The sequence below is a fragment of the Panthera pardus genome, unplaced genomic scaffold (genome assembly GCF_024362965.1).
Source record: "Panthera pardus isolate Hobbes unplaced genomic scaffold, ASM2436296v1 HiC_scaffold_20, whole genome shotgun sequence".
In the NCBI taxonomy this organism is placed as follows: Eukaryota; Metazoa; Chordata; class Mammalia; order Carnivora; family Felidae; genus Panthera; species Panthera pardus.
The window spans coordinates 1,339,039-1,627,396 of record NW_026526766.1 but is presented as its reverse complement, the minus strand read 5'-3'; the positions used below and the strand labels follow the sequence as shown (position 1 = coordinate 1,627,396).

General features: G+C 51.4%; 2 protein-coding genes and 1 long non-coding RNA gene across 5 annotated transcripts; 1 reads left to right on the top strand and 2 right to left on the bottom strand.

Moving 5' to 3' along the window:
* Window positions 1–61,942: 61,942 nt before the first annotated feature.
* On the bottom strand, window positions 61,943–135,781 carry PHF2 (PHD finger protein 2). 2 transcript variants are annotated; one of them, XM_053907701.1, is made up of 22 exons: window positions 135,378–135,781; window positions 99,405–99,490; window positions 93,838–93,952; window positions 85,421–85,581; window positions 83,324–83,465; window positions 80,552–80,738; window positions 79,550–79,712; window positions 78,838–78,925; window positions 78,388–78,494; window positions 77,133–77,224; window positions 76,238–76,327; window positions 75,047–75,415; window positions 74,003–74,122; window positions 73,716–73,831; window positions 72,131–72,309; window positions 71,983–72,053; window positions 71,106–71,266; window positions 66,698–66,972; window positions 65,416–65,511; window positions 65,040–65,149; window positions 63,638–63,989; window positions 61,943–63,087 (listed from the first exon to the last, which is right to left on the bottom strand). In XM_053907701.1, exons 1-22 carry the CDS (start codon window positions 135,473–135,475, stop codon window positions 62,999–63,001), a joined length of 3,267 nt encoding a protein of 1,088 aa, XP_053763676.1. In that variant the 5' UTR covers window positions 135,476–135,781; the 3' UTR covers window positions 61,943–62,998. The 2 variants fall into 2 exon arrangements, with proteins under 2 accessions (XP_053763676.1, XP_053763675.1); XM_053907700.1 differs by lacking the exon at window positions 135,378–135,781 and adding an exon at window positions 100,633–100,712.
* An 8,799-nt stretch (window positions 135,782–144,580) lies between these two features.
* FAM120A (family with sequence similarity 120A) lies at window positions 144,581–239,855 on the bottom strand. 2 transcript variants are annotated; one of them, XM_019434296.2, is made up of 18 exons: window positions 239,113–239,854; window positions 222,155–222,401; window positions 218,533–218,615; window positions 203,743–203,871; window positions 203,115–203,211; window positions 191,696–191,793; window positions 191,190–191,470; window positions 182,448–182,535; window positions 180,324–180,551; window positions 177,887–178,061; window positions 168,571–168,820; window positions 162,022–162,136; window positions 156,798–157,007; window positions 155,192–155,375; window positions 154,611–154,748; window positions 152,506–152,647; window positions 151,971–152,067; window positions 144,581–146,489 (listed from the first exon to the last, which is right to left on the bottom strand). In XM_019434296.2, the coding sequence occupies exons 1-18, from the start codon at window positions 239,584–239,586 to the stop codon at window positions 146,178–146,180; spliced, it is 3,348 nt and encodes a 1,115-aa protein (XP_019289841.1). In that variant the 5' UTR covers window positions 239,587–239,854; the 3' UTR covers window positions 144,581–146,177. The 2 variants fall into 2 exon arrangements, with proteins under 2 accessions (XP_019289841.1, XP_019289842.1); XM_019434297.2 differs by lacking the exon at window positions 154,611–154,748 and having other exon boundaries at window positions 239,113–239,855.
* Window positions 239,856–259,224: 19,369 nt separating this feature from the next.
* On the top strand, window positions 259,225–264,031 carry LOC109257915 (uncharacterized). The gene is made up of 2 exons (XR_002076139.2): window positions 259,225–261,158; window positions 262,219–264,031. It is a non-coding gene; the product is annotated as an uncharacterized LOC109257915 (long non-coding RNA).
* Window positions 264,032–288,358: the final 24,327 nt, after the last annotated feature.

Sequence of the window (288,358 nt, the reverse complement as noted above, 5' to 3'; positions counted from 1 at the left end):
AATCTGGAAACTTTTTGTGCCTCCGACATTTCCTCTAGCCTGAGAGCTAATCAGCCCCGTGGCCCTCCCCCCTCGGGGCCGGGGCGTGGGGGCACCAGGGGGCAGTTGTGCCCCAGAAAATTATTTCTCATCGCCAATTATTGCCCATTAGAGCTAATGGTCGCGCTTAATCACCACACACTTATCTGGGGTTTTCAAGCCACTGGAACGGGTCCCCTTCCCCCCACCCCGCTCTCTCTTGAGTAGAGCTCAAGCCATTGCCAGAAATATTTTTTTTAACCAAATCACACATCTGATACCGTTTTGTTTGAAAAATGAGCTGCCCTCCCCTTTCTTGTGAATGCTGGTTACACAGCCAGTGAAGTTTGGGGGACAGAGACGGGACCTCCATGGGGCTCATTTCCAGGCCTCTGAGGGAGTGGGACCCTCACAAGGGGAAGGGCACTGAGCCCCAGTTACGGATGAGGAAACTGAGGCGAGGGTGTATGCTGAAGCTCACCCAGTGTGTGCAGGCTGCAGGGGCCCAGGCAGAGGGTCAGACCTGATGGGAGTGGGGACATGCCGCAGGGCAGACCCAGGGGACTTTTAACCCTTGGGATTGGGACCAGGCAACTCAGGAGGCTCTCCCACAGCAGCCTGCCAGGCCAGGATGTCAGCCAAGCCCTGAAATGTTGTTCAGGAGCCCCTGTGAGGAGTAAAAAGGCTCAGACGGGGCCAAGGCCGCAGCTGTCCCCTGCAGATGGGAGACCTGGCCCACGGGGGACGTTCACAGCAGGGCTGAAGCCCATGGGCAGAATCTGCTGCTGAGCTCTTTCCACGAAAGTGCCAAAGCCTCCCTGAGTTTGGGCTTCCTAATCTGAAAAGTGGAGCCCTGGTTCCCCCAAGGGCAGGGCTGCTGTGAGAGAGCTGGGAAGCAGGGACCAGGAATGTTGCCACAAGCTTGTCTGCCATGACCAGGGACTGAGCCGCCCGGCCCCTCCAGCCAGCTTGGTGCATGGACCCCGCTTCAGACAAACCTCGGGGTCCACGCAGGCACAGCCACTGGTCAGAGAGTTCTTAAAGACCGCCTGTGTGCCGGGCACGCTGTGAAGGGTGGGCGGCCAAGCCCACTCCAGGGGGACCACATAAGCACACCAGGTCATTCTAGAGCATTCTGTGAACCCCAGGATGGGGGATACAAGGAGCCCAACGTGCTGCACACACACACACACACACACACACACACACACACACACACCAGGTCTTGGCCACACTGCCCGTCGTGTGTGCCTGGCTCTGCTCCACGAGGGTCTCGGGAAGCAAAGGCCCTGCCCCCCGAACCCCTCAGAGCTGTGAGAGCGTCTGCACCCAGGGAAAGGATCTGGATTCTCAGAATACAGCCAATTCCAAAGCTGGGGCAGGGTCAGCACAATACAGGCCTGGACCGTGAGTTACATGCGTTACACGCAGGTCCCCAGAAAAAGAATACCTTGTGCTGGCATGTCAAAGGCCGCAGGAGCCAGCCTCAGGCTCCCATGGGCCGAATCAGACAGTCGTGATCGTGAACCAGTCAACACTGGGACTCCCGAGCCGTCCTCGTAACCCCGGGTAAGGAGGGAGGCATCTTTCTTACGAGACAACGCGCGGGTTCTGTTGCCGGCTGGCGAATGTGTGGGGGGGCCTGTGTTGAAAATCAGCGTTTTGTAGCCACCGTGACACAGGCTGGCTCAGGCAGGAGACCCCCACGGATGCTGAATCCGGCCCGAGGCCTTTCGGGGAGCAGGGCGTCTGCTCTGGCGGGATCTGCCCACAGACCACGGATTAGATGCAAAAGGAGAGCGTCGCAGAGGAGAAATCAGGCAGCACCTTAGTGGGTGATAAAATTTAGCATCATCACGAAGGCCGGCAGGCAGGGGGGCCTCTTCACGTCCTTCCTGAGGAGGACACGTCCCTCACGGCGCTCACACCCATGGGACGAGCATTCCGCTAAAGAGACTGCACTCTTCACAAATGCCGCTGGAAAAAAGAAATGGAAGAGGACCTGCTTCAGACTGAAGGGGACCAAGGACACAAGAGGGCCCCGGACCAGGGGGAAAGCCACCCTGGGAGGGACGTCGCAGGGTCAGCTGACAAAAGCAGCAAGCAGATGGCGGTGGGAGGGCGGTGTGGCACGGCTGCCAGCTGTCCCGCGGTGAGCCGGCTCTGCTCACGTGGAGGACCGCCCTGTGCTGAAGCAGTGACCGCCCGGCCGCTGTGTGTGCACCGGACAGAGAAGGGAGCTGGCACGAGTTAACAGTCGGCGAGGACAGGCGCACCCTTGTCCCTGCAGCTTCTGTAAATGTTAACTGGGTTCCAAACGAAACATGAAAAAGGAACGATGTGGGTAAGGGGCAGCTTGAAGCAGGATCTGGTGGACACTCTCAGAGGGGACACTTGGGTGGACGCCTGAACGTGAGAAGAAACCACTGAGAGGGTGTTCCCTCTGGAGGGGCCGTGTGTGCAAGGGCCCTGGGGCACCGGGTGCTGGGTTGAGGATGTGGGCGGGCGGCAGGTGGGGAGCTGGGAGCTCTGGTCTCAGCGCCACAGGAGCAGTGCGGCTGACCATAGCCCCGGGGGTGACGCCAGGTAAAGATGGATTTGCTCCTTTGTTCATTCAACAATTTTTTTTCACCATCTCCTGTCCCAGGCAGTTTGGGGAAAGTGACAGGATCCAGGAAGGGTGTCCCTGTGCTTCAGTCATAGCCCCAGGGCAGGGGGAGAAGGTTCTACCATGAAGAAGGGCACAGGTCTGCCTGAAAAGGAGTTTGGGGTCCATGAGTCAGGAGGGCTGGGCTCCATGCAGTGACAGCCCGTCCCGCCTGTCCCGGCCAAGCTCAACAGTGGTGCCATGTGCTGACGGCCAGCCTGGTGGGTCCAGCGGCTGGGATGGGGTGGGGACACTGAGCACGGCAGTCCCTGAGAAGGGGTGGTGGATGCCAGGAAGGACAGGGAGAGCCAGCCCCGGGAGGTCCCTGAGGACAGCCACGGGGAGAAGGGGCACCCACTCTGCTGTCCACTGATATTGGCTGAGGACACACAGTACCCTCCGGAAGAGGCCCCTCGGCTGACACCTAATGGTCCCGAGAACCAGCAACTTCCTGCCCCCACGTGGCCAAAGTGAGCAGTCAGAGGGGCCAGATGAGTGTGTGGGAGGAGAGCTGCCGGGGTGGACCCCGGAGGGACAGGAGCTTGCCGCAAGAGGGGGGAAGAGGCTGGAGACCCCACCCCGGGGGGACTGGGGATGCCGGGCCCACGGAAGAGCTGGAAGTCTCCGCAGGGCAGTTTCTGGGGCAGGGGGAGCCGAAGGAGGGCCAGGCCTGGAGAGCAGAGCCGGGACCCCAGGGGGATGGGGCAGGGGCAAGCGGGGAGGGAGGGGCAGTGATGAGAGGTAAGGAAACAAGGATGGGAGGCAGCTGAACAGGGGATGAGCTCTCTGTCACTCAAGACATGTAAGGAGGGGCAGATGGCCAAACTCTAGCAATCTGTAGAAGGGATTCCTAGCCCCAAGGGCTTTTGTGCTCCCCAAAGTCTGCATCTGTAGCTGGGCATGGTGGAGGGCAGGATGCGGGGAGGGCAGAAAGGGGTGAGACCTCAGCTGTCCTCATAGCCCCTGACCCACCAGCTGGGTCCCAGGTGCCTGCGGTGTGTGGACCCCATGCCGCCTGCGGCCAGGCTGGGCCCTCGGGGTTCCCGTCAGGAGCTGTGCCCCTCCCTGGTTCCAGCGGGTGACCCAAGGTGTTCGAGCCCCTCTGAGTGACCTCATGAGGTCAGGCCCCAGCACTGCCAACGAGGCTTTGCTCTTGCTCTCTCTCCAGCCCTCGACACCGATCGCAGGGGCAGGAAATGCAGGGAGGAACTAGCTGGTTGTCTGTGGTCAGGGCAGGGGCTGCAGGGGTTGGCCATGTAGGGATCACTCAGGGGTCCCTGGATCATCAGCTGTCCTAGACTGACCCCCGAACGGCTTGACCAGCCTGTGTGCTGGTTGCCATGCCCCCCCCCCCCTTCTACCGCTGTCTCCTGCCAGCTGGGATGGTGGCCAGGAGAGAACCCTGGAGGGCTGCCTGGTGGAGGCATCAGCGGGATGTGAGCACGCTGTTGGTGGCTCCCTCCACCCAGATTCTTCTTGCTAAAGCCCCCCACTGTCCCTCGGGCCTGTTGGACTTGGCACCTCTTCAGGGAGGGACCCATCCGTCAAGGAGCCGTCAAAGGTCAGGCACAAGCCACACACCACCCGGAAGGGGCCAAAGCAGCATTAATTCAGGAGCCGCCAGGTCGTGCAGGAGTGATGGATGGGCGCCACCCAGCCACTTTAGGGCCGTGTTTACGGGACGCCCAAACAGCGGTCAATCCCCCAGGACCATCACTCACGCTGGCTACCAGGCCACCCTCCCCAGGCCTCGGTGGGCTTGCTGTCCCTCTGGCCGCACTTAGTCTGTCAGCCCGCGGGTCCCATCCAGCCGCGGGGCGTGACAGATGAGCACAGAGCCCCCAGGGACACGTGGGGCCAGGACAGGCCTGCAGCCCAGCCAGGCCCCCTGGGCTCAGCCGCCCCCCACAGCCCTGCTGTCCCCTTGTCCCTGTGGACCTGGAATCCAGGCCCCTCGTGGGGGTCCAGGAGCCTCTCCAGGGACAGTGCTGTTGTGTGTTCAACCCAAGTTCTCTGGTGTCAGGGTCTACGCAGGGCCTGGGGTCAGGTCCCGCTCTGAGGAAGTGCCTCCCTCCTTTCCTGCCTCCTTCTTCCTTCCTTCCCTCCCTCCTTCCCTCCCCCCTTCCCTCCCTCCTTCCTTCCTCTCTCTCTTCCTTCCCTTCATCTTCCCACCTTCTTTCGTCCTTTCTTCCCTCCTTCCCTCTGTCCTTCCTTCCTTCCTGGAGCCCACGTGCCTCAGTTTCCCCCATAAAGTGGCTCGCTGACCGCTCACACAGGACTGTGTTGGGGAAGGGACAGCAGGGTGTGACATCTCCCTCCCCGTGGTGGGGCATCTTCTGAGACCGTGAATGATGGAGAAGCGTAAACCAGGCTTCACCAAAGTTCCTAATGAAGGACAGCCTCCAGGAGTCAACATGAAGAAAGCAACTGTTGCAAGGACAGACCCACGTCTTCCAAGATTAGCTGGAAGTAGATAGAAGGCTGGAGTGTAAGAGACAAACCATGGAGCCCTTAGAAGAAAACACAGGAGTAAATCTCTGTGACCTTGGTTTGACGGTGTCCCTTAGATGTGACAGAAGCACATGCAACAAAAGAAAAACTAGCTGCAGTAGAAATCAACAAGATTAGAAACTTTTGTGCTTCAAAGGACCCTGTTGTGAAGGTAAAAAGCCCACAGCAGCACGGAGAGATTCTGCAGTCGTATGCGTCAGGGTCTCACCGCAGGACACACAGACCCCACCTCGAAAGGGGGGGGGGGCAGAGCATCACTCGTCGGGGGGACATTGCTCAGCCCGCAGCTCTGAAGCCCAGGGAACAGCCAGCACCCGCGAGGATGCACAGAGATGCAGACCCTTGTGTCCCCCTGGCGGTTCCTGCATGAGTGGAACGCAGAGCCAAGAGGCGACCAGGAATTCACCTGCACGTACAACCAGCTTGTGCCCCAGCACTCACAGCGGCTGTTTCATAGCGGCCACACGGTGACACGTGGGCAGACAGACCGATGTGGCGCCAGTGGACAAGGAAGCGGACTGAACCCCTGCGTGCGCAGAGCCCCTCGGAGACGTGGTGCCAGGTGGGGGAGCCGTCACGAAGGCCACATTCAATGAGCCCTGCTCCACAGACTGCCCAGGACCGGACGCCCAGGGCAAACACAGGGCGGTGGCTTCTGGGCTGGGATTGGTGGGAGGTGCCCGCCCAGGGCGCAGGGCCTCCTCTGGAATCATCGCTGGCTGCACGTGTCTACACGCTAGAAGCCACTGAACTGCGCCCTGAAGAGGGGTGAATTTTATGACCTGTGAATCGGATCTCGACATAGCTGTCTTATTTTAAAAAGTCATTATCTGAGCTGGTACGTTTCAAAGTGGTTCCTGTGTTCCTCATTCTGGCCCCAGGTCTCCACCAGGCAGGTGAGGGGCCAGCGGGTTTCATCCATCAGAGCCCAGGATGGTGAGTGTGTGGGTTTAGCACGTCGACCTATTTGCAGTGGAGACGTTACAAGCCCCGGGACCCGGAACCAGCCCCCCCAAATGTTCGTGTCCTCTGGCAAAGTGACCCCTTCTTCGGCATGTTTTCTCACATAAATTGTTTACAAACCAATGATGGGGCACCTGGGTGGCTCAGTCGGTTAAGGATCTGACTTCGGCTCAGGTCAGGATCTCCTAGTTTGCGGATTCGAGCCCCGCGTCAGGCTCTGTGCTGATGCCTCAGAGCCTGGAGCCTGCTTCGGATTCTGTGTCTCCCTCTCTCTCTGCCCCTCCCCTGCTCGTGTTCTCTCTCTCTCTCAAAAAGAAATAAATAGACATTTAAAAAACTTTTAAAACAACGAGCTGTGTGCACATGCACGTCATCGGACGACCTGTCCTGGGCTGGAGGGAGAGCAGGGCCCTCCCCACGCTGCAGATGGTGGCGAGGCACCAGCTGGCGGGGGGCTGTCGGTGGGGTGTCGGTGGCCGAGCGGCCTCAGCGGGGCAGATCTGTCCCGTGAAATGTCTGTGCTGTGTCCCTGTGTTTCTGTCAAAGAGACGCCCAGGGGAGAGCAAATCCCACCAGTCAGGTGCTCAGTCCAAAGACTGAGCAGACAGACAGGACAGCCTGCGAGTGGCCCCTGCTGTGTGGGCCTGCGGGTGGGGGTGGCTGGAGCTGGGGGCTTGCCCGTGGGGCCAGCCAGGGCCCTGGAGGGCTGGGGACGGGGTGCAGCCCCACCCCGGGCAGGGCACCCAGACTGGGCCCCAGAGCCCACCGGCCACGACTGCCCAGGGCCACGGGGCCAAGCGCTGCCCCAGCCTGGCCGGACCCTCCTGGGCTGCGGAGGCTGTGGCCAGAGCACTCTGTGTGGTGGGGCTGCGGACCCTCCCGCTCCCCTCCCTGGGGTGCAAACTCCCGCTGGGGCCTCCCGCCAAGCATCCTTTGTGTGGGGCCGCTGGGCTGGGAGTGGGGGCTTGGGGCGGGAGGTCGCACCCTGATGTCAAAAGCGTTTCCCCGGGCATCTCATCTCGCAGCTGTCAGGGGCCCCCTGGGCGGGAGGAGGGCCGTGCATTAGCGGAGGCAGGTGCTCTGTAAACACAGGGCTCAGGGAGGGGCTCCGGAGGGGGCGGGGACTGCACCTGGGCACCTGAGCAGGGGCGGGGCCAGTTGCCACCTGGGGGGGGGGCCTGCACCCAGGGAGCCACGCAGGTGAACAAGTGCCCACCACGCCCCCTGCCGAAGCCCCGCCCCTGCAGGGCCCCAGGCCGCGCCCCCTCCCGCGCAGGCACCTGGGCGCCCCGTCACCGTGTCCAGATGGTGTCAAGTCCTTTTCACTCATGGGGTTCACGTGGCAGCTCTCTGCCCCCCAGCACTTACCACACGGCCTGACGGTCTGTTTACAAGGCTGTCTTCCGCACCAGACGGAGGGGCTCTGCAGGGATTTTAATGACCTCCGCCTCCCCTGTCAACGCTAATCAGTGTTTCCTGAATGAATGGGTAAAGGAATGAATGAATTCTTGAGCACACCCCCCACCCCGCCAGGCCCTGTGTGGAGGCGGGGGCACGGCAGGACAGTGTGTCAGGGGGCAGGTGGCGGTCCTGCTGTGGAGACCCTCGGGGAGAGCTGGGGGCAGGTGGGGAGGCTGCTTGCTGAGGAACAAAGCCATGAGGAGGTGAGGGCAGACAGCTGGGGGAGTGGGCTCCAGGGAATGGCCTGTGCAAAGGCCCTGGGGCAAGCCCCAGGGGTTCTAGGAGCAGTGACAGGGCTGGAGCCCAGGGAGTGGGGGAGGGAGGTAGGGGAGGAGGCAGGGAGGGAGGCAGGGTGAGGTAGGAAGGGAGGCAGGGGGAGGCAGGGAGGGAGGCAAGGGGGAGGTAGGAAGGGAGGGGAGAGGCAGGGGGAAGACAGGGAGAGAGGCGGGGGGAGGTAGGAAGGGAGGCGGTGGGGAGGAGGCAGGGAAGGAGGTTGGGGAGAGGCAGGAGGGAGGTAGGAAGGGAGGTGGGGGGAGGCAGAGATGAAGGCAGGGGGCCAGCAGGTTCTGAGGAGCAGGTTCTGCTATGGGACCCTCACTTCACCTTCAAGCAAAGCCAGGAGGGAGGGTGGCAGACGGTTCCAGCCAACCAGATGAAGGGAGAATTGACCGAGGGAGGGGTGTCTGGGCGACATTGATCTTTCCCCTGAAGCTGAGACAGACCCCACCCGGGTGGCCACCTCTGCCTCCCCCATGGCTGTGGTCCTATGTGCACGTGCTGTCTGGAGTGCTGGCAGCCACTTCGTGCCCATGAGGCAATTCAGAGCCTCCCCAGGCGCCCAGATGGGGAGCATGGCAGCACCCCGGTCACCTCACCACAACTGTGACCCGTGTGACTTCTCAGAGCCCCTGTCTCTCTCCAAAATGTCTGTTTTCTGTTTAGAAGTCCTCTTGGCCTTCCTTGTCAGACCATCAGCTCAGGGCGCCAGGCTCACGTGTGTGTCTGCTACCAGGAGCTGGGATGGCACAGAATGGGTCAGTGCTCAGTATGTGCACGCAGCCCAAGGCCACCACTCCACCTGATCTGCCCCTGATGGAGCACCTGGGGGCCTCCTGCCACAGGAACGGAACCTGGCACAGTGACCTGCCCGATGCTGCAAACCCAGCAGCCGGAGCCCCTTCATGGTAGAAACTGGTGACACACAGGCGGGGTATGTGGGCAGCACCACAGCCATCCTCTGAGGTTCCACAGCCATGGGGGGAGGGGCACCACCGTCCTGCCGCGGCCAGCACCCAGCTTTGTGGCACAACCCACCCAGCACGATAGGTCCAAACCTCCCTACGAGCCTCGCTGCCATGGAAGGAGACTAAAGGAGATACGTGTTTCGGTGAGCAAACGTGTAGGAGGCCCGGCCACACTGCACGACGCGGAGGCGCCCAGATGCCTGCGTGATGCGGTGAATACAGCCCGAGCCAGGACGGCGCGCAGTTCCGGTCTGGCCACCGCGTTGTTGCCCACGTGACATCCGGGGACCGCTGCTCCGTTAGGACGCGTCTGCGGGTGCGCCCACCCCCCCACACCAGGCACGAGGGTCACTGTCTCCAGCAAAGCTGAGCAGCGCCTTGGAAGGCTTACATAATGCCACACACAGGCACTGTGCTCCTGGAAAGTTCCGAGTGTTTCTGAGCCGCGGAGAAGGTGGTTTTCACCTGGCACAGAGCTGGGGGCCAGGCTGGGACTCTGAAGGGACCCTCACCTGCACGGTTGCTGCCACACCCCAAACGTCCCCTGCTGGTCTCCAGCCTGACCCTAATCTGCATCCCGTTTTCCCTGCCCCTGCCCGCTCCAGACCGAGTGGACAAAGCCCCGGGCCCCGCTCACTTTGAATGGCCCTGCTCTCGGGAGGCAGGCCCGGCCCCCTACAGCAGGCCCAGCTGGGCGGGAGTCCCCGGTGTCAGGCTGTGGCCGGCCGGGCAGGCCCCTGCACCCCCGGTGCCCCACCGCCCGGCACAGCCAGGGGCAGAAGGTGATGGATGGGCGCGGGAGGCTCCATTCGGCACAGACATTCCTCCTGCAGATAAACGGCCTCGAGTGGCCGCCCCCGCAGCGGCCAGCGGAGAGGCCCTCTTGAAAGGCAGGAGATGAGGGGCCTCTGTATATAATAAAGGTGAAAGAGTGTCATCCAGACATTTTTATGCTCTTCTCGAGGCCCCAGCTGCCGAGAGGCCGGAAGGACCTGGGGCTTTTAACTGCGGCCTGAGGAAGCGGCTGCTTTTAGCAGGTTCCAGGCCTGAGAGGGAGCTCAGGTCAGGACCTGTGCATGGCTGGGGGCTCCTCTCCAGGCACGCCCTCCTTACAAGGAATCCTAAAGGACTTGCCGCCTGCTCGGACCCGAACACTGGGGGCACTTGGCGACTGGTGGGGTCTGCAGCACGTGGGTCTCAAGTGCCCCGGACGGGGCTGTGGGCTGTCTGTCTGAGCTGGGATGTTAGGACAGCTCAGACTGTCAGAGCCTGGATGTCCCTGGGGCACCTGGCCAAACAGCATCACCATCACTGGGACAGAGGCTCAGAGGCCCCGGGGGGACCCTGCCTGTGACTGGAGCCTCTCACTGTAGTTTGTGGTTTGGAGGCCGGCGGGAGTGGGGTGGCGGGGCCCCTTCAACAGGGTCAGCACCTCATAGGTGCTCACTGACGATTCCCTCCGTGCCCTCCCCAAGTCTGAGTGTGCCGGGAAAGGATCGTCCACCTCACCCGTGAGAACACCAGGCCCGGGGCGGCCACACCACCTCCAAGCTCACCACGGGGAGGGGAGAGCTGAGCAGAGCGTGAGACGCCCCCACAGAGGCCCCGGGTGCCTGGGTGTCCAGGGCAGGGACATGCCCACAGAGGCCCAGGCCGTGTGACGTCTGGGAACTCAGTGATTACCCTCAAAGACAGGGTGTGCTCTCGTCACTGACACCCAGGGCCACTCAGACTCCCTGTCTGGATGTCTTGGGATCCCTGGGTCCACGAGCTGTGACTCTGCCAGTGCAGGCATCCCCCAGCCCTCTTTCCAGCCCCCGAACACAAGGGGCGGGTGACATGTAGCAGGCTGCAGGGGCGGGGTGAGCGGACCCACAGAGGGGAGGCCCCAGGCCTGGTGCCACTGGCAGCCCCTGTCCACGGGGAGAACCCGAGGCCCCCACGAGGCCAGTGGCTCATCACGCCTTGCATCTGGCTCTAGGCACAGACTTCTTTGCACCCCCACACCTGCCCCTTTAGTAGGTGGATGAATAAAGAAGTCCTCTGCAAAGGAAATCAGAAGTGATGTGGTATTTGATCGACAGCACGGGTCTGCCTCTCCCGGCAAGGTCCCACATGGAGCTCAGAGTTTTCTGCAGAAGCAGAAGGAGAGGGACTGGTTTTGAGCCACTCAGGAGAGGAAGAAACAGTGTGTTCTTAGATTTTTCAGATCAGCCAGAGCCTGACCCTGGGTCCCACTTCCTGGGTCACCAGGACATCTCTGACCTGCACGCCAGGTCACGGGAGTCTCTGCCTGCACACCAGGTTACCGGGTGTCTCTGACCTTGGGGAGAGGTCAAACCAAGAAGTGAAGAGGGCTGTCTTGTTTATTTAAAACTTTTGATAGACAACGCAAACCCAGTGACAGACCCCGCCGGCCCCTCACGCGGTCCTCCCCTGGGGGGGACACGGTGACTGTGGTGTCCAAGGCCCCACGGACCAGGGTGCAGCTGCCCACCGTGGTTATGACGCTACACCCTTAGTCATCAGGTCCTCCCGGCTACCCCTCTCTGCCCCACCCCTGCTTCCGGGAATCGAATCCCAGACAGAGGCCTCACCTATCAGAGAACCACAAGGGTGTCTCTCCTCCCCTTCCCAGCGGAGGCTGCTCACCCTGGGTCAGTCTGTGCCCGGGAGGCCGGCAGAGCCCCCCCCCCCCCCCCCCCCCCCCCCCCCCCGCCCGCCATGGGTCGTCCAGTGCCCTCCACCCGGCCCACCTCGCTGCCCTCCACCCGGGCTCGCGCCAGAAACGCCAGGGCCCGCCCTCCCGCCCACGCACGCAGCAGGCATTGGCTGACCACAGCCGTGGGGTGAGGGGCGTCCCCTGTCCGCAGATCAGGGGGCCAGGCCAGGCGCCCCTGTCACCCGCCTGCTCCAGCACCAGGACGCTCGGCTCCCGGGGCAGCACCGGCTGCCCAGGTCAGGTTTCTATCCGCCACCATCAGGCAGATGTCAAGCTGGAAGGGGCAGCAGTAATTTGGACAATTACAGCCGCTATTATTGCTTCCTCTCCTTAAACAGGGGCCCAAATTACTCAGACACAACCGTCAGCCACTCCCCAAGGCTGAGGGGACCCACGAGGGTGGGGGGGGTGGACGTGGAGGAGGGGACTCGTGGGGCAGTGGACGTGAGGAGAGAGGGGGGAAGGGGGATCCACGAAGGTTGGGGGAGCAGACACGGGGGAGGGGGAGGGGTGGGAGCAGATACACGGCAGGGGGGTGGACGGGGGAGGGGACTTGTGGGGGAGTGGACATGAGGGAGTGGGGGAGGGGGATCCACGAAGGTTGGGGGAGCAGTCACGGGGGGGAAGGGGAGGGGTCTGGGTGGGAGCAGATACACCGTGGGGGAAGCGGTGGACGGGGGACAGGGGAGGGGACTCATGGGGGAGTGGACATGGGGGGAGGGGAGGAAAGGTGTACACATGGGGGGGAGGACGTGAGGGGTGGACATAGACGGAGGACACTTGTGGGGGGAGGGGGACCCATGAGGGTGGGGGCAGCAGACACGTGGGGAGGGGGAGACTGGGAGGGGAGCAGACATGAGGGAGGGGGAGGGGACCCATGGGGGGGCAGTGGATGGGGGAGGGTGGGAACAACCCATCTGGGGCAGTTGTCCAGGCAGGGCGTCCACCCACTGTGTGAGCCAGCAGGTCACTCCCCCCCTCCCCCGCCCCCCTGGGACTGGCTGTGCCATTGGCAGGGGCGACTGGGGGTTACTGCAGGATGAGGTGGGAGCGGGTCTGTCTGAGCCCAAGTGCCAAGTGGGGTGTCCGTCCCCGAATCCAGGGGCAGGTGTGGCCCTGAGCTGGGTGGAGGGCCCATGAGGGGCAGGGGAGGGGCAGGAAGCCTGGCCCAGCACACTCACTGCCCAGGAGGCGACAGCCCAAGGGCCAGACTCCCTCGCTAGGGCTGGGCACGCCCAGGAGGCACTTCTGCCGGTGGGCGGAGCTTGGCTGCCCGCTCCCTGGGGGTGAGGGACAAGCGGGCTCCCTGAGGAGTATGGCACAGGTGACTCCAGACCATCCCCCTTCCCAGAGCTAATCAGCCACAGCCGGCCGTGACCACCAGATCAACAGGAGCACTTATGTAGCCCCTGCTGTGTGCCGGCTGGAGCTGGTTTACGTGTGGTTGTTTATTAATCCAAGGAACAGCCCCCCTGAGCTAGGCATTTCCATTGCCCTGGCTTTACAGAGGACTGAGGCACAGAGAGGCTCACCAGCTGGCTGGGCCACGCAGCAAGGAGCTCACCTAGCTCTCTCAGGCCCCAGCCAGGCTGCTGAGAGAGAAGCAGCACAGCAAGGTGTTTTCACTATGTCCAGTGTGCAGGTGGGACTCAGGGAGGGCAGGGCTGCGGGGGGCTGTGAGGGCCCAGGTGTGCCCCAAGCAGCAGGCGTGAACCAGGTGGGCTGGCGGGGGGTGCAGGGGGACCGGACAGAGGACGGTCAAATTGCAGTAAGGGAAGGGGGGGGGGGGAGCAGGTGGGCGGGTCCTGGATGGCACAGGGGCTCCCTGGGACTCCCTGGGGTAGGTAGGAGCCACAGCTGCAGGAAGCCGGCCGGGCTGATTGGGCTGGTCCGGAGGTGCCCTGGTAGGAGGGAAGAGGGACAGGCCTCCCCACACTCAACATCCAGGCCCGCAGGCCTTGCAGGGGGACCTGAGCACTCAGATGTCTGGGTCTGCGGTCAGGAGGACGTGCCCCAAGGAGCCGTGGGGCCAGGATGGCAATGCCAGCCACGACTTTCGGGGCACCGTGACCTGGCACCACAGCACCTCCCTTCTGTGAGGCAGAGTCACATGCTTATCCCACAGGTGAGCCGATCAAGGCTCACCCAGAGCGCAGACTGGAGCCTGTCACCCCAAAACGTTTTCCATTCCTGACGTCAACTCCGGTGATAAACGTGTGTGACTGACACTATTGCCTTTTTATTTTAACGTTCATTTATTTATTTTGAGAGAGAGAAAGAAAGCGTGAGTAGGGGAGGGACAGAGAGAGAGGGAGACAGCCAGAATCCCAAGCAGGCTCTGTAGCACGGAGCCTGACGTGGGGGCTTGAACCCGTAACTGTGACATCGTGACCTGAGCTGAAGCTGAACGCTTAACCCACTGAGTCCTCCAGGCCCCACGACACTATTACCTTTCTAATGTTTAATAGCAATTCATTTGACATTAGTGCCTCTTTCTGACTCACTTGCCAAGCGTGCATTAAATAGCATCATTAAGTCCCGCTGGCAGTGTAGGTCAGCGACTGTGTTCTCTGCACTACACGGACCCCAGGGCCAGGGGGACAGCCCCCGTGTCACGTCCCCAGCTCCACCCTTACAAGCTGTGCACTCAGGGCCAATGGCTGAGTCTCCTGGGACCCAGACTCTTCATTTATAAAATGGCACGATGCCTTCCTCGGAGTCATTAACAAGGATTGTCTTAGCTCGAGTGTAGTGACAAATTACCATAGATGGGGGACTTGAACCATAGACGTTTCCATTCATCTCTCACGACTGTGGAGGCCAGCGTGGGGAGGGCAGGCTCTGGTGCCCCTTCTCCCGAGGCCACTGATCCCACGTGGGCCCCAGACTCGTGACCTCATCTTACCCTGATTGCCCCCAAAGATCCCTCCAGACACCATACCGCTGAGGGGTGGTTTGGGGGGACACAGCATTCAGTCCATTGCAAGGATTGAATAATATGATCTATATAAAGTACTCTGAACACAGTGAGCCCCTCCTGGGTCAGAGGGAGCCCTGGCATCATCAAGCCAGATAAACCTGGGCTCGATTCCCGGTCCACCACCTGCCTGCGGTGTGACAGTGGGCCCGTCACAGCCCTCTCTGAAATCCGCTCCACGACAGCTAACAGGTGCTCCTGTAGCCCCCCTCCTGGTGCGGCACAGCAAGCTTACACAAGAACACCGAGGCGTAGACATGTGAGCGGGTCCTACCTCAGAGTCCGGAGCTCACTGTCCCTGGGTGAGAGCCCAGGGGTGGCACAGAGGGGCAGCCCAGGTTGGCGGCACCAACCCCAAATGCGGGTCCTCCTTGGGACGTGTGCCTCTGGGGCTGGGGGAGCCAGGGGCGCCGCTACTGATGGCCCGGGATCACAGACTTCCCCAGCAAGCACACTCACCCCGTGGACCCCGAGTGGACCCGTCACAGGGCAAGAGGAGGCTGGGCCTGAGGATGTCTTCCCTGAAGGTCACGTGGGCTTTGAGAGAGGCTTCAGGAAGGTGCCAGGGCAGCACATGCTGGACGTGGGACCTACCTGCTGTTACCATTACAGCCACTGCTGCTGCCACGGGCTTGACTGCACGTGACCTCTCTTCCCTCAGCAGCCAGAGCACAGAGACCGCCCTTCCCTGCAGTCTGCAGAGTGGGAGGCCCGCTGGCCTTCTCAGCCCTGCTTTCTTTGTCTGAACCTTCACACCTGTCCCCAACCCGGTGATCGGGTGAACCGAGTGACCGAGGTGAGGACAGTGCTTTTGCCACCCCCAGTGGGGTGGCTCACAAGGGGTGGTTGGGGGGACCCTCAGGCGAGGTCCCCCCACACCTGTGTCCTCATCTGAAAATGCAGACCTATCTGCTTCTGCTTCCCAGGGCTTGTGACATGACGTTAACGGTGCTCCCGAACGGGGCCTGGAACCTGGGTAGCGCTGTGTGAGGCTGGCTGGCGGCCACCACGGCTCTCATGATTACTACCGTGTGCAAAATGGAGGGAAGCGGGCTCCCTCCAGGCCTGCTGCCCAGTGTAGGCCCACGTGAGGTCTGTGGGGCGGACACAGAGCATCCAGGACCACCAAGGCACAGAGTGGCCTCATAGCCGAGGTAGAGCCCATGGTGAGCCGGGGTCTGCTCCGCTCCGCGGCCCCACCTGCCCCCCCCCCCCACCAACACAGCCCCACACCTGCGAGACCTGGCCCCAGGGGAGAGTGGGGCCATCCCTGGGCCTCTCTCCCCGCAGGCTGCCCCAGGGCACCCTTACGGGAAGAAGGCTGCGGGGCACTTCTCTGGGCATGAACACATGCCGCCTGCCAGGGGCAGTGAGAGAGGGGGAGCCAGCCTCGCGCTGCCAGCTGCTGGCTCCTAAGTAGCTGCAGGGAGAGGCCCCAGCAAAGCCCCCAGCACAGGCCGGGCGCCCCCTGCACCTGCAGGTGCCAGGACTCCTGTCCACCTCGATCCCTGTGGGCAACGAGGACGTGCAGTGAGGACTGATGTGTGCTGCATGCTCGATGCATTATCTCGGATCATTATGACCCCATTTTGCAGGTGGGGCACTGAGGTCAGAGAGGAGGTGGGGGCGTTGCTACTGCAGCTCACGCACCAGGAGGGGCAGATTGGGATGGCCGGTGAGCCTCCCTGGCTCGGAAGAGGTGTCAACCGGACAAGGCAGCGGCTCGGCATCCGCTCCCCTCGCGGCCCCCGTTGAGGCCTGGCTGGCCGGGCTCCCTGGGGCGTGGCTGCCGCTCCCAGTGAGCTCAGTGTCTTACACAGAGGAGGAAATGAGCCCCAGTGGCCCCTGGCCAGGCTCTGGCCTTCGTGGAGCCCCCAGCTCCCCGTCCAGAGAGGCCCACATTGTGGGGTGTGTAAGGGGCTGTGGGACCAGAGGAGCACCAGGCCCTGCCAGGGAGGGTTCCCTGGCATATGACCTCGAAGGCTGGGGTGGGGTGGGGGTCTTCAGATGTGCCCATCCAGGGTAAAATCGCATGTCTTCTCTGGACATGCTGACCGGAGTTAGGGAGCTGGGCCTGGGACAGGTCACGGGTCTGCGCACACCCGCCCTAGCGGAAAGCACAGGGCCGGGCCAGGGAGACAGGGTGCAGCCCTGTCCGGCAGCGTTAGGGTGCGGTGTGGACGCACAGTTGAGGTCCCAAGGCCTGCTGAGACCGAGGCCGACCCAGAGGAGGAGGTGCCCACTGAGGGGTCTCAGCCCCTCACCCCTCACCAGAACACTGGAGAAACGCCAAGCAGCGACTGCCGGTGAGTGGGACACGCGCCCTCAAGGCAGGCCAGATACTTTCAAGTCTCCCGGATGTGGAGTTAAAACTTAGCGTCACCCGGCAAAAGCACTTGCAGGTCTGTTGTCCTGTTTCTGGTCGCACCGGGGAGACATGCTCAGCTCGGCGACGGCGTCCTCCTGAGCACCCCTCTGGTCGTCTGGAGCAGAAGGAGCACCCCTCGCTCACTCAGCCCTCCGACACATGCAGCTCCACACCAGCACAGACTCTCGGCTGGCTCTCGTGACAGGTGACTGCAGGTCCTGGAAAGTGCTGCTGCTTGCTTATGAGCATGACCTGGCTTCCTTCAGATAGGTAGACTGATGGGCAGATGGACAGACACACAGGTAAACAGCTACCAAGATAGGGAGATAGACGATAGAAGTAGGTAGGTAGAGATACAGATGTCCATTCATGCACATCACACATGGACACAGATGTTGGAGACACTCCATTTATCCAATCTGAAGAACAGGCAACACTAAATGGTAAGAAGGCAGAGCGCTGGTCCCTGCTGTAGGGCAGGGTGCTGGCTGGGAAGAGGCAGGGGGAGCTTTCCAGGGTGCTGGGAGCAGTCTCTGTCTGGGTTCCATGAGTGCGCACACCAGGAAAAGGCACCGAGCTGGGCACTTTTGTATATGTGTACGCTCTTTCCCAACTTCTTTTTTTTTTTTTTTAATTTTTTTTTTTTCAACGTTTTTTATTTATTTTTGGGACAGAGAGAGACAGAGCTTGAACGGGGGAGGGGCAGAGAGAGAGGGAGACACAGAATCGGAAACAGGCTCCAGGCTCCGAGCCATCAGCCCAGAGCCTGACGCGGGGCTCGAACTCACGGACCGCGAGATCGTGACCTGGCTGAAGTCGGACGCTTAACCGACTGCGCCACCCAGGCGCCCTTTTTTTTTTTTTTTTTTTTTTTTTTTGTCTTTCCCAACTTCTTAACACACGCAACTGTTGTCACACCGACGAAGCAACGTACGAGACTTTGCTTTTTTACAGCTAAGTTTTCGACTCGGTCTCAACCCAAGCTGCCAGTGTTTCCAACCATCAGAAGAGCCTGCGAATCTGATTCTGTCATCGCTGGTGTTGCTTATACAGGTTTTACAGGGAACAGGAGCTGAACCAGGAACGTGACCTGAGAGTCTCGGTCCCGAGGCGCCCCCAGCCGTACACCCACCCTACTCCTGCACACTCTCTTGTCTGGCGCTTCCCAGGGAAAACACGGTGGAACGCTTCACCCGATAAGGATGAACTACGTCTCGTTGTCCTTGCAAGCAACACTACGGTGCTCGTGCTGTTGTAGTCTCTCCCACACGTCCAGACGTGCTTGCGCTCCGTCAGTCACTGGGACAGATGCCTGAAAACCTCCCACTACCGTTGCGGGCTCGTCTCGTCTTTCTGTTTTGTTACTCTTGAGCATTCGATATTTGGAGGCTCTATTAATAAGGTGCATGTAAATGTAAAACAGTACAGTTGAATTCTGTGATATCGCCCTTCGTGTTTTATCTTGTTACTTAATGCGTGTCTTGTCTGGCGTTGGCTCATTTTTGAATAGCTTGAAAGATACACTTTTTACATCCTTTTACTGTTTAACCTTACAACCAACACATATTTGTTGTAAGCAACACGTTGTTGACTTTTTAAAAATCCAGTCTGACGCTTTTACCTTTTACTTAGGATACTCAGCCCACTTATATTTGGTATAATTTAATGTATTTACTGATATATTCGGGTCTACCTCTAGCATTTACTCTTATTTTTCTCACCTGTTCTGTGTTATTTCTCTGCTTTCTTCTGGATTTTATCTCCCCATTTTCCCCCTCTATGAGCTTCTTCTACATTTGTTATTGCTCTTTTCATAGTAACCATAGAGATGACAACGTGTAACACTATTTTATGAAAATCTCATTTAAATTTGTATTTTTACCAGTTGCTAGGCAGCACCAGGATCTTACAACACATGAACTCCACTGACCCCCCCCTCCGTCTCCTGTATCAGTGTTGCCGCACACATTCATGCTACGCGTCTTCATGTAAACTTTTCACTTCGAGATGATGGTAGTCTCTTGCAGGTGTGTGAAGTAGACATCTGGGGTACACGTCTCCCAGGTTCTCCGGCTGATAACAACCCGGATGCTGTCACCGGTCACCGGCCGCAGAGCATTTCCACCACAGGGACCCCTCACGTGGCCCTTTCCGAGCCACGTCCGGTTTCCTCCTCCCCCCACACACTAGTTTCCTCTTTGAAGTACACTTGTTTCAATAAACATGGAATAGGTTTAAGTAAAATATTACAAAATGACAGTATAGACGTTAAGATAGCAAAAATCAGGAGGAGATTTCACAAATGGGTCACGTGTGGGAAACGCCAACTGAAAGGTTTTGGAAGTGGCATCAGCTGGCCTGAGTCATGAGGGGAGGGGCCGAGGCCAGGGCCAAAATGGCAGCAGGAAGATGGCATGTCACAATGCCCTGAAGTCACCTGCAGCTAGTGTGGGTGGTGGGCAGTGAACAGGTGGGAGAGGAGAGGGAGGGGAGGCCACAGACCAGTGTGGGTTTTCTCCGAAGTTAATAAGAAGCTGCTATGGGGATTTAAATGAAGAGATTATGAAATTTTGAGGTCTGTTTATAGAGACCCATTTCACCGTCCTGCAGTGTTGAAGGGCCCTCTGGTGTGTGCAGAGAACAGACCTGCACTGTGGGGGCAAATTCAGTTGTTCTGAGAGAGCCCAGGCGGCAGCAGTAACTTGGCAGTAAGGGGGTGGATTTTGGGTAGGGTTTTTAAAATCAGCTTTATTGAGATCCTAGAGCAATACTGAATCATGAAGAGATAGAAAATTTGAACAGACCAACAAGGAATAAAGAGATTGAAACAGTGATCAAAAACCTCCCATCATAGAACAATCCTGGACTAGATAATTTCACTGGTGAATTCCACCAAACATTTGAAGAAGAATGAATACTTCTCAATCCTTCTCAAACTCTTCCAAAAAAACTGAAAAAGAAAGAACACTCCCAAGCTCATTTTAGGAGGCCAAAATTACTCTGATGCCAAAGCCAGATAAGGATGTTACAAGAAGACTACAGGCTAATATCCCTGATGATAATAGATGCAAAAACATACTCAGTAAAATACTAGCAAACCAAATCCAACAGTACAATAAATGGGTCATACAGCTTGATCAAATGGGGTTTGTCCTCAGGAGCAACGATATTTCAGCAGATGCAAGTCAAGAAACGGATATACCACAATAATACAATGGAAGATAAAAATCATATTATTATCTCAATACATGCAGAAAATGCATTTGACAAAATTGGACATGATTTTTTAAAAAACCTTTAACAAATTGGGTATATAAGGAATGTCCCTAACATAATAAAGGTCATATATGACAAACCCACAGAACACATTATACTCAAAGGTGAGAGATTAAAAGTTTTCCTGGGAAGATAAGGAATAAGACAAAAATTCCCTCTCATCACTCCTGTTTAAAAGCCCTAGCCAATTAGGTAAGAAAAAGAAATAAAAGACATCCAAATTGGAAAGGAAAAAGTAAAACTGTCTCTGTCTGAAGATATTATGATTTTTTAGATGGAAAACTCTAAAGACTCCACAAAAACCAATTGCAACTAATCAACAAATTCAGTAAAGTTGCAAGATACAAAAACAACACACAAAAGTCAATTGCATTTCTATACACTAACAACAAACTCTCTGAAAAAGAAATAAAGGAAACAATCTCATTTATAATAATATCCAAAAAATACTTAGAAATCAATTTAACCAAGGAGGTGAAATATCTTTACACTAAAAACTACAAGATATTGATGAAAGAAATGTTAAGAGACACAAATAAATACAAGCTATGTTTGTGGATCAGAAAAATTAATATTGTTAAAATTTCCATACTTCCTAAAGCTATCTATAGATTCAATGTAATCCCTATCAAAGTTCCAATATTTTCCACAGAAATAGAAAAAACATCCTAAAATTTATATAAAACAACCAAAGACTACAGAGTAGCCAAAGCAATCCAGAGAAGGAACAAAGTTCAAGGTATCACAATTCCTGATTTTAAACTTTATTATGAAGCTATATGCTAATCAAAACAGTATAGTACCGGCATAAACATAAAAACAGACCAATATAAAATAATTGAGGGACGCACAAAACCCATGCATATAGTCAACAAATATTTGACAAGAGAGGCAAGAAGACTCAATGGGGGGAATAATAGTCTTTCCAAAAAATGACGATGGGAGAAACAGATAACCACGCAGGAGAATGCAGTTGGAACACTGTCTTACACAACTCACAAAAATTAACTTAAAATGGACTAAAAACTTAAATGTAAGACCCAGGACTGTAAAACAACTAGAAGAAAATATAGGCGAAAGCCTCACTGACACTAATCTTTGCAAAGATTTTTTTTGAATAGGACACCAAATCAGAAGCAGTGAGAGCAAAAATAAACACGTGGAACCACATCAAACCACAAAACTTCTGCAGTCCAAAAGAGACGACCAGCAGAACGAACACACAACTTACAGAATGGGAGAAAATGTTTGCAAACCATCTGTCTGATAAGGGATTAATATCTAGAGTACATTAGGAACTCCTCAACTCAATAACAACAACAAAATCAGATTAAAAAATGGGCAAAGGGCTTGAAGAGACATTTTCCAAAGAAGACGCCCAGATGGCCAACAGACACCGAAAAGATGCTCAACATCACTCCTCATCAGGGAAATACAAATCAAAACCACAACGAGATACCATCTCACAGCTTTCAGCAGGGCTAAAATCAACAACCCAAGAAACAGCAGGTGAGGACATGGAGAAAGGGGAACCTTGTTGCACTGTTGGTGGGGATGAAAACGGGTGCAGCCACTCTGGAAAACAGTATGGAGGTTCTTCAAAAAAAATGGAAATAGAACTACCATGTGATCCAGCAACCCTGCTTCTGGATATATATCTTGAGGAAATAAAGTCTCTACCTTGGAGACATATCTGTACCCCCATGTTTATCGCAGCATTACTCACAATAGCCACGATATGGAAACACCTGTGTCCACTGATGGATGAACGGATAAAGAAGCTGAGTGCATATGTATACAATGGAATATTATCTAGCCATAAAAATGAAGCAGATCTTGCCATTTGAAACAACGTGGATGGAGTGTGAGGGAGTTACACCAAGTGAAATAAGTCAGACAGAATGGCGGTTGCCAGAGGCTGAGAGTGAGGGAGATGTTGCTCAAAGGGTACAAACTTTCAGTTATAAGATGCTAAGTTTTTGGGATCTAATGTACAGCACGATGACTGCAGTCGACAACACTGCACTATATACTTCAAAGGTGTTAAAAGAGTAGATCTTAAATGTTATCACCACCAAAAGATAAATGGCATTTATGTGAGGGGCTGGAGGTCTTACCTAACCTTATTGTAAGAATCATTTTGCAATGCATACATGTAATAAAACATCACCTTGTATGTTTTAAACTTACACATGTTATATGTCAGTAATATGTCCATAAAGCTGGGGGAAAGTATCGAGGAGCACAATGGCTGGGTTGTAGGAAAAGGAAATGTTTGGGCTTCTAAGAAAGCACCAAACTGTCCTCCGAAGCAGCTGCTCGGGTCTGCATCCCCACCAGCCGTGACCGGGCACTCTCGCCGCTCCGTGGTGCTGGCGGAGCTCTGGAGTTTGGCCGTTCTGGCGGGTGAGCAGTGGAGTCTCCTTCTTTGAAGGTGCAGCTCTGAATCACGTGTGATTCTAACCATGTTCTCACGCCTCTTCACCGTCTGTCGTCTTCTCTGGTGAGTCGTGCGTTGATATTCTGCTCCTTTCTCTTAGCTGGGGTGTGTGTTTTCTCACTGTTGACTTGTAAGAGCTCCTTGTGTATTTCAGACGCAAGTCCTTTATAAAACAGTTTGCTGGGTTTCTTTAAGTAGGCTTTATGCCCAGCACAGAGCCCAGCGCAGGGCCTGAACCCAGGACCCTGAGATCAAGACCCGAGCTGAGGTCAAGTGTTCCGATGCTCACCCGACCGAGGAACCCAGGCGCCCTGTGGGTTTTTTTTTTTTTTTTTCCAAATGTCTTCTCTGAGTGTGTGCTTCTCTTTCCTCTGAACAGTGTCTTCCACTGATCAGAAGTTCTTAACATCAATGAAATCCAACTTACTATGCTTTTCTTTCATGGACCATGCCTGCGGTACTGTATCTAAAGACTCTTCACCAAACTCAAAGTCATCGAGGTTTTTCTCCTATGTCATCTTCTGGAAGTTTAATAATTTTTTCACTGTCAGGGGAAACAGAGAGCTCTGGGTTGTCCTTCCCCTTCCCTCCTCTGCTCTTCATCCTGAGGGCCTGGGAGAAGGAACTCCTAAAAGCGAACGTTGCATCTCTCCGCGAGCCCATGCTCGGGCCCTGGCAGCTGGTCCCTTGCCCCCAGTGCTCCCCCAGGTGCGGGCTCTAGTGTGGCTTCAGCTCATGGCAAGCTGTGATTCCGTGTATCTGCCCAATACTCCAGTCTTCAGGAGAGCTGTTTGCCCCGTGACCTCTGATTACTGCCTCCATAGCTCTGCCTTTCCACGATGTCACATAGTTGGAATCATACAGCACGTTATCTTTTCAGATTGGCTTTTATCACCTTGCACTATGCATTCAAGGCTCCTCCATATCTTTGCATGGCTTGACGGCCCATTCCTTGTCAGTGCTGGACGATATTCCCCGTGTGGATGGGCCGCTGCTGATCCATCCGCCTACTGAAGGGCGTCTTGGTTGTTTCCAGTTTTTGGCAGTTAGAAATAAGGCTGGTACAAACATTGATGTGCAGGGTTTGGTGTGAAAATAAGTTCTCAGGTCGTTAAGTGCCTAGGGGAGTGATTGCTGGATAGTATGTGAGAACGCGCTCAATTTGTGAGAAACCGCCAAACTGGCTTCCAGAGCGGCTGCACCATTTTGCATTCCCACCAGCAGCGAATGAGAATTTGGTGTCGTCTTTGCCTTCACTTTCAAATATATTTCTGCTGGGTGTAGGACTCTAGATTGACAATTTTTTTTTCTTTCAGTACCTTAAAGATGTGTCTCCATTACTCTCTGGCTTGCACAGGTTCTGACAAGAAGTCCACTGTTTTCTTATACAATGTTTCTTTTCTCTTATGGTCTTTCCTTTATAATAATTTTAAAGAAATACAATTATGGAACATGAAGCCACTGGACATGTTTTGAAGTTAGAGCCAGCAGGTCGTTGGGGATGCTGATCCATCACCAATGTGGGGGGCCAGAAAGGAAGGGATCAAAGATGTTGCCAGGAGTCTGAGCTTGAACAGCTGGAAAGACGGGGTGCAGGTTGCGGAGAAGGCAGCTGGTACAGGCTGTGAGGAATCGCGGTCTGGTCAGTTCAGTGAAGGAGCTGTGTCCCTCAGGCTGCCTCAGCAGAGTCATGGACAGAAATTACAGGGCGAGCAGCTTGAGAGATGATCCAGGCAGCACAGAACGGGAAAGGGACGGAAGGCAGGGGAGGAAGGCAGGCAGACGCAGGCGTGATGTAAGGGTTAGCGCCACGGCAGTGGGCGTCTCCCCTGCCCAAGAATCCCGGAAGCCCTGGGGGAACATGCGAGGCAGCCAACCTCAGGGCACGGGACAGAGGAAAGGGAGCCAGCCAGGGGCTGAGGGCTGGTCCCGGGCATTCACCCGCAGGCTCTGCTGGCCGGCCTCCCCCAGGCAGGGCAGGGCCCTGGGGGCAGGTGGCCCCAGGTGGAGACGCAGGTGCTGGCAGCTGGCGGTAGGCTGTTGAGGTCCAAATGGATGGGGACAGGTGCCAGGCGGTGGACCAGACAACAGTCACTCATCAGCCCTCCACGAGCCAGGGGCTTCCAAATTTGGGAGGGAGAGAGGGCACCTCTGATACCTCCTGTTGGCTTGGCTGTTTGCCTGGAAGCTCCCACTGCCTCATTTCACCCTGGTCAGGGCGCGGTGACTCTTTGCCAAGACCTCAACGGTGGACACAGGCCCCCGGCCCTACTGCCGCTGAGAGATCTGCAGGCAGAGGGGTCCACACGCATTCCTGACTATACTCCACGGCGGGGCTGAGTGCTGCTGTGGCCTACGTCAGGCCACTCGGGCCTCGGAGGTGGCTGCAGTCAGTGCCGACGTCCATCCACCTGCACCAGGCCCTCCTCCTGGCCAGAGCCCCTGCCTCCGGGAGCCCGGGCCCCCACTTCCACTGCCCAGCAGTGCATGTCAGACACAGCCATCGTCCCGTTTATCACCGCGTCATATGAGGTCAGGTCCACGGGCGTTGGGGTTGGCTGTGTAAATATTTGGCCTTCGGGACTCTCCTCGGCCAAGCTCCTCAGGGTGCTGACGTTAAACACACTCCTTCAGGACAAATGCACTTGGTCTCAGGAAGGCCTTGGGGTCCAGCTCTCAGAGAGTGTCTGCTCAGGCTAATGTTTGACAACACAAAGCCCATTTTTCCTATGACTTTTTCTCATTTAAGACAAGAAAGATTGCCCTCTGCTCGCCAATACACATACTCACCAGTCATTACTACGCAGGCATTTTAAAACATTTGTGATCAGAAAGGTCTGTGTTTTCTCATTTCTTTACAGTGTCAGGAGATTTGAGTGAGGGAGTGAGGAGAGTGGGAGGGAGGAGGGAGGGGGAAGGGAAAGGGGAGGAGGGGGGCAGGAGGAAGGCAAGAGGGAGGAAGAGGAGGCAGGAGGGAAAGAAGAGGCAGGGAGGGAGGAGGAAGGGGGAGGGAGGAGGAAGGGGGAGGGAGGAGGGAGGGAGGAAGAAAGGGGAGGGAAGAGGGAGGGGGAGGGAGGAAGGAGGAAGGAGGGAGGAGGGAGAGGAGGAGGGAGGGAGGAAGAAAGGGGAGGGAAGAGGAGGGGGGAGGAGGGAGAGGAGGAGGGAGGAGGGAGAGGAAGGAGGAGGGAGAGGAGGAAGGAGAGGAGGAGGGAGGAGGGAAGAGGAAGGAGGAGGGAGAGGAGGAAGGAGAGGAGGAGGGAGGAGGGAGAAGAGGAGGGAGGAGGGAGAAGAGGAGGGAGAAGAGGAGGGAGGAGGGAGAAGAGGAGGGAGGAGGGAGAGGAGGAGGGAGAGGAGGAGGGAGAGGAGGAGGGAGGAGGGAGAGGAGGAGGGAGAGGAGGAGGGAGAGGAGGAGGGAGAGGAGGAGGGAGAGGAGGAGGGAGAGGAGGAGGGAGAGGGAGAGGAGGAGGGAGAGGGAGAGGAGGAGGGAGAGGGAGAGGAGGAGGGAGAGGGAGAGGAGGAGGGAGAGGAGGAGGGAGAGGAGGAGGGAGAGGAGGAGGGAGAGGAGGAGGGAGAGGAGGAGGGAGAGGAGGGAGGAGGGAGGGGAAGAGGAGGAGGGAAGAGGAGGAGGGAAGAGGGGGGAGGGAAGAGGGGGGAGGGGAGAGGAGGGAGGGAAGAGGAGGGAGGGAAGAGGAGGGAGGGAAGAGGGGGAGGGGAGAGGGGGGAGAGGAGGAGGGAGAGGAGGAGGGAGAGGAGGAGGGAAGAGGAAGGAGGAGGGAGAGGAGGGAGAGGAGGGAGGAGGGAGAGGAGGGAGGAGGGAGAGGAGGGAAGAGGAGGGAAGAGGAGGGAAGAGGAGGGAGGGAAGAGGAGGGAGGGAAGAGGAGGGAGGAGGAGGGAAGAGGAGGGAAGAGGAGGGAAGAGGAGGAGGGAAGAGGAGGAGGGAAGAGGAGGAGGGAAGAGGAGGAGGGAAGAGGAGGAGGGAAGAGGAGGAGGGAAGAGGGGGGAGGGGAGAGGGGGGAGAGGAGGGAGAGGAGGGAGGAGGGAGAGGAGGGAGAGGAGGGAGGAGGGAGAGGAGGGAGGAGGGAGAGGAAGGAGAGGAGGGAAGAGGAGGGAAGAGGAGGGAAGAGGAGGGAAGAGGAGGAGGGAAGAGGAGGAGGGAAGAGGAGGAGGGAAGAGGAGGAGGGAAGAGGAGGGAGGGAAGAGGAGGGAGGGAAGAGGAGGGAGGGAAGAGGAGGGAGGGAAGAGGAGGGAGGGAAGAGGAGGGAGGGAAGAGGAGGAGGGAAGAGGAGGAGGGGAGAGGGGGGAGGGGAGAGGGGGGAGAGGCAGGAGGAAGGGGGACAAGGGAATGACCCGAGTACCCTGCTAAAGGGCTTTGTGGAAGTCTGTTCCACGTAAAAGGTCCTGCAGACCCGCACGTGCAGGTCCGCGTCAGAGCAGGTGTCAGAGCGCCGTCCGTCAGCGCCGCCTCTGTGCACAGAAACTGCTCGAGGGGTGGCCGTCAGAAGCATAGCTGCATCTCCTCTGGGTGATGGTTTTGCAGGTGTTTTGTCTTCACTCTGGGACGATACCCCGTGTGTGCGGCCCCCACGGCTGCCGCAAGCAGACAGGCGGCTCCAAGGACAGGTGTCCACTCTCTCTGCTCTCTCCAGGGAGGCTCCTTCCTGCCCCTCCCACTCCGGTGGCCCCAGGCGTGGCCGGCGGCCTCACTCTGATCTCCTCAGTCATCACTTGGCGCCTGTCCTCTGCGTCAGTGGCCACGTCTCCTTCTCAGAGGGACACCAGTCATGTGGGATGAGGCCCCTCCTGCTCCGGTGTGACCTCGTCTTAACTGACATCCTGAGGTTCCAGGGGTCAGGACTGTCCGCGCCTTGGAGACTGACCCTCCTGTGTCCCTAGAGTCACAGCCACCCCGTGCTGGGGGAGCCCCCAGGCGGTGCCCCAACTGCAGAGCCCTCCACAGAGAAGGGGGACCGGCTCCACAGAGGAGAAGCTGGCCAGGTCAGGTGGAGGCTGCATCCAGGGCAAGAGGGCAGAGGGCGCCAGGCAGGGATCTGACCGCCAATGCCTCTGTCCACACTGGTAACCGCAAGCCACCAGGACACCTGTGGCGGGGTGACTGGGGAGGGCAGGAGCTGGGCAGGGAGGAGCACGTGCCTGGGATGAGCTGAGGACGACCTGGAGTACAGACACCAGCATCCGGGGCCAGCACAACTGGGCAGTGGGGGGCGTGGAACCCCGCCTGGGGCGCAGACAGACAGCCACAGGTGGGCAGGAGCAGGGGGCTGTCTCCAGACAGCTTCAGAGACTACTTGTGACAACACCGTTGGCAGAAGTGATTACTTGTGAAGTGTGTGAGGCGTAGAGAAAATGAGTGCTGCCAGTCCCTCAGGGCCTCCAGGTACCGCCCCGCCCCCCATGACCCGCCCGGAGCACTGTGTCAGCCTCCTCCTTTCCTGCACCCGCATCTCGGCACCCAGCGTGCGCCCCTGACCGCCGTCCACCATCCCACCCGCAGGCAGACTTCTTGCTCCTAGACTCACTGAACGCATCCTTCTGTGACTCGCCCCCTCGGATGGCCAAGCACAGAGCTGTGATGAACTCGTGCTCGAGGCCCTACTGTTTTCATTGTGTGAATACAAGCAGTGAGTCCATTCTCTGGTCACGGGACACGTGGCTGCCCCACAGCGTCGCTGCCACGAGAAAGGTCTTGGGGACGCTCCTTTGCCAGGGTCGCGGTGCTGGTGCGCAGACACTCGCCCAGGAGCAGGACGGGCCTCGCTCAGTCTTGCCCACTGATGCTGAACCGGCGATCCAGGTGCCTTGGGCAGGTCCACCCGCCTGGTGAGAGGTGGGGGTCTGTGCTGCTCCACGCCCTCGGCTCCCCGCCCCTCAGACTCTGGGGTCCGTGTCCCATGCTTTTCATAACTGCCAGAATACTGCTCACCAACATCACAGAATAACCCCATTGGCGGATCTGACCAACGGCTCCACGGTGAGGAAACGAGACCGTGTTTTTCACGCTCGTTCTTGCCGTAACACCCACAGCCGCCGCCTTCCTCTGGAACCACCACTGTGTTCTCTGTGATGCCCTCGGGGTCCCGGCCTGGGCTCCTGTTGTCTTCCTGCTCTGGGGATGTGTGGGGCAGGCCCCGAAAGGCCATCCCGCAAGGACACTGAGGTCTCGGGGGCTCCAGGCTGTAGCATGAGGGGCTGGGCGATGAGGGCAGGTTTTGGGGTCAGGCCGGCAGGCTGGAGCCAGGGTTCAGTCCTTGTCCCCCGGAAGAGGCGGTGACCATGTTGCTCCAAGACCTTGAGAGCACCTGAGACGGTGGCCATCACAGAACAGGGGCTCAGTCGGGACTCTCCATGCTCCTTGGCACTGAGGAGCAGCAGCTGCCACTGTCTGGGGGTGTCCGTGGGGAGCCCCCAGTGCCCTCGGAGGCCCACCTATGCAGTGGGCAGTGGAGCCTCATGGAGGAAGAAGAGAGGAATCCCTGGGACCAGGAGAGGGGGTAGGAGCGGCCCTCCTGTGGAGGTGTCCAGGGTGTGCCTGCTCACCCCTCCAAGGCAGGGTCACCATGATTCCAGGATGGGACGCTGGCTCTCCTGAGACGCACCCGGCCTCACAGCGCCCCAAGAGTCCAGCTGCTGCCGAAGTGACCCTGCGTGTGCCCTGGGGTGATGGGGTGGCCGAGAGGCCCCCAGCCAGAGGGGCAAGAAGGAGGCGAGAGGCTGAGGCGTTCTAGAGGGCAGGCGGAGGGCCCGCCCACACTGGGAGGTGGCCAAGCAGGTGGTACTGACTGGCGTGCCCGTGGGCTCCCCACGAGGGAGATTTCACGCACCTGTTCGGCCCCTGGCCCGGGGAGGGGGCCAGGGGGCAGTGCAGGCAGGCTCTGGGCAGGAGGGAGCCGAGCCAGGGCTGACTGTGGGCCCCTTCCTCCTGCCCACCGCCCCGCTCCACACGGCCCCTGCTCATGCCTGCCTCTGACCTTGGTTTCCTCACAGGGATGGGATGACAGGACTCCTGAGCCCAGAGCCTGTGGGGACGCGACTCCCTGCTGGGCCCACAGGGGCTTGGGGCTCTCGGTGACTTCTGTAGGCTGGCTGGGCCTCCTGTCCCTGACACGCCTCTAACCCCAGCCTCTAGCTGTTTATCCTCAACCGCGTGAAGAAGGCATAAACCATGGAGCTTGCCCAGGTATTTATTTTAGTTAGTGAAAATGCCTTGGACTTTGCCAAGAGCCATTTGACTTTAATTGGAAACTTTTGAGGCATTAAGACTGCGCTGAGCTTTAAGACGTGTCCGAGGCTCTGAAACCATCCATCACGTGAAGACTGCTTAGGACCAGGTGGAACGGAGACAACCTTTTAGCAAATCCACCTCCCTTAATGGACTCATTTATAACTCTCTGCATCACTGGGCAGCGTCTCTCTGCAGAACCCCAGGAGCGCCAGCCAGCGCGTCTGAAAGCAGCCAACATCTGGTGGCTGTAAATGAGGAACCCAGAAAAAACAAAACACAACATAAACAAGAGGCAGCTTGGGGAGGGCCAACCGGACGCCCCCGTTCTGCACGCAGGGTAGACGCTTCCCTGACACATGTGAAAGCCAGGGGAGAGGCACCATCAGAGCTTCCTCTGAGAAATGTCACCCCAACCGCTCTGTGTAGGGAGGGTTTCTGGGGGCCGGGCTGGTCAGGAAGGCGCACCAGCTGCTCTGGCCTCATCCCATGACATGTTCGCAAGGGTGTCCCAGACCTGGCCCCGTCACCAGGTCTTTGCTAAGACTCTTCCCCATGCCCAGAGCACTCCTCCCTCCCCTCATCTGTGGCAGTCAGCTGTGGCTGTGAAACAAATTACCCCAACTTAGCAGCTGAGAACAACAAAAGTTCGTAATGTCGAAAAGGAAAGAACAACATTGAAATGGCTAAAAATAGAAGCAAATGTAATAAACTACCTTCTCATTAGTTTTTAAGTCATATTTGATGAGTGAAGCAAAAATTGTAATCCGGTGTGGTGCTCAACGTACGAAGAAGAAATACTTAACATCTGTTTTTCTAAATGGGACAGGTAATGAACCTAAAAGGAATTAAGTTTTCTACACTTCACAATATATTCAAAATATATTGAACATACATAAATTGGCTGCACCAGTTTGCCAACAGTTCAAGAGGGTTCCCCTTTCTCCGCATCCTTGCAACACCTGTTGTTTCTTGTGTTGTTGATTGTAGCCATTCTGACAGGTGTGAGGTAGTATCTCACTGTGGTTTTGATTTGTATTTCCCCGATGATGAGTGATGCTGAGCTTCTTTTCATGTGTCTGTTAGCCATCTGGATGTCTTCTTTGGAGAAACGTCTGTTCATGTCTTCTGCCCATTTTTAATAGGATTATCTGGTTTGGTTTTGTTTTGTTTTTGGTGTTGAGTTGTATGAATTCTTTATATATTTTGGATATTAACCCCTTATCAGATATAATCTTGTCATTTGTGACAATATGGACCTAGAAGGTATTGTGCTGATTGAAATAAGCAAGACAGAGAAAGACAAATACCATATAATTTCATTTATATGTGGAATCTAAAAACAAAACAAAACAAAACAAAACAAAACAAACAAATAAGTAACAACTAAAAAGAGAGAAAGAAATAGACTCATAGAGAACAAACTGGCAGTTGCCAAAGAAAGGTGGGTGAGCTAGGTGAAGGGGATTAAGATGTACAGACTTCCAGGGGTGCCTGGGTGGCTCAGTCGGTTAAGTATCCAACTTGAGCTCAGGTCAGGATCTCGCAATTCATGAGTTTGAGCCCCACATTGGCATCTCCGCTGTCAATACAGAGCTGCTTCAGATCCTCTGTCCCATGCCCTTTCTGCCCCTTTGAGAGAGCTCATTCTCTCTCTCTCTCAAAATAAAGAAATAAATTTATAAAAAAGATGTACAGACTTCCAGTTATAAAATAAATAAGTCATGAGGTGAAAAGTACAGCATAGAGAATACAGCCAATAATATTGTAATGCACTTACATGGTGAGCATTTCATAACATGGATAATTGTTGAATCATTGTTGTACTATATTATACACCTGACACTAATTTAATATCACACATAAGCTACACTTCAATTAAAAATTTTTTAACTTAAAAACAAAGCTTAGAGATTGATAAAAAATTAAACAGGAAAACAATATAAAAATTTAATGGAAAAAAAGCTGATTCTTTGAGTAAACCAATAAAACAGATAATCCTTGGGACACCTGGGTGACTCAGTCAGTTAACCATCTGATCTTGATTTCGGTTCAGGTTGTGATCTCAAAATCTTGAGATTGAGCCCCATGTTGGACTCCACACTAGGTGTGGAGCCTGGTTGGGATTCTCTCTGTCTTCCTTTGCCCCTCCCCATATCTTCTCTTCTCTCAAAAAAAAAAATAAATAAATAAATAAAATAAAAATAAAATTTTAAAGGTACAAATCAGGGGTGCCTGGGTGGCTCAGTTGGTTAAGCGTCTGACTTCGGCTCAGGTCATGATCTCAGAGCTCGTGAGTATGAGCCCCGCGTTTGGGCTTGGTGCTGACAGCTCAGAGCCCGAAGCTTGCTTCGGATTCTGTGTCTCCCTGTCTCTCTGCCCCTCTCCCACTCGCACTCGGTTGTTCTCTCAAAAAAAAAAAAAAAAAAAGATTGATACCACTTTAAAAAAAAGATAATCCTCTATCTAGCAAGACTAAAGGTGCCAAGAGAGCAAGAGAACAGATACCAGTAACCAACACCAGGAACGAAAAGGGCACTACCACTATAAAAGTCCTGAAACCACTCACATGATGATGGGGAGTTTTACAAACAGCTTGAGCCTCCTAAATTCAACAACTGAGAAGAAATGGAGAGAAAAAACAAGAGAGTATTTTCTCAAATACCACAAACAATGAAAACTCAACCAGATAAATGAGACCAACTATATAATCCTATAATCTTTAACAAATTGACTTGGTAATTTGTAAGCTCCTGAGAAAAATGTCTCCAGACCCAGATGTTTTGCTAGAGAATTCTAACAAACATTTAAAGAAGAATGGAAAGCATGTCTACTCAATGTGGCTCAGAAAATAGAGAAGGGAGTACTTCCCAACTTCTGTTAGAAGACCCATCACTTTCCTGACATCAGAATCAGACAAGGACTGCTTCAAAAAAAGGAAGAAAGGAAAACAATAGACCAAGATCTCTCACAAACTCAGATGCAAAGATTCTCAACAAAATATGAGCCAACTGAATCTAGCATTATGACACAAAACATTACACACCATAACCAAGTGAGATTTATTCTGGGAATACAAAGCTGGTTCAGTATTCTAAAATCAATATAATACACTGCATCCAAAGATTAAGGGAGAAAAGTCAAATGATCACATCAATTGAAACAGAAAAAACATTTGATACAATCCAAAACCCACTCATGATAAAAACTTAAGGAACTAGGAATAGAGGGAGAACCCCCTCAGCTTGCCCAAGAATGCCTACAAAAACTCTACAGCTGACATCATACTTCATGGTGAAGGGCTGGGTTCTCTGCCCCTAAATTTGGGGACAACCACCACGATCACTTCACATAGTCCTGGAGGTTCTAGCCGCTGCCTTAAGGCAAGGGGGAAAAGGCACACAGATTGGAAAGGAAGAATTTAAAACTTCCCTATTTGCAGATGACATGACTGTCTATGTGGAAAACTCAAAGGAATATACAAAAAAATTTCTTAGCACTAAGTGAGCTCAGTGGGGCCAGAGGACACAAGACCAACACATAAAAAAATCAACCACACTGCTATATACTACCAATAAATATGTGAACATAGAGATTAAAGATATATCATTTACATGCCCCCCCAAAAGTTATAAAGTGTAACAAAAATGTACAGGATCTGACAATTACAATATGTTGATTTTAAAACCCCCAAAAGACCTAACTAAACAGAGAGCCATACCATGCTCATGAATTTAAAGACTCAGCATGGTAAAGAAGTCAGTCTCAACTGACATATAGTATTGATGCAATTCTTATAAAAACTCCAAGTAGATTTTTGGTCCATGTAAATAAGCTCATTCCAGAATGTACATGGAGGGCATGAGCCCCCAGGCAGCTAGTGGCTGTGAGCAGGCAGGATGACACCGGAGGAGCCCCTGGTCCCACAGTAAGGTCTCTCTGTAGCCACAGCAAAAAGGACTGGATGATGATGGGGGTGGGGTACAGACACAGACTTCAACAGGGCACAGCAGGGAGCCCAGAAGGAGCCCCACCACGAGGCGGGGTGGTGGGGGGAAGGGCTGCCAACTATGCAAAAGGAGGAAAAAGAGCCTTTCCACAAATGGCCTCTGAGGATGGGACCTACACAGGCAAACAAGAAACCCGACCTAAACTGCGTGCCTGATACAAACACCAGCTCAAAAAGGGATCATAGATTTAAATGTAAAATGTAAACTGTAAAGCTTCCAGAAACTAACTTGGGGAAAGTCTTAGAATCTGAGTCCGAGTCACAGGATGCCATGTGACTTCCACCTTGCTCGCTGGAACACCCACCTTGGATCCCTGGTCTGCCACGAAAAAAGTCTCATCCCTTGAGGCCACCATGCTAAGAGGAAGCTTCAGCCACACAGAAAGCCACAGCAGTTGACAGTCCCCACAGGGCCTGTACCCCAGCCATCCCAGCACTGTTGACAGCAGCATGCCATCTTCACCCCTCTCGTCCAGCCTGTAGCTGTTTCAGTCGCATAAAACTCTTTGAATCCTCCCAGCTGAAGCACTAGACACTGTGGAACAGAGACAAGCTGTCCCCACTGTGCCATTTGAATTTCTGATCCACAGAATCTGTGGGAATAATAAAATTCTTCTTGTATTAAACCACAAAATTTGGGGTGGTTTTCTATGCAAAAGGTCATTCGAATACAAGATCATTGAACACTGGGAAAATTAACAGAATGAATAGAAAAGTGATCTAACTATATACTGTCACAAGAGACTCACTCTAGATCTAAAGATACAAATAGATCAAAAGTCAGAATGAAGAGATATTTCATGCAAATAGTAGACAAAGTAGAACTGGGGTAGCTATACTGATATCACAAATGGACTTTAGGTCAAAAACTATTATAAGAGGCAAGGACATTACATTATATATTGATGAAAGAGTCAATTCACAAAGAATATAAAATAATTGTAAACATATATGCACCAAACTACAGAGCCTCCAAATATATGAAGCAGTGACAGAATCAAAGGGAAACAGACAACTCAACAATAATAGTTGGAGATGTCATACCCAACTTTCAATAGTGGACGGAACAACCAGGCAGAACATAAATAGGAAATAGAGGACTTGAACAACACTATAAGCCAATTAGCCCTATAAGACATGTACAGAACCCTCCACCCAACAACAGCAGAATGCATGTCCTTCTCAAGTAGACATGGAACATTCTCCATGATAGAACATGCTAAGAGGAAGGTTAAGCCACACAGAGAGAGAGCCACAAAATAAGTTGGGCCACAAAACAAGTCCCAACACATTTAAAAAAAATAAAATGATACAAATATCTTTACTGATCACAATGAATGAAACTAGAAGTCAATAACAGAAGGAAAACTGGAATATCCACAAATATGTTAAAATTAAACAACTTACTCCTAAACAACCAATGATCAAAAAAAAAAAAAAAAAAGGAAAATAGGAAAATACCTTGAGATGAATAAAATAAAAAAATACAACATACCAAAATTTATGGGTCATGGAGAAAGCAGGACTGACAGGAAAATTTATAGCAGTGAATACGTACATTGAAAAAAGATCTCAAATCAATAACCTAACCCCAGACCTTAAAAAACTAGAAAAAGAAACACAAATTAAACCCAATGTGAGAAGAAGGAATGAAATAATAAACATTAAGGCAGAGATAAATACACTACAGAATAGAAACACAATAGAGAAAAATCAATGAAACTAAAAGTTGTTCTTTGAAAAGATCAACCAAATTGACAGACCTTTAGCTAAACTGACAGAGAAGAGTGAAGGTATGGCTTTCAAATTCAGAAATGAAAGTGAGGATATCACTGAATTTACAGAAATGAATAGAATTATAAGAATTAGAATTTAAAAGAATGCTGTGAACAATTACATACCAACACATTGGCTGAAACCTAGAAGAATGGACTAATTCCTAGAAACACACAATGTACCAAAACTGACTTGTGAAGAAATAGAAAATCTGAATAGGACTATAGCTAGTAAGGAAATCGAATCAGTGGTTTAAAATCTCCCAATAAAGAAATATCCAGGGCCAGATGGCTTCCTTGTGAATTCTAACAAACATTTAAAGAGGAATTATGCCAATCTTCCCCAACCTCTTTCAGAAATTTAAGAGAAGAAATACTTCCTAACTCATTTGATGAAGCCAGCATTACCCTGATACCAAAGCCAAACAAATACACTACAAAAGAGGAAAACTACAGACCAATATCCCTTATGAATATAAGCGCAAAAATCTTCATCAAAATACTAGCATACCAAATCCAGCAGCATATCAAAATAATTATTACTATGACAAAATGAGATTTATCCCAGGAAGGCAAGGGAAGTTCAACATATGAAAATCAATCAATGCAATACCCTACATTAATAGAATGACAGGAAAAACTACATGATCATCTCAATCAATGTAGAAAAATCCAATACTCCTTGATGATTAAAAATACTCAATAAATGAAGAATGGAATGGAATTTCCTCAACATGAAAGATTGTGTATGAAAAACCCACAACTTATCTAATACTCAATTGTAAAAGAGTATAAGGGTTTCCTCTAAGATCAGGAATAGGACAAAATTACCCACTCTCACCACCCTGTTCAACATAAAAAAGGCAAGAAAAAGAAATAAAAGAATAAAAAAGAAAAACAGTCAAAATTGGAAAGGAAGAAGTCAAATTATTTATGTCCAAATATGACACATTTATGTACATGTTATATGTACAAACACTAAAGAATCTATACACAAACAAAGCTGTCAGAGCTAATCAATGAATCCAGAAAAGTTGCAGGATACAAAATCAACAGGCCAAAATTAGTTGCATTTCTGTACACTAATGATAAAAAGGGAATTACAAAAATAATTCTATCTACAACAGCATCAAAAAGAATAAAATGCTTAGGAATAAATTTAACAAAGTATACAAACAATTTGTACACAGAAAACTATAAAACATGGCTGAAAGAAATTAAAGCAAACATCAATGTTACGATATCCCATGTTCATGGATCAGGAAACTTAAATTGTCAAGGTGACAATACTACCAAAAGGATCTACAGATTCGATGCAATCTCTATCAATATCTCTACAGCACTTGTTTTTCAGAAATTAAAAAAAAAAACCTATCCTAAAATTCATATGGAGTCTCAAGTAAGCCTAAATAGCCAAAGAATCTTAAAAAAGGAGAGTAAAGTTGGAGGACTCACACTTCCTTATTTCAAATCTTACTAAAAAAACCACAGTGATAAAAACAGTATGATCTGGCATAAAGATAGACATATCGAGTGATGGAATAGAATGGAGATCCAGAAATAGACCCTCACATATATGGCCAAATGATTTCCAAAAAGGGAGTCATGACCATTCAATGGGGAAAAGACAGTTTTTTTCAACCAATGGTGGTAGGAAAACTGCTTATACACATACAAAAGACTCTTCCTTTACCCTATATACAAAAATTAACTCAAAGCAGATCAAGACCTAAACATAAGAGCTGAAAGTATAAGGCTCTTAGTAAGAAACATAGGGAATAATCTTCATGATATCAGATACAGCAATGATACCTTGGATATGTCTCCCAAAGCACAGGCAACAAAAGAAAAACTAAGTAGGACTCTTTGTGTGTGTGCATCAAAAGGCAAAATTAGGAAAGTGAAAAGACAACCCACAGAATGGAAGAAAATATTTCCAAATCATCTATCTGATTAGGAATTAATATCAAAAAAACCCACAAAGAACTCCTAGTACTCAACAACAAAAAACAAACAACTGAATTCAAAAATGGGCAATGAGTAGATCTATTTTTCAAAGACATACACATGGCCAAACAACACATGCAAAACGTTCAACATCAATTAGTCATCAGATAAATGCAAGTCAAAACCACAATTAGATATCACCTTCGATCTACTGGGACGGCTATAGTAAAACACGCACACACAGAAAATAACAGGTGTGGTTGGTGGTGGTGTGGAGAAGCTAGAACCCTCACACATTACTGATTGGAAGTCAAATGAAAACAGGATGGTGGTCCCTCAAAAAGTTAAGCATTAGAATTACTATATGATCCCGCCATCCCACTTCTCAGTACATACTCAAACTGAAAGACTCACGCACATGCTTGGATAGCCATGTTCATTGAAGCTTTATTCACAAGCCAAAAGGTAGAAGCAAGCCAGGTGTCCACCACCAGGTGATTGGATAGCAAAACACGATACATGCGTACAAAGGGATATCACTAAAAGGAAGGAAATTCTGATACCTGCTACCACGTGGATGAACCTCAAGGTGTCACCGCTAAGTGAAGTAAGCCAGTCGCAAAAGGGCACGTGTTCTGATTCTACATAGACGAAGCCCCTAGAATAGGGAAATTCAGGCAGAGAGTAGAATGGTGGTCACCAAGGGCTGGCAGACAGGGATGGCAAGTTTCTCTTAGGGACGATGAAGTCGTTCCGTGGGTGCGTCACAGCGATGGTCATATAACCCTGCAAATGTACTTAACGCCATCACTGAATTGTCTCTTAAAATAGTTAAAATGGTAAATTTTATATGTATTTGTCTACAATAAAAAATAATCAGAAAAGAAAGGAAAGAAGGGAGGGAGGGAGGAGGCTCAGCATCCCGGCCATCCTGGCTGCTCCCCAGCCTGATGGCCCCAGACAACTGGGCTTCCCCTTCCCAGTGCCGATCAGCCTGCATTTGAACCGGGCTCTCCTGTGGGCATGCTCGTTTCCAGAGTAAGCAGAAGGATGCTTGAATCCCAGAGAAGGAAGCTGAGGGAGGGGCAGGTTTCTCCTCTGGCTCCTCACCAGGAAGAGCCTACTTCTCACGTGAAGTAGCTCTAGGAGGAAGCCAGGGTTGTGAGCGAGCAGTTATGACTATCCACGCATGAGCCTCCCCTGGTCGTCACTGCTCTCCCCCATCAGGAGCGGGTGCTTACCCCAACCACGGACACAGAATCCATGAATTGGCCCTAGGTCTCATAGTTATGATACATAGGAGATTCGAGAATGGACCCTGAATCTTTTCTCCTGATTCCTAGGAATGGAAGGGAGGCTTCATCAGGCCAGAGGCAGAGAAACGTTGGATTCGGAAGCGGAAGGTTCACCTCCCAGGCTTTGGCCCCGACACACTGTATGTGTTTGGTCCAGTCTTTCCAGCTCCTTGTGCTTTATTTTCTTGGTCAGCAAAAGGAGGATCTGAACGTCTGCCTTTCAGGGGCGTGGGCTTGAGTCACTGTGTTGATAGCCTATAGGACCCATTCAGGGGAGATTTATGGTGCCTGGTCTGATTCCTTCCCTCTGCTTGAGGTGGCCACCCTGGGAGAGGCACATTCTCTTGGTCTGATATATTTTCCTTCCTAACATGTTAAGGTGGAAGGGTAATGAAATAGGCTTTCCAAAGGGAGTGAATATCCACTCGTCGCTGGACAAACAGCCAGTTGGTGGAAGCATACGGGGTGATTTCTCTTCTGGAAAGGTGTAAGACCAAGTATTCTTTGAAAATCTTGTCTCGCATTTAGGTCTTTCATCCAAGGGGTACATGCACCCCAATGTTTATAGCAGCATTATCAACAATAGCCAAACTGTGGAGAGAATACAGTCTGCTGACTGATGAATGGATAAAGAAGGTATGGTATATGTCTATATATAATGGAATATTACTCAGCCATGAAAAAGAATGAAAGGTTGCCATTTACAATGATGTGGATAGAGCTACAATGTATTAGGCAAAGTGAAATAAGCCAATCAGAGAAAGACAAATACCATATGATTTCACTCATATATGGAGTTTAATAAACAAAACAGATGACTATATGGGAGGGGGGGAAATAGAGAAGAGAGGGAAACAAACCATGAGAGAGTCTTAACAATAGAGAACACGCTGAGGGTTGTTCTCAATAGAGAACAAGCTGAGAACATGATGGGGGATGGGTGCGAAGGAGGGCACTTGTTGGGATGAGCACTGGGTGTTGTATGTAAGTGATGAATCATGGAGTTCTACTCCTGAAACCACTATTGCACTACATGTTAACTAACTAAAATTTAAATTAAAAAACAAAAACAAAAAGCCCCAAACATATGTTAAACCCTGAAAAAAAATAAAGAAAACCGTAGGAAGCCTGATGACCCTTGAGGAAAGCAGGTGGAGAAGCCAGGAGAGCTTGGAGTTCCCCTGGGGAGCCGCACAAGGAAACCCTGTGAGTAAAGGTGAGCGCTGGCTTGGGCTTCGCTAGCCGTGTACCTTTGATCCGTTCACCCCATCCCCGAGCCTCTTACTCCAGGTGCCTAGGAGCCATTAGAACAAAATCTTCCCACTGTGGCCAACAGAGTGTGTGGTCAGGCTTCCATGCTGGGGGGCTCCAACCCCCTGATGTCATTCCTTGAGAATAGGGCTTCTTAGTCAGCAGATGCATCATGAACACCAGTCCCCGCCAGGCTGCCAAGCATTGAATGCAAGCGTCCATAGAAGGTAACAGCCTCCCATACACCAGGGGGGCTGGGTCTAAGGCCCTCCATGGAGAAGGAGCTCACAGTCACGGGGAGACTCAGAGACAGAGGCCCTTTGGGGAAACGAATGCTAATGCAGAGTGGTAGCATGAGAGAATGCACCAAGGGGAAACTGAGGCAAAGCAGAGTGACCCTGCCCCCAAATGAAGCCGCCACTCAGTCCAGCCAGTGGTTGCCATGCAGGAGCTTGGGCCCACGTGGCCAGAGCTCCTATTTTTTTCTAGAAAACCCAAATATGCCCATACTTGAGTGAAATGTGTGAGCAGTCAGGACCATCTGGGTTCTGCTGCAGTAACAAGCAAACCCGGACCTCAGCAGATGAAAGGAAAAGATTTTTTTTGTTGCTCAGCTACACTCTGTCCCACATAGTCTTCAAGGGCCCCTGGTCACCATCATCATGTCCTATGTGACTTACCAGGGGATTTGTGGGGGCTGGACTCATGGACGCCAGCTGGAGGAGATTCCCCGTCTCAGGTGTCCCCATGGCAAGCACAGAGCTCTGGAGGCCACTCCCCACCCCACCCCAACTCCGCTGCCAAATGCCCAGTCCCAGTCCTCTGCTCACCCGACTCGGCTGACTTTGGAGACAACCATGGCACTTGGACAAACATGGCAGGAAGTCCCTGCCAAGCACACAACACGGTCGGCCGCCTGCCTCCTGATGTGTAACGCTGGCAGCTGACGCTAAACCATTTTGCTCCGTGCGTGGGCCGCACAGAACCCGCCTGCAGGTAGGCAGTGCACCGGGACCGCGAGCCAGTGGTGACAGGCACTGGAGGCCAGGTGCTGATAGCCAGCTGGAAGCAGAGCGGAGCCCACGAGGCCATCTCCGCCCGAGCCCGCCTGCACTGCTCCTCTGCCCTCCCTCAGGTGCCGCCTCTCCCAAAGCCGCTGGCCTCGCGGGCTCTGCCCCTGCTCTCAGACGCCTCACTTCACCTCCTGCCCTATCCTTTCTGTCCAGGGGCATCAGGTCCACAGGGCAGGTGCTCGGAATATTTTGGAAGAAACAACACGTGAATGCATGGGGTCTCCATTTTTCAGATAAAAACGACTTCAGACAACATTGCTTCCCACGCGCACATGCCAGGTTCTGTGACAAGGTGCTGGCTAATCCCCCTGTGCCAGGCACAGTGCCATGTGACGGGAATCACCCTCACTCGTCCCTGTGGCAGCCCCAAGGTCAGCACTTGGGCATCATCATCGCCGTCTATGGATGGGGAAACTGAGTCACAGAAGAGTTAGGAGCTTGCCCTCAGCCACCACGGGCCCTGGAACAAGGTGGGGCTTGGCTGCACCTGCCAGCGGCTGGCTGTGCCCGCCACAGTGGGGGGCGGGGGGGCGTGCTCCTCTCACCTCCAGGCTCAGAATGCTGCCTGGTTCCATCTCCCAGTGCCCTGGGCGTCTGCAGGGGAACTCGGCTCCTGGAAGCCAGATCAGCCCCTGGACACCTGCTGGGGGACACCTCTACCCTCCTCGGAGCCTCGTGCTGAGGAGAGGCAGGGACCCACTTCACAGGTGAGCAGTCCAGGGCCATGGGGCCAGCAAGCAAGGGAGCCGCCCTCCAGCCAGACCACTGTCCCTAGTGGACGGCTCTGGGCAGGGTCACTGCACCACGGGGACAACTGATCTGGGGAGATGGGACCCCTATCCACTGGATCGTGTGTGTGGTAAAATACACACAAAATGTACCGTTTTAACCATTTTTAAGTGTACAGGTGAGTGGCATTAAATGCATTCTCAGAGTCGTGTAGCGCCCCACACCCCCACCCTGTCTCCACAGCTTTCTCATCCTGCAGAACGAGATCTGTCCCTACTAAGCACTCGCGCCCCAGCCCTGGCACCTGCCCTGCTCTCTGCATGATTAGATTACCGCTCACCGTTGTACAAGTGGATTCCTGCGGCATTTGTCCTTCTGTGACTGGCTACTTCGCCCGCCAGTGTCCACGAGTCCATCCATGCTGGAGCCGGGGACAGGGTGTCCCCCTCGTGTCAGGCCGAGTAACCGTCCATCATCCGCACACACCACAGCTGGCTTGCCCGTTTGGCCACGGAGGGACACTGGGCTGCGTCCACATTTCAGCTCTTGTGAGCAGCGGTGCCACGAACGGGGGTGTGCAAACATCTGCCCTCGGTTCTTGGGGGGTACGCCCAGAGGTATGGCTATTGTCTCATACAACAATCCCATGTTCAAGTTTTTGAGGAAGAGAGACACGTGTTACTAAGTGGCATTTTTGGTAATTCACATCGATTATAGAAAAGTAGGAGAAATATAGTCAAGAAAAAGAGAAACCCCAAAATGACTGTTTTTTCAGCTTTGCGGAAGGAAACAGCTATTCGCATGTGTGTGGTTCCCTCTGGAGGTGTGAACACGCCTCCACTCCCTCTGTCCGTCCAGTTCCGCTCCTGTCTGCCTTCCTTGTGGGCAGCTGTCTGTCCTGGCTCAGCCGGGCTCTCACGTGGACCTGCCCGGAGGGCGGCGTCAGGAGAGTGCCCCCTGCCTCGGGGGCCACACCAGGCCCTGCCTAGACAGAGACTGGATGAAGAGCTCGTGTGTCCCAGCTCAGCCCCTCCGCCCGCCCCGCGTGCCTCGCAGGTGCTGGGGTCCAGCGGCTCCAGGGTCATCTAGAGAATATATTCGAGCTGTCGTGTGGAGTTGAGTTTCTTTTGGCAAACGCTGGAGACTGACAAAAATATTCATGTCAAAACATTTCTGGCGCAAAATTTATGAAAGCATTTGAATTTGGCCTGGGCATTTTTTTTTTTTTTTCCCTTTTTCCCTCTCCCCTCCTCCCCCGCCTTGTCCTGAGTTTGGGGCGGGGAGAAGAGATAGAGTCCAGATGTTGGTGGGAATCGCTCTCTTCTCTCCCTCCCCCAGCCCCTCCGGCCAGAGGGACGTTGGAATCAATGGCCACTGTGTGTCCTGGGGAGCACAAAAGGCCGGTATGGCCAGGCCCCGGGTCCTCCGGGCCGTGTGCACGCTGAGGAAGTGCCCGGCCTGGAGTCTGCCCCTAACCCCTGGGTCGGGGTAATTGTCTGCAGAGGCGGCCCTGGGGCGGGGGCAGTAATGATTTAGGCAGGATCTATTTCACCTCAAGCCTTGTCTACGCCGAAGAGACCTAATCGAAAGTAATCTGAAAATTAGGGAAAATAAAAACCATGCCCACCGTTACATAAATACCCATTTCCTCACGTTGGCTGCTCGAAACCACCTCATTCCAGAGCAGACTGATGTTTCCCCAATGGGCGAGGCCGGGCGGGGGGCCTTTGATCGGCTCCTCACTGCGCCTGCCTGCCCTCGCTCCCACGGGGATCCAGGAGCAGAGGCTGGGAGTGGCCATGGCTTTGCCTCCCAGGTCCCCCTGGGGACGGCAGGGCCTGGCCCTGCAGACCTCCCGTGTGGCCTGGGGTGGGGAGGGAGGGGTCTGTGGGACTCGAGCTTACATTCCCTGCGACTGTCAGGTCCCCAAGACCTACCGTCCAGGTGACCTCTCCCGGGTCACTCCTCGAGCCCCAGACACTCCCAGTCCAGAACTGCTCTGCAGGCCTGGACGGTCCCGGCCCAGGTGTGGGCCTCAGGCCTTCTGTCCGTGGCTGACCATACGCAAGGCCACTCTGTGGGACTGGCCTCCCTGTACTCCCCCTGCCATGGGACCCTGTCCTGACTGGGTTCTTGCCTCTTGAGAACCATCCGTAAGCCCCACGTGACAGGTGACAGGGCCTCTGTCAGCCATGTGCCCTGCAGGGGCCGAAGGCCAGCCACTCTCCCTCGATGCAGTCTGGCTGGCCTGCGTTCGGCTCCTGGCAGCACATGTAAGAACGGGTGACTGGGGTTCACGGTGATGGGGTCAAGGCTGCCCTCCGAGGCTGGTTGGTCCACCTGGACCCCAGTGACCCCGGAACCCTGGGCCCGGGGCCTCTCCCAGGGCCACCACAGAGTTCAGGTCTGCTCGGGCACAGCGCCGCCCGGAAGAGGGCTCGTGGTCAGCCGTGCCCGCGGCCTTTCGGGCGGTGGGGCAGAAGGCCTGCATTCCTCAGGCTGACCCAAGAGGCAGGACCGTGGCTGGAGAGTGTGGAGGGCATTTCTGGAACCAAGCACCATGGCAGTAACCACAACCATCCTGTACCCAGAATTGCCAGGAGGTCCCCACACGTTATTCTTCCTAACACCCACCACGGTCCTGCCAGTTCAGGTGGAACAGCCCGCATCTTTATACAAACAAGGAAACTGAGGCACAAACAGCACGAGGACAGTTCTGGCCAGCACCTGGCTGAGTCCACAGCCCCAGTGCCGGGAGATCCTTTCCTGCCCAGCTCAGGCCCTGGTGGCTCTTGTGAGCGGGGTCCTCCCGGGACAGCTCAGCGAAATGGAGGGAGATGCCCGGGGTACAGAGGGGCATCACTGGCATTCAAGCAGGGGAGCCAGTGCCTACACAGGACGAAAGCTTCTGGTATTCGGTAGAGGCTGGACGCTGGCCTGTCCACATTTCCCCAGGTCCCCAAGGGGACAAAGCCATCCCGCAGTCCCTCCGGTTTCTACTTGGGAGCCTGACACTGTGTCCAGAGCAGGGTGGGGGCGCTGGGAAGCCAAGTGGGATCCCCATGCCGGTCGCCACACTTGGCCTGGCCAGGAGGTTCCGTCCAGTGGCCCCGGTGACCCCCTCTGTTCCTTTAGGCTAGGGGCCTCCCAGGGGCAGAGATGAGCCCCTCAAGCCCCACGGGAGCCCTGACTCCTTTTGCTTGACTGCACAGGGCCGAGTTGTGCGAATTCCGGACCTGCCTCTGGAACTGGAATGGCCGGTCTGGGGCTTTGGTGAAAACATCCATTAGAATGCCCTGCACACAGGCCCGGGTTCTCCAGACGGCACGGGCTCCATCCTAGTCCGGGCGCGGGCAAAGCCACATATATCAGCACCAGCCTTGGAAGATTCCAGAAAGTTGTGGAGAAAGAAGTCGTCCCCCTGGAGCTCTGGAAAGGCTGCTTTGAGGTGTGGCGGGAATGCAGACAGCAGCGAGTCCCAGGCTGGGCGTCACAGAGCACAGGCCCAGCAGTGTGTGCCCCAGCGGGCCGTGGGGCCAGGGCAGTGGCTCACAGGCTGCACAGAAGCTGCTGAGGCGGAGCCCAGTCGGGAACGACCCCGGCGGACGCAGGACAAGGGACGAGTAAGAGCTAAGTGGGAGGGACGTCATGTCTGAAGGCCAGGGGCCCACGGAAGCTCCCTTTCCCCACAGAGAAAAGCCTTCCAGAAGCCTTGTCCCTCCGTCTGGGGTGGGGGCCTGGCTGGCACGTTGACCCTGTGAGCTGTGGGGCGGGGGTTGGGGCAGGAGACGGAGGAAAGGCCGCAGGAAGGCCCCCAGAGCCGGCTGTGTGTTGCAATTACCCGTAAGCCTGGTGTTTACACGGGGGCCTCACAGAGAACTCAAAGCATATCTGGCAGCGAAGGCATATCAAGTGAGTGTTCAAAAGGGCCGAACCGCGTTTGCAAAAATAAAAACCAAATGGCTGAGTAATCTCCACCAGAGAAGGACCCACTCTTGCAATTGCACGGTCTATTTAGCATGCTTTCATAAAACCTTTTAACGAATCAGCCCTGAACCCGCACGCCAGGCCCACCCCACCTGTCAGACTTGCGTTTCCAAACATAGGTACGGCTGCTCAGGAGATTGGATGCAGGTTTCTGCCCTCTGGGGAGCGGAAGTCCCCAGCGCCCTTCGGGACAGGCCTGTGCCAGCTGGGGTGGAGGATCCCCAGGAGGAAATCTGGCGGGGGGCAGTGAGGTGGGGGACAGCAAGGGACCCGCAGGAGGCCCACGCAGCCTGAGGAATCAGGGAAGGAAGTGCCTGAGCCAGAGACTGGAAGGAAAAGTAGGAGTGGACAGAGCGGCAGTGAGGGCAGCCCTGAGAGAGGACTGGACACGGGCCTGCGGAGGGTCTGTGGGTCATGCACAGCAGCCCCAGGCAGACAGGAGGGAAAGTGCCTCGCGCGGAAGATTCCATTCTGGAGCGCCAGGCAGGGCTGCTGGTGTTCACGGGGCAGGGTGTCAGTCTCCGATGAGGGGTACACGGCAGGTGTTTTTCAGTCACCCCCTTTCCCCCCAGTGCTTGGAGCTCCCCCACTTGACGTACATGGCTGGGCACACGTGGCCCCCCGGGGCAGCAAGGATCTGACGTTTCCGCCTTCCTGACACGTGTCCTCGTCCCGGCCCAGTGGCCTGCCGCATTGGAGGCGGGCACACCCCGTGTCCCCCGCGTCTGCGTGTGCCTGGACTTCACTCCCCGTGCTGCCGAGCGGGGCCCCGGGGTCTGGGAGCCCATTGCTGACATTCGGGCTGCTTCCTGTTCAAGCAAGTCCTCACCGAGGCGGCCGCCCTGGCCGCTGGCTTCTCGGAAGACAAGGAAGCTTGGCCAGTCTTACGGTAACTGAGTGCTCAACGTCACGAGAAACTACCAAAGTGTTGTCACCCCGTGAGGCCCACCTTACACCGCCCGCGGGGGGTGGAGTCCCAGCCGCTCCACATTCCCATCAACTCTGGTATGACCCGGCTTCGTAACTGCACCCTCGGGCATCTTGTCGCAGGTGTGGTCTGTGCTTCTCCACGAGCACTATTCCAGGCGCTTAGCGGCCACTTGAATACCCTCTCTTTAGATTTTTCGAATCCTTTACCCCTTTTTCTGTGTTTGTCTTATTGAATTTAAGACTTCTATGTTTCAAGGGGCACCCGGGTGGCTCAGTCGGTTAAGCGTCTGACTTCAGCTCAGGTCATGACCTCACGGTTCATGGGCTCGAGACCCACGTCGGGCTCCGTGCTGGCGGCTCAGAGCCTGGAGCCTGCTTCGGATTCTGTGTCTCCCTCTCTCTCTGCCCCTCCCCTGTGCGGGCTCTGTCTCTCTCAAAAAAATAAATAAACTTTACAAAATAGTAATAAAAATTTTAAAAATTAAAAAAATACTTAAGATGTCTATGTTTTGGGTATATAAGTCCTATTTAGATTTTTTTCCCTCTGAACTTCAACTTGGCTTTTAACTTTTTTTTAAATGTTTATTTATTTATTTTGAGAGGGAAAGAGAGAACGGACACAAGTGAGGGAGGGGCAGGGAGAGAGAGGGAGAGGGAGAGAATCCCAAGCAGGCTCTGTGCTGTCAGCGCAGAGCCCGACATGGGGCTCCATCCCATGAACCGTGAGATCATGACCTGAGCTGAAATCAAGAGTTGGACGCTCAACCGATTGAGCCACCCAGACGCCCCCTCCTTTTTAACTATTTACTTTGCAATAATCGTAGATTCAAAGCAAGGTGCAAAAACAAATGTAAGAGGAGGTGCAACACGCCCCTCTCCCAGACCCTTCAATGCTAGCACACAGCCCTATGGTAGAGCCACACTGGAACAGGGAGGCGCCCGTGCCCCGAGCCACTCACCTCTGCGGCTGCACTCGAATCACTCTGTGCCTAATGCAGCCAGCACGGAGTGGAGACGCTCTGTGCCAGCCCCAGAAGACTCCCTCATGCCACCCTTTACAGCCACTGCACCCCTAACCCCCGCAACCACTCATCTCTGCTCCAACTCCATAATTACATTGTTCAATAGGAACGCCTGGGTGGCTCAGTCGGTTGAGCGTCTGACTTCCGCTCAGGTCATGATCTCGTGATTCGTGGGTTCAAGCCCTGCGTCGGGCTCTGTGCTGACAGCTCGGAGCCTGGAGCCTGCTTCGGATTCTGTGTCTCCCTCTCTGTCTGCCCCACCCCTGCTCACACTCTGTCTGTCTCTCTCTCAAAAATAAATAAACATTAAACAATTTTTTAAAAATTACACTGTTCAATACATGCGACATGAAAGGACCCGTGCCACGTGTGCCCTTTTGACACAGGCTCTTTCCCTCAGCGTAGTCCCCGAGAAACTGGCCCACATTTCTGTGTGCATCAGTATTTATCCCCTTTTCTCCAAGAGCAGCATTCCAAAGTCTGGATGCACCAGCATTCCCACTCCACGTGGTGAAGGTCACTGGGCTGTTTCCAGACGTTAGCTATTACGAATAAAGTTGATAGGAACATTCCTGTCCAAACTTCTGTGTGAAAATAAATGTCCATTTTCTGGGATAAATGCCCAAAAGGGTAATTGCCGGGTCTTCTAGTAATTCCGTTAATAGGTTTAACAGGAACCGCCCGAGCAGTTTGCAGGCAGCCGCACACTGCCCGGTGCTCCCGCCAGGAGCGTGGGAGGGGCCCGGGGTCCCTGCGCCCTCACCGTGCTTGGTGTCCTCACCAGATTTTGTCTCAGCTGTCCTGACAGGCGTGGAGTCACAGCGTGTCCCCGGACGGCCCCTGGGGTCAAGGGTCTTTTCACAAAGTGTGTTTGCCTTCTGCGTATCATCTCTTTTCAACTTCTGCCCAAGCGTTGGGCCCACATCCTGACGGGACGGTTTGTTCTCGCTCTGGGATACTGAGGCGTCTGTACATATTGCATTGGGCTTTAGCCACCTGTGTGGCCTGCAAGCTCGTTCTCTCCGTCTCTGGATACCTGGTCACCCTGCTGATGGAGTATCTTTCACAGAGGAGCACAAGCTTCTATTTTTGATCAATTTTCCTTTTAGGGATCATTCTTTTGATAGGAAGCCCAAGAACGCTGTGACTAGCCTACGTGCCAAAGATTTTCCCCTATTTTTTTTTTTTTTTTGACGTTTGACAGTTTACATTTTACGTTTACATCTATGACCCACTTTGTGCTGGTGTGTGTATCAGGCGTGCGGTTTAGGTCGGGTTTCTTGTTTGCCTGTGGAGGTCCCGTCCTCCGAGGCCATTTGTGGACAGGCTCTTTTTCCTCCCTTCGCACGGTTGGCAGCCCCCTCCCCCCCGCCCCCGCGGTGGGGCTCCCGCCGTGCCCCGTTGATGCCTGTGTGTGTCCCCCCAGCGCCACCCTGTCCCCGTTGCTGTGGCTACAGAGGGACCTTACTGTGGGGCCAGGGGCCCCTCCAGCGTCGTCCGCCTGTTCACGGCCGCCTGCTGCTCATATTTGTTCCCGGGGGCAGGGCGGCCGTAACAAAATGCCATGAGAGAGAGGCTTAAAGGAGAATTTGTTCTCTGGAGTTCTGGAGGCTGGGAACCCAAGGTCAGAATTGGTTCCTTCTGCGGCCGAGAGGGAGGCCTGTGCTCCCCTTGGCTTGTCGATGGTGTCCTTGTCCCACGTCTGTCTCCAACTTTCCCCTTTTTATAAGGACACCAGTTGTACCGGGTTCCGGCCACCCTAATCACCTCTATGTAATTCGGTCACCTCTTATCTCTGAATAAGTCCACATTCTGAGGTACAAGGGGTAAGGATGTCAACACATGACTCTGAGGGGGCACAATTCAACCCCCGACGCTACTTTAAGGTCGGTGCTTTTCCGTGTGAATTTTAGAACAGCTTGTCTGCGTCTACCGAAAACTTTCTTGAGGCTTTGCCAGGGGCTGCAAGAAGTCTGCAGATCGATTTGGGAGGACTGACTTCTGCACCAGGCTGAGCCTTCTGGTCCACAAACCTGGCGTGGCTCTCTCCAGTCATGTAGGTCTTGGTTTCTTCCACCCACATTTTATACTTGTCCGCATTTTGATCCGATACACGTTCATCACACTCACACCTGAGTATGTTATTCTCTTCAGAGTGAGTGTAAATGTTGTTTTTAATTTCAATTTTCAAACGTTCATCGTTACTATACAGATACGCAATTGACTTTTGTATTTTGATCTTTTTATCCTCCGACCTTGCTGAACCCACTTATTACTTCTAAAGGTTTGTTTGCTTTCTGTAGACTCCTCTCGATTGTCTACATAGACCATCGTGTCATCTGCAAATAGAGTCAGTTGAATGTCTTCCACCCTCCTATCTGTGTGCCTGTCTCCCCCTTGCCTTATCACAGTGGCTGGGTGAGATGACGGGGGACAGCAGGGACGGCAGGCGTCTTTTCCTTGTTCCCACACTCAGAAGGAGAGCATCCAGTCGTTCACCATCAAGTATGATGTTAGCTGTAGGGGTTTTGTAGGTGTTCTTTAGAGAGTTGAGGAAGGTCCCCCCTCTCTTTCTAGTTTGCTGAAGCTTTTTAAATCATGAATGTGTGTTAAATTTTGTCAAATGATTTTTCTGCCTCAATTGATATCATCATATGATTTTTCGTCTTTAACCAGTTGATGTGGACTGTGTTGACTGATTTTACAATACAGAACCAGCCTTGCGTTTCTGGAATAATCCCACTGCGGGTGCGTGATTTTTGTTTTGCACCACCAAATTTGATTTGGTCATGTTTTGTTGAGGGTTTTTGCTTCTAAAATCATAAGCAATACTAGTTTTTAGTTGTGTTCTATCACACTATCTCTTTTGGTACCAGGGTGCTCCCAGCCTCATAAAATGAACTGGGAAGTGTTCTCTCCTCTTGTCTTTTCTAAAAGAGGTTGTGCAGAAATGGTGCTAATTCTTTTTCAAATGTTTGCTAGAATTTTCCAGTGAAATCATTTTGGCCTGAAGATTTCTTTTTCAGGAGCTTTTAAATCACCCATTCAATTTATTCAATGGTTAGAGGACTAGTCAGCTGTCTCACTCATGTTGGTTGAACTTTGGTCATTTGTGAAGTTGGAGGAATGGGTCCATTTCTTCTAAATGGTCAGATTCATGATCATAAGTTTTGTACAGTATTTCCGATTGTGTTTTAAATAATAGAACCTCTGGTGACGTTTCATTCTTTGGTCAGTGATTTGGGTCTTCTCTCTGTTCCACATAGTCAATCTCGCTAGAAGGCCCCATCAGCTTTAATGATCCTTTTCGTTGATTTTCTGCATTGCTTTCCTCTTTTCAAGCTCATAGATTTCTGCTCTTATCCTCATCCTATTATTTCCTTTCTTCAGATTGCCTTGGATATATTTTGCTCTTCTTTTCTTCATTTCTGGAGGCACAAACATAGATTATCTCCCTGAGAACTTCTCTCATTTCTACCGTAAGCATTCTGTGTTACAAATTTCCCTGTCAGCATGGCCGTTGCTGGATCCTGCAAATTTTGACATGTCATATTTGTGTCTTTTACCGAGTTCAACCTACTTGTGTATTTTCCTTAGCACTTCCTGTGTGTCACATGGATTACTTAGAAAAGCATTGATCACTTCTCAAGTGTTTCTTTTGTCTTCACCGCATTGATTTCTAAGGTAAATCAATTATGGTCAGAGAACACGCCCTACACCATTTCCATTCTTTCGAACGTGTTGAGGTCTGTGTTATGGTCTGTCTTGGGAAATGCCCTCGGCTATGTGAAAAGGATGTGTGCCCCGCTGTGGTTTGGTAGACAGCTCTATGTCCTCTCAGCTGCTGCGAGGGACATGGTGGCGTCCTGGCCATGACTGTGGCTCTGTCTGTTTCTCCTTCAGCCCCTCCAGGCTTCGCTCCGTGTACTTGGGAGACATGTGGCTTAGTGCATCAACCTTTGGGATTGCCTTGTCTTTCTAGTGCATTGGTGCTTCTGTCGTTAGGTAAAGTCTCTCTTTGCCGCTGGTGATTTTTGTTGCTCTGCCTTCTACTTTATGTGACATTAATGTAACCGGTTATCTTTTGATAAATGAATGCTGGGGATACACATCTTTTTCCATCCTTTCACTTTCAACCTATCTGTGTCATTATGTTTGAAGTGAGTTTCTGGATGACAGCCTATAACTGGAATCGTTTTTATCCATTCTGTCAATCTGTGTTTTGTAACTGATGTATTGCATTAAGATCACTTTCATGTAAAGCAATCATTGACAAGCTAGGGCTTACATTTGCCATTGTATTATTATTTTCTGTTTGTTCCTTTCGTGTCTGTTCCCATTTCTCCTTTTTCCTTGCCTTTCTGTGGGTTACTTGGACATTTTTGTGGGCTCCGTTTTATGTCTTATGACAACTGTGAGTCTACGTAGCTTTGTTAATGGCTGCTTGTGGTACGAGCACACACTGACATTGCCTTCACTACCTAGCGGTGGAGAGATTTTACCAGTTTGAGGGACGTGCACAAACCTTATTGCCATTCAGATTTCCTCTCCTCTCCCAAATTTTAGAATGCAGTTTTCCTACTTATTACCTCTACAGGCTTGGGGCACGGCATTCAGGGGTGTGTGATGAATGAAACTCTTGAGGTGACATGATTGCTTCTTGCCTTGTATTTTCACCTGCTCTGTCCTTCCTCCTTCCTTGGAGCGCTTCCTGTAGGGGCGCCAACATGAGGTGGACGGCCCTTTCCTCCGGCTCTTGAAAATCAGGCTGCCCCCTCCTGAGCCTGTTTCAGCCAGGACTCCAGGGACTCCACTGTCACCCGAGGTGGCGGCGCTCCTCTGCGGGCAACACGCCATTTCTCTCTGGCTCCTGAAAAAGGCCTTTTCTCTGTCTTTACTTGCCCCAAGTTTAGCTGCTGTGTGTTCTGGTTGGCGTGGATTTCTTTGGGTTTATCTTGCCTGGCATTTGCTCGGCCTCCTGAAGCTTCAGGTTTATGTCTTTCACGTAGCCAGTGTTTGCCTTTTCTTATCAAAACTTACAAAAAGCAAAATATTTTTATTTTGACGATTTTTTTCAGTTTTTTAATGTTATGTTTTATTCCTTTTGTGTCCAGTCTAAGAAATCTTTGCCTACACAAGTATGTGATGAACTTCTCCTATGTTTTCTTCCATAAAATGTATACTTTTAGCTTTTAAGTTAAGTTTCTGATCCCTTTGGCCTTAACTTTTGTGTATGAATGAGATAAGACCCAAGGCTCAGACATCTAGTTTTTCCAATAACATCTCTTGGAAAGACTTTCCTTTCCATGTTGAATTGCCACGGTACCTCTATGGAAAAGCACTTGACATGTGGATTCATTTCTAGACCTTTCACCAAGTTCCATTTTTCTGTATCTGCTACATTGTTTTGTGTACTTAGCTTGAAAATAAGGCTTTATAACTTTATGCCAAGTTTTAAAATCATCCAGTGTAAGTCTAATTTTGCTCATTCATTCAAATCTTTGATTTCTCTCAGCAGTTTTTGAAGTTCTCCATACATAGGTCTTGCAAATATTTTTGTGAAATTTATTCCCAAGTATTTCATGTTTTTACACCACTGTGGAAAGTATTGCTTTATAATTTCACTTTCCAGTAGTTAATTGCTAGCACATAGAAATATGATTGATGTCTAAATACTGATCTTGTATCTTGTGACCCTGACAAACTGGCCTTTGCCAACCTGTCCACTCGCCACTTTTTCCTCTTTCTCTCCTTCATTGGTCATTACACAGAAAACTGATTTATGCACCGGTCTTTGCTCAGATCAGTTCCAGTACCTCTTTTTTTAGATTCCTTAGGGATCATTATGTACATGGTAATGCCATCTATGAATGTTCTCTCATCCATAGGCCTTTTATTTTTCTCTCTTGCCTTATCACACTGGCTGAGTACACTAATGAACAGAAGTGGTGAGAGTGTGCCATTCTGTTTTGGGAGAAAATATCCAGTCTTCTCACTGTAAATAATAATGTCCTTAATCAAGACATCTGTTGAAGACATTACCTTCTATTTCCAGTTTCCTGAAAATTTTTTGTTCTCGACGGGTACTCCATTTTATCAAAGGGTTTGTTTGTTTCTCTTTTTTCTTTTAGTCTGTTGAAATGATCATATAGTTGTCTTTATTCTTTTAATATGATGAATCACATTGATTGATTTGAAAATGTTAAACCAACTTCATCTTTCTGAGATAAACCCCACCTAAACATGATGATTTTTAAATATATATTGCTGGATTTGATTTCTGATACTTTATGGAGAATCTCATGCTTTTATTCAGAAAAGACATAGTGTTTATAGTTTTCTTTGTAATATCTCTAGTTTTGATACCAGGGTAATGCTGACCCCATAAAATGAGATAAGAAGGAGCATTGCCTTATCCTATATTTTTTGAAAGAGTTTATAAGTCTTTTTAAAATGTCTCTAGGTTCCACCATTAAAGCCACCAGGGCCTGGGATTTTTTTTGGTGGGGAAAGGTTTTTTTAATTGTGAATTCAGATTTTCTTTTTAATTCAGATTAAAAAAATTTTTTTTAATTAATGTTTATTTTTGAGAGAGAGACAGAGTGTGAGCGGGGAGGGGCAGAGAGAGAGGGAGACACGGAATCCGAAGCAGGCTCCAGGCTCCGAACTGTCAGCACAGAGCCCAATGCGGAGCTCAAGCTCACAAACTGCAAGATTATGACCTGAGCTGAAGTCTGACGCTTAACCAACTGAGCCACCCAGGTGCCCCAATTCAGATTTTTTACACACAGAGGGCTAATCAGATTTCCTATCTCTTCTTGTAGCTGTGGCTACTTAGGTCCCTTGTCCATGTTATCTGTAGAACTTACTTCATAAAGTTGATCATAATATTCTTTTATTCTTTCAATGTCTGCAGGGTCTGTAGTAATGACCACTTTTCCATCTGTGATTTTAGGAATTGGTATCTTCCCCATTTTTTTCTGAGTCTGTCTAGCTAGATGTGTATCAATGTTACTGATCTTTTCAAAGAACCAATTTTTGGTTTCATTAATTTTCTCTATTGCTTATCTATTTCATTGCTTTTTTATGTGACTATTTAAACTTAAGCTTAAAGCAGTTAAACTTGAGTAAAGTTAAGAATTCAGAACTCAGTCACACTAGCTGCATTTCAAGTGCTCAATTGCATTATATGAACATTCATATCTTTGGAAATAACTCCACCGGATGGCCCTGTTCTGGGGGTGGGAGGTCTAGTCCTCAGTTGGCTCCATCTCTCTTAGCAAGGCATTTCTCAAAGCTTCATGGGCAGGTCAAGTGGTCTTCTGATCCATCCCGTTCTCTTGATGAACGTGGCCTTGGCCCCAGCTCAGGTCTTCATCCTGGTTCCTCTGCCTCCTTCCAGCCCTGACTGTCTTCCCCATCTCTGCTTCCAGAAGGAGCTTCCGACTGAGACATCTGCCCCTGCACCAGCCTGCTCAAACTCCCCAACACAGCCTCCTGCCCCTGTACCAGCCTGCTAAAATGGCAATGGCCCCGTTGCCTGCGGTCCCACAGGATTCCCCAGTGGGGTGTGACCTGTGTCCCCCACAAGCCTGCACCCTGGTGTGGATGGGCTGCTGAGCCATTAGTGTCACTTCTTAGTCACCCCCTGGTCTGCAGGGGGACACAGAGGAGGGACAGTGCTACTACCCACGGGGTGGCATGCTCATTTCTCTTGGGCTGGTCCATGTTCTAAGCCTCAGGGCCACCTAGGAAAACAGGTTCCTGCTTTCTGAGACCAGCCGCATTTGGGATGTGAGACCAAGATCTGGGCATGAGCTCCCCGTCACGGGGGGAGAGATGGAGGACACTTGTCTGGAACGGGCTCGGGGACTACGTAGCAGAACCTGGGCTCTTACGCTTGTCCATCTGTGCTTCCAGGGGCCCCGGGCCTACCTGGACACGTCAGCCCGGCCAGTTACAGAAGGACCGGCTGCCACCTCTCCCTGCCGACCTAGCCGTGCCCCTGACAGCCTGCCCTTCACCCGTCAAGACATGAATCACAGTGGCCTCACAGGAGGAAGCAGTGATAACCCCAGGCTCCAGAAGGGCCACCCCCTGATGCTCTGTTCTAATCCACCCTGCAGGGCAGGGCTCAACCCAGCCCCCTCCACTCCTGCCCCTAACTTGTCTGTGCAGCCCTCCCCACCCCCCACACCACACATCCCTCCACCTGGAGCCCCCCTTCCGCACAACCCACCCCCCGACCTTTCTGCCCCTCCCTCCTCCCTGGCCTTGGGTCTTTCAGTCCACCTGTCTGTCCCACTGCCCTGTGGCCACTGGCGCCCTTGCTGCCCTGGACCCCAGCACTGAGCAGAGGGTGGGGCTGGAGACTGTCCTCAGGAGGCACAAGGGCTGCTCTGACCACCCATCAGATGCCCTGAGAGGATGGAGGGATGTGGGGAACCCCGCAGGCAGTTAGTAGGGAGCCACAGAAAGTGACTGAGCTGGACAGCAAACACAGGAGAGTGTCTGGGCTGAATGTGGAGATCAGGAAGAAGGAAATCAGAGGGACAAAGACAGGGAGAGCCAGTGTTGGGGTGCTAGGGGGTGTTGAGGGGGCTCATGTGGCGGGTCCTGGGGAGGGCTACGAGGGGCCACTGTGGGGGCTCCTGGGGGCAGCTGAGGGATCCAGCTGGTGCTGTGATCTGATAGAGCCAGAACCAACCCAGGCCCGGGGTCCGGGGAGAAGTCAGGCGAGAAGGACCCACAGGATCCAAAGGACAAAAGAGTGAGGGGCCAGGGGCAGCTGAGCGGCCGTGGCCGTGGGGCACCCTGGAGGAGCGTCCACGTGACAGGGAGGAAGTCGAGGCTCGCGGAACCAGGACCCTCCCTCTCCTCCTTCCTAAAAGCAAGCACATCCGCTGTTTGGGAAATGCAGTTTGCGGGGGTGGGGGGGTGGGGGGGGGGCCAGGAGGGAATGCAATCTTGAAATCACACTGGCTGGAGCTGGGGGGAGGCCGGCGGGCCAGCAGGCGAGCAGGCGGACAATTAATTACGAGGATCCCGCTCTGAGCCGGGCGAGGGCCCAGCCAGGCCGGGTGTTTACATGCTCGCTCGTCTGTTTGGGGCCTGCAAATCCGTGTCAGATGTTAATGGAACAGCATCATTTTTCTGCCGAGGTGGCATCCCCAGGGATGTTTGGATGAGGCGGCCGGCGGGACTCGGTCTGGGAAAGGCAGGCCAGCGGCTGAGGAGGGAGATCATTTGTCAGGCTGCCCGACAGCCCGGCCGCCCCACCCAGGTCCCTCTGTCCACCAAGCTCTGGGGATGTGAAAAGTAGCGACCCACTCCAAAATAGGAGACTGCAAACTGAAAGTGAGTCTAACTGAGCATCCACACCAGTGGACACAGGCCAAGTGGGCGCGCCCAGCAGCAGGCCTCTCGGCCGCCTGAGGCCGTCTGTGTCCTGCTGTGGCCGGACCCCCACGTGGGCACTCTTCCGCAGAGAGGGTGCAGGGAAGAGCAGGGGGACACACTCCCACTCAGCAACAGCTGCTTGCTGTCGGCGGCGGAAGAAGAGGGCCAGAGAGAGGACATGACTGCCCAAGATCACGCAGCCAACAGGCCCTGGGACAGGCAGGCCGGTGGCCGCTCTGTGCAAGGATGGAGCCGAGGCCCTCCCTGAGGTCCCACAGCCAGGCAGGCAGGCAAGGGGAGCCTGCCAAGGGCCGCTCAGGCCTGTGCTGTAGCCCCTCACCAGGGCAGGCGTCCCAGGCCAAGGCCCGGAGGACACGAGACCTTGCTGGAACCCTGGCCCCGGTGAGCTCCCCACCCCTTGTTCCCCACCCACACTACGCCCCGCTGTTCCTCAGGAAGCCACCCCTACCCCAGGGCCTTTGCACAGGCTGTACCCTCAACCCCAACACTTCCTTCAGGCCATCTCCTCAAAGAGGCCTCTCGGCCCCAGGGTCCAAGCCTCCTCTCCTCCACAGGCTGAGGCCAAGGCGCAGTGGTAGGCAACTAGCTGTGGGAAAGCTCGAAGCACCCTGCCTGGCACACAGTAGGAGCTCAGGAAATGCAGCCACGCTGGCAGCATAGTCTTTGATACAAATCTTACGCCACGGTTATCACTGGGAGTTATTGTTAAGGAGCCTTGCTTCCACGGGGCTGGGAACCAGCCTGGATTCTTATGCCGGTAACATCCTTTTTCAAACCCTGAATGGAGAGGCCTCTTGACTCTCCTTCCTACACCCCATCCGGAGACTCAGTACTGTGAACAAGGGGGGGCAGAGACCTCCTGCAGCCATGTTTCCTGCAAAAGACCTGCCTCAGTGTCCCTATCTGCAAAGAGGGCTCTTTGCTTGGGGCTGTGCAGAGAGAGGCAGGGTAGGCAGGGCTCAGAGGGGGACGCAGTGTCGAAGGTCTCATGCAGCCTGCGGAACTGAAGAGACCCTCGTGGTGAAGGGGAGAGCCAGGCCCTTCACACAGCTCCAGGTGCCACAGCACGACTCCCTGCTGCCTCCCCTGCATTCGAGCCCCTGCTCCTAGCTGCCCTCAGATGCACCTCACCCTGACCCCACATCAGGGCCTTTGCACAACAGCCCCTGCTCTCTGCTCTGGCACAGTTCCTCCCTTTGGGACCCAGGAATTGTTCTGCCAGGACTTGAACCCCAGCTCCACAAGCTGTGAGACTGCGTGCCTCAGTTTCCCCATTGATAAGATAAAGACAGTCCCCAGACCTTCTACAGAGGACGGTGGTGAGTGTGAACCTACCCATAGGTGGCTGGTGCTGACGACGCTGATGGGATTATTGTTCTCTCCTTCCTGGCACTTCAGGCGCTGGTCACTCACCTCTCCGGCGGCGGTTGCGTGCCCTAGGCCTTGCGTCCCCTAGGCCGCCATCCCAGGCCTGGGAAGGAGCTCCCGCCTCCATTGCCCGCGGCCGCCGGCCGGTTCTCGGCCCTCCCCTGCCCCCTGGTGGTCACTCTTGGTATTTCCCCAAGGTATTTCCTGACCATTTTGGGACTGGCTTGGTCCCCAGGTTCCAGGCACCCGGAGAGGCGGCCACGCAAAACAGACCACCTGCCCGAGGCACTGGGTTCCCGCCCGCGTGGAGACGACAGAAACATGTGCCTGCTGGGCACAGGGCCAGGGCGCAGGGGGACCCTCAGGGGAGGGGAGCCTTGAGGGGCAGGAGGACAATATTCCAGAGGGATGCCTCCTGCCCCGGGGCCTTTGCTCATGTTGCTAAAGACGTTTTCATCTCCTGCAGGTGCTCCAGGGAACCTCTCAGACACCCCTTCTGCCTGCGGTGTGCACGGACACTGGGGTTTGTCTCTGCATGGCCAACCCGTGCGAGGGAGCTGGTCACGCTGTGATCCCGGAGCTGGCAAGGCTGGGGCTCTCCCCGAGGCAGGAGAGCGGGTCCCTCCTCCAAACGCGGTGACCTCCTCAGTAAAATGGGCTTCTGGTCGGCCTTCATGACGGCTCCGGAAGGTTCTCAGCACAGCAACCGGCACACAGCAGGTGTTCAGTTTGTGACCATGGGATCCAGCTGAACTTTGGGAAAACTAGTTAAGGAGCAGCGTGTGTACTTAGTGTTCGGTGTGCCGCCTGTGCCTGTCAGACAGCAGTAACAAACTGCTCAGCGTCGCAGAGGCCTGACGTGCAGCTCGCGTGTTGCTCTAGCAAAGTGTTCTGCAGTCAAGCAGCTATCTCCAGGGAGGCCCTCCTGGGGTGGGGGGAACCCAGGAGCCCAGCCACTGGCCCCCAAGGGGCCCGCGGGCTATCTGCAGGCTGTACTGGGGGCTCACTGGGCCCCCACCCTCCCGGCTTACCAGCGTGGGGCTGTTTGCCTCCCACAGAGAGGGGGAGATGACCTGGGGAGGCCCTGGCACGGGCCCGCCTGGCCTACCCAGAGACGCACGTCCCGAGCCCGCGCACAGACATGGCCGGGCAGGGACCTCGTGGGGATGCCTCACACAGGCTGTCAGGGCCACAGTGAGGGCACAGGGCACGCCCGGGCCCCAGCCCCCAGACGACCTCTGAAGGCCCAGTCCCGAGAGCCCCACAAAGGTGGGGGGACCTGAGGAGCGCCCAGACGGCCCAGCCTCCAGGATGTGGGCTCAGGACCCACCAATCTGGGTTCGGTGGGGCTCCAGAGTGAGGCCTGAAGGACAGGGTTGGGCACAGGTACCTGGTGGCTGCGGGTACCCCCAGGGGAGCCACAGGGAAGAATTGGGCTGGATCTGGGCAGGGATGGGACAGCGCAAGCAGGGGGAGGGCCTGGCCGGGGGGTGTGCCAAGGCCACTTTCTCTCGTGGGATCTGATGGAGGGGACTGGGCTTTGGGCAGCTCTGGGAGAACGTCACATGCACGGGCCCGGCGGAGGGGCAGCCCTGGCCTGACCCGGGGCATCATTTGGTGGCAGTACCTTCCAGGCAGGATGGGGGCCCAGAGCCCCCACCCCCAGCCTCCCTTAGCTCAGCCGAGGCCCCAGAGGCATTCAGCCGCTGAGCGGGACAGAGGATGTGCACGCTGGGCACCCAACAGGGGGGAGGAAACCAAAGCTCAGAGAGGGGGACGAGGATGCTGTGCATTGCATTTCTATGCCCCGTGGCAAATGGCACTGACACGTCACCTGAACACACTGCCGCCCACCGATGCGTGTTCAGCTGGGTGGTCACAGTGGCCTGGTGGGCACATCCACAGGCAGCTGCTCAGCTACCTGGGAAGCCGATGCCCTGGGCCATGGCCATCTGGGAAGTGGGTGCACAAGGACCACCCACCGTCCCCTCCACCATGCCCCATGACGGGCCCAGGGATACTCAGCAGGTGCGGGGGTGGGGGTGGGCGCAGGCACCTCTCCCAGAGTAGCGGCTGGTTTTTCTGCAGCTGCCCATGCCCTCCCTCCTCAGCTGCCCTGCGCTGTGCATGTGGAGGGGGTCCAGGCAGGACCTGTTGTGAATAACTCTCAGATCCCACATGCTGACACCGCAGGGTGCGGGCCCTGGGCTCACTGACTCAGCTAAACCGTTCACCTGTGAACCGTACGTGGTTCTAGAGGCTCCGGGGGGGTGCTCGGGGCCGTGGCGGCCGCTCCTGCAGGCTGGCTTGGGGCACTCTGGCTTTCCGCGGGCAATCCAAAGGCTTTCCGAGGAGAAGGCTGGCCGCCCCGCCTGGCCTGCCTGCCCACCCTCGCCCCAGCCCCGCGCTCCCCTGCGCTCCCCTCCCGCCACCCCTCCCGCGGATGAGCAGGAATGACACAGACATGGTTCTGTACAAAACCTGAAATATTTTTACTCTTTTAAAACTTTGATCTAAGCTGCCTTAGACCTCATGGACTCGATACAAGAGTAATATGAATCGGGAAATAAAACACTTTAATAGCCACGGTAAACTTTGTTAGAAATGTACATGTTGCCAAATAATAATAATAAACTTTAAAAAATAAAAGAGAGAGAAAGAGAACAGCTTGATGGCCGGGTTAGATTATATAAATGTTCAACAAGGACGGGAAAGGAAACCTCGCAGACGCCAGGGCGGCTCCGTCGGGGCCCGGCGACCTTGCCCGCCAGCCTCGGGGCGGGGCCGCACCCCCACCCCCGCCCCTCCCCCCCCCGCAGCGCGGGCCACTTCTGCGCATGGACACAGCGCCCTGGGACGGGCGTATAAACAAAGCTCATAAGAAATGTACAAATATAAAAAGCTACAAACATTAATAAATTACAGCATCACAAAACACAGAAACACTTCACAAGGTGCTAGTAAAATAGCGGCGTCCCCACCCCCTTCGCCAACAAGAAGGAAAGAAAGAGCTGGTATTCGAGTTGAAGACCCCTCTCTGATCGCGTCTGGAACAGGTCTCGTGCGTACGGTTTGCTTCTGTAAAGACAGATATAAGGCTGCACAGACATCACTTGTTTTTCAGGCAATACCTTAGTTCCTAAGAGAAAGAAATAATACCGACGATAACAGTAGAAAGAAAGAAGGAAAGGAGAAGCATTGGAAACCCAACTGCTCATCAGACTCGGCAAAAAACTCGTATAAATGTTAATGAAGGACTCTATAGAAAGAAATTCCTAAAGATACTTTTACTCTTATAAAAAAGAAGTTATTTAAAAAGCTATTTACACGCTACATTCTATGAAAAATATGCTTCAGGAGATACATCTAAAATTAAAATACAGGATTGCCTGAGAAACAAATCCAGCCCCTCCGTGTCACTGGGCAGAGGACGTGCGGTCTGGGGTCCGCCCGTGGCCTCGACACCAAACACCGACAGGTGACAAGACAGAAGTGCGGGCCCTGCGTCCCTGGGCCGCCCAGCTGCCGTCAGCCCCGCCAGGCAGGTGCCTCGGCTGACAAGTGCTTCTCCGAGTGTAGCCGGTGGGGCTGGACGGGGCCCGCCCACATGGCTTAGCCTGGGCTCCCAGGCCCTAGGTCGTGGCTGGGCCCGACCCTTCCAGGGGGACCCCCACGATAGCGCCCCCACCCCCTAACACAGACCCTGCCGCCGGCCCCAGCATCCCAACAAACGCCCCGGCAGGTCAGGGCACGACATCCACCATCCGGCCCGCCACCTGCCGGCCACGGAGCATAGAGGCCCCTCTCCTGGCCGGGCCGAACGCTCTCTGGACTGAGAATCACTCAGGAAGAGTAGGGGGGCACACAAGATCCCATTTTCTCCTCCTCTTCCTCTCTAGTGTTCTTTGCCTTTTTTAAGCCTCTGGAGGCTACCAGCCTGCGGCCAGCTCAGACTCTGGGCCTGGTGAGCGTTGGCTCACTCCTCCTTCCTCGAAGGACTCATGCTCCCAGCAGAGCTGCGGAGGCCCTGCAATCACACCCACACTCAGGGGTGCCTGGAGGCTGTCCTGAAACTGGAATGGTCCTCACGTGGGCAGGGCCAAGTTTCGGGAACTGGTCACTCTAAGCAACTTGAGAAAGGACATCTGTCCACGTTGGTGAGCTCCGCCTGCTGAAGCAACAGATGCTCGTGTGGGGGGGGAGTGGTGGCCGGGAGGGAGCCAGGCCCTCCCCGGGGTGAGGCAGCGCGGCCACCCTCCTGGGGGCGGATGTTCTAGCGGGGCTCCGGGGGTCCTGAGCGGAGCGGAAGGATCCTGGCTTTCCAAACTTTAAAGGAGTAGTTTTCCATTCCGATGAATTTTCAAAATTTTCCCAAGCCTCTGCTTGGCGGTGGCCATGCCCTTTTTTGTACGTTTTCCTGCACCAAGAGACACAAAAGTGGCGGGTGTGAGAGCTCGAGAGGAACCTACCCTCCTGGAGCCCCCATCTTCTCTGTAAGACAGGCCTGCGGGCCTGAGCCCTGGGGCTCCAGACCCCGCGGACCCACCAGTGGTCACCAAAGTGCCCTGCTGCGAGGCTGTGGGATGAGGGTGGGGGGACAGCACCACGAGGGAGTGAGGCCTAGCCCTCCTCCTGGCGGCGGGAGCCACACTCCCGTGTCCACAGCCAGCTGGGCCTGGGGGCCAGGGTGCAGGCAGATCGGGGGTCTGGGGGTGAGAGTGGGGACCTGGGGACCCAGCCGGCCGTCCTGCCCCCGAACCACCCAGGGAGCCTGGATCACCCTGGGCCCCTCGGCACACTGCCGACCACACCCAGCTCCAAGCTGGGCCCCAAAGCCAAGGCGAGCAGGAGCAGCTTTCGCACTGTGAGGGGCCCTGGCCGAGCACGTGGCTGTAGACGTGGCCACCGGGGACAGAGGGGACCCGTGGTCCTCTAGCGTGCAGTCTGAGGGCACGCGGGCGCGGTACCTTTGGCGGCAGTATTGTTGGGGGATGACGCGGAGGGCCGCCTCTGCGCGAGGAAGACCCCGGGGGCCATGGGCTGGGAGGCGCGGCTGGCCTGGGCCCCTGCAAAGGCTCCGGCCGCAGTGTACTCGTGGTCCGCCAGGCTGCTGCTGTGGGATTCAGGCGGGGGCTCGGGCGAGCTGCCCTCCTGCGAGGCCTGGCTGCTGGCCGTGCTGGCGGAGGCCGGGGTGGCGGAGGCCGGGGTGGCGGAGGCCGGGGTGGTGCTGGCAGAGGCGGAGGCCGAGGCGGAGGGCGAGGGGGTGTTGGGGGCCAGCTTCCTTTTGGTGCTCTTCTTCTTCCTGCTCTTTTGCTCCTCCTTTGGACAAAGCATGCGGCCGGGCCTCAGACGCAGGGGCTGGTCCCTCGTGCGTGAGGCCACTCCCCTGGCGTTGGGCCAGCTGGCCCCCAGGAGACCTGGCTGGGTCCACACCTAGCCCCACGCTCCCCCACCGTGAACCCGAGCAGCACCGGGACCCGTGCAGGGACCACCATTGCCCCCCTGCAGGTGAGCTGCCCTGGACATGGGGACACATGGACGGTGACAGCACCATTCAGCTGCAGTGGACGTGCCCCCTGCCCCATTCCTCCACCCACAGCCTGACTCCCGGCCGATGGGGGGGGATGTGCCACCAGCACCCCACTCCCCAACCCCCTTCACTCCCAGAAACTTGTGAACAGGGATCAGCAAGACTCAAATGTCCCCAAGCCTGAGACAGCTCCCAGACTGGGCAGTTTGGGCAGGGGGCTGGGGGGAGGAGCAGAGGCCCAGGCAGGGGGCTGGGGGTGGACAGAGGCCTGGGCAGGGGGCAGGGGTGGGGGAGCAGAGGCCTGGGCAGGGGGCTGGGGGAGCAGAGGTCTGGGCAGGGGGCTGGGGGGGGGTGCGGAGCAGAGGCCTGGACAGGGGGCTGGGGAGAGCAGAGGCCTGGGCAGGGGACTGGGGTGGGGGCAGAGGTCTGGGCACAGGGCTGGGAGGGGGAGAGCAGAGGCCTGGGCAAGGGGCTGGGGGCGGGCAGAGGCCTGGGCACAGGGCTGGGGGGTAGCAGAGGCCTGGGCAGGGGGCTGGGGGGGGGAGCAGAGGCCTGGACAGGGGGCTGGGGGTGGACAGAGGTCTGGGCAGGGGGCAGCGGCGGGGGAGAGCAGAGGCCTGGGCACAGGGCTGGGGTTGGAGCAGAGGCCTGGGCAGGGGGCTTGGGGGGAGCAGAGGCCTGGGCAGGGGGCTGGGGCGGGGGAGCAGAGGCCTGGGTAAGGGGCTGGGGGGGAGCAGAGGTCTGGGCACAGGGCTAGGGGGGAGCAGAGACCTGGGCAGGGGGCTGGGGTGAGGAGCAGAGGCATCTGGGGAGCTGAGCCCAGGCAGGGCCCGTCTCACCTGCTGGGACAGCTTGGCTGCGGCAGCTGCCAGCCCAGTCTCGATGGAGGCCACTCTGGTGCCCTCACGCACAGGCCTGTCCTGCCTTGGCACCGATGGGCCGACCCTCGCTGCAGGAGAGAACGTCAGCCTGCCTCGAGTGGCCACCTATGCCTGTGCACCCCTGCGTCAATCTGTGTCCAACACCTTACAACTCAGGGAGGGGCCCCACACCAGCAAGACAGGGGACAGCAGGCTGGGGTCACACGGAAGGTGGACTCAGACCCCCACCCCAGGCCAGGTGCAGAGACACCCCCCCTAGGGCTGCTCATCCAGACCATGTAGGTGAGGGGCCGGCCCCCCGCAGGCAGTCCCCCAACCCCGGCCCCTGCACTACCTGTGGGGCTGTAGGGGGCGTCGTCCGAGCCCTTCCTCTTCTTGGACCGGGACTTGAAGACCGGACTGTCCTCATCAGACTCCAGGGAGGGGTAAACTAGGAGGTGGGGGGGGGGGGGGGAGGCTGAGCCCCTGCTGAGACCGGGGGACTTCAAGCTGCAGAGCACTGTCCCTCCTGTCATGGCTGCCACACACACACACACACACACACACACACACACACACACACGCAGGCACAAGTCCCCTGGGAGCCATCCAGCCCAGGCCCCCTGAGGCACAGCAAGGGCAGGGACTGGCCAGAGAAGAGCTCCCAGGCCTGCCCCAGCGAGTCTTTGATGAGGAAGCCCCGCACAGCAGCTCTGGGGGGATTCCCGGGTGCCCCCGCCACAGCGCTCACTGCTGTCAGTCTGTCAGAATAGGGCAGGCCCCACATCCAGGCCCACAGGTGTCCACCCCGACAGGGCAGGGCCAACCTCCCCTCGGGAGGGCTCTCCAGGGGCAGGAGGGGGGAGTTGAGGCCCTTGGGCCATGGGGACCGTGCCGAAGGCAGACCCCGCATCACGGGGGTAGTACACCCCTGGGCCCCAGACATCCCCAGGGGGGCAGGCCAAGGTGTGGAGGCAGGTCCTCACTCCTGAGCCCTCCCCTGCGGCCAACAGCAGCTCCCCAGAGCTGCCCGGAGCCCCGAGAGCAGGGCCTGGAGGGCTGGGGGGGAGGGTCATGCCCTAAGCCCCCCTGCTCACCGCCCACCTTGGATGTGGGCCACTCTGGGTCTCAGTGTTGTAACCCACACAGAGACAGACGGGACGGCCGTGGTCTCAACATGTCTGTGAGCGTGCCACAGTGTGGCCGCAGAGGGGGGTAGCGGGGTCGGTCCTCAGAGGGCAGAACAGCCGTGGACCTCCAACCCAGCAACGCCCCGTCCCAGGTCCACGCCAGGCGCACTGCAAACGTGGCCACACGGCACCCCTGCACTAACGTTCCCAGCAGCAGCGTCCACGGTGGCTGAGAGGCAGAAGCCAGCAGGCGGCCGAGAGTGGCTGGAAGGGGCCAACACGTGAGGCAGCCACGGCAGAGCACGCGAGAAGGAAGGTCTGTGCTCAGGACGTGACGCACACAGACGGAGAGACTGTGTGAGCTACGGGCCAGGGAGGGGCTCTTTCTGGGTGGCGACCATATGCTTCTGAGGCCGACTTTCCTGTCTCCTGAAGACGGCTCAGCTCCCGGCACGAGCAGAAGCCCGGGGGCACTGCTGGCACCCGCCCGCACCCCCGGGGCCTCACCATAGTCTGAGTCCTTGAAGCAGGCATCCAGATGGTCCTGGTCCTCCTCGTAATCATCCAGGTCCACGCTGTTCTTAGCTGCCCTCTTCAGCAGCCGCTTGCCGGCGCCCTTGCCACCACCCCCGTTCTTCCTGGCACCGTGAGCCACCAGCGAGCTGCCCTTGGCCTGGCCGGCGCCCCACGTGGTCTGCAGGCAGGAGTCGGAGGCCTGCAGGTTGGCCATGGACAGCATTCCCTGAATTGCTTCCTGCGTGCTGGGGGAGGCCGGGGGCTGGCTGGAGACACAGAGAGAAAGGCGGCGCTCAGCCCACAGGCCACGGCCCACAGCACCGAGCCCACGGCTTATGACCCGTGGCCCACGTCCCACAGCACTCAGCCCACAGCAAGCAGTCCATAGGCCATGGTCCACAGCCCATGTAGCCCCCACCCCCCAGTGGCACAGGGCACAGGGTGGAGCACAGCAGTAGCTGATGACTCCCTCTCTGAAAGAGCCAACCACCCCCTTCTCCAGCCCTTTGCCCCCACACCCTGCAGGGTCAGACAGGGCATGGTGAGGGGACACAGGAGAAGAGAGGGAGCAGAAGGGGGCAGAGAGAGAAGGGTGGCAGAAGGACGGGCCTGTACCAGCCTCTGATCGCGCCTGCTCTCTCCCACCTGCTCTTTACCTGCTGGCCACACCTCAGCCCGGCCTGAGCTCGGCTCCGCTCAGCCGCCCCCTCAGGCAGCTTTCCCAACACCACCTTCTGCTGACCTGATCCGGGCACCTGTCACCCTCTGGCTCTGGGCAGTGCCGGGCCCCCTTGCCACATTCTCTTCGCCTGCCCCACCCCCTCCGCCATCACCTCCTCCCAGCTGAACTGACTCCCCTCCCTCCAGATACCCAGTGAGGCTGTGCTGCTGACTGACGCTGCGTCCTCCGCTGGCCTGGGCTCTGGGAGGGGTGGGTGGCAGCCCCCCTCCCCCCCAACAGAACAGAGGCCTGGACGAGGCTGGATGGGGACAGCTCTCACCGCCAAGGCCTGGGCTCCTCCAGGTGCTGTGCTCTCCTCCCCGTCCCCGCAGACCCCCGCATGGGGTCTGTCTGGGCCTTCTCAGGGACCTCAGCTCCATGTCCCCCCCCCCCCCCCCGCCAGGTCTGCTTTCCTGCCCCTGCCCCAGCCCATGCCTCCTTGCAGCCAGCCACCCACCGCCCCCCGCTCCTCCCCTAGCCTATCTGCACCAGGACAGACAGCTCACCCTGGTCAGCCTCCACATCTCCCTGCAAGGCACCCAACACCCAGCCCAGGAAACTCCCAGTGGGCCTGGCCCAGCAGGCATCTCTCTTCAGGGGCCGTTTCTGACCCTTGGCCTCACCCCCGTGGGACAGGACAGCCCACCCTGACCTGTGGGCCCCCAGCCAAACCATCGTGTCAGGCACTCCTGAGCTGACCCTCCCTGGGAGACAGGACCAGGAGTCCCGAATGGGGTGGGGAAGCCACAGGCGCTTAGCCCTCCTCCCCATCACAGACCCAGAAGGCCTAGGCAGCGGCTGCAGGGTCCAGCCCTGGTGTCCGACATCCATGCTTCTCCTGCCTGCCCCATGTGTCCTGGGGGATGGACCCACTCGAGGCTACTGTGACCCCAAAGCAGCACCCAGGGTGTCAGTCCACACAGGCCCTGCTGGGGGCTCTGCCTCGTCCTCTCTCATGCTGCCCCCCACCCCCACCCCACCTTCCAGAAGTGTTGGAAACACATTTAGTAGTAAAACCATTATAACGAGAAGGAGCCACAAGTCCCGGCTCAGAAGTGAGAACTTCTCAAACAGAGGGCCGGCAGGCTGGGGGAGATACAGCCGACCCCCAGGGAGAACAGACACAGAGCGTCCCTGCAGGTCCCAGGGGCCCAGTGAGACAAGCTTGGACACACGTAGTCCTGCTGGGTCACTGCTGGGCTCTAGGCCAGGGACTCTGTCCGGAGCAGGGAGGAGGGGGCTGGGGAGGGCTCTCCAAGCAGCATCCCCACAAATATCGCCTCTCGGGCTCTGCCCCAGATACCCTGGACCACAATGTCCTGGCTTCTGCTGCAACCAAACAGGACTGCAGTTCCAAAGCCAAAACGATAGGAAAATCAAGTCGGATGGTCAGAATCGGGAGCTCCTGGCCCCTCTGCCCCGTCCACACTGCACAGGCAAAGGCTTGTCCAGACCTAGCCAGGAGCACACAGTATACCACGGCTGTGCCACTGTCACCGGTGGTCTCTGAGCAGCACAGACCCCCGACCTGCAGGGGAGACAGCAGGAGCCAATGGCTGGCCCGTCACCCTCTGCACCAGGCTCTCTGGGGCACGGATGTGGCCCTGTCCGGCCCTGTCCCGAAGCTCTGGGCCCCCTCACGCAGCCTCAAGGCTGGGCAGACACCAGGCTTCCCACAGGGACAGGAGGGCAGGGGGCCGGGACACCCACCGGGAGCTTCCCCTGGGGAACTGGCGTGGTCCCAGCCCAGCTCTGCTGCACCCAGGAGGGAGGCCTGTGGAGCCCAGGGCTGCATGCTGCCCGGGCCAGCGGTCAGTCCACGCAGGGCAGGCGCACCAAGGAGCAAAGTCTAGCCGGTGCACATGGAAACTCATCTCTTAATCCTCCAATTATCATACCAGAATCCTCCCCGCAATCCCCAGCGGTGAACGCTAAGCAAACCATCCACAAGAAATTAACATATTTCCCTCCATTTTTTTTCAGCTGTTTTTTCCCAGCAGCAAATACTTAAAACAGAGCAAACGGACCATCAAAAACTGACCCGCTCTCCAAATGGGAGACTGGGGAGAGGGACTGCCTGCAGCAGGCGGTCCGGGTGGGCCTGGCAGGCACGTGTGCGTGTGCGGGTGGGTGTGAGGGCACACGTGTGTGGGGGCACACGTGTGTGTGTGCAGGGCAGTTAGCGGTGCACCTCGGACAGGCAGCCCTCCCTCCAGAGTCCGAGCATCAGCCAGCCAGGGTTCTTTCCGGAAGAAGGGCACCCCAAGGCCACGTGGGGCCAGTGCCCTCCTGGAAAGGGGGTCACAGCCAGACTTCTCCTGGCAAAGCCTCAGGCCAGGGTCCCGCCATAGCAAAGGCCACAGGGCATTTCTGTCGTGAGGGACTCATATCTGTGCGTGTACAGAAACCACTTAATGCCAAGCAGGAAACGCATACCCCAAAGGGCAGCAGACACTGCCGAGAGAAAGCACCTACAGCTGTCTGTGAACACAGTACTGCACAAAACACCGTGATTTGTGAAAGAAAACACAGCCAAGTGACTTAGCCAGAATCCTCTCCGATCACAGCCTAATGCGCTTCCTGGGGGCCCTGCGGCCTCCCCACAGCTCATGCAGCGTTGGGACTGCGATTTTGGGAACACGGTCTCGGGGGCAGAGCTAGGGGACCGACTTCTGGGCAGGCCACGTGCGCCCTGCCTTCCTCAGGCCCAGCCCTTCCTGCCTGGATGTCACCGCCCAGCACAGCCCACCGTCCCGGGCCCCCACCGAGCTCTGTCATCGGGCAGGACAGGGATTCTGCTCTGGCCTCCGCCACTTGTGCTGCCTCAGTGTCTCCTGGGCCGCCGGGATGTGCTGCTGTCGTGGGGATGGGCAGGGGACAAACTCCCAGGTGGGAGGCCCTGACCCCTCGGTTATCTGTCTGTGGTACCTGTGGCAATTCCACGTGAGCAAAAAATGACCACAATGCCTAAAAACAAAATTAGTTGGATGGGCAGAGAATTCAGCTGGGACCATCACCAGAGAAACGAGCCCAGAGGGGTTACTCCGTGTCTCTCGGATCGCAGGTCTGGGGCCTAGCAGGCCTGGGCAGGAGGAATCCCGGCATCCAGGGGCCCCCACAGCCGCAGGAAGTGGGCTCCCAGCCCTGCCAGGCAAGTGCACGTCTGTTTGCACACAGGGGTCAACTGCACGTTGGCAGTTGGGTGGGTCTGCACGTGCCCCCGGACAGGTGCGGTCATCTGGGGACCTGGCAGGTGTGGCCCCTCCCAGGGCACGTCTCTCCTGTCCCCAGGCTCTGAAACGACCTTCTCTCTCCCTGCAGGGTGAGGTCTCTGAAGCCCTGGGTCCCAGAGACACCAGGTGCCCTTGACCCGGAGGCTGGGCACAGGCCATGGAAAATTTCCTACATTACCTTCACAGCATTTGGGAAGCGTCTAGATAGAGACTGCTAGACGTCCCAGCCAGGAGCCCAGCCCAGCCCTGGTTCTCCGCATTCCCCCAAGGAGGGCAGCCGCTCAGCCTCCTCTGAGTGCAGGTGTCCAGGACTGTGGCGGGGTCGGGGGGAGCTCCGTGCCCTTACTCAGGGGCTCCACAGACCTTCGAGAACAGCAGGCCAGCGCCCACTCACCTACCTCTGGGACGTAGGCCCAGAGAGCCCATGTGTGCCCTGCAGGCCTACCTGTTGGGGTTGTACTCGAGCGCTCCAACCTCCTCACTGGCCTGCAACAGGTCCAGGATGCCCGCGGCTGAGCCCCCGCTGTCTTTCTTCACTTTGGCGTTGCGGGCAGGCTTGGTGTCCGTGTCGATGTGCAGCGAGCCCTCATCAGAGGACTCGTCACTCTGCCACGGGGATAGAGCCACAGATCAGACAGGGCTTGAGGGACAGCCATTGTCTCCCTCTGGCCATAACAGGTTTCTCACAGTCTTTCAAGAGCCGGCCCTTAGAACAAGCACTGCGGGGCCTGCTGGCGAGACACACACAAAACGGCTAGACCCCAGAGCTTTCTGTCGGGCCCCAGGGGCCTGTCCCGGAAGGCTGCCCTATTTCCCCAGGAAACCCTGGTTCACCCAGCCTTCCACAGGAGCGCCGGTACTGACAACAGATGGGAGGAGAGCCCGTGTGGGTGGGCAGGGAGCCGGTGGGAGCACGGGCCCACACGCAGAGCCCCAGTTAACAGCCACTGGCAGGTAGCTCTGGGGACCCCTGGCCTCCTTGCGAACAGCCACCGTGTCCTGGGCTGGACGCAGCCTAACTTAACCACCCCCCAACCATGGTGCAGGACCCCCGGCAGGCCTGGCCCCGCTCCCCCCACCATTCATCATCTTCAAGGTGGCACAGCCACCCACAGAGACCCGAAGACCCTCCTGGAGTCCCACCCCTGCGTTCATCCCTCCCTGTGGGTCCTATGGCACGTGGCCCCACTCCAGAACCCAGGCCAACCCCCATGGAAACGCCCGGGGAGCATGAAGATGAGCCACGTCCCCTGCGAAGCAGGACGGCCAGAGACAGGGATGGGCGTGTGGCCTGGCCTCCCAGGGACCCGGGGCAGACACACCTTGTAGAGTGCCGAGTCCAGCTTTGGCTTCGTAACGGGCGTGGGCAGCGGCTCCTTCCCGTCCAGTAAGACTGAAAGCACAGCAGAGATGCGTCTGGCAGAGGCCACGGGAGCACGGCCGCCCCCCACCCCCTGAGCCCTCACTCACAGGACAAGTCTCTCTTGGGGGCGCTCCGCTTCCTCCTGATGGGGAACTCGTCAATCTTGAGCTCCCCATCATCGGACACATACTCGTACTCGTCCCGCACGGGCTGGGGCTTGTCCTCCTTGAAGCTCTGCACGGCCCCAAACACGCCGGGGCCAGGCTGCGGCTTCAGGGCCTTGGAGCTGCGGCGCACACGCGGGCCGGTCAGTACCATGGGACAGTGGCCGGCCCGTCCTCCAGCTGTTGGAGGGTGTGCTCCCCCCGCCCCCCCGAGGCTCTGGTCCCAGCTCAATTTCAGAGGCAGCCAGCATCCACGGCCTGGGGTCCCCGTGGAGCTGTGTTGGAAAAATTAATTCCGACTGCGGTGCAGACACAATGTTCTAAAAGCTATCATTCAACTCGGGTGAGGCGGGGCTCCGACGCGTCCAGCAATGGGGACAGCAAGCCAGGGCTGGGCCTTCCGCTGCTCCCCACAGGGCAGCTCCAACTGCCAGCATCTGAAGCATACACACCAGGCGGCAGGGAGCCCTGCTGGATGTGCACACCGGCATGCACACAGAGCTGTGATACGGTGTCCACGCACACGTGTGCACGCACAGAGTCCCATCCACCACTGCCTTCTCCATTTCCAAAGCTTCAGCGCCCAGCAACCGAGCTTCAGACAATCAAGCATGTGCTCAGGGCCATGAGGTCCAGGCGACGGGCCCTTCCCCACGGGCCTCTGGGCCCCAAGACCACCCAGACCAGACCCAGGCCCCTGCTCACTGAGCAGTCTCGGCACACTGTCTAGAGGTCTTGGGACTAACGGGATGTCGGGCCAGGCTCTGCACGGCGCTGGACGTTCCCCTGCCCTGCTTCCCCACCACCTGCAACAAGGAAACTGAAGCCCATGGCAGAAAACTGGCCCCATTCCCACTGGGATGTACTGCTTCCCAGCCGGGGGGCACCCACCCCAACCTGAGACTCAGCGAGCAACTGCACGTGGGACCCTGGCTGCCAAGGGGCTTCTCGGCTGCCAAGCTGCTCAGCAGACACAGACCCCTTCTGCCGTCTGGAACACCGACATGCCCACTCCCACACACACCCTTCCTGCCTCTCAGCTCAGTGCCACCTCCGCCAGGAAGCCCTCCCGATTTCTCAGGCCCCACAAGCCCTGCACTTCTATCCTCCACAGCCTCCATCACAGCCATAATTTGGGGCACATTTGAGAACGATGGGTTCACACAGGCCTCTGAGCCCCGAGGCCAGGACCCTGACCCACCCTACATGTTGTGTGCCAGCCCAGGGCAGCAACCGGCCTGGAGGCCACCCAGTCACGCTCTCCCCTCTGCAAGCACACACCAACTGGCCCCTCTCCACCCACCAGAGCTATCAGGTTGGGAGGTGGGGAAAGGTTCTGCCTGGTGAGGTCAGCCAGCTCTGGAAGGGGTGGGGGGGCTCACCTGGGGACCCCTCCAGGAGGTCATGTGTGTGCATGTGGGGTGTGTGTGTAGCGCGTACGAGCCTGTGTGACGTGGGGTGCGTTTCTGTGCGTGTGTGCTGTGTGCAAGCGTGTGCCCCTGCCCCTGCAGGCTGAGTGTGCACGTACCCCAGCAGTCTCTTGTTGAAAGAAAATGAGAACTTGGTGTCCTTGTTTCCTGAGAGAGGAGACTTCTCCAGCTTCTGCTCCTCCTCCATCTTCAGCAGGGAGTCGGGTTTGCTGTTCTGAAAAGCAAACCCAGGGCTGTCACTCGGCTGCATGCAGGCAGCCAGTGGGCGGAGGTGTTGGGACCGGCCGGCCTCCTCCCTCGGACCACATCATCCAGGAACCCCATTCTCTGTAGCGCCTAGGCTCACGTGTGTGCAAACGTGCGCACACACGCACACACTCCTCACCTTGTACTTCCACTTGGCTTCTGACTTGCTCTTAGTTTGTTCTCGGATTTCCAGCCTCTCCACATCATTCTGTGAACTGATCACCTCCTTGTTGGGCACACTCAGGACACTCTTTGTGGCCTAGAAAATAGCAGTCATGACCCAGCAGTGGACACAGGAGAGGGTCAAGGATCTCTGAGGCTACAGGGCAAAGTGAGAGCCGCACGGCACAGAGCCCCTGCCTCCTGCTGGCTCACATGCAGCAGCTCAGCTACCCATCCACTCACCCCATCTATCCACTCATCATCCATCCATCCACCCCAAACACCCAACCATCCACCCACCCACCCACCATCGTAACCATCCACCCATCCATCCATCCGCCCACCCACCCACCACCCCATCTATCCACCATCTATCCACCCACCTATCCACCCATTCATGTACCCTCCCCCGCTCATGCCCTCCCTCCCTTTTCCTGCCATCCATCCACATGTTCATTTGTTCATTCATCCACCCTCTCTGCCTCAAGGAAAGGAAAACCAACGTGCCCCACCGGAGCCCTGTGACACTGGCCCTGGTTGTCAGTGATTCCCCGAGAAGGGGTATCAGCCTCCCATTAGCAGGAGATCACTCAATGGGGCCGGGTCTCAGTGTCTCACGGTCCCTGAAGCCCACGCCTAAGGCCCTCTGGTTACACTGGTCAGGGCCAGGCCTGCCTCTCTCACTGATTATGGGGGCTCAGGCCCCTCAAGTAACTGCCCACATCGCCAGTCCCCCTTCTGCCCCCCCACCACTGCTCTCTGATGGGTGCCTGGCCCACCTTCAGGTCCCAGAGAAGACTCAGCCAGCTTGTCCCCCCGCGTGACCCCGTGTGGGACCCCCGTCCCAGCACAGACACCACTGCCTTCACTGGGAGGCTCTGTCCCCACTGCGCCAAGCTCGTTGGGCACAGCCCACCTGTCCCCGGCCCCTAGTACAAGGACACGGCAGCCCTGGTTCTGGGCCGCAGGCCAGCCTCTGAGGTGTCTGTGGACCCTCTGACAGGAGGGTGAGACCACCCACCTTGCCTTTCTTGGGTGGCTCGATCTTGGTAAGCGCCTCCTTGGTGTGGGCCTCCAGCAGGTCCAGGTTGGGGATGGTGGGAGAGGCTGCCCCCCTGCACTTCTTCCCTTTCTTCTTGCCCCCATCCTTGAGCTTTAGGGGCTTGGGGGGCTTTGGGGGCTTCGGAGGCTTGGGGGGTTTGGGGACTTTGGACGGTTTGGGCATCTTCACGGTTTTGGGAGTCTTTTTCTTGGACACTTTCTCCAGGAAGGACCGAGGAGGGCTGGCCTCAATAGGGGATGGGGGCTCCTCCTTCTCCCGGTCCCCAAAACAGACCTCATCTGAGGAGATGGCCGGGGTCACTTCAGGTCGGGTGGCCTTGGAGGCATTCTGGGGCAAGGACAAGAAGAGGTGGTCAACCACCTCCTGCCAGGAGGGCCTCAGCCCAGGCCGTGGGAGACAACCCAGCAGAAAAGAGCATCCGTCTACATGCTTGCATCTGTCCTATGGCATCCGTAGGATACACCCATCTACACCACCTATGGGTCACACTCACGTCTGTCCTACAGCGTCTGTAGAATACACTACCTACACCACCTATGGGACACCCTCACGTCTGTCCTACAGTGTCCATAGGATACACCCGTCTACACCACCTATGGGTCACACTCACATCTGTCCTATAGGGTCCGTAGGATACACCTGGCTACTACACCATCTACCAGACATGTTCGTGTCTGTCCTACAGTATCCATAGGACACCCTCACATCTGTCTACACCATCATGTGACACATCCATCTACAGTACCCACATGATAGGATGCCGTTCGTCTACACCATCAGCTACCTGACCCCTCCACCTCCTTGGTGGGAACTGCTGTCCCACCCTGCAGCACAGAGAAGCTGGGGGCAGTCCGGGCTCACGCAAGCAGGGTCTCCAGAGGCTGGAATTGTCCTTCCTCCAGTCTCCTCCCCACCCGTTGGGAAAGCTGCAGAGGAGCCCCATCCCGTTTTCCCAGGGCTCCTGCCAGGAGGTCACAGGCAGCCACAGGTGCCTAGGAGTTTGCACTGTGCCGGTGACCCTGCCCCAGAGGGCTGGGGGAGGAGCCATCTCAGACACCACTGTCCCTGGCGGGCAGCTCTGGGGAGGGCCAGGGAAGGCAGGCAGAGGGTCCCCCTGCCAGGGTTGGCGGCCTCCGGGGTCCGCCCTACCTCGCTGAGCCGGATCTCTTTGGCGAGGTCTTTGATGAGCTGGGAAGGTTTGAAGTGCTCTGGGAGTTCGTCCTCATGCTCCGCCAAAGCCTGAAGGACAACACACACAGGCCCGGGCTGGGTGCTGCCGTCTACCTTCTAGGCCACGCCACCCCACCCCTTCCCACCCACAGGGGCCCTCCAACCCAGGCCCCATCAGACAGGCAGGGGGAAGGCTTTGTCATGACCCCACTCCACAGGTGGAGAAACAAAGTCCCAGAAAGGACGACATGCCCGAGGCCACCACTGGCTGGAGAGTGGACGTGGGCGGTCCCTTCTTCCTGTGCACAAGGCTGCTACACCTGGCCATGTGGCTGAGGGGAGGTGGGATGGACACCAGATACTGTTCCAGGCCTTGAAGCCAGAGATGGGGATATAGGACAGCCCTGGGGGATCACCAGACAGTGCTGCTGGGGGACACGGCGGGGGCAGGGCGTGCGGGACAGGGCAGTGCTGCTGGGGGCACCTTGTAGGGTAAAAGGTCTGTTGCTGTGGAGGGCACAATGTGGGGACACAGTGTAAAGGGATGCCCACATCACAGAGCAAAGGCCACTTCTGAGCTGATGAGCTGATGCCTAGATGGGCCCAGGGCCAAGAGGCTGATCCCAGCTCACGTCCTGGGCCCCCCTGCCCCACCCCGCCCTGCCCCCTCAGGGGCACTCCGTGGTATCTCCACCACCCACCTTCCCCCCTGCAGACTCTCCAGGCCCCTGGGCCCCCCCGCTGCGCCTTGGGCCGGGCACTGCTCCCCCTACCCCGCTACAGGTGAGCTCTTCACAGGCTGGCTCCCACTAGAGGAACGGCTCCCCGCCCGGACCCACCCCTCTGCCCGCTCACACGGGGCACATCTCCCTACCTGCTTTTTCGTCCATGATCTAAAAGCACCATTGAGAATTTTAGCTCCTTGGACTAGATGAGGGGGCAGCTGCTTCCCAGATTTGTGAGAACCTGGGTGGGGAGACAGAGGGATTTGATCTGGTGGGCGTGTGCCCGCTCGCCCCTCCCCGCCCACAGCCTGCGGGTGACTTCACGCGGTGGGCGGGGCAGGGGCGGAGTCCGGCCGGACCTCTGCCCACTGCCACCTGCCCAACTGCCAACGGTTGCTCTCGGAACCTCGGGGACCCAATCCAGGTGCCCCGCGAGGGCAGGACTGGCGCTCCCCCCACCCCCACCGTCCACCCGCAGGGCCCAGGTGTTCCCCCTCCACGTGGCTCCCCGCCCACCTCAGTGAGGGGCCATAGGCGCACCCACACCTCACGCTGCCCTTGCATAGCTGCGGTACCGGGTGTCCCTGCGGTGGTGGGCCAGGGCAAGCACGGTCTCAGAGACGCCCTGGGGGGCCGTGCGAGCCCCCAGGAAGGGGACAGAGTGCCCCCTTTCCGGCCGGGTAGCTCGCTGCAGAGGCCAAGCGGCCTGATCTCCGAGCCACCACATGACTGACGTGCGGGTCCATGGTCAGTGGTCACCCCATCAGGCCGTCTCCAGCGGGGGGGGGGGCTCTGCCTATGCTGCCCCCATCTCACCTCCCTACCATGAGCCCTGGGGGCAGGACTGGACTCCCTCCTAGACACGCCCCTGCCAGGGTGAAGTGCTCTGCACTTGGGGCCCAATGGATGAATTTCATTGAAACCTGGCCAGCCAGGACTAAGGTCAGTTTTTAGCTTTCCCATCTCTAACAGGAGCCAGAGCCCCTGCCCTGAGGAAGGGGTCTCAGCTGGCTGTAGGAGCCAGGCACTGACCCTGAAGGCCTGGGGTGCAAGGCAGCTGGGTGTCCACGGATAGCAGGGACCCAAGGGGCCCACCCCTTTGCACAAGCCTCCGCGGGGACCCCAACAGGCACACCCACCCCTAGGATGGCAGGGACGTTGCAGTGGTCCTCAGCTGGCAGCCGGGAGCCAGGCAGACCCTCAGGCCTCTTGACATCCCAACTGAGCCCCACCAGGAGCCAAGAAGGCTGCGTACACCAGGCCCGGGGACACACAGCAGCGTTCTTTCCAAAACATGAACCACCCTGCCCAGCACCCCCCAGCCCCACACTGCAGAGCAGGGCTCAGGCCCCTTGAAGGCTGTGCTCCACCCACAGGCAGAGATGCCAACCTGGACATCCGTACCTTTAAACGCCTCCAGCAAATGCTTTCCCATGTACCAGCAGGCAGTTTCAAAGTTGGGAAACTGAGTCAGGCTGCCAAGTTTCAATCTCCTTTCCACTTCATATGCTCTGGAAACCATAGCAAAGAACTGTCCAGAGCACTGAGCTCTGAGGGGGCGACACTAAGCGTGAGCCCACATCAGAGTCACGAGTCACAGCTGTGACAAGGCCACAGCGCGGCTATGCTGCCCCAGCCTCCACAACGGGCCCAGCGCAGCAGGGAAGAGTAGGGGACCACATGGGAACGAGCTCCATGGGCCACGGCCACTGGCCGCTCAGGGGCCCCTGCGAGATCACAGCCCACCTCCCAAGGAAGAGGCTAACGGCACGCCCAGAACTCAGGGGAGACGCCACCACACCGGCCTGGCAGCAGGGGACCTGCCTGGTGGAACCCAGGCCGGCGTGGCCCTACCTCATCTGCATCTCCACACTCAGGCTGTGGAGGAAATGTCCCGCGAAGGCCAGGCAGTCCACAGGCGTGAGCGTGGCGTAAATCCAGCCTGGGGAGACAGGGAGGTGGCCAGCCCTTCGTGGTACTCGAGGCTCCTTCCAGCCTGTCCTGGTGCCCCCGTCCAAGCTGGCCGGGCTGCTCAGTGCACTTCCTGCCTGGCCCAGGCCCAGGAGCTTCCCACCCAGGCCCGGGCTGCCCAGCACCCCGACCTCCACACATGGGCGTGGGGGTGGGTGTGGGGGGCCCAAGCCGAGCTGCCATAGCCCTGGGAGAGCTGGGCTGGTCCCCGGATCGTCCTCAGAGGGGAACCTGGGCCACATGGGGATGTCACCGTGGCCGGGGGGAAGGGGGGAACCCGGGGGAGGAAGGGGTCTCTCAGGAAGGACTCCGAACACCTAAACGAATAGGAGTATGAGGCCTTATTCAATCCTGATTGAAAATGGGGGAAGAAATATCTGTAATTAGGAAATGTGAGCAGTGGCTGCTTAGGTATTGACATCATGCTACGTGCAAGAGGCCTTCTGGAGAAGGAGGAACGTCTCAGGATGCAGCATGAGGCCTGTAAGGCCCTTCCTCCTCCTCAGGGCTGAACTGTCCAGATGAGCAAAAACGTGGGGCGCAGGGCCGGCTCTCAGGGCCCCAGGACAAGGCGGACAGCCCCGCGGATGCTCACCTGAGGGGATGAAGAGCGTCTGGCCCTGCTTGAGGGTGCATTTATAACACCTGTCCACCTGGTCTGCAAAGAACATCTCGCTGTGGTTCGCGGCCGACTGCCAGCGCTCGTACAGGGAGATGTTGGCCGAAGCCGGCTTGATGAGATAGAAGATCTTCTCCCCCTGCCAACAAGAGGCCACTGGCAGAGCCCGTCACCGCCCAGGACGCTGGGGGGCAGGGGCACCACAGGCAGGGGACACCGCTGGGGGGCAGAGCCGGCCACTGCCCAGGGACCATGGACACCCAGGGACACCGTCCCTTCCCTGAGATGTTGGGGCCACACGGGCCTTGCAGTTCAGGAGTCTGTTTGTGGGAAGGTTATGGGCACCAGAGCCCGGGCACCCCACACGCCACGCTTGCGCGACACTGGGAATGCCACGTGTGGCAGGGGCAGCCCCGCTGTGTCATGACTTGCTCCACTCCTGAGAGCCTCCTGCGTCTGGGCTGCAGATGGAAGGATGGCCCCCATGGCCAGGCTCCGGCCCGCCCCACACTCAGCGCTCCACAGGGCCCGGACCATGAGCCCCACCGCCCCACGAGTCAGGCTCAGGCAGGTGCAGGGAGACCCGGGGCCGGTGCCTGAGCCCAAGACTTGGGGTCTCCTTCTCTGTTTGTCTTCACATCTCCCTTGTCCCCTGGCAGGGGCCCCCAGCCCTCCCCGCTCTTGTGTGGGCCCCCACACACGTTCCCTCGCCCCCTCTTCCAGGAAGCCCTCCCAGCACCGCACTCCCCTCCTTAGGGGTCCGGAATGCAGAGCGCCAGGCCCCCTCCAGTGGGCTTCATGAGCCTCACCCTTCCCCAGAAAAAGGCAACACATCTGGGCCACTCTGGCCCCGAGGCTCCGCCACCCCCACCTCCCGAGGGCAGGAGAAACACATGCCCATGCCCCCCCCCAGGTGCTGGCCCCATGGGGGCCGTGGGGACCGCAGGCAGCCTTGCTCGTGGAGGCGGGTGCGCCCACCTTGAGCACGTGGTACCAGGCAGAGGCGCCCCCCGAGTCGATGTGGAAGTCGGTGTAGCTGTCCTTCACGCAGATCAGGCAGTACTTGGTCACCTTGGGCTTGGCCAGCAGCGCATCGTCCGGCCAGCAGGTCTCCACCCAGGACAGCTTCTTGACGATGTCAGGCGGCTCCACGAAGCTGGACATCCTGGGGGAGACAGGAGGAGGGGCATTGGCGGCAGGAAGCTCCCCTGCACCTGCCGGGCCCCCAGGCGGGAAAGGTGGTGCACGTCCCTCAGCAGTTCTCCACCTGGGCTATGTGACACGGCCCCCATTTTACAGATGAGCAAACTAAGGTTTGCGGGGGCAGATCGCAGCTGGCCGCCGGGTGCAGCCACGGCAGGTGCCTAACATGGGGTCTGTCCATCCAAAGTTGGGGGAGGGGGAAGGCCAGAGAACGCCCCTCCCTGGGGACCCAGAAGGGGATGGCCCAGGTGGGCCCATGAGGGTGCTGCTGGATATCGCTTGGTGAGAAGCCACTGGTCTCCAGAGCAGACCACAGGGGACCTGGAGCCAGGAGCCACATCGGTCATTGTCAGACCAGCTAACTCGTCTTCAAACAGGCAAAGGTGGCCTTTTCAATTAAATGTCACTGGCCTGATTAAAATGCCAGTATGGGGGCGTCTGGGTGGCTCAGTCAGTTGAGCGTCCGACTTCGGCTCAGGTCATGATCTCGCAGCTCGTGAGTTCGAGCCCCGCGTCGGGCTCTGTGCTGACAGCTCGGAGCCTGGAGCCTGCTTTGGATTCTGTCTCCCTCTCTCTCTGCCCCTAAACAATTCCCATTCTGTCTCCGTCTCTCTCAAAAATAAATAAACATTAAAAAAAATTAATAAAAAATGCCAGTATGGCATCAAAGTCGTCCGGGTCAGCAGCCCGACACATCCACGTGCTGGCCGCCTCAGGCAGGACAGAACCGCACAGCTCCACACGGAAGGCCCTGCCGGCCCAGACAAGAGTGTCACAAACCACAAGCTAGGCCCCACCACTCCGCCCTCCAGACCTCGGCAGCAGACCCTCTTGACATCTCCGGCTTGTCCCAAGCTGGTGTTCCTCTCTGTCCCCTGAGCCCTCCTCCCCACCGTCCATGCCCAAGGTGGCTCCCAGGCCCCCTGCTGCCACAGGAGAGAAGACCTCTGCACACCACACACGAGCGCTTCCCCCCATGGCCACAAACGCCCTCACTTCCTCGCTGGACAGCTCCTCGAGCACACAGCCAGCCTGCCCTCCTGCCACCGAGGCTCACTGCTCCTTGCAGCCTCCCAGAGTGGACAGGCTGGGTCCCATAGCCCCAGGCACCTGAGGCCACCGTGGGTGACAGTGCAGAGGTGACGACGTACGTCCACATAATTGACACGTCACTGTCACAGCAGGCGCCTCTGGGATCAGGGAACACATGAGTCACGGCAGGATCCCCACAGACCCCAACATAGCCACAGACAGACTGATCAGGCCTGGCCCCTGAAGCCCCAGCTGGCGTCTTCAGGGACAGACAGCACTGATGACGTGGAAGCCACCCTCTCCCCCTCGACAGCCCTGGCACCAAGCCCACAAATGGCCTGGTGTGACGTGTTCATGACCCCTGTGATCCTTGGACCGGGCCTGAGGACACCGGAGGCACCACACATTTTCTGCCAGCAGAGGGCTGGCCCCGAGAGGCCCAAGGGGAAACCACACACCAAAGCACCAGCTCCCCAGCTCTGCCACGCTGGCAGCTCTCTCTGAAGCCCCCAGGGGGGCCAGCAGACCAAGCTCCTGAGTGTGTTCTCATCAGAACCCAGCCTTGGGGACAATCCTGCTTGTGAAGCCGCAGGAGATAGCTTTCTCTCGATACGCTAATCTATCCTATTTCCCTTTACGCCTATGCTGTCGGGAAGCTCAAACAAACCCCAGCATCCAGTTACAATATCCTGTCTGGGCTCCTGGCACAGTTCTATATTCTCCTTCTCAGTGTGGTTTTCAGTAACTCTTTTTTCCTACCTGCCCTTCTGCACACAAGCTATCTGGCTATCACATGTGCTTTTCAGAAGTTGGCAAGGGTGGAAAGGGTCTGAAAGTAAAATCATGCTTAAACTAAACCAGCCACAACTCAGGTCTTGTGCCGAGCAAAGGGCCAGGGGGAGAACAGCGAGGATTTGACAGAGGGGCAGGAAAGGCAGGGCCAGGGCAGGCGCTGGCCAAGCCACAGCAGAGCAGTGGTCCTGGGAGAGCAGGGCCGTGGCACAAGGGGCAGTGCTGGTGGCTGACCAGCCCCTGACCACACAGAAGCTGGGGCTAGGCAGGTCCAGACGGCCATGGTGCAGGACCCTCCACCCTGAGAACAGCAGCAAGCAGGGCAGGCCTGGCTCCAGGAGCTCAGGCTGGGGCCGCAGGGAGAGCAGGTGCAGAGTGCGACCCTGCTGTGCCCACAGTGTGCACTGGGGAGTGCACCTGTGAATGTGTGCAGGCACGTGTGGGAGCGTGTGGGGGTGTCAGTGTCTCAAGGAACGTCACGCACGAGCATGAGCACGTGCGTTCTGGAAGAACCTATGCCGCGGTGTGGCCTGGGGCTCTTTCTGGGGAACGGGGTGGGGGCAGGCCAGAGGAGTCCGCGTCTTGCTGCTTATGTTCCGTTTGGATTTGTCACAGTGTGTCACTTCCGGTCTTGAGAAGAGAAACAGACCAGCACCGCATGCCGCTTTCGCACGTGTGTGCGGGCTCCCCGAGCAGCCGCAGTCCCGGCCCGGGGGCCCTCACCTGGTGTCGGAGAACTCCAGGCTGGTGAGGTTGAGGACCCGCTTGCGGTTGGTGCTGTAGTAATAGTCCACAAACTCCTTCAGCTTCATCTTGCAGTCCTTCTGCTTGGCGACATCCGTCACGTCCACGCTCCGCTCTGGGCCTGCGGGCAGGGCAGGGGGTGGGGCCGTGAGGGGCCAGGGCGTGCAGCCCGCCCCCGCCGCACCGGGCTGCCCTGTGGGCTCCCTGCTGAGAGGCAGGGGTGCAGGGAGGCGGCTGAGACACAAGCCTCCGCGGGAGGGGGCCCGGCAGACGGGAACCCCCCATAAACGACATGGGACACACATTTTAAAAATCAAAAAATCAAAAACTCCTACACTTCTAGGGCTCCAACTTATTATCCTGAAAACTGGTAAGTTAAAGGAAAAACATTTTTTTCTGTAGTTGACGAGGAAACGTTCAGGGTGAAAATCACCGATGACAGTTCCTTAAGGAACTGGCGAGGGTGAGCTCCTTACACCGACTCCTAATTAGTAGTGGGAGAAAGGCGCACAGGACTAACGGCCTCGTCCCTCCCAGCAGTCCCCAGGGGCTGCTCAGACCCGGGCTGCGGGCTGACGGGCCCTTCTGTGCGGGTGGCCAGGCACCACAGGCTGACGGGCGGGAGCGCCTCAGCCCCGAAGCGGCTGCCGTCCCCCTGAATGTGAATCTGAGTGTCTGTCCAGGTGGTGCAGGAACCACTGGGGACAGAGGAGCGAGTTACATGACGCCACGGGTACACCATTGGCCAGATCCCCCACATGGGACGTTCTCTAGGACCAGCAACCCCAACCCTCCCACAGCCTCGGGAATGGGGAGATGCTGAGAGGCATAAAAACCACATGCAGTGTGCAGGTCTGGTCTGGGCTCTGATTCAAACAGCAAACTGGAAGGGGCGTCTGGGGCGCCTGGGGTGACTGAGGCGGGGCTCTGATGCTACTGAGCAGCCCGCGGCTGCAACGACGTCAAATCATCTGTCAGAGCCCCTGCCGGGGTTTCCGTGGGAGAAGTGACGTACGTGCCACAGATTTGCTTTAAATTTGGGGGTGCAGACACAGAAAACCGGCCAAGATCTTGTGGTTTTGTGGCCAGTACTGGGCACAGGGGAGTTTACTTCCCTTGGGGTGTGTGTGTGTGTGTGTGTGTGTGTGTGTGTGTGTGTGTGAAAACGTCCATAATAAAACAAGTAAGGAGAAGGGAGAGCATTTACAACACAAGCCTCTAAGACATGCTTCCCCGTCGGCTAAGCTGCTTCCAGCTCCCGCAGACAGAGCTATGGTCGAGCGGGCAGTGCCTGGGGCCGGCCCTCTGTGCTCTCTGTGGCCAGCTGAGCCAGGGCCTGGGTGCCAGCTGTGGCAAGATGACACTAGCTACCGGTGACGTCCAGCACCTGGCAGGCGTGAACTAGATCTTAGCTGTTATTCTAGGGGCTGCGGCCGGGCACAGATGGCCCCGATGGGGCTCCCTTCTCTCTGCCTGCCACAGGGGGCCTGGGCACCAGCCTTCTTGGGCTCTGTCCTCCTCTTGCACGGGCCACACCCCCAAGCCCCAGCCACCTTGGGGCCTCAGAGTCTGGGCCGTGTGGCCCCACCTCACAGACGATGCCCAAGCATACAGTTTCTTCCCTCCACCCGGAGGTGTCCCGACTGAGGGTGCCCACAGTGCTGGTTGCTGCCAAGGGGACGGGAGACAGGCTGGACAGGGCAGCACCAGCGGGAGCCGGAGGGATCCAGAGAGGAAGGGTCCTGGGGCAGACCAAGGGTGCCCCAGGCTGGCCCAGGAGAGGCTGAGGGGGGCACAGCACAAACCTCAAAGGCAGGGGCCCTCCATTACCGCCATTAGCACCCAACAGAATGGATTTTGCAGCTGGCAGAATGAAAGGGTCCCAAGACAGGCCCCTTTGCAGTCAGAATAACTGACTGGGGGGACGGCCAGGGTCACGTGTCATTTTAGAGGGACATGGGGTCTAATTCTAAGAAGAGTGCCCTGAACGTACACGGAGACCCCGAATCACAGCGCTCACACAGCATGGGGACCAGCCAGGGCCTAAGGCGAGCAGGCTCCAGGGTGGCCACTCACCCACGTAGTTCTCGACGTCACTGACATAGAAGGTGGGGGCTGGGACTGCCAGGCCCAGCCCGTCTTTCTTGGGTACGAGGATGGGCTCAGTGAAGCCGTGCTCCTCCATGTAGCCCAGCGTGAGCTGGCTGCCGGGCACACGGACCACCACGTCTTCCGCGCTGCGGGAAAAGCGGGGGTCGGAGGTCACGCCGGCCAGGGTCCCGGCCCCGCAGCACCGGGACAGGCCTGGATAGGGCCTCAGAGCCGGAGACATGCAACCTGGGCTCCCACGCCCTGGGAGGAGGGCTCGTCCCCAGCACACGCCCAGGGGTCATGGGGGAGCGACGTGGCTTGGACCCACATCCATCACAGACGTTGGACCTCAAGGTCCAGGAGGCCCAGGAAGGGGAAACACAGAGACCAACCCTCCTACCACAGCAGAGAAAGGCAGAGCGTGGGCAGGATCCCTCCCCTGCCCCTTGCCCTACCTGCCCACCCTCCATAACATTCCTCCCATGTGCACAGAGATTAGATCCTGCACGGCGCTGGGGCTGGGCCTGAGGACACAGCAGATAGAGACAAACCCCTTCCAGGGAGAATCCACTCCCTGCACAAGCCAAGCACAGGGTCTAAGGGCAACCTGGGGTGCTGCGGTCAGTGGCTCCCCTGCCCAGCTTGCCCAGCTGCGTGTTGGGCACTGCCCGGGGCACCAGGGACCTTTGAGGCCCAGCGGGAGAGCCTCCATGGTGACGCTGGAGATGGGCTTCCATCAGACAAGCATGCAAGGTCGTAAGCCCACCGCTGAGAGCAGAGCTCAGGGGGAAGACAGCAGGGGTCAGCGTCAGAGCAGCCTGTCCAGGCCTGGAGGGGCAGGATTGAGAGGCACATGTCCCGGGCAGAAGGGGGGTGCCGGCCAAGCCCTGGAGTGGGGAGAATGTGGCCAGGGGTGGGGAGGGAGAAGGAGCCCAGCAGCCGGGGGTAGGGGGTGAGCGGGCTGAGTGCGCAGCAGCTCAGGTGGCCTGTCTGACCGGCAGCGGGCCTCTGCCTCGCGCCGAGAGCACTGGGGAGCCACTGGACAGCTTGAGCAGGGCAACAACAGCTGGAGGTCAATCCGATGGCTGTGTGGACGGACGGAGAGCTGCCGCGGGAGCAGGCTGGACATCGCGACCAGGGAGGAGGCTCAGCTCACGGACCAGGAGGCAGTGGTGGGCGAAAGGGTGGAGGAACAGGGGAGGTGACGGCAGACAGCTGAGGGACTAACGGCTGGAGGAGAGCAGGCGTGTGCGGGGGACAGATCCGCAGCTGACTTGGGACAGACTTGGACTGAGGACGGGTCAGGAGCTCACAGGCTGCAGAGGGAGGCCGAAGCCGCCGGCCAAGAGACAGCCTGGGCAGGGCGGGGGATCAGGGGGAGGTGTAAACTCCGAGGGCCAGGGGCGAGAGCAGAGTCCCCACAACTCCCAGGGAGAGCGGTCAGCAGGAGAGGAGGACAGGCAGGTGGAGGACAGCCAGGGGAGCACGGGGTTGTGGCTCCAAGGAAGACAGTGCTCGAGAGGAAGGAGCTGCAAGGCCATGTCCCACCAAGAGGGAGCGCGTGGGGCAGTTAGGGTGAGGACGGAGGAGGGACCTTCGGGTGGGACCAGTGCTGACAGAGCATTAGGTTCAGGCCAGGAGTGGGTGGCGGGTGTGTGAGCGGCAGCACTGGGACAGTGCAGGGTCATCTGTGGAAGCCCCGGGGTAGCCAGAGGGAGACGGTGTCCGGACAAACCGGGATCCCATGCCCTCATGTCACACAGCCCCACGTACCAGGTCTGGGACTGCCAAACCCATGAGGACCCAGCAAAGACAAACACACATTGGTTCTACGGGGACACCTCTGGGCCCAGGGCAGACAGGCCGCCTCACAGAATGACGGAAGACATATCCACCAGAGCACGGGTCCGGGGACTGAGCACAATGGACGGCTGGGAAACATACTAACCACATTCACAGGGATAATGGGAGGACGCAGCAGAGGGCAGGGAGGGAGGACAACAGAGCAAGCAACATTGACAATGACCTAGCAGAAATTCTACACGTGAAAAACGTCACTTTTGAAAAAATTTAAAAACTCAACAGATGCATTCAATAGTAGCTGCACGCCCCCCCCCCCCAAAATGGTCAATTTGATGGAATACTTGAAAAATAATACAGAGAAAGGGGGTGAAATGCTACTTAAAAAGAAAACAGGCCATTTTTCAGAACTGAGATAAGATACAATTCCTCAAATTAAAAGATCTTACTGAGTCCTGAGTAGAACTGATAAAAACAAAGCACATCCAGACGCACTGTAGCATATCTGTGGAACATCAGAGACAACGAGGCAATCTGAAAAGTCTTCAGATAAAAAAAACAGATTTGCCAAAACCAAACAGTAAACAGATGAACAAACACCAGCCACTAGGCTGACAACAGACATCTCGTGAACAACAAGAGATGCCAAATGACAACAGAATAATAGTATCTTCAAAGAATTCAAGGAAAATAAATTTACTCTAAAATTTTAGGCCCATTTTAGAAAATTAGAATCATTTAAGAACACAGATGAAATGAAAACATTTTCAAAAATAGAATATTTCTATAGGCCTTTACTAAACCACTAAAGGATATAATTCAATAAGAGAGAAATCAAACCTAGAAGAAAGAAATGAGACTCAAGAAATAAGAGAAAATTGAGCTACGGATTTCACACAATCCCTGTCAGAACACCTGTTGACGTCTTTGCAGAAATGGACAAGCTGAACTTGGAAGGCTGACGGGAAGTGCAAAGCTCCCAGACGACCAAAACAGTCTTTACAAAGAACAAAGTTGAGGACACTGACCAACTTCAAAATTCACTGCAAAGCTACAGTAATCAAGACCGTGTGGTGCCAGCATGAGAAGAGAGAAGAGACATATGGATCGGTGCGGCAGAACTGAGTGTCCAGAAATAAACCCAAACATCTGTGGCCAACTGCTTTTTCATCAGGAACGCCAGGACAACTCAATGGAGAATAAAACAGTCGTTTCAATAAATGGTGCATGAGAGAACTGGACGTCCACATGCAAAAGAATTAAGCGGGATCCTACCTCACGTCATAGACAAAAACTAACTCAAACTGAGTTGAAGACCTATACATAAAGGCTGGAACTGTAAAACTTTCAGAAGAAAACACACACACAGACATAAATCTTCACAACCTTTAATCTGGCAATGGTTTCCTAGAAGCCAAAACCACGAGCAGCAAGAACAAGAAGAATGAATTCGATGCCATCAAAATTATAAACATTTGCGTTTCAAAGGACACCATGAAGAAAGTGGAAAGGCAACCACGGGACAGGAGAAAGTATCTGATTGGTGGCAAGTACCTAGAATACGTAGGCAATAAAAAGACAACCCAACAAATGAGTGGAACTGGACTAATGGCTTCAACTCCAACATGTAAAGAGCTTGGAAATGGTCATTCCTGTCCTCACAACAAGAAAAAAGCTGAACAGACTGAATACCAAGGAATTTTCTTAGATTCACTGAACATTAGGGTTACAGGGCAAACAGTCACCCCCAGAATCTGGGGAGACAGGCAAACACAGAGAATCACCACTGAGAGGACCTTACCTGAGGCAGAAGCGGCTGGAGGTGGTAACTGAGAGGATAATTAAAGTGATTTCTGACGAAGTGCAGAGGCTGGGTGTGAACTAGCTTCAGAGTTAAGAACTCATGGGGCCCAGCCTCAGAGGAGACCCACCTTCATGGGTTCTGCCCACAGGTTCTCCTGGTGAAGATCTGTCCTATTTCAGACATGGTTGGGGGAGAGCAATTATGTGTAAATATACTCCGAGTGTTCTCCATAACAAAAGTCTACCTTCCAGGAGCACTTACTTAACCAGACCATCCTCCTCTGATGGGGGAAGGGCAAGTGCCCACCCACACCCCTGACGCCACTAGCTTCCTGTCTTAGGGAAGAAGAGCAAAAGCGAAGGCCAAGAAATGCTTCCAAAGGTAACAGCCCAGAGCCTCGGGCCCACTGAAACACTGAGGTGTGTTATTCAATTACAGGACACTTCCCCTCCCCCAATCCTACTACCATACAACAGTATAATGGTAGTTGAGTATAGCCGAGACAGCTGCAGGACAGATTCTATTTAAGAAGGAGTTGTTAGGGACACCCAGCAAGAACAGGAGAGGAGAAAAACACAAGGAAACTAGGAGAAAGTCATGTGTCTGGCAGCTACAGCAACACAACCCAGCCCCTGGTCTGGTCAACACAAAACCTCACTCTAAATGCATAATCACCTCAGTTCCTTTGACTCAATACATCATGTCCAGCTTTCACCAAAAAATCACAAGATGCGCTAAACTGCAAAAGACCATAGTCTTAAGACACAAAGCAAATCACCTCACCCCTGTCAGAACAGCTGAAATCAAAAAGACAAGAAACAACAGGTGTCACCGAGGATGTGGAGAAAAAGGAACCTTCTTGCACTGCTGGTGGGAATGCAAACTGTGCAACCTCTCTGGAGAACAGCGTGGAGGGTCCTTAAAAAATTAAAAATAGAATTACGTGGTGGCCCGGTAATTCCACTACTGGGTATTTACCTAAAGAAAATGAAAACACTAATTCAAAAAGACACGTCCTGAAGTTTATAGCAGCGCTATCAGAAGCAGCCAAGATACAGAAAGCCCAAATGTCCATCGACTGATCAATGGACAAAGAAGATGTGGTGTGTATACACACACACATATACACACACACATACACACACGATGGAATATTACTCAGACATAAAACAAATCCAATCTTGCCATTTGCAACAACATGGATGGAGCTAGAGAGAATAATGGGAAGTATAATAAAAATAAGTCAGGCAGAGAAAGACAAATACCATATGATTTCACTCATATGTGGAATTTAAGAAACAAAAGAAATGAGCAAAGAATGGGGAGTCTGGGTGGCTCAGTCAGTTAAGTGTCCGACTTTGGCTCAGGTCATGATCTCACAGTTCATGTGTTCGAGCCCCATGTCAGGCTCTGTGCTGACAGGTCAGAGCCTGGAGCCTGCTTCATGGATTCTCTGTCTTCCTCTCTGCCCCTCCCCCACTTGTTCTCTCTCTCTCTCAAAATAAATAAAACATTAAAATAATTAAAAAAAAAAAACAAGAAGAAGAAAGAGACAAACAAAAAAGGCAGACTCTTAAATATAGAAGACAAACTGGCGGTTACCAGAGGGAAGTCTGTCTGTGGGGGGACGGGTGAAACAGGTGAAGGGGGTTGAGGGTACGTTTATCATGATGAGCACTGAGTGATACTCATGTGCAGAAGATGATACTTCTGCTCATGTACAGAAGTATTGAGTCATTATATCGTACACCTGAAACTAATATAACAATGTATGTTAATTATACCTCAATTAAAAAATAAAGTTTTAAAAATATCAGGACATAGCTCAGCTATAGCACAGAATTTGGAAATATAAGATAGGAATTTTTTTTAAATTATGATTAATATGTTAGGAGTGCTAATGGAAAAAGTGGAAAACATGCAAGAACAGAAGAAAATGTAAGCAGAGAAGCGAACACTCTAAGATTCAAAAGGAAATGATAGAAATAATTAAAAATGGTAACAGAAATGAAGAATGCCTTTGATGGGCTCATTGGTAGACTGGATGTGGCTAAGAAAAGACTCAGTAAGCTTGAAGTTAATAACATCTGCTCAGCCTGAAGCATAAAGAGAAAAAAGAATGAAAAAAGCAGGGAACAGAATATCCAAGAATATACAGAACAATTACAGAAAGAGCAACGTGTGCATGACGAGAACACCAAAAATAAAAGAGAGAGAAAGGAGCAGTGTTTGAAGCAGGAGAAATGTTGGAAGTAATAATGGCTGAGAATTTTCTAAAATTAATGGCAGATGTGAAACCACAGATCCAGAAAACTGAGACCACACCAAGTAGGATTAAATACTTGAAAACTATACTTAGACATGTCCTAATCAAACTGCAAAACAGGAGAGGCAATATCCTGACAGAGGCCACATGAGAAACATCTACCTCTGGCATGACAGCGTGAAGAGCCCTGAGGACCCAAAACCCAATGAAACTGGTGAAAATTACTGTGAAAAACAACTATTCAAAACCTCTGGAAATGGTTCTAAGAGCAAATAGCAAATGGAGAAACATCTAGTCTAGAAAATCTATGAAAACCTGGCAGGAAAGGCATGTGCCTGTGATATATGGGCCGAGACCATTCTTCCCTCTACCCCACTGGATCGGCCAGGAGACCTCCCTCAGGAAGGCCGCGGCCAAGGACACAGGAAAGCTGAGTGGGAGCTCTCCCCAGCTTCCAAGCAGAGGGCTTTGTCCAGGAGGAACAGGACGGCAGCCTTTCTCATCCTGCACCAGCTGTCTGTTCCTGATTCTCAGTCTCACGCAAGGGCAGACAAGACATGGGGGGGCGGGGGCTCCCTTCTTCCCCTTGGCCCACACTTGTGGAACTGAGGCTGTACCCCAAGCGTAGCACCCTGAAAATGATGGGGCCCTGATCATCTTTGTCTGGTCTCTTCTACTTAACATTCTACTAGAAGTCCTAGCCAGAGCAATCAAGCAAGAAAAAAAAGGTAACACAGATTGGAAGGGAAGAAAGGAAACTATTCACAGATGACATGATCTCGTATATAGAAAGGTGTAAGGAATCTACTAAAAAGCTATTAGAACTAATAAACCAGCTCAGCAAGGTTGCAGGATACAAGATGAATATACTTGAACTCTATTTCAGTACCGTAGCAAAGAACCCTCTGGAAATAAAATTAAGAAAACAATTTCATTTAAAAGAGCATCAAAAAGAATAAATTACTTAGGAATAAACTTAACAGAGGAAGTACAAAACTCTGAAAACTACAAAACACTATTGAAGGAAATATAAAAGATCTTAATAAATGGAAGAATACCCATGTTCATAGGTCCGAAGACTTTGCATTTTTCAGATGCCAATACTTTGATTCTACTGATGTACAGATTCAACACAATCCATATCAGCTGACTTCTCTGTAGGCCTGACAAGCTGATTCTAAAATTCATATGGAATTCCAGCAGACCAAGAATGGCCAGAAGGATTTTTAAAAAGAAAAACAAAGCTGGAAGGGCACCTGGGGGGTTCAGTCAGTTAAGCGTCCTCCTAAATTAAAAATAGGCAAAGGGTCCGAACTGACATTTCTCCAAGGAAGACATACACACGACTACCACGCACATGAAAAGATGCTCAACGTGAGTTTTCATGAGGGAAATGCAGGTCAGACCAGAGAGAGAGAAAGCCTCACACCGTAAGGATGGTTCGAATCAAAATGCCAGAGAATTGCAAGGGCCGGCAAGGGTGATCAGAAACTGGGACCCTCACGCTCCGCTGCTGGGAACGACAGTGGCGTAACCACTGTGGAGACCAGTCCAGAAAACATGGAAACACATGTCCCCCCAGAATCCTGTATAAGAACGTTTATAGCAGAACTATCTGCAGTAGCCAAACATCAGAACCCCAGCGTGTCAGCTGACGAATGGATAAACAACGTGTGGTCTGTCCACACAACAGAATGTTAAACAGACATCGGTGGGGGGGGGGGGGATGCAAACATTCTAAACCGGCTGCTGGTGGCACACACGTCTGTGAACGCACCGAAGACCACTGAGTTGTACCCTTGAAACGGGCGAACTGTAAGGTCTGTGAGTTGTATCTCAGTAAAAGTCGCGGGAAGGAAAGAAGCCAGAGGAGGGAGGTAACTTGTCTGTGGAGGCTCACGGGTAAGAGTCATACTGGGTCCCTCACGAGACACTATGCATGCAAGAAGACAGTGGGGCAAAATATTTGAAGTGCTAAAAGGAAAAGGACCCACCACGTAGGATTCTGGGTCCAGTGAGTTACTCTTTAAAAGTAGAGAAGAAACCTTGTCAGACAAACAAAAGTCTTCCGGCTGTGAGGGGCCGAGGGGGCGCAGAGCAGCTTGAAGAGCACATGTCCACGAGTCAGGGTCCCCGCAGCCCTGCCCCTGCCCTCTGCCCTCGACCCGCACGCAGCACATGGGTGCGGGCAGGCGGTCTCTGAGAAGGGGACCTGGGGACAGCCTGTCAGGCCCAGGGGCAGAGGGCCACGTCTGGAGGGTGGTCTTGGGCAGGACCCCAGCCCCCACTCCTCGCCCGCCAGAACCTGAGTTCAGCAGCCTCCCCCTCAGGAAGGTTCCGTGGAAAGGGCCACACCAGGTGGTGGGGGGATACATGAGCCCAGAGGAAGAGGGTCCCCAACACCTGCAGGTGCTGAGAAGGAAGAGGTCAGCCCCAGAGCTGGGAGCGCCTAGGGCTTAGGGGGGCTGTGCCGCTCCCCTGGAGGGAAGGCTGTGCCCCTGAGCCCCCCAGGACGAGGCCGCCACCGCCCACCTGGGGAAGGTCCGACTCCGCAGCTCCTTGATGAAGAGCTGGCTGCCGTTCTGGACGGGCTTCACGTCGGGCGTCTGCCCTGGGCCGTGTTTGTGCCAGGCCCGCTTCTTCTTCACTGTGGGGAGACAGGGGCAGATGGCACCCAGCGTGGGCCCTCCCCTCCCCGCACCACAGGGGCCCGGCCCAGAGGGCAGCTGAGGAGCTGTGAACACTGAGACTCCAGCCTCCGCAGAGGCAGCGCCCCCAATGTCCCCGGGGGGTCACCCACACACCCACCCACCCCCGGCCCCTGTGACCTCCCACCCTCCTTGGGTCACGGCCCCACCCCTGCCCTGCCCCTCCCACCCCTCTGGCTCAGCCGACCCCAAAGCTGGGGGAGCCCGGGACCCTTCCCATTAGCACCCAGTCCGCTGAGAGCGCGTCAGAGGCACCTACCGGGAGGTCCCACCAAGGGGACGCCTCCCCTCAAGCTTGTCACCTCCCTGCTGCAACGTTTGCTGCCCTAAGCCCACCACCGGGGCAGGAGCGGGCTGGCACCGCCCTCTGTAGCTCCCGCCCTTCCCACACCCCTCCTGTGCCACCTTGTACTCCTGTGTGTCCCCCTCTGACACCACCACCCTGACCGCTGACTCCAACTCTCCTTTCCTCGTGTGTGCTCCCAGGGCACCGGGCACCCCACCCTGGACTCTTTACACGCAAGTGTGTGCACACACCCCTAGTGGACTGTGACACATTCGCACACATGTGCACATGCACACACATGTACCTATACACGTACAAGCACACACACGTGCATGCCCACGCAGCAGACACAGAACATTCGTGTGCACACACATGTATACACACATTCACACACCTATTGGACTGACACATTTGCACACACATACATGTGCACAGGTATGCACACACAATCACCCATGTGCACACCCATGAGGTGCACACAGAACACACATGTGCACACATACTTACTGGACTGTGGCACATTTGTACACGCATGCATATGCACACATACGTGCCTTTGGACCCACAAGCACACACCCATGTGCACACCCATGCAGTGCACACAGTACATGCACGTGCACACACATATACACACACACCTACTGGACTCTGGTGCACTTGCATACATGTGCATGTGCACACATGTGTGTGCACGCACAAGGACATACCCGTGTGCACGCCCATGCAGTGCACACAGAACATGCATGTGCACACACACATACACACACACTCACACACTCCTACTGGACTGCAAGCCCCTGGAGGGGAGGGAAGCAATTTCCTTGTGGCCCCAGCCTCTGCCCAGGGCAGCCCCTGGTGACTCGGTGAGTGAGGACAGCACTGGCACAGAGACCTGTCCCTGGCAGCTGCTGGCTGGGCTGTGAAACAAGCTGGCCCCATGACAGACATGAGACTAGATCTGAGGGACTGCCAGAGGACCCCCAGGATGCCCATCCCTCACAGACAAGGACAGGGAGGGGGCTGCCACCAATGACCCTTGAGCCTGCCTCCAACAATGGTGTGATATTTCCATCACCCTTGTTTGCCATGGCCAGGGTGTGAGTGGATGTTATGGAAACCCAGCAAGATCCTGTAGAGGGGGGACTTGAACTGGGGGTTCTGGTGGTGGCCCGAGGCACAGATGAGAGACGGAAGGGCTCCATCACTTGTCCAAATCTTTCTTGCCAGCCTGTAACTGGTGACCTTGGGCAAGTTACTGCGCATCTCTGTGCTGCATCTTTAATAGCGAGGTCCGGGACCCTCATGAGCTGCAGAAGGGGAAGGGTGTACAGTGCCCCATCCACTCCAGGAGCTCTGTGGGGCCCACTGCGCGCACGGCCCCTCCTCTTGGCAAGGCTGCTTGGGCTGAAACCATTTGTTCACAGGGCTCAGTCCCACTCTGGACCCTTGGGCTCTCCCCACACACCCACGGTGCCTGGCACAGCCCAGCACTAGTGGGTATGCAGGATGTCTGTGAATGGCTGGTCTCCTGGGCACTGCACTGGCACCTCAGTGCCCACCCTCCTCCCTCTGGTTACCCTGGCTCAGGACTTTTCTTCTCAGCGGTTTGCCAAGTGCTTGCTGAGCAGCCCAGCTCCGCACGGGGGTCACCAAAGCCACAGCTGGCCTGAGAGCCATCCCTGCTTCCTGAAGAGCCAGCAGGCTCAGAGGGAGAGGGTGCTCACAGCCAAGGCAGGGCCTCGGGGCGGGGACACAACTCTGACAATGGCCCAGGTCACCCTGACTCTGAAACCAACCTCCATATCATCATCCTTTCTTCTGAGCCCACAACTGCATCAGGACGTGACCCTGGGCCGCCTCTCATGCCCCAGGCTTTAGACTTTACCAGGTGCCCCCCACCGAAGGGCGTGGAGAGCGAGGGCAGCCGTGCATGGCCACAGAGGAGTGTTGTGGGCCTCGGCGATGGGGCTGCCTCTGATGGGAGGCGAGCCTGGCTCCCGGCCACTTACCAGGGGTCCCACGCATCCAGGGATCAAGGCGGGGGTGGAAGGGGCAGCCCAGCCCGCACACTGGCCACCATGGGTGACACCGCAGGTGGGAGAGACCAGCGGGGAGACAGATACCCCAGTGCTGTCTGGGGGGCAGCTGAGGTCGGGAGAAGGGAGGCATTGCGGAGGGGACCCCATGGCGGCCCTTCGAGGTCCCCCCAAGCTGGCACATGCATCTGCCCCACTCCCCACATCCCAAGGTCTCCCCAGCAGGTGTGCGGAGGCAAGAGGACACAGATGCCTGGCACCAGGGCCCTGGCCCCAGGGGCCGTGTGGGGAAACCAAGCCTTGGAGGGCAGGTGCAGCCGGGTGATGGGGGTACAGATGTAAAGGGCAGTGGGGGAAGCAGCAGCGCCCCCACGCTCCTGCCAGGACCCAGGCCTGGGAAGCAGGGGCTGACCGGGCTGGTGGCCTTCCTGGGCCCTAACTCCGGACTGGGCATCGAGGAGCACCTGGAGGAGAGACTGGCCCACGTGACGCTGTGGCCGGAGCGTGTGGCCAGGATAACAGCCAGACGCGGAACCTCAAGGGAGGCAGGGTGAGCTCTGGGCACTCCTCGCGCAGCCCTGGCCGGCGGGCTCCTTCCCTCCCTGGGGCCCAAAGGCCAGGGTCCTCTTGTCGTGGCACCCCACCCCCTCTGACAAGGCACCCTGGGACATCTGCCCAGCGGGAGGCTGGAGCGTGGGGGTGCCAGGTGCCCACCCCCCAGGGCAGCACAGCCTCATGGGCACGGGGAGGAGGGGTGTAAGCATCAGGGGAGCAGCCAGAGCTGGACACGCAGTGCAGGGTCAGAGCTGCTGTAAGGGCCGAGCCCCCCACTCCTGGGAGCCCTCCTGACTCCTTGCCAGGCCCCAAATCTGTGTGAATTGGGTAAACCTGTGAGCCCCCCCACTCATCTCAGTGCCCACCCCAAGCCCACCCAGGGCGCCCCTGGCGCAGCCCACAGGCTTGGGGGGCCTCCTGGGGACGTCGGGACAGCGGGAGCCCTCACCATGGAGGGTGTGACTGGAGCAGATGCGGCAAACTGACCAGCGTGTCACGGACAGTGACGAGCTCCCGTCTGGGCACAGACACACCTCGAGCACAGACTGATGGGTGACCGGAGTGCACACTGGTGGGAAGTCCTAGCCTCTGCACCTCTCTCCCTCGTGGACACGTGGCCTCCAGTAGCAACAAGGCTTGTAAAACACACGTGCACAGGCACACACATGCACACACGTGCAAACACACGTGCATACTCTTGTGCGCACACGACACTCATGCACACGTGTGCCCGCGTTCATGCACACACCCACACACGTGGACGCACATGTGAACATTTCTGCGCACATTCATGCACACACATAACATGCATGTGCGCACACACGCAGAGCCAGGGAGGGGCCGCCGTGCCCACATGCCCCGGGGGCTACCTGGCTAGAAGTGCCAGGAAGGGTCGCCCGCACTTGGCTTTCAGCATCGGTACAGGGCCCCGGTACAGGGCAGCTGGGACTCCCCAGCGCAGGGGCAGGGTCTCAGTCAGCAGGCACACATGCCCTCAACAGTGGGTAAGCTCACGGTCAGGGAAAGGGGGTTCCAGGACACGCGGCGATGTGGAAGTCACATTGTATGTGAGCACCACCACGCACCTCGGCACCCCGCTATCGCCCAACTTGAGCCCCGATTCATGGAAGAGCCCCCAGACCACAGGGCCTTGCCCCACCCTCCCTCAGGCCACTCGGCTCTGTTGTGGGGCAGGCGGGGTCTCCTAGCTCCAGTCCTGCTCTGTCCCTGCCCTGCCCCAGGACCACATGGTGTGACCGCCCAGTCCCCACCCTATTCATCCCCCCAGGCCCTGAGCCTCCTCTGTGGCTCATGAGGTGTTGGGAGATGTCGGTTAACCCACAGGGTGACAGTCACCCTCCCACATCTGCTGTAAAGCAGTGACCAGAATGATGTCCGGGTAATCACAGCAGGCTGTGAGCGCCAGCTCCTGGGGGACGAGGATAATTCAGGGACCCGGGAACCTTCCTGCTGCTCTCACACATTGATGCTTTACCGCGTGATGACCATGTGCCAGGGGCTGGAGAATGAGAGCCCAGCCGATGCAGCCCCACGGCCACCTGGTGACCATGGCGCACAGGCCAGAGGTGACCCCACCTGCCTCTCCCAGCTTCCCAAGTGACCAGGGCACAGCCCCCAAGACCGCCAGGGCCAGCCCCACCCCACAGAACAGGGTGCTGGCACCCTCGCTTACCCACGCTGGATCCACAGTAATCACCCCCCATGAGCTGGGGATCCAGTCTCTGCCTTGTGACTGGACACCAGGAGGGGCGCTCCCTTTGAAGGGGGTGAAAGGCCTCCTGGTGCCTGGGGCCAGATGTGGCCCCTACCCCCCTCCCCCAGTTAACCCAGGGCTCAGGATGACAGGGCTGTCATCAGCTACCCAGCCAGGGTCAGTGTCCAGCCCGCACCTTCTATGAGCACCCACGCCTCCCAGCCCAGGCCAGAAACCTGAGGCCACGTTAATACCCCCATGCCATTTGTCTTGTCCCCAGGCCAGGCCCCTCCCAAGATACCTGCGGATCAGGGCACACCCGCTATGTGGTCTCAGACTCAGAACTCCCCTCCTAGCAGGGACACAGCCCCCCATGGAGCCACCATGGATGAGCCTGCTCCCTAAGGAGCCCCCACAGGATGTGCCACACCCCCACGGGACCAGCAGGCAGTTTGAGAAGGGGCCTCTCCCAGCAGAGGGCACTGGAGAAGAGACAGCAGATCCCCAACACAGGCACTCCCAGACCTTGCATGGTGTTCCCATCTCAGATGGGCCTGGCCTCTCTGAGAGTACAACCTGGGTGGCTTCAGTTGCACCCATGGGCAGGAGCCGATCAGGAGGTCAGTGACAGGTCCACAGGGGCAGGAGCAGGTCGGGAGGGGCAGTGACAGGTCCATAGGGGCAGTGAGCAGGGCCGGCAGTAGTCCCAGGCACCAGTGTGCAACTACCCAGGGCGTTCACCCAGAAAGCCAGGCCAGGGCGACTGCAAACTGAGGGTCAGCAGCACAGCCCCTACTTACGGGTAGACTTCCCGTGGGTTTTCTCGCAGTTGGGGCAGTGGTATATGTCGATGTCCGGGGCCTCCTCCTCTTCCACTCCCACACAGCTGAAACAGAGGAAACACAGATGTGGCCAGCATTCAATGCCTCAAGTACTCGCCCAGCAGAACTTTAGGCAACTCCTACTCAGCCCACAGGAGGGGCCCGCAGTGGTGTGAGTGCAAACGGAGCAGACCATGTGTGAGGACTGTGGCCCACAAGGACAGGACAGGGGAAGAGGAGGAGGAAGGAGGCAGGGGCAAGGACAATCTTGCTACGCATGACCAGCACACACAGAGGGACCAGGCCGTCCAGCAGGCCTGCCTTCATGAGGCCACCGCTATCCTGTCACCTAGAACCAGAGAGGCCAAGGGTGTCTCAGAGGTGGGCTGCCCCCACCACTTCACCGGGGGCAGCTCGGGGCTATGGGTTAGGCCCCTCCTGACCCCATGGGGGGCTCCTGTCCCAGGGGGTGGTACTGCAGCGCTGGGACAACTGAGTATCAAAAGAATGAAGTTGAATCCCTACCTCACACCATATAAAAAATTGACTAAACATGGATCAACAACCTAAATACAAGGCCTAGCACTGTAAAGCTCTAAGAAGAGGACATGGTACACCCTCATGACCATGGATTTGGTCATGGATTCCTAAATAGGACACCAAAAACACAAGCAACAAAACAAAAAATAAACTGGGTATCATCAAAATGTAGAACTCTTGTGCATTAAAGGTCACTACAAAGAAAGTAAAAAGGTAACATGAAGAATGGGAGAAAGTATTTGCAAAGCACTAGCGTCCAAAAGGCACAACGAGCTTTACAGCTCAGCAACAAAAGGAACCACAAATCAACTATTAAACGGGCAAAGGGCCTGAACAGGCATTTCTCCAAAGGTGAGATGCAAACGGCCCACAAGCTCAGGAGAGACGCTCATCATCCTTAGTCATCTAAAGTCACCGGAATGTGCATCAAAACCATGAGATGCCACCCACACCCATGAGAATGGCTACAACTTTCACAAGAATAAAACACTGGGAAAACAGCAAGTGCTGGTGGGGATGTGGTAAAATGAGAACCCTCTTCCATCGCTGGCGAGAATATAAAGATGGCACAGCATCTATGGAAAGGGTTTGACGGTCCCCCAAAAGCTCACACACAGAATTACGAGAGACCCCAGCAATCCCACTCCTGAGTCTGTGCCCCAAAGACCTGGGAATGGGGACTCCAACACCAATGTTCACAGCAGTATGGATCCCAATGACCAAAATGTCCATCAGCTGATGAATCGATGATACACATGGCACGTCCACATAACGGAGCAGTACTCAGCCCTAAAAAGGAAGGGGTGCTGGCACCTGCTGCAGCATGGGTGAACCCCAGAAACTCAAGCTGAGTGAAAGAAGCCAGACACAGAAGGTCACGTGTGGGATGACTCCATCCGTATGCAGTGCTCGGAGGAGGTAGAGGACCGACCAGCGGAGCCAGAGGCTGGGGGTGGGGAATGGGCAGTGACGGTTCCGTGGACACGGGGTCCGTTTTTGGGGTCAAATATTTTGGAACTGGGTGGAGGCAATGTCTGCACGACACGGGGAAGGTACTAAATGCCACTAAAGCGTTCACTTTAAAATGGTTAAGTTTCACGTTATGTGAATTTTATGTCAATCAAAAAGACAACGGACCTGCCTGTGTCCATGTCATTGGTCACCACCGTCACCCAGCCATCACTAAGGCTGGCTGAGCGCTCCCTCTGTACCGGGCAGCATCGAGGACTGTACTGGACGCGTGCAATCCCGCGGCGGCGATGACCATCACTCGCCCCATCACGAGGAGGAGCCCGGGTGCTCCAGGTAAGGCTGCTGCCCAGACCCCAAGCGCCCCCTCACTGTGGCCCCTGCCCCCTGGCCCAGGGGGCGCTCTGCGCACAAGACCCTCTGCAGCCACTGCGGCCCCAGGGCCCTAGACACTGCCTGCCACAGCTGCCACGGGCCACCATCCCGGGAGCAGAGCCTGAGCCCAGAAAGGCCCTGGCAAATGATTTTGAACACATGGAGTCTACTCTTCACCTCAGAACACAAATCGAGCTGAAGTCCCCGCGGCCTAAAGAGTCAGGTGTAAAAGACAAAGCCGTCCAGAGAGGCTATGAGGGTGCGTTTGTCTGCTCGCTTTCTAAACAAACAAACAAACAAACACAAAGCAAATCGGAGAGGACACTGCCGAGCTGAGAGAGAGCTCCAGGCCCACGGCAAACTTTGAAGTCCCAACTACGGAAAACACCTGCAGCAAATACGCAGTGTCCCTACCTGCCCGCCAGGAACCATGCAGGAGGCGCATTTCCCCAGTGGAAGAACACGTCTGCGGCCCACTAACCACCAGGAGAGGGGGGAGCGAGACCCACATTACCAGGTCAGCCACCCGGCAGGTGCATCAGACCAGACACTCTGATCTGGAAACACTGCAGGCGGGGGGCACCCTGGGGACAGCAAACAGCCAGATCACCCCTGGTCTGTCTCCACAGCCCACCCTGCCCACCAGTGCCCCAGCGAGTGACGGCACATCTCCCACGCTGTCCCCACCCCCTATCGGCAGCCAGCTCCCTCCCGTGCCTCAGACCCACCTTGGCAGCCTGGCAGCTCACTCAGCCCCCTCCCCCGGGAGGGGGAGCTCTGCACCCCGAACCCTGGGTCAGCTGGCCTCAGTGTGCTCGTCCGTCGATCAGAGACCACACTGGTGTGAGGCCAGCAGGGGCTGAGCAACGGCACAGCTGGGCACGCGGTGAGCCCCCATCACCCGCACCCTCCAGCAGTTGCGCGCTTGAGCAAGAGGCAGAGCCCTGCAGACATTCAGGTCCCATTGGGTCTAGAAACCGGACCCCAAACCCACACCCATGTGCACATCCCACGTCCACACCTTGTGTCCACACCCCATGTCCACACCTTATGTCTACTTGTCAATTCTACACCCTGCATCCACACCAGAGTCCACACCCCAGGTCTATGCCCTGACTGTACATCCTTTATCCACACCCAGAGCCACACCTCATGGCCAAACCCCACATCCACACCACGTGTCCACACCTGGAGTCCCTGCCCTGAGTCCACACTGCTCCAGGCTGCCTGTCACACTGGCAGCTCCTGGAACAGACAGATGTCCAGGATGGCCACGGGTACCTAGGTCCCATCACGTACTCCTGCCTGGCCACAAGACTCTAGGGACACACAAGGAGCCCACCATGCACATAGGATGTCTGAGGTCAGATCAAACTCAGCCACACAGACGGGGGCTCTTCCATTGGTCAGGGGTCAGGTGCACGGTGGAAGGGGGCTCCACCCTAGCTCTAAGAGAGCAGAGGGAATGGGGGCTGACATCAACATGCCTTAACCTCCCCCAACCCAATCACCACCTGCTGGTCCCACGTGTCCAGAAGCCCCATCATGCCCTGGAAGGGCCATGGCATGAACCACATGACAGGAGGGGGAGCTGAGGCCCAGGGGTCACAAATGTGCGTGCCAACACCCCTTTCCAGCCCTGGGGGCTCCTTCTTTACCACACCACTACTTAGGGGTGCTAGTCAACCTGAGCCCAGATGGGCTGGCCACCTGCTGCCCTGCACAGGGAGGCCAGACCAAAAGGGAGAGTGGGGGGTGGGGGTGTGGGTCCCTTGTTCTGCCCAAGACACCTTGGGGCTGCCCCTCACCTGGGAGGGCCACCCAGGGCCTGGACCCAGGGCAGGTGCTGCGGCCACAGCCAAGGCCTCTCCCCTAATGGGTGATGCCAGCAACTCCCCCACGACTGGCATGTGCCACCACCCAGGCCCTGACACCTGTGCCTGTAACCCTGACTAGGGCCACCTGAGTGTGGAAACCAAGGTCCCAGAGCCAGCCCCCTGGCTGTGTGTGGGCGCGAGGCCACACCTCCTAACTCCGGTGTTTCAGGGTCCTAGGACCCCACAGTCAGTGTGAACTGCCCAGCAGCAGTTCTCCTGAAACAGCTCGCCTACTTTATTACCCCAAAGTTAGGGCTTCCCCAGTACCTCCTGAGAAATTACTGGGGAAATCACCCCAAAATCTAAAAGAACAACAGCTTTGGACAAGCTACAAGCATTTTCCCCGCCCTAAAGCCAGCAGCAAAGATGTGGAGTCTGGAGGAGACTCCCTAGGGCCCAGGCCCCGGGTGTGTGCCTTCAAATCTCCTTAGGTGAGCAATCCTCATTTCAAAGACAAAACAGAAGCAACCGCCTCATTAACCTGCCCAAGGAGATTCAGCCGGCAGGTGGTCGGAGAGGAGAGGTCGGCGGGAAGAAAACCCCCAACATGCACACACCTGAAGGTGGGCTCCACACCACGTCCTCTGTAGCACCCCCCACCCCCACCCTGTAAGGGCCCCCTGATTCGGAGATCACCTCCCTGTGGAGACGGCTACTGGGTCAGGACAAGAGTTGGGCGCCCAAGGGCTTCGCTGGGCAGATGTGGGGGCTCGGCTTGCCCGCCGCCCCTCCATCCTGCTGCACGTCTGAAGGGGACGCCTGAGGCCTCGCCTGGCCCTGCCCATGTGGGTGCTCTACAGAGCTGCAGCGGACAGAGGCTCAGGAGGGCCTGGTGTGCCAAGGAGGGGTGAGGAGACACCTGACTCCGGCTTCTCCACCAAAGGTGGGCATGAGAAGCGGGCACTAGAGCCTCCCCATGCTCCAGCCCCAAGCAGGGGTTCAAAGTTACCGGCTGAGGTCCAGGGACGGATTCGGGACAAGGGGTGTGGGTAAGCTGAGAGCCGGTCTGCTGTGTCCCGTCCCCACATTGCGCTCACATGGCATCTGTACAAGGCAGTCCCACGGGACACTGGCCCTGCGGAGACTGTGACCTCGGAAGGTCTCTGAGGCTGGGAGCTGTGAACCAAGTAAGAGCAGCTGTGGTGCCTGGGGGAGCAGGGAAGAGGGCACAGAGGGATAGAGAGGGGGGAGGGGGGAGGGGGAGAGGAGGGGAAAGGGGGAAGGACATGGGGAAGGGAGGGAGGGGAGGGAGGAGGAGAGAAGGGAGGGAGAAGGGGGTGGCAGGGGGAGGGGAGGGGAAGGGGGAGTGGGAGGGGAGGGAAGGGGAGGGGAAGGGGGAGGGGAAAGGGGGAAGGAGGATGGGGAAGGAAAGGAGGGGAGGGAGAAGAAGGGAAGGGAGGGAGGAGGGGAGAAGGGAGAGAGGAGTTGGGAAGGGAGGGAAGAGGGGGGAGGGGAGGGGGAGAGGAGGGAGAAGAAGGGAAAGGACAGGGAGGGTAAGGGGAGGAAGGAGAAGGAGGGGAGGGAGAGAAGAGGAGGGAGGGAGGAAGGAGGAGGGGGGAGGGAAAGGAAGGGGAGGGGAGAGAGAGAGGAAGGAGGAGGGGAGGTAAGGAGGAGGGGAGGGGGGGAGAAAAAGAAGGGAGGGGGAGGGGAGGAGGGAGAAGTGGGAGGGGAGGACAGGGGGACACAGGGAGGAGGCGAGCAGGGTAGTTGACAGGAGGGGACAGAGACAGCAAACCAGGGGCTGGAGGGGTGTCATGGGTTCACAGGATAAGACCCTAGGACATCGGTTCTATAACAGAACAAAAACAGCCTCAGCGGCAGGGACAGGGCAGCCACAGGGCGGCATCATCTGTCTGTTGTGTGAGCAGCATCCCCAGGTGGACAGGGGCCTCAGGGGCCACCCAGGTGACCTAGCCCCAGCGGCCCTGGTGGGAGGCCAGGCACCCAGGTGGTGGGCAGCAGGCAGGAGCGTGGGTTCAGGAGCATACCTGAGACATGGCCTTAGGCCCTGCTGACCCTGCCCTCCCTCCTGGGACCCCAGGACACAGGCTCCAGGAGTGAGCATCTTCACAACTTGCAGGCCCCTGGGGCGCAGGGCGGCAGTGCTGTGACAGCAGAGTGAGAAGACAGGCAGCACGGAGCATGGACCCAGGCCCGGAGCCTAGAGGAGCGGAGGCCACAGGCCCAGCCAGCGGCCCTCATTGGGGTGAGATGCTCAATGCACATCCAGGACACAGACCGAGGCCCCACACAGCAAGAGCCACGGGCCACGGGCCACAGGTCAGAGCTGGGGCTGGCCACTCTGGGAGTGTGGCCACACAAACACTGAGAGTCAAGGAAACAAACCCGTCACCATGTGCTCGGTGCTCTGTGTGACCAGGATGCCACCGGACCATCTTCAGAAGAACAAAGTACATCTTTACATGCTGAGGAGGAAAGAATCCAGTGTGTCCTGAAGTAGAAAACACATTGGAGCACAAGGTGTGCACAGCTCCTTCTGGTGGAGAACCCAGAACAAAATTATGTCTGTGTGTGTGACTGTGTGTGTGTGTACATGTGTGCCTGGTGTTACATGTGTGTGGTGCTGTGTACTTGTGTGTGAGTGTATACATGTGTGCACATGCATGTGAGCATGGTGTGTACATGCATGTTAGTGTGTACAGGCATGGGTGCATGCATGTGTGTACATGTGTGGGGTGTGTGCATGCATGGGCAGATACATGTATGTTAGTGTGTGTACATGCATGGTGTGTGTGTATATGTGGGGCTACATGTGTGCTCTGTGTGGGTGTGTGTACATGTATATATATGATGGTGTGTGTGTACATGTGGGGGTGTGTATGCATGTGTGTTGCATGCCTGAGTGTGTACATGCATGTGTGTGTGTATGCATGTGTGGGTGTGTACATATGTGCCTGAGTGTGTACATGCATGTGTGTGTGCACATGTGGGTAAGTGTGCATGCATGTGTGTGTACATGCACGTGTGGGTGTGTACATGCATGTGTGGGTGAGTGTCTACGTGTGCCTGAGTGTGTACATGCATGTGTGTGCATGAATGCATGTGTGTACATGCACGTGTGGTGTGTGCATGCATGTGTACATGCGTGGGTGGGTGTGCGTGCATGTGTACATGCGTGGGCGAATATGTATATGTTGTCTGCATGTATACATGCATGTAGGTGTGTGTACATGCATCTGCGGGTGTGCATGTACATATAGGTGGGGTGTGTGTGTGTGTGTGTGTGTGTGTGCTGTATGCCCAAGAGTGTACCTGCATGTGTGTGTGTGTGTGTGTGTGTGTCTGTGTGTGTGTGTACACGTATGTGTGCCTGTGCTCCTGTCAGAGCTCCTTCGACCACTGGCTTGGAAGCCAGCGGTGACACCCACTGAGGGCAGAAGGCAGAAGGCGCATTCCCAAGGCGTGTGACCCGTGAGGCTGGAGGCTGGTTTACCTGAGCCACCAGTGACCCCACATCTGGCACAGAGTCTGCCCCAAACAGGTTCAAGCTGATGTGGTGCCAAGAGCCCAGTAAGTAGAAAGACAGCAGGTGGGGGGCGCGGGGGACAAAACAGCGGAGAAGAAGGCCAAGAGGAGGCCCTGAGGGGCGGAGGGGACGATAGACACTCCATACAGCAGCTGTCCTCCCCGGGGAGGCCTGGGCCCTCGGCTCCTCCTGCAAAACCCACATGTGCCCCTTGGAGCTGCTCTGGCTATGAGGCCCTCATGGCAACAAGGGGCCCAGGGAGGAAGGGGCTTTTCCAAGACCATCCCAAGGGACCCCCCGCCCACCCATTCTGCCCTCCAGCCTGCAGACTTTGTGGAACCCCAGGGTTAGGACCCTGCACACAGAGCTCCCGCCCAGCCTGGACACCCCACACCACACTGCTAGGGTTTATGAATTATGTCCTGAACCCACAATTAAATTGCATCATGGCTTTTCCTATTATCGCTGTCAAGAGTGTTGATTTAACATAAGCCACAACTTCTGTAGCCCTGTCTTGACATTTACTGTTTAAATTACAGGAGGAGCCTTGGGGGGGGGGGAAAAAGAAGTGGCCCCTTTCTTTTTTTTTTTTTTTTTAATTTTTTTTTTTTAACATTTATTTATTTTTGAGACAGAGAGAGACAGAGCATGAACGGGGGAGGGGCAGAGAGAGAGGGAGACACAGAATCGGAAGCAGGCTCCAGGCTCTGAGCCGTCAGCCCAGAGCCCGACGCGGGGCTCGAACTCACGGACCGCGAGATCGTGACCTGAGCCGAAGTCAGCCACTCAACCGACTGAGCCACCCAGGCGCCCCAGAAGTGGCCCCTTTCAACTGCAGCGGGGAGGGGTGGGCACAGCCTGCCCTCATGCGGCTCCCGGGAGCTCAGCAGTGGCAATGTCGAGCTGTCACGACACGGGCGGGGCTGCAGGTGCTGGGTGTGCACCTGCCGTGGCAGGACCCACGTGGGAGGGCGCCTCCTGAGCTACGGCCACGAGCTTCCTAAAGGTTGCTACTCTCCAGGCCAGGACTCCACACCTACACACCTGTTCTAAGGCAAAAAGAAATGCACACAAGATTGACGCGCAAAGTGGGTCGTCCATGATTACTTAAAATAGCAGAAATCAGGAGCAGCAAACCCGCCACCAGGAGGTCGGACACCCGGGCACGCTGTGCTCTCACAGCAGAAATGTTACACAGCCGTTCAAACTCAGGTCATACACGTGTTTGGGTTTAGACATTTAAGAGCTGCAGGCACTAAAACTACAGCCTGGTGCACAGCTGCACCCAGGAGGGCTCCCCACGCCTCACACCAGGTGACGGCACTTGTTTTCTCTTCACACTCTCGGAAAATGAGCACGCATTCCCTTTGTGAGAAGCAGCAAGGTCCCGCTTTCTTCTGAAGGTCGGAAGGGCTTCCCAGCGCCCCTCCCTAGCTCAGCTCCTCCCATCTTTCCCAGGTCCTGGGGCCGCACAGAGGCCTCCCGAGCTGTGCGCCCCGCAGAGAGGCTGGGACACCCACCTCGGGGACGGCTGAGGGCTGCTGGGTGTCCCCTGGAGGGCCTGCTGGGGGAGGGCCAGGCCAGCAGACGCTTGCGTGCAGGTGTGAGCAGCCAGGGAGTACCAGAAGGCATGGTGGGGGTGTCCTGAACGCCCATCACCGGCCACAGTGACTCCCTTCCCTCCTCCTGCCCTCTCCCTCGTGGCAACCTCACCCCACGTCAAGCCGCCCCCTTTCAGGACTGCTCTGCTCCCCCCATTCCTGCCTGCTGACCCATTGTGGGTCTCCAGAGATGCCCAGAAACTGGTCATTAACAACTTCCACATGGAGCAGCCATGGGGACGCAACTTGGTCATCACTCAGCTTCGAGATGGTCATTTGCCCTGTGCCATATTCAACACAGTCCCTGAGACCCTAACTGTGCCAACAGCAGCTAAGTCCCTTAGCAGTCAGCCACTGGCCCAGGTGCCACAGGACCCTCTCCATGTGAAGGGATGGACCACAGCGTGAGAAGGGACATGACAGCCCCCAGGCCACACACGGTGAGCAGGGCCCGCGCGGGACGCTGCTGGGCAGCGACTGTCCATCGAGTTTGCTGATTCCACCCTGAGAGCCTCAGCACCGTGTGCAAGGGGAACTGAGGCCCGGAGAGGCCTGAGCCTGCCGGGACCACATGGGAAGAGGTGGGAAGACACAAAACTATGCCTGACCAGTGATTTAAATCATGACTTTAAGTAAATACTTCCAGAAAAAAACACAAGTGGCCTTTAAACATGGGAAGAAATGCAACAGCACCGTAGTGAGATATGCAACCCAACTGTGAGAAGCTTCCCACCCATCTGCTGCACAGCCTGAGGGGCTGCAGGGGACGTGGTGGCGTGACACACACACAAGCATCCTCATGTGTCCTCAGCAGAAACACAGCGGCACAGCCTCTGGGGTGGGAGCAGCTGACAGAAGGTACACATACCCTTGTCTGTGGTCCTGCTCCAGAAATGCCCAGGTACACAGGTGCAGGAGTGACCTGGACATTTACAGCAGCAGCAACCAGGGGTCCATCCATGAAAAGCTTAGGTAAATATATGGAATGCCAAGAAGTACAAACTCTACCCTTGCTGACCCAGACGGTCTCCAGGATGCAGTGGCCCTTCCGTGCTGACCCGGAACGGTCTCCAGGATGCACTGGCCCTTCCTGTGCTGACCCGGAACGGTCTCCAGGATGCACTGGCCCTTCCGTGCTGACCTAGAACGGTCTCCAGGATGCACTGGCCCTTCCTGTGCTGACCCAGAACGGTCTCCAGGATGCACTGGCCCTTCCGTGCTGACCTAGAATGGTCTCCAGGATGCACTGGCCCTTCCTGTGCTGACCCAGAACGGTCTCCAGGATGCACTGGCCCTTCCGTGCTGACCTAGAACAGTCTCCAGGATGCACTGACCCTTCCCGTGCTGACCCGGAACGGTCTCCAGGATGCACTGGCCCTTCCTGTGCTGACCCGGAACGGTCTCCAGGATGCACTGACCCTTCCCGTGCTGACCCAGAACAGTCTCTAGGACATACTGTTCAACAAAGAGCATAAGTTGCAGTGTATATGGTGCACACCCATTTTTTTTTTTTGGTTGGGTACTGTTAGAAATGCATAAATATGCCCCTCTGTGACCAGAATGTTCTGGGAAGACTCAGAAACCTGACCCCAGTGGCCATCTCTTTAGGACTGGTGGTCAGCAGGGAAGGGACAGACTCATCACTGGAGACAAGTTTTTGATTGTTGGATATTTTCCTGTGTGTGCATATTACTGTCCTCCTTCAAAAAATTTAAAGAACAACTATAATCACAATAAGCTGATTTGATTCAAAGCAGAGCCTTTTAAACTTTTATATGTGCGGTCTTTAAAAAATACTCTTCTGACTCTCAAAAATAAACCTGTATAGCGTGCAGGTCAAGTGCGAGTGCTGATCTGTGCTCGTGGTAAGTGGCCAGAACTTTCTGAGAGTGGTTTCCAGTGGGTGAGAAGCTAAGGCTCCCATGGAACGAGAAGTGAAAGGACACTTAGCAAAACTCCATCCTGTCCAGGCCACTCATCTGTGAGACGGAGACACTGAGGCCCAGTGTGGAGAGGGGGCCCACCCAGCCCATGTTCACACCTTCTACAAATCATGGTTGGTGCTATTCTGGGGCCCCAAGGGAGGAGGGAGGCCTCAGAAGCCCCTGTGATCACAGGCCCCCAGAGACGAACCATGTTTCTGCACAGCAGGGACCTGGGGGTCATCTAGGACAACCTGCCAAACAGGCCCTGACCATCTGTGCATGGGACACAGCACGCAGCCCACAGGGAGGGAGCGGACAGGTGTGGGAACAGAGGCGCGGTCCCCACTCAGCCCAGCCAGGAGCAGAGAAGAGGGTATGACAGCAGAGGGCAGTATAGGCCCATCGGGCACTCTGCAGATGTGCACTGACCACTGTCAGATCCCCTGGTTTCTCAAGAAAATCTGCAAATGCACATCTTTAGGCGAAATCTCCTGAGTTTCATATATCACAGTTAATGGAACTGCTTTTGAAAACCGGCATGGACCAACATCATGAGCCCAACAGTCGTGCTGGGGCTGGCGGGCAGTTTGCAACCTCTACACCACTTCCCCTTGGGAGTCACCTGAGCAGCATGCCCCGCCCACCTGAGCCTCCCTCCGCAGCCTAGTGGTGAGAGATCCCTCCAGTCTCTGAGGCCTTCAAGCCTTCCCTTCACAGTCGAGCCTCAGTGGTGACATCTGGGGTGCCAGGCCTCCTCCCCAGCCAACACAGGGTCTGCACACACCCTGACCAAGAGGCAGTCCAGCGGCCTGGGGATCACATGTGTCCTAGCAGATGCCAGGCTGGGGCGTCTCTGGGACATCCGCTTGGCTGGTGTGCAGCCACAGGACACCATTAGTTGGGCTCCAATCCGGGCCTCAGTAGCATCAGGATGGCTGGGGCAGGCAGGGGAGGAAGCTGGCCTGGGCACTGCCCCTCTCGGCCTCCCTCAGCAGCCCTGTCCACAAGCTATAGCAAGAAAACCTGCCCAGCAGCCTCCTGGGAACAGCAGAGACCAAAACCTCACAGACCAAAGTATCCAACAACAGGGGAACTGTTAGGTCAGGACCCACCTAACAGACCATTACACACCCAAATGTGGTACTGACGGGGACACACTTATGCTGTGATACGGGGGAAAAGCACACCAACTCACTCAGGAGAGAGGCAAACATGTACAAAGTTTACGAGGGAGCACCTCTAAGACGGTGGCATATAAGGGGGACAGTTTTCTTGTCTTTAAAATCGTTTTTTGCAACAAAATTACAAGGCCTAGAAGATAAAAATAAAGTCTGAAGACACAGAGAAAGCATAAGAACCCAGGTATAGCAGAGATCTCAGAACGATCAGATCAGGAATCTACAATGACCAGGATTAATACGCGAGGGCTTTCGCGGAAAAGGTGGACAGCATGTGAGAACAGATGGGCAGTGTAAACAGAAAGATGGAAAATCAAAGAAGGAAACAAGAGGAAATGCTAACAATCAAAACCACTGCAACAGAAAAAATGCACTCAAGGGGCTCGGCATCTATTGGCCAAGGCCAGCATAAGGATCTGTGAGCACGAAGACAGGTCAACAGAAACTTCCAAAACTAAAGAGCAAAGAGGGAAAAGGAAGAAAAACACAGACCAGAAAATCCAAGGACTGTGGGATGACTACAAAAGGAGTAACATATGTGTGATGGCAAGGCCATAAGGAGACAAAAGAGAGAGGAATTGAGCATAGATCTCAAGTAATAATGGCTGAGAATTTTCCAAAATTAATTTTAGACACCAAGCCCAGATCCAAGAAGCTCAGAGAACACCAAGGATATATGCCAAATAAATCTGCACCTCAGCGTATCACATTCAAACTCCAGAAAATCAAAAACAGAAAATCTTGAAAATAAAAAAAGCCAGAGTGGGGAAAATACCTTATCTAAAGAAGAGCAAAGGTAAGAATTAGAGCAAACTTCTGCTTAGAAACCATGCAAACAGGAAGAGTAGAATGAAACATTTTAAGTGTTGATAGAAAAAAAAATACCAAGCTAGAATTTGTATCCTGAAAAATTATCCTTCAAAGGTGAAAAATAAAGACTTTCTCAGACAAACAATTGAGGGAATTTGTCACCAGAAGGCCAGCCTTGCAAGAAATGTTAAATATCTTCAGAGAGAAGGAAAGAATATAGGTCACAGATTTGGATCTTCATAAAGAAATGAAGAGTGTTAGGGCATAAATTAAGGAGATGTAAAATATTTTATTTTCTTATTCTTATTGCTATAACAAATAATAGTTTGTTCAAAATAAAATAGCCACAGTGTACTTGATTATAGCTTAGGGATAATGATATGAATGACAGCTCTTGCATAAGAATGGAAGGAAAATCTGGGAATGCTGTTAGAAGGAGCTTAAACTGGGGCACTTTGGTGGCTCCGTTGGTTAAGCCTCTGACATGGGCTCAGGTCATGATCTCAAGGTTCGTGAGTTTGAGCCCCATATCGGGCTCTGTGCTGACAGCTCAGAGCCTGGAGCCTGCTTCGGATTCTGTGTCTCCCTCTCTCTCTGCCTCTCCCCCACTCACGCTCTCTCTGTCTCTCTCTCTGTCTCTCTCAAAAATAAATAAACATTAAAAAAAAATTAAAAAGAAGAAGTTTATCTGCCCATAACCATGTATTTGCAAGTGGGCCTGACTTAGCCATAACTATATATGTTGCAAGCACAAGGGCAGCTGCTAAAAAAAAAAAAAAAAAAAAAAAAAAAGTTAAAAGAGAAGTATTATTGATATACTAGAAGAGGAAAAAGAAATGAAATCGTGTAAAATGCTCAGTTAAAACCAGAACAGGAAGAAAAAGAGCAGAAGACACAAACCAAAACAAAGAACAGGGACAACGAATAGAAAAAAGAGACAAATACGGTAGATACTAATCCAGCATCATCAGTGATCACCTTAATTACCAGTGGTCTAAACATACAAATTACAAGAGACTGTAAGAGACTGTAAGGAATATTATGAGAAAAAAAAAGCAAGACCCTACCATACACAGACTATCAGAAATCTGCTTTAAATATAAAAATATATATAGACTAAAAGTAAAGGCATAGTGTGGGGGAGGGAAGGGGAAGCTCTCTGTGCTTGTGGGACGAAAAAAAAACAACAAGTTTGGCTGTGCTTGGCTGGTCCAGTCAGCAGAGCATGTGACTCTTGATCACAGGTTGTAAGTTCGAGCCCCATGATGGGTGTAGAGATTACTTAAAAATAAAATCTTTTTTAAAAAAGAATTATTTAAAAAACTGTTAAAAAATAAATAAAAATAAAAACTGTTTAATTGGGGGGGGGGGGGAAGGGATGAAGAGAGTTAAACCATGCTTATACTAATAACAAGAAAGCCAGAGTAACCATATTAATCTCAAAGTAAACTTTGGAGCAAGAAAAATAACTGGGATAAAGAGGGGCGTTATATAACGAGAAAGGGGCTAATTTTCCAAGAGGACATTAAAATCCTTCATGCACCTAATAACACAGCATCAAACTATATGAGGCAAAAACTATAGAAAGGAAAAATAGATGAAGACACTACTGTACGGGCAACGTGCACATCCTCTATCAACCATTAACAGGTTCAGCAGACAAATATCAGTAAGGGCACAGCTGAACTGAACAACACCATCAATCAACTGCATCTAATTGATATTTATAGAATACTTAACCAACAAAAGCAGAATAAACATTCCTCTCAAGCTCACACAGAACATTTACCAAAAGAGATCACGTTCTGAGCCATAAAACACACCTGAACAAATTTAAAAGAAACTTTGAAAAGATACTCTCACACCACAATGGAATTACACTAAGAAATCAATAATAGAAAGATATCTGGATAATTCTAAACTTTGAGACTGATTAACACACTTCCAAATAACACAGAGATAAAATTTAAGGAAAAATTTTAAAATATTTCTAACTAAATGGAAATGACATACTTACCAAAATTTATGGGATTCAGTGAAAGCAGTGCTTAAAGGGTGATTTACAGCATTGAATGCAAATGTTACAAAAGAAGGTCTAAAATCAATCATCACTTACACCAGAGGAAACTAGAAAAAGAAAAGAAAATCCAAAATAAGCAGAAGACATAATGAAAATTAGAGCAGAAATCAATGAAATTGAAAACAGCAAATAGAGAAAGGTCAAAGAAAGCAACATATGATTCTTTGAAAAGATCAATACATTGATATACCACTATCCAAGGTAACAGAAAAAGATAGAAGACCTATATTACTAATATCAGAAATGCAAGAGAGGCCATCACTACAGATCCTGCAGACATTAAAAGGACAGTAAAGGAATATTATGAACAACTCTATGCCCACACATTTAATAACCTAGATGAGAAAACCTATTCCTTAAAGGATTCAATCTACCAAAACTCACACAAAGAGAAATAAGTAATCGAATTGGTCTACATCTGTCAAAGAAATTGAATCGATAATAACTTTCCAAAACAGAAAATACCAGGCCCAACAGGTTCACTGATAAATTTTACCAAACATTTATGAAAGATATTACATCAATTTTTTTAATCTCTTCTAGGAATTAGTAGAGGAAATACTTCCTAACTCATTCTATGAGGCCAGCATTACCTTAATACCAAAGCCAGACAAAGATATTATAAGAAAGGAAAATTGCAGACTGACATCTCTCATAAACACAGATGCAAAAAAAAAAAAAAAACCTCTTCTAGAAAACATTAGCAAATTAAATTCAACAGTGTATAAAAAGAATTATACACTATGACCCATAGGGATTTATTCCAGGTATGCAAGGCTGGTTCAATACTCAAAAATGAATTAATGCAATCCACCACAGAAGCAGAGTAGAGAAGAAAAATAATATGATCATATCCATAAATGAAGAAAAAGTATTTGACAAAATCCAATATTCCTTCATGATAAAAATTCACAGCCAACTAGGAACAGAGAGGAACTCCCTCTACTTGATAAAGAATAAAGTTCAACAAAACTTACAGCTAACATCATACTTAATATGAGAAACTAGATGTTTTTCTGCTAAGATCAGGAACAAGACAACGACGTCCACTCTCACCACTCCTATCCAACACTGTATGGGAAACCCTACTAATGCAATAAGATAGGAAAAGGAAATAAAAGATATGCGTATTGGGAAGGAAGAAATACAACTGTCTTTGTTTGCAGATGACATGATTGTCTAATGCAGAAAATCCCAAGCAATCAACAAAAGAACTCCTGGAGCTATAAGTGGTCATAGCAAGGTTGCCGGATATGAAGTTAATATACAAAAGTAAGTTGCTTTTCTCATACACCAGCAATGAACATTAGAATTTGAAATAAAAAACACACACTATTAACACTCAAAAATATGAAATACTTAGGTATAAATCTAACAAAACATGTGCAAGATCTACATGAGGAAAACCACAAAATTCTGATGATGGAAATTAAGGAATTAAATAAATAGAAAGGTATTTCATGTTCATAGACAGGAAGACTCGATACTGTCAAGATGTCAGTTCTTCCCAACTTGATCTATAGACTCATTGGGATCTCAATTAAAATCCCAATCAAGTGATTTCTTGGATATCAACAAACTGATTCTGAAATTTATATGGAGAGATAAAGACCCAGCACAACCAACACAATACTAAAGGAAAAGAATAAAGCTGGAGGACTGACACTACCCAACCTCAAGACTTACCAGAAAGCTATGCTAATAAAGGCAGTGTGGTTTTGATGAAAGAACAGACAAAAAGATCAGTGGAAAAGAATGGAGAACCCAGGAATAGACCCATGTAAGTACGGTCAACTGACCTCTTACAAAGGAGCAATGGAGGCATATGGTGCCGGAACAACCACACACACACACACACACACACACACACACACACACGCACACGCACATGTGCACGCACACACATACACAATGCACACACATGCACATACACATGTATGCACACACATACACACACATGACACACACGCACACATACACACACAAAAAAAATTCAGACATAGATCTAACAGCTTTACAGAAATTAACTCAAAATGGGGCCCCTGGGTGGCTCAGTAGGTTAAGCGTCCGACTTCGGCTCAGGTCATGATCTCACGGTCCGTGAGTTCAAGCCCTGTGTCAGGCTCTGTGCTGACAGCTCAGAGCCTGGAGCCTGTTTCAGATTCTGTGTCTCCCTCTCTCTCTGACCCTCCCCTGTTCATGCTCTGTCTCTCTCTGTCTCAAAAATGAATAAACGTTAAAAATTTTTTTTTAAAAAATTAACTCAAAATGGATCCTAGACTTAAATGTAAAACGCAAAACTATAAATCTCCTAGAAGATGACACAGGAGAAAACATGGGTGTGGTGACGCCTTGTTAGGTACAGATACCAAGACCCTATCCATGAAAGAAAAAACTGATAACCTGGACGTGATTGACATTTTTTAAAACTTCTGCTCTGTGAAAGACGCTTTTAAAGGAATGAAAAGATTAGCCACAGACTAAGTGAAAATCTTTGCAAAACATGTATCTGATAAGTGACTGTATCCAAAATATACAACTCTTAAAAACCCAACTCTTAAAAACTAACAACCCAATTTAAAAATGGGCAAAGGATCTACAGACACCTCCCCAGAGAAGACACACACACGGCAAGCAAGCACACTCAGCGTCACGCGTCATCAGGGAGATGCAAATGCAAACAGATTCCACCCACTGTGCACCTACTAGAAAGACCGAAATCCAGACCACGGAATACCATGTGCTGGCGAGGACACGCAGTGGCAGGGGCGCCTGGTCATGGCTGCAGGGAACACAGAGCGGCGGAGCCACATGGGAAGGCTGCTTCTTACAAACCTGAACACGCTCTTACCATTTGATCCGCCGAGCAAACCCAAGGTATTGACCTGAATGAGTTAAAAACTTAAGTCCACACAAAACCTGCACACGGATGTCTACAGCAGCTTTACTCACAATTGCCAAAACTTGGAAGCATCCAAGACGTCCTTCAGTGGGGGAGGGACAAGTACACTGTGTCCCTCCAGACAAGGGGATATTACTAGCGCTGAGAAGAAGGGGCTATCATGGAAAGACACGGAGGAACCGTAAATGCACATGACTAAGTGGAGAAAAAGCCAGTCTGAAAAGGTTAATACTGTCCGATTCCAACTGTACGACATTCTGGGAAAGACAAAAGCACGCAGCCAGTGGAAAGATCAGCAGTGGCCAAGGGATGGGGAAGAGGGAGGGAGTAAGAGGTGGAACACAGAAGATTTTTAGAGAGCAAGACTACTCTTTTCTATTACAACGGAGTACTTGTCCTCACACATTTTCAAACTCCACAGGGTACCCAGACTCAGCACTAAGAGTGAACCCCAAGGTCAACTATGGGCCTCAGTTATTAATGACAGTGCACCAGATCGGCTCATCGGATGTAACTCGCACCACACCGGTGCGAGACGTTCACAACAGGCTGCAGGCGGTGAGGGGGCACATGGGGACCTTCCCCATTTTCCACTCCATCTTTCATCTAAAACTGCTCTAAAATTAAAGCCCATATATATATATATATATATTTTTTTTTTTTTTTTTTTTTTTTTTTAATCATAAAAGTTCCATGCGTGTCTTTGAGAATCCTAAGGATTTGTCCAGCACGGTGCTGGGGACAAGCCGCCCGACACGGAAACCCTATGGCGGGAACGCTAATAAAGCCTATGGCAACAGCATGTGTCACAGATGCCGTGTAAATAAGCGATGAGCACGCGGACAGGCGCGAGGATGCGGGAAGCCGGGTGCTTGGTGATGCGGTCGGAGGCTCACTCCACTCAACCTCAGAACCTGCTCTGCTGATCGGGAAGTACGGCTTCCTGCTCCCCCGCACGCCAGCCCCGCCCTGTGATTCCTGGATGCGGGGATGGAGTCCAGGCTCCAGGCCCTCAGCCTCCCTCCACCACCCACCGCCCACCTCTTGGTCTGATCTCTGGAGCACCATCTGCCCTCTCCCACCTTGGAGGGGTCTCCTGGTCTCGGGGTCCTCTCCCCGGGGCACCCAGTGCCCCTGCATCTGCTCCCCGGGTCAGGGCTGGGGTGTCCTCCCAATCAGCAAAAATGTCCCCTTGGCCGACAGGTGTCCAGGCAGACCACAGACAGCCTGGCAGAGTCCCGTGGGTCCTATGTGCACAGGCCGGCCCACCCCAGACCCAGTCACATGGCACTGGGGTCCATCAGGGCCAGAGCCAGCCAAGGGCTGGGGCTCCACAGGTGCTGACTATGGGGCCACTCAAGGTGGGCTTAAAGGTGGGTGCATGTGCCGGGCCCACACACAGCCTCCTGGGGATGCCATCCAAGAGGCATCATGGGAGGAGGCCACCCTGATGGGGGCGGTAAGGCTTCTTTCTATATGTAGGTGGGCAGGTGAGGGCAGGCTGGGAAAAGGTCCCGGCTCATGACAGGCCAGCAGGGTCTCAGGGCGCACCCAGAGTGCCCCGACTCAGGCTGTGGGTTCCCGCTTGAGTCTGCAGGTTCGGGGGGCGCCTGGGCCCCATGAGGTGGGCCCTGCATGTGAAGGTTGGGCAGCGGGTGCAGTCAGATCCCAGCTGGCCAGTCCCCAGAAGCGCAAGCGAGGGCTGGCCTGGGGGAGCACAAGCGACAGTCCATGACCTCAGCTGTGTGGGCAGGAGGAGCCCAGCACCAGCAGGGTTTTGCGGGGACCACGGCTTCTGGGGAACAGCTACAGACTGTGTCCGTGGTTGTGAACGCTCAGTGCTCTGCAGCTGGAAACACCCACCCCAGCTAGGAGCCGGGGGTCTCTTCCCGCCCTGGGAGCGGGGGAGCAGGTGCGGCTAGTGGGGCCGTGCCCCACCTGTGCCACGTGATCAGGGCGCCCACACGGGGGCCTCGGAGGGGAGGCGGCTGAACACCCCAACGGCTGGGTCTCCCGGGGCCTTGCCCATCTGCCCAGCGCGGCAGCCGCCCCTGAGGGGCAACGTCCTGGGAGGTGAGCCACACAATGCGTCTTGGACCCTTAACCGAAACAGCCATCTGCTGGACTCTGCCCCAAACACGTGTTCCTGCATACACAGGAGGCCTGAGGGGGGCAACGCCACCAACCAAGGGACTGTGGGCAGCACGCCCGGCAGATGTGAGGCCACCACACGGGGACCTGTTTCTGGCTGGGTCCAGGGCAGCCCTGGGAGTGGGAGTGGGCTGCCGGGCCTCGTTCGGAGGAGGCTGTGGGAGGCTGGACAGTGGGCCCAGGGAGGCCATCTGGGGCAGGCCCCGAAGCAGGAAGGTTGGCGGTTGCCGGCTGGAGGCTGCGGGGGGGGGGGGGGGGGGGGGGGGGGGGCAGGGCAAGCCGTGGGCGGGGAGGGGAGTGGCGGGGGGGGGGGGGGGCATCCCAGAGGCTTCTGCCCAAGGGGCAGCACGCACATGCCTCAGACCCCAGCTCAAATTTCCAAACTCGGGAGGTGGTCCACCCACCCGAGGGAAAGGAGGACTGAGCCCTCATACGTCACACAAGACAGCCATGTCACCACCTCACGGAACACACAGTCCTCGTGAACAGCCGCAGGAAAGCGAGGATTCCGAAGTGTGACACACACTCGTACACGCACGGGAAGAAACAAGTGATCAAACAACTCTGCAAAACGAGAACTTCTGGGAATGAACAATGACGCTAAAATCTAAAACTCCACCAACACTTTAAGCAGCAAATTAGACACATCTGTCTAATACTTCGGTTCAAGGAAAGTGGACCGGAGCCCCCAGCACGCGGCACGTGGCGGGACAGGGAATGAGCGTGAGTGGACGGGGACACGGCCCGCTCAGCACCCAGAAGCACACGCCGGGCAGGACCGGCTGCAAGTCGCTGATTCTCGGGGCCGGGCAGACCCTCCAGCCGCACACAACCGCCCCTTGGAAGGGCCAAGCAATCTGCAACACTGACTTTTTCACGTCCAGAGTTGGCTGATCTTTACCAAATCAACACACTGAAGGAAGACTGGGCCCACCCGCCCCAGCTGCGGCCTTCCGTGCCTCCGCAGGCCCAGGGCCCCGGAACCCAGAGATGATGGCCAGCAGTCAGGTGCCTGGTGGTCTAGCGGTGCTCAAACACAGAGCAGGGCGCTTCCTGCTCCCCTTACTGGCCGCCCGCTCCCCACCCCAGCTGCAATTAGCCTGGGCCTGCCTCTGTCCCACTGGGGCACGCTTCTTGGACCGTGGGAGTGGAGGGGCTGACCCAGGGCTGCGGAAGGGCCTTCACGGGTGCCTTCAGGCACCGCCACGCTCCAGCCAGACCAGGGCTACCTGACCCTCCCGTCACTGGCCCTGGACATAAAAGGCAGGCCTGAGCGCAAGCCCGCCCTACCGTTAGGAGCCCCTGCAGGGCGCGGGGATGCCTGTCCTCCCAGGGGGTCTCACCCCGAGGACCCACAACATCTGAGGGTGTCCAACAGGGTCAGTTCACTGAGGCCTGTGCTGAGGGACAAACCCACTACAAAACGGGTACGAATGAAACCGCTTACAAAGAGCACACATAATAAAAACCGTTTCCAAGGATGCAGGTGCGAACCCACAGGAAAGGTGGGGGCTCGTGTCAGACCCCCAGTGCTGTGGGGGCAGGGCAAGGACACAGGACAGCACTGAATGCGGCCTCTCAGGGAAATGCCTGCCCGTGTCAGCTGGTGGTGACTACAAGCTCCCTGCATGGGGAACGCTGCCCCGTGCCCCCCTCCGGGGCTCCGGGTGGCCGTGCTGCCCAAACACCCCCACGGTGCACCTGCTGCAGCTTCCTCGAGAGGCCAGTGGGCCACCATTGGGGCCCCTGTGCTAGATGACGAGGAAGCCCACCTCCCCAGCTGGGGACCCACCCTGGCCGCAGGCCCAGCGTCCTGGGCCTTGTCACGGCCAAGAGGTGCCAGGACCAGCATGGCCCAGCCGCTTCAGGGTGGGCTTGGCAGCTCGGCCTGCAAGCACCCAGTGCCTCCTCCATGGCCTTTCTGGGGGGCTGGGAGCCAAGTCTCCAAGTTTTGGGAATGCAGAGCACGGCCACTTTCACGGGGACTGGCTTTCACCTGTGAGTGAAAGCGGGGTTCCCAGAGCTGCGCCCTCTTGGGTCAGGCCCCCCCGCCTCCCCTGAGGGCATCGGGACCTCTGGGCCCCTGGGGAGTGGTCACCAGCCAGTCCACTGAGCTCGCTCTGGGCGTCTAGAGGCCGAGGGTGCCAGGCGAGATGCTGTCCCCGGGAGGGAAGGGGCTTGGAAAAGTGCAAACACCGAGGGCCAGGAATATAGCATTCTTCAAACCCCCCAAGCGGGGCTATATGGAGGCTTCCCACACTGCATGGAAAGGGCACAGAAGGAGCCCAGCAAGGTAGGGGACGGATGTCTCCACAGCAGGACAACCTGAATGCTGCCTGCGGACAGGTTCTAGTCCCCCAGGAGGACGCGCCAGGGCCCTCATGGGGCGGGACGGCACGGAACTCTCCCAGCAGGTTCCAACACACTTGAGCACCTCCAGCACCCCAAACACACACAGGAGGGGCCGAGCCCCGTCTCCGTTGGCCCTGCAAGTCCCCCACCCCCACCCACACGCCCGCAAATGGCTCCCCGGGGCTGGCAGCCTCTGCTCTCCCTCCCAGCCGTCACACCACTGCCCTCCCCGGCCCAGGCTCCACCCTGCGCAGGGCCAGGGGTCCTGAGCAAGGTGGCATCTCGAGGTGGGTCTGGCCCTGGTTCGTGGCAGTCAGCCCTAGACCTCCCCCATGAGTCCCCTCCTGGCATGGGATGAGGACAGAAACAAGGGGGCCTGCCATGGCTTCTACCCACTCACAGCTGTTCAAAGTCAAAACCACCACTCCATACCGGGTTCTGCCTTTTCCTCGGCTTCTTCCCTGGAGCTGCCTCAGCAAAGACCCCAGACCCAAAAAACAGGACAGGAGCAGCTCTTCCTGACAGAAAGCTCGGGGGGCAGCTCACCCAAGAAGACGGATGCTGGGAAACAAGTAACCGCAGGGGCACCAGGGCGGCTCGGTAGGTTCAGCATCCGACTTGGGCTCAGGTCATGATCCCGTGCTTAGTGAGTTCGAGCCCCGCGTCGGGCTGTGTGCGACAGCTCAGAGCCTGGAGCCTGCTTCCGAATCTGGGTCTCCCTCTCTCCCTGCCCCTCCTCCACTCACACTCTCTCTCAAGATAAATAAACGTGAATAGATGTTCATGTTTATTTATAGAAATAAAGATGAAATAGGTCCAACTGAAAAGCTCCTCCTACTCTGACCTTAGGTCACTCTCCTCCTGGCCCACAGACAACATGGGACATGCAAGGGCTGATTTAAAACTCCGAGCAGGAGGACCCCCAGCTGCACAGCAGCGTCAGCTTCCCGGACTGGAACCGACCGAGACCACGCTGGCCATGCCCTCCACCTGTCTGGCGAGGCTCGTATCCGCAGGCACTGCCCAACGGCCCCTCTCGGGTCACATCCCCATAGGCCTCGAAACCTGCATGTCTTCCCTCAAGTGGAGCTGCTGGCCGGCAGGATAGAAGTGTCAGGACCTGACAGAGGGAGCCTGCTGTCCCCCAACGCGGTGGCATGTGCCCTCAGGTCCCCTCACAGGAGGGGCTCAAATTGGGCAGGGGCCTGGGGGCTGCAGGCCCCGGGGGTCACGTCAGCAGTGGGGGGTGCCAGAGGGGCAGAGACACCCCAGAGTCGGGGTCCAGGAGAGAGTGAGAGTGCGGTGGGGAAACCCTCAAACCCAGACTCCACAAAGCCTGTGAAATGGGCCAGGGCAGAATGGTCTCTAGCCTCTGGCAATCTTACTCCCCACGTACTTTATCTCAGATTAGAAGAAGCAATGTTATGGGGCGTCTGGGTGGTTCAGTCAGTTCAGTCAGTTAAGCGTCCAACTTGGGCTCGGGTCATGATCTCATGGTTCCTGAGTTCGAGCCCTGTGTTGGGTTCTGTGCCGACAGCTCAGAGCCTGGAGCCTGCTTCAGATTCTGTGTCTCCCTCTCTCTCTGCCCCTCCCCTGTTCATGCTCTGTCTCTCTCTCAAAAATAAAAAAACATTAAAAAATAAGTTAAAAAAAAAAAAGAAGCAATATTATGATCCTAGAAAACAAGTTGGGAAGTGCAGAAAAGTATAAAAAAGCAGCAGGAAGAAAACTCTCTTAACCCGTTTAGCGCGTTGGCATATTTATCACACTATGTAGGCAAGCCTGAATCCTGCTTTTATTCCTGGCTGGCAGCATAAACATTTCCTGGTGACCATCACTGCTGATGACTCTGTGTGTGTGTGTGTGTGTGTGTGTGTGTGTGTGTGTGTGTGTGTACCTCATTGCCTAAGAGTCTAGGGTTCTTGACAGATTAAAGGAACATTCACAACCTCTCTGTACTCACTCCGAAACCCGTTCCACTGGATTTGCAACAGATCCTCCAGATAAAGGGCATGGTCCCTTTAAAAGTCAGAAGCAGGTTTTGGAGTCTACTCCAGCAGTTTCTAGGGAAACCAATTGTGTGCAGATGTAGAGCCAGTGCCCCTGTCGGAATCTCTGGGAATTGCAACCTTCCCTCTCGTAACTTCTCAGAGGCCCACAAGGTGGCTGGGAAGACAAGTTTGACCAGACAGCAAAAGCAGTCAAGGTCATATTAACAGAAATATGACTCTAGACCGAGGGAGGTGAGGCCTGTCCTCAGTCCCCACCCACTGCACCCCTGAGGGCATCAGCCTGGAGGGTGTGTGGGGTGGCCTGGTGCAAGGTGCGTGGTTCCCAGGGCTGTGTCTCTGGAAGGAACAGAGACTGGTGCACCATGAGGTCCTGTCCTGCTGGAACATTCTCAGATCTGTTCTTTGCCAGTTTTTTTAAACCATAAATGCCAAGAAATGCAAAGATTAGGATATGGAAACCTGGAGGGCCTTGCCCCAGACCCCCAGGGGCCACGACAGCGGGGTGTGGGGCCTGGAGCAGGGACTCCGAACCAGACCTCCAGACATACAGCAGCAGCAGCTAGCATGGCCTGAGGGCTGTGAGCTCAGAGAGGGGCACTGGCCGGGCTTGGCCACCTGCAGCCTAGTGGTGTGCTTGGAACACTAAGCATCAGTGTCGTCCCCGTAATCGGGGACCCCGCCTGGCACCCCGAGCGCTTCCGAGAACCGCAGCCCTCACTGCGCAGGGCGCACTGGACCTGGCGAACTCACACGGATGGACCCCCAGCGAGCACAGAGGCAGGAGCACGCACTCCTGCACACACTCCTGGGGTGACTTCCACCCCAGACAGCACACTTCCGGGAAGGCCTCAAGGATTCTCTCGCTGAGGAAGGTAAGAAGGGCAGGCTGCCAAGTGGCGTGGGCTATCTCTGCAAGAGGCTTTTCCACTGCTAACTAGCAGTGCGCCCTGCGGGTGGTGGCTGCACGCTCCCCACGGCAAGCACCCTCCCGCACAATGGGGGCAGGGACCCCACAGGAGCTGGAAAGTGAACCCCAGTCCCAGAGTGGCCAGAGGGAGACATCCGGCTGGCCCCGTCACCCCTCCCCCTCGGGCCTCTGGCGGCTGCCAGCTCCAGAGGAGGCTGGCAACCCTGGCTCCTGACCCACAAAGGGGCCTCTGGGAGGCGGCCAGGTCCCTGGGTCACACAGAGGCCCTGCGTAGGGGGCTCTGGCCAGATAACCTGGACAGGCATCCAGCTGCCTCCTCCCGCCCCACATGGGCTCAGGGGCCCTTCCCAGAGGTCAACACCAACCAAGGGCTCGGGCCCTTCGCAAGGACGCCCCAGGATCTAGAAACACCACTGGCTGAAAGAAGAGGCTGTGGGAAAGAGGGGCTTGGGGCCCCCCTACTCACACACCTGCCCAGAGGCAGAGCCTGAGGTCCAGGTTGCTCTCTTGGTTGGCTTCTCCGAGGACAGGACAGTCCGTAGACCAGTCTAATTACATCCTTCTTTTCCAAACAGCAGATCGAAACCCCACAACAAGTTTGGGAACTGGAAGAACCCCTGAAGGGGAAGCATCAGGACCCTGCGCCCCTGTGATCAGGGCCAAGGGAAGCCAGTGCCCCACGGACTGCCGTGGTCAGGCTGCCCTCCGGGGGGTGGGGGGGGAGGGCGTGCACAGCACGGGGAGGTGAGGCGTGGCTCCTCGATGGTGCACCAGCCATAAAGAGTCTTTGGTGTCAGGATCACAGCACAGAGGGGTCAGTCTGAGAAGCCAGCTTGGGAACAGGGGGCCGAGGAGATTGGACGGTGGGGAGGACAAGGACAGAGGTCGCTGCCCAGGGAGGTGTGACCAAGGCACGGCAGTGACATGAGGTGCTGACGGTCATGGAAACTGAGTCAGGGGCATGCACAAATGCTGCCGTGTCTGCAATTCTTCTGTAAACCTAAAACAAGTGTAAAATAAAAAGTTTACAGGGGGGAAAAAAAGCACATTGCCTGACCTCACACCAGCCCTGAAAAGGGCGGGGAAGGGGACATTCAGTAACCCTCTGGCAGCCCTGGAGGCCCGCGGCCTACGGAGCAGGAGGCAGCCACGGACGGCACCCCCATCCACCCGAGGAAGCAGCCTCTCATTTCACTTCTCAGGCCCGACCTGCTCTCTCTGACGTCGTCCGAAAGCACGCGGCTACTTAGGAAACCCCACAGGTGCAGGGTGGACAGTGGGCCCCACCACCGGCAGCCACAGGAGCCAGGACAGTCCCTGCACAAAACGGGAGCTCCAGCTGAGAAGCGAGCTGACAGCCAACCAGGAGGCCAGCTGTGGGAGGCAGACGGGACGCAGCCCGGAGGTCACAGGGCATGAGAGGTGGGGGGGGGGGGGGGGCAGTGAAACACAGTGCTGCACAGACAGGAGTCTCTCCCGAGTTCCGCACCAGAAGTTGGAATCAGGCTGGGTCCGGGGAGAAGACGGGCTTTTCATGACCAATTCTCACTCGCTCTCCATCTGAACAGACCAGGCACTAGCACTCCACTTGCAAATCCGTCCCGCTACCCATTCGTGCGCAAACAAAAGCAGTTGTCCCTCATCCCGGTAATAAATACGAGAAAAGTCAGAAGCTCGGACTCCCACCTGATGATGGCAGATACACCCAGAGAAGTTCAGCTGCCTCCCGCCCCGCCCCTGGGCACCACGGTGCCCCCCAAGCCATGCCCCAAACCTGCCAGTGGGCGCCCGGGGGTGCTGCTCCACCCGTGCTCAGAGCCCAGGTCGGCCAATGCTGCCCCAGTGCCACGCTGTCCCCGATGCGTCCTGTCTGGGGTCGGTTTCAGTTACCTGGAAGTCTCCTCTCAGCCTGACCCCAGCTCTGCCTGCCTCCTTTCCCCAGCTGTCATTCGGCACTTGCGGTGGGGACCACAGGGCACGCTCCATCCCACCAGCCCACCTCCCAGTGTCCATGGAGGAAACGCAGCAGGCAGGGCAGCGGGCAGGGCAGCGGGCAGGGCAGGGAGGAGGGCAGGGAGCAGGGCGGACCGTGCTCCCGCCAGTCCCTCACCCACCCCTGAGGGGAACCCCGTTGGTCACTGCTGGCATCGCCTGGGGGGCCCCACAGAAATTTCAGTCTGGGGAGAGGAGTAGGGAGAGGACACGGCAGGGCTGGGAGGGGGCCCAGCGGACGCCCCACTGCCCCAGGTCAGTCAGAAAGCACCTGTACCTGTCCTCTGGGGCGGGAGCCAGGTGCACCGTGCCCAGCCGCGGCTCAGGGAAGGGGAAGAGATGTGGCAGGGCCTCTAGACACGCGGTCCCACCTCTGTCTCATGCACCCCCGGGCCAGGGCAGGTCACTCATGCGTCCACCTCCACATCCTGGGCCTGGGACCAAAACACAAACACCTGCCGCCTGCACAGACAGGGGCCCAGGCTGCCGGAGACAGGGACACTGGAGAGGTCCCACCCACACCTGGACCAGGCCAGGCCTGTTCCACGGGCATCTAGAGCATCCAGACCAGGATCCACGGGTCACCCTGACACAGTGCCGTGAGACCAAACAGCAGCTCACTCTTTCACTCTCCAGAGACTGGATGGAGCTCAGGGCAGGAGCAGTGCCTGGGAAACTCCGACCTTACCGAGGCTCAGGCAGGGTGACAGGCCCAGACGGGTCCACTGTTCAGTCTCCAAACACAGCTTCTGTCATCTGTGGCCCCACTGCTCTCCCTTTCCCTCCCCCATTGGTCCCCCATCCCTCCCCCCCAGGGTCCCCCTCCCTCCAGGGCCCCCATCCCCCTGCCCCACTCCCACGCCCCTGCAGCTGGCTCCCTCTCCTGCCCCTCCACCCACAGCCTGAAGCACTGGGACAGAACCTGGTGAACCAGATGTACATCAGGGAACATCCCGCTCCGTCCTGATCCTACTGTGTTGAGGATGAAGTGGGAACTCGCACCCCCGGCCCACATGCCAGGGCGCCTCCCCACCAACCTTCCCTCCCGCACAGGCACTCTGGGTGCCCCAGCATGAGGGTGCCTGGCGCTGCCTGAGGTGCTCACGGACGACTAGACAGCTGCCCCGCTTGGCGGGCAAGGAGCCACCGCAGCGCCCAGCACCTAGCCACCAGTGCCTGAGGTCCGGGAACTCCTCGCTGCCTGTGGCACGAAACTACTGGCTTTCACTGGCTGCAGCGCAGAGGGGGCTGGGTGGTCCTCTCCCAGCAAGTGGAAGGAAACGCCCTCACCTCCCGCATGCCACTGTCACAAGCCTCCATCAGGAACAGCCGCTGGGAGACTCCCACTGTGTACTAGATGCAAGCTCCCGACAGGAGGTTTAGTGCGGACCCAGCTCGGCTCCAGCAGGCCCCACACCGCTGCCTCCCCAGAGGTCTGGGGAGCTCTCAGCCCCACCCCCACCCCACACCCTCCCCAGCCCTGTTCATCCGGGAGGCACACTGGATCAGGCAACAGTTTCTGGATTTTTCCAGGATGCCAAGTGTCATCCTGCAAGACCCCAGGCCTCTGTCACTCCTGCGGGAGCCATCTCTCCAGCCGCTGGCGGGTCAGCCCAGAGGATGGGGAGGTGGGGCCTGGACAGTGTCAGCCCTGTGCCTCCCAGGGATGTGCTAATACTCCCCTGAAGCATGTTCTCGCAGCCCTCCCGCTCAGCCCTGCTTCCCGAGATTCATACCCAGGCTGTGGCTTGACGGGGTTTCTAAGGGGAGGCAAAAATGATGGCCAAAGTGGCAGAGTTACAGGAGGAGCTCCAGGTGTCAGCTGGCATCCCCAGTGAGGTGCACTTTGGTCTGGGGGTCATGGATCAGCAAACGGAATACCGTTCAGGCGTCAGTACAACCCACGGCCAGCAATCTCGATTCAACACAATCCCCGTCAAAATCCCAACAGGAGTTTCCGAAGAAACGGAGAAGCCAATCCTTAAATTCAGTCGGAATTGCAAGGAACCCTGAAAAGTTGAAACAACATCTTAAAAAGAAAAAGGTGGAGGTGTCACAATTTCTGGTTTCAAAACTTCCAACAAAGCTACAGTCATTGACACAGCGTGGCAGTGGTGTAGGGGAGACAGGCGGACCCTGGAATGGAATAGAGTCCAGAAATGAACACTCACGTACACGGTCAAATGATTTTCAACAAGGTTACCAAGACGTTCAGTAGGGGAAGAACAGCCTTTAAACAATAGGTCAGGGACAACCGGACAGTCACTTGCAAACCAGTGCAGCTGGATCCCTACCTCAAATCATATATTAAAAAATAACTGAATCAAAAACCAAAGATGAGAGCTAAAATTCTAAAACCCTTAGAAGAAATCAAAGGGGCAGATCTTCATGACCTTGGATTTGACAGTGGATTTGTAGATATGACACCAAAAGCACAAGCAATAGAAGAGAAAGTCAAATTGGAAGTCATCAGGACGAAAACTTTTGTGCGTCAATGGACGTTACCACAAAAGTGAAAAGACAGTCCACAGAAGGGGAAAATATCGGCAAATTGTGTATCTGGTAAGTGTCCAAAATATATAAAGCACTCTCACAATTCAACAATAAAGGGACAAATAACCCAATTTAAATATGTGCAAAGTGTTTCAACAGACATTGCTCCAAAGATGGCTTAACCACTTTCAACGCCATCAGCCTTTAGGAAAATGTATATCAAAGCAATAATGAGATCCTACTTCACACCCCTTAGGACACCCATGATTTGAAAAGTGGAAAATAACAGGTGTTAGCGAAGATGAAGTGCTATCAGACGGCTCCCACATTGGCGGTGGGAACGTAAAATGGTGCAGCCGCTGTGGAAAACAGCTTGTGGTTAGTTAAAAAGTTAAACACAGAATAACCATATGACACGGCAATTCCCGAAAGAAATGAAAACAGGTCTTCAAACAAATATTTGTACTCGAGCGTTCATAGCGGCACGACTGACAAACAGGCGGGAAAACCCCAAATGGGCAGGCAGGTGAACGCACAAACAGATGTGGTACGTCCACCCAATGGAGCAGTATTCGGCCATAAAAAAACCATGTTCCGATACCTGCCGCAGCCTGGATGGACCCAAAGACATTCTGCTGAGTGGAGGAAGCCACACACAAAAGTTACATATCGTATGATCCCATTTATCAGAAACGTCCAGAACAGTTACATCCATCAGGACACAGAAAACACATGGTTGTCCAGGACTGGGGCGCGGGGCGGGGGGGGGGAGGGTGGTATATGGGGCTGGGGCTGTTGTTTGATGGGTTCAGAGTCTCCTTTCACGTGATGAAAATGTGTGGGAACCACAGAAGTGACTATTGCACACTATTCTGAATGCACTAAATGCCACAAACTGTGCACTTTAAAATAATTATTGTGGTGCCCAGGTGGCTCAATCAGTTCAGAGTATGACTCTTGATTTTGGCCCAGGTCATGATCTCACGGTTCATGAGTTCGAGCCCCATGTCAGGCTTTGTGCTAACAGCCCAGAACCTGTTTGGGATTCTCTCTGTCTCTCTCTCTTTCAGTCTCTCTCTGTCCTTCTCCCACGAACATATGCACACCTACTCTCGCTCTCTCAAAATAAACACTTAAAAATAAAATTAAATTAAATTAAAATAAAATAAAATAATAAAATAATAAATAAAATAGTTATTGCCACCATATATAAATTTCACTCCCAACTTTTAAGAAAAGATAAAAGTCTGGTTTCTCCATTCGCCGGGACAAACACCACAAGGACCTTCAGTCCTTACGCTCTGAGGTCAAAGCCAATCACTGGCCGGAACTCTGTTCTCCTGCAGATGACCCAGCACTTTGCGGGAAAGTGAACAGACTCAGAGCCAAGCCCCATTCCAGAATGCGGGGTTAGGGTCACCCACCACCAAACCAAAAAGCTGAGGACCAAGACAGGCAGGAAAGAAGACAGAGCAAGGGGGAGAGCGGCCGAGACGGAGACGCGGCTCTGAGCGGGCCCGGTGGGGCAGACGCCCAGATGCAGAGGGCACAGCACAGAGCCCAGCGTCCCCACCTGACACAAGTGGCTTCCCGCTGGCAAAGGCGTTTCCACCCTTGCTGTGTCTGCGAAGCCGCCGACAGGCACGGGGTCGCCGGTGCCTGGAGTTTGTTCATGCCCTTGAGCCAGAGTAACTGAGGCCGAACGTGTCCACCTGCCGCGTGTGAGGAGCCCAGAGTCCCCTCTCTGCTTGAAGGGAGAGGGCGAGGTGGCCGGCCCAGCGACCAGCCAGGTCACTGTGGGAACCACCAGAGATCTAACCCTGACGCCATAGAGATCAGCGCGAGGGTCAGCCCCGTAGCCACGGCAGCCGTTCAGAAGCCAACCGGGGGGCCGGCTTCCCCCACACCAGGACTTTCAGGAGCTCCACTCTCCCAGCACACTCCATCGAGGGACGTTATTTCCTGGCCAACTCTCGCCCTCAGTCCCCTCGTTCTTTTGGAATAAAGTCCTGCCACATGGCCAGGTGCTATGTGCACAGAGGCAAGGGGATGGCCCAGGAGAGAGGGTGTCTCGGGGGAGAGGGCTGGGTCCACACCAAGCCCCCGAAACCCTGGCCCGATCTCAGGCCACCTGCGGCCGGGCCTGAATCCCAGCGACCCCGATGAACGCCGACCCCGATGAACTCTGGCCATTACAGTGAGCCCGACTCCGTGTCACCCCCTTAGGCCTGTGGGACGGGGACTCCGCTCTGCCCTCCAGACGCTGGCAGCATACTGCCCCCACCTGCTTGGGGTTCTTGAACTCAACACAGTGGGAATTTCTTGTTCCAAGACGATTAATCGTCTCCCCAACCGTGTCAAACACACCGCGACTCCATCTCCACGTGGATGGCCCCTTCCCCTGTACTTGGGAATCCCCAGATCAAGGACTTAATTGTAGAGGCTGCAACGCTGAAGCTTGATGCCCGGCGGGCCCTCCTCTCCCTCCACGCGCACATGTTCTGCTGGCCATGCTCAGTGTCACCAGGCATCCGTGGAGGCCGTGGACCCCCAGGTGTGGCTCTGCCCCAAAAAGCTTATGGCTGGGTGGGAGGGGGGGGCATGGCAAGAGCTCACAAGAGCCAACCAGCCCCGGGGAGGTGAGCACAGAGACAGGGACCCTGCGAGGAGGAACCCAGTCAGACAGACGGACAAGCAGGAATCCGAGGAGACCCACTCCAGAACCCACAGCAGCCCCACCCCCACCTGCCCACCACCCCTCACCTGGAAGTGGTGAGGCCCTGCCCTTGTCCCCCGCATCTCCCTGACAGCCAGAGGAGCCCATCACATTCCCCTCCACTCCTCCGCTCCCCCTCCAGGACAGACAGACCCCCTGGCTGTCCCTGATGCGGACTCCTCGCCCGCTCTTGCCCCCACAGCGCTGCCTCAGGACTGGACAGGGTCCCCCAGGGTGGCACGGATCTCCTCACCTAGAGGTCTGACTTTGGTCGAGGAAACCCCGCAAGAGGAGACGGATCTGCCTTGTGACCCCAGGAGCCTCTGCGGCCAGCACAGCACCCCACGAAGAACGCACGCCCAGAAATATTTACCAAGAAGTCAGTGCAACTTCTGTCACCAAAGCACTCGCACTGCACCTTCAGCTTTTGAGCTCCTTAAAATCAACTTTACCAATTATGTCTCCAAAGCCCCTCGGAGTCGACGGAACAGGCAACTGGAAGGGCACCAGGAAGCTCTAGAATGTCTGATACCTTAATAGAATCTTCCCTACTGCCCAGAGACAGAGACTCCTCACACCAGGGTGGTGACAAGGTGAGACGCTGGGTGGCTCCTACTGCGACGGGCCCAGGCAGCCACGCGCCTCCCTGTGGGTAGGGGTGGAGGACACTGGCTCTGCGGCACCTGAATTGAGGAGGAAGGCCCCCGGTGCCCATGGGTTGCCACCCTCCCTACTGGACACACAGACAAGACAGTCCGGAAGGCGGATGGCCACACGCTCCATCCCTCCCTAGGCAAAGCCACCATAGGTGCCAGTGGTGAAGGCCAGCTGGGCTGCCGAGGTGCCCCAGCCCCGGAGATGGGGTGCAACACGGGCTCCCGCTTTCCTGGCTGCCTGTGCTTCCAGCCCAGCACAGCAGAGAGGGCTGCTTGGGAGCAAACACACCGGGAGAGGGTTCTGCCCCTAAAATGCAGCCGCCCCAACCACATCTTCACCCACCAACCCCGCTGGAGTCCTCCCAGAAAATCCTGAGCCACTGTGAGCGTGTGCAACCTCAGAGACCCTTCCCAGTCCTGCCAAAATAAGGTGCTCAGGAGGGACGTGACGGATCACAGGTGGGACAAGTTGGAACCTGTTATTTTAACAGTTATGTTTATTTTTACATGCACCGTCTACGACAAGTTATACTAATGCGCTATTTCAGGGAATGATACGAGGTTTCCTTCTGAAAGTAACAGGAGAGTGAAATACACTGCGGGGTCCTGGAGCAGAAAAGGGACAGCACGGGGAAAAACCTGCTGAGGTCTGTGCTATGGCTCACAGCACTGCCCCTGTGTTTCTGCCTCAGTTTCCATTCTTGCAGCATGGTCTGGTGAGATGCTGACTCCAGAGGAGTCCGTGTGACTGGTGAACAGACACTGAACCATTTTTGTAACTCTTTAAGTCTAAAATTCTCTAAAATAAAAAGTTATAAAGTATTCAAACTTTTGAAAAATGAGCTGTTGAATACAAAGTAAACAAAGATACAGGGCACATTGGATCTGAAAAGTCTTGGGTCAGCCCCAAAGCACCTGGGGGTGGGGAAGCACAGGGCTCATGTCACACACCTTCCCGTTAAAGCCGAGGGGGTCGGTGCAGGGGCAGGGAGAAAGGGTGCCCAGGGCTGTGAGGCCCATCCCAACCCTAACTTTCCCCATCCGGGCTCCTGCCCTGAGCCACCTGGGAATGCTACAGCTCAGGGCTCACTCCTGCAAGGGGCCCTCGATCACATGCACAGAAAACGTGCCCACGGCAGGGAAAGCAGAGCCCCTTTCAGATGCCAGGGCCGCCCTGTGTGGGTGGAGAGGAGTCTGGGCTGAGGGAAGGACCTGTACTCATGTTGGGTCAAATCAAGGACCTCCAGAGACAAATGGGCGATGAGGAGAGAAGATGTCCCCAAATGTCCCCTTTAAGGTGTCAGGATGCATCCCTCTCCCCAACTCTGCCCTGGCCAGTCCAGCAAATGCCACCCACCAGGATGCCAGCCCTCAGCTTCTCCCCTGCCTGCCCCTCACTCCTAGGGTTCCCCCCCCCCCCCATCTCAGAGCCTAGCTCAGAACTGGCCTGCCTTCCTCCTTCCCGACCTTTGGCCCCTGGGCAGCCAAAGGTCCTTCCAGGCCTTCCCCAAGCCTGGGCACCCAGGGAGCTCAGCAGGCCCTGGGTGGGGCGGGGGAGGAGAGAGAGTGCCCTCCACATCCAGGGCGCTCAGGGTCAGCTTCTCAGCATGTCTGGAACTGAGGAGCCCTGAAGGATCAGATGGCAGCTCTCACCCTTGGTCCGGCCATGAACTTGCAGAGGATGCCAGTTGGTGGGTGTGCATAGCAGCAACACACACACCGTTCTGGGGAGTCCAGTGTTTGCACCCCGGGGCAGGGGCTCTGCTGCCCTGGGCATCCACAGGAAGGCAGCCCCGGAGGCCCAGGGGATTTCAGTGGTGTCCCTGGCCGGTAGAGTCCCGCCCCCTCCTCGCTGGGGTCCCTGTCACAGGCACTGGGCTGGGACCCTGGCCGGGCGCTGACCAACCTGAGCAGGTCCTGTCACATCCGGCTGCCTGGCTCCCCAACATCCACCCTTAAAATGAGCGGGAGGTTCTCCTCTCTGGGGGATCAGGGACCAGCCGCCACCACACACTCCCCGCCCCCCCGTGCCCCCTGCCCTGCTCCTGGTGGGTCTGAGGCGGTATCCAGGAGGGCAACCGCGGTCCTGCCCAGGCCCAAACACGTGAGAACCTGTTGGAGCAGTTCGGACACCGCAATCACCATCTCTTCCTCCTCCCCATCTACTTCTGGGTGGGAAGGGGCCTCGCTTTGAAAACTAGGCGCAGGGCCAGGTCACAGCCCGGGGCAAAGGCCCAGCTTTACCTCCCCCCACCCCACGTCCCCCAGAGAGCATAAGGTCAAGTCCGGCCCCGGGGGAGGGGGGGCGTCCCCGTTGCGAGCGGAGAAGGGGGAAACGGGGCACCACGCTGGCCCCCGAGAGGAGGCGGCAAAGCCGCGACACCCCCACCCGCACCGACGCCGTCCTGTCACCCACCCCCGCGGGGGGTTAGGGGGCGCCGGCCGGGGTCAGGGGGCTCGGGGGCTGCGGCGGAGGGTGGGCGCGCCGGACGCCCCCCACCCCCCACCCCTGGCCGGGGCCGCCGGCGTCCGGGCCGCCGCTCGCGCCTCTCCGGGGCCCGCGCGGGGAAAGTTCCTGCAACTTCGCGGGGGAGGCGGCGGGCCGGGCCTGGGCCTGGAGCCGGCCTCCCCGCGGCCCCGCTGTCAGCGGCCCGGCCCGCGGCGCCCCAACTCCCCGGTCCCCCGGCCCCCGGGCCCGCTTTGTGCGCCGCGCGAGGGGCGCCTGCCCGCCCGGCCCCCGCCCCGGGCACAAAAGGGCGCGCGGCCGGCGGGCGGCGGCGGCGGCGGCGGCGGCAGCGGCGGGGGCCTGCGGCGGGCGGGCGCGCACCGGGCCGGGGGGCCGGGCGGGCCGGGGGCCGGGGGCCGGGGCGCCGGGGGGCCGGGCCGGGCCCGCGGGCCGCGCGCTCACCTGCCGTGGAACCAGTCCTTGCAGGCGTCGCACTCGATCATGAAGCGGGTAACGTCGTAGGGGAGCCGGCACACGCAGTACACGGGCACCGTCGCCATGTTCGCGCGCCGCCCGCCCGCCCTCGGCCCGCGCTGCGCTCCGGGTCGGGGCCGGGCGGGCCGGGCGGGCCGGGCGGGGGGCCGCGCCGGGCCGGGGCCGGGACGGGGCCGGGGGCGCACGACAGCCCGCGCGCACCCGGCCGGCGCGTCCACACAAAGCGGGGCGCGCGGAGCAGGGCCGCGCCGGGAGCCGCCCGCCGGCCCCGGGGCGCAGGGCGCGAGTGTGCGCGGGGCCGGGCCGCGCGCGGGACACAAAAGGGAATGGACGCGCGGGGGCGGCGGGCGGGGAGCCGCGGCCCCACCGAAGGGACCCCCGGCCGCCGAGCGGCCTCTACGTCAGCGCCCCGGGTGGCGCCGCCTCCGCCCGCCGGCCTGGGCCGCCGCTCCCGCCGAGGGAAGGCGGGCCGGGGACCGCGGGGAGAAGGTGGGCCTGGGGGGTTCCCTCCTGGGGAGGAGGAGGGCCGGGGGGATCTGTCGGGGAGAAGGTGGGCCGGGGGACTCCTCTGGGGGAGTAGGAGAGCCGGAGGGACCCTGCCGGGGAAACGGTGGGCCGGGGGACCCCTCTGGGGGAAGAGGAGTGGGGGATACCTGCCGGGAAAACAGTTGATCAGTGGACCCCTCTGGGGTAAGAGGAGGGCGGGGAGACCTGCCGTGAGAAGGTGGGTCAGGGGACCCCTCCTGGAGAGAAGGTGGGCCGGGGGAATCTCTCCGGGGTAGGAAGAGGCTGGGGGAGACTTCTCTGGGGGAGAGGAGGGCAGGGGGACCTGCCGGGGATGTGGGCCGGGAGACCCCTCCAGGAGAAAAGATGGGCCTGGGGACCCCTCCGAGGGAGGGGGGAGTACCTGCTGGGGAAACAGTGAGCCGGGGGACCCCTCTGGGGGAAGAGGAGGGTGGGGGGACCTGCCGGGGAGAAGGTGGGCCAAGGGACCCCTCCTGGAGAGAAGGTGGGCCAGGGTGAAGGAGGGTAAAGGGACCCCTCTGGGCGAGAAGGTAGGCTGGGGATCACTCTGGGGGAGAAAGTGGGCAGGAGGACCCTCCAGGGAAAAGGTGGGAGCCTCTGGGTGAAGGCAGGCCTGGGTTCCTCTGAGAAGGTGGTCAGGGACCCCCACCAGCAGAGGGACAGGGGGCAGCTGGGGTTTCCTCTTGTTTCTTCCTTCCTGCTCCCTTTCCCCCTGATTCCTGGGAACAGCTAGCCCTCCCACACAGGATCCTTGACTCTCCTGTTGCTGAGCCCCTAGAGGACAGATTTCTGGGGAGCCAGGAGCACGCTGACACAGGTCAGCTCTGTAAAGGGAGTGATTACCTAGAATTTGAGCCCCTCCCCCCCTCCCCAAGGAGCCCCCAGGCCTCCAGTCCAAGTCAGGATTATGGAGCCCTGCTGGTGGCTTCAGGACAGCAGGGGCTGGAGGGATGGGCCAGAAGTGCCACTGCCTTGCTCTGGGCCCTGCAGCCTCACCTGAGTGGTCAGGGTCTGTGGTGCGTGGGGGAAGGGCTGGCTCTGAGGGCTCCTTCCTCCCCGCCTTCTGGAAACCAACCCTCTCCTGCCCGCTCCCAGCTGCATCCACGTGCTGTGGAGTGAGGAGTGAGGGGCCAGTAGGTGTTCCCTCCCCTGGGCCTCCTCCTGGGGGATGCTGGCCACCTCAAGCACAGAATGCCAGACTGGAGGGAAAGCCAGGTGCAGGCCCCTCACAGCAGCACCCCCGACAGGTGCCCAGCTGAGGCCTGCAGCCCCTCAGGGCACCTGGCCCACGTGCCAGCAGTGCATCTGAAGTCCTCCCTCCTCTGGAGGCCAACCTACTGTGCCAGCTGCCCCCGGCCTCCTGCCCCGGCAGGTGCGCCCCCCTTAGCAGGGAGGCACCAGCCAGAAGAAGCTGGGGGAGGGGAGAGGGACAAGGTCACTCTGCCACTGCCCCCACCTCGCTAAGCTCGACCTCAAGTCCTTCCCACCTGAACTGCAGTGGTTGCCCTTCCCCTCTGGGGTCCTTCCTCCCGGAGATGGTGCGGAGGGCTCTGGGAAGCACTGTCCCCCACCAACACCCTGGTGTGGGTCAGTTCAGATAAGCGGTGCCCGGCCTGCAAGTCCGGCTGGCCTGGGCCCTGCTGAGTGACCATCCCCTACAGCAGTACTGGGATGCTCAAACCCGCAGTGTCCACCTCCACCCACTTGTGGTCCAGTGTGGTCAGAAGCTTCTGGAGGCCACTGTGGTGCAGGGCCTCACCCAACACTTCCTCGTCCTTGTCTGCGAGGACAGTAGTTACCAGTGTGTGTCAAGCACTGACCAGGTGCCATGCCCTGTGCTTGGTTCTCTACAGACTCCAGCAGTGCCTGGGACGCGCTCAGCATCAGCTCTAGGCGGTGACCACTCCACCCTCCGCACTCGCAGGGACACTTCGGCACTGCTGCTCCACAGACAGGTATACAGGACCAATGGGAGTCCTGGGGAGGGGGGGGGGGGGGACTCCTGCCATTCTCCAGAAAACGCAGGCTGGAAGCAGTGAAATGCCTCCCAGAGGAGGCAGCTGGCTGACCAGGGGGAGGAGCGGGCTGGGAGCCCAGACTCCCCCAGGCGCCTGGCCATCCTGCCCTCCTGGTCTGTACGTGTCCACGGCCTCTGCGTGTGTCCACAGAGATGCTTTCCTGTTAGTCCAGGCTGTTCGGACGCTGTGGGCCAACTCCAGACGAAAGTAAGGGCCCACGTGGGTCCCAAATGCTCCTTTGTTGGGCTTCCCCATTCTCACCCCCCAGAGAGCCCTCCTTTTCTGAGTCCTCACTCATTGTGCATTGAGCGCCTGCTGTGTTCGCAGTTTGGTAGCAGTCCCAACTCCTGTGCAGCTCCTTTTGCTGTCAAGGGGGACAGTGACACACGCCCCACGGCGCCCTGGGGACACAGGCCTGGAGCAGGCCAGGTCACACAGGGAGGGGGAGCACAAGGGGCTGGACTCAAGGCCCCAGGAAGCAGGGGCAGTGGCCTTGAAATGAGGTGTCCCCCGAGCTCTGGCCCTTTCACATGGTCTGCTCTTTGCCTCCATGCCCACCGAGTCCACCCCACTCCTGAGTCTGTGTATAAGCATCAAGACCACCACCCACCCGAGTGGCCAGGCATGCTGCTGGGGTAAGAGGATGGGCTCCCCAGAAGCATGCCCCCCCACCCTCCACCCTGCTGCTCCAAGGAAGCACAGCCACAGCATGCACCCCGCATCCCCCAGCCAGTCCCAAGCGTGAGACACGTATTATTCACCTTATTGCCCAATGGAAAAACAGCACGTTCCAGGACCTGCTGATTCACTCCCTCTCGACAAAATATACTGAACGCTAGCGCAGCCTTTTCTTTTAATTGTGGTAACATACACAAGATGAAACGTACCGTTTTGACCATTTCTGAGTGTACAGTTATGTGGCATGAAGTAAGTTCACACTGTTTGCAGCCTCCATCACGCACTTCCGCCAAGTTTTTCACTGTCCCACCAGTAAACACTAACCCCCATCACTACTCCCCCAGGCCCAGGCACCCACCAGCTACTTCCTGTCTCTATGAACTTGACCACTGTAGGGAACTCGGATAAGTAAGTGGAATCCTACAGTATTTGCCTTCTTGTGACTGGCTTACTTCACCTGGCATCAGGTCTTCGAGGTTCATCCATGTTGTAACATGTGAGAGTTCCCTTCTTTTTTAAGACTATTATTTCATTGTGTTTATAATCCATGTTTAATTTCTCCATTCATTGTTGAAGGACACTTGGGTTGTTCCCACGTTTTGGATGTCGTGAATAATGTTGCTATGAATGTGGGTGTGCAAATATCTGTTCGTGTCCCTGCTTTTACTTCTTTTGTGTGTATACCCAGAAGTGAGATTGGTGAATCATATGATAATTCTATTTTTAACATTTTTAAGAACCATGCCGTTTTCCACAGCTGCTGCACCATTTTATATTCCCACCAACAGTGCACAAGCGTCCCAGTTTCTCCACATCCTCGCCAACACTTGTTATTTTCTGTATGTATGTGTGTGTGTGTGTACATGTGTTGATGATAGCTGTCCTAAAGTGGATGAAGTGATATCTCATTGTGGGTTTTTTTTTTTTGAAGTAAAAATTCTTAATTTCTCAATATGCTAGTTTTTGATGGCAAAAATTTGGTTCCATTGAAACTCTGGTCACTGTGGTTTTGATCTGCATTTCCCTAATGACTGATGATGTTGGGGATCTTCTCATGAGTTTATTGGCCATCTGTACATCTTCTTTGGATAAATGTCTATTTGAGCCCTTTCCTATTTTGATTTGGGTTGGGTTTTCTTGTTGTTGAATTATAGGAGTTCTTTATATATTCTGGATACTAATCTCTTATCAGATTGGTGATTTGCAAATGTTCGATGCACAGATGGTTGTAATTTTGAAGAAGTCAGGTTCATCTATTTTGTTTTCTTTTGTTGCCCTTGCATTTTGATGTCACATCCAAAAAACCATTGCCAAATCCAATGTCATGAAGATTTCATCCTGTGTTTCCTTCCAAGATTTTTATAGGTTTAGGTTTAGGCTTTTGATCCACTTTAAGTTAATTTTTGAGTTGGGGTAAGGGTCAATGTCATGCTTTTGCAGGTGGACATGGAGTCTTCCCAGCACCATTTGTTGAAAGCACTGTCCTTTCCTCATTGAGTGATCATGGCACCCTTGTCAAAATCATTTGACCATGTGGGCAAGGGGTTATTTCTGGGCTTCTTATTGTCTTTCATTGGTCTGTATGTCTAACCTTATACCATACTGTGTTGGTTTCTGTAGCTTTGTAGTAAGTTTCAGAATCAGGAAGGGTGAAACTCGAAATTTGCACTTCTTTTTCAGGACTGTTTTGGTTCTTCCAGGCCCCTTACAACTCTTTATGAATTTGAGAACTGGCTTCTCCACTTCTGCAAAAGGGACTATGATAATTTTGACAGGGATTTCATTGAATCTGTAGATCATTTTGGGTAGTACTGCCATCTTAACAATATTAATATTCTGATCCATGAACATGGGATATTTCCACTTATTTGTCTTCTTTAATTGCTTTCAGCAATGTCTTACAGTTTTCAGCATACAAGTCTTTTATCTCCTTGGTTAAACTTACCCCTAGGTTTTTGGGTTTTTTTAATGTTATTGTAAATGGAATTGTGTTCCTGATTTCCTTTTGAGATTGTTTATTTTTAGTGTTTGGAAACAAAACTAATTTTTTAGTGTTTATTTAGTTATCCTGCAACTTTACAGGATTAGTTTTACAACTTTGAATTTACTAGTTCTGACAGTATTTTGTGGAGTTCCTAAGTCTTTTTGATTTTATATAACATCTTGTTATGTATGAACAGAGATAATTTTACTTCTTCCTAATTTGGATGCTATTTGCTTGTTTACGCAGGTATGTCTGGTTGCTCCTGCTAGAACTTCCAATACTGTGTTGAGTAGAAGGGGTGAAAGTGGCAGTGGCATCTTTCTCCTTTCTGATCTCAGGGGAAAAGTTGTTTTGGGTTTTGTGCATGTGTTTGTGATATATATATATTTTAATCTTTTCACCATTAAGTATGTTTGCTTTGGACTTTTCATCTGTGGCATTTACTATGCTGAAAAAGTTTCTATTTCTAATTTCTTGAATTTTGAGACAGGGAGTGGGCATGCAAGTGGAGGACGTGCTAAGAGAGAAGGCAGAGAGAGAATCCCAAGCAGGCTGTGCCCTGCCAGCACAGAGCCAGACTTGGGGCTCATACTTACCAACTGTGAGATCATGGCCTGGGCTGAAATCAAGAACCAGACGCTTAACTTACTGAACCACCCAGGTGCCCCCCTATGGAGGATTTTTATTATGAAAACATGTTGAATTTTATCAAATGCTTTTTCTGCATCAGTTGAGATGATCCTGTGGGCTTTTCCCCCTTTGTTGGTGTGATGTCTCACCCTGATTGATTTTGAGACCGAACCATCCTTGCATTTCAGGAACAAACTCCATTTCATCAAGGTGTAGAATCTTTTTAACACACTGGTGAATTTAGTTTCCCGGAATTTTGCTGAGAATTTTGCATCAAGGTTCATGAGGGATACTGTTTTGCAGTTTTCCTTTTTTGTTGTTTTTTTTTATGTAGGCTCCACACCTAATGTGGGGCTCAAATTCATGACCCTGAGATCAAAAGTCACATGTTCTACCAACTGAGCCAGCCAGGTACCCCTGTTTTGTAGTCTTCTTGTAGAGTCTTTGTCTGGCTTTGGTATCAGGGCAATGCTGGCTTCAGAGAGTGTCAGGAAGCATTCCCTCCTCTTCAACATTTGGGAAGAATTTAAGGATTGCTGTTAATTTTTCCCTAAATGTGTGGTAAAATTCACCAGCCATCTGGTCATGGGCTTTTCTTTTTGGGAGGCTTTTGATTATTGACTCACTCTCTGTAATAATTACAGGTATATTAAGATGTCCTGTTTCTTTGTAATTCAGTTTGGGCGGGTTGTGGGTTGTGTGTGTGTGGGTTTGTCCACTTCATCTAGGTTGTCCAATGTGTTGGTGCACAACTAGTGTAGGTTTTAAAGCTGTGAACCAGGTAGACGCGTCCCACCTCCAAGGAGTTCATATGGCAGAGATGACAGACAGGAGATACTAGTTCAAGGCTGGATGTGTGAAGCAATCTGGTGAATGTCAAGAGAGTTCTAAGAGCAGGCCCTTGGGAGACCTGATCCAGAACCCAGTGAAATGAACAGTGACCCATGGGAACTTTGGGAGCCTTCTGGGTTTTTCTGATAGCTATGAGAGTGCCCTTCTGTTGACTATCGTGAGGATGGCCCTGTGATGTTTTGAAACAGTGAGTTTGTAGACCAAAGCCCCTCTGCCAAATAACCATATAATTTACATTAAGGGTGCTATTAACAAAACACCAGAACAAGACAAGACAAACGGGCCACTCTGGGAAAACCAACACCAGGGTAACACTTATATAACCCATGCTGGGGTCAGTCATGTCTGAAGAGATGGATATGCACAATGGCCAGGAGGGGACATGGTGTGACGAGGTCTGGGGGGGTCTGCTCCTGTGCCTCCAGCTGTTTGCCACATGAGCTGCTGGTGCCTTCTGGGCACACCAGGCCAAGGCCATCCCAGACACCACCCTTAAGTGGCTAGCGCTCTGCCTGAGTAATTTCCAGCCAGCCCCCAGGTGGCCCCTCATGGAGTCTCCAAGACCTCACCTGCACAGTCCAGCCCACAGCACAGGGTGAAGCACCTAGTACAGAGCCTGCTTTGGCCCATCTGTGGGTCCGTGAGGCCCCTGCCCCCCCCCCCCCCCCCCCGGGCTGTGGTAGGGACAGGAGCGGAGGCCCAGCAGCCAAGAGTCCTGGGGCTGGGGGGAAGCAACCTGTGCAGAGCTCACTCTGCCAGGTGAGGGTAAGCAGTAAAGGGGAAAGGACAGTAAACAGGCATTCTCCAAAGAATCAGCGGGAGAATAAGATCGCTGGAGGGGAGAACCGCTCCTGCAGGGAGTGCATCAGGAAGGAGCTCGTGTCCTCATGCCTGCCCACAGGCCTGGGAGGAGACAGATGACAAGGAGGGATGCCCATTTTCCTGTGACACTGGCCCAATGCTGAGGGCTAAGCCACCTTCCAGGGGCCAGCAGCACCCTTCTCCCCTCGTTGGTGGGTTCTCTCTATACACTGCTTCCTGAGCCCAGCCTCGCCCTGCAGACCCCCGTCCCCCCAGTCCCCTCCCTGTTTTATTTCCCGTGTTCTTACCTGATACGGCCTTGCTTGTACACACCTGTCCTGCGCCCCGAAACGTGAATGCCATGCAGGCGCGGCCCCTGCGGCCCTGAACGGCAGGTGCGCGGGGTCCATCCGCGCTAGGCCGGCGGGGGCACAAGGACCAGGTGTGAACAGGTGTGTCCGTATGCGTACATCACTAGGGGTTTTCTGTCCTTTCTGTGCACCGGCAGTGTTTGAAACTCTACAATAGACATACTACGTTTGAAACACACGAGATCCGTAAGAGCTCTTTCACAAAAGAAAACAAAAAACGGTGAACCAGAATGCTCGACCAGCGGCGGGGCGAGTGACGCGGACCGCCGCGGGGCGTGGACGGTGCGCACGCACTGCCAGCGCAGGTGGCGAGGAGGCCGGAAGGGCTCGCTGCTCCGCCCCGAGCTGTCCCAAGCACAAGCCGGAAGCACTCACGGCCCCGCCCCGCGCACAAGCCGGAAGCGGGCCACGGCCCCGCCCCGTTCTAAGCACAGGCCGGAAACGGCCCCGCCTCTCGCACAAGCCGGAAGCGTCTACGACCCTTTCCCGAACCGCGCAGAATCCGGAAGCCCTCACGGCACCGCTCTGCGCCGTCCAGCGCACAGGCCGGAAGCAACTCGCGGCCCCGCCCCGCACAGAAGCCGGAAGCGCACACGTCCTTTTCCCGCCCCGCGCAGAGGACGGAAGCGCTCACGGCCCCGCCCCAACCCGCCTGAAGCTGGGGCCGGAAACAGTCGCGGCTGCGTCCCTCCCCTTGTATAGACCGGAAGCGCCCAGCTCCTCAGACGGGAGAGGTGTATTTCTGTCCCGTTTCTCTAAGCCCCGCGGCGGGGCTTGTCCCCATTGCTGCCGGCTGTGCGACCCTAGGGACGCCACAGCTGCGGTCGGTCAGAGTCGTGTGGCCCCCGCAGGGTCGGCCCTGGAGGGTGGTGGGCCCAAGGGCGCGAGGTGCACACGGAGAAAACCACAATGAAGGGTGGGTCTGGTCAATAGGGACAGTAATACACGTGCTTCTATCGGGATCTGGTGCGTTTCTTCCTTGGGCTTCTTTCTCCACGTTCAGCCCCGCTTCCCAGCATGGGGACGAGGATGACAGCGCGAGTCCCTTCGGGCTGGAGACCGTAACCCCCTCGCACAACAGTTTTGAATTGCACTCACTCTAGCGAGCTCTCAGGCAGCTGTTGAGCTTTTTAATTATGTAAGTCCACTCCCCCACTGCCCCTCGCCCCCGACACACGCGTGGACTCAAAGTCAGGATCCCCAGACCTCGTCCTCGCACCGAGAAGGCCTGGTGCCTGCGGTAGCGGTCCCAACTTGAATTAAGTCTCAGTAACCTCTGTTGCTACAAGAACTTTAAAAGCGACACCGTACTTTATACTAAAAGAATAAAGATTTTTATTAAGCATTGTAAGTTGCATTCAATAGCCTTCGATACACCACGCCACAACCCACCTACAATCAGTCAGACCCAACAGCAGTTCATTCTTGCACAATCCATGAGTTAGGGCAGAACTCCCTTCAACTTACAGTAAGATCCTACTCAGGTCTTGCGGGCAGGGATTGGGGAATTACATCTCATTTCTGATCACTAATGTGTGATGAAGAGCATCAGGAGAATTATATGAAAACGAATAAGAAGTGATTCTGATTTCAAAGTACATTGTTTGGAAACATTAACAAAAACATCAAAATGATATAAGTATACCTGCTTCTACTAAATTCTTGATGGGAAAGTTCTCAAGAACAAGCAATTTGTTTCCTGCTACAGAAGGGGGGGTTGTTTTTTTTGTTTTTTTTTTTTTTAAGATCAAAGGGATTTTTTTTTTTGTTTTTCACAGAATTTCATATTTTGCTAATATGAAGGCATAAAACAGCAACAAAGAACAATAATGCATACAGCAGTGAATACACCAGGGTAATGTTGATATTTGAAACAGCTAGATAATTTTGGGGGGGTTTTAGAATAAATGCAACAGAGGTCAATAATCACAAAATTTTAAGGTTAGAGCAAGATCAGTCAGTGACTAAACAGAGTTAACATCTTTTATAGGACTATTACTGATTATTAGCATTTTGTTTTGCAAATGGGCACATACTGGTAAGAATGGAAGGACAATAACATGCATAATATTAACTACACACTTTAAAAATTATGAACCATGCAGAAGGTTAGCTCAAGTAGTAGCACTAATGGTCTACATCCGATTCAAAACCACATAGTTCATTGATCACAGATGCATGGTATTAAGTCACGAAAAGTTTCAGAACACATTGTGTTGATTTTGAAAGGTCATTTGCATCTTCTATGATTTCAACTTTATCTCCATTTAACTTGCTTGTAAAGTAAGTATGATGTACTGCATATTTAAAATCAGCAGAACGGCAATATTACTCTATAATTTTTTAGTTTTGATAGTTGCACTTTTTTTTTTAACACAAAAGAACCACATCAACAGTGATGAGATTTAAGTAAGAAAGAAAAACCGTGGTGTGCCTTATTTCTTTCATAATCATAAAATCAAAGCCTTAGACAAAGCTTCCTTGTGAACAGTAATGCAAAATCAAAGATAATGGCATACATATGGTGCCAAATGCTAAAAATGATATTTTAAGCTATATATACTTAAAGACTGCCAAAATTTGTTTTCTTTATAGTTCAAGAAACACAACTATAGGCTTTTGTCATAACCAGTTTAAACTTTGTGTGTACTTCATTTTAAGTGTGGGAGTCAAATGCTCTTCATTTTCTTTCTCTCTTTTTGTTTTATTGTAGCATTTTGACTACAACTGGTTAAAACTAAAAATGTGTTGTTTAAATCTCTGATATCAAAGAGGGATCCGAATTTCCAAAGTCCTCATTTTTCTCTTACGGAAAGGAAAAAATGTACATAACTGTAGGCTCTCTTTCTCTCCAGATATTCCTGAATCCTACCCTTCCAGCATCCTTCACCCTCTATAAAAAATAAGTTTACTCTTCTTTCTTTAAGACAGCAGCCTCCAGAGCATCAGCTCTGCGGCAAGCACTGTCTGTACTTAGTGCATTTAAGTGAGGATTTGTATTGCACGTCTTAGAGTCATTGTTCAAGGCACTTTCCGAGTGGCTGGGGGCCCTGGCATCGCCCGCGCTCCCGTTCATCTGGGGAGCAGGCTTCTCCTCAGCCACCGCTCCGTTTTCAGCCAGGGACCCATCCGAAGACACGGCAGACGACTTGGATTCCCCGGATCTTGACTTCAGTTCTTTGGCCACTTCTTCTGCTGAAGCAGCATAAGGAGGCTTGCCCTGGTCAAAATCAAGGATAACAAGCAATAAGGCAGCTGTGATACACAGTGGGAGAAGGGACGCCTATGGAGGCCTGTGCTTCAGGTTCAACAGCACAGTACACTGCATGGGTGTGTTCCTCACGCTTTCTGCTCTCTGCTCTATACCTTCTCTTAATCCTCTGTGGTCTGTACAGTCCATTACTCTACACTCTCTATACCTCTATACGCTCCAGTCTGTATTTTTCACAACCTGTGTATATACTTTATAGGCTATATACTGTATATATTTGATAGTCTGTATTCTCTCTGTACTCCATACTTGAATCCACATTCTCTGTAATCTGTGTAATATATATTCTCTCTCTCTCTAGTATCACCTATGTACTCTATAGTCTATAGTTTGCATCCTCTACATACTCTAGTGTATACATTCTAATCTCTATACTGTCTACACTCTATACTTTCCACAGTCTATGTACAGTCTACATACTCTCCACAGTCTGTGTACTCTGTACTCTGGTCTGTACTCTCCATAGTCCACAGTCTACATACTCTCTCTATGGTCTGTGTACTCTGTACTCTCATCTATACTCTCGTAGTCCATAGTCTACATACTTTCTACGCCCCATACTCTCTATGGTCTGTGTACTCTATACTCTCCATAACCTGAACAGTCTACATATTCTCTATGGTCTGTGTGCTCTAGTCTATACTCTATACTCTAACACACTCTCTTTTGCTTCTGACTGACCTGCAGCTGGCAAAAGCTGGTCTCAGCAGGTTCGTCCTGGGGCCCCTTCCCTCCACTTCTCTGTAGTTAATATCCTGACCTTGCAGTAGACCCCACTTGAAGAGGTCTACCTAATCCTTCTGGACAGCACCAAATCATCTATGCTAACACCGCTCCTCGATACGTCCTCTCTGAAATTACAAACCACCATCCTCACTACGTGTCCACCAACAACTTACACATCCACCTGTCGCGGGCAGTGGGAGGCCCATTTCTACTGGAAAACGGAAGCAAACCTAAGTCCTCTCTGGACAACCCAACAAGAAACAAGTCTAAGCTGATAATCGCCAGGTGTGTTTGTGACCTATCTCTTCTGAACAGGTCTCCCTGCTCCTCTTAACAAACTTAAAAGTAATTCTAGAAAAAATGAACTTTTGGAGTGAAAGACAAGACCTCTCGGTAAGAGACGAGGAAGACAGCCCGAGATCTTTCAGCTGTTTACATCTTAGACCGTGGGTTTCTCAGCCTGGCACCTCGACATTGTAGACCTGGTAATTCTGTCACGGGCCGTCTTGTGTGTTGCAGAGTGGTGGGCATCACTGGCCTCTCCCCAGAAGACACCAGAAGCACTTGCACACTGAGCTATGATGATCAACAATGTCCCCAAAGCCAGTGGCCCTTGGGGCCAACATCCCAGGGCTGAGAACCACTGCTGGAGGCGGACTCAGTGCTGAGGGAAACCTTAACGGTCTCACCCTTATGTGGTCATTTTTCAGTGAAGAAACTGAGACCCAGAACAGGAAAGCTGCCTTTCAACCCCAGATGGCAGGGTGTCGGGTGCCTCTAGTCCTCCCTGCTGAGAACCAGGGTTTTTGCCTGGTTACGAATAAAGGCCCTCTCTGCTCAGCCAAGTGGGGCTGGAGATATGTGTTACCCTCGCCTTGGGGACGCCTTGTCTCACACCAGTGGTCCCTGCGTTTGTTCCCCTCTGGGCTCCATTCCCACAGGTCTTCTCACTTCAGTGCTCAATCCCAGAGTTCGGAAATATGCATGTAAACCCTCCCCCAAGTCAACACTACTGCCATTTTCTTGGAATCCTGAGAAAAATTAAAATATATAAGAGGACAAAGCAGAGGGAAATAACACTGAAGATTTCAAGTACTTGCTCACACCTCTAAGCCCTCAGTCTCGGAGGGAAAAGCCCACCGGCCGCTACACAAAACGCCTGAAGCAGGATCTCCGGGGTGCCAACACAAAAAAGTAACTCAGAATTGTTTTTCTGAGGATACACAAGGACCCAGGAATTCACTCCCAGGTATGTATCCAAGAGGAATGAAAACGTATGTCCACACAAACACCTGAACACAACCACTGTAGTTAACAATACTCTGTTGCATATCTGCAAGTTGCCGAGAGACCTCAAAGGTTCTCGTCACAAGAAAATAAGTTTTTGTAACCATTTGAGGAGATGCACGTTAACGAGACTTCCCGTGGTGATCATCTTGCAATGCGTACAAATACAAATCACTATGCTGCACCCAGAACTAACATGATGGTATATATTGATTACATCTCAGTAAAGCTGGAGGAAAACCCGAACCTATGTATGTATGTTCACAGCAGCATTACTCATAACCAAAAACGTGCAAACCACCTGAATGCCCAGCAACTGGTAAATGGAAAAAGTGAGCCTCGCCCTCAGTGGAGCCCTCACAGCAATCCCGAGGACCCAAGGGCCGGTGGCGCGACGACAGGTGCGCATCCATGACAGGCACAGAGCAAGTCCATACACGGCAAAACAGATCCGTGGCCGCCGGGGGCTGGGACGTGGCTGCAACTGAGTAAGGGGTTTCTTCTTGGGTGATGAACGTTCTGGAATTGGCGGTGTCCCTGCATGACAGTGAGGACAGGCCGCACTGTACTTTCTAAGCAGGTGAGCTGCATAGTAGGTGAGTTCTATCTCAAAAGAAGAAGACGTCAAAGGGAGTCAAGAATGTGCCAAACACTGGCGACAGACACAAGACTAGCTCAACAGGAACCACCAGAGATGAAATCAAAGCAAGGGAGAACAACAGAAATGAAAACCCAGTAATTCAAGAAAAGCTTCTGATGTAAGACAAGATATGAAACTGTGTTTAGAAAGAACACGTTGTGTGCTGAGTGCACCGGCCCAGGATGACCAGCAGCGGGGTGCATCACGAAACCTTGGCAGAGAAACAAAAACAATGTGGGCATTTAGGCCAAAACCGCGAATGTCTTCTGAGGGAAAGACAATTCAATTATTAGCGTTCTTTGACACAAAGCTTATGACAGAAGAAAATGACAATATACGTGAGACGCATGAGAAGGAGGTATGAGCCACCACTTTCAACTGTTAGGAAAGCAAAGTGCTTCTGAACGTCCCGCCTGTGGAGTCCCCTGAGGAGAGCCTGGAGGGACAAGGCCGGCGGGCAGGGGACGCGGGTCCACAGAGGCCAGGCCAATGAGGCGTGGGTGGGGTGGTGGGTGGAGGCTGCACGCTGGGACAATGCAGCGGATAACCGCACGGCTACTGTCACAACGAGAGCTGGGGGGAGAACAGGGTGAGTGTGTCAACACCGTGACTGCCCGTGGACGAAGCCAAGGGCCAGCCAGGGGCACTCTGACTCTAACTTAACGAGCCCCGGTTCTCAGGGTGGAAGATAATAGACATGGACACGAACAGTAAAGTTTAAATCAAATTCCTGAAGTCTTCAATTTGATTCAGAAGAGTCGCTCTAAATTCTTGAGATAAAAACAGCGGCATCCACATGCGTATTCCCCTGTGCGTGTGGTACACAAGAGCGTGCAGCAGCACAAGCACGTGCGGGTCTGAGTGCCTGGTGCACGCGAGTACACGTATCTCCTCTAGCCCTGTTCACAGAGAAGCCCAGAAACAGTGATTCAGCATGAGGAAAGGACATGTAGATGTAACATCAGAGATGTAAGTAAAAGCCCTCAGTTTAAATTGGAAACGTCAGTGTGAATTTATGAGGATTTTATCTTTAAAGAAAAAGACAATAAAAAGCTCGCATGTCGTGTGTTCATGCATGAAGACCACGACTGCACGTCCAGATCTGTGCTCAGAGAACACTAGGAACAGTCACTGGCCCTCCAGCACTCAGGGTGCCCAGACGGTGGTTTTCAAATGCCATCTCCCACTAAAGAGACCAAGGAATCGAGAGAAATGTGGTGGTTCTGCTGGGCCGGGCGATGCCCAGAGAGAAAGCCACCGCAGACCAGAGGCCACGCAAAGGGCCTGTGGCCAAGGGCAGCAAGGTATCTGTCCTGCAAGCACTGTAATACTCAGGTACCAAATGGGAGCCAATGGGAAGCATCTCTTTATAAAAACACCCCAAGAAATAACGAAAAAGAAATCACGCAACAAGACTATCTTCCTTTGGCAATCTCCAGCGAATGAAGGGATCCAGCCTGTGACACATCGAAGGGTCCCAATGTGCAGAAGCAGACACTCGTGCCCCTGACAAAAGCACACAGGTCCACCTCAGTCCTGCCACAGGCGCAGACCGGTGCAGAGTCTGGCTCAGTGCCCAGACCCACCACCAGGATGCAAGAAAGACAAGGTCAGGTCATAGGGGGGCAGCCTGCTCAGCACACGCTCGGCAAGATGAAGAAAGTCTGGGCGTTTGGGCGCAAAAGGCGGTGTTGTCTGTCCTTCCACACGCAAAGCAAAGGAGACAGGCATGGGGGAGGGGAGCCAGTGGACTCAGGGACTTTAAAGATGCAGCAAAATAAAAGAAGGTGAGCTCCCCACGGGAACAAGAAAGAGGCCAGGCCACCCAGTTGTCTTGTGTGGTTCCGGTGTCTGTGTTTTATGTGAAAGGCCCCCTTAATCGGTAGGGGTGATGGCTCCACGAGGGGCTGTCTGTACAGGATGGGCTCCGGGCTGGAGCACAGCATGGGTGCATTCCCCCCCACCTTATAAACCCGTTCAGAGGCTCAGTGCCTTCAGCTTAAAAGGGCTCAGAAGGCAGAGGAAGGTCAAGGTGAGCCTGAGGAGGGCAAAGTGAGCCAAGCACATGCCCCATCCTGGGGCATGCTACACTGCAGAGGGGGCTGCCCTTGTACCTGACTCACTAGATGTATTTCATCAACACAGAAGTTCCCAAGGTGGTGAGATCACCTGGTAAAGGCAGGCCAATACATTTCCACACGTGGGCTACTAATGTGGGAGCCAAGGGAGAGCTGGAACATTTGCATGCACAGCACGGGAAGAAATGCACACTTTGATGAAACTTCAAACACAGCAGTAAGGCTGCCTGGCATTTCTAAAAGATCCTTCTCAAGGGGAAATTCATCAGGATCCATGTCCCAACATGGTCTATCCAAAGTGGGAGGAAACTCCAGCTCGGTCATGAAGATGGGTACGTGATTTTGTCTCCTCACAGGCTCAGCCTTTCAGCGAAGTGCTAGTCAAGACAGTCCAGGAGGAGAAAAAGACGTCAGTTTTCTTCTTAAATCCTGACTGCTATTTACCTAAATAACATTTTAGAACATAACTGCCGCTAACAGCCCCAGAATACTCCCCAGTTAGCAGTGACCAGGCGACCATACTCTTCAGCACCCACGACGCCGGCCGCCGTGGGCTGAGGAGTCACAGCCGGCGAGCAGGTGACGCCACCGCTGTGTCTGCCATGCGCTCGACAGCTACAGAGAGGCCCCGGCAGACCTTTCTGGACGCAGGCACTGAGCCACCAGCCCGGAGTGAGGCGCCGCTGCCCCATGGATTACCTGAATCACACCCTGGTTTTTATAGCCTCTGCCGTAGTACCGTCCGCCTCTTCCAAACGTTCTGATCACCGGGGTGGAAATAACTCCCCTCGGACGCCTGAACGGATAAAAGAGGACAAAAGCACACAGGCTTGAATCTGTTGAGGCAGCTGGAACATTTAAAATGATGCCGATCCCACGCTGTAGAAAGCACCGGTCTATTAAATAAATCATGGTCACATCGTGGACTTATTTCAAGATTCCAAGAAATCAATCTGAGTTTTTTGGTCCCTATCCAGTGCATTCAATTTGAAAAATAATATACTTCAAAATGCTACTTTTTTAAATATTAAAAAATTGTTAATTGAATGTGTGGGTAACTATTTAATAATGGCTTAGTTACATAATGCTGTATACAATGGAATCCTACATAACCACAATGACATTAAGGAATATATCTAATGATGAAAAAATGTTTCTAATAAACTCATGACTAAAATAAGTAAGAGGCTATTTTCTAATTAACACAAACATGTTTTCACTGTTCAGAACTTACCCTCTTGCTGGTCCTCCAACAGAAACTACCTGTAGGGGGAAAGGCCCACGGCCTCCACGGCCCCGTCTGCTCCCAGCCCAGTGGCCAACCACGGTGCCGGCTATTTCTAGCTTCCCTCCCTGAGAAGGTATAGGTTGGATTCCTGCACGAAAAATAGACAAAATACATCTTGACAATCAGAGAATTAAAAACAGCAAAAAGAAAACAAGCGAGCAATTTGTTTTCATTGTGGTTTATATTTCATATAAAGCCCCCTTCTCTGAAGTTTTGTGAAGACTTCTTATTTTTATTACATAAAGTATCTATGTACATATTGTTTATGGGTTTTAACTGTTGTTGAAAATACACCTGAAAGTCAGACAAAAGTGTTGGCCACTCAGAGAACCCACAACAGCTGATCTGAGTTTAAAATGCAAAATGTGCAAGGCTTTCTGGCTGCAACAGTTCAATAAAGCATGGCCACTGGGCGCTCACAGCCAGCCTCCTCCCCTACCAACATGGATACCTGCAAACTCCATGTTTTCTCTTTGGGGAACTGCTTCCAAGTTTCCTGCCTTAACCAAACATTACAGAAGTTAACCAGTAAATGTGGCTGTTATTTCTTATTGTTAAATTAAATTAAATTAAATCAGTGGGGTCACCAACACCACTGTATCAGTAACTTCTATTAACCACCAACAGCCTGCATATTCTAAGAATTTCTGACTTAACTAAGAAAATTCTCAAATATGTAACTGATAGCAAAACTTCTGATAAAACCCAAACAGAATAGAACCTCAAGCTTCCTATCTTCTGGCAGATGGAATGGATTATAATTAAGTCTCCATCATCCAGGTGTTCACCATGACCATTCTAGCTGCCAGACAGCACTGCCCAACATCCAAATCTACAAGCCTTACATTCCTAGTAGCCACAATGAAATAATACAAAAACAGATAAAATAGGTTTTGATAATTTATTTAACCCAATATATCCAAAATAGTATTATTTCAACATGTAATCAATATAAAAACTACTAATTATTTTGCAATCTTTTTTCCATATTAGATCTAAAACTGGGCGTGTATTTTATAGCAAGGTCAAGTGCTCAAGAGCCACAGTGGCCGGTGGCTACTACACTGGACAGAGCAGAGCTGAGCTCCAGACACAGTCTGGGGGAAGTAACAAAGCAGTTCCTCTGGTCATTTCAGCCTACAAAACCACTTCTGACCCTACAATGTCTAGAGCCACCACCCTACCCATAGGTTTATCCCAACTGCACGCTGACGTGAGTGTCCAGGCAAGGGGTGCAAGGAGCTGAAGCCGATGGTGAAGCAGAGAGCAGGCGTCACTGCACGCTGCATGGCGTGGGCAGGAAGAAAAGCGCCCTGGAAGCTGCAAGAGCCAGTGGGAGGCAGGAGAGGGCATGCGGGGCCGGTGCAGGGGGAGACGTCCCCAGAGCCCCTCTGGGGGCTGTGCTAGCCTGTGCATCTTACTGCTGCAAAAGAGGTCTCCCGCCAACCCCAAGGAACAGAGCTGGAAGAACATTCCTGGAAAGGATAGAAAGCCTGTGTACCCTAAAGTTACTCACAAATGTATCTGAACAGCCCTGTGGTGTGGACCTGATGGCCACGTCTGGCTCTGCGGTCCCAAAATACAGGACGTGTGACAAAACTACAAGTCACAGGCTTTAATTACAGCAAAATCACAAGACATTATTTCAAAACTAAATGTTAAGTCTTTTTTCTCCCTTGTAAAACCAATACGTACAAGAAGAGAAGCAAAGGGAATTTAAAATAAGCTCATTTATGTATGTGTTATTAGATCTTTCTCAAAAACGTTGCCTACAAAACAAGCTGCGGTCAGTTTCCATGCCAGGAACTGCTATGGCCTCGGGACCTCCGTCGTCGGGGAAGGAGCCCGCCAACGAGCCCTGTAGGGCAGCCTGCTCCTTCGGGGAGGCGGCGCTGGGGCCGGGCTCAAGGGCTGCGTGGACACCCGCCCGTCCCACTGGAAGGCAGAGACCTGGGGGCGGCCGGGGCCGGGAGCGGGCCTGGCGGGGAGGACGCGGAGGGGGGCCAGGCGGGGCGGCGAAGCTCTAGGAGAAGGCGTGCTGGCATAATTACCGCCCTGCGACTTGCTAGTCCTGCTGCTGTCCCCGCCTGAGAAGGCTCCGCAGTGTCCCGCTGCTGTTGCCACTCGGAAGGCACGGTAAGCGCCTGTCGCTACAGTGTCCCCATAGGGGCCTCCAAAGCCACAGACTCCTGTGGGACCCGGGTGGAGAGAGACGGAGAAGCTGTGAGGAGCAGGTTCTAGGGGAGCCACCGGTGGGCCTCTGGGCAGAACGACCCCATCTCCTTCACCTGCTGTTCCCATACCATTGGCTGAACCATCCCCGGGGGCAGGGGGTGGCCTTAGTGGAGAGGCCTCCTCTGACCCCACAGGTGAGCAAACCGTAAACCACAAACACAAGCTGAGTTTTCAGCTGTGCCGACCAATCGTAAAATCCAGTCTCTGCAACAGCCTTCGTATTTCCCTCTCTCCCTCACCCGCATCTCTTCGGGGGTCTGCGTTTGTCTATGGTGAGGAGCTGACACTGCAAACTTCGTCATGAGCCTGACCATGAACGAGGTCCCAGCACAGCATGACACGGCGCATCCGTCCCCACCACCCCCACGGTCCCTCCCGACGTCGCCTGTGCACTCACCTGCAAAGCCCCGCCCGCGGCCCTGAGCCGGGGGGACCGGCCCGAAGTGCCGGGGGTACACGGAGGCAGGGTAGAAAGGCAGCGCCGTGGGCGGCGGAAAGGGAAGCGGGTGGCTCTGCCGGGAGAGGTTCAGCCCTTCCAGAATGCTCTGCCGCATCTTCTCCACCTTGGCGGCTTGCTCGGCCTGCAAGTCAAGTGCCGGCACGTGAAAACTCGGTTCACAGAGTTTTGCTCGAATCGAAATGGACAGGAAAGAAGTGAGACCCACCAGCTGCCAGGATGCATGTGCTCTCTTCCCGTGAGTCAGTCACGGTCTGTGCAGCCACACTGGGTGCGGTCGGCAAGCACACCGAAAATGCAATCAACGCACACATACCGCCTGCTTCCATTACATCATTCCCACAGACACAACATCAACTTAAGCCGCAGCTTTCAGCTGATCTCCAGGTGAGGACCATTCACTACCGAAGGTACTAACTGAAAGAGTGGTTTTGGTTCTGGAAGCCAACAGCTGAGTCCAGAAAGGTCCCACTGCAGCGCAGACAATGCCCACCGACCGAGCACTCGGCCAGCTGTGTGCCCCGTGCGGCAGAAAGGGCACCAAGGCCCAGCGACCGTGCTGACAGGGGGCGGGAGGCCGACTGAGGGGATCACATCACAGTGAATAACATCGCTCCCAAGGATGCGGACAACACAGCTAGTGGGCATCAGATCCACTGTGAAAGAGCCTGTACGACATTCACCTGCAGTGCCTTTTGTTAATAAATACATAAATTCAAGTAGCAACACCGATCCTTAACCAGAGAATCTGAAAACCTGCTCACCCCACAAATCTGTGCTTATGCTGAGCCTGACCCGAGGGTCATGGCAGCTCGGGCAGAACGTGCCGTCAGAAGCCTGAGGCGACTGCAAGAGAACAAGACGGTCTGATGGGGGACCGCACCTCCTGCTCAGACCAGGACTTCCAACTAATGCGCTCGGTCCTCGCTATTCATGACTCCACGTCCGTGGACCCACCCGCTTGCCGAAATGTACTTGTAACCCACAATCGTGCCCGAGGCCTGATGCAGAGGGGGCACCGCTTGTTTCGGACTTTACACTGGAAACAAGTGTCCTGTTCACCATCCACTTAGTGCCATAGTTTTCACATTTCTGTGGGTGATTCTGTTTGAAATGGGCCCAAGCACAGTGCCGAGTGCTGGCTCATGTCCCTAAGTGCCAGGTCGTGAGATGTGCCCTGTGGAGACACCGCGTGTGTCCCATGTGCTTTGTTTGGGCTGTTCCAGCGCTGCTGACCACATGTATAAGGTGAGTAATTTAACAATACAATATGTATTCATCAAGAGGACTTCCAACAGAAACACACATTAAACAAGGAAGCGTACTGAGTGGCTGACACAGATGTGGCCGGGGCCGGTAGGAACCCAGGCCTGTAGGCCCTCCCGGGAGCGAGGTCCAGGCGAGTGCAGCACATCACGTGTGCGCCTGCAACCTGTGCAGACAGCCCAGCTCACCAGCCTGCAAGCACTCCTCCCATCCCGCCGAGGTGGCCGGAGGCTTCTCCCCACCCGCCAACCCCCCGCCGGCCGGCATTCCTGAGACTGACCTGACCATCACAGAGGTCGATGAGTGGGGTCTTTTCCCGGCTGGCTTTGAGGAGTTTGGACTGGAAGAGCTTCCCATCAAAGTACATCCAAGGGCAGCAGTGCTCCCAGGGCACCGGCTGGCCACACGCGTCGTTTGCAAACAGGGCCATGTCCACACCACTCATGAAGAGAGCTGACAGCTGAATGCCTCGGGGGTCGAGGTTCTCAATCTTTAAATGGAAAAGAATGATTTCTATGGAGTAAGAACACTGCAGAACCCGATTCTCACCATTTCTGACTACAGCTCTCCACGGTTAGCGTGGACACCCCTCCACCAAACGCTCCCTACGCACACCTGCTATTTCCTTACAGTGACCTAGCACTATCTGAACACAGAGACTTTTTATGTTACTTAACAGATTTAAATTTTCAAGACTGTTTTATAAACATACTGAAGTATTTCAATTTGGAATTTGTAAAGCATCATAGGAGCGATAGTAACAGATTATTAATAGTCTCCTTAGCAGTTAGGAAGTCCACTATCCACTTATGAAAGTAAGTTACCCTTCAGATTCTACACACTGGTAATGTATGAACAAAAAGATTATAACAAGCAACATTCCATGAAGATTCTGCATTTTTTCAAGTATATTAAAAATTACTCAGCATGATTCCATTCTAAAACCTGTACTTCATGTTTACATTATTTCATGTTAATGTTTTAGGTAGCAACTCATTAATGAGACTGTCAAATGCTTCAGGAGAAATGGATAGCTTATAAATGGAAGAACACAACAACAAAAACACGGTATCTGGACCATGCAGACTATCTCTCCTGCCCCCTCCTTCATGGCGCTGCACCTCCCTGCGCGCACGGCCCTGGCTCCTAGCACCTGACACGCAGGGCGAGGAACACTGACAGATACAGTCAACTCTTGATTGTCTGTCTATGAAGGACCTCGTTTGTGGATTATCCAGAAGGCAGTTTTAACTGCCAGGGTTCTGTCTTCCTACCTTTCACGCTTATTTTCTAAGGCGAGGGTATCTCAAGAACACAGACCTTACGGGGTATCACCCTAAGCAATGCCTAAATGTGGCAGGTACGCCGGCTTTTCATTATTCACAAGAAAAAAGGTCATTCCCATGCCCGACACTGAGGAATTTCTGACTATCTGCTGTTTTGTGCTCAGGGGCCACCATTCCCCACAATCCGCTAACGCTGTGTTTTCCAACCTTGGTTTTTTGGATTTTCAGTCAATGTAGTTCAGAACCTTCCAAACCTGGAGAAGCCCATCCACACCCCCGGCCCCGCCTGCCGCCCAGCCCCATTGGCCCCTGCTTCTCCGGAGCCTGAGCCTCGCTGGGAAGGACAGTGCACTCGGCTGAGGGCAGGCAGGGCTGGGTGATGGGACCGCATGCATTTTATATTTATGAGCAGAAAGTGGGGAAAGAGAAAATCAAAATGGAGAAAGAATTCACTTGAAGTGGAAACTCCCTTCTCTGAGAGTCTCAAGGCAGAAAGAGGGAACTTCTCCTCCCTGAAAGCTGACACTGTTGGGAAAGTGGCCCCGACACACACGGGGCGAGGGGATACCAGGGGTGGCATGGAGGCCACTCCGCCACCCAGTGTTGTCCTGCAGCCCAGCAAGCGCCTTCTAGGGAAGCCCAGGAAGCACAGTGCTGTTGTCAGTGCTTGGTCCCCAGAGGTGGCCATATGGACACGCCGACCCTCAATGCAGCAGACAGAGCCCCCGCCGCCCAGGCGGGCGGGCCGGGGACGGAGGTACCCAGGTTAGGACAAGCGCGCTCCCAGTGAGCCGACAGGGGGCACGGGGAAGTCTGCCTCAGCCATGCACACTCATCTGTTTATTCTAACTGGACTTGCCATCAGCGAAGGAACTGTTTGCATGGGTTTCAAAAATGAATATCCTATCGCTAAGTAATGGCAACTACCATTAATTTCACAGAAAAAGTTCTCAAAATAAAAGCTATTTAAATAATGTACATAAAATCTCAACTCTGCCATGCAGATCTTGGCTTATCCGAAAAGCTTTCTAAATCACTTCACATAGTGTTTTATGTGTCTTTCCCTACATGTTAATTACACAAATAATACTAAGTAATACCTACAGGAGACTTAACACAGACTTGGACTTGTCAGGTACACTCTGCACACTTCCACACACGTTATCTCACTGATGTCTCAGCAACTGTATGACACAGGTACTGCTCCTCGTACTCCGTGTCACAGATGGAGAAAGAGTCACAGAAAGCTCAATGCCATCAAACTGTTAACTAGCAGCACCAGAATCTGAATGCCTGATCACAGACATGGCTACAATATTCACGGTCCAATCTCATTCTCTTCTACACAGGAAGATAAAATTATCAGCATTATCCAAAGCTCCTCAACTAAAGAAAGTACAGTTTTCTGACTTTATAGGAAGTACAAATTGGAACTTAATCTCTGCCCAATGAGCTTCAGAACCACTCCAGCGAGGGTGCACTGCCCGCCGTGTCACTGCTGGACTGCAGACCCCTCCTCTGATCGGCCATGTTTACTTGCACCTGCCCTAACTCCTTCAGGGGCCACAGGGGCCTGATACCGTCTTAAAGCCCCTCCTCCTCCACCTTTCATATTCTGCACTCAGTCAGTGAAACTGTGAGAAGAACTGAAAGCAATTACAAGGATGTCAAGAGCAAGGGAGAAAGAAACTGGACAAATATGAAGCCTGTACAAAAGTCCTTCTCACCCTCTCCCCGCCCTCCTCCAAACATTGCTAATCTACCTTCGTCATTACATCCATGCTCAGAACCTAGGAGAAGCGCCTAAAAAATACACCAGGGAAAACATGAGGAAAACATGTGGATCCCTGTCATGGGTCTGTGAGGAGCCACATAGAACACGCACCTGTTCACGGTCACGGCAGGCAGAGCACGCACAGACAAGACAGCACTCTTACAAAGTCAGTCTAAATTAAAACTTTCAACACCTTTCCCCACCGAATCTCCCAATCAGAAAAGCCAACGAGAGGCCAAACTGTCAGAACTGGGTCTTTTTCTTTTCTTCTCCTCTTTATTTTCAAAGCACATAATGGACAAAAATGGGAGAAGAAAAGTAGGGTCTGGGCAATCCACAAACTGGATAGCGGCCCCTAAGACAGCCACCAAAATCAAGAGTTGACTATATCCGAAACAGTGAAATGGCGTTTCATGGAAAAGCATCGTCATTGCATTCGATATATAAAAAAATTGTAATGGTTAAATGAAAAAGCAATTTAAAAGTCTACTTTTCTATCACTGAATTTGGGGACTCTCAGCTCTGCGTAGGGACTTTTGTAGCATTTAAATAATGATTATTCCTCTTAGTTCTAAATCTGATAGCTGAGAGAATCCTCAATCTTAAAAAACAAAAACAAACAAAAAAACAAAAACAAAAAAACTACCTTTCCCCCCAACGAATGCTCTTATCCCCCTAGCTCTGCGGAATGTAGGCTGCTTGTGCGTGAGGTGCCAGCGGTGCAGGCCGTCCGTGGTGAAGGGAAGGCAGGCCTCCAGACCAGCAAGAGCCGAAGGGACGGTGGCCTCAAGTCACTGCACATAAAATAGGTCTTTCTAAACACAGTTCTAGAAACACCTGGCTTCAGATGAAGGATCAGGAGAAAACCATGAAAGCACTAAGACCTCAAAAGAACCAAAATGAAAGCTTAGAGTGTGGCTGTCTTTCAAAAGTTATACCCTGTGTGTTGATCCAAAATGAAAAGGATATGGGAGAGAAGATGAACTTTGAGGAAAAGCAACTTGATGGTGAGTAAGGCTTGGTGGGCATACCTGATACCTGGCGGTCTGATTTTCAGAACTGGGATGTCAATACTGATGTAATAATCTAAATAAGAGAAACAGGAAGTAGAGGTAGAGGGATGGCAGCACACGCTAGTCAAAGTATTCACAACACCCCTGAGCACGGGCTGGTGACGAAGACAGTGGTGACGGCACCACCAGCCGGGGGCACGGGAGTGAGAGCCTGCGCTTAGGGCCAGCCTTTCGGGGGACACCCAGCCAAATACTCTAGAACGAAAACTTAGATTCAAAAACATTACAAATGAAAATAATTTCTGTCTAGCAAACAGAAAATCTTGATCTACAAAGTAAAGAATACAATTTGGGGTGGATTCTGAGTTTTATTGTCTTATTCAGCTTGTTTCAAAGTCATCAGAAGCCTGGGGTGACCACACGTGACCTGGGCTCCGCACAGTCAAGGGCCACTCAACATCAAATTACTAAATTTAACTCAGTAGTTTAGGGGAACCAGAAATTGATTGGGCCCCAACTGTAGAATACTGATAATCTATAAAGTGAGCCTCAAATGCTCCTGAGGGGAAAGAATGCCTTCATAAAGAATGGCAAAAAGATCTAAAAGTGAAGGCAATTTGTCAAAAGAGATTATTTGATTACAAATCAAATAATTAAAAAAAAAAAAAAAAAAAACAAAACAAACAAAAAAACAAATGCAAAGAAAAAAGCCCAAAACCCTGTACATAAAAAGAAAAGGCAGATCCCCTGATTTAGCTAACTCTGGAAAGTCTTAAACTTTCTAAAGTTTAGCACAGACATTACAGAAAGCGAGTGCAGCCGTGCAAACACAGCAACTAACCAAAGTGCATTGAAAAGATAAGCACCCCGAAAAATCAGGGGACAACTTGGAGAAAATTAACATTGCCAAAACAAAGAACAAAAGGAATTACTGGAAGGAAAAATTAAAAGGAACACGATGTTAAATGCTAAGTAAAAGGGGCTCAGGAATGATGGTGTAACATTGTTCTTCAAGTGGTTTGTAAAGGGATTTACGGTCTAGGAGGGCAAGACTATGTTTTAGAGGAAACGAATGCTATAATCAGGAACAGAACGAAACGAGAAAAGAATCCTGGCCAGATGTGAGAAAACCCTGAAGCCCAAGCCCTCCCCAGGGTCCGGGGTCCCCACCTGGAACAAAAGCAAGTTTACGCCCTGACGTGAACACAAGAGCAGACGCCCACTGGTAACAAGGGAAAACCTTTATCTGACAGAAGCAGACTGGACCGCTTCCGGAACTGGGATGGATACGCTTCTGCCCCGAAGGCTCCCGAGTCCGCGGCTCGGTTTCCTAGCCTGGCACTCTGAGCGGCGCTGCCCGGTGAGGCCGGCCCTCCTCACAGCACTCCGGAGCAACGCTTCCCAAGACAAGGAATGAGGCTTGTCAATTACCTTGAGCTCCTGCAGCTGGTCAGGCTCATAGAGTTTGGGGGACAACGCCTGAGCCAGGAAGGCGTCCAGCTCCTGGCGACGCAGGATCCGTGCTCCAGGCCACTGCACCATATACCTACAGGGGGTGGACAGAGAGGGTCTGGCGTGAGGATGGAGCGCTCACCGGTCACGCGCACAACCTGGCATCCAGGTTCCAAGGGGACTCGGGATGACACGAGCTGGGGGGGCACCAAGAGCTCTTACCCAGCGTCTCTATGCACACCGGATGACACCTGCTACAAATGCGTGTCTAATCACCTGGGCTGAACAGAACGTTTGCTTTCAGAGTGATTAAAATAGCACACCACATTTGCACAGACTGCAAACCAGCTGCTCAGTGATTTCTGATACAACTTCACTCTTGTGAGGTATTCAAACCCTGGAAACACACTGGAAGCATCAATTTACATGATTTATTTTTTTCAATTCAAGACCGGAATCCTGGGAGGCAGACTCTAGGTCCAAATAAGAAAGATGTGTCTCCTGACAAGGGGCGAGTGTTGCAGGAGACGAGTGTGCACAAGAGGCTCCCGCGCCGGCAGGTGAGCACCAGAAAGGGGTCCCGGGAACGAGAACTAACGCCGTGGCCTCAGAACCGGTGCCCGCAGGCCCTGGACACACTGACCTCCCAGGGCAGCCAGCAGTGCGGCGGGGGAGGGGGGGGTATCGATTTATAAATCTGCAACGTCCATGTGTGCCATCAGCCCGGGAGCTGCCAGCTGCCAGGCGCCCACGCTCCTTCCCTTACTCACCTTGCCACGTGTACTGCCTCTATCACAACCCTGGGGCACCGAGCAAAGGGGCGGCTGCTACGGCCCTGGCCCAGCTGTCCCCGAGAGCCCATGGGCCCAGCCCTGCACTCAGCAGACTGAAGGATGACCCAGCACATTGCCGCTGATTAACTTATGGTGACGGGCCCTGCGACCTCTGGCAAACGGCTCAGAAAGAGCAGAGAGAACGGCGACAGGCCTCACGAAGCTCTTCCCAGTCCTGTCTGCTAAGGAAGTTTTCTCAGAGCTTAAAATGAAAAATCTAAGTCGACAAAAGAGGACGAGTCGGTGTGGAGCCCACCTCACGTGGAAATAATCAATACTTCACGGGAGCACACACAACTGGGCAAAGCAGGGGGCTCTGACCAGCTGACGAAGACACGTATTTTCAAAACAGCCCGAGAGAAACACGGAAGAGTTCGCCAGGTGCCCGGTGCCTCTCCAGCTCTGCACACGCCGCCTCCCATCACGCGGGCCCCGTAATCCTGAGGGACCACCGCTGTCCACGTTACAGGCAGGAGACACAGGCACAGAGCTTACACACTTCGCGGTAAAATTACAAAGGGCAAGGGGAAAGTGACTGTCGTTTCAAGTAAGTGAAGAGTAGACCTTAAATCTCTACGGTACTTAGATGCAGGTGCGTGTATCTGAAAGAAATGCAAAAGCTTTTTGTCACTAAACTACTTGCAAGGACAAAGCCTCCATCCTTGTGACCCTGCCACGTGCAGCACAAGGTCTTACTGACCGTGGGGTTCTGTGCAAGAACCTGCAAGTGTGAGGGAAGCCCCCCACGACATCTGAGAAAGTTACTGTGGGAACGCCTGTGCTCCGCATACAATGTCCTCTGCCTGCGTGTCTGTGCTTTACTATCTTTAGTTCTTCCTTTCTAAAAACTGTGATACAATACACAGAACGTGTGCCACCTTAACCACGTGCCAGTGGACAGTGAGGGCATCAGATCCGCCCACACTGTTGCTCGGCACCTCCCCCTCCCGCCCTCTCCCTCCGTTAACCCAAAAGACACTAATGCCCCCCACCTCCCCCCCCAGCCACATGTTCCTTTTAACACCCTGAATGAGAAAAAAGGCTGTCTTGGGGACAGCCTGGTTTTCTCAAGATCTTCCTTGGTCTTCTTGGCAGCAAAGACTCAGAAGCCAATTTGGCTGAACAACGAACAGTCTTTTTGTTCGAATGCCTGATGTTTCCTCCACCTGGCTTTCTGGTCCTTTTGAAACAAAACCACCCATCACCCGTTTCTCACTTCCATCCTCGGAAAGGCTTCCTGGGCGTAAATGCTCAGACTAACTCACACCACACAGGCCGTGCAGAGGGCATCACGGTGAGGAGTAAAGGGTACCAGGGCGACGGCCTTGCCTGTACCCCCTGCCACACCGCTCCACCTGGGCAGACGGGGTTCCCGTTGCCTCCCGTTGCTCAGGGCCTGGGGCGGGAAGGTGTCTGGGGCTCCCTCCACTGCCCGCTGCTGCCCTGTCCATGCTGGGGAGCTGGGTCGGGGCAGGTCCTTGCGTGACCCTCCCAGAAAGGCTGCGTTCCTTAGGGTATGGGGACAGGCGCCACAGGCTGCCTGTGTCCTGCCAGGGGGCTCAAGCCCTCCATTCCCTTATCTCATCTCCAGGCCTGAACCTAGCCCGCTCCTCAGGGGAACGTGAGCTCTCTGGGATGAGGGTCTCAGCCCTACCCTGGGAAGGCCCCCTTCTGCTCTGTCTCGGGCACTAGCTTCACCCCCACACTGAATCTTGGCTCGGGTCTGCACCCCGCCCACTCCACCCCCCACTGCGGTCACAGCGTTGAGTTTGGGGCATAAGTGACCACCACCGCCTCCCTGCCCTGGAGGCAGGAACAGAACCTCACGGGACACAGGCACAGGCAGACTGAGAATCTATCGGGTCCCCTGTTTTCAAGCACTGCCTCCAGCGGCTGCCACCCTGTTAGTTCATGTGCCGTCTACACGATGGGATATCTGCAAACAAGTCAGCGTTCATGCCACATCCACCCAGAGGAAGACGAGAAGCCACCCAGGACTGGATGAGACGCGGTAACTAAACTTAAGCGCGAGCCACGATGTTTTCCTGTCAGCAAAGCACGTCACGGGGCAAGTGGCAAAATCTGAGTGAGGCGCGTAAACGAGATGTACGGATAGGACTTTTCCGATTTTGACAATGTCTTTGTTTTTAGAAACACACACCAAAGAGCTCAGGGGTAGAGGTGTCGCACCCAAAACTGCCACTCAAGGGGTCAGGACGCATGAGCACACAGACACACAAGGAGAGCGACTGCAGTAAAACACTAACATGTGGGAAGTCGGGGTGAAGGACAGCCACAAACTCCTTCAACTCCTCTCGCAGTCTGTTCAAGTTTGAAGTTATGCAAAAAGAAAGAGAGAAAAAGGAAAGAGAAAATTAAGGGAAGGGAAACACTTTTGTGGCCCACAGCCTGGCCTTGTGACTGCTGACCTCTGCCCCTGCCCCTGCCCACCCCCGCCCCCGCCCCAAGCCACCAACGCCAAGGGTTTGCGGCCGCACTCCCACCGGCCTTCGCAGGGAGCTGGCCTCGAGCTCAGGTGCTCCTGTTGGCTGACCCGAGTCCTTGGTCTGCAGCAGAACCAACCTACTTGCCTTGGGTTTGCAGACCACTGGCCTTGAGGGTGAAGGACGATAAGGCCTGACCACACTTGAAAACACCTGCCACGGATGCCAGCAGGTCCATCCAGGGTCACGGCGACACAGAACCCACCGCCTGGGCACCGCCTCTCCTGCACGCAGCCCCCTCCCCATTCCCCACACTTTCCCCTTGAAAACCCACCCGCTTCGCCTGGGCTTCGCCTGGACGGGGAAGATGGCCTTGGAGACATTAGCCCGCCCTCTTCCCAGGTTGCCGGCTTCCTGAGTAAAGCGACCTCTCTTTTCCCACCATCACTCGTCTCTCGAGTGTTGATTTTCCAGCGGAGAGCAGCCGAGCCTGAGGTCAGAACCAGTTCTGTCCAGCTATAGGTTGTCTGCTGGGCATCACAGGACCTCACTGCCCCCCACCCCAGGACCTAGGCCCAACCCCAGGGCCGCGGAGGCACACATCAACCCTGACTCGCCCTTGCCGGGTCTCTCCACACACCCCCCCTTCCTCCAAACCGTGAGGCCTCCAACTCAGCCCACCCACTTAACCAGAGCATGTGCCGTGGAGCACCTGCATCCCCCAGCACCAGCCCATCCTGGAGCCCAGAGTGTAGAAGGGAGAGAGACCCTCTTAGTGGAAGCGGACTGGCCCGTTTACTGGTGCCCTGGCCCCCAAACCCCCAGGGACTTGTCCCGTGAACAGCAGTCTCTCACCTCTCCCTGATTCCCTCTCCTCAACCAGCTCCACCTCCTCAGGACCTGAAACCACGAGAGGCTTTCCATGCAGGAAACCCCAGGGGACTGCCCATCTCCATAGCCAATCAGGTCACCTGCCTCCCACCACAGTGCCAGAGCCTCTGGTGACATGGCCAGTCCCACTTACTAATCTTTCCATTCTCTACTAACCACAAAAAAATCAACCGTAACGACTATCTTAAAAATGGGCACCGGGACAATCCTGAAATCTGGAAGGCTTGACAAGGGCCGTCTGAACAATGCCAGAGTGACGGCCTAGGAGGGGCGAGGACCAGGATGGAGACTAGGTGCAGAGGGCGGCCACAGTGCATCCCAGGTTGTGTGCACGGATGGCCGGGGAGGCCCCAGCACCACAGCGCCTCGTCCTGCTCCGAGTGCGGCCGCTCCGTCCAGGTCAGCCGCATAAGCCTCAGGTGAGGCAGGCAGCATCCGCTGGGGTAAAGGCCACACACCAATTTAAACTTGGAGGAGAGAAGTACAATCGAACAAATTTATTCTTGCTAATTTGATCTCAGAGCAGCCGAAGTCTCCACCTCTAATGTTTGGCTACGTAAGGTCTGTATTAATAAAAACCGGTCCATAAATGAACTTTCCATTCGAGAAACCAGAAGCTTCCAAACGAAGATCTAGTCTCTCCCACGAGCTAATTTTCAAAGCAGGTAAAGGGAAGAGCCTGAAGGAGAGGCTTCTAAATTAGTTACTGGTCTTCAAGCCTGTGAGGAACTTAAGAAACGTCAGGAAACAAACACTCGGCTAAGGCTCTGTCCTCCATCTTGTTCCTTGAGGGTGAGGAACAGGAGAACTGGTGGCCAGGAAGGAAAACGCAGAGGGCTGGACCCCAAGGTTGCCAACAGGGGTAGGGTCCATATGTGCACTGTGCCTGCCTACTGCAAACACCCTGGGAGAGACTGGGAAATAGGGACTGTCTCTACCACTAGGAAGCAGGGCTACTGGGAGAAAGGGGCCATAATATCTCTGTAGGGAAGGAGGGAGGTGCTCCCAGGATGATGGAGAACTGTCAGAAGAACAGAGGCCAGCCTGACACGACCCCAGCAGGTGACCACAAAGCACCAGATATAGTCTGCCAATAGTGGACTAGGGGCCACAGAAAAAGACAGAAGCTGTGAGTCTGCTGAGGCTGATGGAATGTTTAAACTGAGTGCCTCCCACAAAACGGGACAGAGCGGCCCCACAGGAGCCCTGCGAACATCTGCCTCTCCAAGTGGCCAGGGTGCAGGCACACAGCCCAGACAAGACCACAGCAACAGAGGGACGGCCAGTGTTTGGTGGATAAAGCAATCGGACTGGTCACCTCCAAACACAAAGAGAAAATTTTAAATGGACCCTGAAGTTCACACAGAAAGAAGGTATGATGTTGATTGTGATGACTGTATTAGAAAATGTCCTGATTTGTTAGACGGTCACACCGAAGTATGTGGGTTTAAAAAAAAAGCTCTATTTTGCCCCCAACCACCACCTCCCATTCTGCAACCACCAGCTTCTTCTCTGTATATAGGAGTCTGTTTGTTTGCCATGAGCATGGAGTCCTGTACAACTGCTGAATCAATGTGTTGTATGCCTGAAACTAACATAACGTTATATATCAGTTACACTTCGATAAAAAAAATCGAACTCTTAAAAAAAAAAAAAAAAAAGCTCTTTGCATTGTCCTTGCAACCTTTTCCCAAGTTGAAAATTGGTTTAAAAAAACCCTCAAAAACCTACTGAATCTAATTCAGGTATGCATGCCAACTCAAATTAACTCCCAGACACCAACAGTGTCCACGCAGACTTAAGGGGGCCGTCAGCTGAGGGCATGGAAGCATGCAGCACCCCAATCCGGCTTTCAATCCTTCTCCAAGGACAGGAGCCAGGCCCCTGGAGAGGGCAGGGTCCAGGGCTAATCTTGTGGGGGGCAGAAAGAATATGCTGGGGGCACAGATGACACAAGGGCCCACGGAATGAGCACTCCAAAGCCTGACCTGGAACATCTGAGTAACCAAATCAACCACACATCAAGTTATAACCCCAGGAATTAAAACAGACAACCTCAAGTCCACACTGATCTACACGTGATTAAATACATGCAGGGAGAGATATGTTTTCCCTACAGAGCTCCAAACAATACATAATGTGTACAGCCTTCAAAATCTTTAAGATTTGGAGGATAAAGTACATTTAAAATCATTATGGTATTTCCAAAAACTACATGTTCACCAAATACACCTGTTCTGCACACAGACCACCCAGGATCAGTTCAAACCCACGCCACACTGCCCCAGACTGTGTCCCCACAACACACACGACTGCGGGGGGGGAGGGGGGGGGGAGGGGGGCAGCCACACCTAACCTACCGTAGGACGCAGCACAGCACCGTGAGATGGGTGGGCACGCTGGCCGGGTTGAGCATGGCTGGCGTGTCCGACCTCATGCAGGCCAGGAAGGCCCTCATCCTGCGGTTCTTGTCCTCCACTGCCTTCCCCAGCCACAGCCGCTTCAGGTTGGGGCAGGTCCACTCCCTGAAGGCCAGTGCTTCCACCAGTTCCGGCGTCTGTGGAGACTTCCCTTTGTAAGCTGCCCACTCTTTGATGATCACGGGGGGAACTGCAGGGGAAGAGCAGAGGAAAACCATTTACACCCCGGCTCAGCCACTGGAGGCCGAACAAAACCAACCCTCCAGTAATCACAGTCTGAAGGTGCCACTGCTCACACACCAACGCATTCTCTCATCAGCAAGCCACCGGCCACCAGTCCTCAGGTCTAGAACATTCTGTCCCCTACGCACACTTTCGTGGCACATTCGGATTTCCAGTCAGGCTACCAATAAATTTCTTCTCGATCAAATTATGACTTGACTTCCCCATATAACTAATACGTATAAATCAAAGATGTTAGAAGAATTTTATTATTTCAAGCCATTAAGTTTTAATAGTAACAACTGGCAAAATTTACAAAAGTATGTGATTATCAACATATCCTGGGAAATCCAATTTAGATAGCTCATCTTTTTCTACATAAACAGATACTTTCACTAATCAGATTTCAGAAATAATTTGCACTTGGTGCCACTTCGTGTAAAGGTCTCCTTCCACAAACGTTGATTAGTAAGCATAAGCTACCCCAGAGTGAGACCCCAAAAGCCTAGCAAGGCGGCAGGAGCAACAGTCAGTGTTCTGAAATCCCAGTGACATCAGCTTACAGTAATTCTATTCAGGAAGACTGAAGACAAAGCATAAAATTCCCCATTTTATCTCAAAACAGGCAAGAAGGTCCAAGTTGATATAACAGAAACAACAGTGGCCTCTCATCTACAGTTGCTTTACCACTATTTGAGTTCAGTTAACTCTTAAACCACGACATGCACCATTCCCCACATCATTCTGAATGAAGTCGGAATGAAGCGTGGCAGGAGAGACAGTGCAGACCAGGGAGAGAGCACGTCCCAGCCCCTCTCCTTGGCGCTAAGGGACAGGCCGATGCTGGGCTCGGGGTGTGCACTGCCAGGGAACTAAGGCTCACTTCGGTCCGTGACCGTCAGAACAGAAGCAGGGTGGCGCAGTGACTCCCCGGGCACTTTCCACAAGGCCGTTCTATCCAAATGGCAGCACCAAGGCGGGGCTCATGTTCCCTAAAGTAGTGCCCAAGGCAGACAGGAGACCAAAGGCCCAGACTCTGCCCACCTGCAGCCCCACCCCTCCCACCAGCATATGGTCCTGCGGGTCGTCGGCAGCTGCCCAGCCCCAGACAAGGCAGGGAAAGTGTGCCGCAAGGAGCCCAGGACTCCCACCCCAGGAGCAGGCTGCTGGAGCAGGGGTGCAGGTCAACAAAATTCCCCCAAATCGTCCTCTTACAAAAAAGTTACTGTTTTGTCACAGGGAAAAAAGCCCTTTCATTCACATTTGAGTATCTTAGTGTTTAAATATCAAAGGAAAATCTAAAACACATAAAATGATTATTTTAAAGTCCATCAAGTCCAAACAGATACACATGTATGTATAAATACATGCACCTTTGTATTCATCCTTCCTTTTAGATACCGGCCACACCCCCACGCAGTCCCCACTGCCCAGCCGACCCTGTCCTTGGACTCACAATCTAGCCCCACGCCTGCCAAGCCCCAGCATACTCGGCACACACAGGGCGGCCATCATCGCCACGAGGTCCCCTCTGCCCAACTAGTGTCAGGGACTGGCAATCGTCAGCTCCAGATAAACAGGCCAAGGTTGGTCACAAAACAAGCCCTTAACCAGCAGGCTGTGTGTCCACTGGTTGATCCATGAAGCTAATTTTCATGCCAAAAAAGCAAAAACAAATCTATTTTGTAACATACTCCTCTTTGTGGCAAAGACTTAAAGGCGATGATTAGATTTTATCTTTGGTTGTAGGATTAGCTAATGTAGCTCCTCTCCCTTTCTCCCCACCACACGTGCACGCCTACACCCGTGCACACACACACACAGGCTGGCTGCCCGGTGCCCGGTCTCTGCTCTGACCCCCTCTGGAGGCGTCCCCACAGAGTCCGTCTCCACCTGCGCCTGTGACCTCCCCTGCATCAGCTCCATCTCCACTGCTTTCTAACACCTTCCGTGGTCATCCCACTTTATCAGTTCCTGCTTTCACCTAGAAACAGGTTTGGGGAGGCACGCCTGTGGCTCAGTCGGCGAAGCGACTCAGGTCATGATCTCGCAGTTCATGGGTTGGAGCCCCGCATCAGGCTCTGTGCTGACAGCTCGGAGCCTGGAGCCTGCTTCAGATTCTGTGTCTCCTTCTCTCCCTCTCTCCCTGCCCCTCCCCTGCTCACACTCTGTCTCTGTCTCTCTCTCAAAAATAAATAAACGTTAAAAAAGTTAGAAACAGGTTTGGGGAGCACATACTCATTCCTGAGGTCAGAATGCTTATGGTCCAGGCCCCACAGGGAAGGGGGCTGAGCCAGCTGCTCACGCCCACCTGTCCCCCTCCCCTGGGGGCCCGCCCCCCAGCAGCCCATGCATAGGGCGGGCTCAAAGGGCCCCACATGTGCCTACACCTCCAGGGAGCTGCTGTGCACACGTACTCCCAGCCAGCAGAGGCTTTGGGGAAGTACCGGAGATCCAGGGAACCTGCTCTGCGCCCACCAAGAGGGAGGCGGGAGGGGGCCTTGTTCCCTGTGATGGAGGGTCTCGCATACTCACTTCTCATCTCCACTGCTTATGAGCAGCTCAAATCTAACTTTGGAAATGCATGTCTAATTTAAGAAAATCAAGGTGTAGGAACACAAAACTTTGTTCCAAAAACAAAAGCAAAGCTGCTCCTGACGTGCTTTATTTTTACCCTATGTGTATCTGTTTTCGGAGATCTTGTATGCCACCACTTACTAGTGGTGAAACCTCCGACGAGAAACCTAACAGACCTTTACAGGATACCTTCTATGTACCAAATAGGGGTGGGGGACATGGGGCTGAGGGGCCAACCCCCATGTGCCACACCACACTCAGGGTCTCCTTAAACCCTGAGTCCCAGCCCTGGGACCAGGATAGGGAAAAGGGCCAAGGACTCCCTTTAACACAGTCTTGATGAGGACACACGAGGCTCGCAGCCATTCACAACCGTGTGAGATCAACTACAGGCTCGTTACCCAGGACTGACTAATTAAAGACTGGTGCTGATAAAGAATCCCAGGGACATCCATTTCCAGGGTGACAAACGGCTGCCTCTGTGCACACGTACGTGCCCCCCACACAGAATGTGTACAGCCCTCCCCGGCCCCACCCAGGACGGAGGGCTCGGGCTCTGTGACTCCACTCACAGAACAGATGAGAGTGGCCAGCTAACGGTAAGCCATCTGGGCTCTTACGTCTGCAAAAAACACTGGTTATATGGGGACAGCATAAGGGAACTGGGTTATTAAGAACACAGTGAGCATACATGTCTGCCATTCAGGCAAGAGCAGTGGGATATAAAAGCATGTCCATGACGACTCCATTTTAGAAAGACATGTTCAAAGATGTGACCTCACGCCCAGAGGTCAGCAAAGCCACCTGCTATTGGTGAATAAACCCACGCCACCATCAACAAATACCCATCTCGGCTTTTCCACTGACAGAAAAAACTCACCATTTCAGGCAGACTTGAAAACACTCAACATGAGATCATCTTCCTTTGCTTACGCTAGAGCAAAAACCCCAAGGTATCTGTTTTCTGTATTAGTAGAGGCTACTGCACCTTCTTTACAGAAAGTACCTCTGCAAAACACAATCTGGGGACATAAAACACTATTATACCTAAGCTGTCCGTGAGAACCTGTTTCTATCAGATGTTAACCACGGTCCACGGTATCACATATAAACACATGACCACCAGCTATAAATGTTATAATGCCGACTTGGGATCCATCCCAGACCAGGAATAACGAAAATGCTTCATTCTGCAAGCCAATTTCAACCAAGCGGTGGTGGCTGCCTACGAGCCACGAGATGAAGGACGTCTCTGAGCTCAGTGCCAGAGCACCGTGAGCACTGGCCACACCGGCCACCGGCCCAGTGTGCAACACAGGTGTGGCTGAGGGGAAGATGGAGACAAACACCCCCCACGACTGCAACCGGCTGGACCTCTGGTCTCTATACAGGCGTGTGTGCAAATGTGCATCGGGGGCTCAGGGCGGGGGTGGGGGGGGGGTCCTGGTCTACCTGCTGCGCTAACTAAGGTCACAGAAAAACAACACAACCACACATGTATGTAAAAACAAACTCTGGTTCCTTCGCATCAACGCAGATACAGAAAACTGGGCACAATGGCGGCTGTTCCTTCCTTCTCGTGGGACACTGCCATGCGGGCTGGTGGGGTCCAGCTGGCTCTCCACTTCCTCGCGCGAACAGGTGTGGGGACACCCTCCAGGACTCGTAAGCCACAGAGCACACACAACGTGTGGTTACAGACCAGGCCCGCAACTATTCCTGTCCTCACTTTCCCCACATACATCATTCCCAGGGCATCAGAAGCTCAGGAGTTCAAGGGCCTATGACAAATACTGCTCTGAAAAAGTGCCCCACAGCACTGCCACTGAACACCCCCCTGAACACTGCCACTGAACACTGGCCCACAGCACTGATCCACAGGCTCGGCTACTCAGAGGTCCGTGAGGAAAAGAGTCGGTAATGCTACTTCTGGAAAGCTTCATAAAATAAAGAAATTCAGATTAATATAAACAGCCTTTGTAAAATCATGGAGAAAATGTTTATGATAACCAATTTCCACACATTCTAAAACAGCACACTGACGTTGGCCACATTAAAGTATTTTGTTTTATAATATAATCCATGTGGGGATGCCTGGGTGGCTCAGTCAATTAAGCGTCTGACTCGCTCAGGTCACGATCTTGCAGTCCATGACTTCGAGCCCCACGTCAGGCTCTGTGCTGACAGCTCGGAGCCTGGAGCCTGCTTTGGATTCTGTGTCTCCCCCTCTCTCTCTGCCCCTCCCCGCTCATGTTCTGTCTGCCTGTCTCAAAAGTAAACATTACAAAATTTTATAATATAATCCATGTGAACCAATTTAATTTTACTCATTTTTCATCAGCAGTCCCAATTATTTGACACAAAATTTCTATAGCGAATTGGAACACAAAAAAATCCATGTTCCCTTTGGCTTTTCCTGATGATTTATAAAATGGAGACTCTGGGGAAATCCTTTCTAAAATAGTACTCAGGTACATAAACTTGCTTCCTACAGCCACAAATCCATCTCCTGTGTCTGTAATTTACATCCACTTGTTTTCTACAAGCCTGTCTCTGTCATTTACTTAATTCTGAGGTCCTGGGGAGTCTTTTACAGAAAACAGAGGCCAGTTTTCGTAAGTGGACAATAATTTTAAACTGTACACAGCACAGAACTTTACCTCCTGGGTTTTCTCCTCATCAACTACAGCTGAGGAGTCTTGTTACCCTGCAGTCTTTTTGGAACCTGACCCTTTCTTCCAGCCCCTCCTGTTCCCCTTGGCCGGGTGAGGGGCAGCTGAGGGGTGCCGCCAGGAGGCAGCCAGGCCAGAGCCACCAGCAGGCCAGGAGCGTCACGCTCCAAGCCTCCAGCCGGGGCGCCGGCCCCAGGCCCAAATGCCAGCAGCCACAGAGGCAGCTCCCTGGTCCCGCCTTGCCCCAGAGCAACTGCGCTGTCCCCATCCAGCACCCGGGGCAAAGCGCTTGTGCCAGGTCTGTGGTCTTCCGCTTGGCCTGCCGGAGGGGCCTAGAGCCCCCGATGGTGACTGCAAGCAGCTTACTGTCCTAATGAACAAGATCCTGATGAATTTCCTAACAGTAACACGATGGAGACCAGGGATGGGCACACAGAAAATAAACTGCCAGCATGTAATTCAGTATGACTTTCACAGGCCAGAGTTTTAGGGACCTGAGAGTGGATGTCCTGTTTTAACCATATGATGACTTTAAAAAGGAAGCTTGGCAAAGTCACACGAGCACTCGTACGTCATGTACACTGTATGGTATGCAGACAGATTGAGAGACTACATTTCCAAACGGATATAGGTCTTAAATGTGACCAGAGCTCAGTACTTTTAAACAACCCTGTAGACTTCCATATGCTCTGGGACTAGTCTTCTGACAACAAAGCCGTTCTGGGGAAGCCCGGTGGTCACGGTGAGCCTGCTGAGCCCACACTGGCATGCACAGCATGCTGACACCGTGCTGGATCAGGAGCCTCACCTGCCACAGGAGGCGGGCTCACCTGGGACCCACAGAATGGACGGCGGGACCAGAGGGCATCTGAGAACCAAACCTGCCCCCAAGACCTCACAGCACACAGTCAGTGCTTTCAGAGTCTCCTGCAAAGTGCCACTGACCTCATTTCATCCGCAGACAGTCTAAGAGTGGCCATAGGTAAAACAGGGTTTTAACAGGCTCCTCTGTCAAAGCTCGCTGACCGGGGCCTCCTGAGCAGCTGTCTCCTTCCAGCACGACCAGCATTATCACCCTCACCTCATCCAGAGTCCCAAGAACTTGCTTCCTAAGGACACTGAGATGTAGTCACTTGGGACACAGCTCAGGCAGGAAGTCCACAGCAGGAGTGTCACCACACTGGCGTTCAGAGTCGGCTGGCATCTAGGAGTGGGCCTCAGGAAACAATCGTGGCGCAGTGTCAACGAGCCGCATCAGGTCACCGGTGCACATTCGTCTCCTGCACAAGGTTTGCTCCGAGGGAGCGGACAGTGTTCGGGCTCAACGCTCACAAAAGCTCTGAAGGACAAAACTCTTCCCTGTGGAGAGCTAGCACTCCAGTTAGCGGGACAGCCGGCAAACAGCAGCACGGATTACCAACATAAGAACCTTCTCCATAGGCTGTTTTCCCTTATTAATACGACCAAGGCATGAAACAAATCCACAGGTCCCCGAAAAGACCAAACAGGCCTGGGTTCCAAAGCTGCTCCTGAGAGAGCGAACTAAGACCTCTCTACTTGTAAACTGAGAGGTCAGATGGACAAACCTCTCCACCAGTTTTACAGGTCCACGGTTCTCTGTAACACACATTAGTCACACACTTGTCTGGGTACCACCAACGTGCCAGGGCTGCCTCAGCTCCACGTAGGCAGGGGCACCCCTCTTTTCCCGCTGCCTCAGTTCGTCACCTGTCCCTACCCAGCCCATCCTCCTGAACAGAAACGTCACTCTTACCTCACCTTCAGTGGCTTGCCCGTGGTCGCTGACGCAGAAGTCAGGACCCACTTTCTTTCGTCACTTGAGCAGAAAGACCGCAGCACGCTCAGCACCAACACCCCCCACAACGTCCACCGGTCCGTGCACCCCCAGGCATAAAAGCTTCAGGGCTGGCAGAGCCCATCTGTACCCTCCCCCCACCCCCTCCTCTCTTCACTGTCCTAGCCCCGAGCCCTGACCCGTCGTCCTTCCGCAGTGCCAGATCCCACCACATGGGGTGCACACACACCCGGCCTGCAGCACAGCGCGCTGCTCTCTCGCTGATGCCCAGAGGGTGCTGGTTTGTGCGGTGAGCGCTGTCCCGTGCCTCCTGCTCGCCTGCTGCCTGCCCACAGGCCAGCCCGACACCTGTACCGCCCAGGGTCACAATGCACGCACAAGGTGGAGAGCAGTTCTCATTTCCCACCCATCCCCCACACCCACAGCTCACCGGCGGCAGAGAACCCTAGGAAAGGAGGGGCACGAGCAGAGAACACCCACCCACCCAGACTGCTCTACAAAGGCTGTGGGCGCTGCAGAGGGGACTCATCCCGGAGACCACCTGAGGGTCCCAAGCTGTGATCACTGAAAACTTCCAGGGAGGGTGCTAAATAATAGTAAGTGTGTTTCTGGAACAGAAGCAAGTGAGGAAAAGACCAGCTTTTACCACCAAAGTCAAAACGGTGCTCTGGAGCCAAGGACATGGCAGGAAGTGGGGCTGCCCAGGGCTCTGCAGCAGCTGGCAGGCCAGGCCCAGGAGAGAAGCAAGGGGCCTAGGGTGCTCAGGGCTGGTGGACACTGGAGGGGAGGTCACAGCTAGGGGGCCCAGGTGGCCAGTGCGGAAAAGTGGCTGACCCTGTGCAAAGTGAGAAAGCAGATGCGTGCACCAGGAACGTCCCGGCCACGCAGAGCCGGCTGACGATGCCCAGTGTCTCCCGTGGCACCTCCAGCCCCAGTCAAAGTGGCAGATGTGTCAGCAGGGGCTGCAGAGCTCAACGGCCATCCTCAAATGGCCTCACTGACAGAGGCTTCATTTTTTTACAGAACCACATTTTGGCACGGTAATCAGAAACAAGACATCAGGATCTACGGATCAAGTTTTCAAAGTTGCCAGAATCTCTCCAGGTTAGAGTCCAAAGGTAAGACCCACTGTCACCTGCGTCCCCGAGTGCCACCCGACTGCAGCATGACCAGGCCCATGCTGCCCCACTACACACGCAGGGGATTCGTCCCCAGACAGCCTGCGCTGAGGGGATGATCTCGTGACCTAATCTCCACAGCTGAGGATATTCTTAATTCAGACTGTACATTTTGGAAAACTTTCCTATATTTCCTAAGAAATATACAGTGACTTTTACATTCCCTACGTCAGCAGATAAAATTACCCAGAACAGAAAGGCACGGTTCTCCCCGAGTATTCCACTGGCCCACTCGCTGGAAGATGGAAAACACGCGCTCTGACCTCAGCTTTTGCCAGCATGTCAAGCAGCACCTCGTGTCCCTCCACTCCACTCCCCTCCACCCCAGGGTCGGTCGGGTACAGCCCTGGAGGGAGACCGCTACCAGGACCCTGTCTGCCGCGGGCCGTGCGCAGGTACGCGCCACCCGCACAGAAGCAGCTGCAACGCGGTGAGGTCCTCCCCGGGAACACAGACTCTGCAGTGCGGACGCGCTTGCGGACACCAGAGCAGATGCCACCGTCGCCCTGCCGGGACGCGCTAGCCACGGCGAGATGGCGCCCGTCTAGACCGTTTCCAGCTCAATGTCCAGTTTAAAGTGGAAACGGTTTACCAAACAGACACCATGACTGGAATATTACTGAGGAAAACAGCCCGGGGCCTGTCCTCCTCTCCGAAGGGCCCCGTGAAGCCCACCGTCTCACGTGGGGACGCTCAGGGTGAACTCAGTCACAATCCTCTAAGGCTTTAGAAAATGCACAAGAGATTACGAGGTACCGAGGAAAACAAACAATGGATTTCACAGTACATACATTCTGGTGGAAGTCTGTTCTTTCTAAAAGCAAGTCTCTCAGTTTTCTTTCTGCTTTCTGCCAAGCTAAACAGCACTCCGTAAACATACTGGCGAACTGGCCTATAGAGCAGGGCGGCGGGAGGCAGGTCTTTGCTGGCTTCATCTTCAATAGAAACAGCAATTTTGATTTCACCCTTTGCATGGAAGAAAGCAGAATAATATTGCACATTTTTCATGTTGAATTCACAACAAACTCACAGAAATATACTGTATTATCTCCAGTTAACGACATTGCAATTCTATTCCACATCAATGCTTAACCACTTGTGTGCAGCAGGATGTTTAGGGAGTTCATTAGCAGTTGTCAAAACATATGCTCAGAGAGTCAAAATAAAATCTATGTGGTTTCATCCTGAATCTGGAACCAAAGCATAAGAAACCACAGACGATCCCCAAATCTTTGAAACCATCTAGACAGATAACAGCAGACAACAAATAGAATAGAAAATGCTGAGAACTTGCAAACTTTACTATGAGTCATGAAATTCATAATTTTTAATGGCCTATGTACAATCCAAGAAATGAGTATCCTGAAAACAAAATGGTCAAATTGTCTTCACTAAGCGCTTCCGTAAAACACAGCCACGTGCGAGCACGGTCCCCCTGCGGGCACTCTCTTCAGTGCTGTCTGATTTGCGAGGCTTTGGCACGTGGCCGGCCTCGGCACAAGACGAGGGGCCATGTGTCCCACACCTTCGTGGGGGCAGGACCTCTGTGGCCCCGTCTGTCTCAGATGTGCTAGGGAGTCAACATCCATCAAGAGATTCGGCAGGAGTTTTACTCAGTTGTATTCCTAATGTAAGAACGTCCATATGACCTCCAATGGCTGTTAAATTTATCGATACGTATCTTTCAAGAATTCCGTAGTATTTGCTCTTTGTTCACATAAATTTAATTTCAAAATTGGTCTCTCCCTATCCTCACGAAGCCGGCACCGCTGTGTGGTGGGCACTCTCTCCAGGCCCCGGCTCGGCTGGCTGCCTGTGTGAGTGTGAAGCCTCGCCCACTGAGGACATCTTGGCCTGAAAATTTAATACCAGAGCCACGCAGCTTGCAGGAAACGGCGTGCCTGACAGTCTAAGCTTTCCCTAACATATAGAAAAATTTTAGGTGGCATTTTAAAATCTGAAAAGATAGTTGTTTACTGTTGTCAACTACAGTCACTTTATTACTATTTGCCCTTGAGATAGATCAGTGAGTGGTGGAAGAGGACAGGCCACCTGTCACTCAGACCGTCCCCAATGAGACCACAGCGGGCAGGGCAGAAGCACAGGGGTCCGGGACCTCACAGCCCACACAACCCCACGGCACAGGGCGCGATTTCCCCCAAACCTGGGCCCCGTTAAACTCAACAAGTCCTTCTCCCGCGAGAGGAACTTTCCACTTACCCTTACAATATGCGTTGCCCCTGAAAAATAAAATGTTTACTTCACAACCATAATCTGAAAAGCGAAAGCATACGTGCAGACCCATAGCAAATAGTACGTGAGACTTGGAGGCAACTGTAATTTAAAAATAAATGAAAGGAGCTGAGTTACTGTGGTGCCCTTTGACTGATACAAGCGAGCGACACTCGGGTCGGCCAGTTAATGGTCGCAGCCACGTCCAACTGCTGTGGGGCAGGGGGCTTCTGCACTTACAGACCCCACTTTACAAACCACAGATGGACTGCAAAACAGGGAGAAAAACATCTGATGATCTGTGGTGGTACAGACACCGATGAAAAGGTGTTAAAAATACAGGATAGCAATAAACCAATTTTACATGAAAAATGTGGTCACCAAGGTTACATGTTGAATTGTGGGTCTAGGGTTATAAACACCAACATAAAGACTACAAATCACTGAGAAAATTTAAATGGACACGTAGATCCATTCAAGACACCAGGATTCAAAACCAATGCCACGCTGGATGTATATTTGAGCGTACATTTGTTAAGACGTTACTCAGGTGGAATTATGACACTGTGTAAACAGAAAACTGCATTTTCTGACCGCTAACGTGTTACACAATCCCGTACTGGATTTTCTGTTCAGTGCCATAGAAGCTGCACTCGACAAGCAAGCCCTCCAGCGGCCACCCCGGAGGGGCACTTCCAGGACACATGACAGGTCTTGTATGTGACATCAAATTACACCTAACATCAGAGCATCAACATGATGCAAGGAATGTTGAAATTAGAAATAAAAATAAATTTACAAGTCAGAAAATAACACGATGTGCCATCAATTTGAAGTTTCAAAAGTATTTTATACCAAATGGAAGGGAAAGTAAGATTTTCCCAAGTTCTCCGACTGCATTTACTGGTACACGTTTCCGCCCTTTCCAGGTTTGGGAAGCGGAAATGCATTCCATTTCAGATACCTGCCTGGTAAGACAGAAAACGCCCGCCGTACCTTGGTCAGGACGTGGAAGATGTAGGGGTACATCAGCCCCTTCTTGTGCCGATGCTCTGCCACTCTCAGGACCTCAGGCGCCACCGGGGGCAGGGGCGGTGTGGTGATGTCCATGTGGTTCCGTGTGGGCATGGACAGCAGGCACGGGATCGGCTGCACAGTGCCCATCTGACTCCCCTTCCCTTCAGCGAGCTGGCTGCCCGAGGAGGCCGTAGACGAGCCTTCTGTCTGCAGAGCCACAGGCAGGGGTAGGGGGGTTGGGGGGGGAACAAGTCAGCTCATGTTTTCCCTTCTTTCACCTTCCCCCTGTGCAAAGGACCAGTCCCCAAAGACAGGGTATGGGAGCTGCCCCCTGAGCCCAGGGCGGGAGGGGGGTTGGGGGGGGGGTTGCACCTTCTGCCGGGTGACCCCCCTCACATGACTAGTCCCCAGGGCCCCTGAGGGGGGAAGTGGCATTCTGTGGTTGCTGACCCCTGGGAAGCCACCCTGTCCCACCTGCTCCGTGTGGCCCGTGTGGCCCATCCGTGTGATTCAAGTTCCGTGGAGACCCTGCCTAGTGCCAAGAAGGCAAGGTCCTCTGCCCAGATGACAAAGGGGGTGCCCGGAAAGGCTGTGTCCCTGCCCAGCAGTGCACACAACAGGGGCTCACACCTACTCCTCACCACCACGGCCGGCAGTGGGAGAATAAACAGAAACCCTAACTTGGGCATTCTCTTCTGTCATTACAAAGCCCCAAATTAAGTACGCACAGGAAACCATTTACCAAAAAATAAAGCAAAAATCAAGCTAATTCCATTAAAACTGAGGAGTCAGACCTACATGACAGAAATATGTACACAGTAAAACACTATGAAAAAATACCCACTCAGTAACAACCAACCGCCAAAACAGAATGTGTGCAAGCTGCACAGGAAAGAGTGAGTGGGGGACTCAGGGACGGAAGGTGGCAGGCAGCAGCTAAGGACATGGAGGGCAAAGGGACACCCTTCCTGTTGTCTTTATAAACTGTAGCCAAGTCCAAACTGTTTGCTGAGACCAATTATTATTTGCACAATAAACGGAGTTATTCTTTCTCGTGACAAATGCTGGAAATAATAATTGCATATTGCTTGACTTTGTGCCAATCTAAGGAATACACGTTTCTCTGTTTTGATACAAAACGTTATTCTTTACAATGGTATAGAAGTGCTTAACTTTATCCTTTAAAACACAAAGTACCAAAACTGGTCTTAAAAAAAACTCAAGGATAACTCGTAAGTGTTTTCTATACTCTCCATTCAGAATATAGACACAATAATAGCTAAAAATTTTGGAAGGTGCTTTGCTAAAAACCAGCATCCAGCAAGCATTTCTGTTGCTTATTGATAGGATAACCCTTCAAAAGCGAGCGTATTTCAGAGTCTTAAATGAATTTCCTACATTGTGTCACCTTGTGCAGAAAACAAGCCCTCTCCTGCTAGAGACAGGCACATCCTAAGTGACCGCATGTGGGAACAGACGTGACTGTAGTTAAAGGTATTTCTAGATATCACTAGCAACAGGCAGAGGCAGACCAAATGGGGAATGGAATTTACTTTATTTTCATCTTTAACGTGCACATCCCAAGTGATTTCTCATTTAATCCCCACAAAATCCTGCAGGAGGCGAGAACTCTGCAAGGCTTTGGGTCTTGACAAAAGCATGTGCCAGCAGATGGGAGGATTTCCACCAGGCCCTCAACCCGCCCCGTGAGACAGTAGGATGCCCCCCGTCCCCCTTCCCTATCTCTGTGACCCCCTCCCCTCACATCTATGACCCTATCCCTCACACCAACCTCTATGAACCCCTCCCCACCATGTTGGTGACCCCAACCCCCCCACACACTGACATCTGCGACCCCTTCCCCCATACCAATGTCTGTGACCTCCTCCCCTGCACAGACATCTGTGACCCCCACCCCCATGTCTGTGACCCCCTCACCAATGTGACCCCTTCCCCTCCCATCCCCAAAATGTGTGACACCCCCATGCCAGTGTCTCTTACTCATAACATGCTTTAAAAGAGAGAGTACTCTGCTTTAAACCAATTCCTAACATCACAGGCTCAAAGAGTCAGAACGTGAAGGAATAAATGCCAACCCACTACCTTTGTTTGGTCTCCTGGGTCTCCCCGTGCTTGCGGCTCTGAGTGGTTTCCCGTCTTCTCCCAGCCAATTTTGTTCCCGCTGATATGGCTGAACATAAACAAAAGGAACATGGTTACTGAATGGCGTGGGCCTTCCACCACAGTAGCCCATGTGGAGCCCACAGACTCAGCGACACCTCAGCTTTACTGACCTCGCCTCCCCCAACAAACCACCTCCGGAGACAGCCCTACATTGGGGGCGCTTTCGGCCTACTCGGTTGGGCAGCAACAGTCACTCCCTGGAAGAGGAAACACAGAGCACCTAACCCAACCTCAGCACCCGCCTCAAAGGTGACAGGGTGGGCCACAGAGCGGGCAGCGCAGCCCTGCCTCCGAGGAGTTCAGTCGTCTTGGAGAAACAGGATAAAACAATCACACTCCACTGAGAGAGATCAGGCAGAGGAGGATTAAATGTTATCTGGCTCGGATATTCCTCATCATTCATAAATATGTGTAACGTATCACGTGCTGAAACCAGACACGGGGCGCCCGGCCTGTTCTCCAAGAGGCCCTGGGAGCGCAGGGAGGTGGCCCAGGAGAGGGAGTGCGCTCAGAGAGTGGGCGGCAGAATGGGATTTGGGGGACAGCTTCCACTGGAAAGCAGTAAAAATCAGGGTGTGGAAAGGGACAGCAGGAAGAGCACTGAGCATCTCACAGGCCAGATTGAGGTATTCCAATCGGCATTTTTTTAAAAACTGGAGGTTGTGACCCATTAGTATCTCCAGAAGAGTTCAACCGGCATTTTGTAAACACTGAAATGGAACAGAATGCAGTAAACGTGGTACACATGGCATTATTTCATAAACGTTTTTGTTCATCCGTAGACCGCAGACCACAACATAAACGGAAGCTCACCACGGGCTCGGGGAACGGACAGGATCTCCCCGCAGATGGGCCTCCCTTGCCTCCTGGCAGGGCTCCTCCCCCCATCCCTCCCCACAGGGCCCGCGCCCAAACCAGCTTCTGCAATCAGTGCTGGCCACAGGGCAGGCCAGGGAAGAGCGCAATTTATTGGACCTGCCTCCTAACAGACTCAAGTGACAGATTTTTTTAAGACCCACTGATTCTCCCATCTTCCAACAGACTTCATGTCAGTTCTGCTACTAAAAAAAGTAAAATAAAATAAAATAAACCAAACCAAACCAAACAAACGGCAAAAAGAAGGAGAGAGGAGGAGCAGGCGCCCACAGTAAACAAGAGTCCCCATGCGGCACCTCTCAGAGCCCGATCCGGCTCCTCGGTCCCAGCCATGTGAAGGGACACTGCACAGCTGCCCGGCGTCCAGTTCCTGGTCCTCTGCAAGGACTCAGGGCGACCAGTGCTCGGTCCGAGTCATCTGTACCCTCTGAGGCCACAGCTTTGCAAGACTAGAAGGATCCTTTGCGATGAGGAGGCACCAAACTGAACGTGAGTATTCCAGGAGCACAACGATCATTCCGAGATCATTCTGTTTAAACTCAAGAACAAGGCACCAACTGTGGGGGCAGAGGGCCTGGAGCAGGGCTCGGCGCACAAGCTGTCAGCTGTGCTGCGTCCAGCAGGAGCATTCCAGCACCGGGAAGGAAAGGTTAGCGGCACTGCAGTGATCCAAAACGTGGCATAAATAGAGACGCTTATGTACTTTTTCACTAAAAAGTCAGTGACATTTATCTAGTGAAACTTTAGAACAAATTACTCAGATACTTATAGGTTTTATAAAGAAACGTAACCTCTATCGTTCACAATTCTAGACACTGGAAGTAGGATATACCTATAAAAACATGCACCAGTTACAAGGGCACAGCTCAGCAGATGTCCACAAACTGAGCACGCATGCAAGTCACCAAAGTGAGGCCTGGCTGACCCGCCGGAGGCTGCCCCTCGCCCCGCTCCAGACCCCTTCCCAAGGGTAAGGGTTACGAGACTTCTCACAGCACACTCGGGACTTTCCCAGGCTCTGAGTGCCCTGGAAACCCGCCACCCGCGTCCAGAGGCCTGGACCCAGCATCCCTGCTAGATGAGCCCCCGGGACAGCACACTGCCGCTGGGGCTCTGGTCCAGCTACCGCCCTGAATGCGCCCAGTCTTCTGTGGCTCCCCTGGCAGTCGTTCTTGGGGTGCGGTGACCCCCAGCATGGTCTGGTGGTCTGCACTTCCCTGACGAAGATGGAGACGGGCACCTCTCCACGTGTGACATCTTCTCTTGGGGCCGCCTGCACAGATCGTCCACACGCTTCCTCCTTCATTGCGGCAAGTGCGCCATGTTCTTCTTACAGACTTCCGGGAAGTCCTGTGTCCTACAGGCTCTTGGCGAGGCAGAGGGACCCCGCACTCTGTTGGGACTTCCAGCCCCTCTCTTCACGACAGAAGAGCTTTTGATTTATGACGCCTCATCTTTCAGGCCTTGGCGGCCACGTCCCCTCATTGCAGGCTTCCCTACCCAGCCCGTCTGCTATTCTCACGGCCATGTCCCTCACGGCGTGCGTCACACTGGCACTGCACTGTCGTCCGTTTCCATCACTAGATTACACACGCCGTGAAGATAAGCACTCACGCCACCGCCAAGCAGGTAGCCAACGGCTGAAAGAAGGAATCACGGAACCACAGCCAAAAGGTATATGGCGGAGACGGCCTAAGCCTGACTTCTCCTCCATACCACACGAAGCTCAACACAGAGCCTCGTCAAACATGCAGCCCCGTAAGCACGAGACCCTCACGATGGGCCCGACGCCGGCAAGCATGGGGCGGGGCAGGGCGGCCATGCCCTACTTGCTACCGAAGTGGAAAGCTTGTCCCACCGAAGATCACACAGAACCTACGTTTACATATACTACCAGTGTTACTGTTTATAGGTCACTACCAAACTAAAGGTAATGTCCTAATCTAGATAATCACATGGCCTCCTAATAACCATACTATAAAATCTAAAATTCTGCCTGAAAAGCATCTTGTCAAAAGCGAGTTTCTCCAAAGTCCAGAACAACATCTCACTAGGATGACTATGTCACTTTACAACTTGAAACAAGCTACTGGGTGTATGACAGACGCCTTGCCTCGAAGAACACACATTTTGGTTTCACTCTCCACAACTGCTCAGAAAGGCGACCTGTCACCAGCCATGCCTTGGAGAGACCTGCTGGGACCCACACAGGCCACAGGAAGCCTGCAAGCTCACACTGAATTCTGCTGACAGGAGTCAGGCTCAGAGGGAAGGGAAAGGACCCATGTGCAGCACGGCAACAGTGACTGGAGGCCAACCGCGGCCCGCCATCCCTCCAGTGACCCTGTGCCGCTACGGGATGAGGCCATCCCAAGGGACTGTACACAGACTGGGTCGCAGCAGGCCATCAGCACACCCAGAACAGTGGTGAGGACAGAGGCCGGCACACGTCACCGGGCTCTGCGGGCCTCGTTTTGCAGCAGGACACCTGGGGTCATCCTGCACTGAACACAGGGGAGACAGCAAACCTGACCCTCCTGCCTGTGGGTCTCGTTGGCGCGGTGCTGGTGTCTGCGTGCACCGGAGGTGAAAGCGTCTGGCCCACATGCTGACTTCTCACTCACGTCACCACCACGTGGGTGCAGGCTGCCCGAAGGGGCACTGACCACGAGCTGAGGGACTTGTCAACAGGAATGAAGGAGGGAAGGCAAATAAAACCAGAAGGGAGGCAACAAAACAGGAAAGAAAGATAAAAGACCAAACTCCCAGTAGAAATACCCAGTGTATGCACGAGGTCACAGATGTGGTGACCGAGTGCGGCCAGCCTGCAACAGGCATGCACACATCTTCATTTCTGTGTGCTCCCCAGCTTGGGACAGAAGGGGCCTGGACGCGCACCTGTTCCCACCCTAGCCCCGCAGAGCCCTGAGGAGGCCTGAGACTCCCACCACAGAGCACGGGGGACTGGGCGCCAGGATGGGGGACCACGAGTCACACCCCCAACACCCCTGCAAGGACATTCTCCTAATGCCCTGATTTAAGCTAATGTCACACGTTCAGGTTGTCACACACGAAGTTGGGAACACGGAAAGTGATGCTCCAATTCCTACCCAACAGTCAGATGGGACGTCCACGTGTGCCTCTCATGCATCTGCCAGGACTCCTCACGACTCTCCGCCATCGAGGGAGGGTTCAAACCCCTAACACAGGCGGACGAGCTCAACACAAAACACCCATACATGTCAGAGCACGGCCAGGACACACGAAGACACCCGTCTCCGGGATTACACCTGACCAACACATAAAAGTGACTCAGAATTGTTTTTATGAGGATACACAAGGTATGCTGCCCTACTCTAGCACATAAAGAGAGTAAGAATCTGGACAGAAAAGGCTGCAGCTGTGCTGAGCCTGTCGGGGGCTGGGGGCGATCAGGCAGGGTAAGATGTAGCTCTCTCTGTGAACCACACGTTTCTTTGGGAAAGGAACCTGAGAGGACAAAGAATAGGAGACAAGCAGCCTAACATCACTACCACCTGGCAGAGGAAGCACATTTCCTGGGCCACTAGGTCAAGGGCACAGAATGAAATTCTTGAGGTGTTTCACATTAAAATGGAATTGGCGTTCCGAAAAAATAGTGGTGCTACGTATCACTTACTGTGGTTACTCATCAGCTGATTCAATTCACAAACAAGCTAGACGCTTTCCATCCACGCCTGGCCCAGTGAGTTCCAGGCCACACAACCACGAGGCCACCAAAACCTGGCGTGACCAGCCACAGGAGGCTGGGGCCTGGGTCCCCACGGCACCGTGTGCCCACAGTGGTGTGCAGGCCCTCGGCACCGACAGGGACCTTCCACAGACGAGATCTGATCCCACAGGACTCACAGGGGCCGGCAAATCTTATCTGACAGATGCCACCTTGACCCCATACCAACACCCACGTGCACAGGAACACGAAACAGCAATCCATACAAACAATGCCACAGAGCGCAGAGATGTTATATTCATGTTCTCTCCTAACAGGACTTTCAAACATCCATTTCAAGATGTCAGTAATCACAGCCAAACATTGAAGCGATGCACAGTGTACACACGCACACTCCTGTCTCCACGCACGATCATGAACACACTATTACAGAAGCATACCACGTGTAAGAAAGAAGGCAAGCTGCTGACCCTAAGATCAGACCCCATGAGTAGAAAGGCACGTTAGGACACGCAGTGAAAAACAAGGTACCTGTGTGTTCACCTGTCTGTGAAAACACCTGTGTCTCTAGAGGTGGCTCCTGAGAGACTTCCTGTACCGTATTTTCTAACGTCTCAGTTCTCTGACTTTGTACAGAGATTTCCGTATTTCTTAGGAAAACATATAGAACAAAGAACTAAAAACTTTAAATTAGCAAACTCAGAACAGATTCAGTATCTAAAACCCAATGAATATGTGAAAATAATATAAGACAAACACCTCCACAAGGATTCCATCGTACTTTTTAATTCTACCAAAAGAAGACTACAAAGATTTGACAAAGGCCAGGAAGAAAGACAAGTGCCTTAGTTTTCGTTTCACAAAGACTTAACCGAGAATAGGGCAAGAAGTACGTGCTAATGACACTCCAATAAAACAGGAGAAAAAACACGGAGTTAGAAAGCAGAATATTTCTTTTCATCACTTGAAAATAATCTTCGGGGGGGTGTCTGGGTGGCTCAGTCGGTTAAGCGTCTCACTTCGGCTCAGGTCATGAACTCGCGTTTGTGGGTTTGAGCCCCGCGTCGGGCTCTGTGCTGACAGCTCGGAGCCTAGAGCCTGCTTCGGATTCTGTGTCTCCCTCTCTCTCTGCCCCTCCCCTGCTCATGCTCTGTCTCTCAAAAATAAATAAATGTTAAAAAAAAAAAATTTTTTTTTTAAATAAAAATTAAAAAAAAGAAAGAAAGAAAGAAAATAATCCTCAGGTGCCTCTGTCCTCTGACAGAAACAGGGCCACGGGGTGAGAGCCAGCACAGCCTGGGCGGCAGCCATGCCTACTAAGGATGCCCAATTCCCCTTGGCCCGGGGCTCCGCAGGCACCTGTGACAACAATGGCCCCTCCGCCTCCAGGGCCAAGATTGCCACCGAGGTATGCAAGCAGGGGGATAAGGGGCGGGCCTGCCAAGCACGCGTGGTTCACGTGCCACCGTGTGAACCTGAGCGGTGGCCGTGAGCGCACCCACCTGCAGTGCTCATGGCGCACCTCATGTCCTCCTCGTGGCAGGGAGCTGTGCCCCCCGGACATGCCAGGAGAGCCTCTCCGTCTGCCGAAGCCTTGCATCCCCTGAACTTTATCTTTCAAAATAAATGTTTGCTAACTTTATAGGTTACACAAAAACGTACCTCGTTATGTTTTAACATTCCTTTTTTTCTTCTTTGGTGAGAGTGAACATCTCTTATGCTTCCTGATCACCTGTGTTTGTTCTGTGAACTGCATGTTATATTCTTTGCTACTTGAAATACTTGTCTTTTTCATTTCTAGCATGCTTTGGGGGAGGGGACAGGTCGATTCGCTTTTGTTCAGTAGTGGTCCCTGTCACCTATCAGCACCATCCATCAGAAACATGCCAACAGCTGCCATGTTCCCGTCGCATAGCAAGTGCTCAGTGCCCCTTGGCTTAATGTACTTCCTTCCCTGAAGACCATCCCAACAACAGATCCAAGTCCAGAGGTCCCAATTCAAGTCCAAACCAAAGCAAGTCATGACCTCCCACTCCTACCAAGATTTTGAGCCAGAATAGAGACACCCTATTGTGCTCGTGGCCAGTGCACACAACACACAACACGCTCAGGCTGGAGAGCTCACGCTGGAGACCAGGAATGCGGGCCAGGGATGTTTGTGAGGGCTGCCCCAGGTCCTGCTCTGCCTGGCGTCTGGCCCCAAAGCCTCGGGCACAACTGCCATCCCCCTCCTCTCCCTCCCTCCCTCCTCCTCTCTGTTTTAACATGTCTGCTGATCACGATAAACAGGGAGGCAAAGCAGATTCAAGAAAACTCAAGTGTGACAGGCCGACAAGGCCTCCCAATGTCTGCATTTGAGGCTGAGGATGCTTGCCCCAGACACGAAGCCCCCTTCTAGCAGCTCCCCCAAAGAGCACCATGAAAGCACAGGGTAGGGCCAGACAAGTGACACAGTCAGGGTAGAGCTGAGGGCCCTCCAGCAAGTATCCCCCTCATCTCCCAGCCCCATGAGGCGGCTGGCCACACTTGTGGGGGACCCCGCAGGTGGCCCAGGCACACACCCTCCTGCTTTGGGCCTTGCTCCCAGCCATCTAGAAAGCATGTCTCTCACTAGACCAAATCTGTACCAGTTATTAACAGAGAACTCAGTGCCTTAGAATTTCAGTGCGGAAGGGCTTCTGAGACTTGACCAGCTGTTCTCATTTGCACACACACGATCCCAGGCCCCGGCCCAGTCACAGTCTCCACTATACGCCCTTTCCAGAAAGTTAACTGGGAAAAATGAATGCAAAGTCCAGCTTAATACTTCACGTCGGGATTTCAGAACCGCATGGACTTATGCACCACTGCTCCACGGAGCACACAGCCCCTGCATGGCAGCAAAGCCCTCGGTAACTCCTGCCTGAGGTCAGGGGACACTTGCATCCACTCTACAGATGGAGGAAAGAACAAGAGAGGGGACGTCTAGCCTCAGCCTTCAGGCCTAGTGCGAATTTGCAGAAGACGAGAAACCATCTCCATGGATGGAGGGCCAAGGGGCCCTGGATGTCCAGCCATGAGCCAGAGTGCAGTGAAGAAGAGGAGATGAAAAAATAAGAAAGGCCTTCCTTTCCTTTCCTTTCCCCTTTTCTTCCTTGTTTGTGAGTCAGGTTTCTTAAAACTCAAGAGTTTTTAGGAAGAGAAGGAAGATAGCGCACTGAAAACTTTCTTGATCAGACTCTAACAAGTTACGTATTTAAAAATTCATTTACTCGGGGACACACATTTAAAACACTCCTCTCTACTGGGGAGCCTGGGTGGCTCAGTCAGTTTAACATCTAACTCCCGATTTCAGCTCCGTCATGATCCCAGAGTTGTGGGATTGAGCCCCACATGTGACTCTGTGGTGACAGTGCAGAGCCTGCTAGAGATGCTCTATCTCCCTCTCTCTCTGCCCCTTCCCCCACTTGCTCTCATTCTCACTCTCTCTCTCTCAAAAATAAACTTAAGAAAAAAAAAAAAACTCCCCTCCAGCAATGACTCCAACATTGACTGCAGCTTTCTCTGGTTCCAGTCAGGCGAACAGCATGATTTAAGGAACGGTCTACGAGCTGCTGAGCTGAGATCTGAATTGCTAGATTCAATTCAGGAGGGAAGGAAATTCAAGGTCCCCTCAATCCAGGAGCGAAGACTAGAAGCCACCAGCGTCTAACTTAAAATGCTTCTCGGGGGTGAGACTGGGGTCCCCCAGGCCAGGGGACAGGAAGAGTCAGCAGCACTTTACCAGATAACTCACCACGTCTAAGGGGTCACACGAACCAATTTTCCTAAACCTCCACTGAGGCAGAGGAGTGGCCCGAGGCCGCAGCTGACGAGCACAGACTTCCAGCCTGTGAAGCCTCAAGGAAGCGTCTGACTGCCCCTCGCCCATGTCCAAGAAGCCCAACCCGTGCACAGTGACATCGCCTTCCTGCAACAAACAACACCCCCACGCCTCCATGCACAGCTCTCGACCGCCCCAGAGCCCAGGTTGCCTGATGCGCCTGACACAGCCAACCGACCCCGGGGAAGCCACAGCTGCTCCACAACCCACTCACTTTGCAGCCGCTCCACTGCCTTCATCGTTGTCGGAAGACGATGACGTAGAAGACCCTGGAAAGTAGGCTGAATCCACGTGGTTGGGGCTGCCGCCCGGAGCTGGGTGGATCGGGGACGACCGTTCATACAGCGGGGTATGCTTTCCTTCGTGAGGAATGTTGCTGTAGGTGCTGTGCTCGGTCAGACTCTTCCCACTCGTTTCCAACGTGAGGGCCGGCTCAGCGAGGCTGTACGGGTGTGGACCCTGGCCCGCGGCACCTGGGCTGGGCACCTGCGGGGCCTGAAAGAGAGGGCAGAGGTCACGCGCGCACTCCGGTCAGCACTGCCTGGTCCTGGCTAAGCTTTAATTCAGCGAACACTGGCACTTGCTCCACAGAGCAGCTTGACAGCTTCAGAAATGATCTTAGTTTTCGCGAAAATCGGATGCCTGTGCAGCTTCCAAGGGCAGCAGCCCCCGAGGCAGGCAGGTTGGGAGCAGGGAGTGGGAGGTGGGAGGAGGACTCACCACAGGCTTTGCTTGCAGAGAGGTCTGCGGAATGTTGAGCATCTGGGGGGGGACATACGGTGGCACTATCCCAGGCATTCCGAACGGATTTGGTCTGGCTGTTCCGTCGACAAGGAAAGAGAACGACGCAGCTGTTAGCAGAGCACGAGCTCAGGACACCAGAGTGGCAAGCACGTGTCCCCATCTGCCCTGTCCCTCCTCAGGGGATAACACAACACTGATCCCGCTTCCCAAACACCTTTGGAAATTCATGTTTAACATTAAAACACAGTTAATTTTACGGTGATCAACATTACAGACTGAAGCTAGGATTTTAACTTGCAGGCATCCGGACAACCCTCCCTCCGCCCCTTGCCGGCTTCTCAAAGCCCTAAGACTACAGGCTCCGAAGGGACACAGTGGGGACAGACCCTTCCCCTCACGTCTGTGAGGCAATGGAATCTTCCTATTGAGACTAAAATTCAGTTTTCAGCTATTGACAAGCTTCTTGATACAAACGGTGAAATGTGGCAGGTGCTGCCCCTATACTTAGTTTGCAGCCATTAGGCAAAACCACAACCAGGCCGCACGCTTCACATACATCATGGACCGGACTTGGGATCTGTGCTCTCAGAACGTGACTTTATACACCTGTCCTACGGACGCCGCACTCACTCTGCCACCCCTCGTGCTGACCGTGCCAGCACAGCCCCGAGCACAAGCGTGCGGAGACATGGCTGTGGACACACGCAGGACCAGGCCCCACATCAGACGGGAGGCAGGACGATCAGCTGGGCCCGCGGGCCCACACACCTGCATGCCCACGACCTCGGTCTCCCGGAGCCTGAGAGGGCACCATCGGCCAGCATGACACGTGGTGACCAACGTGTGTTGACGGGGCCCGTGGCCTCAACGTCAGAACACTTCCAAATACCATAAACTACTTAGCAATGTCATAAAAATGAGAAGACACCCTTCAAGGCTCTGCTCCCCCGCACAAGCCAGGGATGGGGTGCCTATGAAGTCAGGCCTCAGGCACCTGAGCCCTGAGTGTCCCCACAGCCCAAACAGTGGGGACAGACAGCAGACACGGGGCCCTCAGGCTACACCATCTCCTCCTTAAGCTTTGTTTGGAAACCCAACAAAACCAAGCCTAGAGACCCCTGGACGCCAACATCCTTTACCAGGTAGAGCGTTCCTCCAACTTCAGAATCTGGGCGACACCAGGAAAACCAGCAGCCCACAAACCCTACCTCTCCCTGCCCCCCCGCCCCGCCAACTCTCCGAGACACGTTTAAATAAATATAAGAACGAACGAGCATCCCTAAACCCAAGCCCTCCCTCCCATTCTCTGAACTCCCCCCAGTGCCTAACCGGAGCTCCCAGAACCACCTGGTGCAGGCAGCACCGGACGGTGACTAACTTCTCCCCCCGACGGTACCCACGCACCCGGAGGCCACGGTCACGGTCCAATGCGAGGGCCCATCTCCGAGTGCCTAGCCCACGGCCTGCTGGGAGGGAAGCTCGAGATGTCACCTCCACAACTGCAGGGCAACTAGCTGAGAGTGATGGTGCCAGCACATGTGCTATCACTCACACACTCACCACACACGCACACTTGCCACACACACACACTTGCCACACGCACACACACTTGCCACACACACTTGCCACACACACACCTTGCCACACACACACACACATACACACCCCACGTGTGGTCACCACACACCACACACACATTCACCACACACACACTCGTACCACACACATGTACTCACCACACATGCACTCACCATGCACACTCACACGCCACACATACGCACTCACATACACAGCACACTCACCACACACACACACACACACCATGCATGGTCACCACTCACAAACTCCCCACACATGCACTGACACCACACACACATTCACCACACTCATCACACACATGCACTTGCACTCACCACACACACACTCACCACACAGCACACTCACACACATGCACTCACCACACGCACACACTCCCCACATGCACTCACTCACCACACACACACACTCACCACACACGCACACACACATTCACCACAGAGCACACTCCCCACACACGCATGCTCACCACACATACAGGTGCACGTGCACACATTTTTGCCACACACACACTTATGCACAGGCACACACATTCACCACACATACACTCACTCTCCCCACATACACACACACGTTCAATGCAAACACGTGCACATTCGCTCACTTCACATACACTCACATGCACATGTTCACATTCACCACACACAAACGCCCTCACCCTATATACATGTGCCTGCACTCACACACACGTCCACCACACGTGCATATACATACACACATTCACCGTACACGTATACGCACTCACCCTACATACATGCACGTGTTCATCACAAATACATGCACCCTCACCCATACACACACCCCACATGCACGCACACACACACATTTGCTGCACAGACATGTACACGCACTCACCCCAAATACACACACGTGCACATGCATGTTCACCCCACATACACACATATTCACCCCACATACACATATGCACACGCAAGCATACGAGGAGACACTTCTGATCAAACAGTTCCGACCCAGGAGATTAGAGCCTCAAAGTCGGAGACTCACAATGCTGTAACTGGTTAAGTCCCTTCTCGGGTGATTCTGAATTGTGGCCAAATTCGGTTGCAAAAACACTATGAACTCCATTCGAGCTCTAACACTACACCCCAAATCACTGTGAGAAGTGCAATTTACTGCCTCCTGTGGCTGACCTGCTCCACGAAACTTCTGAGAAAGCACGCGGAACATCGGCCATGCCAATACACAGCAGCATTCAAGGGAAGGGGACCCTTTTGTTTCCCTAAAATTTTGACCATCATGCGCTACAAACTTCCTGAAAAGCACAGACTTTCCCTAAAAACAAACCATAACTTAAGAACAAAGATTTCCAAAGAAAGAACATTTTCTAAAATCATACTGAAGTCACTGACTTCCAATAAACCTTTGAGAACCTGCAAAGTGAGCTACTAATCTCTCAGAACCCAGTCTAATAAGTGAATTAACCTGTCTACACTTCTCTGAAGGCTGGAGAACTGCCCGATAAGCCAGGCCTGCCTCTGCGCGCGGCATGCCTCCCTGTGTACCAGTTCTGGTTCTCAGTGCCCTCGCACCACTAAGCGGAGCACTGTGTGCTGCGTGACAAGGACGCCTCTCAGGACTGACCCCGGCTACGCATGGGGGTCCTTGTTCTCCTGTCACAGACGCTCTATCAAGAGAAGCTGTTGTTAGCAGACTACACAGACTGAGAGAGGCACGTGAAAAAGGCATTTAGTCGCCGTATGAAAAATGTTCTCATGATGAAAACAATGTTTAGAGACTTCTTTGCGAATGATGAGGAAAACACAGACGGCGGCCGGACAGCGTGCCATGGGAGCCACCCGGGATGACATGCTGCCAGCAACCCGCACCCCCCCCCCCCCCCCGCGGCCTCTAAAGACCACACACATCTTGGAAGGAACGGTGTCGACCGGGAGGCTCTGCCGGGAACCAGCTAGCCCGGCCAGCCAGCACGGACTTGACCACCAGGCACGTTACCACAGAGAAGCCACGCTAGCCAAAACCAACAAGAGTGACAAAATAACGAATTTTTAAATTCTCTAATGCCGATGAGCGCGATGCACGATTTTCAGGTGTGGCATAAAAAACACAGATTTGAAAATTCAGATTCAAAGAGTAAGTCAATATGTTCCCTATCACCAATACTAGGTTTCAAGACCTACAAAAAAGGTCAAATTTCCCAACGCCATTAACTGTATTCAAAGGGATGTATTTACTCAATAGTGATATTCTACAGAAGTTAAGACATAAAGCCACATGAAGGAGAATTTTGTGTAACTTATTTCCATCCTCTTCCAGATGAGTAACCTCTGGAAGGCAGGCCCCACGGGCCAAAGACCGGCGTGAAGGCAGAGGCGGGAGGGGCCGAACGCTGTCAGTTTCCAGAAGCACCAGCTCCCAGAACTCAGGGCGGCTGGGGCAGCTGACACCAGGCAAGGCCTTCCCGAGAGGAGCCAGAGGCTGTCACCCGGAGAGAAGCAGGCTCCGCACAGCTCTGCTAATAAAAGCGAGCGGGCACCCGAAAGAACCAGGGACCCCGGGGAAGCCACTCGGGCCAGCAGGAGCCCCAAACTCCAGGAACACGAGCGGTTCCCCAGGATGAGGGCTGCCTTCCTGACCACGGCACTGTGGGCACAGAGCTCCCAGGGCCAGGAGCCACCGGGGTGCTCACCCAGCACCTCCACCGCTGCCGAGTCTGGGCAGCACACGTGGACCTCACGGGGTGCAGCACTGCCAAAGCTCACGCGGTGCCCGAGTCTTCAAGAGCAGGGGTCTCACGAGTGATGGACGCGTCCTGAGTCATATCCAAATCTGTCTAGCCCCTGGCCCCCTCCCTCTGAGCGGGAATGGCAGCGCCCCGCAGCAAAGAACGCCGTGCATGTGGGCCGACGGAGACGGGGGCAGGAAGGCACACCACCCACGTGGCTGTGTGAGCCCGACAGAACAAGCCAGTCTCCGTCCACTGCGGACCGGACAGGCCGTGCCCTCCTGTCACCGCGCCCTGAGAAGCCACCAGGAGACCCCACGGCAAGCGGGTCCACCTCCCAAAGACACCTTGCCGAGTGGCTGCTAAAGGCAGATGCGGTTTCAGTTCCTAAAAAATGACTGGTTTTCAGGTTTTTTAAAAAAAATGACCTTTCAAAAAGACATGAGACCAGATGGCCTGTATCACTTCATAGCACATGGACTAAAATAAACTCACAAAAATCTGAATGAAAGGTCCTGGGAAAACACTGTGAGTCTGAGGACGATGCTCAAGACTCGAAAGGGAGGAAGAGTAAGCAGACCTTCCGTTCCACACGAGACACCACGGTTCTCTGCGGCGGAACGCGCTGTCAGACCCCTGGGGGCTTGACGTTAATCCCATGCACATCGGCTTTTACAAGATAAAAACAGAAAGAGATGAACATGGTCACATCGCCAAAAATAGCAAGGGCAGAATGACACGTGCAACACGGCATTTGATTACAGATCAACACCACCATTTGTTACTCCATATGTATGAGGTAGGAAAATATAAAAACCTGCTTGAGGTAGATAGATGTGACTTCCAGAAAAGCCTAATAATGTATTTCTTTAAAGAAAGATGTGAAACAAACTTTACCATCTGTTAAAGCCGTCCAGTGGGCACACAGCTGCTCACGACGCTGCCCTCTGCATCACTGTCACATTTAGTCTTTCCGTAACAAAAAAGCTTAAGCAGAGACCACAGGAATGGTGGCTTTGGTAAGAACTATATGACTATCACGTAAATGTTTTTTAAATGCCAAATTTCAAAAACTTACTAGTAAAGTAGAGCAACGGTACAGTGTGGAACATCTGGGGATGCTAAAAAGTGATCGTTACGATAGCACAACGCTGGAAGTGCTCCAGGGGACACGCACAGGCAGCAGCCAGGATGGCGCAGCACCTGCCCCGCGGGACCAAGGCAGACCTCCATACGGTGATTGGGGCGATGGGCCTGAGCCACGCACCGCCAACCGGCAGCAGGCAGGTCGTCTATAGCGTGTAGGGCCGTCCCGCATGGCCCCGAGGCCCAGGGGTGAGCGCAGCGGCAGGCCAGCCAAGGTGGCATCGGACAGGGCAGAACGGGGCAGCGTGGGCTCCTCACTCGCACTCGCCCCACTGGCGCAGGTGAAGATGCCATCACTCTCTGCTCCTAGCAGGTCGCGTGACCGTTGCATCTGTGTGGTCATGCCTGGGCGACCCTGCTTTCCTAGAGATGGACCTGCCTTATCAGCTGAAGCCCTGTGGGGACCACATCCTTCTACTCACAGTGTCTCCGTTTCTGGGGTGACATCTGCTGACCCTGCCCCGACGTGTTGGGAGGTATGTTGTGTGGAGGTAGAGCTGTATTTACAAAGAGACTGTTAACACAGAAAGCCCAGCGCCACTTGATGGGACAGTCTGATGACGTCACCGACCAGCCCTCGTCTCCCTCACATTTGCACACGCACCTTCTCGAGCCCCGGCCCCCAGACGCCGACAGCAAGTCCCCCTCCTCCCAGGTGAGAGAGCAGGCAGGTATGCTCTCCTGCAGACCCGTCACCGGCCATCAACAGCCTGCGGCCGGTCTGGTGGAAGGAGGCCAGCAAGGACGTGGGCACCCAGAGGTCTCGGCTTCCTGGTGGCAGCTCCCGTCCCGGCACAGCCCCAGGAGACCGCCTCTGACAGGCCGGCACAGTCCTGCTCCGGCAGGCTCCCCTGGCCTGTAGGCTCTGGGGCCGGTGACTTGCGAAGCCCTCTGAGATCCCCGACTTCCCTGCCACAGCCCCCACGCGTGCACCAGGTGCCACGAGACCCCCACTTCTGACAGTGCAAGCCCACTCAATCCCCTCCCATTCCGAGCCCTACCCTTTACTAGGCCTGGGGGGTGGGCCGCTCCCGCCGCCTACCCCACCCTCTTCCACGTCCCTCAGGGCGGTAGCAGCCGGTTTGTCCTCCGATTCCCTGCACCTTGCTGAGGGCCACACACACCTGGGGGAGCCCCGGGAGCCTCCTCCTCACCTCCGACCACACAAGTTCCTGCCACACTGCTCCCATCTCCTACGAGCCGACATTACTCCTGGCTCCACCTGTGCTCCCTGACCCGGGCCAGGGCCACTCCACCCACGGAGCCCCCCAGGGAAGCCTGCCTTCTTCCACGTCTCCACTTAGCACTCGGGGTACACACGATAAGGCAAAGAGAACCACTGATACAAAATTAGGAGAGCTGGTGGGCAGGGAACCTGATGGGGAGATGGGGAGGGGCTGTCGGGAACATTCCCCTGAAGTTGGTTTTGACTGTACACACACACACACACAGGGGTGTGTGACAGTTACAAAGCAACTTGTAACAACCCGTTCCCTCTTTCACTGCCCCTACGGTAAGTCTGAAGCCTGGGCCGTGCTGGGACCCAACTGTACCCCTGCCCCTGCCGTCTCCTCCCCTCGCCGCCACCTGGGCTCCTTGCACACCCAGCGCCTCCACCTCAGGGCCGGCGCACACGCATCTCCTCCATCTCCTCTGAGGGAAGAGACTTCCTCCCCATTATCACCATGCTCAACTCCTCCTCTACTTTCAAACCTCAGCTCAGACACTAGTTCCACAAGCAGAACAGGGCCTGACTTCATCAGCATCAGTTCAGTCTGAACCACCTGCTCGCATGCCATGGGAGCCGCATCTCACTCATGTGCAAGGAAGGGCCCGGACCGCATGCCTGCGCGGCCACGCTGCCCAGCACCCGGCAAGTGCTGGCACGGGCCAGATGCATCAAGGAGATTTTTCTCAATTAAAAGACATTATTTTTTTAGCAGCTTTAGGTGTAAGGAAAACTCAGGGAAGAAACACACACCGTACACCTTGCTAGTCAGTGTGACACAGCAGTCATCGCGGATGACCCCGTTTTGACACATCGTGCTTATTGACTAGAGCCCACATTTTACGTTAGGGTTCCCTCTACGTGTTCATTCTACGGGCTGGACAAACGTACACGGACATACATCCACCCCTACAATGTCACACATGATAGTCTCACTGCCCTAAAATCCTATCGTCCCCCTGTTCATCCCTCCATGGACTTTTTACTGTCTCCACAGTTCTGCCTTTTCCAGAATGTCACACAGGCGGAATCCTTTTCAGATCAGCTTCTTTCACCTCGTGAATGCAATCAAGGTTCACCCACGTCTCTCTGACTTGATAACCCGTTTTCTTTTGCACTGAAGAACATTCCATTGCCTGGAGGGCCTACCATTTATTTACTCGTTGACCTGCTGAAGGACACCTTGGCTACTTCCAAGTCATGGCATTATGAGTGCAGCTGCCGTACACATCGTGTGCAGAGTTTTGTGGGGACATAAGCTTTTAATTCCTCTGGGTAAATACCAAAGAGCGTGACTGCTGGAACCTTATGGTAAGAGGATGAGCAGTTTCCCAAGAAACCATCACGTGGTCATCCACGGTGGCCGGTCTGCGTTCCCGGCAGCTGTGACCGGGCGCTCCTGCCGCGCTGCCTCCTCACCAGCACGTGGTGCTGTCGGTGCTCCAGACCTCGGCGGTTCTGAAGAATGTGCAGCAGGAGCTCATCGACGTTTCACGGGGGAGGCCAGGAAGACAACACACATGTATCTTCAGACTCACTGGGCCTCGGTTTCACTCACATAGCTCTGAACAAACACACCAGGATCGCTAGAGCCTACAACATCTCCATTCACAGACCTGAGGTGGGTGGGCCTCTAGCAGCTCTGTCGTTTTTTTTCAAAAATTCCAGCAATGATTCTGAAGCACAGCCAGGGTCTAAGGAGTATGGTTCATCCAGGAACCACACACGCTGCTGCCAACTCCATTCTGACATGTCTTACGTGCGCCTACATTCAGACTGGGGACTCTGGTGGACGTGGCAGGCACCGTGTGCTGGGGCGGAAAGCACAAAACATAACCATCTCTAGGTCCCCGGTCCCAATACCGTGTTTCTGACAAATAAATTCCCACAAAATAAATACTAATTTCACCTGTAACTGATTTTAGAAACCCACCTAAGAACAGATAGTTTCTGGGGGCCCACTCTACAGTGACAGTATGGACTGGATCCATCTTTCACCCTGAAAAGGACGACACGCTGTGCAAACCAGGCCTCCCAGCCCCGTGGGGCAACGGGGCAGGTGAGTGTGCATCTCCCCCTGTGAACTCCACACCCTCGGCCCCTGTGCGGAGAGCAGAGGCTTCCTCGATGCTGCAGAGGACCGGGGCTCAGAAGAAGATGCCTGAACCCGGCAGCCCTGCCCAGCACTGGTCCACCTGACCTGGGCCGGACTAGGGAGGTTTTCCTTTGGAAGATACAGGTTCCTGAGGCCCTGTGAAGACCCGGATATCGCAGTTCTGGGGAAGAACCTCGATTCCAACCAGGTTGAGAAAGCTCTGGTTAGAGCCAACTCTCCCCATCTTCACTCCCAACAGCCTCCAAGGGCTAGCATGATGCTTAAAAGATCTATAAAGCTATACATATTCCTGTTTCTAAAATGATTAATACAGACAGGTTCTAATGAATGAGAAAGTTACCTTCCAACAGTGGTCGTTGAAAACTCTGAATGTGTCTTCCTAGACAATAATGTAAAGGACCAAGGTCAAAAAAGACCATTTCGGATCTGTCTACTGCTTACAAAAACATTTTTATGGAAAATGTGTTGGGTTCTACCTTGAGTTGCAGAGAAAGCCTCTCCCCCGTTCCAAGTTGCTCCTTCTAGGCTCTCCGTTCCCTGCTCAGTGCCATAGCGGGAACCTAACAGCACTTAACAGGCAAAAGGCACTATCTTCACATTACTGTTTCTTTCCATTTGTCAGGAAAAAAAACAACACAGGCAGTTTCGCATGACTCGGTTTCTGCTGGCTCCAAATTGTGTATGCAACTTGAAATGCACCTTCCTTGCCCAGTCTTGCCCTGACTTCTGTCCTGGGTCACCACACACTTCAGGCCACACCCCTGCCACCCCACACTCTCCGCTGCCCCAAACCCCTGCCCCGTGGCTGAGGTCTCTGCCACAGTCAGAAGCGCCAGGAGACGCTGCAGAGAAGGCTTGTACGGCTGGTTACTGCCCACATTGACCTGCTGGAAAATATTGCCCCAAACACTCAAATTCTTCACCAGTCCACCACCGCTCTCCAAAACCCACTGAGAGGAAGTGAAACTAAATTCCGGGAGTGTCACCTTCATCCATAAAATGCTTACCTCACGTGCTGTCTGATGACTTAAGAACATGAAAGCACTTCATATGACACTACGAGTTTTTCAGCAGCACAAACTTAAAAGCAAATTTAAAGCCCATCCTGTCTTTCTGCACACTGCCAACCCTGTTAGCAGCTCAGACCAGCGCCAACTAGTACCTTTTTCTCCGTCCCGCCTCCCCCTCCTGAATCAACGTTCTAGTCCCAGGTGCACTGCAGCGACCATTTCGACTACCATGCCACACGAGGACCAGGCGTCAGGGCAGACACACAAGGGGCAAGGACACCCTTCTGCGAGCTCCTCCTCAGCTCTGTGGCTGCAGACCGCTCCTTGTCTTCTCTAGACCCCCTCCCCCTGAGAACAGTGTCACAGAGCATGTCATGTATATTTTCCATGTTAACATGCATCCAGGCAGCCATCTCCGTAACCAGGAAGCCTGAGGCCAGAGGCCGTGGGGTCAGAATGTTCGCCCCTGGCGTCAGACCCTGCCTGTCACCTGTCCCGGCGGTGTCCACGGCCCCATGTGACCTTGCCCCACCATGTCACCCTCTGTCCGGCAGAGTGACCCCAAACCCCGGTCCTCTCACTGTCCTGGTTCAACAGCTCTTCCTGGATTAAATCACTCGGTCAAATACCTTCCTACAGGAACAGGAGGGTAAAGGTGGCTGGTGGGGCCCTGGCTGCCCCCGACCGGACACTGCTAGGGGAGGGGCGGGAGCCGGTGCGCAGAGAGTTAAAGCAAGGTGCTGAGACATAATGGCTGGTAGCTGATGGCCTTGGACAGTGACACTCAGAAATTGCGATGTCCCAGGCACAGGAAGACAAGCCCCGCCCTACGTGGGTCACAGCAGACAGGCCAGCAGAAGAGCCAATGCCACCCCCTCTCCTCAGCCACTCGGCACCCTAGAGACTGCCACCAGCAGCCAGCACTCACCTGTGACCTATGGGCCCCCCATGCACACTGCTGCAGCGCTATGCCTAAGCAAGCCAACAAACGTACCACATAAAGAACAATTATCTGGGACATTCTGACTCTGGGATTAATCTTTTGAAACCAGTAAACAGTGGAGCTTGCTAACCACCCCAGGAACTGGAGGCAAACAGCACAATCTCTCAGAGCTCCATGGCTCTGGGCCCAGAGAAAGGCCATTGGACTCAGGAAGGAGTCCGGCAGGTCCACTCGGCTTCACAGCCTCCCATGACAGCATTACTCCCAAGCAGGCTCAGGCAAATGGCTTATAATTATTTTTATTGCCCGATTTCAAATCTGAGTCAAATTTGGTCTTTCACAAAAAAACAAAAAAACCTAGGCAACAAAACAGAAAACAGCCATCCGCTTTGCTGAAGTGGCCCAGAGGGCATCCCCGCAGAGCACGCCTGGACACCCCCCGGCCCACCCCTACTGCCAGGTCCGTTTCTCCTGCTCCTCAATCCTTGCAGGGGCTCCTGCAGAGTCTTCCCAGGGGCCTCGGCTCTATGCGTCCCTGTAACTGTGGATGCCTCACTTCACATGAAGAAACCTCCAAGACTACCGGGCCAACATTTAAATCTCTTCGATGACTGCATGTCAGCAACCCTCACAGAGGCTTTGATTTACTTACCTAAGTAATGTGGTGGGTGAAATGCCATAGGCTTACTAGTCGCTGAGTAATATCCAATTGCTCTCTTAAATCGAATAACTTTGTCATCTGTTCTAGACTGAAATAAACGTAGGAAAACCTTTGTAAATCACATGCCACTGGTCATGTGCACGAACATACTTTCACAATTCAGCACATGTGTCATAACCTGCAGCTTTCAAGTTACCAACAGATTAGAATAACGTTAAAATCTTCCTGGAAAATCAATGAATCAAACGCTACTCAGACTGACTCCTGGCACGCAGTCAGGAGAGCCGGGTCTGCAACGCAGCCCGCGGGGTCCCAGGCTTCCCCTGCTGCCGGGAGAGGGTTTCCTTCCCATCTCCCGCAAACGGGGCAGTGGTTTCACCTTTCCAGAGAGGCAGGGAGTTCACACCAACCTCACGTCTTCTATTTACCCTGACCCACTCACGTTCCTTTCCAGAAAAAGGTGGAAGAAATCCCTGACCATCGCCCGAAAGGATGGACAAGTCATGTCCTCACTTCTACTCAGCCCACGTGACAGGTCTGTCTTCTTAGGAGAAAGGTCCCGATCACGGTAAGGAATCTGGGAGCAGCAGACCTCACAGGCGTCCTCCCAAGCCCGTACCTGAGAATGCTGGAACACATCTTTAGCTACGGCATCCAAGTCTGAGGGGTCCTGGATGTTGCGGACGTAGTCGGCCACAGCCTTGATTACCACATCACAGGGCGGCAGGACTAGCTGGTGAGCCCGGACCTGAGAAATAAGCACACGGGTCAGCACACGAATCCCACGTGCAGGGCCCGGAAGCTGCAGGCAGCGCTTCCTTACACAGCCGCTCATTACCCTGCTGTGAGTCTCGGCCCGAAGACTGGCGCGGGAACCATTAAATACAAGCCAGCCACTTCCACCCAGCAAGGCCACACGGAGCCTGGCAGCCATGTGTTAACTCCGACATGTCTGCAGCCGGGCTCCCGTCAACTCCGAGCCCAGAACCCTGTGCCCCACCATAGTGAACGTGCCGCGAGAGGCTGGGCCACAGACACTTCCGTTCTTCCCGCACGGCCAAAAGGAGGCAGTGCTGGGTGATCATAGCCCAGGTGCCCGAGCACCACAGAAAGGCAAGTCGGCTCTGAACGGGAGGGAAACGGTATCCCTGACTGCCAATGCTGAGGGCCATGTCTGGTAAAGACACACGGAGTAAGTGGCAGAATATTATATTATCCGAGAATAGCAGATTCTACAAAAATTAAACAGAATAAAAAAAAAAAAAAGGCTTTAGACTCTTTCGTGAAAACTAAAAAACTATGAAAAAACATCCAATTTCAGCTATAACTACAGTAATGCCCTCCTCTGAGAAATAAAGATGAATCAGGTACTAACTATGTTTCTGGCAATTAAAAAAAACCCGAACGACAGCATGAAATAACCTTGATTTCCTATATGTAGCCACAAAGACCACAAAGGCCCCTAAAGACCCTGTGCCTCCAGAGCTGTCCACTCCTGCCCACCAGCGTGGGACTGTCCAGGTAAGCCCAGCGTCACCACAGTCCTCTAGGGTGCACGGGGCGCAGGGCAGCTGGCCTCAGAGGTAAGAAGTGAGGAAGGGCCATGAGCCATGGAGTGTGGTGGCTCCAGATGCTAGAAGAGGCAGGAAACACCCTTCCAGAGTTTCCAGAAGGAGCGTGGCCTGCTGACGCCTTGATTGAGCCCAGTGAGACTGACTGTGAACCTCTGACCTTGAGCACCATAAGATAACAAATCTGAGTTGTTTTAAGACACAACACACATAACACACAAAAGAAGAAAATCAGAAAACCTGAGCCTGAGCACATGACATGGAAGACCCACCAGAAAACCATTTACACTTTTAAGTCATCAAGAAAATTTTCAAGATGCACACACAACAATCACTCTCGTTTTACACAAACAACAGGTTTTCTGGAAGCACTGGTTGCCACGTCCGAGTCACGTTCTCAGGCCCCAGTGTGCCAGTCGTTAGTGCTCGTGAAGGCACATCCCAGCAGGAGGCCTGCAGAGAGCCACGCACACATCTGTGGACATAGATCACACGCTCAGTCCTAGAAACCCAGCACCCCATGAAAATGAAAGCCCACTGGCTCGCACATCCTCCACGGGGACGAACCCCAGAAACAGCACATCCCAGCCAGTCTGGGAGGAACACAAGTCCCGTCTGCTCTCCCACTGGCGGGGTGTATGGCCCCCCGGCGGGGCAGGAGCAAGGCCAGCTGGTGGCAGCCCAGGAGAGGAGTCAGAACAGAAGCCCCACGCTGTCCTCACGGAACATCTTCCCCTCGGTGAACGCACACGGAAACAGGGACAGCAATGCGGCGTGGGCCTGGCTGAGCAGGTGCGACCCAGCACGCTGAGACCCTACGATCAGACCACAACGGTAAGCTGGCTGTAGTGTGAGGATGTTACATACAGGACAGACCAATGACGACACGGTGAGAACAGAACGAATGTGATACAAAAGTGGACAAAATATGAAAAGGGCTAGCCCCACTTGGGGGAGGAGCACTTGGGCAGCACAGGCCAACTCTCCTCGGTGCACACCGTCTATCCCGCCTCAGTGAAGGGGACCATCTGTCACCGTTGCTCCTGTGGACCATCTCTGGTCTGCGCCCGCCCCCAAGGCTGCCTGAGGGGCAGGGAAGTCCCCACAACCCGGATGCCCTCACTCCAGCAGCCCCGGCCAGGCCCAGAGGATGGCAGGATGTGCGCTCGGCTCAGGGCACACAACGGGGGACTCAGTGCACACGAGAAGCTTTAATTCGGGAAGAAAGAGCACACAAAACAACTTCTAAAACTCAGACGGAACTGTTATAACCTCAAAACATTGAATGAGAGATTATAGAATTCTCAAAAGGATTTACCACAGAATTCCTTTTAGTAGTAAGGTTCCTAGTACATTTAAATATGGATATATTTGCAAACATCCCATTCATTAAACTTCTAACACTCTTGACAATGTTTAATTTGTACTTTCTTTAAAAACCTTGCCATTGCGTTGGGGCACCTGGGTGGCTCAGTCAGTTGAGTGCCCAATTCTCGATTTCAGCTCAGATCATGGTCTCATGGTTTGTGGGTTCAATCCCCACGTCGGGCTCTGAGCTGACAGCATGGAGCCTGCTTGGAATGCTCTCTTTCCCTCTCTCCGCCCTTCCCTGGCTCTGGTGCATGCTTGCTCGCTCTCGCTCTCTCTCTCTCTCTCTCTCTCTCAAAAAAACATTAAAAAAGAAGAAGAAGAAAATGAAGGGAAAAAAACCTTGCCGTGACACATATGGGAGAAATCACATGTTCCCACAGGCTGGAAAACTGAGTGCTAAGAGAACCAACCCAATGGAGAAAGAAAAAAGTCCCTGAAGATTCTGGCCACCCCAAATATGGCTCCTGGCTCTCTAGATCTATACATGCCACATGCACAAAGGGATCTCTGCAGACGCTCAGCTGGTAAAAAAATGCATCAGGACTTGCTGACCCTCAAAAAGCATCATCATTTTACATGGCTAAATCTTCCCAAAGATGCTGTAGAAGAGCATGTAGCTCCCCCATCAGCGCAGCAACTACAGGAGAGTTAGAGCAAGATGTCACTGTCAATCTTAAATCAAAATTAACACTCAAACCACACAAATGAAATGTTTGCTCCTTGGCGACAAGCTTCAAAATATTTTTAAAAAGTTTGTTTTAATGTTTATTCATTTTTGAGAGACAGAGAGTGAGCGGGGGAAGGGCAGAGAGAGAGAGAGAGGGAGACGCAGAACTGGAGGCAGGCTCCAGGCTCTGAGCTGTCAGCACAGAGCCTGACGTAGGGCTCAAACTCCCAGATGGCGAGATCATGACCTGAGCTGAAGTCGGATGCTTAACTGAGCCACCCAGGCGCCCCTGGGCTTCAAAATATTTTAATGAAAGTCCCACTTCTCCTTTTTTTTTTCTTTTAATGTTTATTTATTTTTGAAAGAGAGAGAGAGAGAGAGAGAGTGCACACACACAAGTGGGGGAGGGGCAGAGAGAGTGGGAGATAGAATCCGAAGGAGGCTCCAGGTGCCAAGCTGTCAGCAGACCCTGAGATCATGACCTGAGCCGGAGTTGGATGCTTAACTGACTGAGCCACCCAGCCGCCCCTCCTTTTTTCTTTTCTTTCAGCAGTTGTACTTTAACTTTAGCCCAAAGCTTAACATTAGGAAAAAAGACAAAAGTTAAATAAAATGCAATAGTATACCTAAATTAAAGTTGGAAACATGTACTTTCTGTGTCCAAGGATAGAAAGCAAATTCTGTTTAATTAAAAAGCAGGGGCCCCTGGGTGGCTCAGTTGGTTAAGCATAGCATTCTTGGTTTCGGCCCGGGTCATGATCTCATGATTTGTGGATTCAAGCCCCATGCTGGGCTCTGTGCTGGCAGCACGGAACCTGCTTGGGATTCTTTCTCTCTCCCTTTCTCTCTGCCCCTCCCCTGCTCATACACTCTCTCTCTCTCTCTCTCTCTCAAAAAAAAAAAAAAAAAAAAAAAAAATTAAGAAAATTAAAAGTAATAATACTTTTAAAATAAATAAAAAGCAAACATCGGCGCAATCGGGTGACTGTCGGTTAAGCATCCAACCCTTGATTTTGGTTTCAGGTCATGATCTCAGAGTTTGTGAGTTAGAGCCCCATGTTGGGCTTTGTGCAGAGCCTGCTTGGGATTCTCTGTCTCCCTTGCTCTCTGCCCCTCCCCCACTCTCTTGCTCTCAATATAAATAAATATTTTTTTAAAAAGCAAACGTTTATGATTATGCACTTTTTTACAGCACTCTGTAGTAATTTCAGTGATGGTCAGTTACTTGCTTTGCAAGCAAAGGAACAAAAATTTGGAGCTAGAAAAGACCTCCCAGAGCGGCTCCCTGCTCCCAGACAGGACAACAGTGGTAAGCAGGCGCTGCTTGGTGGGAGCTGGCAGTCACCTCCACACAAATTCCCTCAGCCGAGGCCGCCTACACGGAGCCTCATCTTTCCCCCACGGGCCCGTTTCCTACTGTGCCGCTCTCTCCCGTGGGTCAGGACAGGTGGAGGGTGTGGAAGGCGCTCAGGAAGGCAGCTCGTTCACATGCCCACAGGCCCGTGCCCCTGCTGGGGCCGCTCGGAATCCAGTGGTGTCAGCACAGGACACACCCACTGTGCGGGGACACAACCAAGTCCGAGGAAGCCCTCGCCACACGCCTCTCAGTGCAGCAAGCAGCGGCCGTCACAGGCAGCAATGGGCCCCGATTCCCCCTCCCTATGGTACTAATCATTCAAGGGCCACAACCTGAGTTAGCAACTGGCACCGCGAGAAAACAATCTCTTCCCATCCCTAAAGAAGGAAATAACGAGGGTCCCACTACAGAATCAACTTTAAGCCATGCTCTAGTGTCTCACTACTTACGTAAGTCTGTCATGTCATCTCGGTTACGTTTCAAAAAATCAAACATTTTTCCACAAAGTCACTTCAAGGCACAAAGCAGGGGCGTCTGGGTGGCTCAGTCGGTTAAGCATCCAACTCCTGACTTCGGCTCAGGTCACGATTTTGCAGTTGGTGAGATCGAGCCCCACAGTTCAGGAGACTGAATGGAGCCTGCTTGGGATTCTCTCCCTCCCTCTCTCTGTCAGCCCTACCCCGCTTGTGGTCTCTCTCAAAATAAATAAAACATCAAAAAATAACAATAATAAATGACACAATGCAGTTACCACATGACATTTCAAATGTTAAATCCATTATGTCACAGCCGCAAAGGATTCCACTAAAATCCAAGACTCTCTCCCAGATGGATGCTGATTACGCTAAAGTCTCCTCTAACACTTTCTGAAATGTGCCACCAGAAAGGATCATCTGACAGGGCCTCGACTTTCACATGATGGGATGAAACGTTTCCACTGAAACGGCAACTCCCTTCCAGAGGTGACCGACAGCACACCGGCAGGTGAGTGTCCTGTGGGCTAAGGCTTCGGCCACCTTGTGTAGACGCGGGGCATCCCGCGTGGTGTCACAGCCACAAAGACAAGGGGAAGCTAGCTGTACAATCAGTCGTTTCTCTCACGAGGTCAAGGCACTGGCCCATGCTCCATTTCTGTACACATCCTGCCCTGCTCCTCGGAGGTTTCAATCCCATTCACGCTTTTTGTTTGCTTTTTAAAACAAAGAAAATGGGTGTTCCCAAATCCACAGATTATATTTTTGTGTTGGATGACTTTTTTCTCCTTTTTAGAGAACGAATATTCTGAGAATTTTTCTTCACTTCGGCTCTTGTCTTTGCACCTCACGCCGGCATGCTGACAAGAGCCCAAATGTGTTCCCCCCGCCCCACGCCCGTTGCTCCGTGAGCGGCGCGGCACGTGCATCTTTGCCGCATCTTCAGGAAACGAGCATCGGCATTCTGATATACGACTTCGCTGAGCAGGTTTACGTACACCAGCTTCCGAATAGGAAAATGTACCCCCGCACACACCCTGGAAACTAGTCAAGAGCCAATTACACTGCATCACAGACGCGTGCACACATGCAGTTGAACCCCAGGATATGCGGTATTCCAGGCCCGGGCAACAGAGCCAACAGTGAAGTTTCACCTGTTGGTTAAATAATCTTTACATGGGGCACTGAACAGTCAGTTAAGTGTCCCACTTCGGCTCAGGTCACGATCTCACGGTTCGTGACTTCGAGCCCCGCATCAGGCTCTATGCTGACAGCTGGAAGCCTGGAGCCCGCTTCGGATTCTGGGTCTCCCTCTCTCTCTGCTCCTCCCCTGCTCACACCATCTCTCTCTCTCTCTCTCTCTCTCTCTCTCTCTCTCTCAAAAATTAACATTAAAAAACTTTTTTAAAGTAATCTTTATCCTGTTTCCTTCATACAGAATAGATGATCCGGGGCCACTGAAGTCTATACTGATTATACTGATGGGAATCTGAAATCTCAGATGTTCGTGGAAACAAGAAGACATTCGTGGAGCACCCACAGCAACAAGCGTGTGGGTGTGCAGCCCCCAGGAGGTCACCACAGGGGATACCTCATCACCCACCGCTGTCCCCACCTGCACAAAGGGCTGCACAGCTGACTTCAGCGAAAATATTTATAAAGCACATTTGAAAAGGTCGTCTAGAGGGGACACCAGATGGGGAGACGGATGCATGTAGCTGGACGTTTGACTTCGTAGCACGTTAGTTTATGGTAAACAATACAGTTTGTGACTTAAAATATTTTTTTATAAAGATAATTAGAAAATATAAATGTTAGAAATCCAAATACTTGAAAGTGAAGCAAAGGTAAAAATATGCCAATTACAACAGATTCGTGTCTCTGTTTTGTTTGGAAAATGCTGTAGTTGTATTTTTATTCTGCTAATAATTATGTCATCATAATTATGTCAAGGTTCACTGGTATTTTATTTTGCTTTTGAAAATCTTATAGCGTGCCGTTAGGGATTAGGTAATAACATCAACATTTTCAAGAAGTTTTACATCAAGTATTTACACAGGTACAGTGCTGCCATTTTGGTTAGTCTAACATAAATTTTGACTAAGTGAAAAAAACAGGAACAAAAACACCCTTCATGAAGATCTCTCTCAGCTTGTGTCCAAACTTTGCAGAAATGCTATCCATCCATCATGTATGTTTCTGCAAGTGCATGGATGTTCAATTCTTTATCCTCTCATCCGGCTAACTGCTCAACATGAAGCCACAAGCAAACTGGAACGCACATCACTGTTACATCACCTGCCAGGACAGGGTGACTGTCATGGCTACTCGGTCCCCCTCAGGCCGGTCGCTGCACAGCATCTGGCTTGAGCTCTGGAGCCATGTCAATTCCCACAGACTCGCACACTAACCGAATAAACACACCACAAAACCATGATTCTGGGGCTTGGTACTGCGGCTCCCACACGACCTCCTGGCCGCACGCTGGAAGACAGGTGAGAGGAAGGCACCAGTTTCACTAACGGCTCTGCTGAAGCAGAACCTGACCCCCCATCACCATTAGGAAAGCTGCAAAGTGTGAGGACGGTACATACGGAGCAGCGTCGCAACGCCCGGACGTCAGAGGCTCACGTGGAGACACCTGCTGGCCGGGCTCCAGGAGGTCCCTCAGAGAACCCCGCAGACAAGCATCACTGCATTTCACCCTCAGGCCACCGCCGTGTGGTGCACTCTGGATGTCCCAACAGGACAGAGGGGTCCACCAAGGCACTCGCGGAAGCACCCAGTGAGCGGCGCGGCCACGGCCCCAAGGCAGACCACACCCTGGTCTCCAACCGTCTAAGTGACACCTCTTCTAAGGTTGAGACGTCTTTCCTATGAAGCAATGGCAGGTGGCGAGCTTCTTTTCCTTCTGATATTCCTACTGAAATGGTTAATTAAGAACAGGCAACACTACAGTAGCCCTCTCCCCCCATCCTTTTTTTTCAACAGACCCATGAAACCCAAATCCACGCTACTGACGAAGGGAGCCACGGAAAGACCAGGCGCAGGAGAGGTATGAGGTCAGACTATGTCAGATGTGGGGAAGTGGGGCCTAAGGGCCCAGGGCTCCACACACAGCTGAGCAGTGCCACCAGAGGCGGTCAGGAAGGGCAGGGCGGGTCAGGAAGAGTCAGACCAGATGCAGGAGGGGGCAAGAATCAGAGACACCCGCCAAACTCTACCCTGGACATCACAGGGCCAGTTGGTATCACTCTCTAAGAAACAGGATAAACCCACACGGACAACAAGCTGGAGGGCCACATCTGGTGTGGACACAGAGATGCCCTGGTGGGTGGGGGTGAGACACACGCTGCAGTCGGGGAAGGGGTCTCGCTGGACACTGGGTCCACTGGATGGTCATCGACACGTGCCAGAAAGCATGAGGCCACAGCACGGTGCGGGTGGACCCTCGGGAACCCACACACAACAGGAGTCAGGGAGGGGACACGGCACATGAGGCACACAGAACCAGGCTGGGGTCCAGGAAGCAAGGCAGGGGTTTGCCAGGGTGAGGAGAGCAGGGGGGCTGAGGGTTGAGTGTTTCATGCCCCCGGGAGGTGAAAACCATTCATTAATTCATGGATGTCAACTGTGTCCTCAGCAGCCTTGAACAAAGGCCAACTGTGGCGGCCCAAATTCAACGCGGGGTTAAGCTGTTGGACACATTACTAGAGACCATCTTCAGGAGACATGTGGGGCAACAGGGAGCTGGGAGGAGGTGGGGAAGACTGGAGCACAAATACAAAGCGAGGTCCACGAGAGCAAAGGGGCGGGTGTGCAGGGCCGCGGATGAGAACACAGCACAGACCAGCCTCGGACCGAGCGGAAAAGGGCCATGGCCGTGGGCCTGGCCGGGGGAACGGGCAGCGGGGGCAGCCCCGCATGGGGTGAAGGGCCTGTAAGTGGGGGCAGTAAAACCAGGAGAGCCTGGAAGACAGCAACGCACGTGTACGACACGTTCAGGAGGGAGGGTTACCTGCGGACACCTGCAGTCCCGTTCACACCGGGAACCGTGATTTTCAAATCCGTTTTACAGAGGTATTTTATGTGCAATAAAACCCATCAGCCTCAGGCAGACAGGTCACCGTGTTCTGAGGAAGGCAGACCTCAGTGCCGCCGCCACACAGTTGGAAAGAGAGCCCTTCCACAGCCCCATGGCCCCCGTGCCCTCACAGCCAGCCCCAGACAGCGACTGCCCTCTGCTTCCTCTCCGGGCGCCACTCTTTCTGGGCTCACACAGGAGTCTCAGAGAGCTCCTCAGTGTCTGGCATCTGCCATTTCGGTGAAGAGAAGTCTGCTCCTTCCCCACTCCCAGGCCTCCCTGTGTGACCCTTCCACCCACCATTCACCAGCCGACCGTGGGGTCGGTCTGAGGTCCCGTGGGTCACATGGCAGGTGCGTGCTCAAAGTTGTAAGAAGCTGCCCGGCCACATCCGGGTGGCCGCTTGGCTGTGCTCCCAGCAATCACCTGGCAGAGCAGTGGCCACAGTGGCGGTCCCACCGCCATTCCCTAATGACGCGGAGGACCTCTGTGCACCTACTGGACGTTCCAGAAAATGCCTGTTCAAACGTGCCCCCATCTTTTCTGGCTGGGTTGTATCTTCTTACTGTGCTGTCCTTTACAAATTCTGGCCACGGGTTCCTTACCAGAGACACACTCTGTTCCTTTCCCTCAGCCACTTGCTTTTTATGCACTTCACTAAGAAATCCTTGCCTCAGTCCAGGTCACAAAGGTCTCCTCTTACGTTTCCTCTAGTGTTGATTTTTACTCTGGAGTTGATTTTTATATTCTCTTCACTTTTGCATAGGGACGTCCAGTTACTGAAAACACCAGCCCTTCCCCCTTCCGACCACGTGTCCAGGCCTCCACTGGGCTCTACTGCGCTCTGCTGACCCAGTGACTGGCCCGTGTCAGGACCACACCTCCTGGGTTAGCACAGCCTCACAGGGAGAGGTGAAGCCCTCCAACTCTCTTGTCCCTTCTCAACACTCTTGTGGTTTATTCTAGGTCCTCTGCAGTTCCACGTGAATTTTAAGCTCAGTTTTCAATTTCTACAAAAACACAAGCTTGCTAGGATTCTGATAGGGAAGTAGTAAAATCTAAGTAAGTCTTTGAATCCACGAGCGCAGTGCTTATTTCCGTTTGTTTAGGTCCTTCCCCAGCCGCGACTGTACATTTTCACTGTCAGGTCAGGTGTGGTCTCAGCCAGGGATGGCGCCGCCCACGACTCCCATCGAGGGAGGAGGTGGACACAGAGCCGGAGGCAGGTGGAGCTGCCCAACCAGCTGGCGAGGGCCCACCGGGAGGTTCGGGCTCCCGGGGGAAGGGAGACACCGGCAGGTGAGTGGCGGGCCCCCGGAGGCCCAACAGCGAGTGTCAGCGCGTGAGAACACTACCAGCAGCAGGTGGTGGTAACAGAGGGAGGGGTAGGGAAGTTTAGGAGGGAAGATGGAGCTCTTCTGGGAGGAGACCCAGGAGGCAGAGGATGTGCGGCCAAGTTGTCTGGCTGCCCTTGTGCACTGAGCTCATAAGGGCTCTGCAAGGTAAAGAGGAAGACTGGCAAGGTCCCCCAAGGCTCCCCTAAATGACAGAAAGTGACTGAGTGGAGTCACTAGGAGCAGTGAAAGGTGGTATTGAGATGAATTGAATCTCAAAAGAATTATCAAAGAGCCACATCAAGAAAGTTTTTAAAAGCACAACCCACAGGATGGGAGAAAGTATTTGCAAATCATGTGTCTGATGACACCTGTGTACCCAGAATACAAAAGAAAAAAAAAAAGGCACACACACACACACACACACACACCCCTCTTACAACTCAATAATAAAAAGACAACGCAATTGAAAAATGGACTAAGGACTTGAATAGACATTTATCCAAAGAAGATAACCAAATGGTCAGGGAGCACAGGAAAAGATGTCCAACATCATTACTCATCAGAGAAATGCAAATCAAAACCACATCACACCCACTGGGACAGCTAAAAATAAAAGAGCCAATAACGAGCGTTGGTGAGGATGCGGGGAAATCAGAAACCTCACAGGCCGCTGGGAAGGGAGTGAACGGTGTAGCCACTAACAGAAAGCATCCTGGTCGCGTCTCGAGAAGCTGAGCACGGAGCTCTCACGTAACCAGCAATTCCGGCCCCCAGGCACACACCTGAGAGAAAGGGGAATCGGGTCCAGACAGACGTGTGCACACATGTTCAGAGCAAAGAACTCTGGGTTAAAGTCTATAGATAAAATTTAAGATAAAATGTTCCTGATGTGACCTGACAGGTCATCCTGGTGTCCAGAAGCCTCAGAGAGAGGTAACGTTGGTTGAAGGAAGGCAGGGTATTCGAATCAGAAAGGAGGGCACGCACAGGCTAACGTGGACAGAGTTCCACAAGAGGCGGAAGCAAGCCAGGGAGCTACGGGGGTGTTCCAAGCACCGCGCAGGAAGGGGGGCCTAGAGGACACCAGCACTACCCACTGACCACAATTGGGGTGTGGTGCTGAACACAGAACAGAGGCCCGTCCACGACGGGGGAGACCAACACGTGAGGGGGGTCTGGGGACAGGAAAGGCCAGCACACACTTGCAAAGGGGCTCAACCAAACAGGTGGACAAGGGGCTCCGTGGCAGGAGACACCCGTGGGTCAGAACAACTGATGGGGATAAAAACACCAAATGCGTGAAAATTAACATGAAGTTTAGGAACACAAAAACCATTAAAATAATGGTCCGACCTAAAAACATTTTTAAAATTAAAACAACTAAGTGCTTACTCAAAATAAAACTTCCACCACTTACTAGGACTCAAAATCATACAGCAGTAACAACTCAAAAAGCACATTAAAGAAAGACAGCCCACTCAGCACATGCTTATGGCCAGGGGATACTCCCGCCAGGGCTGACTAACCCGGGCTCCAAAGGCCCCATCCCTGGTTCTGGAATTTTCCATCATATAACATGGCCTCCTACTGTCCTGAACACAAATGAAATATTCTTTACTGACAAATCAAATCTGAGAAACATGATGCCACCTTCCCAGCACCTCTTCTATGGAAACGAAAGAACTGAAAAGGATCCTGCCTAGCTGCTTCACCTCCGCTTTTCTACTGCCCTTGGGAGATTCCAGGTTCTGAGTATGTCCACCACTGCCCTCTCACTGCGGGGAACACAACCCTGATCATCAACACGGCACACAGAGCTCTGCTCCCCTCCCAGCCCGCTGTCTGCAGCTATCACCCTGCAACCGGGTCGTCTGCGCTATGCTGCACCCACAGGCCCACCCCGGGCGTGCTCGCCTAACAACCGGAGCTGTGGACGGGGAGGTCGCAGGGGGAAGGGGAAGACTGTGGTGCTCCACGGCAAGGGGTGCTCCGGGCTCACTAGGCAGCGGGTTCATGTAATGCCCACCCTCTGTGAAGAGCAATCTGGAGGGGATGACCTTGGTGAAATGCTACAGAGCAGGACAAGGAAGGGCAACAAGTGCACCTGGCGACATGAATCAGATGCCTGTGAGAGCTGTGTATACCACAGACTGCTAAAAATCATGAGAAAGGGTTACACACAACAACTAACCAAATTCTCAAGTCACCTGGTTACTTTCACGAGTGGGAGTAAGCATACAGGATACGGACAGCGGGATCCAGCAGCGATGTTCATGAGAAAGGAGACCATCGCATCCCACTTCCCAACATGTGTCGCGGGGCCTAAATGACATCGCAACACACAGATGTTGTGTGTGTAAAGGACTAACACAAAAAAGCTCTGCGATATGTGAACTCAAAGCAGATGTGCTTGCATTTTAGAATGTGACTTTAAAATGCCTACAACTTACCAAGTCCTTGAAAACTTAACTGCGGCTTGCTCCTCCATCACACCACAAAACCCCCAGCTGATACTCAAAATACACATGATGATAATGCATAAAACCTGACTGGATCCTGACTGAACGAAAACAACAAACAACGCCATAAATGCCTTACAGGAACAGTGGAAAAATTTGAGTATGAACTTAATCCTAAGTGATTAGGGAATTCCTGTTCATGCAGTTGACATGATAATAGTAAGAGAAGTAAGAAAGAGATTGGCCTCGGGGTATCTGGGTGGCTCAGTTAAGCGACTGACTTGGTTTCCGACCAGGTCAGGATCTCACAGTTCAGGTGCTCGAGCCCCACGTTGGGCTCTGCACTACTGACAGCACGAAGCCTGCTGGGGATTCTCTCTCTCTCCCTCTCTCTCTGTCTCTCCCCAACTCACACTTTCTCACTTTCTTTCAAAATAAATAAATAAACTTTAAGATACATTAGCCTTAATTTTAGGTAATTATGATATAAACTGAAGTTTTCACAGGTGAAGTGGCAGGGTATCTGCAACTTCCAAATAGTGGAGTTAAAAAGCAAAGACAGATGTAAATCTACTTCTTGGCGAAATGTTAACTGTAGAACCAATTAGATACATGGATGGACGTTGTCCATCTCAATTTTTTACATACTTAACATTTTTCTTAACACAAAATTAGGAAAGACACACTCTAATGATGTTAGTGACCTGCCAGCAGACTGAGCTGGTCCCCCAATAACCCCACAAACAGTGCTGCCGTCTAACCTCTGACACGTGACCAAGGCCAGCTCGGCCGAGATGCACACATGGTCTGGGGTCCCGGGAGCCTCTCCGCCGCTATCCACAACTGCACGAACCTTGTATTAAGCCAGGCTTCCCTTCGTCTCCACTTACAAAAGCTCCTGTTCGGCAAACCTGAGGAGCACAACACCTAACGCAAGTGCACCTGCCTGCAGGCCATACATCAGCAGTGGGGCCACCCGGACCACAGACCGCAGCACTTCATCCATGAGGACACGGGAAGAGCACTGCGGCCAACAGCAGGAGAAAGCTACTCTCCTTCAAGCACAGAAAAAGCAAGGAAAACAAGTAATTTCTAACAAGAGGAGAAAAACGGACTTTCAGACGGAAGGTGAAAACCCGGGGCCCAAGAACTGTTAGCACAACGAAGAGCGGGGTCCAGGCGGCAAGGAGTCGGAGCAAAGACGCAATAAAGAGTTTCCCTTGAATGATCAGGTTTCTCCAAAGTTCACTCCAAGTTAAATCACAAAAAGCAATTTGAACCTAAACACGGATGGAGACAGTTTGTGAAGGGAAGGTAATTCTGACAGGAGGCAGAATTTCAAGGGAGCTGTGCCTCCGGGAAGCATGGCAAGTAGCCCCCTTCACTGCAGGAGCCGAGGCCCAGGCTGCCCAGCAGACCTCCCATCGGCACCTGACAGATGGCAGCTGTGGTCACGGTGCCGATCCGCCAGGAAAGGGGACTCTGAGTCCACGTTAGACTCCAACTTCCCACGTTAGAGAAGCGGGAAGCACAGCTTTCCCACGCTCATCACGGTCGCAACAGGAAGGCGAGAGAGAGAAAAAAGACGAAGCATTCAAAACCAGTACAAAGGGAACACTTCTCTGATGAACTTGGTTGGGTCTCTTCCATCACTCAGAAAACATTAAAGCCTTAATCAGACTTTTACAATTTTAGAATATTATAGAGTTATGAAATTTATCAAAATGTGCTAAGATATGATCCAAGTAACAGGCAACTGTATCACCTGTCGAAAATATTAATGTTTGTAAAACAATATTAAAAACCTATAGCTAAAAGATCTGCACCTACCTAGGAACACAGTGTGAATTCCTCCAAGAGAATTTTTAAGGTCATTCACAAATTTCCCTAAAGTGTAGGGTTGGGAACAAGATAAGGGAGGCTGTGTGTGTGTGTTCTAAGGCGGTGCGGACCCGGAAGGGAGGGGATGGGTGCGATCCTAGCTGTGCAGCTGTTTCCTTCAACGATAAAGGAATGTCATTCACATATTAAAATTACAGCAAACTCAAAAGCTGATGACCACCCATGTTGGAGAAGAAATGAACTTGTACCTTAAGTGAGGCTAGAGGATGCTCTGGGCCAAGCAAGCTCCAGTGGAAGGAAGCCAGGTCTTCATCAGGTAGAATGTGATTCCCTGCAACACAGACACGGCACAGTGAGGAACACGGCGTCAGCGACACGGGGCAAGCCGGCAACACCACACGCATCATCATCTGCAGATACCTCTGCAGCTTCACTTCAGACTTTGCGAGGACTTCGCAAGACTGCCTCCTTCGACACGTCACGTAAAACTTCCACAGAAAAACCGAAAATGCTTCTTCATCTTTTACTAGAGAACCACACACAGCAGGCAGATCTCTTGCAGCTGCCGCATGATGTGGACAGGACAGTTCCCACAGCATTCGAGGTGAACAAACTGTACAGAGCCTGAGCCGCTTGGCCGCCAGGTACTCAGGTCGGTCTGACATTGCGGGGGTTAACGGATACAGCTTTCATCTGCTCGTGAGACCCCAGGCTTCAAACCACACTCTGTCACCTGGGCTCCACAGCAGAGGCAGAGTGCACAGTTACAAAATCGTTCTGAGCTAGGTTAATGATTTGTGCCACCTCCTCTGGTCACTTCCACCACCACCCGCAAACAGATGACGGAGCACAGCCCACCCTACCACCAGGAATGCCACTCGGCTGGGTGCCCTATCACCAGGGCTATGTCAAAAACAAGAATCGCATCCAGCTGAGAAACCACATTTTTGGGGAACACTCTCCCTTCACTGTAGTTCTCGAATGCCAGCATACCAACATCATTAGTATGTTACTTCTCTCGGTGATATTTAAAAGTGGTAACTTCCTAAATAATTCTGTGATTTTTTAGATCATGATTTAGTCCCCTCCACACGGAGAAGCCAGATTCATTAACTGGCTGCTAACGGAAAGCAAAACAAGGTGAGTTCTTAATTAATTAACCTTAATATTCTAAACATACAAGTATACAATCCAGGAGTCCTGAACTGCCATGAATCCAGAGGAGCAGAGTTAAGTCCTACTGTCCTGCTGAGCTTTGCACTGCTTTCCTGTGCTCACACCTGCACAGAACTTTACTGTGAAGTAGGACATGTCTTGGATTTTTGTGAAGCTTCTATTTGAAAAAAAATATGAAGTCAATTCCAACATCAGTAACAGTCTGTTAAAATCTGGGTCACATACTTAATTGAATATTCTACCCAACCTCTACAACAAAACAACTCCTATATCTGCTCTTCCTGTTACAACAAGGGAAAGGAAATATCCTTTCTCAGTTGAGAACACTGAAACCTTTACACCAAACCTAAACTAAAAATGTTTACCCAATTAAGAGTTTACCTGTTGGGAATGCAAGCTGGTGCAGCCACTCTGGAAACAGGATGGAGGTTCCTCAAAAAACTAAAAATAGAACTACCCTATGACCCAGCAATTGCACTGCTAGGCATTTACCCACGGGATACAGGTGTGCTGTATTGAAGGGACACATGCAACATGTTTATAGCAGCACTATCAACAACAGCCAAAGTATGGAAAGAGCCCAAATGCCCATCGATGCATGAATGGATAAAGAAGATGTGGTGTGTACATATATATACACACACACATACATACACACACACACAATGCAGTATTACTCAGCAATCAAAAAGAATGAAACCTTGCCACTTGCAACTACGTGGATGGAACTGGAGGGTATTATGTTAAGTGAAATTAGTGAGTCAGAGAAAGACAAAAATCATATGACTTCACTCATATGAGGACTTTAAGAGACAAAACAGATGAAGAGAAGGGAAGGGAAACAAAAATAATATAAAAACAGGGAGGGGGACAAAACAGAACAGACTCATAAATATGGAGAACAAACTGAGGGTTACTGGAGGGGTTGTGGAAGGGGGGGATGGGCTAAATGGGTCAGGGGCACTAAGGAATCTACTCCTGAAATCATTGTTGCACTACATGCTAACTAACTTGGATGTAAATTTTAAAAAATAAAAAATAAAATTAAAAAAAAAAAAGAACTTACCTATAACTTGTCTAAATTTTTTTAACTTATCTAAATTTTTATAGAAACTCCAAGCCCTAAATTCATTATTAGATTATTCAAAATGTTAACTATTGCTTTTCATTTATTTTAAAATTTCACATAATAATTTAGCTAGAAGAATACAGAGCTTAAATTATCTCCACAAAAATATATTCAACGTTTCTTAAATATAATAAATGAATACCTTCCCATATTGCAAATTAGCTAAGGGATTCAATATTCTGGAAGCATACAATTTTCCAACTCATTTAAGTTCAATTAATATGCCGCAGTCATTTTGTATAATATTTAATATAAAGTTTTTCATAATATCCCCATCTACATAATCACTTTTAACATCAGAGAAATACCTTTTGCATTATAATATTTGAAAATATGAAACTATACTTAGAAAATTAGTTTTAATTCTCCAAAATCCCAAGTCAGAAATGGACAGAAAATACCAAGTACTGAACAGCATATATTTGAGATTAGATTCAAACAAGGACAATTTTCAAAATCAGAATTTTTGACTAATGTGGTTACACACAGTTTGAAATGCTACTCCAAATAATACATGAAAAATACATGAAAAACTGTGGCTCCTTCAGTGTAATTTTTAATTATGTAAAACCTTTTGGAATGTTTATAAATGTTCTGATACATAGAAATCTAAAAACAGCCCACAGTATAATTGCCGTTTTACACACTCCAGAGGAAACAGAATGCAGAGAACACAGAATGCACAGGAAGATCCCACTAATCTGGAGACCACGTAGCGTTCACACACAACCACTTGTGTGTCCCAAGCGGCCCCCTACCTGCCACTGTGGCCCACAGGCCACAGTCACAGGAGGGCCTTGCTCGGAGCACACCCACCCACACCGTGATCATGATTCTTAGAAAAGCAGCCTCTAGAGCTGGGTATTCAAGCAGCTGTAGATATGCACGCTGTACCAGACCAGGATGGACAGAAAAGAAAGAAAAAAACTGCAAACTGCAAACAAAAGTGACAGAGAATATAATACCTATCGGAAAGTCATTTTTACAGGAACAAATGTATCAAATTTTAATCAAAACAAGAGTTCGTCTTTTCTAGGCATCCAGCATGAAGCATTCCTCCAAGGAAGTTTTTAAAGATATTTATACATCTACTTGAAATGTAGGTGTTAGAAACAAGGCAAGATAGCTTATGTCTGTTGTTTCCCTTTCAAAGCAGTAAGCGTCCCCAACATGCAGGAAAGCGACAGCGCTAAGTGCACAACGTATTTTCTTCTGAAACAAACATAATTTGTGCCAAAGGGTTAAATGTCTAATTTCCATAGTGAGAATGTGCTTAACATTGGTGATTTTAAAATGTCACTTTCCCCAAAGTATCAGTGAATTTATTCCCAAAATTAGTTGTTCAGCCTGAACAGAACACATAAACAAATATGTATGAACAAAAGAAGCACATTATCAATTGCACCAAAAAATAATACTGAGTAAGGAATACTACTGAGGAGGGGCACATTCCCTGGTTAAGTATAATCCACAACATTCCAACACTGACTTTTTTTTTTTAAATACCAGTGTGTTCCTAGTGTAGAACCCTATCAAATGAAGCAGTTTTCACACTGCCCACCTACCTAACAGAGCGGCAAAGATAGGGAAACGGTTTGGGTTCAGGTCCAGCTGCTTGGCGACCTCATGCATCAGATACTGGCTCGTGGTGAGACTTTTCCCGTTCCGGCTCAGTTTGAGGGCATGGGCACTGAAATAGTAGGGGATGTTGCACAGCGCGTAATCGGAGTCATAGGCGACCAAGCCGTGGAAGCCGTTTTCTCGACAGAAACCGATCACTTCCTGGTGATGGTCCTCAATGCTCTGAGCCACCTGTGCAAGAGAGAAGAGCACGCGGTCAGATCCGCCCCACTGCAGCACCCACACAGACTCCCCTGTGCAAAATCTGCAAATCCCAGACACAGAAACACCCAAAAGGGCCAAAGAGTCAAAAAACCACAATAAAGGGCACGGCACGTGGCGCATATGAGAAATCTCTGTGGGAACCATCTCCTGGTCAGTAACCAAAATCCCAGCTAGCCAGCAAATTAATTTTCCGTTTCAAAGATCACCTGCTTCAAAATACACAATGCCAGTTGATTCCCTTTACAGTATTATGAAGGAAAACAGAAAGAGAAAAAAGGGACAGAAGAAGAAAATAAAGAAGTGTCAAAGCAAGAGACAGCGAGAAGCCAGCCACCCTGGGGAAACCAAATAATTTCTTCCAAGTAGGAATAAGTCAAATAGGTCAGAAGGATTGGTCTTTTACACAGAAGCCACATGTTACCCACCACCTACCAATCCACTAGTTATTTACACCCTAAAGCACTTGGCACATGGGGATAGTAGTAAGGGTGAGCATTTACCCCAAACATCACTGTAATGTGGTTACCCCGTGCAAAGGACCAGAGCTGGCAGTGCAGCCCCAGCACAGGACCGCCATGGGAACCAGGGCTAACCTCATTGCCTGCTCAGTGATGAAAACCACAAGCCATGGCTTCTTTCCTTGTACTGGCTCTCTCATTGTGAGTGGTCTGCCCCCCGTATCTCCGGGTCGGCAGCATGCTAAGGGAAGGGCAGTGGCAGTACCAGGAGAAAAGTAAAAGGCTCTGCAAATCTCTCTGCTCCCAAAAACATACCAAAAGGCATTGAAAACCACCTTCCTAAAATATATAAAGTCAAAGACAATCAATTCTCCTGTTTCCCAAACTGATTTAACCAACTGAAATCTGGCAGGGTTTTTTGTTTGTTTGTTTGTTTCTACAATAGTTAAGGTATTTGAGAAAACAGAATTTTAGGAACGCCTGGGTAGCTCAGTCAGTTAGGCGTCTGACTCTTGATTTCAGCTCAGGTCATGATCTCACAGTTTATGAGTTTGGGCCCCATATCTGGCTTTGTGCCAACAGCATGGAGCCTGCTTAGGATTCTCTCTCTCTCTCTCTCTCTCTCTCTCTCTCTCTCTCTCTCTCTCTCATCCTCCCATGCTTGTGCTCGCTCACTCTCACACTCTCTCTCAAAACAAATAAATAAACTTAAAAAAAAAAAACTACTTTAAAAATGTAAAAAAAAAAAAAAAAAGAAAGAAAGAAAATAGAATTTTAAACTAAATCCGGTGATACAGCTAACAACGGAAAATTAACTCCCCAAAGAGCCCTAAAGGTGAAAAACATAAATGTAAATTTACTTAAACATAAATTTCTAGAACTATACTGTCCAATGAGTGGCTATACTGAATTAAAATTAAAACTAGATTACCTGCAAACAGTGAGTGCTCACTGGTCACCTGCTGGGTACGGCCACACAATCTCTCCCATCTCTCACCAAATTTCACAGGACAAGTAGTCACATATTTTGTTGGAAAGTTAGTTATAATGAAATCTCACTCAGAAGCAAGGCATATTGAAAGGAAATATGCCTAAAGGAAAAGTAACTTCCTGCATTCTCTTGATAAATATTTTGATAAAAATGTTTTACCTCACAAGAAAAATATAACATACAGTCAATTCACTTGTAGGTCTTAGAAGAATGCAGTTTCGTCCCTTCACTAACATGGAAAAGTACAGTTTTAAAAAGTTCTGACATCAGGCCAGCTCCACATCTCCCAGCCCAAGCTTCCAACCCCCATCACTTCAGGACGTAGAACTTTCTAATGACAGCAATGTCCTAAAGGACTTCTAAACCACCAGCAACCCCCGGCTGTCATCCAGGCATCCTTCATCATAAATCTTCACAATCTGCCCGGAAGCCCCAAAATGAGAGGAGATTGTGAGTGGCCACCCCTCGCCCCCCACTCCTCCGAGGAGGTGAAGAGGCAGCGTGGCTGCCTGCTCCAGAGCCGGGCACCCTGTGGACAGGGCACAGAATTACGTGCAGGAGCCGCACACCGTACACTCAATATTGAGTGTCCCGGGAGGGAGTTGATGAAACCGCTCTCCCGGGACACTGAGGCAGGGGCAGTGCTCCTGAGTACCCACAGGCCGGTCACAGCCCCCCCGGGAAGGGCAGCAGGGCCAGCCCTGTGCCATCGCCCACACGGGCCCTCCAGGGGGAAGAGCAGGTGCACTGACCGAGGTGAGCACGGGAGACCATGGGAGTAAAACTCAGAGGAAACAACCTGCATTTTTCCGGAGCCATAAAACGTTCGCACTACTTGACCCAGTAACCTTACTCCATGAAAGGGAGCCTAAGAAACCAGTGCACTGGTAACAAGCGTGGGGAGCATAACACGGGTCCAAGGAACAGGCTTCCTCAGGAGAAAGGGACTGAACATCCATGAGCCAGGTCAACAGGGCAGCCCACTGTGCTGGAGGCAAACGTGGGGAAGGCTTCCCACAAGCAAACCGTTCAGAATCAAGCCCCTGTGCAGAGCCACGCAGAGCTGCTTCCGTAGGAAAGCACTGAAGGGAGAAAGCAAATGCCACCAGTTCTGTCGGGATGGTGCAATTATGCTTAATGAAAACTTCCTTAAAAGAAAAAAATTAATAGGCGCCTAGGTGGCTCAGTTGGTTAGGTATCCGACTTCGGCTCAGGTCACGATCCGGCAGTTCATGGGTTCGAGCCCCGCGTCGGGCTCTGTGCTGACAGCTCAGAGCCTAGAGCCTACTTTGGATTCTGTGTCTCCTTCTTTCTCCGTCCCTCCCCTGCTCACACCCTCTCTCTCTCAAAAATAAACATCTTTTTTCTAATTTAATAAATAAATAGCTAGCAAAGAGGATGGCTGGGTAGACAGAGACAATTTACATGCCACTCATTCATGTAAGGAGTGCATATGTTTGTATTGGTGACGTCCTTGCTCACCCCTGAGCCTGCCAGTAAGTGTGTATATTTCAATGGCCAAAAAACTGGTCAACTTGGGGCACCTGGGTGGCTCATCAATTGGTTGAGCATCCAAGTCTCGGTTTCGGTTCCAGTCATGATCTCACGGTTCATACCGTGCTGTTAGCACAAAGCCTGTTTGGAATTCTCTCTCTCCCTCTCTCTCTGCCCCTCCCCTGCTCAAGTGCGCGCATGAGTGCTCTCTCTCTCTCTAGCTCTCTCAAAATAAAAAGTTATAAAAAAGGCAAAGTGAATGAGTTCTTGTTAAGTCACTACAACACTAATCTGCAAATCATTAACAATACCTTAATCCTCCCTCAAAGTATACCCAGCATGAGACAAATAGCTGTCCAAGAGAATTAACTTCATAAAACAAAAGATGAAGGAACCAAGCCCATGAGCACAGACTTCAAACCTCCAAGCAAGGAGGGCCACCCCGCCCCGCCCCCTCCCGTTCTGCTCATGGTTCCACCTCAGGCACCCTGAGTGCTGGCAAGGGGGACAGAACCAGAACACCTAGGTCCCAGTTCTGGATTGAAGTTCATCTGCCAAGCCAGGAATGTACAATTCATAGGTCTTTAAGTTTCCTTCAACTTCCAAAATGCTGGTATTGTCTCCCACCATTAAAACCCACCACGCCTTGGGGCACCTGGGCGGTTCAGTCAGTTAAGCAACTGACTCTTGATTTCAGCTCAGGTCATGATCTCACAGTTAGTGAGTTCAAGCCCCACATCTGTGCTGTCAGCACAGAGCCTGCTTAGGATTCTCTCTGTCCCTCTCTCTCAAAATAAATAAATAAAATAAAACAAAAATAAAATAAAATAATAAACTTTAAAAAATGTCCATCAACTGATGAATGGATAAAGATGTGGTTTGTATATACAATGGGATACTACGTGGCAATGAGAAAGAATGAAATCTGGCCTTTTGTAGCAACATGGATGGAACTGGAAGGTATTATGCTAAGTGAAGTAAGTCAGGCAAAGAAAGACAGATACCATATGTTTTCACTCATATGTGGATCCTGAGAAACTTAACAGAAGACCATAGGGGATGGGAAGGGGGGGAAAAAAGTTACAGAGAGGGAGGGAGGCAAACTATAAGAGACTCTTAAATACTGAGAACAAACTGAGGGTGGATGCGGGGTGGGGCAGAGGGGAAAATGGGTGATGGGCATTGAGGAGGGCACCTGTTGGGATGAGCAGTGGGTGTTGTATGGAAACCAATTTGACAATAAATTATATTTAAAAAAAAATACCATGCCTTTAACTGAGGAAAGGCAACATGGCCTCAAGACCACAAGGTGACAGAGACACAATCCTCCCCAACAGGCGAGTGATGAAAGCCTGTTGGGGCCGTACCACAAGAGGACACAGATAAGAGCCAGAGGTCTGGGTGGTGGACACACGACTCTATGCACTGTCCAACTCATACAACTGCACATCTCACACTGAGAATGAACTTTAACATATGCAAATTAAAACCAGATCAGACAGGACTGACCCCTCTTGGTAATGTGTATCTCGAGGGTGTAGGGGTGCAGGTGACAGCACTGAGACCACTTCATGTGTGGTGGACGAGCCAGGTGTCCCACTGTCAGAGAACGGGGTTACGCTGGGGCAAAGGGAGGAGGCTGGCACAACCCTGTGGTGCCAGCTGAGCCATGGAGACATCCTACGAACTGGTGTGTAGGTGACAACACAGACAGGCAGAGAAATCATCAGACGTAAGTGAGCACATGCACAGCTCCCAGCTGTCAACCAAGGGCTGAAAAGCCACACCTTAGGAGCAAGAACACCCCACCTCCATCTGGTTTCTAAATTCCGTTCACTAAATGGAACCAGGGCCCTTGAGAAAAATGGGTGATGCTGGGGCAGGGAAATCCAAGACAGGCCTGCAGCCACATACCTGTGTACCAGAAAGGAAGGAGGTGCTCAGAAAATGAAGGACACAGGAACCCACCCGAAAGACTCCCAATGGCCAAAGCTGGAACAGCGTGCGCAAGAAAATAAAGAATGTCATGCTGGGTTTTACCCCAAAGTATGAGACAGATACACGGGCCTATAAGAGTCCAAACAAAGGGGAAGAAGATGCCCTACAGAAGAATTCCAGCAATAACGTGAAATCCCTCCCCAGCAGCTGAAGCTCACCCACACCAGCCCCTCAAATAGGGGCTGCCCTAAAAGACCACTTCCGAAGCAGCGAAGCAGCAAACCAGCAAACAGGATGAAGTGGTGTCCCGGGGCAGAGGCCGGCAGACTCCAGCATGGTATGCTGCGACAAAAGGGCACTGCACCTCTGGGCCCCCCCCCCCAAAAAAAAACCACGAGAAAATATCAGGCAGCCCAAACTGGAGGCCAGCCTACAAAACAGCTGCTCACGGATCCAGAGTGCCAAGGTCACCAAAGAAGCAGAGGCTGAGAGCTGTCCTGGCCCAGAAGGGCCCGGGGAGACGAGACACTTGAAGGCCACAGGGCACCCCAGATCAGCCCAGAGCCTAAAAGGCCCCAGGTGGAAGGAGGGAAGAGATGGGAACGAAGCACACCCAGTTCACCGTGCACACCGAAGCGAGCTTCTTAGTTTTGACGACTGTGCGTGCTCACAGGCTGTTACCACGCACGGAAGCAAAGGGAAGGATATTCGGGAACTCTCTGTACCATCTTGGCAACTTTTCTATAAACCTAAAATTATTCCACAGTAAGAAGTTTATTTTAAAAAGAAAAAAGTCAACAGTCTACAAGACACCAGCTGGAAGACTATTTTAAGCTACTTCGCCAGGTGAACAAAGCATTAACGGGCATGAACAGCACAGTCAAAGAGCCTATTATGTGAAAACATCTCTCTCCGCAGATGGTGGGGCTTCGGGAAGCAGGAGAGCCCACCACAGGTGAGCCTGGGTCATTACAGACCCACAACCATGTGAACCAAGTCCACTTGCCCAGGGCCCGTGGACAACGCCTCAGGACCCGCATCACAGAGCCTGATCAAAGCGAGGGTGCAGGACTGGGTCAGTGCAAGGTCAGCTGGGGACAGGACAAGGGTCTAGGCTGCATCAAAACAGGACTTGAGAAGTAATTATTTAATTAAAGATAGAAATTAAATGCCACACGGGCCTCTGGGTGGCTCAGTCTGTTGAGCGTCCGACTCTTGATCTCAGCTCAGGTCATGATCCCAGTGTCATGGGATGGACCCCATGTCAGACTCCACATTGAGCATGGAGCCTGTTCGGGATTCTCTCTGTCTCTCACTCTCGCTCTTGCTCTCTCTCAAAAATTAAAAAACAATTTTTTTTTACTTAAATGCCAGAGGTTAAGCTTCAGAGAAGCAGGGTCTGATAGGCACTGGCTGTCCTTCTCTTCCAAGCACCTTCTCTCTGAGCCTGCAAACCCTGCGCTCCCAGGCTCGCCTCCCACCTGACCTGCCCATGGACAGCACCTGCTTCTCTGATTCCCTGGCCTCCAGCTCCAGGCGCAAACTGGGCGCAATACAACGAAACTGGTACACCTAGTTCTTAATTCTAATTTTAGAAGTGAGTAAAAATTATCACATACAATACTGGGATAATTATTTCAGCTTAACTCCCAGAAACTATAAAGCAAGCTAAAGCACAACGCCCTGAGACCTTCCTTCCTACAAGCGAGTGGTAGTAGGGGGTAAAGCCTCCCCTCCCCCAGAGCGAGCCAAACTTGGAATTGTGTATAGCCTCAGTAAGGAAAACCCTGGGTTGGCTCCCCGAGACCACCACCACCTTAAAGGCACTAGGCCTTCACTGACTCGCTGTGGCTGCCACTGCTGGGCAGATGTGGGGTGCACCCCAGAGCCCCTGCACGCACAACTCAAGCACCGGCTCCGGCTCCGGCCCCTGGCTGGGAACCACGTGGGAAGCACAAAGCGCCTCGCCTGCCTCCATGCCCACCTGGTTCCAGAAACACATACCGTCGGGGTGGAAGAGCCTCAGCAGCTGGCAAAACGCCCGCCGCTGGTCCCAGTGAGGGACGCTGCACTGAGCCTCGATGCAGCCTCCGACACTTAGCCTGTGTTCCAGCCTCCAAACCCCAGGTGAATCTTCTCATCTCATGCGTGTCATTAAAAAAGGCATGTCCATTAGAACTCTGTATTTTCACAAGAAATGCTTACCAAAAAGTTCCCCAAGCTTACTCTGAGAGTATAGCTACTTATTAATGCTGACAACAGCTATGGGGACGGTCCCGTCAGACGACGAGCTCACACTGCTACATACTCCTAATCTCCAGGGTCAAGGCACTTGGCACAGGAAGGTTTCTGTCTCTGGCGCCAGGTGGGTGAGCCCCACTGCTCTAACACTTCCTGCACTTTCCCTTCCTGATCTGCAAATCATGCCCTCCCTATCTCACAGGGCAGCAGCGACAGTTAATGAGCTACTACCTGTAAACAGCTCAGTCATTCATCAATAAGTGCTGACAAAAGTCCGCTACCATTTGTCTTTAAGAAACTGTGTGAGAAAGGATGGGCTTCTTCACACTTTTCAAACATATGGGACCTGAAACACAGTGAGTTGTCTTAAATAGATCTTCTGATATAAAGAAAACAAAAATACCGTGTGAGGTCTTTGTTTAGAATGGTTTCACGCCAGCTTAGGGAAGAATGCGACACACCCTCCTGCCACCTATGAGATTTAGAAGATGTCAGTTAACCTGAACATAAGAGGATATGAGTCACCTAAATTCTTTTGTTTTTTCAAAAACGACACCTTGATCTGAGCTCTAGTAACCAGGTCCTAGGTGGGTGAGATCCTGCTCAAGTCCAGCACAGGAACAAGGACGTAAAAGTTAACTCCGATTTGGTGGAAGATTTTTACTGTTGTTTAAAGAGCAATTTAAAGTTATAACATACATTAGAGATGTCTAAAACTACGTCTCACCCATCATGAAATCTGGAATCAGAGCTGAACAGCTTCTTACCTTACACATCTCTTTTGTATTCTCTAAGAATTGGTTGCAGTGGTCTTAAAAGCCAGGAAAAAGAATTTCTTTTAAAATAAGGGAGTGGAGGGGCGTCTGGGTGGCTTAGTTGGTTGGGCGCCGACTTCGACTCAGGTCATGATCTCACTGCTCATGGGTTCGAGCCCCGCATCGGGCTCTGTGCTGACAGCTCAGAGCCTGGAGCCTGCTTCAGATTCTGTGTCTCCCTCTCTCTTCCCCTCCCCTGCTTATGGTCTCTCTCTCTCTCTCTCTCTCTTTCTCTCAAATATAAAATAACACATTAAAAAAATTTTTTTTTAAATAAGGGAGTGGCACATGAAAAGATTCTCGACTTCATTAATCATAAAGGAAATGCAAATCAAAACCACAATGAGATACCATTCAACACCCATTTAGGATGGCTACTGTCACACACACACAAAAAAAAAAACATAAATAAGCAGGCATTGATGAGGATGTGGAGAAACTGAAGCCTCGCACATTGGGTGTGGGAATGTAAAATAGCGCAGCTACCATGGAAAACAGCAGGACCATTCCTCAAAAACCTGCACACAGAACCACCCTCCATTCCAGGAATTCCACTCCCAGACATATTCCCAAAGAACTGAAAGCAGAAACTCAAACAGATATTTGTACACCCATTTTCGTAGCAGTATCATTCACAATAGCCAAAAGCAACCTAGGTGTCCATCGACAGATAAATAAAGGGAATGTGGTGTGTACACACAATGGAATATTAGTCAGCCTTATAAAGGAATAAAATCCTGACACCTGCTATGACATGGATGAGCCTTGAGGACACCATGGTCAGGGAAGTAAGCTGGTCATAAAAGGACAAATACTGGGCAACTCCACTTACATGAGGTCCTTACAGCAGTGAAATTCAGAGACAGAGAGCAGGTGGTGGGTGCCAGGGGCTGGGAGGGGGTGGGGGACAGAAGTTAGTGTTTGGTGGGGACAAGGTTAGGTCTGGGAGAATGAGAAGTTCTGGAGATGGGTGATGAGGACAGCTGCACAGCAGTGAACGTGCTCTGTGACACTGCACTGTACATTTAACAATGGTTAAAACGGTTAAAAAAAAAAAAACTTTATAGTTTACCACAATTAAAAAAATAAAATTAAAAACATATAATAATAAAAGGAGGGCTGTGTCCCATCTCCCCAATCTCTCAGGAAGCCTAGACACTTGGCTCCAAGAGGTAACTTCCTACTTGTCAAAAGACAGAGGTTTTACTTTTCCTTTAGATGGTAACATCAGAGCGCACCATTAGCACAGACTGTGGCTGCAGGCCATGTGACAGGCTGAGATTCTTTTTTTTGTTGCGATCTTTTTAATAGATTGCCTTGATGCCACCGCTTATCCAATGATAAAACTGTTTTCTTTCTCCACTAAAAAAACAAGTAACAGTGTGGATGTCATAACGAACATGTAAATTAAACTTCACCAACTTTAAAAACTGGGGTGCCTGGGTGGCTCAGTCAGTTAAGGATCTGACATCAGCTCAGGTCATGATCTCACAGTTTGTGAGTTTGAGCTCTCCATCAGGCTCTGGGCTGACAGCTCAGAGCCTGGAGCCTCCTTCAGATTCTGTGTCTCCCTCTCTCTCTGTCCCTCCCCCACTCATGCTGTCTGTCTGTCTCTCTCTCTCATAAATAAATAAACTTTTTAAAAATTTAACAATTTTTTAAAAATTTTAAAAAAAGAAACACCAACATTATTTGTCCTCAGTGTTTAGTTAGCCTACTATACTAATCTCAAGCTTCAGCTAACTCCTAGCAATCCTGTCCTTGTTCAAAATGTTACTCCAAAATACATTACATGAAAATTTTTACTTTAACTTTTTTTAATGTTTATTTATTTTGAGAGACAGACAAACAGAGTGCAAGCAGGGAAGAGGCAAAAAGGGAGACACAGCATCCGAAGCAGGCTCCAGGCTCTGAGCTGTCAGCACAGAGCCCAACGTGAGGTCATAATCTGAGCCAAAGTCACGAACCGTGAGGTCATAACCTGAGCCAAAGTCAGACACTTAGCTGACTGAGCTGCCCACGTGCCCCTCCAATACATGAAAATTTAAGTTTCAGAATTTATGAAGTTGAAACTCAGATCGATCTACCTTATTTCAAGATGGTGACACTTGAGAAGTCTTCATGAACAAGCCCCCTGTCAGTAGACTAAGTTCCTTGGAGGATTCCTTTCTTTCCTATGTAGTCGCTCCTCCATGCCTGGCCAGTAACAGGCACTCAATATTTGCCAAAGGGAAGAAGAATCATCACTGGGAACCAGTCAGAAAAGAGATTATCAGAAATTTAAGGTGAGAAAATAAATCTTACATAATGGCATTGATCCAGATGTTAGAAGAAAATAATGAAATTTCTCTGTCTATATAAATAGTACAAAGCAAATATGTGACTAAAAAGTTCGACACCCATACTAAACCCACGCGGGAGTGAACGGAGTCCCAGCCCTCCAGGAGCTGACAGCTGGGGATACGCACACAGGTAGCCACAACAAGGTGGAACACAGGAAAGCAGGGCGCTGCACTTGTCCCTGGCCTACCTCTGGGAACATCAGAGGCTCTGTGAAGGAAGGCCGTGCCTGAGATGGGCTTTAAAGTATGAGCAAAATTCCGACCAGCAGATGTGGGCAGTTAGACACGAAGGAGCGCCTCGAGAAGAGCGGGGAAGCAGGCCGTTTCTAGGGAAGCAGGCCGTTTCTGGGGAAGCAGTGAGTGGGCTGGCTGGAGCACTGATGAAGCACAACACAGGAACCGGGAGCCACGCAGGCAGGTGGAAAGAGCTCAGATCACAGGAGGGTCTGAGCCTCAACACGGAGTCTGGATTAATGGTTTGTTCAAGATGTTGGCAGGAATGACTGACCCGAGGGGCCCACAGGCGGCACGACATGGTGTGCAGGATGAGTTCCACCAGTGAAGTGACGGGTGTGGGGGGCCGGTCACAATGCAGATGCGACTCTGACGACTGCCCAGACACAGGTGAATGAAACGGTATCTACCCTCAGTATAAGTCTTGCGCTGTACTTTGTGCTCAATTTTATTATTCTATATCATTTTTTCCCAACAGTGGTAAACACATGATGATCTCGTTTCACAACCACCAATGCGTTTGCACAAGCGCCTGTTAGGCCCAGTGGCTCCACGTGGTGAGTTAACATGGTGGCGGTACTGGAGTGAGGAGGAGGAGGAGGAGTGGGGCACGTGGAAGGTGGCCGGGCTGGTGGAGGGACAGGCAGGCTGGGGCTCAAAATACCGGGGAGGGGGGGACTCTAGGCAAGGAGCATAACCTCGAAGTGGACAGTCATGAGACTCGAACCAGCTAGGGCTACAAGCAGCATCAGACCAAGTGCACAAAGGGTGGAACAGAAACACAGTGAAGACCAGCTCAAAAGGGGTCGGGCTGCAGAGGGGAGACGACATTTGAAGTCAACAGTGAAGTTTCCCACTAAGTACAGGGTCCTGCTCTGGGGTGGCTAAAGCGCAAGCACAAACACAAACACAACGGCCACTGGATGTGAAGGACAGGAGGCAGGGGGTGCGTGGTCAGCTGTGTGAATGGGGCTTGGTAGACTCGGTCTCAAGCGCATACCACCAGCTGTCCGTCAGGTCTGTGCAGGCCATGGGACCAGGCAGGTGCCGCATGAGCACACGGACAGCAGTACCCTCAAAGGGGCGACGCTGGGATTATGAGAAGGAAGAACATGTAATGGAGAGAAGCAGACTATTATCTTATTTCAGGAGCCCCAGGAAACGGGAGCACTTTGATGACTGAAAAGGGTTCGAACAAGGCAGACAGAGGGGCAAGGTTGGCTTTGGTCAGTCTAACTTTAAGAAAAGGGGAGAGAGATTTAGATAAGGTGATGAGTGTTCTAGAAATCAACGCTGAAATCACAAACCGGGGGCTGAAGGGCAGAATCCAGCCCACAGCCTATTTTGCTTGGCTTAAACAGTATTTTTTAAACGAGATAATTGTAAATAAAGATCTGGATTTCTGGCTTTCCTGAAAAATGTGAAGTCTGGCAATGCTGGCTCAATAGTCCTTTAAGGTTTTCAGAGTTTGTGCATGCACCTCTGCAGGCGCTGGAGAAATTATCGAACACCATGCAGGCATTAAAAAGAATTAGAGGGGTGCCTGGGTGGCTCAGTAGGTTAAGCGTCTGACTTCAGCTCAGGTCATGATCTGGCAGTTCGTGAGTTCAACCCCTGCATCGGGCTCTGTCCTGACAGCTCAGAACCTAGAGCCTGCTTCAGATTCTGTGTCTCCCTCTTTGCCCCTCCCCTACTCACGCTCTGACTCTGTCTCTCTCTCTCAAAAATAAATAAACATTAAAAAAAAATAAAAAATAAAAGAATTAGAACCATATAGACATGGAAAGTTTTTTACATCCTTATAAAAAAAAAGCAAGTAGCTGAATAATGTAGTCTGTGATCATAATGTCAAGAAATTGAAACTACTGGTAGTATATTATTGTGCAAAGTATAATATAAAACATACATAGGCAGCTGCTGTGGAAAACAGCATTGCAATTCCTCAACAAATTAAACACAGAATTACCATACAACGACCAATTCCACTTCTGGGCACTTCTCCAAAAGAATTGAAAGCAGGGACTCGGTCAGATTTTTGCCCACCCAAGTTCACTGCAGCATTCTTCATTATTCACAACAGACAAAACGGGAAGCAACCCAAGCCTCTGTGGGCAGACCAAATGGACGGTCCACAGAATATTACGCAGCCTTTAAAAAGGAGGGAAACTGACACAACATTACAACGTGGATGAACCCTGAAGACCTTAGGATGAGATAAGCCAGCCTAAAACCCGTACAATGGAAGAAAGTAAATATTTTAAACTAAGGATTTTAAAAGGATGACTGGTTTTACTTGTAATGTGGTCAATTTTGAACCTAAGTATTCCCTGGTCAATTTGAGGTCCTTGAGAACAAGGTGTACTGCTGGTGTTTAGCGTCTCTGGGCAGAAACCCTGCTGCTCCCACTCCCACAGTGGCTGGAAAACAGAGCAGAGGCGCTGTGCTATGGGATCTGACCTGGGAGTGAACTGCAGGCAGGCACACCCCCGAGGCATTCTTACACAAAGAAACTGAACTTTGCCTTCAACTCCGCACTTCCCTCTTGAGAAAGTTACTGGTTACTTGTCCCCCGATGTCGCCTACTCAGCAATTCTGTCTCTTTCCATACAAAATGAGTAACAAAACCCTGCGCAGGCCAAATGAGACAGCTCTGTGAAAGGGCCCAGCAAGGGCAGGCACCCGACAAGTCGGTCCCTGTCCACAAGTCGGTCCCTGTCCCACCAGGTACGCCAGGATAGGGACTGTCATCCCCCAAATCTCAAGTCACAGCCGAATCTCACTCACAGACTTCCACTGTCATAAAACAGCAGCTCGGCTTTCTTATGTCAGCTCTAAGTAAACACGCTAGAGCCCCGACTCAGGGTAAGATCTGAAGGTTTTCATTTTAAACCCGCACGCCGACTCCAGTCTTGCAGCAGGATCACTGAGAAAAGGTCTAGGGATTTAATGCCACCAAGATTTTTAAATAAATCAGTCCCTCACTGAAGTTTCAAAGGTTGTGATGACTCAAAATACACAAGAGGAAACACTCCCAGTACCTAGCAGAAGCCAAGTTCAGGCCAGGCAGTCCAAACACCTCAACAAAATTAGCCGATTCATACGCCAACTTCTAATGGTTAAAAATATATCACTATTACTGTACAAAAAAATTACAATTATTACTCTACCAAAGACATAGTCTTCTAAGTCAAAAAAGGTTTCTCTAAGCAAAACTGAGGAAATTAAGCCTTTCTGCCAGTTTACAAAAGCCTAGGAGGCCAACAAGATGGCAGATTTTTATAAGACATGTGCCTCATGTGCCCAACATTACATAGAGTGAGATTTTACGTCAATTCCTTTGTCAATTTTATATAATTTATATAGAAAAAAATTGTGGTTATCGTACAGTAAAATGAACTTTTACGTACTTCTGATGTGTAGCTGTATGTTTTAAAATACGTAACTGCCACCACCATCAGGGTACAGAAAAGTTCCATCACCCCAAAAAGCTCCTGCTGTCCCTTTATGTCCACGCCCAACTCCAACCCCACCCCTCTGGCAACCATTCATCTGGTCCCCATCAATGCAGCCTCATCTTCAGGGGAATGTCATAGAAAGAGAATCACACCTTCTGAGCCTGCCTTCTTTCACTCAGCATAAATTCTTAGAGATTCATCCCAGTAGTTGTCTGTATCTGTATCGATACTTCCTCCCTCTCATTGGTGAGGAAGACTGCACCCTATGGAAGGACCAGTTTGTTTAGTCACCCACTAGAGGATATTTCGTTTGTTTCCAGCACTAGCTATTATGAATAAAACTGCCAGGAACACCAAAGTAGGGTTCCTGCATGAACAAAAGTTTCCTTAGGTAATTACCCAGGAGAGGGACTGCTGGGTCACAGGGTGAATGTATATTTAACATTAACTGCGGAACTGTTTTCCAGGGTGGTGCGCCCGCATGCATGCCCACCAGCCACGTGAACTGCTTCCAGAGGCTCAGCATTCTTGCCAGCACTTAGTAGTGTTGGTATGGCTTATTTTAGCCATTCTAACAGGTATACAGTGATATATTCTCATGCTTTTAATTTACTTAACCATTTTAATGGGCATCTTTTAAAAATAGTACACATCGCTCCATTCTCTTAAGAGAACCCTCAGGGGCTCCTCAAATACATAAAATTGTTCTCCTTATTCCAAAGTAGCCCCAGAATTATGTCTGATTTTTACGGCTTTTTTTAATCTTCTCCCTTTTGAAGTGTCACTTCTTGCTATTAATGGTGCTCCTGCCTCTGGCAGACTTTCCTCTACACCCTTTTCTCACGCTGACCTTAGAAACAGATAACCAAGCTTATCAGAACCACATCTGAAAAGAAGAGGGCAGTCTATAAGGAGATTTGCTTCTCCAGTGAGGAGGAAAGAGAAAGCTTTGGTTTTGTTTTTTGTGGGGTTTTTTTTTCGGGGGGGGGTGGGGGGGGAGGAGGGGGGTCACAGTACCAAAACTTCCTGATCTCTTGTTTGGCTGCTGAGAAATTTCTAGTAGCTAAATTTCTTAGACGTCTTCCAAAACGGTGAGACTGCCAGGTCAAGCGGCCTCCAGGTAATTGAGTTATTATTGCACTAACCTGAGCAACCAACACTATACTATGCTTCTATATTGGGAATCAAAAGCTTAACTAAAGCAAAAAATATCGTCTTGTGTCTGGAAAGCTAAGTGGAAGAAATTATCTTAAATCTAGTGTCCAAACATTCACACATTGGTCAAACTTCTGAGCACCTAGTAGGCAAGCCACACATTCACAGGGATGCAAAGATAAACTTTTTTTACAGTTAAATAAAGAATTCAGCAGCGCTCTCAAAGATAGACACACCGAATCCAATCCTTCCTAATATTTGAAAGTCGTCTGACCAAAAGCTCATCCTGTCTTTTCAGCGCTAGTTTCCTCTCGGAATACTTCTCGGACACAGTCAGGAGGTGGATCTCGGCCGGGAGTCCAGGCTGCCTTACTTCCCTGAGCCCGGGCTCCAGGGCAGAAAATGCCAGCAGCCCTAGGCGCTCACCCAAACTCCCAGGGGACGCTGGCTGTGTCTCGGCCAGGCCCACACACCAATCCCCGATCTCCCAGCCGTCTCGACCCGCAGACTCGCAAACCCCGTCACCAATTGCAACAGGGTTGGGGTGGGACTTCCGCTATCACTTTAGGCTTCCCCACCACCATCTCAACTCAGGCAGTCAGGAAGACTGAATTTCAGAAACTTTGGGCTCAAGCGGTTGCGAGCAGAAATAATGGCAAGACAAACAAGTTGTAAGACAGACACGGTGGCCAGAGCCAGAAAACCAAAACAGCCCCCCAGTTTTTTACAAAAAGCAATGAACGAGGAAGCAATCCAAACGAAGCCCAGGGTCATTGATTTGCATGTTATCTCTGCAGTGGCTGCTGGGTCCCGAAGCTGCCCTTGGCCCGGGTGCAGCGTGGAGCCCTCTGCCAAAGGGACAGCAGAGGCTCTGATTACCGGGGTGCCCGGCCCAAAGTGGCCGAGGCCCCCCGTGCGGAGACATCATCCCTGGAAATCGGGTTCCCGTTCCCCTTCGCCCTAACTCTTGCCGCTACGCCTTTCGCAACAGATGCACAAAACCCAAGACTGTAAGTCCCAGAACCGACGAGATTCCGTCATGTCAGATCTCACAATTCTTTGAAATCTGGCGCACACAAAACTCGGACAATTTCTCTCAAAAGTGTCGTCTCGGAGGGAACCCGGACCCAAGGCGCGTGTCGCCTCTCGAAAGCGGTGCACCTCGGCAGGCCCCGGCAGGCTGTCCCCGGCTAGGACGCCGTGTGACAGCAGCGAGCGGCTTGCACAGCCCCGCCGGGACCCCCTCGCGTGGCCGCGCAGCCCACTCGCTCGCACCGAAAACCTGTTGCTGCGCGAGCACGGTCACCCGCGAGACGAGCGTCGCGCCCGGAGCGGAGGGGAGGGGGGGGGCCCGCACCTCGCAAGCCCGCGGCGCGGCCGGGGCTCCGGGCTCCCCCGCCCGCCGGACGCCAGGCCGCGCGTCCATCTTGCGCCCCCGCGCCCTCCGACCCCGGACTCGCCCGGCCTGCGCCCTGCTCCCGCCCCTCCCCCCATCCCGGGGGGGGGGGGGGCGGGGGGCGGCGACGACCCCGGCCCCGGCCCCCGCGGGCCGCACCTTGACGTGGAAGCGGATGAGCGCCAGGCGGATGCAGTGCGCCATGCAGACGGGCGGCAGGAACCAGACCTTGGGCGGCGGGGTGCCCTTGTTCTGGACATGGCTGACGATCTGCTGCGCCGTCTGGCGCTCGTTGCCCTGCCGCTTGACCCACTCGTGCAGCCGCGCCTTCTCGAGCGCGCCGTTGAAGAAGACGAAGAGCTCGATGTTGCCGCCGAAGCAGGCCTTGGCCAGCGCGGCCAGGTAGCCGAGCATGTGGTTCCACTGGCCGCCGCTCACCCAGTCGGTGTAGAAGCCGCCGTACAGGCGGTGCAGGCAGTTGTCGGCGTCCACCAGCAGGCGCAGCGGCGTGTGCGGGGGCCGCTGCCGCCCGCCGCCCACCAGGCTGCCCCGGGCCAGCTTCTGCAGCTCCACCGGCACCACGGCGCTCGGGCAGTGCTTCTCGATGTAGTCCTGGAAGCCCTGCACGCCCATGGCGGCGGCGGCGGCGGGCGCGGGGCGGCGGGGCGGCGGGGCCGGGGGCGGCGGGGCCGGGGGCGGCGGGGCCGTGGCGCGGCCGGGGCGGCGGCGGGCTCTAGGGGGGGCCGGGGCGGGCCGCGGGCGCGCTCATGGCCGCTGCGGCCGCCATGTGCTGCCGCCTCCCAGGGCCATGGCGGGAGGGACCTGCGCCGTGCGCCGCTCGAGGCCCGGGCCAGGCTGAGGCGGCCTCGCGCGGGCGGCGGCGGCGGCGGCGGCGGCGGCGGCGGCGGCGGGGCGGGGCGGCGCAGGCTGACGCACGCGGGCCGGCGGAGGGCGGAAGAGGCGGCGCCGCGGCCTGCGGGGCCCGAACCCAGCCCGGATCCCGGCCGCGCGGCGGCGGAGGGCGGCCCGCGGGGAGGGGCGCGCGGCCTGCCCGGGGGGGCGCCCTGGAGGCCTCGCGGCCGCGGGTCCCCTCGTTCTGAGGAAACCCCGTCCCGGGGCGCGCGGGTCCCGTCACTCGGAGGAGACCTCCGCCCCCGTCCGCTTGTCCCGTCACTCCGAGGAGACCCCCGTCCGCGGGTCCGAGAAGACCCAGTCCTCCTCCGCGGGCCCCGTCATTCTAAGGAGACCCCCGTCCCCGGGTCCAGTCATTCTGAGGACACCCCGTCCGCATTCGCGGGTCCCGTCACCCCGAGGAGACCCGGTCCGGTCCCTGAGAGCCGTCACCCCGAGGCGAAACCAGCGCTGTGGCCGGTGACTGCGGAGGGAAAGGGGGCAGGCTGGTGAGAGCTTGGAGGTCGGGGTGAGCGAGGAGCAGCAGGTGGCTGTGTCCAGGGTGGAGGGAGCAACCAGGTCGCTGCGCTCCTGCGTGTGCTCTGGATGGAGGGACGGGCTCCCTCCATCTTTGGTTAGCGAGGGACAGGACCCTGCAGATGCGGTTGACGACCGGAGTGGCCTCGGACCCCGGCCTCTCGGGGAGAGCGGGCTGTGGGGGGGAGGGAGGGGAGGGGGGGCGGGGGGGGAGCAGGCGGTTCAGACCCCGCCCACCCACCGAGGAGCCGGTTTGATCGCCAGACTCGAAGGTCAGGTGTAGCCCCGCGGCTTAGTGCCAGGTGACCACTGATGACCCCTGAGCGGGGACACGTCCGTCACAGCGCCCCAAGTGCCTCCTTTCTAGTTGGTGCCAACTGCGAACCTCCTGGCTTCCCAGCAGCTGGGCGGCCCCTCGCAAGAACAGCGGTTCAAACCCCGGTCGCTCTGGGAGCATCTTCTGGAAGGAGATCCTTTCGTGATTTCTGCTCCACATCTCTGTCGCAATTGCTTGTAAAATGAGGTTAACGCTGTAAGCATATGCGCTGCCATAAAACATTTTAAAAAACAGATTAATGTCTTGCAGAACGAAGCATTTGGAAACTCAGAACTCTTCAGGGTTTGAAAGTGGCATTTTTACTTACCTCCAGCCCTCCCATCTGTTCTTTTTCTGAAGAAACCTCCGTAGAGGAGCAAGCCCAGACAGCAGGTGCAGAGCAGATGGAGCCTGCGCCCATGCGGCTCCAAGAAGCCCCCATACTCTCCGTCCCTGAAAAGGCAAGTGGGATTTTTTTCATTTCTTTTCTTATAACTTCACCTCAAATACAAGCCAGTGTGATATATACATAAGTAAAATGTTCTTAGTATCTTGATAAAAACGTTTAATTTTTTAAAAACAGACTGTGCAAGCTAAGCCACTTACCCATGCACCAAATTAGTGCTGAAGCCAGGATTGTGTGCTATTTAGAAATGCAGTTAGCCATTTAAGGCCACATTAAATACTGACACCCCAGAAGTAGCCACATTTCCTTCTGTAACCCACTGCAGGCTCACAAGGTTGATAGTTTTTTTGTTTTGTTTTGTTTTTTTTAATTTTTTTTTTTTTTAACGTTTATTTATTTTTTTTGAGACAGAGAGAGACAGAGCATGAACGGGGGAGGGTCACAGAGAGAGGGAGACACAGAATCTGAAACAGGCTCCGGGCTCTGAGCTGTCAGCACAAAGCCCGACGCGGGGCTCGAACCCACCGACCGCGAGATCGTGACCTGAGCCGAAGTCGGACGCTTAACCGACCGAGCCACCCAGGTGCCCCACAAGGTTGATAGTTTTAATCACTCACTGTATTTTCATTTATAGCACTGCATTCCATGTTTACCTTCACTATGTGCCGCCCTTATTTTAAACATGCTTGCTTTTAATTATTTATTTTTTTAAAGACAACCTTTTTTTTTTTTTAGGGGCACCCGGGTGGCTCAGTCGGTTAACCGTCGGACTTCGGCTCAGGATCATGGTCTCACAGTTCCTGAGTCGGAGCCCCGCGTCAGGCTCTGCGCTGACAGCTCAGAGCCTGGAGCCTACTTTGGATTCTGTGTCTCCCTCTCTCTCTGCCCCTCATCTTCTTGCTCTGTCTTTCTCTCTCTCAAAAATAAATAATCATTAAAAAAATAAATAAAGGGGCACCTGGGTGGCTCAGTCGGTTGAGTGTTCGACTTCAGCTCAGGTCATGATCTCGCAGTGAGTTCAAGCCCCACGTCGGGCTCTGTGCTGACAGCTCAGAGCCTGGAGCCTGCTTCAGATTCTGTGCCTCCCTCTCTCTCTTCCCCTCCCCTGCTCATGCTCTGTCTCTGTCTCAAAAATAAATAAAAACATTTAAAAAAAATTTTTTAAAAAGTAAATAAATAAATAAAGACAACCTTTTTTTTTTAAGTTTATTTATTTTGAGAGAGAGAGAGAAAAGGTGCGAGTGGGGGAGGGGCAGAGAGAGGCAGGAGAAAGCTAGAATTCCAAGCGGACTCTGGGCTGTCAGCGATCTCACCAGCTGAGCAGTAAGTCAGCTGCTTAACCAACTCAGCCACCCAGGCGCCCCTGCTTTTAATTTTTTAAATGCTTTAGTGCCGGTATCTGGGATTCAGGGAATAAGTTTTTTTCACCTTAAGACAGTGTGAAGTACTAGGATTCTGCAGTCAGACTGCCACATCTGTCTCCTCCAGCTCTGTGACCTTATGCAAATTACTCAACCTTTTTAAACCCCGGTTTTTATCATCTGTAAAGGAAGATGTTAATAGTCCTTACCTCTCAGATTGTTATAGGATTAAATGAGATAATCTGTGTGCTTACCACACAGCAAATGCTCTGTAAATGTTGGCTTTTATATTTAATACTTTTGCTTAACTATAATTATATAGACTTTATGCTTGAGAACATGGACAAGTTATTTTACTTTTTGAAACTTTAAAATTCACTTTCATAAGTATAAAATATAAAATTCATTATGCTTACTTGCCCTATTTAACTATGTGTTCACCTTTTAAAAAACTAATTTTTTCTCTTTTTGACTAACATTAGTGGCTGTTAAAATGTTTGGCTGACATATCTTTTATGTAATCTGCATCCTCAACTCAGAGTTGGGGGTTGGTTGCAGTTAAATTTTTTGAATATCATTACTTTTACAGTAAATTATCTGTAATTAAAATTTAGTAAAAAATTATATTCTTGGGTTCACAGCACATGACAACTTATGATTGGGGACTTTCATTTCCAACCACTTTATCTTTGGACAATTCACTTAGACCCCACATGATAAAACTTTTAATTTCACCAGGAGATTGCCATATAAGTGAGGGAAAAATCGGAAAAAACAAACAATAACGCTAAAAAGGACAAGGCCCTATGCCTCACAAAAATTACAAAATGAAATCTCAGAAAAAAGTTGTGATTAATAGATAAAGAGCCCATGGTGTGCAGAATTATCAATGCATGGAAAATCAATGACAAATACTTATTTTCAGCTCTTTCATGTTTCAGCCAATTCATTATTGATCAATTCATCTACAGCGAAAATACTGTCTGTCTTATTTACATGATCCTTTCCAAAGTAAAGTGCTTTATAGTAGAATAACACCTTTAATTAATAATCTACCTAGTTGAGGCTTCTGTCCACCAGCAATAAAAGGTAAGTTTTCATTGCTTCAAGGAAGGTGAAAGTTGGCTCTGCGCCCACTCGTATAATCACTAGCATATACTGGGAGAACAGCAGGCTGGAACAGCTAAGCATGGAATCCGTGACCTGGGCAGAAAACATTAATCCCTGCTTGGGATTTGAACCTGTAATGTTTACCTAGTACTAAAGCTCTAATCTGTTGTCAACTTAAATGACCTGGAAGTGCGCGCGCACGCGCGCGCACACACACACACACACACACACACACACACACATCTACAGTCTTGAAGATTTTGTTGTTGTTGTTTTAGTATTCTGGAATTAGAAAGTGCTTTTTGTTTTTAGTTATATGGATTAAAAGTCCTATTCACAGGTGTGAATTTACTTTCTCTTTCAACCATAATTTTTTAAACAGGCATATACAATTATAGTTTTAAATTATAAGTCAGGTGCCTGGGTGGCTCAGTCGGTTGAGCATCTGACTTTGGTTCGGGTCATGATCTGGCAGTTTGTGGGTTCGAGCCCCGCATCGGCTCCGTGCTGACAGCTCAGAGCCTGGAGCCTGCTTTGGTTTCTGTGTCCCCCCCCCCCCCCCCCCCCCCGCCGCCTCTTCCCTACTTGTGCTCTGTCTCTGTCTCTCAAAAATAAATAAATGTAAAAAAAATGTTTTAATTGTAAGTTAATGGGAAAATATAAACAGATTTCTATAAATTCACATTTCTAGCACTCTTCAAGTGTAGCGGAAGTTCCCAAATGCATGGCAAGAAACATTTTACATCATCGGTTGGTGACTTTTTTTTTTAATTTTTTTTTTTATTAGTTTTCTTTATTTCTGAGAGGCAGAGAGAGACAGAGTGCATGTGGGGGAGGGGCAGAGAGAGAGGGAGACACGGAATCCGAAGCAGGCTCCAGGTTCCGAGCTGTCAGCACAGAGCCGGACACGAGGCTCGAACTCACGAGTGTGAGATCATGACCTGAGCTGAAGTCAGACGCTCAACCGACTGAGCCACCCAGGCACCCCCGGTTGGTGACCATTTTAGCTGAAGGGCTACTGCACTCCTTATCACCACAATTTTCCCTTCCCAGGAAAATCTACAATTGTTGGTGTCCATTCTTTCTGAAGTCTGCAAAGGACTGATTGCCTGTGTCCTTTCTCCACCACTTGTGGGAATGTCCAGCCACCTTCCCAACACTTCCTGGGCATCAAAGACCTCTTTCTCCAGACGTCCGTCCTTACTGACATGGGACACTCCGGCATCAAATTGTCTTTACTCCCACCCTCACCACTGGGAGCTGCTGAGGAAAAGGGGACAAACATCCAAGGGATGCTTTGGAAGACAGTACTCGGTTGGGCATATAGTCTCTCTTATTTGGATAGAAGACCTTAATAGTCATCCCTTAAATACTGCCTGATGGAATCTTCAAAATTATGATATTTTTTTTTTGTAAACTAAATTTTATTTCCCAGCATGATATACATGAAAATGAGAAGTTTATTTTTTTTAACTAAGAATTTCCATTCTTAAGTACAACCATTTGAAGATTTAATTATTTAGAGACTAGTTATAATCATTAAATGATCTGTTACATTTGTTCAAACCATACAAAATGTTTCTGAAAGGAGCACTTCTCTCACACCAGAGTATGAAGAGCACAGGCCTGACCAGGCTGGAACACATGAACCTCACTGCCTCCAGAGACTCTGTAGCCTCGAACACAGGAACACACAGTCATTCTCTGGAAACTGAGCCCAAGGTCCCTGCACAGACTCTGCTGCCAAAGGAAGAGGTCAGGGTTGCCTGCTGAGCTACAGAGCACAAGTGCCTGGGGAATGCAGGGAGACAGTTCTGCCTTAAATGCAGATGCCTTCAGGGTGGAGCAGTAGCCTGAGCCTGGGAAGAGCTGAAAGCAAGAAACCGCTGCTCTTTCTCTATTCACCACTGCCTCCTCCCATCCCTCTCTGCAGCAAGTCCCAGATGGGGGTACAGGCAGCCCCAGCCCTGGCTGAAGGGCTAGGGCATCCATCTCCACATCAGTGCAACTGGGAGTAAGGATTTCAGTACAGATACTTCCAGTTTTGTCAAACCAGGAAACACTATATTTCAAAATAAAATATTCCGTGTCATTAAAATAGAAGAGACAATAGACTCACTAATCTTATCCTAGCATTTGTTTTTCTTGAGATGTACTGTCCAATAGAACTTTCTGTAATAGAGGAAAAATGAGCTATCCTGTCCAATATGGTAACTGCTAGCTGTATGTAATTAGTGGGCACTTGATGTATACAACTGAGGAACTAAATTTTTTTAAGTTTATTTATTTTGAGAGAGAGAGTATGCACAAGTGGGGAAGGGGAAGAGATGGAGAGAGAGAGAATCCCAAGCAGGCTGCACACCATGAGCACAGAGCCCAATGTGGGATTTCAACTCACAAACCACGAGCTCATGACCTGAGCCGAAATTAAGAGTCAGATGTTTAACTGACTGAGCCACCCAGGAAACCCAAGGAACTAAATTTCTAATTTCACCTAATTCTTATTAAATAGCTACAAGTGGCTAATGGCTACTATATCGAAAGATCTTAATTCCTAAAGAGCTGAGCAATTGCATCAGCCTTGCATCGTATTGGCTTACATTTAATTTGTTCAATGAGTTACTTAGTAATACTTCAACATAACATCACATTTGCACAATGCTTTATAGTTTACAAATTGCCTTCTCTTAAAAAAATCTCTTCAGCTCTGATGGATGGCTAGCACTTGCAGAAATATAGAAATTATAACGCTCCTACCCTGCATTTTCAATTTTTCAGCCCACACTATTTCTATCACATAGTTTGAGAGCTCTTACCACCTAGGACATACATAAGATATGCCTTTCCAGTGTGTCAGTAGTCTTAGGAATATTTGCTCACACCAGATACCCAAGTTGTTGCCTGATCAGCACAGTGTACATCAAGACTGACTTCCTGGGATCTGGGTAGGTCTGTGAATGCAGCCCAAGCCTGTGTAAACCATTGTAGCAGACTTCTCTCCCACGTTGCTCACATTAACTTGTAGCCAACTACACAGCCTGGTCAACTGGACAGGCAAGATAGCATATTACACTGTAGGGTTTGGGCTCTTATGTTACAAGCAACTGAAACAACTCCCTCTAATATAAGCAAAATGGCATTTACTATACAGATATTAAGGACTCAGAAATCAATTTATAGGGGCACCTGGGTGCCTCAGTTGGTTAAGCGTCCAACTTTGGCTCAGGTCATGATCTCACAGATTGTGGATTTGAGCCCTGCATCAGGCTCTGTGCTGATAGCTCAGAGCCTGGAGCCTGCTAAGGATTCTGTGTCTCCCTCTCTCTGCCCCTCTCCCACTCATGCTCTGTATCTCTCTGTCTCAAAAATAAATAAAACATTTTTTAAAAAGTAGAAATCAATTTACAAAAGTTGGGGAACCAGGATTAGAAGTGGGCAGAAATGAGGGATGGCAAGCACTAGTCATGTAAAAATACATTTGGGGCACTGAAGGTAACATAATGAACTCCAATATTCCCTTGTCCTGTAGTCACTTGCTTAAGATTCAAAATCATAGGGAAAAAAAAAAAAAAAAAAAAGAGTTGAATAGACCAAATGTCTCCAGCCTCACAGCAAAAAGAATATGGCTCCTTTGATTTTAATATGAAGAAGAATATACCTGGATTGATCATCTCACCAAAACTATATACAACTTCTGAGAAAGACATCTATGTACCTTAGGAAGGGAAAAGTAATGCTGAATATCCAAAATAGACATGTGTTCATGACATACATGATAAGACCTTTCCTATACCCTGTCCTTAAAAGACACAGTTACTATAAAGCCATGCCTTCTAAATCTTAAGTGAAATTATATGCTGAATCACTGCTGAGCCACATGGGTGAGGAACTGGCCAGGTCTAAATTTGATTCATCTGTCTTTTTTTTTTTTTAATTTATTTAACTCACCATGATTCACTTAATTAAGAAACTAGTATCTGTATTTTTTCACAAAGGTCTCCTAAGAAACATCATGAACTCCTTACAGCTATAAACATATGCTATTTTTCCATGACATTTCTATGACCTATAAGTCTAGCAATCGTATGGTAAATAAAGTTAACTTTTAAGAATTTAACCATTAGGTAGATGCTTATTAAGCATTCATATTTTTTATATTTGTCAAGTACATGTTGTGACTCAGATTTCTATCTTCCTCTCCAAAAGTTCACAGTCTACTATAAAAAGATAAAAGATAAAGATAACTTTTATTACCAAGAAAGATATTTTTTTAATGTTTATTTATTTTTGAGAGAGAGAGACAGAGTGTGAGTAGGGGAGGGGCAAAGAGGGAGACACAGAATCTGAAGCAGGCTCTAGGTTCTGAGCTGTCAGCACAGCGCCCGATGCAGGGCTTGAACTCACGAACTGCCAGATCATGACCTGAGCTGAAGTCAGACGCTTAACGTACTGAGCCACCCAGGCACCCCTCTAATTCTTTTTAATGCCTGCATGGTGTTCGATAATTTCTCCAGCGCCTGCAGAGGTGCATGCACAAACTTTAAAAACCTTAAAGGACTATTGAGCCAGCATTGCCAGACTTCACATTTTTCAGGAAAGCCAGAAATCCAGATCTTTATTTACAATTATCCCATTTAAAAAATACTGTTTAAGCCAAGCAAAATAGGCTGTGGGCTGGATTCTGCCCTTGAGCCCCGGTTTGTGATTTCAGCATTGATTTCTAGAACACTCATCACCTTATCTAAATCTCTCTTCCCTTTTCTTAAAGTTAGACTGACCAAAGCCAACCTTTGGGAAAGATATTGATTAGTACCAATGGAGAAATCAAAGAATATGTCCTAAGAGATCATGTGAGGAAGATACTAATTTCAAATTAGAGCTTCAGTCTCACTATCAGCCAAGATGTAGTAATAGGGACTGACTATCCTCCCACCTGAAACAACAACAACCAAAAAAACTGAGACAAAGTAAGGGGGACAATTGTTCTTATGACATTGAACATTAGTCAATGATGAACAGAGATCTTTGAAAAATGAAGAACAAAGTGAGTGAGCCCTACAATTGACTTAGTTCACTGCCCTGGTGGAAGTTTCTGGGCCATGATATAAGTAAGGGACCCCACAGAGCCTGGTAGCCTCCTCAAGTTGAGGGGATAGAACTGGGAATCTGAGTTGGACAAAGTGGCTTGAATTCTCAGGGTAGAATACTGGAGAGAGGAATGCTGTAAAGAGAGATCTGCAGATGATCATCTTGAAATATTCAGCTGAGAATTGACTAGTGCATGCATGTGAGCAAGCTACCCAAGGCAGAGGAAAAAACTTTGGGCAGGGTGGGAGGGTAGAGTACCTGAGGTTCACACAAAACCAGAAGTAGTGCCTGTTCTCAACAGATTGGAAAATCACATCTTCCAAAGTCATCACCTAGAGGACTAAAAAAAGGTCTTCCCTCAATAGTAATTTAAAATTAACCTAGATAATGATTCCTTGGAGATGGTGGAGTAGGGATCACCAGGAATCAAGTCTGCCATCTAGACAAAAATGGCACTGGCAGAATCTGATGTAACTATTTTGGAATTCTGGAATGTTTTGAAGCATTGCAACTTACAGAGGAAGGCTTGGATGGTAAATTTTGGTTAATTTTGGTCAATTTCAGCTCTTAACACAGTAGCAGCTACCCCATCCCCACCCCAGCCACATGGCAGGCAGCTGTGTGCATGTTCTTGGAGCAGCTTATATACAGCCTCTAGGAGCGAGGGTGGACAAAAAGGGCCCTGTCTTCCAAATATTGGCGATCTGTGTTCTCACTGCTGATTGTTGCTTCTGATGCAAAAAGATAGGTAGCCATTTTTGCTGCACCCCTCCCCATACCCCTCATGATTCCCCCATTACAAGCCCCTCCCCCTCTGGCTGAGCTGACTTCCAGGAAATTTAAATGGCCAGTGCTCTTTTCTCACCCCTTCAGTTTTCACCTTTCCCCTTTCATGAGCCAGACTTTAAAGATTGGATATTCAAAAATAACTGCATGGCTAGAGAAAATTTAAAAATGATTGCACTTGCCCAAGGAAAGGCTCAGAAAAGACCTAAGAAGATATTATATTTATACCTCAGGCTGATCCTTTGCACAGAGACAACCTCAAACAAACAAACAAAAACAAAAATCCCCAAAACAATAACAAACAACCCAGAAAACCCTGGGGGAAGGGGAAAACTTGATTACCAGACTTCCCAGATTATTAGAATCAAAAGTCCAGTGTTCAACCAAAATCCACACAAAGCATACAAAGAATTGGGACAGTGTGGCCCATTCAAAGGAAAAACAATTTGACAATTTGCCCCTGAAATAAACTTAATAAGATATATGAAACGAATACTTTAAAACAACTGTCTTAATATGTTCAAGGAACTAAAGGAAGTTGTAGGGAAAATCAAGAAAATGAGGTGTGAACAAAATAGGCATATCTATAAAGAGAAAACCTTTAAGGGAAATTCTGAAGCTGAAAAGTACAATAACTGAAATTGAAAATTCACTAGCAATATTCAAAAATAGATTTGAGCAGGCAAAAGGAAAAATCAGTGAACTTGAAGATAGAACAATGGAAATTATTCAGGCTGAGGAACAGGAAGCAGAAAGATTGAAGAAAAGAAATGGAGCTAAAGGAAATATGGGACAACACAAAATGTAGCCACATACTTATCGTGGGAGTCCCAGAAAGCAAAGTGAAAGAGGCAGAGAAAACATTTGAATAATGGCTGAAAACTTCTCAAATTTAATGAAAGCCATGAATATAAACATCCAAGGAGCTCAACAAACTCCAAGTAAGATGAAGCTACAGACCCACATTGAAACACATAATCAAACTCTCAAAAGACAAAGACAAAGAACAAAACTTGAAAGCAGCAAATCATACAAGTTCTCCAATAAGATTATCTGCAGATTTCTTATCAGAAATTGTAGAGGTCATAGGACAGTGGGCCAATATATTCAAAGTGCTCAAAAATACTATCAACCAAGATTCCTACATCCAGCAAGACTATTCTTCAAAAATGAGGGGAAAATCAAGACATTTCCAGAGAATAAAAGCTGAGATGGTTTATGACCATTAGACCTGCCCTGCAGGAGCTGCTGGAGAGAGTCCTGCAAGGTGAAACGAAATGGTATTAGATAGTAACTCAAAGCCATATGGAGAAACAAAGATCTCAATAAAAGTAAATACAGGGGCATCTTTAAAAGGTAGTGTTATTGTAATAATGGTTTGTAACTGTACTTTTTGTTTTTTACATGAGTTAAGAGACTAATACATTAAAAGAAAGAACAGTTATTGGTGTAAAAGCTAGTATTACTGTACCATTGATTTACAACTCCAAATAACGTTTTCTACATGATTTAGGACAGTAATGCATTTGAAAGAATTATTATATATTGTGGCAGGCAATGTATACAGATGTAATTTTGTGACATCAACAGCTAAAAAGGGCAGAATAGAGCTGTAAAAGAGCATAGATTTTGAATGTAATTGGAGTTAAGCAGCTATAAATTACAATTAGAAAGTCACAACTTTAGGCTGATAAATGTAATCTCCATGGTAACTGCACAAAAAGAAATTAAGGAAATTAAGCATTTTACAACAACAAAAAACCAAAAGACAGAAGGCAGAAATGCAGAAAATAACAACAAAAATTGTAGACCATAGAGAAAACAAGTAGCATGACAGAAGTGCCTTTTTATCAGTAATTACTTTATTTTTTTAAGATTTTTTTAATGTGTATTTGTATTTGAGAGAGATCAAGTCAGGGAGGGGCAGAGAGATAGGAAGACAGAATCCTAAGCAGGCTCCATCCTGTCAACACAGATCCTGATGTGGGGCTCAAACTCATGAACTGTGAGTTCATGACCTAAGCTGAAATCAAGAGTCAGAGGCTTAGCCAACTGAGCCACCCATGTGCCCCTACTTTATTTTTTTTTTTTAATGTTTAATTATTTTTGAGAGAAAGAGAGTATGAGCAGGAGAGGGGCAGAGAGTGGGCGGGACAGAGGATCCAAAGTGGGTTCCATACTAACAGCAGCAAACCAGAACTCACAAACCATGAGATCATGACCTGAGCTGCGTCAGACGCTCAAGCCACCCAGGAGCCCCAGAAATTACTTTAAATGTAAATGAATTAAACTCTCCAATCAACAGATAGAGGTTGGAAGGATGATTAAAAACACATGATCTAACTATATGCTTCTATAAGAGACTGGAGATACAAAGACAAAATTGGAAAGTGAGAATGGAAAAGATATTACATGTAAAAAGTAATCAAATAGTAATCAAAAACTATAGGAGTGACTATACCAATAGCAGACAAAATAAACTTTAAGTCAAAAAAATTAGAGACAAAGAAAAACATTATATAGTTATAAAATTTTCAATAAAACATTAGGTACATAAAACATTTATATACCCAAACAGATCATCAAATATATGAAGCAAAAATTCACAGAATCGAAAGGAGAAGTAAAGAATTCTACAATAATAAGTGGAGACTTCAATATCCCATTCACCATAATGGACAGGATAACCAGACAACATAAGTAATAAAATAGAGGACTTAACACAATGTATCAAATAGATCTAACAGACACCTACAGAACACTCCACACAACAGTATACACATTCTTCTCCAGTGCACTTGGGACATTTTCCAGGACAGACCATATATATATATCAGGCCATAAACTAAGTCTCAATAGATTTTAAAAGATAAATATCATACAAAGTATCTTCACCAACCACAATAGAAATAGAGACAGAAATCAACAACATTAGGAAACTGGAAAATTCACCAAATTGTGAAACTAAAACAACACACTTGTCAGCAATCAATGGATCAAAGAAGAATTCACAAGGGAAAGTAAGAAAATTTAGAGACGGATATAAATGAAAACACAACAGACAAAAACTTATGGAACACAGCAAAAGTGGTGTTAACAAATTAGAAAATTTAGAAAAACAAGAGTGATCTCAGTAGAGGAAAATGATGGCATAGTAGGATGACCCTGGCTTGCCTCATCCCACAAACAAAACTAGATGACTATCAAATCATCCTAATACCCCAGAAATTGATCTGAAGTCTGAAAAAACAAACTCCACAACTAAAGGGAGAGAAAAGGCCTCAAAGAAGGTAGGAAGTGCAGAGATGTGGTTTAGGGGAGAAACATAATAATGAGTGCTCTAGAGAAGACAGGAGGGAGGCATGGTCATGGAAAAGGGTGAGAGGGAGAGAGGGGCACGCAGGAAAATGCACAAGGAGAATGTTTCCCCAAAGCCATTGGCTTGGAAAATAAGAAAGACTGAATTTTGTGTGTGCTTATAGCCAGCTGGTCTTAAAGCCGGAGTTCTAAAGGTCAGCAGGCTTGGATGGGATAGAACCCTGAGGGCCCTGCCCTACTCCTGGAGGGAAGGTAGGCAAACAAACTCTGGGCAGACAGCATGGAAACAGGGATCTGAAGAGTGCCTGGGGCACAAAGTAGGGAGATTATGAGCTCTTCTTGGAATGCTTCCCTGAGAGGCAGCATAGACAGAGATGCCTCTCTGGGAACAAAGGAGCAGGCCAGCATCATTTCCCTCCCTAACGTCTTGGCATAATACAGAGTCACCTGTGGGAAGCAGCATAGTGCTGACACTGGCAGCCTAACTTGCTTACACCAAGCCCCATCCCCTTGTGCTCTGTCGGGACTGCCCTTCTTGGTCATGCTTACCTCAGTCCCAGTGTGGCAGACCCCCTCCCCCAGAAGACCAGCATAAACACCTGCTCACACCACATCTCCCAAACAGAGAGTTCTGTAGGGCCTGTTATGGTGGAGGTGGTATCAGGTCTCATTGCACAAATAGACCAAATCACACCTAATTAAAACTCATCACATTCATTCCAGGAACCAAACATGTGCACAAGACTGGCCTGAAGGGTAGAGCAGCCATAACACAGTAGCAGGGTGCATGCAGCATACAAGAGAGACACGCCCTGAAGAACCTGGCCCTGGACACTACATGACCTCTTCTTCATAAGGCCATTACTTTCAGCAGGAGGATAAATAACTGGCTTTTCTAACACAGAGAAGGCAGAGACTTAGACAAAATGTGAAGATGGAGGAATTTATCCCAAATGAAAGAACAAGATAAGGTCATGGTCAGAGATCTAAGCAAAACAGATATAAGTAACATGCCTGATGGAAAATTTAAATCAACAATCATAAGGATACTACTGGGATTGAGAAGAGAATAGAAGACATCAGTGAGACTCTTACCATAGAAATAAAAGAGTTAAAAAAGAAATGATCAGAGATGAAGAGTGCAATAAATGAGATTAGAAACAGGTTTGATGCAATGAACAGCAGACTGAAAGAAGCAGAGGAATGAATTAATGACCTAGAAGACAAAGTAATGGAAAGTAATGAAGTTAAACAAAAGAGAGAAGGAAGAATTAGGCAACACAAGAATAGGATTAGGGAACTCAGTGACTCCCTCAAATAGAATAATATTCATATTATAGGAGTCCCAGAAGTAGAGAAAGAAAACAGAGGAGAAAATTTGTTTTAAGAAATAATAGCTTAAGGGGCACCTGGGTGACTCAGTTGGTTAAGCCTCCGACTCTTGATATTGGCTCAGGTCATGATCTCACTGTTGTAAGATTGAGACCCCTGTCCAGCTCTGCACAGTGAGCACAGAGCCTGCTTGGGATTCTCTCTCTCCCTCTCTCTCTGCTCCCCCTCTCCCCCTGCTCACTCTCTCGTTTTCTCTCTCCCTCTCTTAAATAAACATTTTTTAATTAAAAAAAAGAAATAATAGATGAAAACTTCCCTAATCTGGGGAAGGAAACAGACATCCAGATCCAGGTGGCACAAAGAAGTCTCATCAAATTCAACAAAAGCAAGCCAATACAAAGACATATTATAATCAAATTTGCAAAATATAGTGATAAAGAAAAAAATCTTAAAAGCAGAAAGCAAAAGAAATACTCAATTTACAAAGGGAAACCATAAGGCTAGCTGGAGAGTTCTTAACAAAATTTCACAAGCAAGAAGGGAGTGGCATGATATATTCAATGTGCTGAATGGGGAAAATATGCAGCCAAGAATACTCTATCCAGGAAGGCTATCATTCAGAATAGAAGGAGAGAAAAAGAATTTCCCGGACAAATAATAACTAAAGGAGTTCATGACAGTCCTGCAAGAAATATTAAGGGGATTTTTTGAGTGGAAAGGAAAGATAAAAGGTGACAAAGACAAGAAAAGATCAGAGAAAATCTCTAGAAACAGAAAACAAGTAATAAAATGGCAATAAATACATATCTATCAATAATTACTTTGAATGTAAATGGACTAAATGCTGCAATCAGAAGCCATAGGGTGACAGAATGGATTAAAAAAAACAAGACCCAGGGTGCCTGGGTGGCTCAGTTGGTTAAGTGATAGACTTCAGCTCAAGTCATGGTCTCACAGTTCATGAGTTCAGGTCCTACATCAGGCCCTGCATCAGAATCTGTGCTGACAGCTCAGACCCTGCAGACTACTTCAGGTTCTGTGTCTCTCTCTCTCTCTCTCTGACCCTCCCCTGATTGCACTCTCTTTCTCTCTCAAAAATAATCATTTAAAAAATTTAAAAAAAAAACCCAAGACCCATCTATATGCTGCCTACAAGAGACTCATTCTAGACCTAAAGACACCTGTAGATTGAAAGTGAGGGGATGGAGAAATATTTACCAAGCAAATGGATGTCAAAAGAAAGCTATAGTAGCAATACTTATATTGTACAAAATAGACTTTAAAACAAAGACTATAATAGATAAAGAAGGACACTATGTAATCATAAAGGGGACAATACAACAAGAAGATACAACAATTGTAAATATTTATGCACCCAACATGAAAGCATTCAAATATATAATATAAAACAATAACAAACATAAAGGAACTAATCAATAATACATTAATAGTAGGGGACCTTAACACACCACTTACATCAATAGATCATCTAACAGAAAATCAACAAGGAAATACTGGCTTTAAATGACACACTGGACCAGATGGAGTTAATAGGTATATTCAGAACATTTCATCTTAAAACAGCAGAATATGCATTCTTTTCAAATGCATATGGAACATTTTCCAGAATAGATCACATATTAGGTCACAAAACAGGTCTCAACAAATACAAAATGATCAAAGGCATACCATGCATCTTTTCTGACCACAATGCAATGAAACTAGAAGTCAACCACAAGATAAAATCTGGAAAGAGCACAAATACACAAGGATTAAATAATAATGAATGGGTCAACCAGGAAATAAAAGAAAACATTTTAAAAACATGGAAACAAATGAAAGTGAAAACACAATGGTACAAAATCTTTGGGATGCAGCAAAAATGGTCCTAAGAGGGAAGTATAGATAATATAGGCCTACCTCAAGACAAAAGAAATATCTAAAATAAACAACCTAACCTTATACTTAAAGGAGCTAGAAAAAACAATAAATGAAGCCTAAAGCCAGGAGAAGGAAGAAAATAATAAAGATTAGAGCAGATATAAATGATATAGAGACTTAAAAAGAACAGATCAATGAAACCAGGAACTGGTTCTTTGAAAAAATTAATAAAATTGAAAAACCTCTAGCCAGACATATCAAAAACAAAAGACAATGGACCCAAATAAATAAAATCACAAATAAGAGAGGAGAAATAACCAACACCAAAGAAATACAATTATATGAGAATATTATGAAAAATTATATGCAAAAAAATTAGACAACCTGGAAGAAATGGACAACTTCCTAGAAACATATAAATTATCAAAAGTGAAACAGGAAGAAATAGAAAGTTTGAACAGACCTAAAACCAACAAAGAAATTGAATCAGTAATAAAAAACATTTCCCAACAAACAAAAGTCCAGGGCCAAATGGCTTCCCAGGGGAATTTTACCAAACATTTAAAGAAGAGTTAACACCTATTCTTCTCAAACTATTCAAAAAAATAGAAATGGAAGGAAAACTTCCAAATTCATTCTATGAGGCCAACATTACCCTGATACCAAAGCCAATTAAAGACACCACTGAGAAAGAGAACTACCAGCCAATATCCTTGATGAACACAGATGCAAAAATTCTCAAAATATTAGCAAACTGAATGTAACAATACATTAAAAAAAACTTTCACCACAATCAAGTGGGATTTATTCCTTGGTTGCAAAGGGGTTCAATATTCACAAATCAATGTGATAACATCACATTAATAAAAGAAAGGATAAGAACCAGATGATCATTTCAATAGATGCAGAAAAAGTATTCAACAAAATACAGTATCCATTAATGATTTAAAAAAACATCAACAAAGCAGGTTTTAAGTTTATTTATTTACTTTTAGAGAGAGAGAGAGAAAGGGCAAGCATGAGTAGGGGAGGGGAAGAAAGAGAGGGAGACAAAATCCCACATAGGCCCCATGCTGTCAGAGCAGAGCCTGACATGGGGCTTGAACTCATGAACTGTGAGATCACAACCTGAGGTGAAATCAAGAGTCAGACACTTAACCAACTAAGCCACTCAGGCGCCCCTGAACCAAGTAAGCTTAGAGGGAACATGCCTTGACATAATAAAGGCCACATGAAAAACCCATAGCTAACATTATCCTCAATGGGAAAAAATTGAGAATTTTTCCCCTATAATCAGAACAAGACAGTGATTCCACTCTTACCATTTTTATTTAACATAGTATGAGAAGTCCTGGCCACAGTAATCAGACAACAAAAACAAATAAAATACATCCAAGTAAGTAAGGAAGAAGTAAAACTTCCACTATTTGCAGGTTATATGATACTATATATAGAAAACCCAAAAGATCCCTCCAAAAAACTGCCAGAACTGATAAACAAATTCAATAAAGTCACAGGATATAATATTGATCTACAAAAATCTGTTGCATTTCTATCCACTAATAATGAAGCAGCAGAAAGAGATATTAAGAAAACAATCCCATTTACAATTGCACCATAAACCATAATATACCTAGGAATAAACCTAAGAGGTGAAAGACCTATACTCTGAAAACTATAAAGCACTGATGAAGGAAATAGAAGATAATACAAAGAAATGGAAAGACTTCCATGCTCATGGATTTGAAGAACAAATGTTATTGAAATGTCTATACTACCCAAAGCAATCTACACATTTAATGCAAGTCCTAGCAAAATACAACAGCATTGGGGTGCCTGGGTGGCTCAGTTGGCTAAGCATCCAACTCTTGGTTTCAGCTCAGGTCATGATCTCCTAGTTTCATGGGTCGAGCCCCCGCGTCGGACTCTGTGCTGGTAGTGTGGACCTTCCTTGGATACTCTGTCTCCCTCTCTCTCTGCCTCTCCCCTACTCATGCCGTCTCTTTCTCAAACATAAATAAATAAACTTAAAAAAAGTAGCAGCGTTTTTCACAGAAATAGAACAAACAATCCTAAAATTTGCATGGAATCACAAAAGACCCTGAATAGCCAAAGTGCCCTTTAAAAAGAAAAGCAAAGCTGGAGGCATCACAATTCCAGAATTCAAGTTACATTACAAAGCTGTAGTAATTATAACAGTATTGTAATGGTAGAAAAATAGACACATAGATCAATAGAACAGAATAGAAAACCCAGAAATTAACCCACAACTATATGGTCAGTTTATCTTCAACAAAGCAGGAAAGAAAATCCAATGGGAAAAAGACAGTGTTCAACAAATGGTGTTAGGAAAACTGGACAGCAACATGCAAAAGAATGAAACTGGACCACTTTCTTACACCATACACAAAAATAAATTTAAAATGGATTAAAGACCTAAATGTGAGGCCCGAAACCATTAAAACCCAAGAAGAGAACATAGGTGGTAACTTCTTTGACATTGGCCACAGCAGTTTCTTACTGATATGTCTCTTGAGGCAAGGGAAACAAAAGCAAAAATGAACTATTGGGATTTCATCAAAATAAAAGAGCTTCTGCACAGCGAGGGAAGCAATCGACAAAATCAAAAGGCAACCTACAGAATGGGAGAAGATATTTGCAAATGACATATCTGATAAAGGGTTAGTATTCAAAATATTTAAAGCATTTATACAACTCAATACCAAAAAAATGAATAATCTAATTAAAAATAGAAGAAATGAATAGACATTTTTCAAAAGAAGACATACAAATGGCCAACAGACATATGAAAAGATGCTCAATATCACTCATCTTCAGGAAAATACAAATCAAAATCACAATGAGATATCACCTCACACTTGTCAGAATGGCTAAAAACAACACAAGAAACAATACATATTGACAAGGATGTGGAAAAAGGGAACTCTCTTACACTGTTGGCAGGAATGCAAACTGGTGCAGCCACTCTGGAAAACATTATGAAGTTTCCTCAAAAAGTTAAAAATAGAACTACCCTACAATCCAGTAATTTTGCTACCAGGTTTTTACCCAAAGAATACAAAAATGCTAATTCAAAGGGATGCATGCACCCCAATGGTTACATCAGCATTTTCAAATAATAGCCTAATTATGGAAACAGCCCAAGTGTCCATCGACTGATGAATGGACAAAGAATATGTGATATATATATATGTGTGTGTGTGTGTGTATAATAGAATATTATGCACCCATAAAAAAGAATGAAATCTTGTCATTTGAACAACATGGATGGAGCTAGGGAGTATAACACTTAAGTGAAATATGTCAATCAGAGAAAGACAAATACCATATGATTTCACTCATATGTATAATTTAAAAACAAAACAAATGAGCAAAGGGGAAAAAAGAGAGAGAGGCAAACTAAGAAATAGACTTTTAACTATAGAGAGTAAATTGATCATTACCAGAGGGGAGGTGGGGTAGGCGAATGAGTGAAATAGGTGATGGGATTAAGGATTGCACAGTTGTGATGAGCCCCACATGTTATATGGAGTGTTGAATCACTGTATTGTACACCTGAAATTAATATCAATTACACTATATGTTAACTAACTGGAATTTCAATAAAAACTTAAAAAAACCTCCTGCAAATCAACAACAAAAACCCCAAACACAATTCAAAAGTAAAAAGGATTTGAATAGATTTTCTCCCAAGAAGATATACAAATGGAAAATAAGCATGAAAAGATACTTAACATCACTTGTCATTATGGAAATGCAATCCAAAACCACACTGAGATAAACACACTAGAATGGTTACAGTTTTAAAAAATGGAAAATATTACATGTTGATGTGAATGTAGAGAAATTAGAACTCTCATATATCCCTGGTGGGAATAAAAAATGTTGAAGCCACAATGGAAAACAGTTTTTTGGTTTCTTAAAAAGGTAAAAATGGGGGCGCCTGCGTGGCTCAGTCAGTTAAGCGTCCAATTTCAGCTCAGGTCATGGTGGATTCTTGAGTTCGAGTCCCACATAAGGCTCTCTGCTGTCTGCACAGAGCCAGCTTCGGATCCTCTGTCCCCTTCTTTCTGCCTCTCCCCCCGCTATGTGCTCTCTCTTGCAAAAATAAATAAACATTTAAAAAAAGATAAAAATAGAATTGCCATGTGACTCAGCATTCCACTCCTATGTATTTATCCGAAGGAATGCAAAGCACGGACTCAAACAGGTATGCCAATGTTCACAGCAGCGTTATTCACACTAGCTAAAAGGTGGAAACAACACAAATGTCCATCAACAGATGAATGGATTGATAACACAATCATTCCACAATCATGTGGTATATAAACACAATGGAATATTATTCTGCTATAAAAAGGAAGTACTGATACTTGCTACAACATGGATGAGCCTAGCAAATATGCAAAGCGAAAGTAGTGAGACACAAAAGGGTATTATATAATTTGTCTTAAATGATATATGAAGAATGATCAAATTCACAGAGAAAGAAGTCAGATCAGAGGTTACCAGGAGCTGGGGAGATGGAAGAAATGGGAGTTATTGCTTAATGGTACATTTTGTGTTTGGGGTGATGAAAGTCTGGGAAGTAGAGAGTGGTGATGGCTGCACGCCATTGTGAATCCAATTAAAGCTAGCCAACTGTACGCTTAAAAACGGTTAAATGAGAAACGTTATCTGATATGTATTTTACCATACCACAATTTAAAACAAATTAGTGTTGTAATATACCAAAACTATTGAATTTCAAGCTTTAAATGGATGAGTCACATGTGAATTAGGTCTCAGTAAAGCTTTTTAAAAACCACCATGAGATCCTACTACACCCCTACTAGAATAGCTAAAATGAACAGTGCTTATTACCAAGTGAGGATGAAGGTGTGGCGGAGCTGGAACTCTCACACTGTTGATAGGAAACAAGTCTGGAACTTTCTTTTAAAAGTCTGGTAGTTGGGCTCCTGCGGGCCACACAGTATGGCAGTGATATCTGTCTCTTCCCAATTTTTTTTTTCTCTCTCAGTCTTGACCTGAACTTTACCCTAGCTGTGAAGCACTGCAGAGGCCAACAAGATAGCAGTAAGCTCATCCCTGAGAGGACTGTGTTTTTAGCCGGAAGGCGGGAAGAAGTGACCTGTGGTCCGAAGAATGTGGATGAAATGTGTGTTTATTTTTTTCCTCCGTTTTCTTTCATTTTGCCCGAGGGCAGTTCCTTTTGACAAAATCATGGGGCATGTTGGCAGGTAATAATCGGGGAGAAACCCCATCTTTCTAGCAAGAACCCCAGGTAAAGCAGCCTCTGGAAGCCAGAGAGTCTGGGAGACATCCTGGAGAGGAGAGTGCTGGAAAGGGAGCTCCCCAATTCTGTGTGCGAGCAAACACATGTCCGTGCTTAGCCAGGAGCTGCATGTGTGAGGCAAAGCAGCAGCACTTTGAAAATTAACCAGCATTGCAACCACCACCAACAGAGGGCAAGATAGGCCTGTGTGGTGTGAGGCTGACCCCGTGATGGCCGGCTGAAACAAAAATATCTGCATCCTCCAGAGAATTGTTTAGACTTTTAGCACACAGAGTCTCCTAACATAATAAAGCAGTCTTTGCTTTACGCAGCAGTATGAAACTGTAAAAATGGCCAGGCATGCTAAACTGTATTGTGCAATCGTGGTAATCAATGAGTGAAATTATGAGTTTCTGTGACTTCTAGAAAGTTTCATAAAAACACTAAAAACTCGGGGCTGCTGGGTGGCTCAGTCAGTTAAGCATCAGACTTTGGCTCAGGTCATGATCTCATTGTTTGTGAGTTTGAGCCCCGTTTAGGGTGAGCTTGAGCCCGCTTCGGGTGAGCCTTGATTCTCTCTCTGCCCCTCTGTCTCTGCTCCTCGCTCACTTGCGCCCTCTCTCTCTCAAAAAAATAAAGAAAGAAAATATTAAAAATTAAATTAAAAATTAAAATTAAGAACATTAAAAACGTATACTGTCAGTGATAAACGTATAAGAAAATAAGACAGTAAAATTAATATTTATTTTGTACCCTGCCACTGCAAACACTAGCAAAAGTGGTGTTTTTTGTCTTTGTAAGAAGTTTATTAGAGTCTTTTGAGGAGTGCTTGCCTTTTTCATAAGTTGTATGACTTATGTGACAGCTTGTCATAATCCTTTAAGTCCGGATCTGCTTTCAACATTTTCTCCTTTGTGCTTTTAACGTCATAAAATATCTCCAGGTGACTTGAACGGGACATCCTCACACGTTTTGTCACCGCCCTTTCCTGACATATTTGATACCCTCACCTTGACTGGTCCCTCTGGCAGCACATCTGGGGCCCTGCAAGACGGCAATGCTGGCACGCTATGGTCCCCTATTTCTCCAACGACCCCCTTTACGTTGGATTCAAATTCTCACCTTCACTGACCCACTTTATTATAAACTGTCATGTGGGTCTCTCCCTGGAGATAAGGGGGCAGCACAACCACATGCTCCACCGTCTGTGCGTCAACTGAGGAGCATGGTGACCGGTCACCAACAGACTCTGCAAGAAGTGACTGCACGGGTCACTGAGCATGACGCCATCTGTTATTTACACAGTGACGGGTGGACTGAGCGTCGTCAAAAACCGACCTGTGTGCTTTGGAGCCAAAGTATAACATGAAGACAGAGTCTGGGACAAAGAGGAATAATAGCTTCATTGCCTGGCCAGGCCAGGGAGGCTGCTGCAGGCTAAGGCCTTCAAAATTGCAAGCCCACCTGGAGGAAGGGGCTGGGGTCTTACAGAAAAATACAGGGGCTAGCTGGTTTGGACACAAAGTGCGTACTTGCCGGGGCCTTCTTCACCATGTCTTCAGGGTGGTACCAGGTTCCTGGAACAAAAAGCTAAGAATCGAGATGGGCAGGTTTGCGGGAGAGAGGGAAAAGGTTCCGTGGGTTAAAATCAAGCTTCACGGAAGCGTTAGTGCAGCTATTTTGATTTTTGTTCAGCATTCTGCTTTCGCAGTTTCGTGAGGAGCCACAGCAGCTTGCGGCCAGGTTGTACTTTGTGCCGTTATATGGTTACTGTGCCGTGGTAACTGAAACTCCAATGATGTCCACGCCCACTACTATCAACTAGAGGGTGGTAACTGAAATTGCGCAATCATGAAGTGTCACTTCCGCCGTATAACATTAACTGGAGGTGAATCCCCAATACTGGATCGCTCCCAAGGGGACGGGAAGTAGGCTCCACTATTTAAGTGAAAGAGTGTCGATGAAACTGTGCACACGTCTTAGAACCAGCACATTTCTGAAATGTATTGTCGCTGCATATCATTCTGGGCTGATGATTCTTTTCCGCTAATACTCTAAAGGTATCGTTGCACTGTGTTCTGGCCTACACGATTTTTTTATCAGACATCTGTGCTTATTGCAATTCAAGTTGTTATTCCCTGTATTGAATGTGATGTTTTGTTTTTCTGGTTGCAGTCAAGATTTTTTTTGTCTTTGGTTTTAAGCAGTTAGACCATGACAAACTGAGCATCTTGGATTTTGCTGGGTGTCTTGAACCTGTACATTTATTTTGTTCACCAGATTTTAACTTTTCAGTAATTATTTCTTCAAAATATTTTTTTCTGCACCAATTCCCCCTGCCCCATCTTTCTTAGACTCAAATGACAAAAATACTAGGGGTTTTTTTTTCACATTGTCTCACAGATTCCTGAAGCTCTGTTCATTTTGTCTTTTTTTTTCTCAGTGTTTCTCAGATTGGTTAATTTGTATTGATCTGTCTTGAATTCACGGACTCTTTCTTCTGTGATATCTGTTCTGCTATGAAGCCCATATACTACATGTTTTTTAATTTCAGAAATTATATTTTTCAGTTCCAAAATTCCCACTTGGAAATTCTGTGTCTCTGCCAAGAATTTCTTCCTATTTATATTAAGAGCTTATAATATTATAATTATAATAGCTGCTTTCAAGTTTTTGTCTGATAATCGAAAATCTGTATCATTTTTGGCTTGACATGTGTTGTCTTTTCCCTTGTGAATAAATGATATATCCCTGGTTCCTTGTGTCTCCAGGAATTTTGTATTGTATCCTGGACATTTTGAATATTATGTTGTCAGACACTGCAACCTGTTATAATCCCCTGGAGGATATTGATTTAAGTAGGCAATTAACCCAGTTAAATACAGACTGAAAACCATGTCTTCTTCTGTGGATGGTGGTTCCAATGACAGCTCTGATTTCAGAGCTTTTCCTCACGTCTTTGGGGCTGTCTGTGCATGTACAGCTTAGGTCCGAGCCCAGGACTTGCACCAGGTCATGTGCAGCATTGAGGGCTCCTCTTCTCTAGTTCTCTTCCCTATAAATTCCCCAACATATACTATTTGAATCATAGGAAACTTTTTGGAGTTTTTGTTGCCCATCCTGTCTTTTCATAGTTCCAGAACTGGGGTCTCCCTCAAGTAGGGCTGAGAAAGAAAAAAAGAGCAAGATACATTCTATTTTTATCTATAACCAAACCTATACCTATAGCTAGCTAGCTAGCTAGCTAGCTGGCTATCCATCCATCCATCCATCCATCCATCCATCCATCTATGTATCTATCTACCTATCAAGGAGAGAGAGTGAGAATACACACAGGGATTTCCCCCTGAAATCTCTTTGGCTCACAAAAAATCCTTCCCTGGACCTCTGGCCAGAAAGACAGGGCTTTTCTTGGAGTTCTTGCTGCATGTGACAACGGGGGAGTGGGGAGGGAGTTCTGTGACTGGGACCACTTTCATGTCAAAGCTTGGAATAGTCTGGGAAACTCATTCCTGTAAAGAGTACTTCTTCTTGAGTGTTGATTCCCACCCTCCAATTTTTCTGTCACTATTTACTTTTCAGAGTCCACAGGGAGTTGATATATAATTTTGTCCAGAAATGTTAGTTGTAACGAGAGGGAGAAGTAGGCCATAGTGTGCTTACACTGTCTTGGCCAGCACAAGAAGTATCAAAACTTTTAAAATCGTATAAAATTTAAGCTTGAGTTTATTATTATTATTTTTAATGTTTTATTTATTTTTGAGAGAGAGAGAGAGTGAGAGCGTGAGTTGGAGACACAGAATCTGAAGTAGGCACCAGGCTTCGAGCTGTCAGCACAGAGCCTGGGGATTGAACTCACAAACTGTGGGATCATGACCTGAGCCAAAGTCAGTCGCTTAACCAACTGAGCCACCCAGGTGCCCCTTGAGTTTATTATTATTATTTTTTAGATAATCAAGTATTTTTTTCCAAGTGACTTCAGCATTTTTTAAAAAGTTTATTTATTTATTTTGAGAGAGATAGAGAAAGAGAGAGAGCTGGAGCTGGAGGAGGGGCAGAAACAGAAGGAGAGAGAGAGAATCCCAAGCAGGCTCTGCACTGTCATCAGTGAGCCTAGCCCAGGGCTTGAACTCATGAACTGAACCATGAGATCATGACCTGAGCCAAAACCAAGAGTCAGTCACTTAACTAACTGAGCCACCCAGGCGCCCCTCAGCATTCTTTTTTATGTCCTTCCCTAGCAACAGGGATTTTTAGAACAGTTTGTTTGGCAAGTGAAGAGTCCTCAATGTTGTGATATTTTATTACTAAATGAGAAAACACCAAACTTTGCCTTTGCTTCCTTTGCTCCCCAGTTCAGTAGAACCTGACTTTAGCATTTCCTAAAGGTGTTTTTGAAAAGATTTTGATTTCTCAAAATATGGTGTACTGCATTTCCAAATCCGAAATTGGCTTCTGCTGTATATTTAAATTTGATTTAAGATATACAAAGACTAATTTGTCATTACTTTCTTTATTCAAAATGCTATTTTTATGAAGCAAACTTTGGTAAGAAAAGGTATCCTGGAAGAATTTTTGTAATCCGCTTAAAATCATGCCTGGTTTTTTTTGGTTTAAACATAGCGAGAAAAGATTTAGGTTATTTCAATGAAAAGGATTCTTCTTAAGAAAAAAGATTGTTTTAAAATCAAGTCAAGCAAGTTATGTAAATAGGAAACATTTGATTTTAAAACATACATTTTCTATCTTGCTGCAGTTTAAAGATAGACAAAATCATACAATCCATCAATAATACAGCTTAAGAAACAGTGTCTGTGGTTGTTTGATGTGTATTGGAGGTTCTCATCAGCTCTTTTGTAGTGTACCACAGAAAAGAAGAGCTCATTAACCTGTTGCTAAGCAACAATGGTTCCTAGACCAGAACTTCTGGAAACCAACAGGGTAGGGGTATGAATTGTCCAAATTCACAAAGGGAAAGAGAGAGTGCAGTACACAAGTGAATAGAGATCCAGGAAACTACTTTTTGAAAATGAAGCAAGGGCAATTCAAATGAATATTGGAGAAATAAACCAAAAGCCCAATTCTCTAATTCTTCCATGCACAAAACACACAATGATCCCTAAAGAGTTCTGCATGTGTAAGGGCCAAAAGATTAACTCCCACATGGTTCAATGAATTCAAAGTAAAAAATGATAATGAAGTCAATTTTTATTAATACTTTTAAGGCATTTTGCTAAAAATGCTGCCTTTTATAGGTAATAAAAGAAAGTAACACTAAAATTTTAGTAATACATTGTTAAATTTCAGATATGAAGCATAAAGAATTCAGCAAATTGAATGGGAAGTTTAGTATTGTTATAAGAATTAGACTTTCCCCTAAATTAAATTGCTAAGACTATAGAGGAAGTGTTTAAAGAAAAATAATCCTGTTTTATCTCAGTTGTGAAGAGGTTAAAAGTTCCAACTCTCTTTAGAAAATCTTAAATATGTAAATATAGATTCTTTTCAAGCAGAACCACCAAGTAGCTTTGGCCCATAGCCTTTCTACGCTTAGAAAAAATATTGAATTAAAAACCTGAAGAATAGTTTGAATGGGAGATAGCATTATCCCAAGTCCAATGGTCACTAAGGAATTTTATTTTCGTTTTTTGTGCAGGTGGTTTTTAAAAAATTTTTTTCTTTAATGTTTATTTATTTTTGAGAGAAGGAGAGAGAGAGTGTGAGCAGGGGAGGGGCAGAGAGAGAGGGGGACACAGGATACAAAGAAGGCTCTGCACTGACAGCAGAAAGCCTGAAGTGGGGCCTGAACCCAAGAACCATGAGATCATGACCCCAGCCAAAATCAAGAGTCAGACACTTAACCAACTGAGCCACACAGGCCCCCCTGTGTGTTATTTTAAATAATTTTTCCAACATTATTGAGGTAAAATTGACACATAGAATTGTAATATACTTGAAGTGTGTAATGTGATGGCGTGATATATGTGTACATTGTCAGGGCACCTGGGTGGCTCAGTCAGTGAAGCATCCGACTTGGGCTCAGGTCATGGTCTCACAGCTCCTGAGTTCAAGCCCCACATTGGGCTCTGTGCTGACAGCTCAGAGCCTGGTGCCTGCTTCAGATTCTGTGTCTCCCTCTCTCTCTCTGCCCCTCCCAACTCACACTCTTCTCTCTCTTTCTCTTTCAAAAATAAACATAATTTTTTTTAAAAAAGATGTATGTATACATTATCAAAGGATTCCTACAATCATATCCATCACCTCACATAGCTGCCTTTTCTAAGAGTGCTTGAGATCTACCCTCTTGGCAAATTTCACTTACACAATGCAGTGATATCAACTGTAGTCACCATGCTGTACAGTAAATCTTCAGAATGTATTAATCTTATAACAATATTTGTAGCCTTTACTAACCTGTTCCCATTTCCCACCTCCTGGTCCTGAAATCACCATTCTAGTCTCTGTTTCTGAGTTCAACTTTTTTTTTTAATTCCACATATAAGTGATATGAAACAATATTTGTCTTTCTCTGTCTGGCTTATTTCACTTAACATAATGCCCTCCAGTTTCACCTATGTTGTTGCAAATGACAGGGCTTCCTTCACAGATAGATAGATAGATAGATAGATAGATAGTCCATTTCTATACCTTGACTATTATAATAATGCTGCAGTCGACATAGAAGTACTAATATTTCTTCAAAGCATTGACTTTGTTTCCCTTGGATATATACCCAGAAGTGAGATTGCTGGAAAATATGGTAGTTCTATTTTTATTTTCTTGAGGATATCTCCTTTTGATTTTCATTTCCCTGATTAGTGAAGTTGAGCACCTTTTCATGTACCCATTGGCCATTTGTATGTCTTCTTTGGAAAAATGTGTATTCAGGTCCTTTGCCTCTTTTTTAATTGGGTTACTATTATTATTATTACTATTGAGTTGTATGAGTTTCTTTTATATTTTAGATATTAACTCTATATCATATATGAGGTTTGCAAATATTTTCTCCCATTCCATGGATTGCCTTTATATTTTTTATTGTTTCCTTTGCTGTGCAGAAGCTTTTTGGTTTGATATAGTCCACTTGTTTATTTTTGCTTTTGTTGCCTATGCTTTTGGTGCCAAATGCAGAAACTCATTGCTGAAACCAATGTCAAAAAGCTTATCCACAGATAGTATCATCCTCAATGTGGAAAAACTGACAGCTTTCCCCCTGAGATCGGGAACATGACAGGGATGTCCACTCTCACCATTGTTGTTTAACATAGTGTTGGAAGTCTTAGCCTCAGCAATCAGACAACAAAATGAAATAAAAGGCATCCAGATTGGCAAAGAAGAAGTCAAACTCACTTTTCGCAGATGACATGATACTCTACATGGAAAACCCGAAAGACTCCACCAAAAAGCTGCTAGAACTGATACATGAGTTCAGCAAAGTCGCAGGATATTAAACCAATGTACAGAAATTGGTTGCAATTCTATACACCAATAATGAAGCAACAGAAAGAGAAATTCAGAAATCTATCCCATTTACAATTGCACCAAGAACCATAAAATACCCAGGAAGAAACCTAACCAAAGTTGTAAAAGATCTGTATGCTGAAAACTATAGAAAACTTATGAAAGAAATTGAAGAAGACACAAAGAAATGGAAAAACATTCCATGATCATGGATTAGAAGAACAAATACTATTAAAATGTCAATACTGCCCAAAGCAATGTACACATTCAATTCAATCCCAATCAAAATTGCACCACAATTCTTCTCAGAGCTGAATTATACAATCCTATAATTTGTATGGAGCCACAAAAGACTCCGAATAGCCAAAGTAATGTTGAAAAAAGAAAACCAATGCAGGAGGCATCACAATCCCAGACTTTAGCCTCTACTAAAAAGCTGTAATCTTCAAGACAGTATGGTATTGGCACAAAAACAGACACATAGACCAATGGGATAGAATCGAGAACCCAGAATTGGACCCACAAATGTATGGCCACCTAATCTTTGACAAAGCAGGAAAGAGTAACCAATGGAAAATGGACAGTCTCTTTTACAAATGGTGCTGGGAGAACTGGACAGCAACTGGAATGAAACTGGACCACTTTCTTACACCATACACAAAAATAAACTCAAAATGGATGAAGGACCTAAATGTGAGACAGGAAACCATCAAAACCCTAGAGGAGAAAACAGGAAAAAACCTCTTTGACCTCAGCTGCAGTAATTTCTTACTTGACACATCTCCAAAGGCAAGGGAATTAAAGGCAAAAATGAAGTATTGGGACCTCATCAAGATAAAAAGCTTCTGCACTGCAAAGGAAACAATCAACAAAACTAAAAGGCAACCGACAGAATGGGAGAAGATATTTGCAAATGACATATGAGATAAAGGGTTAGTATCCAAAATCTATAAAGGACTTATCAAACTCAACCGCCAGAAAACAAACAATCCAGTGAAGAAATGGGCAGAAGACATGAATAGACACTTTCCCAGAGAAGACATCCAGATGGCCAACAGACACATGAAAAGATGTTCAACATTGCTCATCATCAGGGAAATACAAATCAAAACCACATTGAGACACCATCTTACACCAGTCAGAGTGGCTGAAATTAACAACTCAGGAAACAACAGATACTGGCGAGGATGTGGAGAAATAGGAACCCTCTTGCACTGTTAGTGCAAGTGCAAACTGGTGCAGCTACTCTGGAAAACAGTGTGGAGGTTCCTCAAAAAATGAAAACTAGAACTACCCTATGACCCAGCAATAGCACTACTAGGAATTTATCCAGTGAATACATGAGTGCTGTTTCATAGGGACACGTGTACCTCCATGTTTATAGCAGTGCTATCAACAATAGTCAGATTATGGAAAGAGCCCAAATGTCCATCAACTGATGAATGGATAAAGAAGATATGGTTTACATATACAATGGGATACTACTTGGAAATGAGAAAAAATGAAATCTTGCCATTTGCAACAATGTGGATGGAACTGGAGGGTATTTTGCTAAGTGAAATAAGTGAGTCAGAGAAAGACACATATCATTATGTTTTCACTCATATGTGGAATTTGAGAAACTTAACAGAAGACCATGGGGGAAGGGAAGGGGAAAAAAGTAGTTTCAAACAGAGAGGGAGGCAAACCATAAGAGACTCTTAAATACAGAGAACAAACTGAAAATTGATGGGGGGGCGGGGGGAGAGGAAAATGGGTGATGGGCATTGAGGAAGGCACTTGTTGGGATGAGCACTGGGTGTTGTATGTAAGTGGTGAATCATGGGAATCTACTCCCAAAGCCAAGAGCACAGTGTATACACTGTATGTATATGACAATAAATTATATTAAAAAATAATAATAAAATATTTTTCTAAAAAAATAAAAAGCTTATCCACTGTAAACATTCAAGTTGTTAATCCATTTTGACTTGATTTTTGTGAATGGTATTAAATAGGGATTCAGTCTCCTTCTTTTGCATATGGTTATACGGTTTTCCCAACACCACTAAAAATTTTTTTCTATTAATGTTTATTTATTTTTGAGAGACAAAGAGAGCATGAGCGGGAGAGGGGCAGAGAGAGAGAGGAAGACACAGAATCCAAAGCAGGCTCCAGGCTCTGAGCTTTCAGCAGATAGCCCAACATGGGGCTCAAACCCATGAACTGTGAGATCATGACCTGGGCTGAAGTTGGACCCTCAACTGACTGAGCCACCCCGGTGCCCCTCCCTACACCATTTATTAAAGGGTATCCTTTGCCATGTGTTTTCTTGGCATCTTTTTTTGCAAATTAATTGACCCTATGTGTATGGGTTTGCTTCTGGGTTCTGCATTCTGTTTCATTGATGTATGCATCTGTTTTTATGCAAATATAATGCTGTTTTGATCACTGTAGCTTTGTAATATACTTTGAAGTCAGCAAGAGTGATGCCTTCAGCTTTGCTCTTCTTGCTCAAAATTACTTGAGATTTTTAGGGTCTTTTCTGGTTCCATTCATTTTAGATTTTTTGAAATTTCTATTGAAAATGCCATTGGAATTTTATAGGGATCGCTTTGATAAGGATAGGAATCTACTTCTTTTGTTAAAGATTGTAGATTTCTTTGAGTAGTATAGATACTTTAGCAATATTAATTCTTCCAATCCATAAACACAGAATATCTTTCCATTTATTTATGTCTTCAATTTCTTTCATCAGTGTTTTATAGTTTTCAGTGTACAGATCCTTCACCTCATTGGTTAAATTTATTCCTAAGTATTATATTGCTTTTGTTACTATTGTAAATGGGATTATATTAATTTATCTCTCTGATAGTTTGTTAGTGTATAGAAACACAACTTATTTTTGTGTACTGATCTTGTATCTTACAACTTTACTGAGTTTATTAGTTCTGACAGGGTTTTAGTGGAGTCTTTCAAGTTTTCTGTATACAAAATCATGTCTTCTGCAGAGACAATTTAACTTCTTCCTTTTAAATTTGGATGCTTTTTATTTCTTTTCTTCCCTAATTACTCTGGCTAGGATTTCCAGTACTGTGTTGAATAGAAGTGGGGATAGGGGATTTTCTTGTCTTCTTCCTGATCTTAGAGGAAACACTTTTAGCTTTTCACCATTGAGTATGATGTTAGCTGTGGACTTGTCAAATATGGCCTTTATTATGTTGAGGTACATTCCATCTATACCTAATTTACTGAGTTTTTATCATTAAAGAATGTTTCATTTTGTCAGATGCCTCTTCTGCATCTATTGAAATAATCATATGATTTTTATCCCTCATTTTGTTACTGGAGTGTATCACATTTATTGCTTTGCATAATGACGAACCATCCTTGCATCCCAAGGTTAAATACCACTTGATTGTGGTGTATAATCCTTTTAATGCACTGTTGGATTTGGTTTCCTAGTAGTTTGTTGAACATTTTTTGCAACTATGTCCACCAGAGATATTGACCTGTAATTTTCTTTCTTGTAGTGTCCTTGTCTAGCTTCATATCAGGGTAATGATGACCTCATAAAATGAGTACTGAAGTGTTCCCTCCTCAAGTTTTTGGAAGAGTTTGAGAAGAATTGGTATTAATGTTGTCGTCTTTCAGCTTCCTAAATCTAAATATCTGTTTCTTTTCCTTGGTTTAGAAAATTTTTAGCCATTATTTCTTTGAAAAAGCTACCTGCTGCTTTCTCTTTATCTTCTCCTTCTGGGACACATATAATGTGTATATCCATTTCATGGTGTTCTATAAGTCCCTTAAACTATCTTCTTGATTTTCCCCCCTCCTTTGATGGGTGATTTCCACTGGACTTTGAGTTCACTGATCCTTTATTCCACTTGATCTAATTTGCTATTGAATCTCTCTATTGAATTTTTCAATGTAGTTTTCATTCTTTTGTACTATGGTCTCTGTTGGCACTTTTTAATATTTTCTCTTCATTTAAATTCTCATTTTGTTTAAGCATTTCTATCCTTACCTTGATAAACATCTTTATGACTGTTAACTTGACCTCTGTTAGGTAAATAACTTACCTCCCTTTCATTAAGGTCAGTTTTTAGAGATTTTCCTGCTCTATTATTTATAATATATTCATTTTGTTTCTTCATTTAGATGGCAGCCTTAACAGGTGGGGTGCTAGATGTATGAAAAGCTCTTTCTAGAGAGAAGCTGGAGATTTGGTTTTACTGTTGGAATAAGCCAGAGGAAAATGAGAGTGACCACCAGTTCTCTCAGCTTCTGGGTGGATCCCAGGGAGCTCCCACACAAAGGCAGATCAGAAACCTGACTTAAGCAGCAGCTTGAAAAGTATGCAATCAGTTCCTTTGCAGGGAGAAATGGGGAGATGGACATTTTTACCAGTTCCCTCTACACTGAGCCCAAGGGTATAGTTGCAGGGAGTGCAACTTTCTTTATACCTGAAAGTGATACGATGTTATATGTCAGTTATACAATGACTTATAACATCGACAACAAAATACTTCTTTGTTTTCTATGGTTCTGTGGGACTCATGAATGCAAGCCCTGTTCACTATCAAAGCTAGGTGATTTAAAGGCCCATACCATAGGTGGTAACCTTAAAGGCGGTAACCTTAAAGGCTGGGTGCGTGAAGCATGATCCAAACTCTTCACTCCTCCGGCAGATGCTGGGAGTTGTGGGTTTCATCCTGAGTATAAGGTGCTATGCTAGATGTAGGGTTTATGGTAAGAATGTGTCTTAGCCTTACCTACCTATTTCAATGTGCGTATTTTCTCAGTCACTTGATGTGTAGGAGTCACTCAGCTAGTTTCTGGATTTCTCCTAAAGGTATTTTCTTTGTGTGTATCCATGTATTTTGTTTTGCTTCAAGGGTGGAGGAATATTCAGGAGCTTCCTGGGTCACCATCTTGGTAATACCCACCTAATAATTTTCAAAATCTCTCATATTAAGACCACAGAGGTAACTTTGTATTTTAACATAGCTTACTAACTTCCTTTTGGCTCTCCCTGCTCCGTTCATCCTCTGTCCTTCTCTACTTTGCTCAGTGCATCAGAGACTGATCCTTGTAGGCTTTACTTCTTTGTCTGCTTTGGTTGGGTTTGGTCAATGGGTAAAAGTCAAAGGGAAAGAGGAAGAGATTTCAGGGTCAATCTCCACACATTCCCTGTCTATCAGGGACTGAATCCTACTCAGATAATAACTCTCTTCAATAGCTCCAGCACACTGATCAATAACATCATTTCCAACACTTGCACTTTCAGGCTATGTTTGGTAACAACTTCCCACACTTGCTAGTCCCTGGGTCCCTCAACATCCTTTTTTTTTCATTTCTGTAACACTTGTCACACCTCATTAAGTAAGCCCTGCATGAAATTCTCTTCTAAATTCCAGAAGAATATACTCTCTATCTTCTGAAAATTGACAAGTACATAAAAAATATGTAATTATTAAATAAAAATAAATAAATAAAATCGTAAATAAATAATATAAATAACGTTATTTAATTTTTCATAAGACAAAGCTAAGATTTTTAGTTTATATTTTTTAAACGTAAGAAAATAATTCCCATAAAGAGTGCTATCAACCAATCAAACTGTTATCAATCATAAGGGGAAAATAATCAGTCCTATTGGCTTGATATTGTCCATATCTGTCTTTCAAAAAAGACGTACTCATCAAATACCTCTCCATTAAATAACTGTCCTGAAACAAAATATTTCATGTTGTATTGGTTTTTGTATACTGTACTAAATATAATCAAAGACTATTTTGCAAATTATATTGGAATGTATAGACTTGGCTTTAAAAATGAATACTACAGTTATTACTTTTTCTCTTTTATCTTTTTACTTTTCCAAATTTTTATTTAAATTCCAGCTAATTAACATACAGTGCAATATTAGTTTCAGGTGTACAACTTAGTGATTCATCACTTACCTACAACACCTGGTGCTCATCACAAATGCCCTCCCTAATATTCATCACCTGTCCAGCCCATCTCCCCCATCCACCTTGCCTCCAGTAACCACCAGTTTGTTCTCCAAAATTAAGAGTCTGTTTCTTGGTTTGCCCTTCTATTCCCCACCCCCACATTCATTTGTTTTGTTTCTTAAATTCTGCATATGAGTGAAATTATATGGTATTCATCTTTCTCTGATTGACTTATTTCACTTAGCATAATACTCTCTAGCTCCATCCACATTGTGCAAATGGCAAGATTTTATTCTTTTTAATGGCTGAGTAATATTCCATTATATTGGAATATATGCCACATCTTTATCCATTCATCACTTAATGGACATTTGAGCTCTTTCCATAATTTGGTTATTGTTGATAAGCTGCTATACACATTGGGGTGCATGTAGCCATTCATATTCGTATTTTTGTATCCTTAGGGTAAATACCTAGTAGTTCAATTGCTGGATTGTAGAGCAGTTCCGTTTTTAACTTTTTGAGAAACCTCCCATACTGTCTTCCCCATGGCTGCACCAGTTTGCATTCCCACCAACAGTGCAAAAGAGTTCCCCCTTCTCTGCATCCTCGCCAATTCCTGTTGTTTCCTGTATTGTTGATTTTAGACATTCTGATGGGTGTGAGGTGATATCTCATTGTGGGTTTGATTTAAATTTCCCTGAATATGAGTGATATTGAGCATATTTTCACGTGTCTGTTAGCCATCTGTATGTCTTCCTTGGAAAATTGTCTGTTCATGTCTTCTGCCCATTTTTTTAACTGGATTATTTGGTTTGGGGTGTTGAGTTTTATAAGTTCTTTATATATTTTGAATCCTAACCCTTTATCAGATATGTCATTTGCAAAAATCTCCCATTTCATAGGTTGGTTGTTAATTTTGTTGTTTCCTTCCCTGTGCAGAAACATTTTTATTTTCATGAAATTTCAATGGTTTATTTTTGCTTTTGTTTCCCCTGCCTCAAGAGACATATTAAGAAGTTCCTATGGCTTATGTCAAAGAGGTTACTGCCTATGTTCTCCTTTAGGATTTTGGTTATTTCCTGTCTCATTTAGGTCTTTAATCTATTTTGAATTTATTTTTGTGTATGGTGTAAGGAAGTGGTCCAGTTTCATTCTTTTTCATGATGCTGTTCAGTTTTCCCAACACCATTCATTGAACACTGTCTTTTTTCCCATGAGATTTTCTTTCCTGTTTTGCTGAAGGTTAATTGACCTTATAGTTGTGGGTTAATTTCTGGGTTTTCTATTCTGTTCCATTGATCTATGTGTCTATTTTTCTGCTGGTACCATACTGTCTTTATCACTACAGCTTGTAATATAACTTGAAGTCCAGAATTGTGATGCCTCCATATTTGCTCTTCTTTTTCAAGATTTCATTGACTATTCAAGGTCTTTTGTGGTTCCATACAAATTTTAGGATTTTCTGCTCTAGCTCTATAAAAATTGCTGTTGGTATTTTGATAGGAATTGCATTAAATGTGTAGATTGCTTTGGGTAATGTAGACATTTTAACAGTATTTGTTCTTTCCAATCTATGAGCATGGAATGTTTTTCCATTTCTTTGTGTCATCTTCATTTCTTTCATCAGTGTTTTATAGTTTCCAGAGTAAAGATATTTTACCTCTTTGGTTAGGTTTATTCCTAGGTATCTCATGGATATGATAAAGAGAGAACTTTTAAAAAAAAATTTTTTTAACGTTTATTTATTTTTGAGACAGAGAGAGACAGAGCATGAATGGGGGAGGGGCAGAGAGAGAGGGAGACATAGAATCGGAAGCAGGCTCCAGGCTCTGAGCCATCAGCCCAGAGCCTGACGCGGGGCTCGAACTCATGGACCGCGAGATTGTGACCTGAGCTGAAGTCAGACGCTCAACCGACTGAGTCACCCAGGCGTCCCAAGAGAGAATTTTTAAAGCAGAAAGAGAAAAGAAAACAGTTACATACAAGGGAAACACATAAGGCTATAAACAGATTTTTCAGCAGAAAATTTTCAGGCCAAAAGGGGATGGCATGATATATTCAAAGTGCTGCAACCAAGAATGCTGTATCCAGCAAGGCTATCATTCAGAATATAAAGAGAGATAAAGAATTTACCAGACAAACAGAAGCTAAAGGACTTCATCACCACTAAACCAACTTTATAAGAAACATTAAAGAGAATTCTTCGAGTGGAAAAAAAAAGGCCATAATGAGGAGTAAGAAAATTATGAAAGGAAAAAAATATCAAAAATAAATACAAACATAATTAATGTAGCAGATCAAAAACTTATAAAACTAGTACAGGGGTTAAAGCACAAAAGTAGTAAAATCAATTATATCTATAGAAATCAGTCAAGGGATTCACAAAATAAAAGGATGTAAAGTGTGACACCATATACATAAAAGGTGGGAAGGAGGAACAGTAAAAATTTAGTGCTTTAAGAAGGGTTCCAAACTTAAGCAACCATCAACTTAATATTGACTTCTATAAACATATGGTGTTATATGTGAACCAAATATTAACCATAATTCAAAAACCTGTAATAGATATGCAAAATGTTAGGAAAAAGAAACCCAAACGTATCGCACACACACAAAAGGCCATCAAACCACAAGGGAAGAGAATAAGAGAAGAACTATAAAAACACCCAAAAAGCAAGTAACAAATGGTAATAAGTACATGCCTATCAATAAATTATTTAAATTTATATGAAATTAATGTTCAAAAAAAAAACATAGGGTAACTGAATGGATAAAACAGCAACACCAATCTATATGCTGCCTACAAGAAACTCACTTTAGACCCAAAGACACATGCAGATTGAAAGTGAAGGCTGGGAAAAGCATTTATCATTCAAATGGAAGCAAAAACAAAGCTGGAATAGCAATACTTATATCAGACAAAATAAACTGTAAAACAAAAACTGTAATAAGATATAAAGAAGAATACTACATAATGATAAAGGGAACAATCCAACAAGAGGATATAACAATTGTAAATACTTATGCACCCACCATGGAGGCAACTCTTAACAGATATAAAGAAAGAAATAGAAAGTAATACAATAATAGTAGAAGACTTACATATTTGGTGCTGCTACAGTTGGGGCATAAATATTTACAACTGTTAGCTCTTCTTGATGGATAGACCCCTTAATTATGATACAATGCCCTTCTTCATCTTTTGTTACAGTCTTTGTTTTAGAATATAGTTTGTCTGGGGGCGCCTGGGTGGCGCAGTCGGTTAAGCGTCCGACTTCAACCAGGTCACGATCTCGCGGTCTGTGAGTTCGAGCCCCGCGTCAGGCTCTGGGCTGATGGCTCGGAGCCTGGAGCCTGTTTCCGATTCTGTGTCTCCCTCTCTCTCTGCCCCTCCCCCGTTCATGCTCTGTCTCTCTCTGTCCCAAAAATAAAAATAAAAAAAAAAAAAAAAAAAAAAAAAAAAAGAATATAGTTTGTCTGATATAAGTATGGCTACTCTGGCTTTCTTTTGATGTCCATTAGCATGATAGATGGTTCTCCATCCTGTAACTTTCAGTCTGTAGGTGTCCTCAGGTCTGAAATGAGTCTCTTGTAGGCAGCATTTGGATGGATCTTGTTTTTTAATCCATTCTGATACCCTATGTCTTTTGATTGGGGCATTTAGTCCATTTACATTCAGAGTGATTATTAAAAGATATGAATTTAGTGCCATTGTATTACCTGTAGGTTTGCGTTGGTGGTTATGTCTCTAGTCCTTTGTAGTCTTCATTGTTTTCCGCTCACAGGGTTCTCCTTAGGATTTCCTGCAGGGCTGGTTTAGTGGTCATGAACTCCTTCGGTTTTTGTTTGTCTGGGAAAGCCTTTACCTCTCCTTCTATTCTGAGTGACAGCCTTGCTGGATAAAGGATTCCTGGTTGCATATTTTTCCTATCTGTCACATTAAATATTTCCTACCACTCGCTTCTGGCCTGCCAAGTTTCAGTGGACAGGTCTGCTGCTACTCTTATGTGTCTACCCTTGTAGGTTAAGGCCCATTTGTCCCTAGCTGCTTTTAGAATTCTCTCTTTATCTTTGTATTTTGCCAGTTTCACCATGATATGTCATGGTGTTGACCTGTTTTTGTTGATTTTGAAGGGAGTTCTCTGTGCCTCTTGGACTTGGATGCCTGTTTCCTTCCATAAATTAGGGAAGTTCTTAGCTATAATTTGTTCAAATAAGCCTTCTGTATGTTTCTCTCGCTCTTCTTCTGGAACTCCTATGATATGGATACTATTTTGTTTCATGGAGTCACTTAGCTCTCTAATTCTCCCCTCGTGGTCTAGTAATTTCCTTACCCTCTTTTTTTCAGCTCAATCATTTTTCATAATTTTATCTTCTATTTTACCTATTCTCTCCTCTGCTTCTTTCCATTCTCACTGTCCCTGCATCTAGTTTATTTTGCCTCTTGTTTAGAGTAATTCTTAATTCATCATGATTATTTATTAGGATTTTGATCTCTGCAGTGATAGATTCTCTGCTGTCTTCTATGCTTTTTTCAAGCCCAGCTATTAGTCTTTGACTGTGATTCTACATTCTTGTTCAGATACATTGTTTACATCTGTTTTGAGCAATTCTCTGGCTATCATTTCTTCCTGGATTTACTTTTGAGGATAATTCTTCTGTCTCATCATTTTGGCTAGGTTTTTGTCTTTTATGTGTTTTAATAGCTTATAATGTGTTCTGCACCTGTGAGTACTGCTCTATTAAAAAGGGACCATACACTGTCCAGGGCCTGGTACTTCAGGAAGTGTTTTTGGAGTATGTTGTATGCACTCTTTTGTTGCATTTGGCTGCTCTATCCCACTAGTCAGTCCTCTACAAAGATCCTCCTTGCTCGTAGTGGTGGAGTGTTTGGACCTTCTAGCAGGTGTGCTTTGATTGCTTGTTGAAGTAACCCTGGAAAAAAGGAAAGGGGGGAGGCCTGATCCCATACAAAGAGTAAAATGAAAGGGGCAAGAAAAAGAACAAGTAGGGAATAAAAAAAAATTACAAGGCTTAATCCAGAGAGAGAGGAAAATAAAGAAGAGGGAGATATAGAAAAAGTGTAAAAAGAATAGAATATAAATGCCTGGTTAAACAAACAAAACAGAAAGAGATTATATATATATAACCCAAATCAGAAACTATGAACCTGATTCCAAAAGAAAAAAAGAAGGTAGAAAGAAAAGGAAAAAAGAAAAGAAAAAATACAAAATGACAGAGTAACATGCAAAACCCCAGGACAGTTGTCTGTTGGCACATGGGACCGGTGCCTGTGCTGATCTGGAGCAGAAGCTGTCTGGTTGGGTCAGTGTCAGTCTCACTCTGCTAGATAAGCAGTTACCAGACACAGAGGGGCGGGGTTTGGTATAAGTGGGTCCCACCTCCACTGTGGGCAGCTGTGCTGTTCCCTGAAACCCCACTGTGTTGGTGATGGGGAGGAAAATGGCAACACCCCAATCTCTCCTCCCCTGACCAGGTGTCTCAAACCATGCTGCTCAGGCAGCCCTCAGAGTAGCAGGGCTGTTGGCCTGTCCTGCTCCACAGTCTCGTGCACCTCCTAGGCACTTGGCTGTGTTTCAAAACCTGACGTCTTAAAGGGCCCTGCACTGTACAGACCACAGACATGTTCTGGAAATGTGCCACTCTGTCCTGCTGATAAAATAACTTTGGCTGGTGCCTGCAGGGTCTTTTGTCCTTGGGGAGGCAATAAACCCTCTTCTCACATTACTCGAGGAAGAGGACTGTTCTCTCCCAGTGCACCCCTGAGATCACTACCTTGTCTGGGGCTGGCTCCCTCCCCTCCAGGCATGGACACATGAAGGCAACTTCAGTCTAGAGAAAGTCAGAAGCCTGGAGAAAGTCATGTACTTTTGCAAACTCTGGTCTTCAGCTCCTGAAACTGCAAAATAGAACCTGGCACTCTCCCTATTTCTCGTTCCCCAGTCTGTGGTCTGGAGTGGTTTTCCTCTTGTACTAACTCAATACTGCAATTCCACAGACTCTCTGTCTTTCCCTTTTGTCTCTCCACAGAAGGGGTACCCTCCCCTCCATGCCTACACTGTTTTATCTTCCCCAATTCACATACGTGCACCTTGATCCTGCCAAGCTGTGTCCCTCCACCTGTGGAGATCTTTCCGCCACTCTGCAGATTGATTTCCTGTGTGTTCCAAGTGATCTGATCTCAAGACAGCTGTGTTTTGAGGGACAAGGGAAATTCTGGTTCCTCTGCCATCTTAACTCCTGAATAATAGTAGAAGACTTTAACACCCACCAACATCAGTGGATGGATAATCCAAACAGAAAATCAACAAGGAATCAGGAGCTTTGAATGACATATTGGAACAGATAGACCTAACAGATATATTCAGAAAACTTGATCTCAAAACAGCAGAATACACATTCTTTTCAAGCGCTTGTGGAACATTCTTCAAAATAAATCACATGTTATACCACAAAACAATCCCAATAAATTAAAAGAGATTGAAATTATATCATGTGTCTTTTCCAACCAATGGAATTAAACTACAAATCAATTATAAAAGAAAAATCTGGAAAGCACACAAATACATAGTGGCTATATAACATGCTACTAAATAATCAATGGATCAGTAAGAAATTCATAGAGGAAATTAAAAAAATACATGGTGGAAAATGAAAATTAAAATGAAATAGTTAAATATCTTTGAGACACAGCAATAGCACTTAGCACTTTTAAGAGGGAAGGTAATAGCAATGCAGGCTTATCTTGAAATAAGAAAAACCTCAAATAAACAAGCTTATTCCTCACCTAAAGGAACAAACAAGAAGAACAAAAAGAAGAACAAACAAAACCCAAAGTTAGTAGAAGGAAGGAAATAATAAAGATCAAAGGGGAAGTTAATGAAATGGAGACAAAAAAAAAAATAGAAAAGATCAGTGAAACTAGCAGCTGATGCTTTGAAAAGATCAACAACATTGACAAACCAAGATCCAACAGACTCACCAAGAAAAAAGAGAGATGATATAAACAAATACAATTAGAAATGAAAAAGTAGTGGGGCACCTGGATGGCTCAGTCAAGCATCTGATTCACGATTTTGTCTCGGGTCATAATCTCATGGTTCCTGGGATTAAGCCCTGCATTGGGCTCCACACAGAGCCTGCTTGAGATTCTCTCGCTCTCCCTACCTCTCTGCCCATTCCCCCTCAAAATAAATAAACTTAAAAAAATAAATGAAAGTAGTAACAAATGACACCAAGAAAAAATGAAGGATTATAAGAGACTACTATGAAAAATTATATGCCAACAAATTAGATAATCTAGAAGAAATGGATAAATTCCCAGAAGCATACAATCTTACAAGAATACATTTAAAAGAAATATAAAATTTGAACAGATTACTAGTAAAAACAAAATGAGTCAGTAATCAAAAAACTCCCAACAAACAAAACTCCAGGACCAGATGACTTTACAAGAGAACTCTACCAAACATGTAAAGAAGAGTTAATACCCATCCTCCTCAAACTATTCCAAAAAAAATAGAATAGGAAGGAAATCTTCCAAATTCATTCTATAAGGCTAACATTACCCTGATACAAAAACCAGATAAAGACATTACAAAAAAAGAAAACTAAAGGCCAATATCCCTAATGAACATAAATATAAAATCTTCAACAAAACATTAGCAAAATGAATTTACTAATACAATTAAAAGGCTCATTGATAATGATCAAGTGGGATTTATTCCAGAGATATAAAAATGATTCAATATCCACAAATCAATGTGATACACCACATTAACAAAATGAATGATAAAAGCCATTTCATCTTCTCAGTAATTCAGAAAAAGCATTTGATGAAATTCAATATCTGTTCACAACAAAAACTTTCAACAAAGTGTGTTTAGAGGAAGCATACCTAATAACCTAATAAAGGTCATATATGAGAAACCCACAGATAACATCATACTCAATGGTAAAAAACTGAGAGCTTTTCCTCTAAGATCAGGAACAGGACCAGGATTCCTGCTGTCACCACTTTTATTCAACACAGTACTGGAAGCCCTAGCCACAGCAATCAGACAGCAAAAAGAAATAAGAGGCATCCAAATTGGTAGGAAAGAAGTAAAAATATCACTATTTGAAGATGACATGATACCATATAGAGAGAACTCTAAGACTCCACACACAAAAAAACTATTAGAACTAATAAATTCAGTACACTTGCAGGATACCAAATCAATATATAGAAATCTGTTACATTTCTATACACTAATAATGAAGTAGCAGAAAGAGGAAATAAGAAACCAATCTCTCTGACAATTGCATCAAAATGAACAAAATACTGAGGAATGAATTTAACCAAGAAGATGAAGACCTGTACACTGAAAACTATACAACACTGATAAAAGTAATCGAAAATGTCACAAACAAATAGTAAGATATACCATGTTCATGGATAGGAATAATTAATATTGTCAGAATGCCCATACCACCCCAAAGCAATCTACAGGTTCAATGCAATCCCTATCAAAATACCAATAATATTTTTCACAGAACTAGGACAAATTATCCTGAAATTTGTATGGAACCAAAAAGATCCTGAATAGCCAACACAGTCTTGAAATATAATAAGGAAGCTGGAGGTATCACAATCTCAGATGTCAAGATATATTACATAGCTGTAGTGATCAAAACAGTATGGTACTGGCACAACAATAGACACATAGGTCAACAGAACAGAATAGAGAGCCCAGAAATAAACCCATACTTATGCAGTCAATTAATCAACTACAAATGAAGCAAGAGTATACAACAGGGAAAGGCAGTCCTTTTAACAAACGGTGCTGGGAACTCTGGATAGCTACATTCAAAGGTATAAAACTGGACTAAGTTTTTATGCCATACACAAACATTAACTCAAAATGGATGAAAGGTGTAATTGTGAAACTTGAAATTATAAAACTCCTAAGATAAAACATAGGCAGTAATATTATTGGCCTCAACATTACCAACATTTTTCTGGATATGCATCTTCAGACAAATGAAACTAAAGAAAAAAATTAAAAAGTCTGACTACATCAAACTGAAAGTCTTTTGCACAGCAAAGGAAAACATTAACAAGATGAAAAGTCATGCTTACTGACTAGGCAAAGATATTTGCAAATAGTATATCTAATTATGAATTAATATCCAAAATATTTAATGAATTTGTACAAATAAAAAAAAACAATAAATAATTCAATTAAAATGGGCAGACAACATGAACAGACATTTCTCCAAAAAAGATATCCAGATGGCCAACAGACACCTGAAGAAAAGAGGCTTAACATCACTCAACGTCAAGCAAATGAAAGTAAAACCCGTAATAAGACACAAGGAGAGGGCCGGGGAGTGCAGGAGACAGCGCCAGGGCAGAGGCAGTGCAGCACGGGGCTTGTTCTGGGCAATGAAACTATTCCCTATGATCCTGTCATGGAGGATAAACATGGACTTTTCTCAAACTCACTGACCTGCACAGCACAAGCAGTGACCCTTACTGGACACTATGACCATTAGCTGATAATAATGTGTCAATACTGAACTATCAATTGTAAGGAATGTAACATTCACACAAGATGGTGTCCTAATGTGTGAGGAAGCAAAGTGGTAGGTGGGAACACTGTATTTCCCATTCAATTTCCTTTTAACCTAAAACTTCTATTAAGAACAGTGTCATGATAAGGGCAGGTAGGTGGCTCAGTCTGTTAAGGGTCTGACCCTTTTTTAAATGTTTATTTTTGAGAGACAAAGTGAGAGAGAGCACATGTGCATGTGCATGAGTGGAAGAGGGACAGAGAGAGAGGGAGACACAGAATCTGAAGCAGGCTCTGGGCTCTGAGCTGTCAGCACAGAGCCCGATATGGGGCTTGAACTCATGGACTGCCAAAATAAGGACCTGAGCCAAAGTCCGAGGTTTAACCGATTGAACCACGCAGGCATCCTCAGTCTGACTCTTGATTTTGGCTCAGGTCATGATCTTATGGTTCACGAGTTTACTGCCCATGTCAGGCTCTGTGCTGACAGTGCAGATCCTGCTTGAGATTCTTTCTCTCCCTCTGTCTGCCCCTTCCCTGCTTATGTTCCTCTCCCTCAAAATAAATGAGTAAACTTAAATGAAAAACTCTTAAGACGAAGAGAAGGAGAAATGCCTCTCACTTCAGGGCTCCGCCCTCTTCTTCCCCTCAGCCCCAGCTGGCAGACCCTCTTCTGCAGGCACAGGGTCCCCGCAGGAAACCCCCATGGCCTCAGCTGGAGCTTCTCTCATTTCCTCTGCGGACAGGGCTCTGGGGTCAAGACCCTCACGGCTCCATCCAGGGCATGGGTCAGGAGGCTCTGAGCCCGGGTCTGCTTTAGAGAGGGTAGGACAGGGAGACGTGGTCGAACCAAATGAGAGGCACCAAATTCAGGCAAGAAGGATCGGACTCTGCACAAAGGCCATTTCCGAAGATGACTCCGTGAACTGAGACTGTCCCCAGGGACACCTGGACAAGAACAAACTAAGGATGGCAGGGCCACAGTCGGGAAGGAGGGTGGGTCCCTGTGTCACCCCCAGAACAGTGGATCACCACTTCTGGGACACTTGGACTCAACGTGGGAAACAGGCTGCACCAAACTTCCACAAGACTCTCAGAGCCTGCCGGTTCCACCTTGTCTCGTGTGTTGTTACAACTGGAAATCTGTGCTCTGGGTTGGGAGCTCTGGTGACAACCTTCGGTCCAGAGCCGCAGCCGCACTGACATTCACCAAAGACCACGACAGAGGGAGCCTCAGAGGGGGAGACCCTGGGAGCTTTGTGGCAGGACCAGGCTTCTGAGAATGGGGGCAACTAGCCACACCGAGGGACAAGTCCCCTGCCTGACGCGCACACACACACGTGCAGAGAAGGGGAAAGGCGTGGCCCTGCCGTGAGCCTCCAGGAGCGCTGTAGGGCCAAGTGGGCCGAGAGAGGCCCGAGCTCCAGGCCGCAGCCAGCACGTCCACATCCGCCACTCACCGTGTTAAGTAGTCTCCATTCCTGTCTGTGCAGTGAGCAGAGCAAAGGCAGGAAGCGGGGTCTTCTAGAACCCAGCTGCCCCCTCCACAGGGGGGATGAGGCCAGCCCTGGTTGCCAAGAGGATGGTCGGCAGAACCATCCTCGGGGTTCCGAGTGGTCAGTGGTGGCCACAGGACACTGGTGATGGGAGGCAGAGCTAAGAGGCCCTTGAGGGCATGGACGGCCAGCTGGTGGCCACCGAAGTGTCTCCCCAGCGGGTCCTGGAAGAGCTGTGGGCTGGCCTGCTGGTGATGTACCAAAGTGTGGCTCAGGTGCTGGCAGTCTCAGGTTTTGCCGGGACATCCTGGAACGCACTGCGGTGGTGGTGCTCCTAGTGATGAGTCGACCCGGTTCAGGGAGAGCAAAGGGGCTGCTTGGGAGGCGATGTGCCAGGGTGAAGTGACCGGGAGAGGCCTGGGAGAGAGGGGGTCAGAGACACAAGCCCTTGAATCCTTCAGGTCGTGTGTGGGGGAGGCCGGCCCTCCCACATTACAAATCGTGGCTCTGGCTGCCGTGACTGGAGATCCCAGCGGGTCGTCAGTGCAGCACGTGGTGCGACTGCTTAAGGAAGGCGGGAAGAGCCAGACTGTGGACCTTTCTCAGGGCAAGGAGGGAAGTACTGTCTCAGGAGCATCGCGGGACTGCGGAGAGCCCCCCGGCAGGAAAACAACAGCCGGCTCCAATGACAGCCCTGACCCGCAGGGACTCGCCCACCCGCGGGCCCAGGAACCCGCCAGCTGCAGGCGCGGAGCGCAGGCAAAGGGGGAGGACGAAGGACGCCGGGAGCTGCGGAATCCTGGAGGCCAGCGGGTCGCCGGCGAGCCTGGAGCCAACTCCACCCCCCGGACCAGAACACGCAGAAGATGCTGGCCGCGCCAGCCGGGGCTCCCTGGGCCTCACGTGGAAGGCGGGGGCGGGGCTCGGGAGCAGCGGGGAGCGGGGAGCGGGGAGGCAGAGACCTGAGACGACCGCGGCCACCGTCAGCAGGCCCTCCATCCTCAGCTCCTCAGCGCCGGCCGTGGTGACTTCCAAGCACCCTTGCACTCTCCCGAAGCGGAGAAAGAAGAGCCGTCCAGGGAAATGATGCAGGGAAAGCGGAGGATCGCGGAGCTCACGGGACACTTAACTCGGCTCCAAGCTGAGAGGAGTCTGCACGGGGACAACGCCCAGCTGGCACCGGAGGCTCAGAAGCCGCAGCTGCCGCTCCCGTCCAGCCCCACGTGCGGGCAGAGCACGTCCCGCACCTGGAGAGAAAGCGGGCTGGGGAGCAGGCGCAGCACGTGCACGGGGAGACGCAGCGTCTTCCCCAGGCGCGCAGGGGGCGGGCCGTCGCCCGTCACGTCGGCGACCGCGACAGACACGCGGCAAGAAGACGGCCGAGGGCCCGCGCAGAGAATTGCGGAGAAGCACCTCCTCCCACGACCAGCCGGAGTGCCGCTCTGTGGGCGGAGAGAGAGGTCTGCGAGCTGCGGAGACAAAGCCACCACGTCAGGCAGAGGGTGGCCCAAGCCTTCGGGGCCGCGGTCCCGCCTGTGCCCCGGGGACCTCGTGCGTGCGCCTGCTGCTCCTCCTGCAGCCCCCGGGTAGGTGTCCGCGTGGGCCACGGGCTCCCCTGCGTCCCCAGGTGCCCCAGGAGAGAGCGGAGGTGCGCCACGAGGCCTCCAGGGCCGGGGGTCGCCTGCAGGTCGGACGCAACTTCCTAGCAGCCGGGCCCTGGACGCCCACCGCCAGGGCACGACGCCTCCTGCGCCTCTCCTCTGCCCCCCGCCCCCCGCCATGCTACGCCCACTGCTCTCTTAGGTCAGCTCAGTACTTCTTTCTTTTGGCGACGCTGTCGGTTCTTCGTGCAGTCCCCTAGAGCGCATGAGTGTGACCTGGTGGTTTCCGGTAAAGGTTTGGTCAGCGTGGTTCCCGTGACGCCGCCGTTTCCAGGTCATGTGACCCCTGGAGCTGCACAGGGTCAGTGCTGCGACCTTCCGGGCGTGTGACATGGGAGGGGGCACTTACAGCAAACTCCATCTTGCTGTTGTTACCCGTTTATCCGTAAACGTAACTCATGAATTTTGGCATTTGGAAAACACACAAGCAAAGATCCATAAACTACAAACCACTCCATCCCAACTTCGTGTTGTGATTGGTTTAGTGCTTCTGTTCACAGATGACCTTAGGGGAGTTGCTAGTTTGCAAGCGTTTGTTTCCTACCTTCCATGTTTTGACATGGTGTTGTCTTCAAAGATGTTCTTTGTTTCATCGTGGCTGAACTGATGCAAGGAAACTTTTTCCCTTGATGCAAACACACCCACGCACACAAGCACACACAGGCACAGTGCAGACGAAGTGGAAACGTAGAGAGAGCTCTCAGTCTTTTTTTTTTCTTTTTTTTAATGTTTATTTTTGAGAGAGAAACAGAGAGAGAGAGAGAGCAAGCAGGGGAGGGGCAGAGAGAGAGGGAAAGAGAGAATCTGAAACAGGATCCAGGCTCTGAGCTGTCAACACAGAGCCCGACAAAGGGCTCACACCCAGGAGCCACTGAGATCATGACCTGAGCCGAAGTTGGACACTTAACCGACCCTTAACCGACCGAGCCATCCAGGCCCCCCAAGACA

Bases quoted from the DNA above. Each gene is read 5' to 3' on its own strand.
- PHF2 (XM_053907701.1), bottom strand. From the start codon at position 135,475: ATGGCGACGGTGCCCGTGTACTGCGTGTGCCGGCTCCCCTACGACGTT. The intron at 72,310-73,715 runs GTACGTGCACAC...TGTGCGCCGCAG, and splicing joins TTCAACAAGAGACTGCTGGG to CTCCAAGGCCCTGAAGCCGC. The intron at 63,088-63,637 runs GTACCGCGCCCG...CTCTTGGTGCAG, and splicing joins CAACAATACTGCCGCCAAAG to GAAAACGTACAAAAAAGGGC.
- FAM120A (XM_019434296.2), bottom strand. From the start codon at position 239,586: ATGGGCGTGCAGGGCTTCCAGGACTACATCGAGAAGCACTGCCCGAGC. The intron at 154,749-155,191 runs GTGAGTGCACAG...CGGGTCCCACAG, and splicing joins CCGCGGGCGGGGCTTTGCAG to GAGTCTGTGGCTTTGGAGGC. The intron at 146,490-151,970 runs GTAATCCATGGG...GATTTTGACCAG, and splicing joins AAAACCAGGGTGTGATTCAG to GGCAAGCCTCCTTATGCTGC.